This window comes from Lygodium microphyllum, chromosome 14 (genome assembly GCF_053477565.2).
Source record: "Lygodium microphyllum isolate KBCC chromosome 14, Lygodium_microphyllum_v1.1.10, whole genome shotgun sequence".
NCBI classification, from domain to species: domain Eukaryota; kingdom Viridiplantae; phylum Streptophyta; class Polypodiopsida; order Schizaeales; family Lygodiaceae; genus Lygodium; species Lygodium microphyllum.
This window is the reverse complement of record NC_141148.1, coordinates 20,645,580-20,896,441: the sequence shown is the minus strand read 5'-3', so window position 1 is coordinate 20,896,441 and position 250,862 is coordinate 20,645,580. Positions and strand designations below refer to the sequence as shown.

The following is a 250,862-nucleotide window of genomic DNA, read 5'->3' as shown; positions in this document are numbered from 1 at the left end:
CAAACTCAAGTACCTCTACTTGAAACCCTCACTTGCACTCACTGATAAGGGGAGTGCAATTTTTATTGTGCATGGAATATATTTTGTTGGATTGGGAAATGGATCTAACACTAAGTAAGTAGAAAAAGTCCCTAGGTACATTCCACCCTTAAGGACCCCATCCATGTATTGATTGTAGTGGAACTAATATACAAGTGAAGGTGCTTACATAGACTAATACATGCATAGAAGATAGTTTCTCTTGTTACTTCTTGACAAATGTTATCTTTGTGGCAACGATAATCTCCATGGTCAGGGGATAGGAAACTTGTTCATTAAAAAAAGGAAATTGTAAAAAAGGTTGTGAGGAGATAGAATCTTGGAAAGGTGAATATGTGACTTCAATCCAAGCGGTATCGGAGTGAAATTCTCCATTATAACACAACCACTAGCTAAGATAGCAATTGTTATGTGAGGAAACTTCTCATTGTGAAGTGCATTCTCCACCTTGATATTTGCAAGTTCGTTCCTTGGCACTCAGGTGGATGGATGGAGGCGTAAGAAAAGAAGGGTGCAAAGTGACTGAAGGAGTCAACTATAACACTAGGCAAGTATGAGCTTCCTAAGCACATTCTACCCTTGATGTGCATCAACTACATGTTGATAATGGAAGGGCAAGAAGCAAGTTTTTTCAGACAGTTTTTTTTTGCAACCCCTCTATTTTTATTCCACACAGTTCACTTATTCCAGCCTTAGATGTACCCATCTTCGCTTCCACTACCACCACCACCACTGCTACCATTGTGCCACCACCATTGCTAGCTCTACCACTGATGTTGCCATCATTACCTTCACTCACTCTCACTCACACACTCTCTCTCTACATGTAAGTAGCTCGTCCTCTTTCTCTCTCTCTCTCTCCTCTCACACCACACATTCTCTCTCTCTCTCTCTGTAGCTTTAAAAAATTCTAGCAACTTTCTCCTGTAATACCACAATACTACCTTTGGACTTCTCCTATATTAATTGCTTTGGACCTTTATCACCACATACACACACACACACCACTGTGTGTGTGTGTGTGTGTGTGTGTGTGTGTGGCTTTAATAATTCTTTCAAATTTCTCATACAATACTATATTTGGGCCTTTCCTACACATTGATAGCTTTGGATCTTCATCAACACACATACATATGCACACACACACTCTCACTCTCACACACACACACACACACACACACACACTCTCTCTCTCTCTCTCTCTCTCTCTCTCTCTCTCTCTCTCTCTCTCTCTCTCTCTCTCTCTCTCTCTCTCTCTAGCTTAGATCAACTTCCTCTATTTAAAAGTTTTTGGTCTAAGTACAATTAGATGAAAAAGTCACGTTTTGATTATAATTTCAATAGTATAAAAAAATTAAATCTTTGATAAGGTCTTTATTTTTCCAAATACACAATGCAAAAGACAATAGCCATTATATGTTATGTTAATTATTAGTTTTCTATGTTAGGATTAAAAAGTCTCCCAAAAGAGAGGACTGTTTTTTATTCATAAGATTCAAACATTTCAATATAGTTCATTCAAAAAGTCTCAGTCTACTATGTCTCATATTAAAACATATCATAAATATACATATATAATTTGATCTTCCTAGCTAGTAATTATTTTTTATCTCTTCTCTCTCATCAAACATTATTTTAAAGCTTCTCTCTCCTCTTCTCTCTCATCAAAAAATTATACATACATACATTTATTTTATTATTTCTTTATTGACTCTATTGAGTCCTAATGACTCTAAAGAGAGAGACAAAGAGACAAAGAGACAGAGTTGCAAGAGATACATAGTGAGAAATGAAGATAAGGGCCATGCACAAACACATACACATACACACACATAAACATAAAGAGAGAGGCACATACACACATGCAATACTTAATTTATTACTTAGTTAATAACTTAATTATTAAAAAAATTTAGTTAGTTACTAAATAGAAATATAAAAAGAGGGGGGAGAGAGAGATAGAGACGAATAAGAAAAGAAGAAAGCGAGAGAAACAAGAGAGAGAGAGAGAGAGAGAGAGAGAGAGAGAGAGAGAGAGATTATGTGACTTACTTTGATTCTTTTTTAAATCGAGAAGAGGGTTGTTAGCAACTCATCGAGAAGAAGATTGCTTGCAACCCCTTCACGAGATGAAATTTTTTTTCACAAGTCTCCTCCATCATTTCTTCAAGGGACATGTGAAAAAAAATTTCACCGAATTATAAAATACATGTAAAGAAGGGAGAGAGGGAAGATATGAATGTATATGTAGTGTGATATCTCATATATATTCATAATTGAACCATTAACATTGTGATAATATTATCAAAGATAAGTACATCAACTTAATCTAGTGATGTAAATAAGTTAAGGAGAGAGAACTACTAATGCATTGTAAGAGAGAGAGAGAGAGAGAGAGAGAGAGAGAGCGAGGAGAGAGAGATATGATAAATGACGGAGTTGGGGGTGATAAAGATAGAGAGAGAGAGGAGAGAGAGATTATAAATGACAAAGTTGGGGGTGAAAAAGAGAGAGAAAGAGGGGATTGTTATTCAGAAGGAGGAGAGGGAGATGCATATCGTGGATCCCCAACATATGAGAGAGAGAGAGAGAGAGAGAGAGAGAGAGAGAGAGAGAGGAAAGTGTTTTACTCATGTGTGCACAATTGAAGTACTAATTCATCACAATGTAATTATAGCATGTATGCAAATAATTGAGAGAGGGGGGATGTGAATGTATATGGAGCGTGATATCGCTTGTGTATGTGTAATTCGACCACTAACATTGTGATAATATTATAAAAAATAATCACATAAGCTTAATGTAGTGATGTAAAAAATTTAAGGAGAGAGAACTACTAGTGTTGAGAGAGAGAGTTGGGGATAAAAAAGAGAAAGAGAGAGATATATAGAGAGAGAGGGTGTTATTAAGGGGGAGGAGGAGAGGGAGATGCATGTTGTGGGTGTCCAAGAAACGAGAGAGAGAGAGAGAGAGAGAGAGAGAGAGAGAGAGAGAGAGGAGAATCGGTTGTGGTTCTGATGGGGAGGAGGAGAGTAAGATGTGGTGGTGTAGTGGTAGTGGTAGTGCTATTGGTGGTAATGATATTGAGGGGAGTTGAGATGTCAGCGGCGGTTGGTCCCCAACATACAAAGAGAGAGAGAGAGGAGAATGGGTTGTGGTTCTAATGAGGAGAGGGAGAGTAAGATGTAGTGGTGGTGGTGGTGGTGGCGGTGCTAGTGGTGGTGGTGGTGGTGGTGGTGGTGGTGGTGGTGGTGGTGGTGGTGGTGGTGGCAATGGAGGAGGAGCATTGGTGCTTGAATACGCCCAAAAGAAAAAGAGGACCAAGTGGACTATGCAGAATAAAACTCGAGGCTGCCAAAAAAAGTGTGCTCAAAAGCTCACTCCAAAAGCTCCCTTCTCGCATACACTCATGAGCTAGGGGCTTAGAGATCAAGCTAGTTAATTAAGGCCATTGGGCATTTTTTACTTGATAAACCATATGCATAGTGTAGTGAATGTGAATACATATTTCTTCCTCTATTCTTCTCTCATTTGAAGCTCATGAGTGCTTATGAGAGTCCACGTGGCAATAATTTAGAAAGGGAAGCTCGATGATACCATTGTGACTAAAGAAGAATGAAGCTCCCTAAGGGCGTTGTTGGTTAAAATATTTAAGCAAATAGAAGAATAAGTGTGACTCTTTTTAAGATTGCCAAGATACTCTTTGCTTGAAGATCTTGTTGGATTGGATTTAGTTGAAGGTTCTTGATTCATTGAATAGCATGAATGATTATGAGATACCTTGGTGATTAGACTTGCACTCTCTCAATTATGAACATAGATTGAAGCAATCGAGATGTTTTCAAGATTTGTCTCTTGTAAACATGTCACTTATTTTAGTCATTTGCAATCACTACATCAAATTGTAAGCATAGCATGCAACTACAAATCAAAAGTTGATAAGTCTAAATATCATTTAGCTTCTCCTCTCGTATATAGATTTTGCATATACCCCTAATTCCAATTGTCTAAATATGAAATACATTATGTAAGCCACAATACGGACTATAGGGTTGTTGAGGTCTAGGCAACTAGCAATATGCATTCCCTCTTCTATGATAAACTTGTCTACAAGAGGATGATGGATCAATCATTTGTTTAGGGAAAATTTCCAAACTATTGCAATCATTATTAAAGATGTGGGTGCTACATATGGGGGGTTAGGTTTAATTGTTTCTATGGCTCTTCATTGCTTAGCATTGACCATAAATCAACTTTCTATGCATTCAAGAATGGATGTATCTTACATTAATGGGGCCTCAATGGGGCATCATATTTAGCTTTTGTTTCTAATTTTTGAATCTCCTCATTGTTGGCCCTAAGTGTGATAATTTGGTAGGAGGTAACAAAATGCATGTCTCTAGCTATAGGTTTGGCAAGAGTCTTTGTGAATTCCTCAGCTATGTCTATCAAAGATGTATTCTTGATCTCCCATGAGACACGCATTACTTTTATTACATCTACCATAGATCCATTAGTTTCTACCAACTTTATAAGCTCTTTGCCATGTGCAACTAGATTCATCCACAATATCAATCTGTTAAAAGCACTTATATGTAGGAATTCTTGACCTTTGAGCTATATATTGAGTAGATTATCACAAAAAATGTGTAATTTGACCTAACTCCTATAAGAGATTCGAGCTCATTTGATTTACCTATGTATTGTTGAACCTCAAAGACTTGCTAATTGAAGGTTCGTATATCTTGGTATCCTTGGCTTTAGTTTTCAATGCAACGCTAGTAGTAGTCGAGGGCTACTATTGTTTTAGATCCATACGAGTTTTATATCCTTCTTCTTTTCAAGCAATGGGCTAATAGCTATTCGGGGATATTGTTCTCATGGATCCTTAGTTGGCAAGCTCTTTGGCTTGTACATGACAGCCCGATTTTTTAGTCCTTGGCTTCATGAGTGTGTTCGTCTATTTCTTGATTGGGGTTGCCTTTGTTTGTTTTGCTTTAGATAGAGGGGTTGATATGGGTTTAATATCCTTGGACATTTATGTTGAAGAACCTACCAAAGCTTGCTCTGGTTTTGGCTTGGCTAGCTAAAGTGTGCACTTGCTAGGGTGTACCCTTGCATGCAAAGTAAATCCTTTGCCATCCAGCTTGGTGTGGTACTCCACCTCATGTAGGTCTCACCTCTTCTAGATGTTTGTCATGTGATCTTGTCTCTTCAAGGAAGGTCATTGATTTTGTTGTCCTAGTTTCCATTCTAACTCTACTTTTCTTTTCCCCCTCCTTAGCAAGGGATGTGACTTGGCTTATTGGTTTTGGATCCCTCTATTGCACTTCTTATAACTTTGCCATTAGCTATCGTAGGCCCTTGCTAAATAGTACCTTGGGTTGTTAATTGATCTTTCTTCTTTGGGGCTCATCCTCAGGGTTAATGTTTGTTATCTGGGCTACTTGTACGTTAGTTTTTTATGTTATATTTAGCATTATCAATGATATTTTCTTGATTTTGCATTGTAAAATTTTGACTTGAGAGATGTTGCGTATGCTATGGAACTTTTAGTACTCAACTTAACATCTCTCAAGTTCTTCCTTTAGAGAGATGTTGCGTATGCTATGATATGTGGCTCATATAAGACCAAGGTACATCTAGTAATGTTCTTCCTTTAGAAGGGGATTACCTTGGTCTTATATGAGCCACATATCATGTATCCATTGTATTTTGAGCAATAGTTCACAATCCATTGTGTTCTATCACCATGAAGGTAGCCAAGAATTGTATCCCTACAATCTAGCTCTTGAGAGCTTCTATGGGTTTAACTTTTGATCCACTTGCTAGAGTTACCATACTCCTATGTCTATTATTCCCATTCTAGTAATATCTCCTAAGGCCAACATAGATATAGTGTGCCTTTCAGCTCCTTCCTAGAAAGTGGTTACTCCTAGAGCTCTAAAGGTTTGCCTATGTGGTAGATTAAGCATGGGTATGCTAAGTTGATCATCTTACCAATGGATTTATAATGCTTTATTTCCTTGGAGTAACACTCCTAAAGGAACTAGTGCATTTGTGAAGGCAAGTTCATTATTGTTCCTAAATCTCTATCCTCAAACTTATTACAACTTTCTATAATGGTTTTTTTTCTTTGAGCACCACTAATAAAGGCAATGGTACATTTGTGAAGGCCAGTGTCATTATCATTCCCGAATTTGAGTTGACATGTTTTTGTCTTATGAATAAATTTACAAGCTACAAGTCTCGCAAGTAATCATAACTAAGTTATGTGTATATGTTTATACATTTCACACAAGCAATAAAATCTCATATGAGCAATTAAATATCTTGTCAACCAAGCATACAAAGTTTTACCTTTTGAATCACCGATACTTAAACCTTTTGGATGATTATGACAAAGTGAAGAATGTTTGCTTTTATACATTGTTGCAATATAACAATAAACTAGTTGAAAGGGTTCTCAAACCTTACATGACACTAGATACATATTTTGTATTTTTTATAAAAATGATAATAACAAAATATTTGGACTATGATGCCCTAGTAGAATCAAACAGAAAAATAATGTTGTCAAACCATTTCATGTAATGTGCCACTCCTAAAGCCTATACACCTTTGATTTTGAAAAAGGCAATGCCTTTTGCAAGAAGGCTTAATATAGTTGAAGTGTTTCCTTGAAAAGGCCACTTCATTCCCTCAAGCACCAAGTAAACCAAAGATCCTAAGTCTTCATCAAATGAGACATGAGGAGAATGCCTTCAATCTAGATATTAAATTCTCAAGTAACTCAACCTCTATCTAAGAGGTTCTTTTCGATCAAGTCCGTGAATGCAAGAAAGTAAAGGAAGATTCAAGAATATGTGTAGAAGGCTAATTGTATTACTATTTTTAGAAATTTCTACTTTTAACCAATATGAAATTAGTTAACATTTTGCCCACCTTCCTAGATGAGTGGAAATCCCTTGGCACTCACTATCAAAGGTAACGTACTACAACTTTAACTATAAATGTGGAATGATAGGACTTGGAGGGTGTAATTTGATGGAGGAGCAATGGTCCTTTTTGTTCTTGATAGTCATGTAGCTCATATTGTAGAAGGCGAGGAATGCAATTGGCCTTTCTTGCCACATGAAAGTCCAAGCAATGGTGGATGCCAAAGTTTTGTTGAAGATTTTATCATTGTTGATGCTGGACTTATCTCATCCCTCTCCATGCCATCATTGAAGTCTACCATAGCTTCTTTTGGGATCACTTTTTGTTCTGCTCCTTCAAGAACAGCTTTTGACATGGTCCCTGCATCCTATCCATTTTCACTAGGTTTGTGAGAACCTTGACTTGTACTTTCATTGTTAGGGCTCGTCAACTCCACCCTTGCTCCTCCTTTGCGTTCTTTTGTACCCTTAGTTTCCATCGCTTCTCTCATCATCCATGATCCATTTGTTGGGACATTTTCTTTCAAAGAGAAACAAGGTTGATTAGTGAGTCTTTCTATTATAATCAGGACTTGAAGTGTTGGGAAGAGAAAATTCCTAGTGCAAAGTTATTGGTTTTGGAATAGAGATGAAGATTTGGGTTCTCCACAAGCTTGAGTACCTCTAATTGAAACCCTCATATGCACTCATCTCATAAGAGAAGTGCTAGTCTTCTAATTCCTAGTGCAAAGTTATTGGTTTTTGGAATAGAGATGAAGATTTGGGTTCTCCACAAGCTTGAGTACCTCTAATTGAAACCCTCATATGCACTCATCTCATAAGAGAAGTGCTAGTCTTCTTGTGCATGCATATGTCATTGCATTGGGAGATGGGTCTTACATTAGGTAAGTGATAAGCCTTCTTGTGCATGCATGTGTTATTGGGTTGGGAGATGGGTCTAACACTAGGTAACTAATAAGTCCCTAGGTATGTCCCACTCTTGACAATTCAATCCATGTATAAATTGTAGTGGAAGTAGTACACAAGTGTAGGTACTTACATAGGCTAATACATACATACAATATAATTTCTCCTATTACTTCTTGTCAAAGGTTATCTTTGTTGCATGGGTAATCTTCATGGTTGAAGGATAGGAAATTTCTCAATTCTAAGAAAAAGGAAATCATAAAGAAGATTGTGAGGAGGCAAAAGGTTGGAGAGGTGAAGATGTGACTTCAATCCAAGTGGTGTTGAAGTGAAAGTCTCCATTGTGGCACAGTTGCCACTAAGATAGAAATGGCACATGAGGAATCTTCTCATATTACAAAGTGCCTTCTCCACCTTGCTATTTGCAAGCTCATTCCTTGGCACTCGGGTGGGTGGATGGAATTGTAAGAAAAGAAGGGTAGAAACTGACTTAAGGAGTTAGCCCTAACACTAGGCAAGCAAGAGCTTCCTAAGCATGCTCCACCCTTGATGTGCCTCAACTACAAATGGGGTTGAAACTTAGAGGTGAAGCTAGTCAATTAAGGCCATTGGGCATATCTAACTTGGGCATGATACAGTGAGCATGCCTACATATTTCTTCTTTTTATTTTTTCCTCTTTTCTCTTTCTTATTTTGAAAGAGTCACACAACATCATTGCACCTAGTGTTTGGACTTGCACCCTTCTAGTTGTAAAAACAAATTACAGAAATCGAGATGTTTTCAAGCATTGTCTCTTGTAAATTTGTCACCCATTTTAGTCATAGCATGCAACTATGCACACTATAAGGCACTTGGACAATAGCATAGAGACGCTTTTTGCATCCCAAGTATACAAGAATAGTATAGATGGAGCAATGCAAGTGTGACCAAGTTGTCAAGTACATAATACATTGATTGTTATATTGTAATATATATATATATATATATATATATATATATATATATATATATATATATATAATATTTTTATGTTTTTGGGATTTTCATAACATTGAAGTGTCACATATTGCCATTTGAAAACACAAAGCCAAAGCATCGTGGAATAACAGATGGTCAATGTTGCAAAAACTAGGAATGGATTACAATAGTATACATGTCTATGTCAATCATTGTGTGCTCTTTCAAGAAGAATATGAGTCCATGGCTATATGTTCAAAGTGCAATATAGATGGGTATCTACAAGACCTACAATGTTGAATAGTCTCTTAGTAGGTTCTCAAACACTTTCCACTCACATCACGTGTTTGCCGCACCATCACTTGTTTTGGACATCAAACATGGGAAGCTTGACAACATGAGATACACAGAATAGATTCATGGATAGTATCTAGCATATACCAATAGACTCGTAAGCATGGCGTCAAATCAATTCAACAAGCTTTGCAAGAGAGACAATGAGTCTTTAGTTTTGTCTTATTATGGATGGTATGAATCCATTTAGATTATGCTCGACCTCTTACAATGTATGGCCATTTAGATTCCATAATGGCTTTCTACCAAGAAAGGACACATGATACTTAGCTTACTCGTGTTTGAACACTATAAACTCAAGAATCATAATGTCAACCTCTATCCATTGCTCGATAAGCTCAAGATATTGTGGAAGGGAATTACAGTAGAAAACACCACAAAGTATTATGGGAGGCGATTTGCTAATACAAGGACCATTCTTATGTGGACTATACATGACTTTTTGGTTTAGAAAAGTGCTCATGTAAATGAGTCTCCATTGTTGCGCTACTTTCTCTAATATGTGCCTTTATGATCATGTTGATTATATACAATGTTGTTGCAAGGCTAGTTACATTAGGTGACCATGCATATTGCTTTCTCTAATATATGCTTTTATGATCATTTTGGTTATATATTGTGGTTGTTGCAAGGGTAGTCACTTTAGGTTACCAGGCATGTCCCACGTGTTGGATTCTTGAAGGTCTCTAGCAATGAAGAAGATAGTTTATCAAGGACATGTGATGTTCTTGTTAGAGGGCCGTGATCTAAAATAAGGATTCCTTGGGTGATCTCTTTCAAGTATGAATGCACTAAATTGGTATGAGTAGAAGATGGTCCATGAAGAGTCACTTCTATGTTTGTTCTAGGACCATATCATCACAAGAAAGAGAGACAGTCTGGCACCAAGGATGAACTTGAAAGAGGTAAGTAAATGGAAGCATATTGGCTACAAATAGGCTCAAATTGTCGTACATGACTATCTCATGCTCCTTGGGTCCTCTCCATCAAATAGAAGTTCATGAAGAAGCAAATTGGTGAGTCCTATAGATACCTTTTAATGATGATTGGTTCTTGACTATCATTCGATACAAGTGATCTTCTACCCTAACCCATAACAAGCTCATTGGTTTTATGTTGTCCTTATAACACCTCAAATGACTTGAGTGTATGATGAAAGCAATGTTCCTAGCATGGAAGAGAAGAGCATACAAGTAAGGGAGGAAGACTTATAGGAAGTGGAGGATGAGGAGGCCTTGTAGTAGGTGGAGGAGACAAGCTTAGGAAATCCACCACAACCAATGGAGAAGACATGTGTACAAGAATCCTTTAAGAGTGAACACGACTCTTTTTTTTTGTGGAGAACTTTGCATAGACCTTCCGATCATTGTAAATTTATTGATATAGTATGGTAGAACTTTGGTCCAATATGATGGCTTGTTGTTCAAAACCCTTAATCTAATTGGTCTATTTTGGTTATCTATTGTTCAAACATGACTACTCTGTTATTCAAATAACCCTTCTATGGAAACTTTAACCTCATGATCACCATGTTATTTTGGCATGATACAATGACTTTAATAGAAAGCAAGAGTTTTAGTACATTATGACAACTTTAATGATAGTGTTGGTTCACTTTTATTTGTATTTATGGCAATAATGACATGGAGAGTTCTTTTTAGAAGAATGTCAATATTGGTGTGTTGTTTTACTTATAAGATACCTATTTTTCTATATAAAGAAGATGCTTAATGGATCAACATTTTTTATTTTATGTATATTTGTTTGATATTAAAATGCGATAATGAGAAAATTTTACCTTGGTGAAAAAGGAGGCAAGTAACAAATATAATTTAGAGGGAATGTCAATACAGTTCTCTATAATGGGGGATATTGAACTCGCTATAAGGCACATAGTGTGAGCATTAGGCTTGTGCGACAAATAGATTTTTGTGTTTTGGAAAGATGGCTATCAACAGAGAAGAGGATAGGATCCTTCTTGCTAAGCCCTTCTTACAAGATGAGGTAGAATATGCCCTAAAGCTAATGGAAGATGGGAAGTCACTGTTTCTAGATGGCATGCCAACCAAAATTTACAAGGCCCTTTGGGGCACATGTGGTAAAGACTTTGTAGCCTTTTTTATTGCATTAGGGATGGTAATACCCAGGTCAAGGTAAGTGCTGGGCTAATCTAACTGATTCCCAAGTTAGCAAATCACCTAAAGTTGAATTAGTGGAGACCAATTACTTTGCTCAATGTGGCATACAAGTTGATGGCCAAGATAATAACAATTAGGATCAAACACATTATGTCAAGGATTATTCATTTGAGGCACCATGGCTTCATCTATTTGAGGAAGATCCAAGACACCATCCTAATTTTAGAAGCCTTAATGGATTGGTTTGGGCATCAATGCATTGTCATGGTCAAGAACTTATTCTCTAATGTAGCTACCTAGGTATGCATCAATGGCTTGCTCACATAAGGCTTCTTGATGTTGCAGAGATCAATAAGGCAAGGGTGCTCCCTAGCCCCACTCCTCTCTTCCATAGCAACTAATGCACTGGTACACTGCATTGAATGGCTAAGCTAGAGAGGTAGACTCATGCCCCTTAAGTTAATCTAAGGGTGAGTTTTTTTGGATGACAATTCCAATATGCTAGAGGTTGGGAAGGAACAAGTGGATGAATTGTTTGGTGCCTATCAACTCTTTTTAGTGGTATGAAGGTCCATAGTGAGCATGTACAAACCAAAGATACTTTATTTAGGGCTAGATGATGCTCCAAATTGGCTAATTGGCTACAATTTCAAGATAATCAGGAAGGGAGAGGTTTTTAAGTATCTCGAATGCCCATCAAGGCATTGGGGCCTTACTAAGCACCAAAGATTCAACTAGTTCTCATGCATGGCTAAGTCCAAAGTACACACTTGGGTAGAGGAAAAGGCAATGCTAGAGGGAGACTAGTGATACTAAACTCGATGCTAGTGGTACTAATAGATTTTATAGTAGCAACCTCTAATTTTAGTGGGAGGTGCTAGAACAATCTAAAGAAGACATTTAGGAATTTCTTGTGGACCTATGGGAAAGATGTCAAGAATCACGTGGTGGGGGGACTTGCTTGAGCTGTTGCACCAAACACACAATGTATACACAAGAGGAAGCTCACTCAAGAACACAAGAAGAGAGATGGAGTCCAAAATGTTTTCTTGCTGATTTCTTTTTCTTCTTCCATACACTATACAATGTACACAAAGTATAGATAAGATACAACATAAAGGAAAGTGGCCTACTTAATCAAACAATGCATTACAAACTATACTAATTGACTGGAGCTATATCTTTGCCAGTTGTAGGTAGGTGTAACAAACTAAACATAATAAGTGATAAGTCAATGGCCATGTGAGTATCATAATGACCACCAACGTGTTAAGTGTAGACGTGCGGATCCATCTAGCCAAGCGGTCCATCATCAATGTCCGCATGTGTTGGGCTTGCCATCTCAACAGAAGCACATCACTAGCACTCGATCCATGGGAGCTAGTCATTGTAGAGAAGCACAAAGAGGGCTGGGAATAGAATCCCTTAAAGATTAGTCACAAAGAATGCTCTTAGTAGGAACACTGGCAGCCAAACCATCCATTGCCAATCATAGTGAGGGAATGGCTAAGACTTTGGTCCTTGGTGGCAAGTGGAACAATCTCAAATGGCAAGATGTACTCTTTTTCCAAGGCCTTATAGTTAGGTTTTAGGATCAGAGATGATACACAATCTAGTGAAGGGACATAAGAAGGTGATAGATGTAGTAGATTGGGTAGGGAGTAAGGAAGAGAGGGGTGACCCTAGCCTATTAAGGATCATAATGTTGTTGTTAAAAGCCTTTGAGAATGAGTATTCTCCAGTGAAGGACCACCCCTAATTGGCATGTTGAATACTCAACAAATGCCTCAAGTCTTAAGTGAACATATGGAACCTATGCTCATTGGATAAGCGCATAAGGAAGGAGGCGTACATGCAATATAGGTTGAAAGAAGGAGAGTTTGTGGCTTTTTGGGCATTTCAAAACTCTTAAAGCTATGGTTGAAAAAGAAACATGCCTGCAAATAAAATGCCTAAGGTCAGATGGAGGGGGAGAGTACCTCTCAAATGAGTTTGCAAGGTTCCTACAGGAGCATGGCATAAAGTAACAATATTCATGCAGTCATACCCCTAAACAAAATGGAATTGCAGAAAGGAAAAACAGGCATATTGGAGAGGTATCTCGTGCCATGCTCAATGAAAAAGACTTGCATAAAGCAGCAATATTCATGCAGTCATACCCCACAACAAAATGGAATTGCAGAAAAGAAAAGCAGGCATATTGGAGAGGTATCTCGTGCCATGCTCAATGAAAAAGACTTGCTAGATTTTTACAGGCATATTGGAGAGGTATCTCCTCTGGAGTCTACATAATGAACATGACTCCCACTGCAGCAATACATGGGATGACTCCAGAGGAGAGGTATACTGGTAGGAAACCATATATTTCTCATTTGAAGATTTTTGGTTGCATTGCCTATGTTCATATGCCAGATGAGTTGAGATCCAAAAACTGAGAAGTGCATCTTTATTGGTTACTCTCTGCAGCAAAAAGGGTATAGATGCTATAACCCTTCTACTCGTAAGTTTACAGTGAGCAGAGATGTTGTTTTTGATGAGATGAGTAGCTGGTATAAACCATAAATGTGATTGATAATGTAGATGCACAAAATGGTAATGCTGCACAGAATTCACAGCAGCAGTCATAAGATATTAGTGGACCTGGAGCGTCCTCTAGCAGTGGTTCACATTCTTTGCCATGGACATGCAGATTGAGATCATGAGAATCTTCTCAAAGCAATGCAGATAGTGGTATGCAGGTATCACGAAAAGGAAAAGAGAAGGTAGATCAGCCCATGTTTGATTTGAATGCAGGTCACTTTTATGTGGATGGTGAATCCAGTGGCTCAGAACAGAGCATTGATGATGAGTTGGGTATTCCTTCTATTGTTACACATGGAGTAAGGAAGACCAGGGATGTTTTGAGAGCACCTGGGAGTGAACCTACTTTGCGCAAGTCTACCAGAGCTAGATATCATGTGGATAGGCTGAAATATGATGGATTTACAACCATTCAGTATGCCTATATGGTCAAAGTGATACAGGAACCAGAACCGACTTCTTTTGAGCAAGCCATGGGAAAAGAAAAATGGGAGAAAGCCATGGATGAAGAAATGGATGCCTTGGAAGCAAATGCTACATGGGAATTGGTACATTTGCCTAAAGATAATAATGCAATTGGTTGTAAGTGGGTTTATAAGGTGAAGCACAATGCAGATGGTTCTGTGAACAGATACAAGGCAAGATTAGTAGTCAAGGGGTATGCACAAACATATGGCATTGATTATGAAGAAACGTTTAGTCCGGTTGCAAGGATGGCAACCGTAAAAGCAGTCATTGCTATGGCTGCATCAAAGGGATGGTCTTTACATCAAATGGATGTAAAGAATGCCTTCTTGCATGGTGATTTGCAAGAAGAGGTCTCTATGGAACAGCCACTAGGTTATGTGCATGCTGTTCATCCTGAGTTTGTTTGCAGGTTGAAGAAATCCTTGTATGGCTTGAAGCAAGCACCTAGAGCATGGTCTGACAAGATAGGATAGTATCTTGTCACTATTGGCTTTCATATTTCCAAGGCAGATTTCTCACTTTATGTGAGAAAAACAGAGAAAGGTATTATGTTGCTTGTCATTTATGTTGATGATTTGATTATCACAGGTGATAGTGATGAAGATATCCTTCATGTGAAAATGCTATCGAAGCAGAAGTTTGAGATGAAGGATTTGGGAGAGTTGTGTTATTTCTTGGGCATTGAGGTGATTAGATCACCAAGTGGGATATGGCTATTGCAGAGGTAGTATGGATTGGACATGCTGTCCAAATATGGGATGACAGGCTGTAAGCCTATTTCAGTTCCTTTGGAGCAGAATGTGAAGCTGAGCGCAGATACAGGTGAGCTTCTGGAAGACCCTACTATGTACAGATGCATAGTAGGAAGTTTGATTTATATGACTATTATCAGGCCAGATTTGAGCTATGGTGTTGGATTGGTAAGTCAGTGTATGCAGGCTCCAAGGAAACCGCATTTGGATGCGGCTAGACGCATACTTAGGTATGTGTAGTCCACATTGCAGTATGGACTATTTTATGAGATTGGGATTCAGATACAGTTGCATGGATACACTGATGCTGATTGGGCTGGTAGTATTTCTGATAGACGATCTACCAGTGGATATGTGTTCTCTTTTGGGAGTGCTGTAGTCACTTGGAGCAGCAAGAAACAACCTACAGTTGCCTTGTCGAGCACAGAGGCTGAGTACAAGGGCGCAGCAATGGCTGCATGTGAGGTAGCTTGGTTGCATAAGCTACTTTATGATATGCATCAGCCTACAGATGGGCCAGTTGTCATTTATTGTGACAACATGAGTAGTATACGCTTGGCAAATAACCCAGTCTATCATGCTAGAACAAAGCACATTGAGGTGCATTATCACTATGTGCAGGAGAGGGTTTTACTAGGTCTTATTGATCTAGTTTATGTCAGCATAGAGGATCAGGTAGCTAACATATTTACGAAGGCATTGGGTGTAGAGAAGCTGCGCAAGTTCAGAGACCTGCTTGGTGTGCAGGAATTGGGGGTGAGCTCGAGGGGGAGTGTTGAGATATCGAGCTCCACTCGTGATATGCCAGCGTGACCGTTATGCATTTATATCACCGACTTGTTAGTTGCAGATGCAGTTGGTACACCGCCCATGAATAATAGCTAGATGACAGCTATCCTTATCTACTCTAGTTCGTGGCTCAGTTAGTATGCCACCTTGGTTAGTTGAGTTTGGTTTGAGATCCATATATAGGGTTTTTCTATTTCTTTGTATGAGAGTTCTTTTGGCTTACACAACTAAGAAGAGGAAAACTGTTTTCAGCCTCCACCTTTGTGTGTATTCCCCCATTGTGCAAGCAAGAAAGCTACAAGTGAGACTCCTTCCTTCTCTCCCACAATCTTGACAGATATCTCTTTAAATATTATTCTTAAAAGCGAGGTCCCCTTTTTCCTATATTAAGTTATTAAGTTTCCCACGAAGATATCCACATCTCTTTTCCTATTTGAACACAAGTCGCACCCAAAAAGAGATCCATACCTCTTAACTAAAAAAGTGGGGCACTCAACTTAAGAGAAAGAATCACTTAATTGGACTAAACTATGGGTAATTTTTTGGAGCCAAGCACCACCTTGCCACCATGCCATTCTATAAGCATATGCCCTAAAGGGCAATGCTAACAAATTCTTAGAATCTTGGCTCTTCAAGGTGTTTGGAAAGCTACGATGAAACTTTTTTTTGAAGAGATAAGTACTAGAGGGAAAAGGAAGGTGGTAGTATACAAAGCTAGATGGTACTCTAGTATACCGTGTATGCTAGGAAAGTTGGATAAAAAGGATTTAATTAGAATTGAAGAATCACTAGCTTCTAATATATTATTAAAATATTTTTGAGTCTTTAAAAAAGTTGGTGTTTTCCAATATAGCAGTAAAATTCTTTGTGTGTTAGCAGGTAACATGATTAAAGTAGAAGAATGATCTCAATGAAAGCAATGTCAAATTTTTGTTGTGATAGTAAAGCTATTTACTTGTCAACAATCAATGTAATCAAAGAAGAAGGAAAATCCTAGTTTCAAGGAATAAGCTCATGATGAAAGTAAAGTTGAAACATAAGAACATTTTGCATCATTGCCCTCTTGGTAGGAGAAGGGAGGAGGATGTTGTATTTGCCTTAAAGTGGTCTCTTTGGATCTTAGGAACATACTAAATAAAGCAGGAGATATTGAGCATAAGGGATGTTGTGGTTTTTGGAAGGTGCATGAATAGAGGGCGGTTACACACTACCCCATATGGCCAGGGCAATGTGTAAATTGTTTGCACAAACACTTAAACACCAAGCATGCCCTAGATTACCATGAAAAAGAGCTTTGCCTAGTGGTATTGAAAGCTCCCCCTCCATGCTATCAATGGGGGCTCAAAACATGGTCAATTGTCACACAAACACTATTTTGTAATGAAGGTGTTGTTTGTAGTGGGTTGGTTGTGGACAAATTCTAGGTAGGGGAGATACTGCGCCCAAAAGAGTCTGTCACCCGTTGAAAGCAAATTGAATGAAATCGTAACACGCCACTCGATGGACACCTCCTTTTTTGCAAAAATTGTCCATCTAGCACGGTGTGTAACTAAGCAGATTTGGTGTCTTGATGACAATGAAAAGTGTGTTTTAGAAACCACATTAGTGAAAGACCTCAAGGGTTGTACATATAGATTGGTTGCTAAGTGGCTGAAGAAAGTTTTGTGATTATGTAATGATGCCAGATCCCCCTATGAACTTTCCGCTAATCGTGTGCAATATGTTAGATGTAATTACTTTGTCCATATATATATTTAAAAAATAATGCACATTTGTATAAGGAATAAGAATATTTACATCATGCCTAGGTCAAACTTAGAACATGGAAGAAGGGTGAGGAGGGTCTAGAGGTGGATGTGCTCTTTGGAGGAAGTTGAAAGCTTGGGTGGGTAGGGCGAGCTTTCCATGGGGTTTTCTCTCCTCGTAGTCGTGTAGTCGGCATCCGATCCATCTCGAAGTTTAGGAATAGGAGAGTTTTTGGGGGGACTTGGGAAAAAGAATAGGATGTTCAAAGCCTTTTTCAAGGCTATGAAGGCTAATAGCTAGGCTCTGTAGATATAATTAAAGAAATGGTTTTTCATCAAATATTATTTAATACAATTATCTTTGCGCATCTTTAAAAAATAGTTGGTTTTTGGTTATTACAGCGAAATTCCTGAAATTCCTCTACGTATCAGCGATTTGCGACTCGCCAGATCAAAAGCAAAAGGACGATCTCCAGGAGGACATTCTGTGCAGGCGGGCTGGGGCCATGGATCCGGAACTGTTGCAGCTCCAGAAGTTGTTCCACGCAGCTCAGGAGGCCAAGGCGAGCGTGCGCCTCTCCGAACGCAATGTTGTGGAGCTCGTCTCCAAGCTGCAGGAGTTGCGCCTACTTGATCATGACCTCCTTCACACCGTTTCCGGCAGAGAATACCTGAAGCAGGTACGGTGATCCCTCTGTATTTCTGGTATTCTAATTCTGCGATTGTTGCATGTGAATTTCGGGTATCGACCTTGTCCTCTTCATTTACCACCTTGTGCACGAACGGTCGAAAACCAATGTGCACCTATGGATGGTTAGGAATCACGCCAGGATTCTGTATAAGAACGCAATCGATCCATCTCACTCGCACAAAAGGATGCTGCATACGAATGCAGTTGATCCATCTCACTTACACAAGAATGTGCTCACGAAAAACCAAGGTTCAATATAAGATGAATTGTGAAAATCTCAAAAAAATCTTCAAATGTAAAGAAGAAGGTTTAAAACCTTTAGCTTAACATAAATACTGACTATATAAATGGCGAATATATGGCAGTAGATATAAACATCGTGAAGTTTGGCAGGCAACTTCCTTATCAAGTTGCATACATCCAAGTAAGGTAAAGAAAGTGCATTAAGATTAAAACTTTCACGAAGCTCATTAAACAGTCCCAAAGCTCAAAGGCACAAGACCGTTTCAAGTGTCCTTGAAGCAAGCCTGTAAACTTTGGTTGGCTCCATATCTATAAATAGAGGGTGTGCTAAGCCACTTGCATCCCACTCTAGTGAGTCTTTAGTCGCTGTGATTCTCCATCATCATCTCCTTCAGCCGCCTCGATTGCTTCAACACCTGCCCATCACTCTCTAGCTGCGGCCATTATCATTCATGACCGGTTGACTGTTATGTTTGCTGTCCAAGCCAACCAACCTGCTGTTGCCCAACTCCTAGAGGGGTGTGTTTCATCATCCTAGTGCCGCCCTGCCTGCCAGTCATTCGTGCTGCTTGTCACCATTATCATAGCAAGCTATGTTTACTTTTTCCAGACCCTCCTCATGGTTGCCTTGCTGTTGGACTGCTTCCGAAGGTTGCAAATCAAGCTATCCTAACTGTCATGTCATGATCCATACAGTTAGCTCTGCTGCGTTTTGAGTTTTCTACATCTTCCTTCATTAGCCTCTGCTCTGATTGGTGGTTTTTGACCTTGGCATCGTTCTCTGGTGGATGATACTCTCCAACGCACTCCCTCGGCCAGCTCCTAGGGGAGTCATTAGCTGTTGGATTGCTTTGCCTTTGAGCAGTGTACATTTACCCTCAATGAAGAGGACAATGCATCCTCCCCTTCATCACTAGATTTTGAGTGGATATTAGACATGGAGTTCACAAAATACTTGCATAGAAGATGGCTTGATTGAATATTAGATGTAGAGTTCACAAAGTACTTGCATAGAAGATGGCTTGACTACACTCTTTCTTCACTCTACACTCCATTAGGAGCTGCACATGAGTCAAAGTTAGTTGGTGGAGTTGGCGACCTCTCCACTTAGGGAGGACATACCACATTTGGGATGATTAGCGAACCCTTGTTTTCATCACAGCCATGCCTAGTGTTAGGTTTGTATAATCCTTTTGATTCGTATGAATTGAAATCCTTCTTTATTACTCTTGCTTGTGCAGAATTTGATTGTAAGTTACCATGGTGGCCTTGATCGATATCAGCATGTGAATGTCCATAGAGGAGGCTATAGAGACAAATGCATGTCTTCAGGTATAGCTATTACACTATATTGTGTTCCATTTGAGCATGTTGCTGCTATTAATTGATTGCAAATTTTTCCCATCCCTCCCTCTTTACAACCAATATTATTTTCATTTTTAGTTCCACATCCTAGGTATCCATAGGTGTATGCCACTTTGCACATTGGTACTCCATAGATGGCATTGCCACCCATACACATTGTATGTCCCATTTACCGGCAACAAGTGAGCATGCTGTGAAGAAGAGCGTTGAGGCACTGCTAGGGTTTGCATCAAGGAAACACAAAGTGTATGACCACGACAGAAGCACAACAAGACAAACACAGATATAGAAAGCAAAACTCAAACCCTAAATGCAAAACTCAAACCCTAAACGCAAAACTCAATACCCTAAAGCAAAACTCAAACCCTAAGTGCAAAACGTAAAACTCAAATACGAACAGAAGAAGGGATAGAAAGAATACAACTTTGAAGTGAATGAATGCTATAAATGAATGTAAGAGTATACAGTGTACCCAAGGGGAGAGTAGCGTGTTGGAGAGTGATGTCCACCCGAGACGGATCTCAAGTATTGTGACTACCAGTCGGAGTGATAGAGTGAGAGAAACACCAAACACTGATCATTAGAGTGTGAGGAGATTGAGATGACTGCAAAGGATGATACTTGATGCTGTGGATGAAGCAACAAAATGTAGCAATAGAATGCCACAGTAGAACGCCGTAGTAAAACGTGGCATTAAAACACAATAGTAGAACACCGCAATAAAATGCTACAATAGAATGAGGTGATGGTAGTAATTGTAAAGGCTGGGACCGCCACATGGTGGGAGACTAATGGTTGAGATCTGCACACAAGGGTGAGAAACCTGCACGAAAGAGAGAGAACTGAATGGGGGAGCTTGTCTATTTATAGATGAGGATAGACCCTCCCAAATTAGGATTTCACTGAACTCTTTTGAACAGCTCCCCGTTTTAGGGCTTTCATTAAATTAAGCTTGTTTTGGGACTGTTTAAGTGGCTAATCATCATGGAATGCATTTCTTAGCTCAACACATGTATCTATCCTAGGATGGTGTGTTAAGTATCCCTCTCATGTCCCCTGGATGTCCACCCATGGCCATTCAGATGCAAGGATATCCATTCTTTGCTCATGATGCCATTTCACTCATCTCATGGGCTAGTTAACAATAGGGATATCTATTCTCTACTTGTGGTGTGTCTATTGACCATCCTTGCACTACTCATTAGATCACCATGCATCGGCCTTGCTAGTCCAGACGCATGGATCCACTTTGCACACATCTCCGATTCATAGTGGGAATGTTGGGGTAAAATCCCAAGTGTATCCCAATTCCCCACCCTACTCGCTCTACTTACTATGCAACACTTCCACTTTAGTTGTGCTATTGCTAAGAATGCTTTTAGTGATAAGGACCATTTTAATAGGTCAAAATTTACGACTGGGATGAATGAAACCAGCATTCCTTTTTGTCAAGGGTGATAATAACTTGATTATCCACTAATTACAAAAATTCAAATAAATTGAAATGCAAATGTTAGTACTTAATCTTGGACAAAACAAGACTAATAGCCGAAGTGTGAGGTTTACAAGACAGTGTATCAACCGCTACATTATTTTTTTGTTTATGTGCAGAATCTGAAAGTGAAATATAGAAGGGAAACTTGCCCAACCATGAGGTGTCGGGTAGGTTAGGTAAGATGGATGTGGGGGATAAGATGGTGGGGGGTAAGATGGCGGAGGTGGATTTGTCTGATAGGTAAAAGGAGGGGGTAGAGGTGGGTAGGCAGAAGTAGGCTGTGAGTGTCCAATGAGTGCCGATTGAGGCGGAGGCATTGGAACATGAATGTTTTCATAAGGTGCCGGTGAAGGTGGAGACACTAGGACATGGAAGCCCTATCCAAAGTGAAGCTGGGGCACAATAGTATGATTAGAAGGTCCACTAGGTAAACCCATGGAGGCAAACTGTGGAGTCAATTGATCCACACTCGGGAGAGATTGGGGGGATACCCAGGCTACAATGATTCCGAAAATGTGTGTGAAGTTGGTGGAATACCACTCGGCTGAGGGAAGGATGAGGTTCTAAAGGATGTGCCTATTTTTCCATATCCCCTCGGTGTGATGTGCGGTATGACATAAGGTGTTTGAAATGGAAATGTAAATGGTGTGAATGGAAGTGGAGAAGCAGCGGAAGAATGTGGTGCGATGGGTGGGTTTTGAAAATGTGGTGTGTGAGCGCAGATACATTTTGTTCATTTTTATCATTTAATGATTGGAAATGAAAATGCGAAGATGATGATGTACCATTCAATGAAGAAAAAGGAACACTAAATTCATTATGATTTTGTGAAGTGGACAAAAAAGAAGGAAGGTTAGAACAAGAGATACTTGGCTTTTTCTTATAATCCCCACGACATGCGTTTACATACAAGAATTGGTCCTCAAGAGGACCTTTTCCGTAGTCAATAGGCTGGACTCTTTCTTCCACATGATCTCTACTAGAATTTTACAAAGTAGAAGAGGTAAAAGAAGAAGAAACAAAGGATGAATCTAAAGTACCCTGCATCGGAGTGGACGGAAGAGGATGAAAGAAAGGAACATACTCCGGGTCTTGTTTTCCAAGAGGGGGGCCCATCCTTGATGGAGGTCTCGACAACCTTGCAACATCATTAGATTTACGCGCAACATCTGAAGAGAGAAATTCATACATATTTTCATTTAGAAGCTTTTCTTGAAGGGCAATCCTTCGATCGAGCTCCTCAATCTTCTTTCGTCTATAAGCTATGATCAGTTTGTATTCTTCAGAGGTCAGCTCGCCTAGCTTTTCTTCCATGTAATCAGAAGTGTCTTCCATGACTTTGTGGAGTAAGTTGATCGGCCCACTCTCACTCAGTTCGCAGCATACTTGATTTTGGAGACTGAATCGGTGTTGTTGTGTTCAAAGTCATTTGAACCTATTATTGTTCTTGCTTCTTGTGTAGAGCTTTTAGATCAAAGGCCTAGGTTTCTCAGAGAGTACCAGGCTCTGATACCATGTAAAGAAATACCCTAACACAAAAACATAAATAGAAACCGTACGACAAAGCACAGGCTGATAAAAGAACACAGTTAGGGTTAGGGTAACTCAGAGACAATGAAAACAGTGAATGAATGAAGTGATATGACTACTGAATATACGATGCTCATGCAGCAAACACACTAAGTAGTGAATGAATACTGTATCTCGAACTCATGTATCTCAAGGATCAAGGCAAGGGTAATGAGTTGGAGAGAGTGTCATGCGCTAAACGATCCTGAATCGCAGCAAGGCAGCCTCCTGATGTCGAACACCAGTAAACGCAGCAGTGAAGTTGGACCTGATGTAGACAACAGTGAGGAGAGAGAGAGAGACTAAAAACGCAGGCAGAACAACTTGTAGGAGAGAGAAAGAATAAAAACGCAAGTAGGACAGCCTACAGGAGAGAGAGTATAAACGCAGGCAAGACAACTTGCAGGAGAGAGAAAGACTAAAAACGCAGGCAGGACAGCACGGAGGAGAGAAAACTGCCAAACACAGGGTGGATAGCCTGACGACAGCTTGCAGAAGCTGGGCGACAGGTGGAGGAGAGAGAAAACTGCCAAACATAGGTTGCAGATGATGTGGCAGGTAGTACGACAGCAGGTCTGTGCAGCAACAGCAATTGCTTGGTTGGGATCAGCTCCAAACTACGTGAAGAGGGCTGGAAATCAGGCACCAACTAATGGAGATAGCAATGGACAGCTTCAGTTAGATGTCCTCTGCGAACAGGGTGTGGGCAGCAAGTTGAAACACCTAAATTTTGTAAAAACGAGATTATGGGCTGAATAGAGGGCAGCATACGTATTTATAGAAAGTTTGGGCCTTCGTAGTGGGTTTGTGCTTATGGGACACAGAAACTCTCTAGGATCGTGTTTCTTTTAAATAAACAAGGTTTCTTCCTTAATTAAGCATGTTTTGGGGCTGTTTAAGTAAAGCTAATGCATTTTTACCTTAACAACAGCCCCTCCTGTGGTCAATTCCAGCTTGCGTTTTGGTGTCGTTGCATCTTCTTCTAGCTAGGCGATTGCATTATCAGGCGGTTTTTGCTGTTTCAAGCAGTTTTTGGCTGTTTTCTCGACTTTTCACAGCAGATTTCTTCTTGTTTTGGTCTGGTGAATACTGTATGTGAACTCTCATTTTTTGTAGTTTGTGCTTGTGGTTTGGTTGTGTTCCCTCTCCAAATATATTCTTTTCTCTATGTCTCTTCTAAATCCTCTATATATGGCTCCTTTGTGCACATCCACCTAATGATAAGTTCTATGGAGATTCTAGTGAGGCTCTTGTAGCTTCAGAGAGGGGTTCGAAGAGGAAGAAGTCCAAGACCCAGTGTTACCACTGTGGGAAGAAAGGTCATTGATGGAAGGACTGCAAAGCGTTAGCAGCTTCCAGGAAGAAGAAGGAGAAGAAGACAAAGTCAGTTGTCGACTTCTCTGACGAGTCATTATCTGCCTCAGACTCTGACTCTAATCCTCTGACCAAGGAGAAGTCTAAGGCATGGAAAGGATCAGCTTCTTCGGATTGTGAGAAGGGATTGATGGCCTCTTTCTCTGCTGCTTTCTAGTGGTGGTGATGACGACATTCCTTAGGACCCTCCAGTGCCAGAGAGAGAGTGTGAGAGGGTGGTGAGATGGGGCAACCGCGCCTCATCTATACATCTATATAGATGCACAGGATCCAGAGAGGGACTTCCTTGATGTATTGATTGAAGTATAGCAGGTTCAAATCCTAGAGCTAGGATTGACATTCAGGTTCATGATGGGCCGTTTATTAGATAGTGAAACCGGTCTATGACTCACATAAAGCGGTAGTTCCTTCAATTAATACCTGGTCTTTTTTCACACACACAAACAGAGACCTCACTCCCTTGCTCAACACCAGATTGGCCCGGAAGACCGGTACCCCTCTCGGTGTTTCTTTATTAATTAAAAGATGGAAAGTTACAAAAATGAAATGTTCCAAAATACATAAGCTGTGAACAGTTGGTTTTCATTTTTTTCTGAGTAAATCCCAGCTGCATAAGGACAGTTCAGCACGACCAGATCAACATTCCTTTTAGAAAAGCATTTTCTGTAACCATAACTCAATGATTTGTTTGTAGAATTGCAGTCTGCAGAACTCTGAATTCACTGTTCTTACTGTCCAGCATGTCCAGAACAACATCCCTTTTAGGAAAGCATTTCATGTGACCAAAACTCAGTGATTTGCGTGCAGAATTCTTACTGTCCAGCATGTCCAGAACAACATCCCCTTTAGGAAAGCATTTTTTGTGACCAAAACTCAATGATTCGTGTGCAGAATTGTAGTCTGCAGATCTCTGAATTCACTGTTCTTACTGTCTAGCATGTGCAAAACAACATCCCTTTTAGGAAAGCAGCATCCCAACATTAAAACAGTTCCACAAATAGCACTAAATCAGAGCTGAAAAAAACCCTCGATGGAATCAGTCCATCATGCAGAGCATTTTCTTTGAGAATAGAGAGAGAGTTGATCAGAGGAAGCAAGCCCTACCTCCGTACATGAGTTAGAGACGAAGAAGTAATCTCCATAGCTGATGAAACTGCAGTAATCTACACTTAGCTCCTCAAAACTTCATTCTTAGATCTGCACCTTATACCTATTACGTTTTTTAAAAAAATGCTCTCTCTCTCTCTCTCTCTCTCTCTCTCTTTTGGGAATTCGTGCCACATGGCATACATGTAACAATTTTCCCGTTTAAACCTTCCCGTCTAAAATTCTCCATGATCGGTGTAAAATTTGACCTCAGCACAGACTAGAGAATTAATCCTCCTGCAAAAACAAAGATAATGACGCAAACCGATTCTGGGATTCAAAAATAGAAAATCCCTAAATTTTAGGGATGGTGACCCTTGCATTCCTCAAGTTGTTCTAAGCAATTTTTATCATTGCAACCACATTAAAAAGTGTAATGTGGCTCAGTTACGTTGACTTTTATTCTGTGAACATTCTTACATGTGCATCTTCTGTCTTGGCCGGGCTCATTGTCCTACACCATCTCCAGTGGCTAAGCACACAGTCCCAAACCACTGGCATTCTATTCTTCAGCGCCCATTCAATATGGAACTGGTTCTTAGGCTTAGACAAACCATTAGTCCAATTTGTCTCGATGGCTGTCTCTTTTGGCCATATAAAGATCCCAGCTTATTTCAAGAGAACTCTAGGGGTAAAAAGCAACAACAACTAAAGAAATGAAAAATAAAATATTTATGTAAGTAAATAAGGAAAGCAACTGCAAAAAGTATCACCACCTAGTGACAGATAGGGAGTGGGATTGGTTCCTAGTCATGAGCTCACACGAGGGGAAACTTTGGCAGTTTGGCCAAAGGCGGGGAATCCATGGTGACATTTGTACCAAAGGGATTTTTGATAGGATGGTCATGTATGCTACTGAGAGACATTGGGACCAACACAGAGATATGCTATAATCTTCTATGTTTTCCGGCATTGGTACGATCGATCTTGACATCAGGTTCTCTCCGAGGCACCGTGGTGGTGGCTTGATCACCCGTTGGTTAGGTATCGATGGTTCTACTTGGTGGTTCTATGTTGTATGGTTTATGATTCATTCTCATTGTACCATTGTATTGCATCATATTACCCATAATTTGAGAGAGGGTGTTAGCAGAAATATCAGCTCATGTGTGAGTTTGTGCATGCAGAGACTGGGCACATTATTTAGGATATTTTAGGCATTTTTTGTGGTCTTCATTTTGGTTATATTTAGCATTTATTGTTAGCTGACCTGATCATATTGGGGACATATTTTTGTCTTATATATTGAGGCTCCTCCTCCTCACTAGTCTCTCATCTACCATCACATGTGTGGAGAATCCATGAAGAGAGGGGCTAGTGCTGGTGTCCACGCAGCCAGTGACTCACTATTATATGCGATTGTGTCGTGTGGGATATGTGGATTCTATTTCCCAAGCATACATCTAAGTTCTCATCTGTATTGTGTTCTTCAGTGTTCTTTCTTTCCCTTTTTCTTTTGTCTTGTGTTTTAGCAGTTAATTACAACATATATTTACGCTTCCATTGCTGCTCTAGTTTTGACAAGTTCTTGTTGCTGGTTTTTCTACTAATTATAGTTCTTTCTTCCATTTGCTGATCGGGTGACTGGTTGCTGCTCATTTTCAGCTAGTGAAAGGTCAATTGTTGCCTGCGTTTTCAGTCTAGTACCTTGTGTTTTCAGCCTGTGATAATGTTTCAGCCTGTAATCAACAATTTGTTGCTCGGCAAACATGGAGAAGAGAAGAGAAGAGAGAAGAAACTCTGATGAATGGAACGATGAAGTTCTGAATTATGAAGTGAATGTGATACAAGGGAAAGCCGTAGCACAAGGAAGATGATGAAGATAGCCACGAACCACGAACCGCAATGTTCTCCTGAAGGGGTGCGAGGGTAGTGGAGAGGCTGGAGAGAAGAGGTGACGGAGTGAATGAATCAGTCGTAAGGAATGAATGAGAGTGGCCTATAAATAGACACAGCTAGTCTAGGATAGCCCCCTTTTTGGGGCTGCAAGCCCTAAACGCAAACCCTAAATGCAAAATGCAGAAACGCAAAAAACGCAAACTGCGGGTGAAGGGTTTCTCAACATCCCCTCTCAGGCCCAAAAAGGGGAACAAGAGGAGTGAGGTGGAGATGCAATGCTATATGCTAAAGAATGCTCATGCAGCACGTGCCACTTGGACAGTGTCCCTCGTGGGGAAATTGTTCACTTGCCCAAGCGCCCTAGTACAAAGATGATGAAAACATGCAATGCATAGGAGGAATGTCGGATATTGTGTGTGCCGAGAACCATAAGGATATGCCCATACTTGATCTTGGGAGGTGGCTTCATGCTGACCAAGTGACCAAGGCAACAAGAGAAGAGGAGGAAGAAGATGTAGAGGATTCCTAAGATCTAAGATTTCCAGCGAAAAGAAAACCTGTAGTAAAGAACAGTAGACAAACTTAACCTCAAGAGAGAAGCCACTAGCTCTGTGCATCCATGCTGGAAGGAATACGAAGGCCTCGTCACCAAGTCGCGGCTGAACCTCCGAGGTCCTAATCTAGGTGGCACCTGAAGATCTTGGGTATCAGTAGAAGAGATGACTGGTTGAAGACAGCCACCCCAAGACAGTAGAGGATGGGTGAAGAACTTCATGTGGAGTAGGTTCCCCTATTTGAGGTGGGAGGTGGAGGGGCCCCCATTGAAGTTGAAGAAGAAGTAGATGACCCCTTTGAGGGCAAAGAAATAACATCTCCCTCTGAACCCCCCTCTGAAGTAGAGGAGGAATCCAAAAACTCATGGATCACGGACTCCAAAATGTCTGATGACAAAGGAAGTGTCCCGCTGATCGTGGCGAAGAAGATATCTGGGGTGCCGAAGAGCTCCCAGAGGTAGCCTCTCGAACCTGAGTATTTGAGGGTGGGGACGGGTGGGGCTCAGAATGAGCAAGAGGTGGACAACAATTGCTGTGTCTTAGTGGAGTGGACTGGGTAGCCGAAGAAGAGGAAGGAGTTGAGCAGCCACTGTCTCTCGAAGGAGCGGATTGACGAGGAGACAGTATCAAACAATCGCTGTCTCTTGATGGAGCAGATTGCAGATCCGTAGGTCATGGAAGCCAGTGTACCTGAAAATAAGTGGGAGAAGACTGCCGCTGGCATTGTGACGATCTCCAGGAGGTCTAGAGCCAATTAATCCTCCATGTGCTCGAAAGGACTTAGTGCGCATCGGATGTGTCTCATTGCCTTGAGCATAGTACTCTGATAGCCGATGTAGAACGATCTCTGTGGCCCAGAAAGGAGAGGTGGCACAAGGAGTGCCTGGTGGAAGATGCATGTACTCTGGAGGGGTGGGGAGCAAAGGTCGAAATCGGCAAGCAACGGTGGTGTGTCTGGTGATGCCATAGTAGGAGCACCCAGTAGTTTGGTCATTTGTTGGTAAAGAAGCCATGGATACTAGCGTGTCTTATTGAAGAAGGAAGAGGTTAGCCACCATGAACCACGAATCGCAATGTCCGCCTCAAGGGATGTGAGGGTAGTGTGAAGCACGAACTGCAATGTCTGTCTCAAGGGGTGGGAGGGTAGTGGAAGGGCTGGAAGTGAGCTGCCAGTGGGAGGAGGATGTGACCAGCAGTAAGAGACTGCAATCAATAGAAAAACGCAGGTGAGGAGACAGAAAGACTAAAAATGCAGGCAGGATAGCTTGCAGGAGAGAAAGATTGAAAACGCAGGTAGGACAGCTTGTAGGAGAGTGAAAAACTAAAAACGTAGGCTGCAGGAGAGAGAAAGACTAAAAACGTAGGCAGGACAGCCTGCAGGAGAGAGAAAAACTAAAAACGCAGGTTGTAGGAGAGAGAAAGACTAAAAACATAGGTAGGACAGCCTGCAAGAGAGAAAAACTAAAAACGCAGGAATCAGCTCCGAACAATGTGTGATAGGCTAGAAACAGGTGCCAGACTGTTGTAGACAGCAATGGCCAACTTGGACCGCGATGTTCTTTGTGTTCGGGGTGTGTGCAACAAGCTGAAATACCTGAAATCTGAAAAAACGAGATTGTTTTCTGAATGGAGAGTGATCAACAACAGTTGCTCTGCTGTAAACAGTTGCAAACTGCGGATGGAAGGCTGGAAATAGGCGCCAAACTGTAGATGACAGCAAGGGACAGCTGAGATTGCGATGTTCTCCGCAAAAGGGGTGTGGGGAGCAAGCTGACAACACCTAAAACCTGCAAAAACGAGATATTGATGTAGTAGAAGAAGAAGAGAAGTGAATGCCGAATCTGCCACCGGTCTTTGCCTTCACTGGAGTGGAGGATCTTTGCCACTGTTTGAGCAGATCCAGCTCTAATACCATGTCAAAAGATGACGTACCAGCGAGACAGTAGGGCTTGTGGGGAGGAACACGGAGTGAACTCGGCAAACATGGAGAAGAGAAGAGAAGAGAGAAGAAACTGTGATGAATGGAATGATGAAGTTCTGAATCATGGAGTGAATGTGATACAAGGGAACAAGGTTGCCGTAGCACAAGGAAGATGATGAAGATAGCCACGAACCACCAACCGCAATGTCCGCCTGAAGGGGTGTGAGGGTAGTGGAGATGTTGGAGAGAAGAGGTGACGGATTGTATGAATCAACCGTAAGGAATGAATGAGAGAGTGGCCTATAAATAGGCACAATCAGTCTAGGATGGCGCCCCTTTTTGGGGCTGTGAACCTTAAACGCAAAACACAGAAACGCAAAAACGCAAACTGCGGGTGAAGGGTTCTCAACATGATCTACATGGGTGACCTTCTCTATGAAGGCATGGATGCTCATGATAATAGCATGAAAGAGCAGTTGGTATTTCTTACCCAGAATCTATCCCCTTCTTTTGTAAACAGAAGATGCAAGCTGAAAACAGAGATTTCAATGATAGCGCGGGCGAAATTATTTAAACAATAGAACAAACCTCTCAAAGAGGTCCGTCATCAGCAAAAGCTGATCTCATTACAACCAAAGTTTCCTAGTGACATATGCAAACATGCCTTAAAGTTCTATAGAGACTTTGGGTGTGGGAAATGTAATTGTTCTCCTTGTGATTCCTCCAAATCTAAATGGTGGACAAAATCTAGATCTCACTCCACTAGGTAGCCATAGATATTATGATCATTCTTCTCACAAGAGGCGTAACAACATACACTCCTATAAAAGGTATAATAACTTTTCCAATTCGAGATCAAACAAAAAGTTTTTAAAAAAGCAAAAATCAAAGGATGTGAAGTATTATATTGGTGGCTGGACAAGTGCTCGCAAAAAGGCAAAGAACAATCCAAGGCTGGTGGAAATAGAAGGTGAATATGTATCAAACAAGAGGAACCACCGAAGAAGCCTTTTGTTACCGATTTCTATGGGTGCTTTTTTAGTAAGATATCCACACACATACTATAGGTTCGTGCATGCAATGAATGTCACAAATTTCACAAAAATCTGAAAAGCTTTGATTGCCTTGATTATTTCTAATATTTCCCTTTGATAGGACGGGCAATTCTTTTGTGTTGCGGAGAATATGCCTGAAGCATATCGTTATATTTGTAGTTGCTTTTGCACATTTATTGTTGGTATTTCTTCACAGAGAACATCGCCCTGACCAATAACTGATGCATCTATGTAGATGACTGTGTAGATGATTAAAGGATGACCAATGACTGATGCATTTGTCGTTGGTATTTCTTCACAGAGAACATTTGATGCATCTATGTAGACGATTGTGTAGATGATTAAAGGATGACCTGTTGGAAGATGTAAAGGGGTAGTTGTTCCATCAAGGACTTTATTTGGTAAAGGGTAGCCGAATGAAGAGGCTTCCATGCAAATTGATCTTTTCTTAGTAGAGGATAAAGATCTCTAGTGTACAAGGCTATGTTGGAGTAGAGGAATTGATCCAATTTTGGCATCCTAAGAGTTGCTTAAGTATTTTTACATTTGGTAGGGCGTTAGAAAATTCTAAAATCTTTTTAAGAACATCATCCTAGAGTTCTATTATATCGTGATGGATTTGCAAACCTAAAACTCAATTTTGAGCACGCATCTTGAGGCGGTTGTCAAACCCTAATTTTTGCTGTAAATGAGGGTTTATAGTAGAGATTGATTGAAATCTTTTTCTTTCATGGCTCAAATTGTTGGAAAATGTTGAGATAACCTGAGAAATAACTAGGGGATGAGAGAGAATGTTGTAGAGAGAAATTTCAGAGTTTCATTGCGAAAAATGCTGAAAAAGTGTTGTTGTCTTGCTCAAACCGCCATGGAAGCTGTCACCTATAGCTTAGGACCATGAGAAAGATTGCTACCCTCTCCTATATGCTGTCACTTGTATCAGAAGGACCTTGGGTTGTTGTTACTTGCTCCTAGAGAGCTCCAAATTGCTATCACCTAATGTAGGAATGGTCCTTGGTGGTTGCAAGTCACATCAAGAGTATCTCCTTGCTCTCTAGCAGTAGACTCCTCTTTCACAATGGTTGGAATAGGCTTCCACCAACTCCTAAAAACATTTTTTCCTTTGGCATGGGCAAGTTTTGCAAGTGATAGCAATCTAATCACATTTTTAAGCATTATCTAGCTTATTAAATGAATTTTTAGGATTACTATTTGAAAATTAATTTAATAATTGGGTTTTCTCATAATATAAGGCATCTCACACTTCTTGTTGAGCTGAAGTGGTTGTGTTTAATACTTCCAACCGGTATATGCCATTGGAGTTCCCAAAACCTCTTCAAACTTAATAATTTGAGTACTTTCATATCTTCCAACCAAGCACAATTGTATTCCAAATCTTTGGAAAGGAAATTTAGCATGTAATTGATTGAAAGTCTATCAATTAGAATTCTACTGGCTAGGGAATCGCAAATTATGTATATAGCTATTATTTGTGTAGGTTGTAAACATCTCAGACAATTAGATTATGCATTTTGTTGTTTAGTGAGTTTTCATCCAATTGGAAGCACTCCAATCAAACATCTCCTTAGGAATAGCCTTCTTTCTAGAGACAATTTGTAATCCATTTTTTTCTACGATTTGTTTTCCTTCGTTTTAATGGCTTATACATGTTCAAAACAGCATTGGTATGCTGATCCACCTGTGGACGTGAAATATGATTTGCGCACGCGCGCACACACACACGCTCATTTGTGTACATGTGCACATGGATGCGCGTGCACACACACTTGCAAACATACATACAAACACTCGTTTTGTGTTTGGGGTAAAGAGATTACAAAGCCTACCATGAAGTCAACATGCGTGCTGCACATGAAAACACACTTGTTTTTTGTTTGCGGTAAAGAGATTACAAAACCTACCATGAAGTATACTAGTAAAAAGTTGAAAACCTTGGTTACTTAAGATACCAACAATACCAAACTTCAAAGATGTCATTAATTGGGATGACTGAGCCATCATTAGAAACAGTGCAGAATCATTATCTTGTCTAGGATGCACACATGCAATGTTTGCAATACTTAGGGTTTTGAAGGCTTAAAAGGCTTCCCACAATAGTAACAATGAAATTGGGTTACCATGCAAAAATTTAGGGTGCCATAAAGGTAGCCCTTCACTAATGCTATAAATTGCAACTGAAAATCTTGTGTCTTGTTGAGCCAGGCATGTTTTGGTTCTAAAGTCTTAACAAATATGTACATACAAGGTCCACTGATCTAGAAATAAATGATCAGGCTGATTGATAGGAAAAGTTTGTCGTTAAACCTCAGCTTATAGTGCTATTATGTGCTTCTCCTCCGCACTTAGACATTGATGTTTGATTTTATACGTGAACGATTGGTTGGAACCAGCTGAGAATTGTCAATTGGGACAATTTTTGAAAAGCTTGCATTGGAGTATGCTTCCTTAAATAAAACACCCCAACAACTATCTTCGCTCGTTAGCATTAAAGAAAGTCAATATTTAAAGAGAATAGAAAAAATACTGATCCTCATGAGGGCAGCATGTGAATTTCTGCTTTGTCATGGTTAGTTTTCCTGTTTGCAGAGAAGGTTGTGATAGAGTATAAGTTTGGTGTCGCATGGTAAATAGGAAGGATCTAGTCTGATGCTACTGGTTAATCATGTCTCGCTGTCGGAATTGAGGGAAAGTGTTCAAGTGGAGGACATGCCTGAATTAATATATCAAGTGCTTTGCCACATCATTGTATCTTTCCATCATGGGCAGCTGAGCTTCATAGAAGACTAGCCTATCAGCTTTATGAAAGAGTGAAGTCTGGTGTCACGTTTAAAATAGGAAAGAACCATGTTTGATGCTGCTGCTAATAAGGTCTATCCATGGGGACCAAATATAAAGTGTTTAAATTGAGGATATATCTGAATTTATACCGGCTGCTTTGCTGCATTGAAGCGTCCTACCATCTTGGGCTGCATATAAGACCAGGCTATCAGCAATCTGTCCCAAAGTCCTAACCTCATCTGGCATGTACTTGTTTTGAGTTTAAATAGTGCCAAGGAAGTACATTTTCAGTTTTTACACTTTATTGACTCTTTATTACTCTCAGTTTACTTCAAAGTTCATTCTATTTGAACGATTGCTGCAGCCACTTCTATTATGTTGTGAGATGCTTTCAAGAATATGCATATGTCTTTTTACTGTTTATGTCAAGTATTTGCCAATTCATGGTGATTGTTTGCAAGAGTTTCTCCATTGAATTTTGGAATTTATTTTGCTCAGGATCACTTAAGGGCTGAAATGGAATTAGAAATTGCAAGGCTTCATCGGGTATCTTTAATTGAGCTGGCTACGACGATTGGTGTGGACCTTTATTATTGTGAGAGGCAGGCTGACGGAATTGTGGCAGCATCTTCTGATCTCATGATGGTTCAAGGAGAGATTCTATCAAAGAGTTATTGGGATGGAGTGGCTGAGGAGATTAATGAAAGTCTTCAAGAATCAAACCAAGTTTCACTGGCTGAAGTTGCTGCTCGATTAAATGTTGGAGTTGATATACTTAAAGGGATGTTGGAACCACGGTTGGGGAAAATAGTAAGTCAACTTACTGCAAAAATTTACATTGTTTCTTGTGAGATTACCTAGTACATGACAAGGATCGGTTTTGAAAGAAAAAGGGATTCTACTTTTACCAAATAGTTTTGTGCCGTAAAATTCAGTTGTTCTGCCATGAACTTCACACAAATTTTTAGAGCCAGTATGTGTTAGATTTTATAAGAGGAGTCAGAGAGAGCAAGAGAGTGTTAGATTTTATAAGAGGAGTCACCCCTTATATCTATGTCAGAGAGAGAGCGAGAGAGCATATCATCTCTTGATTAGAGATTGTCATTTGTTGGTGACCAAGGTCAATGCTGTCTGGGGACTCTATGAAAGTAGGGCCTAGTGGAAATTGATTGTTATAGAAGGGTGGATCAATAAGATTCCATTCAAATATAGTCTTTCTTTGGAGAATGCTGATTGGTGCTTTGCCCCTCGCCTCGGCCCTTTCCAGGTGCCATATTTGTAGTAATGGTGTGGAATCTTCCTGCCACATATTTATTTCATGCCTATGCAAGGAAGACCTGGTCTCTCCTATCTAATATTTGGAGAGCTGTGGTGGGACCTTTGCTCCCTCTTATTGGGTCTTTGGCAAGCATTTTCAATGGTTACATGGGACAAATGCTTGACAGGTTTTGCTTGACTTTCTGTGTGTGGGCAGTGCCTCCTTTGAATAGTTGATTCGAAATGTGTAGAGAGTTGCAAGGCAATATGGGATTCACTATGCTTCACTTTGGAGGTAGCATATGCATGTTGTAGAGGAATTGTTGGCTTTGGTTTGTTTCTTGTTTCTTGAGTCTGTGGATGATGCTTTCCTGACTCCATTGTGTGTATGCTGGTTGATCTTGTTAAGCACTTTCAGTTGCGCTCTTATCTGCAAGCCAACTTGAAAACCTTGACAAAGGGCCTGCAATATAACTTCTACCAGTGTTACAAATTCTTTTATGGTTTGCATGCATCCTTTGCTCAATGGAACATGGTGAAATTGCAAAATGTTGATGGTTTGATGATTACAGACCTTGGGTCCATTGTTCATATGTGTAAACAATATTTTTTGGATCTTCTTGGTTTGAGGGAGGTACCATTTGATCAGATTATCCAAGCTTGTTCTGTATCTTATGCTTTGATTTGGGATCAGGTTTTTCTTGACATTCATGTTATTTTGGTGGCTGATATTCAGGAGGATGAGGTTATGGATGCCTTATTGCACTTACACAGGGATAAAAGCCCTAGTTGGGATGGTCTCATGAATGAATTTTTTGAGACTTATGCTACTCGGTTGGTGAAGCCTTTTATAGACATGTGATAGGAGGTTTGGACTACTGAAATTATACTTGCATCCTAGAAAGAAGGGATTATCAAGTTGATCCCCAAAGTCCCTTCCTCTTTGATGGTCAAATAGTGGCAAGCGATTTCCTTGATGGGTACTATGTACAAGGTATCCACGAAGGTTGGCTAATTGCTTTCTTAAGCATCTCCCTACCATTGTGCATCCCTGTTAGCACGGGTTCATCAAGGGAAAAAATATTTTACATAATATTTTAAATGTATAGATGGGCGTAGATTATGTGCGGCACTTCAACCAAGCAGTTGTTCTTGTTCAGTTGGATTCAAAGAAGGCCTTTGACTATTTGGAATGGTCCTTTCTTGCGGAGCTTATGTGGACCATGGGCTTTGGGCCATGCATGTCTCAGTTGATATACATTGTTAGTAGTGATGCTTCTTCATGTGTTGTGCTGAATGGTGGTGTTATTGAACCCTTTACCCTTGCAAGGTCGGTGAGACAAGGTTGCCCTTTGAGTCCCTTGTTTTTTGCTCTTGCCACCCATCTGGTTCTCACCATGTTGTCACATCTAGTTAAGATTGGGCAGCTGGCTAGTTTATTCCTTCCATTAATCCACATTTTGTTGGCCAGGCATTAACTAATGATACTTCAATGATATTGAAAGCTGATTAGGATAACCTCCGTATGGCATTAGATGATTGGGACTTGTTTGGTCGAGTTTCAGGCCTCCACATTAATGCTACAAAATCTTCTCTCATGAATTGCACTAGATCAGATTTATAGGTTCTGCAGTGGTAGTGTGAAGTGGTTATGTGGGGCAATATTACGTGAATGGTTTACCCTTTAGTGTTGATGTTCACCCTAAAAGATTGCTACAATGGATTTTTCAGATGCTGGAAGCTAAGTTTCTTTATCGGAAATCTTAGGCGTGGCTCTTCTATGTGCGCCTCAAAGTGGCATAGACTGTTATGTTGCCTGTGCTCACTTCTTGTTTGCCTCTTTTGCCTTGGGCCAAGAGTAGTTTGAGCTGTATTACTTGGCATCTCTGTTTCATGTTATCAAAAAATGATTCTATGCATGCTAGTATTTCTTGGATTTCATGGAGCCATGTCTATACTCCAAAAAGCATGGGGGATGGGGCTGTTTTGGACATCTTGACTCACATGGTTGCTCTTGGTTGGTCATTATTTCAAGCCATTTGTGTTGTCCATCAGTCTTGGGTCTCTATTGTTCGTTTCTTCCTTGAAGACCAAGGAGGTGTGCATAGGAATAATAAAATTCAGGGTTCATGGTGGCACGTACTCAACATTGACTCTATCACGAGGATGTGAAATTTTGATGCTTTGCTTAGCATTTGTTTAAGTGTTAATCAGATGTGCAAATGTGAGATGCACATGTGATGTGTAAGTTAGTTATTTCACGATGCCCCTGAGATATCCGTTGTTTGGTGCCAAAGGCAAAAGTTGTAATAAGTGGTACCTAGTATCAGTTTGGACCTAGGACAATTATTTTACCAGTAAGTGTTAGTTGTGATGTCAAGAAAAGTGACAATATGGTATGCACTGATACCATATCAGAGAGACAATAGGGTTTGTGGGGAGAAACATAGTGTGTACGGCAACCATTGAGAGAAGAAAACTCACAAGAAGAGTGGAGAATGATGAACATTGAATCATGCTAAATAAATGATGCAATGGAGCAAAAGCTCAAAGATGACTGCACTGTCGTGGCTGATCGGGCGGCAGTATCTGAAGGGAATCAACACAGTGAAGGGAGCGAAATGCAACCCTCTGGGCAGTAGGGTATTGAAGGTAAATGGTGAATGATGAGGGACAGCTGTAGAGGGAGTGAAACATAGTCCTTAGGTGCCGTCAGAGTGAAGAAGATGATGACCAGCAATGCAAATGAGGACTGAATGATTGCCAGACAGCAGGGCGGTCTGCTGGGATGCAAAGTGCTAATGTAACTGATGAGGAGGACTTGCTGGCAGCAAAAACACAAATGCTGATGATGAAAACGGCAGCTCCAGAAGCAGGGTGGCCATTCAAGACAGCAAACACAAATGTAGACTGCAGCAGAAAGTGTAAACAAAGATGCTGATGACATAGACACAGGTGGGCAGCAGTCCCAGACAGCGTGGTAGGTTGGGCGACAACCAGATGATGATGGTGACAGCTTCAGATGCAGTGGGTGGAAGCCAGACAGCTCAAAACAATAGCACTCAAACTACTTCTGTGAGTAGCACCCACCAAGCATAGGACACATGGAGCAGGAAGAGTTGATCTGATGGAGAGGAAAATACTGAATGTGGGTGAATGTGTTGAATGAAGGGAGTCTATGCCTATTGATAGGTAGAGATTGTCTCGAGTGGTGTCCCAGAATGTAGGTGCCTAGCCCTTCTTGGGGCTGGAAGAGTGAGACCTGAATGAATTAATGAAAAGAAATGCAGTTAATGAATGGGTTTCTCAACACATGACACTAGTAGCTAGGCATTATTTAATAAATTAATGCCCGAGTTCAAGGGTCAAAAACTGCACAAGAGCACTTGGGGGTCAAAATGGCCCAACCAATTTAATTGTGGATAGGCACATTCAAAATTTTGGGCATGGAGATAGGGTTGAATTACTTTTCAGAATTAAGTAATTCTAAAAATTAATGAAATGGGTGAAACTTGTTGAAAATGGATTAGGAAGGTTGCCATTTGGCAAAACTTTCCCATGCAAGTGGCAAAAAGGCTGTTTGAGGTTGGAGAGAGATGATTTCAGCCATCACAACTTGTTGGAGGATGTGAGAGAGAGAGAGAGAGAGAGAGAGAGAGAGAGAGAGAGAGAATAGGCTCTTCACAGCAGTTGGGAAGCCATCTTAATAATAGTTTGGTAATTTGAGTTTTGGGGCTGTAATTTAAGAGCTAATTAAGTTTAGAATGTATTTTTAGCTCAACATGCCCTGTTAAGCCAAAATTGGATTTAGGAAGGGATAATCAAGATAGCTCAAGCCCAATTAAAAGGTGTCTAACCCCAAAGTAGCTAGGGCATTGGGCAAAGGGTGCTTGTCGGTTGCCTAGTGACCTACCAAGACTACTAAGGTGACGGTAGTCTTACCAAGGGAGCTCAAGTGATCACCCTAGAGAAGCTAAGGTATTGGACAAAGGGTGCTTGTCAGTTGCCAAATGGCCTACCAGGACCTGCAAAGGTGGATGGAACCACATTGAACTTTTTTTTGGGGGGAGCATTTTGAATGATAAATTTCGTCCTATTGAGTAATCTATGCATTGAGGAGAGAATAAAAGAAATAGTTAGCCCCAATACATCACAAAACGGACAAGCTATCTTGACCACCCTTGGATGTCGATGAAGAAGAAAACTATGAAGGGTAACTAGTAAGAAAAAGAAGGGAGGTTGCCCTAGGAGACTGCCATGCAGGTTGCTATGAATGTGGTGGATCAAGAGCCGACTGCTTTTTGATTGAAAAGGGATAAATGTGCACAAATGCATGTTTACAAGAACAAAAATGCCAACATGGAGTATGAAAAACGTCATGCTCATGCAAATGCTGTGTAACAGTGCCACTTAGACAGGGTCCTCACAGGTGAATTATTCACTTGTCCAAGTGCCCTTTTATACTCATGGTCATCCTGATGACATGGATAATGATATAAAGTAGAAAAATAACGTCTCTAAAGTAATCAAAATCCTATAGACTCCAAGAGTAGAAGAACGTCCCCTCTCACCAACGGATGGTGGAAGGAGAAGTAAGCACCCCCCTTCTCCCCAAGATGTCCAAGGAAGAAAAAGTCTAGCTAAAAACCTATGAAATGAATGGCATCTAAGGGCACCTCAAGGAAGGCAAAAAACTCGCCCTCCGGAGAAAAGGACTCCTTGTTGGTCCAAAGTGTGAAGCCCCATCAAGGAAGGGAAACCAAGAAGTATTGAATGATCCAGGTCTTCGCTTTGAGCAAGCAGTAGGTCTTGTAAGGGTTAGTGCCAACCTGCAAAAGGCAAGTTAGGAGAAAAAATGCCACCTGAAACCATAGAACACGTATACCTCAACTTCAATGAATAGTGCTTGTGAATGCAATGATTTGGGTTTGGAGAGGATCCCGCTACCAAAAGGTAGATATGCTAAGGATGTAGAAAGTAAGAGGAGAAATGTGCAGTAGAAGAGAGAAGCTAGGCTAGAGCATGCCTTGTAAGAATCAATAGATATGGGGGTGGGAGGTGTGATAGGTCTACTGTCAGTGTCAGTGACCTCTGAATTCGAAAGAAGGCTTCATGATCCATGGGTGGGCTCAGGTGGATTTGGCTATGCACTTGATGTAGAAGGCAACTTAGACATAGATGGTGGCTCATCAAGTCTATCCTTAAGGAAGACAAGGAGTGCCTGAGGACCAAAGTCCATAGTAGTGGCATGGGCGGACTGATCAGATAACCCTTCTGGTAAAGTGGGGATAGATGGTCTAACCATGACTAGCGGGTCTACCATGTTGGGGTGGAGAATGACCCATACAAGTAACGACAAACATGCAAAAGCCTTGGAATATTACTTCCAAGCATAGAAATGAAATCAATTTTGCTAGTTCTTTCATTTTGCTGTCATATTGAGTTTTATTTTGCTTTGGAGCATCTCACTATTAACCTTTGTTTTGCATATTTTGATATCTCTTGCAGGGTTTTGCATTTCAGTGTGGGGCTAACATGTAGGTTTGCACTGGTCCTTCTTGGGTAGGTGGCATTGGATGTGCAACGTTCCTTTCAAGGTTTCTTCTTCCTGGGAGATTTGCTCTTTTACTTGTATGGAGGCTTCTCCTCCCACTACGGCTTATGCAACCTCTCTCTTGATGCTATAATGGTGGTGAATTTTACCTCGCTTTTCCAGTTGGGGTCATTTATCCTCATCTTTATCTATCTTCATGGTTCTTGGCACCACAAGAAGACTGACATGAGGGTCCTCTTTCTCCTTTGGCCTTGACATCTAGGGTTGAGAGGGGGTTTCTACCCTTTCATGATATTCTACATGTTTTGGCACTTGTCTTTGATATCGGCCTTCCCCCTGTTGTGTCTTCTTCTTTGCATTGTATGATTTCATTGTCTTTGTCAAGGGTGCTTGGGCAAGCGAACAATTTTCCCACGAGGGATATTGTCCAAGTGGCACCTGTTGCATGCGCATTCTTATCATCTAGCATACTCCTTTGCATCTCATTGTGCAGAGCACCTCTAAGTGGATCCTGAGTTGTTTACAGTGGTGGTTCTTTACCACCTTACCACCACCTTACCATACTTCATCACCCTTTTCCTTGTCATTGACATCCTCGAGTGGTTGGATTAGCTTGTCAGTTTTGTGATGTGTTGGATCTAACCATCCCTTTTTCATTCTCCCCTTGGGGCATAGTTGCTTAAAAAGCCGCAAACCATCTCTCTTCTTCACCCCCCCAAAAAGAAAAGAGTTTAATGTGGTTCCATTTGCCATTGCAAGTCCTAGTGGGCCACTAGGTAGTTGACGAGCACCCTTTGTTCAATGCCTCGACCTTTGTGGGATGATCACTTGGGCTCCCTTGGTAAGATAACCATCACCTTTGAAGTCTTGGTAGATCATTGGGCCACCGGCGTGTATCCTTTGTCTGATGCCCTGGTTGCTTTGGGGTGGGATGGCTTGGGGTCCAAATGGGCTTGATCTTTTCTTCCTGTTCCTTTTTGGTTTTAGTTTTGGGCCTAAGATGAGGTGTTGAGCTAAAAATTCATTACATAATGATTAGCTATTCAAAACAGCCCCAAAACGTGTAAATTACTGAAAATGCCATTAAATAGAGAGTGGTTCTACAGAGTTTCTGCGTCCCACATGCAAAACCCTGATTTGGGAGGATCCTCTTGCATCTATAAAAAGACAGGTGGCATTCTGTACACTGTTACTTTCATTTACAACGTTCATTCACTTCAGAGTTCTCTTTTCTCCCTCCCTCTCTCTGTTTATGTTTGTTTCTGTGTTTGAGCATTGAGATTTGCATGTAGGGTTCGAATTTTGCACCTCACTACTTGAGTCTTTGTGGTTTAGTTGTGGTCCTACTTTCTGTGTTTGCTTGATGCAAATCCTAGCATATCTTAATACCAAGTAGTGCTTGCCCTCTCGTTGCTACGTGGCCTACTGTCAAGATGAGTGCATACTACATTGAGCTCCCTACTCAATAAACATGGGACCACCAATTGCTCCAATCGATCCAACCTTCAACCTATGGATCGATCCATGTTAGGAGCCTCTCCTCAAAGCTGAGAGATCATCAAATGGGAGGAATTCAATCGCCCTGAAATTTGAAAAAGAGTAAACTCCTACTAAAGTGAAACTTCAAAAAGCTCACCTCTACCACTGCACATGTTACTTCCAATTGCATCATGAGCTCTTCATATAAAAGCTTCATGGTAGTAGACCCCTTGTATCACCATTGAAGAAAAAATTGAAACTTTTGGAATGCTTCAACTTCAATTAGTGGTTGCCCAATCGTTAAGATTTGCCTGTGCTAGCAGCCAACCCAAAAGGTGGAAGAGATTCTCAAATCTCATATTTACAACAATTACATATGCAATATACAAGGCATAGGCTTTGGCAACTCAAGCCATGCACTAATAATCCCACACTCTTATGTCCCTAGAGCACATTCCCACTTGATGAATGGGGGTAGGGCATGAGTGGGGGATTGTTTCTTTTGTGCCTATCCCTAGCAAATAGTTGACCTATTCAACGAGGCTGTGAATCTCTCTTAGCGAGAAGAAACATTGAAAACCAGCCTTCCTTCTGGGATAGGGTTGTAAATAACTTAATTAAGTACTAATTGCAGCAAGCATACAATTCACATAAACTAAAAATACAAATGTTATCATTTAATATCTTGAATTGTAGTCTAAATGGAATACGATGAGATTCCTTAAATATCCTTTGCTCTATAGTTGCCTCTTGCTATCATAAATGACTAGCAAGCCTTCAAACCAATTTGCCCCTTGGTTTCCTCGGGGTCTGGCTTTCAATTGTGCTCCTTGGGTGACAAAGTCAACCTCAAATGTTTGCTATCTGAATGGCCTCAAATGTTTGCTATCTGAATGGCCACTTTACTCTCTTGAAATTGCCCCAATTTTAGTGTCTGAAATTCAAGTCTCCAAGCCTTCAATTTTTGAGCACACTTCCCGAGGTCTCTATCAAACCCAAAATTTTGCTATAAATTCGGTTTTATAGCCGCGAGTAGTCAAAATCTCAACCTCCAATGCTGATTTTGCTGAAAATTGCCGAGAAAGGATGAAAATTGGTTGGAGAATGAGAGAGAATGCCAAGTAGAGAGAAAATTCAAACTTTCATCCTCACGAGAAAATCTAAGAAATCAATTGCTTCCTTGTCTAAACAGCCATGTTAGGGTCCTAGTCCCATGTTGTAAAATATTTAACTTGCACCTCACATGTGCAAGTCACATTTGTACATTTGATTAAGTTTTAATCAAATGCTAAGCTAAGCATCAAAATTTCATATCCCTGTGACAAACACTTTCAAATGTGATGTGGGACGAGAAGTTGTTTGTAGTTAATTGAACAAGTTGACTATTTTGAGGCTTATGGTTGTTTCCAAGTTTATGGAAAACTTGCATACACCTATTTTTCCTGATGTGGAGTCATGGCCAGCCCCAAGGAATTTGGACGTTGTGCCTCCACATCAGCAGAAATAGATATATGCAAGTCATCCACAAACTTGGAACACTGTGTGATGATATGCTAGGGTTTGCACTAAGACAACATAGAATGTAGGAACACAACTAAAACATAATAACTCGGACCATGATATGCTAGGGTTGCACTGTGTGATGATATGCTAGGGTTTGCACTGAGACAACATTAAATGTAGGAACACAACTAAAACATAATAACTCAGACCATAACGCAATAAAGGCTAACCCTAAACGAAAATGCAAATTTAAAACTCAAAACTTGAAAAACACAAACGCAAATAGAGAAGAAATAAAGTTTGGAAGTGAATGAGTCAATGCTTTAAATGAATGAGAGAATGTATAGATTGCTCTAGGGTAGAGCTGTCCCAGAGTTGATGGCTCTTGTGGGAGTGGGATGAGGGAGGTGTTGATGTGTGTTGTCCACCTGAGACAAATGCGGAGTGTAGTACTCACCAATTGGAGTAGAAGCTGATGAAGAAAAGTGCTAAAAGCACAAAAACGACCTGTTGAAGATGATGATAGTTGATCACTAGCAACAATGAGGGATGCTAGGTGATAGCATAGACCACGTAGCAGGAGTCATGGGGGGTTGGATAGCTAGTGAAAGAGGATTGATGGTCAAAACTTGCATTAGCTTAACATTGATTCTAATCGAGAGTGGAATTGAGAAAGCAATTCTTGCATTAGCTCAACATTTGCTGTGCTATTGTGAGCTCTCCATTTATTGGGTTTGACTCATCCTGCAGTAAGACATTGGGGCACTTTTTGCTCTCCCTACAAGAGGTTTTTTCTCCTAGTTACTTTATTTTCTATTTTATGTGTTTATGTTACACAGTTCGGTCACTTACCATGTTTTACACCTTTCGGGTGTGAACGCACATTAACAACCCTAAGGTCTAAGCGTTGTACTGTCTACTTTCATCACACACTATAGCGTTGGGAATTGTGCAATGTCTTCACTTTCACTCTCTCTACTGTCTATTGTGTGCTTCGAGTGGAGAGCTGCCATATCCCATCTCACATTTGGTATCAGAGCATAGGCTTGGTATGGTCTAGCTCTCCAGGCTCATCAACCTCAGGACTCAGCTTGTCAACTGCATGCAGCTCTTGATCCATCTTCAGCCTGCCACCAGCTGATGCCATTAGCCCCAGCTCCATGCCTGGTTTGGTCGCAACGCCCCCAACTCCACCTGGGCCACCGCAGACCTGCAGCGCCTCCTGTCCTACACCCAGTGCTGCTTGATCCAGCCCCTGCAGTTTGTAGGTTCCCTGCCAGCTGTTCCCAGCGCCGTCACCACCTACATTCTATGGTACCGTCTGCAATGCCCCCGCCACCTGGGCCACCGCAGACCTGCAGTGCCGCCTGTCCTGCACCCAGTGTGGCCTAGTCCAGCCCCTGTAGTCTACAGCTCCCCCGTCACCTGTCTGCAGTGCCGTGCAGCGCCCCCGCCACCTGGTCCAGGCTCCAGCCCCTGTAGTCTGCAGCGCCCCTGCCACCTGGGCCACTGCAGACCTGCATCACCTTCTATCCTGCACCTAGTGCTGCCTGGTCTAGCCCCCATAGTCTGTAGCTCCTCTGCCACCTGTCTCTAGTGCCGTGCAGCTCCCCCACCACCTGTCCCTGGCACCGTCGACACATATTTGCTAATTACAGCTTGGTGCATGCTGTAATTTTTGGAAATTTGCAGATTTCCAGGTTGTTTCAGCTTGGGTTCTTGCTTTTGTGTTCTTTGAAATAGTGTCATTTACCATGGCCAATCAAGGAAAGAATGATGTATTCACATATGTATCCAAAGAGGATAGAGTTTGGGGCTTTTACATTGGTTGTGTTGCTGAGCGCTGTTTGTGTACTGGACAATGTGTACATTGGCCAGTTGTGATCAAGTGTGACACAGATTTGCTAATTATAGCTTGGTGCATGCTGTAATTTCTGGAAATTTGCAGATTTGCAGGTTGTTTTAGCTTTGGTTCTTGCTTTTGTGATCTTTGTAACATCGACATTTACCATGGCCAATTAAGGATAGAATGATGTATTCACATATGTATCCAAAGAAGATAGATTGGATGGCAATAACTATTCTCTATGGTCATTCATGATAAAGAATGTGCTGATTGCAAAAAATCTTTGGGATTATGTCAGTGGTGAAGAAGTCTTGGAATTGTGGCTCCTTCAACACCTTTCCGAGGAGGAGGGTCAAAGGCCCGCTCTAGCTCAGCCACTTTCCTAAAGATCAATAGCACAAAAGGCTTGGGACACATGGGATGCTTGAGCATTGTTATTGATTATATTGGCAATTCTGTCATCCATAATCCCACATATAAGGTTTGTTGCTTCTTCATGAGAAGCATGACTCACACTTGAGCAGATGTTTGCTGGAAAAAATGAGACATGCATCTCTTTCTTGAAAAAGGAGCTTGAGAATGTGAAGGCGATGCCATGCAAGATCATCTTAACAAAAATTAGGACTTGTGTGAGTAGTTAATGAGTGTAGATGAGTATTATTCTGATACACAGATGATCTCTACTACTATGAATTCCTTGCCGCCCTCTTATCTGGCCTTTCACACGGCCTTAAATCTCATCATGAGAATTTCTTCACAGCCACTTACCTTTCTTCAGTTGGTTAGTTTGCTCCTAGAAGAAAAGCAAACAAGAAAGGATAGTTGGGTGGATGTTGTAGCCTGTGAACAAGCTTTTATGGTGAGGCAGAAGAGCAAGGGCAGCTAGTCTAGAAATGCTCCGTAGAGTTCTGGAAACTCAGGTATTTCATAGAGTAACAAGAAATAGGGGGGCACGCAAGCCAAGAAGGGCAAGGACCATTATTGTAAGAAGCCAAGTCACTACATTATAGAATGAAGAAGTGCATTGCCTAGTGTTGGGTATTTTACTCACGCCTCACTTACGCCTATGCTCACATAGGAGTGTCGGTGATCAGTAGGACATTGGGGAACGTTTTACTCTTGGTAGGAGAGATTTTTTCCCCCAGACTTATGGTATTATTTCGTATGTGCTTATGACACAGTTACGTGCACTTACCATGTTCGGGTGTGAACACCCTCTACAACCCTAAGGTTTAAGGGTTGTATCTTGTACTTTCAGCTATTGAATTGGGTGTAGTGCTTCACTCTCAGACTGTCTACTCGTGCTTCACTCTCAGACTGTCTACTGTTTTCTGTGGTGAGTTTCGATCCTGCTGTCCTTCCTCACATTTGGTATTAGAGCAACATTGACTCTGTTCAGCTGAGGTTCCATTTAGCTCAGCTATGCTCAACTTGTGGGAGCTTCCAACTCAGTCTAGTTTTGCCCCATCAACTGCCTCACCAACAACGCCTCAGTAGAAGACCACAAGAGCTCTCTACAGCCGCTCGACTTGATCCTTGGAGCGGTCTAGCCAGACGCCTATTGCCCTGCCAGTCCAGACTCCACATGCTTTGCCCATCAGCAGTTACCTCACCTGGACTAGCGCCCTTGTGTTGTGCTTGCTTGGACAAGCGCCTATCCGCTTGGACTCTGCCACCTGCCGCCTGGACCTCAGGAGCTTTCCTCTTTTTGCCTGCCTGACACCTCTTGTTTGCCTGTCGTCTGTGCCCCTACCCTCGGCCATTTTGACCCTGCTTGTCCGCTTGCCCAACGTTCGCCACTGCGCCAACTCCGCCTGTTTGAAACGCTGCCTGTACCCGCCTCACACTTGCTTGCTGACGAAGCTGCACTAGTCAACACATAATTTCTGTGGTAAAAGTTTTTTTTAAAATTTTTAATTCCAGCACAAATTTTTGGAAGCAGGGGTTTCTACGCAACAAGCATAGTATTCGGAAACATGTCTGGGACACATTGGATGCAATTTTTTTGGCAAATTCACCAAAATTTTTGGGGCTTTTATGTTTTTTGAGAACATTGGTATACACACTGCAGTTATAGTCACAGAAAAATTGTTTTGAACAAATTTGAGGCAAGAAATTTTGGGGATTTTGCTGGTACAGTGTTGCTGAACATTGATTGCATGTTGGAATGCATGCATTATAGACAGTTTTGATAGAGTGCACCTCTGTACGCTAATTGCAAAAAGTTTTTTGTTGCAATTTCTAGAAATTTTCAGATTTCCAGTGTGGTCCTGCTTCGACATTGCTCTTTTGCTTTTTTTTTAATTAGCAATTGATAATCATGGAAAATAAGGGAGGAGATGTCTTTACCTATGTATCCAAGGAGGACAGGTTGGATGAAAATAACTATTCACTTTGGTCCATGATGAAGAATGTACTTGTGGCAAAAAATCTTTGGGATTATGTCAGTGGAGAAGAAGCTCGACTTGGAGTTGTGGCTCTAGCTACTCCTCCTCCAAGAGGATGTGCACACCGGGCACCTCAACCTGCTCCACTTCAGCCACTTCCACAAAGATCAGCAGCTCAAAAAGCATGGGATATACGGGATGCACAGGCTTTGTCGCTGATTGCATTGGCAGTTCAACGATTAATCATCCCCCACATTCGTTCAACAGCTTCTTCACGAGAAGCTTGGCTAACTTTGAAGCAAATGTTTGCAAGCAAGAATGAGACTCGCATCTCTTTCCTAAAGAAAGATCTTGAGACATTGAAAATGGATGAAGGTGATTCTATTCAGGATCACTTGAACAAAATTCAGGACTTGCGAGAGCAACTTCTGAATGTTGATGAGTACTATTTGGATGCATAGATGATATCTACCACTTTGAACTCTTTTTGCTTCTAGAGGAGGAGCAAACACGGAGGAATAGTGGTGTGGATGCTATAGCCTCTGAGCAAGCTTTTATGGCTAGACTGAAGGGCAAAGGTAGCCAAGTGAAGAATGCTCCACAGAGTTTTGGGACTTCTGGCACATCAGAGGTAAACAAAAAACAAGGGGGCACACAAGCCAAAAAGGAAAAATACCATTGTTGTAAGAAGCCAGGCCACTACATCACTGAGTGCAGACAGTGCATTGCCAAAGAGAACAAAAAGGAGTCAGGAATGTCTGTTTCTGATGCTCCTTCCACTGCTACTGAGTCCGCGTCCTTTGTTGCAGACAGGGACTATTGTTTTTACACATGCAGTTATGACACCTCTTGGGCAGATCGAGCATTCAGCTCAACTGAGGATGCAGGCACTTGGTTTTTTGATAGTAGTGCTTCTAGGCATATTACATCTCGTAGAGATTTATTTGCATTTGTTCATGCAGCTCCAGTTGGCAAGTCTGTACAGTGTGCCAACAATGCATCATACCCTGTTAGAGGTATTGGGGAGATTGCGCTCACAGCCATTGATGGCTCTATTCTCCCCCTACACGATGCTTTATTTGTGCCAGGCACAAAGAAGAATTTGCTCTCTATCTCTTCCTTGCCACGTTGTGGATTGCAGGTCACATTTGATGATGACCGATGCATGGTGAGAGACAAAGAACACATGACTTTGGTCTTGATAGGCACTTTATGTCATGCGTTATACGAGTTGGATGCTCTTTCAGTTGATCAGTCAGTGTATTTGACATCCACTCTTACTCCTGCTATGATACAGGCAGAGTTATGGCATGCTAGGATGGGGCATGTGAACTTTAGCAACTTGATGCTCTTATAGCGTACACAGATACTAGATGGATTACCTCTACTAGAGAGACCTCTTGAGCACTTGTGCGAAGGATGCATTTTGGGAAAAATGCATCGTTTTTCGTTTCCCCGTGATGTTGCTTTTCAAGCAACAACCAGGTTGCAGTTAGTGCATTCAGATGTATGTGGGCCTATGCAGACAAAGTCATTAGAAGGATGTTACTATTTTGTGACTTTTATTGATGACTTTACTCGATTTTGTTGGGTCTACTCTTTGGTCAAAAAGTTAGAAGTGTATGATGCATTCTTGGCTTTTATTGCACTTGTTGAAAACCAGTGTGGTTGTAAAATTAAGACTCTCCGTTCGGACCGAGGGGGGGAATACATGTCCTCTATGCTGAATTCTTGTTTGAAACAGAAGGGCATTGTCCATCAGTACACTACTGTTTATACTCCACAGCAGAATGGGGTTGCAGAGAAGAAGAATCGGTCACTTATGGAGATGGCTAGATGTATGCTGAAGGCAAAGAGCTTGCCTCACAGTTTTTGGACGCAAGCGGTCATGTGTGCTTGCCATGTTTTGAATAGATGCTCCACCAAAGCTTTGAAGAAAATTACACCTTTTGAGGCTTGAAAGAGCCGGAAAGCTTTTGTTGGACACTTTCGTACCTTTGGGTCCCTTGTATATGCACACATTCCAAAGGTACTCAGAAAATAGTTGGATAACAAGGCTATTAAATGCATTTTTGTGGGATATAGCAGTGAGAGCAAAGGCTACAGACTCTATGATCCTGTTTCTAAAAAGGTGTTTGTCAGTAGGGATGTACTATTTGATGAAAAATCAGAATTGTCCTTCGCTGGTTTAGACACATATCAGTCTGCTGCTCGTGATTTATTTGAAGGGCTGCTGCCCATTACATTCGGTGATTCAGGTGGAGTTTCAGCAAGCGAACTCAATGTTGAGCCAGCTACTCCTTTGGAAAATGCAGAAAATCAGCCATTGGCTGATCTGAATACTCAGCAAAGTGCTGAAACTGAAATTCAGCAAAGAGTTTATGCATAGTCAGGAGGCAATACAAATGCCTAGGTGGTATTTACAGACTATGAAAGATAGTCATCTAGATGCACCCATGGCTGGTCATACTAGAAGGCAAGCTGGTATGTATGATACTGCACATACCATGGAGTTTGTTATGGCAGCAAGCACCCTTGATGGAGAAGAGCCTGAATGTTTTGAGGATGCACAATAGAGTGTGCATTGGATGGCGGCAATGAAAGCTGAATTGGATTCTATCACTAAGAATCAAACATGGGATTTGGTGTCTTTGCCATTTGGGAAGAAAGGCATTGGAACAAAATGGGTCTACAAGCTGAAACGGAATGCAGATAGATCCATTGACAAATACAAGGCAAGGCTTGTAGCTAAAGGCTATGCACAGAAAAAAGGCATTGACTATGAGGAGACATTCGCTTCTACTTTCCGCATGACGACCATCAAGTCTATGGTTGCTTTGGCTGCTCATTATGGATGGACTGTGCATCAGTTGGATATTAATACTACATTTTTACATGGGGAACTTCATGAGGAAGTATATGTACAACAGCCCATTGGTTTTGCAGTTGAGGGCTTGGAACACTTGGTTTGCAAGCTGAAAAAAGCTTTATATAGCTTGAAACAAGCTCCTAGAGCTTGGTATGCAAAGATAGATGCTTTTTTGCTTAGCCAAGGGTTGATAAACAACTCATCTGAGTCTACCCTTCACGTATGTAAAGAGGGGGGATCCATGCTGATCATTTGTCTTTATGTTGATGATCTATTGTTTACAGGGACACATGCTGATTAGATTTCAACATTGAAACAAAATTTGCAGCAAACTTTTGATATGTTAGACTTGGGGTCTTTGCATTATTACTTGGGCATTCAATTCATACATGATTCTAGAGGGATAGGGCTATCACAATTAAGATACATTGGTAAACTTCTTGAGAAGTTTGGCTTACAGGATTTCAAGCCAGTCTGTACACCAATGGAATGTGGACTTAAGCTGTCATTACATGATGAGAGTTATTTGTTTGATATACATACATATGCTCCAACAGTTGGATGTTTTATTTACTCATGCAACACTAGGCCGGACATACAGTTTGCAGTTTCAGCCCTGAGCAGATATATGCATCAGCCACGCATGTCACATTGGCAAGCTGTTAAGCGTGTCTTCCGTTACTTGTAGGGTACTAGATCTCTTGAATCGCTTTATGCCAAGGGGGGACCACTGCAGTTACATGCTTACAGTGATTCTGATTGGGTTGGTGATTATGGTTGACGTCACTCCACTAGTGGCAATTGTTTCTTTCTTGGCTCGTCTTGCATATCTTGGCTTAGGAAGAAACAGTCCACTGTTGCCACATCGTCATGGGAAGTTGAATATAAGGCAGCTTTCACTACCACACTTGAATGCATATGGATTAGATAGTTGCTAGCTGATCTGGATGTATCTGTTACGGAGCCTACTCCTTTGTTCACTAATAGTCGGAGTGCCATTGCAGTGGCAGGGAACCCAGTGTTTCATGCACGCACGAAACACATTGATATACATTATCACTTTTTAGAGAGAGGCTACATGTAGGTGATATCAGCCTTGTTCTACCACTAGTAATGTGGCAAACATCTTCACCAAAGCCGTTCCTCGAGAGAAATTTGAAGCATTTCGCAATGCTGTAAATGTGATCTCCTTTGGTGGCGGATGATCCTTGTCCTCTTGATCACTCTTCACTCCAGGGGGGTTTGTTGGGTATTTTACTTACGCCTCACTTACGCGTATGCGCACATAGCAGTATCGATGATCAGTAGGACATTGGAAAACTTTTTACACTCGGTAGGAGAGGTTTTTTTCCCTAGACTTATGGCATTATTTCGTATGTGCTTATGACACATACTTACGGGCACTTACCGTGTTCGGGTGTGAACACCCCCTACAACCCTAAGGTTTAAGGGTTGTACCTTGTACTTTCAGCCTACACTCTTTGAGCTATTGAATTGGGTGTCGTGCTTTAATGTTAGATTGTCTACTATTTTTTGTGCTGAGCTTCAATCTTGCCACCCTCCCTTACACCACTGCAGTTACATGCTTACAGTGATTCTGATTGGGTTGGTGATTATGGTTGACGTCACTCCACTAGTGGCAATTGTTTCTTTCTTGGCTCGTCTTGCATATCTTGGCTTAGGAAGAAACAGTCCACTGTTGCCACATCGTCATGGGAAGTTGAATATAAGGCAGCTTTCACTACCACACTTGAATGCATATGGATTAGATAGTTGCTAGCTGATCTGGATGTATCTGTTACGGAGCCTACTCCTTTGTTCACTAATAGTCGGAGTGCCATTGCAGTGGCAGGGAACCCAGTGTTTCATGCACGCACGAAACACATTGATATACATTATCACTTTTTAGAGAGAGGCTACATGTAGGTGATATCAGCCTTGTTCTACCACTAGTAATGTGGCAAACATCTTCACCAAAGCCGTTCCTCGAGAGAAATTTGAAGCATTTCGCAATGCTGTAAATGTGATCTCCTTTGGTGGCGGATGATCCTTGTCCTCTTGATCACTCTTCACTCCAGGGGGGTTTGTTGGGTATTTTACTTACGCCTCACTTACGCGTATGCGCACATAGCAGTATCGATGATCAGTAGGACATTGGAAAACTTTTTACACTCGGTAGGAGAGGTTTTTTTCCCTAGACTTATGGCATTATTTCGTATGTGCTTATGACACATACTTACGGGCACTTACCGTGTTCGGGTGTGAACACCCCCTACAACCCTAAGGTTTAAGGGTTGTACCTTGTACTTTCAGCCTACACTCTTTGAGCTATTGAATTGGGTGTCGTGCTTTAATGTTAGATTGTCTACTATTTTTTGTGCTGAGCTTCAATCTTGCCACCCTCCCTTACACCAAGGAGAGGAAAAATGAGTCAGGGTTGTTTGTTTTTGATACACCTTCTACTTCTACAGAGTCCGCTCTTTTGTTGTGGACCGTGACTATTATTTTTACACTTGGAGTTATGATTCTTCTTGCATTGATAGAGCATTTAGCTCTACTGAGGATGCTAGCAGTTGGTTCTTTGACAATGGTGCTTTTAAGCACATTACATCTTGAAGGGATTTGTTTTTATCTGTGATTGTAGCTTTGGCAAATTTGTGCAATGTTCCAATAATGCATCTTACCCTGTTAGAGATGCTGGGGAGATTGTTTTGAGAGCCATTGATGGCTCTACTCTTTGTTCATAGGATGCATTATATGTGCCAGGGATAATGAAGAATTTGTTGTCCATTTCTTCTTTAGCAAAGTGTGGTATGCAAGTCATATTTGATGATGATAAATGCATGGTTAAGGGTAAAGAATTCTTGACTTTGGTATTGAATGGCACATTATGTCATGGACTTTATGAGTTAGATGTTTATTCGATTGATTAGTCATTCTAGTTAGCATCTACTCTTACTCCTGCTATGTTACATGTAGAGTTATGGCATGCTCGCATGGGGCATATTAACTATGGTAGTTTGATTCTTATGCAATGTACTTAGATGCTAGATGGTTTACCTCTCTTGGAGAGCCCTCTTGAGCATATTTGTGAGGGATGCATGTTGGGAAAAATGTATCAATTCTCTTTTCCTTGTGATGTTGCTTTTAAGGCAACAACCAAATTGTAGATTGTGCATTTGGATGTATGTGGACCTATACAAACAAAGTCATTGCGTGGATATTATTATTTCATCACCTTCATTGACGACTTTACTTGTTTTTGTTGGGTCTACTCATTGGTGAAAAGGTCAAGGTGTATGATGCATTTTTTGGCTTTTGTTGCACTTGCTGAAAATCAATTTGGCTACAGGATTAAGACTCACCATTTGGATCGAGGGGGGGAATAGATGTTTTCTTTGCTGAATAATTATTTGAAGTAGAAAGGCATTGCCCATTAGTATGCAGCTATATATACTCCATAACAGAATGGAGTTGTAGAAAGAAAGAATCGTTCACTCATGGAGATTGCCAGATGTATGTTGAAAGCCAAGAATTTGCCAAATGGCTTTTGGATGGAAGCAGTTATGTGTACTTGTTATGTTTTGAATAGGTGCCCTACCAAGGCATTGAAAAATGTCATACCTTTTGAGGCTTGGAACAACTAGAAACCTTAAATTAGTCGCTTTCTACTTTTGGATGTCTTGCATATGCTCATATTCCCAAACTACTAAGAAGGAAGTTGGACAACAAGGCTGTCAAATGCATTTTTGTAGTGTACAACAGAGATAGCAAAGGATATAGACTGTATGACCCTGTTTCCAAGAAATTATTTGTTAGTAGAGATCTGATTTTTGATGAAAAATCAGAATTATCCCTTGCTGGTTTTGATACATATCAGGCTGCAAATGATGTGTTTGAAGGGCTGTTGCCCATTTCTTTTGGTGATATGGCTAGAGCTTCAATAAATGAACAAAATGTTCAGCTAGCTACTCCATTAAGCAATGCAGAAATTCAGCCTATGGCTGATCTGAATATTCAGCAAGATGTTGAATTTGAGGTTCATCAAGAGTATACACATAATCAGGAAGCTAGGCAAATGCTTAGATGGTACTTGCAGACTATGGAAGATAGTCATTTGGATGCTCTTATTGCTGGTCTTACTAGAAGACAAGCACGTCTGCATGATCATGCTAACAAAATGGAGTTTGCTATGGCAGCACACACAGTTGATGATTGTTTTGAGAATGGACAACAGAGTGTGTATTGGATGGCAGCAATGCAAGTTGAATTTGATTCTATCATAAAGAATCAAACTTGGGATTTAGTGACATTGCCCATTGGAAAGAAAGCCATTGGCACAAAATGGGTCTATAAGCTGAAAAGAAAAGCGAATGGATTCATTGATAAGTATAAAGCCAGGCTTGTGGCAAAAGGCTACATGCAAAAGAAGGGCATTAATTATGAGGAGACATTTGCTCCTATATCCTATATGACCTGATAAGTATAAAGCTAGGCTTGTGGCAAAAGGCTATGTGCAAAATAAGGGCATTAATTATGAGGAGACATTTGCTCTACATCCCGTATGACCACCATTTGGTGGATGGTTGCTTTGGCTTCCCATTATGATTGGATTGTGCACCGGCTTGATATTAAAACTACATTTTTACATGGGAAACTTCAAGGAGAAGTGTATGTACAGCAGCACATTGGTTTTGCAGTTGGGGTCCGAATGCTTGGTATGCAAGCTGAAAAAGGCTCTGTATGGTTTAAAGCAAGCTCCACGAGCTTGGTATACAAAAATTAATTCCTTTTTACTCAGCCAAGAGTGCATTAACAGCCCATTAGAGTCTACCCTTAATGTATGTAAAGAGGGGGGATCCTTCTTGGTCATTTGTCTTTATGTATATGATTTACTCACAGGGACACATGTTGATTAGATTTTAACATTCAAGAAAAATTTGTAGCAAACTTTTGAAACGTCAGATTTGGGGCCTTTGCATTACTATTTGGTCATTTAATTTATTCATGATGCTAGAGGTATTGGATTGTCACAGTCCGGATATATTGGTAAACTCCTTGAGAGATTTTACTTTCAAGATTGCAAACCAATTAACATACCAATGGAGATTGGACTCAGGTTGTCTTTGCATGATGACAATGATCTGTTTGACATTCATACATATGCTCTAGCAATTGGATGTCTCATTTATTTATGCAACACACGATAGATATTTAGTTTGCAGTTTCAGCCCTGAGTAGATATATGCATAGTCCACGCATGTCACATTGGCAAGCTGTGAAGCACGTCTTTCGCTACTTGCAGGTTACTAGGACTCTTGGATTGCTTTATGCCATGGGGGGACCACTGCAATTACATGCTTGTAGTGATTTAGATTGGGTTGGTGATTCGTATGCTCAAGTAGTTGGATGTTTCATTTACTCATGCAACACAAGGCCAGACATTCAGTTTGCAATTTTAGCCTTAAGCAGATATATGCACCGGCCACACATGTCACATTGGCAAGTTGTCAAGCGTGTTTTTTTTCACTTGCAAGGTACTAGGACTTGGCTTGCTTTACGCCAAGGGGGGACCATTGCACCTATATGCTTACAGTGATTTTGATTGGGCTGGTGATTTTGATTCTCGTCACTCCACTAGTGGTAACTATTTCTTTCTTGGCTCATCTTGTATCTCTTGGCCTAGCAAGAAACAATCCATTGTTGCCACATCGTCATGTGAAGCTGAATACAAGGCAGCTTTCACTACTATAATTGAATGTGTATGGCTTAGACGCATGTTGGCTGATTTGGATGTATCTTTCACAGAGCCTACTCCTTTGTTTACTAACAGTCAGAGTGCCATTGCAGTGGCATGAAACCCAATGTTTTATGCACACACGAAACACATCAAGATCCACTATCACTTTGTCAGAGGCTACATGCAGGTGATATTAGCCTTGTCTATTGTCCTACCACCAATAATGTGGCAAACATCTTTACCAAAGCTCTTCCTCGTGACAAATTTGAAGCATTCTGCAGTGCTTTAATTTGATCTCCTTTGGTGAATGACTCTTGTATATTGATCAGTCTTCACTCTAGGGGGATTTGTTAGGTTTGACTCACACCTACGCTCACAGAGGAGTGTTAGTGATCCTCAGTAGGACACTGGGCACTTTTTACTCTCCTTACGAGAGGTTTTTTTCCCTAGATTTATTTCCTTTTATTTTATGTACCTACGTCACATAGTTTGGGCATTTATTGTGTTTTACACCTTTCGAGTGTGAATGCACTCTAGTAACCCTAAGGTTTAAGGGTTGTACTTTGCACTTGCATTACGCACTCTTTAAATTATTGCATTGGATGTTGTGCTATCACACTTACACACTCTCTTCACTGTCAACTATACTCTTAGCTAAGCTTCAATCTGTTCTCCTCACATCTACCTCTCAAAGGTTGTAGCCAACTGTATGGCTAGTCCCAAGGAACCTAGATAATGTACCTCCACATCAACAATAATAGATGTATGCAAGTTGTCTACAAACTTGGAAACAACCTCATCATTAGAGCGAAACAAAGGATGCATGAGTAGGAATCTAAGGGATATGCAGTGTCCATATCCTACTGTTGCTTCTACCTAAAAGATTTCCACTTCTTTCGTTGCTGCAATTTGTAGTCTATCAAAGTCAAATGTTGAAGAATAGCTGAGTGCATTGGAGCAAGCACTCATTATATGGGTCTTGAGGTACAACTACCACCAAAAAGTCACTCCATCCATAAGACCCTTCTATACATGAAGAGTGTGCATCCTTCTAATTTCCACATGCAAGCAAGGCACAAACTATAGACAAGCTTTCTTCCTACTTGCCATTGAACTTTGGAATGGTCAATTTGTTCAATGGCTTCCCATCCCGCTTGACGGAAAATGGCTTACTATCCTGCTTGAACAGTGTTCCAAGTTTGTGGAAAACTTGTATACATCTATCTCTATTGATATGGAGGCACAGTGCCCAAATTCTTTGGAGCTATCCGTGCCTCCACATAAGTAGAGATAGATGTAAGCAACTTGTCCACAAACTTGAAAACAACCATAAACCTTGAAATGGTCAATCTATTCAATTTGAACTTCAGATACCCAAGCTCATTGGCAAATGGTTTCTCGCTTGACAACAAATTGCTTATTGTCCCACTTGAACAATGTGTTGAGCTTAAAATTCATTTGATATTAATTAGCTCTTTAAAACGGCCCCAAAACATGTAAATTACCAAAAGTTTCATTATATGGGGAACGGTTCTAGAGAGTTTCTATGTCTCCCTAATTTGGGAGGATCCTTGTGCATCTATTAATAGACAAGCTGCCCACCATTAAGCCTATACTTGTCGTGTAAATTTCCACCATCAGCCCTCTTCCACTAGCTATCTAGCCCCCCAAGGACTAATGCTAATTGGTGTATGCTATTGGCTAGCCTCCCACTATTGTAAGTGATCAACTACCATCATCTTCAGAAAATCGTTTTTGTGTTTTCTGCACTTTTCTTCATCAACTTCTACTCCAATTGGTGGTTACTACACTTGAGATCCATCCCAATGGACGGCACACATCAGCACCTCCCTCAGCCCACTCCCACGAGAGCCATTGACTGTTGGACAGCTCTGCCCTTTAGTATTCTATACTTTCTCTCATCCATTTACAACATCGATTTATTCACTTCAGAGTTCTCTTTCTTCTATGTTTGTGTTTGTTTTTTGCGTTTTGAGTTTTGAGTTTAGGATTTATGCCTATTGTGTTATTATCTGAGTTATTGTGTTTTAGTTGTATTCGTACATTTTCAGGAGGAGGAAAAGGACGGAGAGGTCGAGGAAGAGCTCCACAGACGATGTACCATAACCGCTTCTGCACAAACCAAGCTTTCATGACAGCACTCTATGTGAGATAATCAGGTCCATGTAACTTATCATCAGTGGAAGTGCATGGAGGAGCCATAAGGAGAGGATAAGAAGAGAAGTAGAGAAGAGATGGAATTTGGAGAGGGAACATAGCCAAAACACGAGCACAGACTGTAGAAAATGAGAGTTCACATGCAATAGAACCCAAAATCGGATCAATAGAAGACAAAATCTGCTGTAGAAAGTCAAAAAATCAGTCAAAAACGGTCAAAAACAGCAAAAACGGCCTGAAGTAACAGTCACCCAGCCACGAGAGATGCTGAATCAGCAAAACGCAGGCTGTAAACTGCCGAAAAATAGGTAGGAAACTGTCGCCTGCAGCTGCTGATGAAAAACGCAGGCAGTAGAGGGTGCGTAGGTAGCAGGCAATGACAAAGCTGCAAAAAACGCAGGTCAAACAGGGCGCCTGTATGGAGCAGCAGCCGCCTGATCAGAAAAGGGGAAAACAGTCTTGAAATCAGCAATAAAACACAGAGGGAGCATAGGTCCTGAAATCTGATACCATGTCAGAAGTGGAGCAGCGGTGGAAGCATAAACATGTGCTGAAATAAACTGCTGAAACACAAGACAAAAAGAGAAAAGAAAAGAACACAATACAGATGCACGGGAAATGGAATCCATATATTTGAACACGAGACAGTCGCATACAACAGTGAGTCACTGGCTGCATGGGCACTGGCACTGGCTCCTCTCTCCACAGAGTCTGCAGATGGTGAAGATGATGATAACTGAGGAGGAGCCACTGAGTATAAATAGGCCAAAAAGTGGGGAGCAATAAATGCTGGTCGGACAGCATTAATGCTAGCCGACTGGTGCATAAAATGCTCCATTGGCATAAAATGCCACACTAGAAAAAATACCTAAAATACCTAATAAAAATGCCCAGCCCAGATCAAGCTCAGACTCACACATGAGCTGACAAATACTCTGCTAACAATCTTCACATGGTATTGTAGATGCTTGGTTTTGTGCGTGACACACAAACAACACATAACCATTTCACAATGTCTTAGACTCCTCCTCCTTGGGATCCTACTATGTCTTATCAAGCTTCATCACTAGAGGCCTTGATAAGGCATTATAGACTTAATGAGGAAGACGATAGCTTCACCTTCAACTTCACATTCTTCTCCTTTTCTTGACGTCATGATAGATGAGGAGTTTGAAGAATTCATGCATAACAAGTATGTTCCCACTTATCTCCCTTCTACCAACTTTTCCACTACATGCAGACCTGTTGGTGAGGCTGGCTACCTCTCTCATCAAGGAGGACATACAACATGTGGGATGACTGGCAAACTATCTTATTCATCTTAGACAGGCCCATTGTCAGGTTCATATAATCCTTTTGAGTCTTATGGATCAAAACCCTCTTCTATTTCTCCTTTTGATATGCAAGATTTGAATAATTTTCAGTACGCCAATTTTAACCGAGGGCTTCAAACATAGACATACATCTATAAGTATACCTAAAACTATATCTTCTATGCCTTTTGAGCATGAAGTTAACACTTTTCTATTACACTTATCTCTCGTCCACCCACATCTCTCGAATCTCTTTCTTTTGTATTCAGTAATCTAGGATTGCACTTCACTTCTACGTTCAACACACTGGGAGGTGGGCCTTCTATCTATGTTTCTACTTCCTTATTTTTCTCTACATCCCATGTCACCCATCCTTGGGTGAATGCCACTTTGCACCCTCATACATCATTAGGGGGAATGCCGCTCTTTAATATTGTCTCATTCACACATGCAAGTGAGCACTTCTGTTTATCCTAGGACGGCAGTGATGGGTATCCCCCTCACTTTCCCCGCACACTCACCTCCTCATCTCTCGGCCTCTTTGATGCGGGGATTTCCATCCTCTGCTTACGGTGCATTGTCACACACACCATGGATCACTCCCAAGCAGGGATTTCCATCCTTTGCTCCATGTGTCTCTATCCCTCCTCCATGGGCTACTCATGTAGTCACCATACCCATGCCTAGTCAATTCATGGCCACTTTTGGATCCACTGTGCACAGTTCACGCATCATGGTAGGCACTCTAGGATTAATTCTCGAGTGTACTCCACTCCCCTACTCCACCCACCTTTCCCATCCTACAACACTACCACTCTTGTTGCTATGCCCAAGAATGCCTCCACAGATAAGACTCGTTTTAACAAGTCAAATTTCACCACTTGATCAAACTTCATGCAACACGTGCTTGAATCGCAAGGTCTTTGGGACCTAGTCGTAAGTCTACAACCTATGTCAGACCCTCAATTGGCTCACCTTGATCACATTCGTCAAGGGTATGAGATGGGATATGATAGCTCTCAACTAGAAGCACATAGTAGATAGTAGAGTGAGTGAGAGTGAAGACACAACATGATTTCCAATGCTATTTCCAAGTGTGTGATGAAAGTATAAAGTAGAACCCTTAGACCTTAGAGTTGTTAATGTGCATTTACACGTGAAAGATGTAAAACACGGTAAGTGACCGAACTATGTAACCTAAACACATAAAATAGAAAATAATGTAACTTGAGGAAAAAACCTATTGTAAGGAGAGAAAAGTGCCCCAATGTTCTACTACAGATCACAAGTATCTCGGCTTCTTGCAATAATGACACTTGTCCTTCTTGGCTTGCATGCCCCCCTATTTCTTGTTGCCTCGCGAAGAACCTGAAGTCCTAGAGCTTTGCGGAGTATTTTTCGCTTGGCTACCTTTGCCCTTCTGCCTTGCTATAAAAGCTTGCTTCGAGGCTATAACTTCCACTCTACTGTTTTTTCTTGTTTGCTCTTCCTCTAAGAGCAAATTGACCAACTGAAGGAAAGTAAGTGGCTGTGGGGAAATCCTCATTGTGAGGTTCAAGGCTGTTTGAAAGGCCAAATATGAGGGTGGGAATGAATTTAAGGTAGTAGATATCAACTACGCATTTAAGTAATAATCATCTACATTCATAAGTTGCCCACATAAGTCCTGGATTTTTTTAAGATGATCTTGCATAGAATCACCCTCATCCATCTTCACAGTCTCAAGCTCTTTCTGCAAGAAAGAAATGCATGTCTCATTGTTTCTAGAAATATCTGCTCTAAGGTCAGCTATGCTTCTTGTGAAGAAGCTGTAAACCAAATGTTAGGGATGATCGGCCGCTAAACTGCCAATGCAATCAGCGACAAAGCTTGTACATCTTGTGTGTCCCATGTCTTTTGTGCTGTTGATCTCTGGGGAAGGGGCTGAGCTGAAGCAGGCTGAATAGGTTGAGCAGGCTGAGTTTCTTGTTGTCCACATCCTCTTGGGGGAGGTGTAGCGGGAGCCACAACTCCATGCCTAACTTCTTCACCGTTGACATAATCCCAAAGATTCTTTGCAATTAGCACATTCTTAACCATAAAAGACCGTAGAGAATAGTTGTTGCCATCCAACCTATCATCCTTGGAAATATATGTAAATACATCACCTCCCTGATTTGCCATAGTAAATGTCATTGATCAAGGAGCAAAAGAGCAATACTTCAAGCTGGACCAACCTGGAAATTTCAGAATTTCCAGAAATTACAGCAAACACTTTGCTGTAATTAGCAAATTTAATCAGATTTTATCAAAAACAGTTTGAAATACACGCTGTCCAAGGTGTAAACAGTGCTCAGCAGCACTAAAAATGCAAAAGCCCCAAAATTTCTTGTCCCAAAATGCACGAAACCAGTCTATTTCAGACTGTCACTAATGTGTGCCAATCTTTGAGTTGACAACAAAAGCTCCGAAAATCTGACCCGAAATTTCACAAAATATCTGCGAGAAATTTGTCCCAGACGCTTGCAAGATCAGAGAGATGCTGCCTGGGCACAAGCCCGTTCCAGGAGATGAAATCTGAATTAAAAAACTTGAAAAATTGATTGATTTTTCCTGTTTACCTTTGATAATGCAGAGCTGATAGATCTAGTGGTCTTGGCGAACTTGGCTAAGGTGGCGGGCGCTGGTGGAGGTCGGCTGGCTGCGCACAGGTTTGGCGCAGATAGACAGGTCAGTGGCCAGGCAGGTGGTGCAGCTAGAGGTGCTGCACAGGGAGCTGCAGGGTCTGATGGGGAGCGCAGGAAGGTCGGGTGCCTGTGGTGGCTGTGCGGAGAGCGGGTGGTGCTGGTCGTGCAGAGGGCAGTGCAGACAAGTCTGGTGCAGTTGGACGTGGGCGAGAGGCCGGGCAGCGTTGGCGTTGCTGGCGGTGTTGGCCAGCAAGGCAGGGGAGACTGGCGGGCGAGTTGGTGGCGCTTGGAGCTGAATGCCGAGAAGCTGGAGTTGTGAGCTGATTTATAGTTGAGGTCGTGGCTCAACTAGCGGTGGCCAGGAGCTGAGCTAAGCAAAGAGCTACTTTGATACCAAATGTGAGAAGAAGGATAGATCAAAGCTCAGCTGGGTGTACAGTTGACAGTGAAGAGAGTGGTGACACCCAATGCAATAATTTGAAGAGTGTATAATGCAAGTACAAAGTAGAACCCTTAAACCTTAGGGTTGCTAGAGTGTGTTCACACCCGAAAGGTGTAAAACACGATAAGTGCCCAAACTGTGTGACATATGCACATAAAGTAAAAGGAAATAAATCTGGGGGAAAAAGCCTCTCGTAAGGAGAGTATAAAGTGCCCCAATGTCCTACTGGGGATCACCGGCACTTCTTTGTGAGCGTAGGCGTGAGTCAAACCCAATAGTAGAGAGGTGTAGGAAGGCTTGGCAGCCTAATGAGTCTATTATTGCTAAAGCCAAAGCAAAGGGCAAGTCTAAGTGTAGTGAAGGAGACTTTTCCATGGATACAATTGCTCGTGATGCAACTTGGTGGTTGTTGGAGGAGAAGAGGCGATTCGAGTGCAAGGGATTGGGTCATATATGTCACGAGTGTCCTCAATAGAGGCGATTGGACATGAGCTTGATGGATAGGTTAGTCCATGGAATTGCTAGTGACTTGGTGTCATTAGATTGTGTTTTTCGAAGTTCAGAGTTCATGCAATTGGCTCCTAGCTCTTTGGCAGGCAAGATGTGGCATGAGTTCTGCAAGACATTTGGCAGGTCGATTATTGGCAAGGGTTCAATAATTGAGGTCCACACAATGAATTAATTAATTTGCAGGTGCAAAGTGCACTTTTAAATAATTGGGGCTTTTTGAGCCTTAGCTTGGAACTTTGGGTTTAATCAGTAAGTTTGGGCAGGAGGTGAAAGTTTACGCTAGCACACCCATTGAATAATTCAAAGTCTAATGTATGCTTTTTGTGCAACAAAAACATGCAAAAAGCTGGAAACATTTAGTGATTGATAGACATAAAGTGTTTTTAGTTTGATGGGAACTTGAAGCTTCTTCACAGTCTGGTTTTGCACAAATTGATTCATATAAGAGACATATTGAAGGCTTGAGACTTTGCTTTAAGAAATTTCACCAGTGCATAGAATGCATTTACAATTAGCGTGATTCACTTTTGAACCACCATTGACTTTTCTGCATAACAGATATGGATCCATTCTAACAAATTTCAGTTCTTGACATTGTGTCTCTTGGAGATAACCCTTGGTGTTGCTTGCCTTATCAACAAGCTTTGGTGATGTGTGAAGGATTTGACACAGAAAGAAAGCATCTGCTTCATCTTCTAAATAGTGAGATGACCCAACCTGCCAAGGAGTGTTTGAGATTGCAGTCAACATAGAGGAGGGAGATCTAATGGCTCTGCAAGCAGTAGTGCTCATCCCCCTTCCTTTCCCCATCAGAGTAGCCTAGGAGCACCTGTTTTCTCTTTGGTACCTTTGTACATGTCATTTTAGTCCATTTAGCACTCAAACAATTAAGGTTTTGGGCCTTTAATTAATTTGGGGTCTTTCTTTGGAGAAATAAGTGCCTTGCCACTTCAAAACTATGAGTTTCCCATTCTTTAATTCTAAATTTCCAGTTCACTTGTCTGTTGTCAGTCTGAATCTGTGCAAGTCATTGGGTTGGCCCTGTTTGTCCTTTAAATACTGATAGTATTTCTTTTGTCATTATAGCCCTTTGGGCTTTAAGTAATACAGTCTTTCTTTTGTCTTCCTTAGGAAAAGTAAATGCTGGAAGCTCTTTCACCTCAAAGCATTGATTTTCTTTGTTTTTTCCATTCTCTAATTTTAGTTATAGTTGTCTATTATCACTTCACCTTAAAGCACCAAGTTTCTTGCTTCTGTTGTTCTATCATTCTAATTCGGTTGTCTTTTGCCACTTCAAGTTTTCTCAGATCAATGTGTCACCCTGTTTAAAGGAATGCTCTGTTTTATTTTGCTGGGTTAGCTTGTTTATAATTCTTCTCTCTCCTTTTTTGGTTTTGTATGTATATGCATGCACACTTGCACAAAGTGAGCCATGTATGCATACATCAAGGGGGGAGCCTTCATAGTTGTTGCAATGTGTGTTCAGGAGCACTTTCAATTTCTGGCTCCTCTAGCTATGTGATTTAAGGCTTCCATGTCTGCAGATACATGGCAAACTTGAAGGAGGGCAGCTTTATACCCAGGCTCATGTTACAAGAATACAGGCTATGATTCGTGGGGCCATTCGGGCTATCATGGTTCCTACAAACCTCTCCACAGTTTGGTCTTCAGTGCAACAGCAGTTGCTTGATATGGATGGAAGTGGTGGAGTAACAGGTGAAGGAACTCTATTCCAAAGTTTGTTTATCGGGTTACTGAAGGAAGGTGCCTTTTCTGGTAGTCTTCACAGCGGTGGCTCAGTTTGGACTCCTGCTGTAAGTTGTTCTGAGGCAATTTGAGGTCAGCTACGGTTGTAAGAGTTAACCAAATGCACAGCTTTATCTTACTGACAGACTTATAACAGAGACTTTTCTTTTACATCCTGAATTTGATGCCCTTACACTTTTTCCAATAACTAGTTTGATCTGTTCTACTATGTAAGATGCTAAGGCAAAATTCAAATCACCAAACTATGCATAATTGAGCAGGTTATCCAAAACAAAGCAATTTCGGACTTCTGCTTCTGGAAGGAACTTGCAGTATGAAATAGGCAATACATGATCTCTCAGCAAGGAGTAGGAGGGAAAAGTTGTACTGCCAAGTTTGAAGATTTGTAGCACTGAGGAAAAAAGTCTTCATACAAGCTAGGATAAAAAGATATTCGTGCTGGTATTTTTTGGACAGTCACAGATGAAAGGTCAAATAGAGACATAGAGAAGACCGTCCCATTCTTTGATGATAACATGTTTTGATGTTAACTTTGTAGATTGATCCACGAGCTGTGAGAAATGTTTAGTGAGATAGCATAGGTGGACTGATCGTAAGCTCTATTCTCTGTACAGATAGGCCTCCCCTTCTAGTTACTATTTCTAGTGTTACTTAGCATTCAGTGTCCAGGCAAAGCAAACCATTGAGTAGAACTGTAAGCTCTATTTCTGTACAGATTGGCCTCCCCTTCTAGTTACTATTTCTAGTGTTACTTAGCATTCAGTGTTCAGGCAAAGCAAACCATTGAGTAGAACTGTATGATAGCATATCATTGGTCATCTAGCAAGAAATTGGAAGCATAGCTTTAAGGCAAGAGTTTATGCATTCCCAGATGAGCATCCTTTCAGTGAAGCTAGAATGTTAGTTCTGTGGTTGAGTCTGTTACATCTCATTGCCCTCATTTTGTTGTGGCCCAGTGATGTTATTTGGTGAAGATGATCTCTCTCTCTCTCTCTCTCTCTTTTTCGTAAAAGGTAATTGTATTAATTACGAAAAAAATACAAGATTACTTGATTACAAGATACATGACGACAATCCAAGCCATCATGTGAAGAGGATCTAAATACTACAAGTTACAATATCATGGCAAGGATGCGGAGGAAATTGCCATATGCCAGGGACGGAAGTCCTCCGTAGAAAGCAAATCAGAACGATGGAGAAGAGCTAACTGCCAATACAACAGGCCCTTAAGCCTCACAATATGCCGCTGAACATTATAGGCGGAGTCAAACAGAAAAGCATTCCGAATGGTCCAGTTATGCCAACAGCCCCAGTATCGAAGAAAGTGATACATGAGCTTCATATGTGGCTGTGCGGGAGTAGAGTATTTGGGCTGCCCAAAAACCCAATCAAAGGGGCGCAGGGTGATACCAACCACCCCTCGCCAAACAGCCGACAAAAATAACCAGATTTTCTTAGCGACGGGGCAATAAATAAATCGGTGGCGGGTGGATTCCATAGTAGTGGTGCAAAAGAAACAGGTGCCATTGGAGATTCGTCGCTTGGAAAGAGCCGAAGCAAGCGGAAGACCCCCAATCATCACTCTCCAAAGAAAGACTTTATATTTAAGGGGTGTCTTGTTCAACCAGCCCTCCATCACAGTTGCCCTCCACCATGACCGGGATTTACGCAGTCCCCATAAAGCATTCGCTTTAGGAAGTAGCCATTGATGATCTTTAATCAGAAGATGATACACTTGGTTAGCAGAAGCTTTGCTCAAATTCAGCCGGCCTTGTAGGTCCCAATCCTGCCAGGGATGATCCGAAGCAAGAGCAAGAAAGGGTTGTCTGCTCTGGAGCACCGTCAAAAGCTGTTCCCATAAAGGCCTATATCCACGAGGGATCCTGAAAAGCCTCCTAGCTGTACGAAACGATATAAGCACATTGCGACTGGCAAGGGTGGCATCCGCAACCGACGACAAGCCCAAACGTGCCATCCGGTTGAATTGTGGTCTAAGCTCATGTTTACCTTCCCACGAAAGTAAACGCGAGACTGCCAATAATTCCAATTAAAAAGAGTTAGTAGCCACGCGATCCTCCGTTGGATGCCATTGAGCCTTTTGAAGGACGTGTTTCCAGGAACATACCAAATGAGTAAGCAGCGATGAAGAAGAACTGGAGAATCGCGAATCAGCGTTAAGAACATTCCACTAAGAACTCTGGATTTGGGTATTGCCATGCAGAAGCCCATGGCCCTCAAGGAAATAACGGGCTATAGAGACCCATGGATGATGATCCGAGCACATGGCGCGGAAAAGAGACCAACGAAGTGCCTGCATGTGAGTTTGGGTATCTAAAATAGCTCCGCCACCCATGCGTTTGGGGGTGCACACATGCGACCACGAGATCCAGGAAATACTTGCATGCAATGAGTCCTTCCTCCATAGCATGAAGCGAATAGACTGAGTAAGAGCATTCAGAGTCGTAGTAGTCCAAGGCAACAATGGCAAGAAATATGTGAGCATGGGCAACATAATTATCTGGGCTACTTTGAGGCGAACATGGAAGGGCCAGGCCTGAGACTTCCAATACATAAACTTAGCCACCATTTTCTGAGAAATCCACTGCAGAAGCTGTTTTGGGGGAACATCAACACCCAAAGGATATCCAAGATGCCGGACAATGGAGCCACGAGGAACGACCAGACCCTGCCAGTCCAAGGACTGCAAATCCGACTCCGTGCAGCTTAGAATGGCTGATTTGAGTACATTGATACGAAGGCTTGACGCCTGACCAAAGAGACCCCAAACATCCAATGCTTTTCGAAGGTTATCCTTTTCCGCACGCAAAATCATAAAGGTATCATCTGCCAGGGATTGGCTAATGAAGTGCTGTCCTGTGGGAAGCGACAGTCTAGCCAACTGAGAAGAGGCGGCCATATGTGATAACATGGAAATAACTGGATGTGTCGCAAGGGCAAAGAATAAAGGGCTCAAAGGGCACCCCTGTCTGACAGAACGGGCAAGGATAAAGGGCTCAGTAACACCTCCGTTCAGCATGACTCGCGACTACGCCTCAGCACTAATGGTGTAGATTAGGCGAGACATCCGAGCACCAAAGCCCATAGCAGACATAAGTTCAGCAACGAAAGATCAGTCCAGATAGTCAAAAGCCTTTTCCAGGTCCAGTTGAATCGGTACTACCTCCTGATTAGAATGCCTGGCATAATCAATGGCCAATTGGGCATTCAAAACATTGTGTAGAATATTTCGGCCCTTAATGAAACCATACTGGAGAGGGTGCACAAGGGCCGGGAGATGCTTATGGAGCCGATTCGCCGTTACTTTGGAAAAGATTTTGTACATTGAACCCATCAAAGAAATTGGGCGCCACTGCGTCAACTTAGATGGCAAAGGAACTTTGGGAAGCAGTTTAATAAGTCCTTGTTTCCATGAGGGAGGCATGATTCCCGTTTCCCACACCTGCTGAAACAACGCCTGCAATGGTTTCGCCAGTTGGGTAGTGAAAGCTTCAAAGAACTCATTGGTGAGACCATCCCAACCCGGACTTTTATCTTTGGGCAAGTGTAACAAGACGTCCATAACCTCTGCCTCACCAATATGTGACTCCAGAGTAGCTTGCATGTCCTGCGGAAGCTGATTGTGGACCAGGTTATAAAAAACCGAACGGGCCTGAGTAGTTTGGGCTGAAGGTGGAGAAGTAGAACCGAGAAGGTCACGGAAATAATTCCTGCACATATGCACAATAGTCTGTGGATCCAGGATAAGGTGGCATTCTGCATCCTCGAGTCTTGTCATATTCTCTCGAGCAGGAGAGGCATGGAGAGCCCGAAAGAACTTATGGGTCTGACAGGCACTATCTTGCAAAGTCTCTGTCAGATGTTGCAATTTGGCCTGTTGATACGATTTTAACTGGAATTCTTTAATAAGATCGGCCACCCGCATTGCCAGTGCAAGCAGAAATGCATCATCCGGAGTGTCCACCAGCAGGGAGCGAACCAAAACCAGTAGGTCCTCCGCTGCCTGTCGACGGCGCTGACAAAGAGAGACATGATAGATCCCATACTGCCGAGCAACCCGCTGCACATTAGAGAGCAATCTTTCAAATGACGCAGTGCCCTGAGAGGAACAGTCCAAGAAGAATCTGTCAAGCAATTGCTGCATATAGCCCTGAAAAATTGCATGCTTCAAGTAGGACGAGTTGAAACGCAAAGGGAGTCTCTCCAGAAATTGCTTGAAAGGTGCAATGGGTTGTGCAAGCAACTCGAACTGCAGAGGGAAATGGTCCGACAAGACATATTGCTGCAACACTTTTATTTCGAGCATCTCACGTAGAAAATCATCATTCTGCATGATATATATACGGTCCAACCGCGACCATGTTGTTGCATACTGGGCCGAATGGAAAGTAAACCCGGGAGAAGACGGGTGTAGCCAGGACCAGAGATCTTGCTTAAGAACAGCAAGAGCCAACTCATGCTACATACGACTTTTTGGCGTATCCATTACCGAGTGCTCCGATGTGGACTGGGAGGAATCAACACACATATTGAAATCCCCCATGAAGAAGCCCCGTCTGCCAAGTGACAAGGAGGTCTGCAAAGTCTGCCAAAGCTCCCGGCGAGATAACGAATCATTCGGAGCATAGAGGCCAAGTAACCATAAGATTTCCCCTTCGAATAAAATTTCAATCACCAAAAAGCGGCCATGAACATCATTTTTAATGAGAACAGGCTGATATTTGGCATGTACAATCATGAGCACACCCGAATAATGCATGGCTTGTGTTCCTGCATAGAACAAACGAAAGCCATGGCAATCCACAACTTTTCCGGCTTCCCCGTGACTCTTGTGCTCAACAGCGCAGAGGACATCCCACTGATTCTCATACAATGCAGTCCACATGGCATGTTGTTTGTGTCGAGAACAAATTCCTCGCACATTCCACGTGGCTATTTTCATGTGTATGCAAAACACAATTAGGTACGAGGCACAGCTTGCCTCGATTTGACTTTGTCGGCGAGAATGTCTAGGACTCCCTCATCCAAGAAATCTGCCAACACTGCAAAAGAGTTCTGAGGGCCAGATTTGGAAGTAGACGGCATATCTGCTTGCTTGGGGTTGGAGCGTGGATAACGACGGTCCCACGGGGTAATGACGTTGCCTCTGGTATCAAAAGCCAGCTTTGCAGGCGGACCCTTTAGACGATCCGAATACATTTTCCTGGCGGGCTGAGGACGGGGTGCTGAGGAAACCATAGCAGGAGCAGAGCACTCGGAAGACAACATTTCCTTCCGGCGCATATATGTACGCATGGAATCTTGTGAGGTAGCAGGCACAGTACTGTCCATGCCAGCAACAATCCTGTTGCCTTTTTTTGCACGTACTTCAACCCAATCAGTGGCACGGGAATCCGGACCCGAAACCTGTTGTTTACCTTTGGCCAAAACTTGGGGCGGGTGGATAGTATCCAGCGACGGAGCATCACACACCATATCTTCCATGGGCGGAGCAACATGGCCCGCATCTGAAATGTGTTGCTGCTCTGGGCATTCGGCCATGAAGTGCCCCAACTCTCCACAGGAAAAGCAATGGCCTGCAAAATTGCCCCATTTCAAACGAAAGTGTAACGGATGCATGCCAGAGCAATTGAGGCGTAACCAAGCAGGCCGTTTCCATGCAGTATCCCATAACATGCACAAGCGGTTGCGATTCACAGCTCTGAGACTGGGAGGGACCAGAACCGTGCCCACAGCGGCCATAGCATCCTTCAATAGCGGCCAATAAACAGCTGGACAATTTTCCACTTCTACCCACACAGGGCATTCACGTTGCAGGAGGCGCTGAAAATCTGCCATCGGACGCCATGGAACCACATGAACCAACCGACGATCAAAAAACAAAGGCAGTTTAGATAGGAGAGCAGCACGGTGCATCTCAATTTTCAAGAGGACCTCAAAAAAACCTCGGGACCCAACAAAAATCTCTTCAACACATTCTCCTTGTAGCAGACTCTGCAGCCATTGGCGAATACGGGAAAGCAGCGGGATTCGACCAGTGAAGAAGAGTATCACCGCGCGATCATAGAACACCGAAAAGGAGCGTAGGACAGTTTTTGGGTCGACGGTAGCTTCCAGAACATCGTCAGGTGCGGAGTCAGAAAAGGCTTCCTGATTGTGTTGAACATATTCGCCAAGCAGAGTGTTGGCAAATTCCAGCAGATGCTCCCAGTCCATCTCCTGAGAGTCCACAGAATCCGAAGCAACCTGCGCATAGGAATGATCCTGAATAACACCTATTTCTTTCGAGGTATGCTTGGTACGTTTACCCGCAGGCTGGAGGTCAGGACCCGGGGGGATCTCTTCAGTGCACGGAACCATATCCTCCGGTTCCTCAGCATCAGAATCCGGGCCAAGTGCTGCCACCGTTTGGTCTATGAAATCCAGATCCAAACCAGCCATCTTGTATGACGAGCTGATCGCGAGGGAGGACTGACGCACAGGGCAGATGACTGTCGGCTGAGTTAGAAAGCGGCACCCCGGTAAGCCTGTTTCGCACACGGCGGAGGACGACCCTCAGGACGTCACACGACCAGGTTGCAGGCGTTAAAAGTCGGGGGCGACCACCACGGTGGCTGACTGGCGAGGGCAGCGTCCGACAGGCGAGGGGGGCGACTGACAGGCGAGGGCGGACAGCAGGCGTGGGCAGAAGCCCTGACGCACAAGGCGAACGGGCGTGAATCAGGCGCAGAGCCCACAGTGCACGCGGGCGACAGCAGGGCTCTCTCTCTCTCTCTCTCTCTCTCTCTCTCTGTACAGATCAGTGGGCACTCTGGCCCAGATGCTGCCTCTCTGCCAATTATCGGGCTTAGGGTTTACAGCAGCTGGGCGCCTCGGCAGAAAAGGACAAGCACAGACAGGCAGAGCCGCGAACAGCAGCACAGTCGAAGGAAATGGGGCGACTGCAGACATTGCAGCACGATTGGGCAGAAGACAGGACGGGACAGAAGGCGGGACCGAAGGCGAGACAGCAGGCGGGGCGAAGCAGGGAGGCGCTCAGGAACAGGACCAGGACGAAACGAGGGCCCACGGGACTGAAAGGCGACGGCAGGGACCCCTGCCCCCAGAAGAGACGACGGGCAAGCAGCACTGACGCCGTCTGCACGCCTGCTGATGCTCGGAAGGAACTCTGTCTCTCTCTCTCTCTCTCTCTCTCTCTCTCGCTCGCTCTCTGTGTCTGAAAATTCTTGCATTATGACATTTGATGCTCCTCTCCTTGGAAATTGTGGCATTGGGGGTGTCAGGATCAGCAGAAAAAAGGGGGGCTGGGGGATAGGGACAAACGCAAGTGTTCTGTTGACTGTCAATGGTGAAGGTATTCATCTTTTCAGTCTGTAGGTCGAAGTAGATTGCTAGGTTCTTTTCCTCAGAGCATCTGATCTAACTGGGTGTCTTTAATTGGGGTCATGAATTAGCCATTAGAACATGCCCGGCTTTGCTCCTGGCTGATGCAGATTTAGGACAAATATTTTCATTCTCTCTGGTTTCTATAATCAGTTGTGTTATGTAAGGGCTACCAAGAAACACTTCCTTTGCAGGTGTTTGAAAAGGCACAACATGAAGGGGTTGAGACCTTTTTTTCTCAGGTAATTGACAGTGAGTGTCGAAAATGATGCTTTTAGTAAAATTCATCCCCTGACATGAAGATGTGGACTTGCAGAATTCATATATTAGCTATGATATGGTTAGACGATTTGCAATTTCACAACCCAAGCAATTCCTGCAGGTAAGCAGTGGATACTTTTATGATCATCCAGTAAGTTAATTTACATGTTTTAAGCTTAGTTTATGAATGGACAGGCCAAGTATCCTGATGGTGTTGCTCTGGATACTGGGTTTATTCATTCTTCTTTCATTGAAATGGTAGATGCAGCTGCAGAGGAGGCAGTGGATAGTGGACACTGGTAAATGCTACTGCCTTATTACCTGTCGTGATCAAAGTGTTGTGACAATGGTTCCTTAAAATCTTCTTTGTTTCTGTATTTTGACAGGTTTGATTGTGCCTCAATGGCTCCTTTAGGGTTCACATCAGCTGATATGGCTCGAGTAGTTTCTCTCTGCCCCTCTGTTCAAAGAGCTGAGAAAGTAAGCACTACACAAAGTTCATTGTATTGCTTTCATGAGCAATACGAATTAGCTAGATCGACTTTCTTTCCATGCTGATATCCCCTTTGATTGCCCAGGAATCTAAGGCAAAGGTTTTGGCAGAGACTTGTATTGTGAGCCTCAGTTTTCTCAAGGTAAGAAATGGTGTTGGTTTTACAAGCTGTCCTGTAATACTGGCTTTCTGTATATTTTTGTGGCATGCACGTAAGTTTAAGTTTTTGCTTACGAAGGGAAGATCTAACTTCAGAACAGACTCACTTGAAATCCTCTGTCTTGTAATACTGTATATGACTTGAGAGTCTCTGCAGTAATGTCTTCTAAGAGGAACTGGCTAGGTTACCTCCGTCAGGAAATTTGACCATGAAATTAAGCTACCCTGTACATGGACAAACAGGTTTTAGAGTAATGTTTGTCCCAGAAGCATTGTCACTCAAGAAGCAGCCCACTTTGATCATGGACCAAGAGACTACAGTACTTCTGATGAATGTTTCATATTGGATAGCATCAGTCCTTTAGAAAAAAAAACAGAAAGCTGAGGGGAGGTGACTTTATGCTATCTTGTGGTTGATCTGGTGCTTTTCCTGGAATATCTCCTATGTATTTGTTCGTTTTCTTAGCCCAGAAAGCCAGTGGTGATGTGATTTGCTCACACACTAGACGTCAATGGACCAAACACCCCCCTCAAATTTCAAGACTCTCTGTAAACACTTGAGGTCTAATATTTTATCGATCTCGGGGTTTAGACACCTACTTTGGAAGGTCAACAGATACAAATTTCCCTACCTCTGTGTGTCATTGGATAGAACTACAGCATACCTTATTGCGTAGCAGTATTTGTGCTATACGACCATGTCATAGCAAGGGAGCCATCGTGAGTCTTTATAAGTTCATGAAGAGCCTTCAATGAGCTATTACATTGTGCACAACTATTAGCTCTAACAAGCATTCCTTTGATGGTAAAGCAGAGTTTTGGATGATGGTTCAGTAGGTCACAAGTTGAGCATGTTTATCACTAATTTCATGGCTGAACCACAGCAATTATACATTTTAATATCCACAAAAATTCATCCATATAATAAAACTCAACTGATACAGAGACAAAGTGGCTTAGCAAGCCGTATGACCATGTCATAGTAAGGGAACCATCATGAGTCTTTATAAGTTCATGAAGAGGCTTCAATGAGCTATTACATTGTGCACAACTATTAGCTCTGACAAGCATTCATTTGATGGTGAAGCAGAGTTTTGGATGATGGTTCAGTATGTCACAAGTTGAGCATGTTTATCACTAATTTCATGGCTGAACTACAGCAATTATACATTTTTAAACAATGTATGACTCCCTTGTGGGTTAATTGATCAAACTAAGATCAAAGGAGCAAACAAGCTCCAAGCATGGCATACTCCAATCCATTGGCAACAGCTTGTCCTCTTGGATAAGGCAAATATGTGAAGCAAGCAAGACAAGCAAAGCAAGCAAGCAAGCTAAGGAAAAACTGCCTTGGAGACTACCATGGGTAGTGCCACGAATATGGTGGATCCAGAGTCGACCACTCCAAAAGACCGAAAAGGGATAAATGTGCATAGATGCATGTTTACCTGAATAGAATGCCAATGCATGGGGTAATGCAAAGGGCGATGCAAGATGTCATGCTTACGTAAGATGCAATGCAATGGTGCTACTTGGACAGTGCCCTCGCAGGGGATTTATTCACTTGCCCAAGCACCCTTTTACAATCAGATCATCTTGACAGTGCGGATGAAGTTACAAATGTCCATAATACAATAAATGAATGAATGCCTAAAAACTGTAAGCATCATCACTGTCACTATCAAGAGTAGAAGCCGCCCCCTCTCAAATTGGAAGGAAAAGCAAGAGGGAAGCGCCCTCTCCTCGTCAAGTTGAAGAAGTAGGGGAGGGCATACCCAAACCGATCCTGGGTAACAAGTACTGAAGAACTGATTGGTTGACTGCTTTGGTCAAAATATTTGCAAAGTTGTCGGACGTAGGTACAAACTCTAGGTGGATAGTGCCTAGCTCAACGTGCTCTTTGGAAAAGTGGAAGTGGATTCCTGCATGCCGTCTCCGTGGTGTAATGATCGGATTGCCTGCAAGGACAATGACACTCTGGTTGTCACAGTAGACAACGGTAGGAGAGTCACATGGAAAATGAAGTGTCGCCAATAAACTTTTCAGGTAGATGGTGTCGGTGGTGCCATCGAAGGGAGCCCGGTACTCAGCCTCGGCCGTGGAAGCTACCACCGTTTCCCACTTACGGTTGGACCAAGAAATGGGAGCCGTGCTCAAGGTAAAGAGGTAGCCACCATGAGAAGGTCGGGTGTCGGGATCTCCTGCCCAATCAGAATTAGTGTACCCCTGCAAACATAAACCAAAACCATATGTTAGGCCGAATAAGTACACCGTAAATAACGCAACACACGAAGATATGCAATCCAATGTGACATCTTAGGTGTTGTGAAATAGTGACGGAGTATGCTAACTGAGTAAAGCTTGATCTGGCCTAGTGTGAATTAACCAAATAAGTTTTCCTACAACAAAGCGATAGGTATGTGTATGGAAGGGCTGTCCTAGGATATCCTTCGACAAGTGGACTGTAGGATCAAGAGGCATTTGATCCGAAGTGTGTTGTTTCACTAGCTAAAGTGCGTACTTTTGCTGTGACACAAAAATGCATCCCCTAGAACGAACTACCTCCATCCCCAAAAAATAAGACAACAAACCAAGGTCTGTAATCTCAAATGTAGCTTTAAGCTTCGCCTTGATTTCCGCTATGGCAGCAGAATCTGAGCCTGTGATGAGTAAGTTATCAATGTATAGCAGGATATAGCTAACCCCCTCTGCAATAGATCGAACATATAAGTTCGGGTCATAAGGGGTAGAATGGTATCCGTGAGTCTGCAAGAACTCATCCATCCTATGTAACCAAGGCCGTGGCGCTCGCTTCAACCCATAAATTTTGCAAGCGGAATATCTTATCCCTTGGGTTCCCTGAAGGAAAGCCCGGTGGTTGCTCCACATAGACTTCCTCCTCCAAATAACCGTTCAGGAAGGCACTCTTGACATCCATCTGATATCATCGGCCAACCGTGGTGAGCGGCTAGCATGAGAAGCAATTGGAAAGATGTCAACCGCGCAGTAGGAGCAAAGGTCTCTTCATAATCAATATGTCGAAACCCTTGCACAACAAGGCGAGCCTTGTACTTATCTAAAATCCCATCAGCTTTTAGCTTGGTCTTGAAAATCCACTTTGTCCTGATGACTTTCTTGTGATTGGGACGATCCCCACTAATGTCGAAGTCTCATTTCAGTCAATACTCTCCAGCTCCTTTTTCATGGCCTCTCGACATTGAGGGTGCTGAAGAGCCTCCTGCCATGTATCCGGCTTAGAATGCGCTATGTAATTGATTGTAAACAACGATGCAAATAAAGCCTGAGGAGCAAATCGGGCAAGCATAGAAACAGGGAACGGCCGTTCCGGCCTATAGGAACGGCCGTTCCGGCCTATAGGAACGGCCGTTCCGGCCTATAGGAACGGCTTAACGCGTTCCAAACCCTCCAAGGAGGTGAAACGGCCAGGGAACGTTCCTTGCCGTTCCCCCTGCCGTTCCCTGCCGTTCCCTGTTTGGAACGGCCGTTCCAGGCTTGTTGACTGAAAATTGACGTTTTTTCCCTGTTTGGAACGGTCGTTCAAGGCCGTTCAGTCAACAGGCCGTTCCAGGTCTGTTGACTGAAAATTGACGTTTTTTTCCGTTTTTTTTTTTCGCTTGGGTCATAGTTCTTCTACCACATATTCACCCATCTCCATTGCCTAATGTGCACACACTAATCTCTCTCTCTCTCTCTCTCTCTCTCTCTCGGGTTGAAGATTTAAAGTGTCAAGACAACCCACAAGCTAATTAGGAGTCCATGCAAAGTTCAAATTTGATGCATTATGAACTCTTGCAAATTAGAATCAAATTTCAGCTGATCCTCAATTCCAAGGTATTTATCCATTTATATTGTCTAATTTCAAGGGAAATTGGGATAATTGGGGCAATTCAAGGCAATTTGGAGCTATGGGGTAAATCGAGTCAATTTTGGGACATTTGGGTCAATTTCATGCATTGACGGATATTGGCGCAATTAGAGGGACATTCGTTGGGGCAATTTGGGTCATGCAGGGCATATTTGGGGCACTTAAGACATGTGCCGTTCCCCCCATTCCCGTTCCCCGACCTTGGACGTTCCCCTCGTTCCAGGGGGTCCCGTTTTCGTTCCCGTTCCCCGTTCCAGGTAACTATGCGGGCAGGTCTTCTAGGTCCCTCCGGAGTGGAATTTGGTGTTAGGATCCCCGAATCCCACATGGTCTGTTGGTACTAGCGAGGTAATGGATCTCATGGAGGGGGCTTGGGAGATGAAGAATCTCTAGTAATGTCAGGAGTGGGAAGTAGAGTAGGCTTAGTAGGCACGTTTCCGATGATGTGGAAGGAGGAATAGGAGCAAAATCCTGTGTAGAGGATTGCACGATATGCCTCTTGTAAAAAATGACGTCACTCCTGACGATCACCTTTTTTGTTAGAGGATCAAACAAACGATAGTAGGCTTTCACTTTAGAGAAATATCCGACAAAAATAAGAAGATCAGCTCGAGGAGTGAGCTTTCCTATCTTAACATCAGGCATGTGTGTGTAGGCACGACACCTGAAGACTTTGAAGTGGGAAATGATAGGCTGAGAGTAAAAAAATGCCTCATACGGGTCTTCTTAGGAAGAGCCATAGTGGGACAATGGTTGAGGATGTACATCTAAGTGTTAATAGCCTCGACCCAAAGGCGCTCAGGAAGCTTTGCTGTGAATAGCATAGAGCGTGCCATTTTCATGACTGTTCGGTTCCTACGCTCTATGATTCCATTTTGAGAGAGGGAGTTAGTAGAGGTGAGCTGGCAACATAGCAGCTAGGAAACGTGTTTCTTTGAGTTTGAAACTTACGAAACGTTTCTTAAAGTACGAAACGTTGCTGAAAGTAAAAAACACGGGTGTTTTTATGTATTTTTATTTTTTTGGTGAGTTGGAACTCAAAACATGGTTTTTTTGACAGAAACTATTGGGCAATGTTAAACATGATGATGATGATGCATAATGACTCGTGAGGGCTCAAAATTTTTGATGAGAGATTGATTTTTTTGTGATTTTGCTTAGTTATTGGACTTTGTCAATCTAGTATCTATTCTTGTCTTGAGATTTGAATATTATACGACTTTAGTCTCATTTATGAGTTATTTCTGATATATTACGATTCATTCTCGATTTTGACATTTTGTCAGTTTGTTTTGAAATGAGAATCATGATGTTGCAACTTGACTCAATCCATATTATAGATAGGCTATTTACATGTTAATTTCAATTTTATTTGTATGATATGCATGAATCATAATGTTTGAGTTCTAAACCATAGCTTGTCTAAAGACTAACTTCGACATAAGTGACAAGTCAATAATGGATCACGGATATCATATATGTAACATATAATGTATTATTCTCAATTGACTCTATTATCACTCAAGCTCAATTAGCCATTCTTTGTTTAAGAGAGAGTTCCATAGAGGTTTAGAACCTCTTTTACTAGTCAGAACTATTAAAAATCCCTATATGAAAAAACACGTGTTTCTTGTTTTACCCCCTCTTTAAAGAAACTTACGAAACATGTTTCTGACGTTTTGTTCTAAAGGTTTCTAACGTTTCTGGCTGCTATGACTGGGGAGAGATGCCATGCTTTGGTAGAAACTCCGAAAACTCGTGGAAGATAAACTCACCACCACTATCACTCCTAATGTAACCAACACAACGTCTAGTTTGGTTATGAACCAATAGCACCCAAGCAAAAAAATATGTGAAAGCATCTGACTTATGCTTGAGGAAGTACACCCACATGTATCTAGAATGATCATCCACTATTAAAAAAAAGTATAGTGCGCCATTTAAGGCGGCAATGTTGGGTATTTCACTCATGCCTCACTTACGTCTACACTCACATAGGAGTGTCGGTGATCAGTAGGACACTGGGGCACTTTTTACTCTCGGTAGGAGAGGTTTTTTTCCATAGACTTATGGTATTATTTCGTATGTGCTTATGAAAGTTATGACACACACCGGCACTTACCGTGTTCGGGTGTGAACGCCCCCTTACAACCCTAAGGTTTAAGGGTTGTACCTTGTACTTCCAGCTTTACACTCTTTCAATCAATTGTATTGGGTGTTGTGCTTCACTCTCTACTGTCTACCGGTTTTTTGTGTTGAGCTTTGATCCTTTCCTTCCTCACATTTGGTATCAGAGCATTGGTTTTGTTCAGCTCAGGTTCTGCCTAGCTCCGCTCAGTCTCCGGGAGCATCTTGCTCAGTCCAACCAGCTCCTCGCCTTGACAGTGCCCCGCCACTAGTCCTATTGTGACCAGCACCTTGTCCTTCAACATTTCATTCAATAAGTCCACCAGTGCTAACTCCACCTGCAACGAACTAGCCCAGGTTGCGCAACCCCTGTCTGGCGCCCTTTCACTTGGGCTCTGCCATCCTGTCTGTCCCCTATGCTGCTCCCGCCAGGTCGCTCTAAAGCCCCAGCCCTTCAGCGCAGCCCTTGTCTGCGCTCTCCTGCGTGCGCTTGAGAAAGGTCGCTCGTCAGACTGTAGCGATCAACTTGGGAACGTCTCGCACGTCAGTCATAGTCAAGCGCTAGCCCGCCAGTTTTCAATAGTCGCCCGCTCCTGAAGCGCCCGACTGAAACGCCGCCAGTCAAATCGAAACATGTAATTTTTTTGTTTTTTTTTTTAAATTTTTAAATTTCTTGCAATTCCTGGAAGCATGGGTTCCCACGCCACAGACACGAAGTCAGCAAACGTGTTTGGGACACATTCATAAATTTTTTTTGGGGCTTTTATGTTTTCTGGGAACATTGGCATACGCACTGCAGTTACAGTCAGTGACAGACTTTTTTGACAAACATGAGGTAAGAATTTTTGGGGATTTTGCTGGGACAGTGTTGCTGAACACTGATTGCACGTTGGACTGCGTGCATAACAGAAAGTTTTGGCAGAGTGCACCTCTATACACTAATTGCAGAAAGTTATTTCCTGCCATTTCTAGAAATTTTAAGATTTCCAGTTTAGTCTTGCTTCGACATTACTCTTTTGCATTTTTTTGGTAATTGAAAATCATGGCAAATCAGGGAGGAGATGTTTTCACCTATGTATCCAAGGAGGACACATTGGATGGAAATAACTATTCACTTTGGTCCTTCATGATGAAGAATGTACTTGTGGCGAAACATCTTTGGGATTATGTCAGTGGAGAAGAAGTTCCACTTGGAGTTGTGGCTCTAGCTACTCCTACTCGAGAAGGACGTGCACCACAGGCACCTCAGCCTATTCCACTTGAGCCACTTTCCCAAAGAAGAACAACTCAAAAAGCATGGGATACATGGGATGCATAGGCTTTGTCGCTGATTGCATTGGCAGCGATTAATCATCCCCCACATTCGTTCAATAGATTCTTCACGAGAAGCTTGGCTAACTTTGGAGCAAATGTTTGTAGACAAGAATGAGACTTGCATCTCTTTCTTAAAGAAAGAGCTCGAGACATTGAAAATGGATGAAGGTGATTCTATTCAGGATTACTTGAACAAAATTCAAGACTTGTGAGAGCAACTCCTAAATGTTGATGAGTACTATTTGGATGCACGGATGATATCTACCACTTTGAACTCATTGCCTCCTTCGTACTTGGCTTCTCATATGGCCTTAAACCTCACCATGAGGATTGCTGCGTAGCCAATTACTTTTCTTTAGTTAGCTAGTTTGCTTCTAGAGGAGGAGCAAACACGGAGGAATAGTGGTGTGGATGCTATAGTCTCTGAGCAAGCTTTTATGGCTAGACAGAAGGGCAAAGGCAGCCAAGTGAAGAATCCTCCGTTGAGTTCTCGGACTTTTCGCACATAACAGATAAACAAAAAACAGGGGGTATGCAAGCCGAAAAGGAAAAAAAATACAATTATTGTAAGAAGCCAAGTCACTACATCATTGAGTGCAGACAGCGCATTGCCAAAGAGAACAAAAAGGAGTCAGGAATGTCTGTTTCTGATGCTCCTTCCACTGCTACTGAGTCTGCGTCCTTTGTTGCAGACAAGGACTATTGTTTTTACACATGCAGTTATGACACCTCTTGGGCAGATCGAGCATTTAGCTCGACTGAGGATACAGTCACTTGGTTTTTTGATAGTGGTGCTTGTAGGCATATTACATCTTGCAGAGATTTATATGGATTTGTTCATGCAGCTCTAGTTGGCAAGTCTGTACAGTGTGCCAACAATGCATCATACCCTGTTAGAGGTGTTGGGGAGATTGTGCTCACAGCCATTGATGGCTCTATTCTCCCGCTACAGGATGTTTTATTTATGCCAGGCATAAAGAAGAATTTGCTCTCTATCTCTTCCTTGGCAGGTTGTGGATTGCAGGTCACATTTGATGATGATCGATGCATGGTGAGAGACAAAGAACACATGACTTTGGTCTTGATAGGCACTTTATGTCATGCGTTATATGAGTTGGATGCTCTTTCAGTTGATCAGTCAGCGTATTTGACATCCACTCTTACTCCTGCTATGATACAAGCAGAGTTATGGCATGCTAGGATGGGGCATGTGAACTTTGGCAGCTTGATGCTCTTATAAAGTACGCAAATGCTAGATGGATTACCTCTACTGGAGAGACCTCCTAAGCACTTGTGCGAAGGATGTATTTTGGGGAAAATGCATCGTTTTTCGTTTCCCCGTGATGTTGCTTTTCAGGCAACAGCCAGGTTGCAGTTAGTGCATTCAGATGTATGTGGGTCTATGCATACAAAGTCATTGGGAGGATGTTACTATTTTGTGACTTTTATTGATGACTTTACTCGATTTTGTTGGGTCTACTCTTTGGTCAAAAAGTCAGAAGTGTATGATGCATTCTTGGCTTTTATTGCACTTGTTGAAAACCAGTGTGGTTGTAAAATTAAGACTCTCCGTTCGGACCGAGGGGGGGAATACATGTCCTCTATGCTGAATTCTTGTTTGAAACAGAAGGGCATTGTCCATCAGTACACTACTGTTTATACTCGACAGCAGAATGGGGTTGCAGAGAAGAAGAATCGGTCACTTATGGAGACGGCTAGATGTATGCTGAAGGCAAAGAGCTTGCCTCACAGTTTTTGGACGCAAGCGGTCATGTGTGCTTGCCATGTTTTGAACAGTTGCCCCACCAAAGCTTTGAAGAAAATTACACCTTTTGAGGCTTGAAAGAGCCGGAAAGCTTTTGTTGGACACTTTTCTACCTTTGGGTCCCTTGTATATGCACATATTCCAAAGGTACTCAGAAAAAAGTTGGATAACAAGGCTATTAAATGCATTTTTGTGGGATATAGCAGTGAGAGCAAAGGCTATAGAATCTATGATCCTGTTTCTAAAAAGGTATTTGTCAGTAGGGATGTACTATTTGATGAAAAATCAGAATTGTCCTTCGCTGGTTTAGAGACATATCAGTTTGCTGCCCGTGATTTATTTGAAGGGCTGCTGCCCATTACATTCGGTGATTCAGGTGGAGTTTCAGCAAGTGAACTCAATGTTGAGCCAGCTACTCCTTTGGAAAATGCAGAAAATCAGCCATTGGCTGATCTGAATACTCAGCAAAGTGATGAAACTGAAATTCAGCAAGAGCTTATGCATAGTCAGGAGGCAATACAAATGCCTAGGTGGTATTTACAGACTATGAAAGATAGTCATCTAGATGCACCCATGGCTGGTCGTACTAGAAGGCAAGCTGGTATGTATGATACTGCACATACCATGGAGTTTGTTATGGCAGCAAGCACCCTTGATGGAGAAGAGCCTGAATGTTTTGAGGATGCACAACAGAGTGTGCATTGGATGGCAGCAATGAAAGCTGAATTGGATTCTATCACTAAGAATCAAACATGGGATTTGGTGTCTTTGCCATTTGGGAAGAAAGGCATTGGAACAAAATGGGTCTACAAGCTGAAACAGAATGCAGATAGATCCATTGACAAATACAAGGCAAGGCTTGTAGCTAAAGGCTATGCACAGAAAAAAGGCATTGACTATGAGGGAGACATTCGCTTCTACTTTCCGCATGACGACCATCAGGTCTATGGTTGCTTTGGTTGCTCATTATGGATGGACTGTGCATCAGTTGGATATTAATACTACTTTTTTACATGGGGAACTTCATGAGGAAGGATATGTACAACAGCTCATTGGTTTTGCAGTTGAGGGCTCGGAACACTTGGTTTGCAAGCTGAAAAAAGCTTTATATGGCTTGAAACAAGCTTCTCGAGCTTGGTATGCAAAGATAGATGCTTTTTTGCTTGTCCAAGGGTTTATAAACAACTCATTTAAGTCTACCGTTTACGTATGTAAAGAGGGGGGATCCATGCTGATCATTTTTCTTTATGTTGATGATCTATTGTTTACAGGGACACATGCTGATTAGATTTGAGCATTTAAACAAAATTTGCAGCAAACTGTTGACATGTTAGACTTGGGGTCTTTGCATTATTACTTGGGCATTCAATTCATACATGATTCTAGAGGGATAGGGCTATCACAGTTAAGATACATTGGTAAACTTCTTGAGAAGTTTGGCTTACAGGATTGCAAGCCAGTCTGTACACCAATGGAACGTGGACTTAAGCTGTCATTACATGATGAGAGTGATTTGTTTGATATACACACATATGCTCCAACAGTTGGATGTCTTATTTACTTATGCAACACTAGGCTGGATATATAGTTTGCAGATTCAGCCCTGAGCAGATATATGCATCAGCCACGCATGTCACATTGGCAAGCTGTTAAGTGTGTCTTCCGTTACTTGCAGGGTACTAGATCTCTTGAATCGCTTTATGCCAAGGGGGGACGACTGCAGTTACATGCTTACAGTGATTCTGATTGGGTTGGTGATTATGATTGACGTCACTCCACTAGTGGCAATTGTTTCTTTCTTGGCTCGTCTTGCATATCTTGGCTTAGCAAGAAACAGTCCATTACATCGTCATGTGAAGTTGAATACAAGGCAGCTTTCACTACCACACCTAATTGCATATGGATTAGATGGTTGCTAGCTGATCTGGATGTATCTGTTACGGAGCCTATTCGTTTGTTCACTGACATTTGGAGTGCCATTGTAGTGGCACGGAACCCAGTGTTTCATGCACGCACGAAACACATTGAGATACATTATCACTTTGTTAGAGAGAGGCTACATGCAGGTGATATCAATGTTGTCTATTGTCCTACCACTAGTAATGTGACAGACATCTTAACCAATGCTCTTCCTCCTGAGAAATTTGAAGCATTTCACCATGCTTTAAATTTGATCTTCTTTGGTGGTGGATGATCCTTGTACTCTTGATCACTCTTCACTCCAGGGGGGTTTGTTGGGTATTTCACTCACGCCCGCTTACGGCTACGTTCACATAGGAGTGTCGGTGATTAGTATGATAGTGGGGCAGTTGTTACTCTCGGTAGGAGAGGTTTTTTCCCCCAGACTTATGGTTTATTTCGTATGTGCTTATGACACAGACTTACGGGCAGTTACCTTGTTCGGGTGTGAATACCTCCCTACAATCCTAAGGTTTAAGGGTTGTACCTTGTACTTTCAGTTTGACACTCTTTCAGTCAATTGTATTGGGCAAGGTTGTCAGGTACGAAAGGTTCGATACAGTACGGTACAATAAAATATGGTACTAATTGGTACCTTATGATTTTATAAGGTATGATGCGATATTAATACGAAAAAAAAAACAAAAACTTGGTCATTTTAGGTTATAGATAATAGAACACGTGTCAGAGTGCAGCGGTGCGGAAGCGTAGGACTGAGAGAGAGAGAACGCAGAGAGAGAAGGGAGAGAAAGAGACAGTGGACGATGAAGATCTGCTGTATATAGAATGCTGAATACAAAGATATGCAGATATATACACGGGCGCAGTGCGCTGGACTGCGTGTCTCCACCTCGACGATGCAACCTGCTGTTCACCTCGAAGTCTGCTGCAGTCTGCACTGTCTGCTGTCTGAAATCTGTGAACAGAGACAGAATCTGCGCGTCACTGGTCTGTAATCTGTGTCAGAGAAGTGTGTAAGACTGCTGGGAATGTCGGGTATAAATAGCCGAGATCTGCCAGGAAATAGGGCGCCAGAAATAGGGCGCAACCAGAACAGGTCTGCTGCATTAAATGCAGCCGACTGGGCTGCAGGCAGTCGGACTGCCACGTGGTAGTCCGACTGCACAGTCCGACTGTGCAGACTGCCACCAAACCTGCCCTGCTGCTGCCAAACAGGCTATGATCTCTAACAACATGTTTAGAGCTAAAATAGTAATATCACTTAAGTTAATAGGATGAATACATGAGGATAACAAGGAAAAACCTCACGCACAACATGCGCAATGTGCTACTAGAAGACAGATGGGAGTGTATATGTAATACATCAAAGAACAAAGCAAAGTTTAGGGTGGATGGACAAACATGCTCTTTATTATTTTGTGTGTGTGTGGGGGGACGAGAGAGAGAGGCTTGGCTGTCGGTATGGGGAGAGAGAGAGAGAGAGAGGGGGGGGAGGGGGGAGGCGATGCTCTTGGAATTGGATACTCATCTTGGAAGTTCGGAGAGAGAGAGAGAGAGAGAGAGAGAGAGAGAGAGAGATTGAATGAGGAGGCGATGAGCAGCGATGGCGGGCCTTCAACCCCCGTGACCTAGCGACCAGATCGTGGTCTCTGCGCAGCCGCTGAACCTGTCCGTGCCTGTCATTGCTGCGCCCGTCGGTACCTGCCGCTGCTGCGCCCACCTGTTCCTGCCGTTGCTACGCCTGTCGCAGGTACGCCCACCCGTCGGTACCTGCGCCTGTCAGTCTCTGCCCGTCGTCTGGACCTGCGCCCGCCTTCATCCACGCCTCACGACTGCTTGCCGGACGTCTGCTGCGCCTTTGTGTGCCCGCCTTCGTCGACGTCTGACGTCTGCCCTGCTGGTTAAATGCTGCCCGTCGCCTGTACCTGCAGTGCCCTTCAACTCTGCACCATCGACGCCTGCCCTGTGCCTGACCCCTTGGCGCCTGCCCCGTCGACGTCTGACCTGTGCAGAGTGCGCCGCCTGTGGTTGACTGCTCTGCGATAGCGTGCAGGGCTGACGCAGCCCCGTTTAAGCCTCCTGTGTTTGACCCATTACACGGCGCCCCGGTTCATCTGCGCGTGTCTGTCCTGTTCTTCGTTGCAGTCCTGTTGCTGCAGTCGGGTGGTGCACTGATTTTGCAGGTCTGCGGGACCTGCACAGCGAGTGAGAGAGAGAGAGACAACGAGAGAGAGGGAGAGAGAGAGAGAGCTCGTCCTCTGTGTGAAGACAGCAGTATGGCTGGCCTGGATTTGGATTTTCTTGACCGGACGATGGCAGCCCTTGGCCCTGATTCCGATGCAGAGGAGCTGGAAGATATGGTGCCATGCACGGAGGAGTTGCCGCCGAGTTCTGAACAGCCGCCTGCCGGCAAACGCTCCAAGCCTACGCCTGATGAGCCAATGAGTCCTCTGGAACGCTCCTATGCGCAAGTGGCCTCTGATCCGGTGGATTCGCAGGAAATCGACTGGGAGCATTTGCTGGACTTCGCCAATACTCTGCTTGGCGATTATGTCCAGCATAATACCGAATCTTTTTCTGTTGCGGGAACGGATGATGTGCTGGAAGCCACGGTGGACCCCAAATCAGTCTTGCGATCCTTCTCGGTGTTCTATGACCGTGCAGTTATACTTTTCTTCACTGGCAGGATCCCAGTGCTTTCGCATATTCGCCAGTGGCTGCACCATCTATTGCAAGGGGAGTCTGTTGAGGAGATCTTCCTTGGACCTCGCGGGTTTTATGAGGTCCTGCTGAAATCGGAAACGCATCGCGCTGAGCTCCTGTCCAAGTTGCCGCTATTCTTTGATCGCCGCTTGGTTCATGTTGTGCCATGGCGCCCCATGGCTGACTTCCAGCGTCTGCTTCAACGCGAATGCCCGGTGTGGGTAGAGGTGGAAAACTGTCCGGCGGTCTATTGGCCCATGTTGAAGGATGCGATGGCAGTTGTGGGAACAGTGCTGGTTCCCCCAAGCCTCAGGGCGATGAACCGCAACCATTTATGCATGCTATGGGACACGGCTAGGAAAAGGCCCGCGTGGCTTCGCCTCAATTGTTCGGGCATGCATCCTTTGTATTTTCGCTTAAAATGGGGCAACTTTGCGGGCCACTGCTTTTCATGTGGTAAATTGGGGCATTTCATGGCCGAATGCCCTGAAAAGCAATCGTCTTCGGATGATGCGCAGGTTGTGCTGCCCCAGGACGACATGGTGCTTGATGCCACGCCCCAGGAAGCCCTTCAGTCTCCTCATGTCATGGATAAAGGCAAACAACAGGTCCTAAGTGCGGATTCCCGTCGCACTGACTGGATTGAGGCACGTCCTCAAAAAGGTAAAAAGTTGGATGCAGGCCTGGCGGATCCTGGGCCTCCCGCTTCCCAGGATTCCGTGCGCACGTATACGCGCCGGAAAGAAATGGCCACTTCACAGCAGGCTGCGAGTCCTAGGGCCCCGTCGGGCCCCCGCAATCAGTCTCCAAGGAGAGCCTATACCGACGGCCCAGAGGCCCACCTGCCAAGCTGGCGTTTGATGCCAAAGGAAATGTTATTACACCCTGGGATCGGCGTTATCCCCGCCCCTCTCCCAAGGCAGTGGATTGCCCTTCTACCTCCAAAGCAAGTCGCCAGAATTCTTTTGCAGTATTGGCTGATTTTCTGGATGAGGGTGTCCTGGATGCTCTCGCGGAAAAGGTGAAATCGAGGCAGCAGGTGCCTCGTTCCTGACTTCCTTCTTTGAGGATACATGAAGATAGCCACGTGGAATGTGTGAGGCATTTGCTCTCGCCATAAGCAACATGCCATGTGGACCGTCTTGCACGAGAACCAGTGGGATGTATTGTGTGCAGTTGAGCACAAAAGTCACAGTGAAGCAGGAAAAGTGATGGATTGTCATGGATTCCGCCTGTTTTATGCAGGGACCCATGCTACACACTATTCGGGCGTGCTGATGATTGTCCATGAGAAATATCAGCCTGTCCTTGTTAAAAATGATGTGCAGGGCCGCTTTCTGGTGATCGAAGTCTTATTTGAAGGAGAGATTTTATGGCTGTTGGGCCTCTATGCTCCGAATGATCCCGCATCCCGACGGGATCTTTGGTCCACTTTGCAGGGCTCCATGTCACTCGGCCGAAGGGGATTCTTGATGGGAGATTTCAATATGTGTGTTGACTCTTCTCAGTCCACTTCAGGGCATTCGGTAATGGATACGCCGGAAAGCCGGGTGTGGAGTTCTTTTGCTTTGCACGTGCTCAAGCAAGATCTTTGGTCGTGGCTTCACCCTTCTTTTTCAGGGTTTACTTTTCATTCCGCACAATATGCAACTACCTGGTCGTGGCTGGACAGAATGTATATCATGCAGGGCGATGACTTTCTTCCCGACATGCTGGAAATGAAGGTCTTGTGGCCATATGCGTTGTCGGACCATTTCCCCCTCCAGCTTGAGATGCGGGCACACTCTATTGCACCTTTTGTGCAATTCCTGGATAGGCTCCCTTTACGTTTCAACTCCTCTTATTTGAAGCATTCAATTTTCCAGGGCTATATGCAGCAGCTGATTGAGCGGTTCTTATTGGACTTCGCCTCTGAGGGCTGGCCTTCATTTGCACGGCTGCTCTCTAATGTGCAGCGGGTTGCTCGCCAGTATGGGATCCAGCATGCCTCGCTTTGCCGCCGACGTCGACATGCAGCAGAAGACTTACTGGCTTTGGTCCGTTCCTTGCTCCTGGATTCCCCTGATGATGATTTTCTGCTGTCTCTGGAGAGGCGGTTGGCCCATCTTATTCAAGTGTTTCAGTTGAAATCTTATCAACAGGCCAAGCTGCACAACTTGATGGACACAATGCAAGATAGCGCCTGCCAGTCTCATAAGTTCTTTCGCGCCTTGCATGCGTCTCCGGCCCGCGAAAATATGACCAGACTCCAGGATTCGGAAGGTCGCATGGTCACGGATCCGCAAACCATTGTCACTATGTGCAGAAACTATTTTATGGAACTTCTTGGTTCCTCTTCCTCGCCTTCTAGCCAGGTTACGCATGCCCGTGCGGTCTTCTATCATCTGGTCCGCCAGCAGGTTCCAGTTGATATGCAAGCCGCTTTGGAGACGGATATTTGCGAGGAAGAGGTTATGGACGTTTTGTTGCACCTGCCGAATGATAAAAGCCCTGGCTGGGATGGTCTCACTAATGAATTCTTTCAGATGTCCTCCTCATGGAAAGAAGGCCTTATCAAACTAATTCCAAAGGTCCCTTCGCCGTCAAAGTTGCAACACTGGCGACCAATCTCTTTGATGGGCTCCATGTATAAAATCTACTCCAAAGTGCTGGCGAATCGGCTCCACAAGCACCTTCCAGCTATTGTGCATCCTCTCCAATATGGTTTCATTAAGGGCCGCAACATTCTGCATAATATCTTAAATGTGGAAATGGCTATTGACTATGCGTGGCACTCCGGTCAGGAAGTGGTATTGATCCAATTGGACTTGGAAAAGGCGTTTGATTATGTGGACTGGTCTTTCATTGCAGACCTCATGTCAGCTATGGGCTTTGGTACCCGAATGTCCCGATTGATCTACACCATTAGTGCTGAGGCTTCCTCCAGAGTTATGCTTAATGGTGGAGTTACAGAGCCATTTGTCCTTGCACGCTCGGTCAGACAGGGTTGTCCTTTGAGCCCTCTCTTCTTTGCCCTGGCGACTCACCCGGTCCTTTCAATGTTATCCTCCATGGCAGCCTCTGCCCAGCTGGCCGGGCTGTCTCTTCCGTTGGGTCAGCACTTCATTAGCCAATCTTTGGCTGATGACACCTTTATGATTTTGCAGGCGGACAGGGACAACATTCGAAGGGGATTAGATGTTTGGACACTCTTTGGTCAGGCCTCTGGGCTTCGCATCAATGCCCTTAAGTCAGCCATTCTCAGTTGTACGGAGCCTGATTTGCAGTCCTTAGGCTGGCAAGGCCAGGTGGTTTCCCGTGGCTCCATTGTCAGGCATCTTGGATACCCATTGGGGGTGGATGTACGGCCAAAAGCCCTGCTGGAGTGGATTTCACAAAAATTGGCGGCGAAGTTTATGTATTGGAAGTCGCAAGTGTGGCCATTCCATGTCCGCCTCAAAGTGGCCCAGACAATCATGCTTCCAATGCTAACGTATTTCCTGCCTTTGTTGCCATGGACTCCTACTACTTTGAAGGCCCTCACTCATCCCATCCGTTTCATGCTATGGAAGAAGGATTGACTGCAGGCCGGCATTTCCTGGATTTCATGGTCACACGCATGTACCCCTAAGCGCATGGGTGGCGGAGCGATTTTGGATGCACACACTCATATGTTAGCTCTCCATTGGTTCCTTTTTCGTGCCATGTGTGTGGATCATCACCCTTGGACCATCATAGCCCGTTATTTTCTTGAGGACAGCGGGCTCCGCCATGGCAACACACGGCTTCGGGCCTCCTGGTGGCATGTCCTTAATGCTGACTCTCGTGTTTCCAGTCCCTCTTTCTCTTTGTTACTGCACTTGCTCGGCTCTTGGAAAGTGGTGCTCCAAAAGGCCCGTTGGCACCCAGTTGGGGACCGCTTGCAGACTAACTCCTTTCAGCTGGAATTGTTGGCAGTATCGAGACTCCTTTCATGGGAAGATAAACATCAACTCAGACCAAGATTTAATCGCATGGCCCGTTTAGGTGTGACGTCGGTTGCGGATGCTACCCTTGCCACTCGCAATGTCCTCGTATCATTTCGGACTGCTCGGCGACTCTTTAAGATCCCGCGTGGATACCGTGATTTGTGGGAGCAGCTTTCGTCGAAGCTTCAGGGTCGGCAACCCTTTCCTGCCTTGACTGTGGATCGCCCTTGGCAGGACTGGGACCTTGCAGGTCGCCTGAGTCTGGAAAAGGCCTCTACTAATCAGGTGTATCATCTTCTTGTTCAAGATCACCAATGGCTGGGAGAGAAAGCTAACACTGTTTGGGGACTGCGGAAATCGCTGTCATGGTGGCACAAAACGCTGATGGAGGGCTGGCTAAATAAGACACCTTTCAAATGCAAGGTTTTTCTTTGGCGGGTAATGATTGGTGGTCTTCCTCTGGCCTCGGCCCTTGCCAAGCGTCGCATCTCGAATGGCAATTGTTTCTTCTGTACCACACCGGCGGAATCGGCCCGACATCGTTTTCTCTCTTGCCCGCTCGCCAAGAATATCTGGTCACTCTTGTCGCACATTTGGCGCGCAGTGGTGGGATCCTCGCTAACTCCTTTCGACTGGGTTTTTGTGCGCCCGAAGTATTCCGCACCGCCACAGTTGCATGAGAAGATCTTATTTCACTTTTTCAGATATTGGGGATGCTGGCACATTTGGACCACGCGCAATGCTTTTCTCTTTGATTCGGCCTCTAATGTACCCCGACATATTGCCAGGCTTAAAGGGCTCTTGCATTGGCAGCTAGATATCATCCGACACTCCGACTTGCTCCCTCGAGAGGATTTGCATCCGTGGCATATGGCAATTGCCTCTGGGTCGTTGCCATGATTGGTGTAACTTTTTCAGTGCATTACTGCGGGGCTTCCCCACACGTTGGCCTAGGGCCCTCGTGTATTTTGTAATCAGAAAAAAGAGAGAGAGAGAGAGAAAGAGAAAACCTCTTCACATGATGGCTTTGTGTCATCATGTATCTTGTAATCCAGTAATCTTGTATTTTTTTCGTAATTAATACAATTACCTTTTACGAAAAAAAGGAGAGAGAGAGAGAGAGAGAGAGAGAGAGAGAGAGAGAGAGAGAGAGAGAGAGAGAGAGAGAGAGAGAGAGAGAGAGAGAGAGAGAGAGAGAGAGAGAGAAAACCTCTTCACATGATGGCTTTGTGTCATCATGTATCTTGTAATCAAGTAATCTTGTATTTTTTTCGTAATTAATACAATTACCTTTTACGAAAAAAAAAGAGAGAGAGAGAGAGTTACTGAGTGTGTGTTTGTGTGAGAGAGAGAGACTTGGAATTATGATAATAAACATAAGGCTTAGGAGTTGGAAGATATTGTATGGTCTAGTCTTCAAAGGCAAAAAATAGCATGTTTTTTGGTACGAAATGGTACGGATACGTACCGTACAGTATGGTACAAACCGTACAGAACGAACTAGTACGTACGTAGTACAAATGCAACTATGGTATTGGGAGTTGTGCTTCACTCTTTACTGTCTACTGGTTTTTTGTGTGGAGCTTCGATCCTGTCGTCCCTCACAGGCAGTGGATGTCGGCCTGCAAAGATCAATATGAATCAATCTAAGAGGCTCCTCAGCACAATGTGTGAACTGCTGAGGGAATGGGGTACAGTGCTGCTTTTTGAGTTGACAAGCTTTACAGACATCGCGAGCTAGTTTTAGACAAGGAAGGTCCTCAACCAGTTGATCGGGGGGTAATTGATAAAGAGAATCATAACCAATATGCTCAAAGCGAAAGTGCCAAAGACGCTCATTGTTCGTAGGCTCTGAGATGTGGCTAATGCCTGAAAGCTATGGAACACGGAGCTCTTAGTTATCGGCTCGGTCAGAAAGTGTGTTATGTGGTAAAGGCCATTAGGCTGTGCCTGGCTGTGCCTCACTTCGAGCAATCACTAAACTAGTTTGAGAGTCAAGGATCTCGACTGTGATTGCTGTAAAGAAAATTGCTCTTCCTAATTGCCAAAGCTACTGAACAGATAACAAGTTCACCCCAAGCTAGGGGACATGGTATACATTGTCTAGCGAAGCTAGATTCGGACCCTTGTTACTAGCAAAATTGATGCTACCTTGAGCCTGAATCTTGACCGAGGAGTTGTTTCCTACGCGAACCTGCCCGGCTGCAAGGTCTCGGGAATGGAAAATGTTCGCTATAGGAGTCATATGATGTGTAGCTCCACTGTCTACAATCCAAACAAGAGCTGAAGTGCTCGGTTGTGACGAGTGGGCCTGTGTGGTAACCTCATTGAGAGGCAACTCACAGATGTGGATGAGACTCGCATTTGATGTCTCTATGGAGACGATGTAGGCCTCTGCAGACCAGTTAGACAAGCCCTTTGGAGTTGAGAACGTTGTGGATGACTGAGATGGCTGAGCGGTGGCAGTATGAGTGTGACCTTTAAACTGCCCCTTGCCATCACCCTGTTTCCTCTCCTAGAGGTTGCTCGACTGAGGGGCTTCTCGCCTTTGATCGACACTCGTTGTCAAAATGACCAATCTTTTGACAAAGTTGACAATACCTCTTCTTTTTAGGTACATTCTGCCGCCCTTATTTGAGTTGTGACAGGGAGTTTCCTTGTGATTCTCCGGATCGATTTTGTTTTTGATTTTGAGTGGAGGTTTGATTTTGTTTGCCCTTCCCTTGTTGCCCCTTTTGAGAATGAGCAACAAGAGGCCCCTTTGGGGAAGAGTTCATATGAAATTGATCGAACAACTGTGCGTAATGCAACAATTGACACTCAAATTCATAGAAAGTAGGCATGGTAGGCTTTGAAACTATACCTTCCACAAAATTGAAATATTTCTTGGGGAGTTTGTTAAAAAACAATGTGACTCAATCGTCAGAGGACTTGGGAGTCCCCGTAGTGGAGAATTTGGCAAGAAGTTGCCGATACTTGGCCAACTTGATTTTCAAGTCATCTCGGTCAGTGATTTTTAAGAGTTGGAGTTCATGTTCAAGATTTATACAACGGGTCCTATCCCAAGCCACATAGGGTTCAGTCAAGTGTGCCCCTTGTTTTGACACTAAGTCAAAATGCTAAAGTTGAGAATGAAACTTAAGCAATAAGCCTTGCATTGGCTCGACAATAGCAGAGGCATTGGCCTTCCATGAGCGGACAACCTCGTATGGAATAAGTGTGGGATCAGGTTGGGGTTCCAACCCCTGCACAAGATCCCATAGGTTCTTGGAGTCAAGGACATGTCTCATCAAGTTTGACCAAGTTGATAAAGTTTGACCTGTTAAAACGAGTCTTATCATTGAAAGCATGCTTGGCAGAAGATGAGACGGAACCATGATGTGTTGGGAAAGTGGGATAAGATGGAGGTGGAGGGTAAGATGGTGGTGGTGGTGGATGTGTCTGATAGGAAGAATGAGGGGGAAAATGTGGGTAGGCAGAAATAGGCAGGGAGTGTCCAATGAGTACCGATTGATTCGGGGGCACTGGAACATGAATGTTTCCATAAGGTAGCGATGGAGGTGGAGGCATTGGGGCATGAAAGCCCTTTCCCAAGCTTGGTTGGGGCACAACAGAATGACTAGGAGGTCCACGAGGTAATGCTATGGAGGCAAGCTGTGGTATCAACTGATCCACACTCGGTAGAGATTGGGGGGGATACCCAGGCTGCAATGATCCCGAAAGTGTGTGAGAAGTAGGTGGAACACCACTTGATGGAGGAAACGATGAGGTCCTAAAGGCGGTGTCTATGTTTCCATAACCCCTCGGTGCGGTGTGATGTGCAACATGAGGTGTTTGATAGGGGAATGTAAATGGTGTGAAGGGAAGTGGAGAAGCAGTGGAAGAATGTGGTGGAATGGGTGGGTTTTGAATTTGTGGTGTGAAAGATGCAGATGCATTTTGTTCATTTTTACCATTTAATGATTGAAAATGAAATGATGATGATGATGGTACACCATGCAATGTAGAAATAGGAACACAAAATTCATCCTGATTTTGAGAAGTAAACTGAAAAGAAGGAAGGGTAGAAGAAGAGGTACCTAGCTTTTTCTTATAATCCCCATGACGTGTGTTAACATACAAGAATTGGTCGTCAAGAGAACCTTTTCCGTAGTCAACTGATTGTACTCTATTTTCCTCATGATTTCTACCAGTATATTGCAAAGCAGAAGAAGTAAAAGACGAAGGAATAAAAGATGAATCTAAAGTACCTTGCACTGGAGTGGACGGAAGAGGATGAAAGAATGGAACATACTCCGGATCTCTTTCTCCAACAGGGGGGCCCATCCCTGAGGGAGGTCTCAATGGTCCTGCAATATCATCAGATTTGTATGTAACATCTAAAGAGAGAAATTCATGCATACCTTCATTGAGTAGCTTCTCTTGAAGGTCAATCCCTTGATCGAGCTCCTCAATCTTCTTTCGTCTAAAGTCCATGATCACATGATATTCTTCAGTGGAAAGCTTGCATAGCCTTTCTTTCGTGTTGTCAGAAGTGACTTCCACCATGTCGGAACTTTGTAGAGCAAGCTTTTCTGTCCACTCTTGCTCGGTTCTCGGCATAGGTTGTTCTGGAGACTGAATTGGTATTGATGTGTTCGAAGTCATTTAAATCTAATGTTGTTCTAGCTTCTTGTAGAGAGCTTTCAGATCAAAGGCATAGGTTTCTTAGAGAGTACTAGGCTCTGATACCATGTAAAGAAATACTTTGACACAGAAACACAAATAACAATTGTATGACATAGCACAGATTGTTAAAAGAACTCAGTTAGGTTTAGGGTAACTCAGAGACAATTAACATAGAAAATAACGGAAGTGATATAATTGCTGAATATACAATGCTCATGTAGCAAACACACTATGCAGTGAATGAATACTGAATCTCGAACTCCTGTATCTCAAGAATCAGGGCAGGGGTAATGAGCTGGAGAGTGTGTCGTACTTTGAATGGATCCCGAATCACAGCAAGGTAGCGTCCAGATGTTGAACACTTGCAAATGCAGCAGTGAGAAGTTGGATCTGATGCAGATGGCAGTGAGGAGAGAGAGAGAGACTAAAAACATAGGCTGCAGGAGAGAGAGAGACTAAAAACGCAAGCAGGACAGCCTACACGAAAGAGAAAGTTGCCAAACGCAGGCTGGACAGCCTGGTGACAACACAGCTGGAGGAGAGAGAAAACAACCAAACGTAGGCTGCAGATGACGTGGCAAGCAGTACGGCAGCAGGTCTGTGCAGAAACAACAGTCGCTTGGCTGAGATCAGCTCCAAACTGCGAGAAGAGGGCTGGAAATCAGGTGCCAACTGATGCAGACAGCAATGGACAGCTTTGGCTGAGATGTCCTTTGGGGATGGGATGTGGGCAGCAAGCTGAAACACCTGAAATCTGCAAAAACGAGATTAAGGGCTGAATGGAGAGCAACATACGTATTTATAGAAAGGTTGGCCCTCCCAAGTGGGTTTGTGCTTATGGGACATAAAAACTCTCTAGGATTGCATTTCTTTTAAATAAATAAGGTTTCTTCATTAATTAAGTAAGTTTTGGGGATGTTTAAGTAAAGCTAATGCATTTTTAGCTCAACAATTGCCAACACTTGTCGTGCCACCTACACCTCCCCGCCACTGTTCTGTTTGCCTTAGCCACACATCGCCATCTCCCTCCGCTACTTGTATCCATCCACGACACGTATCTCCACTCCTGCACGTCCATTGCGCCACCCTCGGTCTGCTGTCCTCACATCAATACTCTGCCTAGAGCTCTGCCCTTAAGCGATGCAAAGGCTGACCACCCATCGACCTTGCCCACTCCCTAACCCTTGCTGCCGCCACCTAGTTGTCTATCCCACCACACCGTGCAATCACTCCCCCCTTGCACCCACCCACCAATCCCCCCTGTCTTCTCCTTTGGTGTAAATAGGTTTTAACTTTTTATCCATTAGTTGCTTCCTCCCTTTGTAGCAGCTTTCCCTTGGCCTAACAATAGTAAGCTCTGTATTTCATTAGTGACAACCTGCGATGGAAACCTCTTATCAGACTTTGAAGCAGTATTCGAGTGCTCCCCCAATCAAAGATCTTGTGCATCACCCTCACTGAGAAATAGCTCCAGTCTGTTTGTATCATAGAAAAAGAACTAGAGGAGACTGCAATCTTTGGATAGGTTGCAGGTCACTCTCCCTCTAGGGGTTAACTTTGAGATTGGCTTAACTCTACCTTGCACATTGGCACTGGGTAGATTGTAGTGGCGGTACTGATGGGCCAAGGTATCTTTATGGTACGACTTACCTCCGTGGATGCGGCACAGGAGCTTATTGATAGCTCCCCCTAGCCTCCACGAAGGCCATCATTTAGTTGGTCCCTTGGTACAACAACTTCACAATTAAGAGCCTCTCCCTCTGTAACAAACATGTGTTATTGCCACCCAATAACCTGTCTCCTATCACCACCCATGCATCTGCCACCAATCTTTGTAGAGCAGATATGTGGAGCTGCCCACCTACATCAGCCCTCCATGGTGACCCTTTCCAATCGCCTATATGGAGTCACTTCTCAATCATGTGCCTGTCGCCTCCAATCCGTTGACCAACTACATCATTATTATGTAGTTGGATTTTTTTCTCCTCAACCTTTAATCGTAAAGGTTTAATTATTTTTTTGAAAGGGGGCAGTTCACACGCAAATTGGGACATTTCAGCTTCTATTGAAATTTCTCAAAAATTTTCACCAAAATATGGGGATTTTCAGCTGTGATTAAACAAGTCTTCAAATTTCATGAACAAAATTTGGGTCTTTTTCAATCTAAGCTGAAATTCTCAAAATTTGTTCTCCAAACTAAGGGGAAATTCACATGAAATCTGGAATTTTTGATTTTTATAAAAAATTCTCGTCATATACCCAATAAAAATTGGAGTTTTTCAAATCTGACCCTGTTTTCTTTAAATTTATTCATTAGAATTTCGTCATTTTTCAATTTGAGCTCTCTCCATGGCATCTACCATTAGGATGTTGAGCTATGGCATCACAATTGAAAGGTTCTCAAGTGTTAGGTTCTCCATTTGGAAGACAAAGATCTAGCTCATACTCATGTGAGAAGGTGCATGGAGAATCGTCTCCACTAAAGAGCCAGAGCATGTTTTGAGCAATGCAGAACTTCATCAATAATGGCTCAAGAAGAACGAAAGCACACTTGCCATCATTGGGCTTGGCCTCTCTGACAACTTTCTTCATTACCTCAATCTTACAAAAACGGCAAGCGGTATGGGATGGCCTTCAAACCACATTTGGAGGAGATATTAATAATTCCAAATTATTTGTGAAGATGCAATTGTTTAGTATCTCCTACAATCCTTTGGAGACTCTTAGGGAACACCTTGATCATTTAAGTCTTTTTTACCAACAATTGATCATACTCAATAGCTCTGTGGATGATGATGAAAAAAAGGATATACTTCTTAATAGTTTGATGAAAGAAACATAATTCCATGAAATCGTGACAACTCTCAAGGTGGCTCGAGAGATGAAATATGAAGAAATGGTCGCTATCCTTTTGGATGGCGAAAGGTGCAACAGAGATGTTGACATAGCATGAGTGGCCTTCTACACCAAGAAGCAACCGTCCAAGTGTCGATAATGCAAGTGTATTGGCCACACTATTGACCAATGTTACAAGAAGAAAGACAAGCAACAAGATAAGCAACATGCCCAATATGCCGCTGCTAATCAGATAGTGCTGCTAATATCTTATCAGATAGTGATCCTAATGAGCGACCTACTAGTTCTGACAAGGCCCTTAATGTATGTGTTCAATCATTGCCTCTTGGCAATGCTGAACCCTATGAGTATGCTTTTTGAATCAAATCTAAAATAAATAAATAATGTATTTTCGAATTAGACACTAACCATGCCAATGCATGTATTCATTAAGACCTTTCAAAACGCTTACTATGTGGGATACTTTGCCTAGATGTTTAGCAAAAAAACAAGTTGTACTTTTCTTTTATGATTCTATTAGGAGCTATATTTTAGGGGGGATTATAACCACTTACTATATGACCTTTGAGTTGATCCCGAAAGGTATACACATGTATTTGGCCTCTAGTCATGTGCCTAGTGTCTCTGAGCTATACTGGCTTTTGATTACCCTTTGTGCCATGCACATGCACCTTTGAACCATGCCTTACTTCGGCTCATTGAGCTTCTCTGAACCATGTCTTATTTTGGGTCCTTGAGCTTTTTGGTAGACCATGTCGTGATCTTTGTCATTGTGTATCTTTCTCACTTATGTATTTTCTTTTCAGAATCATTATATGGGATTGGACACTGCCTCTTAGAGGTAAGACCTTTCCTTTTTCTTTTTCCATATGTTTCTTGTTACAAATTGAACCACCCATGTCTTGAAGGGGGAATTCATTAGATTTATGTATCCTCATGTGTGAACACACATTATCGTGTGTAAATTGCATGTTTAGGTGTGAACACCTTTTACACCACTTAGCATTTAATAAGGGTCAAAGGTGTAGGTGGATACCTTAGCCTATATATTTAGGCGCTATCACTTGTACTTTCATCACAAACTATCACATCAATCTATTCAGCTTATGTACTTGCAAGAGCTCTCTATCTGTCTATCTCTTTGTCTCTCACCTCCATGGAGTTGATACCGCCATAGCTTGCAGGTCACACACATGAGCCCCATAGCCAACATCTACCTCCTCTTGGCATAATCTTTGGATCTGCTCAACTCTAGGGATGTGGGCTACTTTCTCGGTCTTGATCTCGAGCTGGTGAGAGGATACTCTAAGCTGGCCAATGGCTACCGAACTTTCATGCGGCATGTATACAACTAGGTATCAAGGTCTCTCAATGAAGCCATGCATGGTAATATTTATGAAGTGGTCTCTATGGTAAGACATATTTAGGGGGAGGGTTTGCTTGGGTGATAGTCATGTATGCTATATGTATAATTGGTAGAGATGCTGTCACATGACCAAGCTTCTTTCTATGTGGGAGAGGTGTATGAAGGGGAAGTTTGGATCATACTGAAAAGGGGAGATGGTCCATGTGGATCCTAATGTGGATGTGTAAGGATCGAGAAAGAGTGCAGGACAGATTGAGTGCAGAGTTCAGAGTAGGGAGAGTGAGCAGAAAAGAGTGAGAGCATGACACTCAAAAGTGTTTTTGGTACAATGACAAGATGTACCACGTTAGGTTTTAATAATATCAGAGTTCAAAGTAGGGAGAGTGAGCAGAAAAGAGTGAGAGCATGACACTCAAAGTGTTTTTGGTACAATGACAAGATGTACCACGTTAGGTTTTGATAATATATATAAAGTAGTGTAAGGGTGCGTGGACACCTGAACACTGTAAAAGTCATGGTGAGCCTTTATTCCCAACAACGTTGTTTTGCAGGTTCAGCATGCTGTACAATTGGTTCTGGTTGTTCCAAAGGCATCTATTCTTGTTGAATTTGTGGGTAATATCTTGCTGATCATTTTCAGCATTATTCCTTGCATTTCAAGGACATTTACAGTAGGTATTTGCTGCTATCTAGTGGGCATTTGTTGTCGTCCAATTGGTACATTCTCTTGGAATACAACCCTTTTTGACCTCCTCTATCTTTTTGGGCTGTTTGTGCATGTGATCTTCTCGGAAGATAACATCATTGTTACATACTACTTTTCTTTTCTCGGGATTCCATAATGGATACCTCATTTCACCTTCATCACCATATCGTAGGAAAATACATTTACAGGACTTTTTAGTTTGCTGCATTCTTCCTTGCAAATGTGCACAAATGTCTCATAGCCAAACAATCTCAAGTGAGCATACGAAGTTGGCTTGCCCGACTACACTTCTTGAGGGACTCCACATCCATTATTCCCCTCCAAAAAAAAAAAAAAAGACATGTTAAGTAAACGATTAATCAAGTGTATGGTTGTCATAACAACCTCTTTTCAAAATCCATGAGGTAAAGCAGCATGTGACAGCATTGTATGGAACTTTTCTTGAGTGGTCTTGTTCACACACTATGCAACACCATTTTGTGGTGGATTGTGAGGAGCAGTGAGCTTCCTTTTAATCCCTTTGTTGTCACAAAAGTCTTGAAAGGCTTTGGACACATATTCCCCACCATTGTTAGAGAGAAGATACTTTAATGTCTTACTTCTTGATTTTCAACAAGTGCTAGTAATTTTTTAAATTTATCCAAGGCCTCGTCTTTACGATGGAGTGGATAAACCCATACTTTGCATGTAGCATCATCAACAAAGGTAATGAAATACTTCCTGTCATGAGGATATGCATTTTTGAAACTTCACTTAATATGTAGATTAATTTTTAATCACATGATTAAGTAAATGTTCCACATGTGAGGTGAAACTGGGGTTAAAGTAAATTTACGAGTTCGAGACCTGAAAAAATCACGAGATGTTAAAGGAAAAAGTTGCTATAAGTTATGCCGCATAGGTACTTGGTGGTATTTGGTGCGAGTTGTTGGCCTAGGTCATCCATTTGGCCATAAGTGTTAGTTGGTGACACCAGAGAAGTGGTGTTTAATGGTACCTAATACCAATCTGATGTTCAAAGATGGCGCAGAGACACTCGGGAATGGAAGTTGCCTAGCCAATTTAATTATTGGCCAGTTAGATTATTTTTCAGGGCACCGAAATAATTATTGGATTAATTTTCAGTATTTAAAGACTAACAATTAATATTTAATTATGAAAAATGTCGAAAAAACCATTTGGGAAGACTGTCACTTGTCAAAAATGACCATGCAAGACTGAAAAACGTCTTTAGAGGCTAGAGAGAGGCATTTTTATAAAGTCAGCTTGCAAGAGAGAGGGAGGGGAGTTTGCTGGTCCGATTTGCAGCCATCGGAGGACCTTCTAAAGGTTGACAAGGCAGGAGAAGACCAATCAATAGCAAGAGATAGGATCTACAGACTGTTGAGATAGGGCAGCAGCAGTAAATGATTGATTTTCTTTAGTTCTTTGCATCTACAAGCTATTGTGGCAGGGCATCGATTGTATTTGACTAATTTTCAGTCATTCTTCGCGACAAAACTTTGAATTTTCTCTCTACAGCTTTCCCTCTCATCTCCCAATCATTTCATAGCTTTGCTCTGAAGATCTTAGCATTTGGACCCTTGGAGGTTGAGAAATTTCAGATTTCTATACTGTAAACCCTAATCTATAACAGAAATTAGAGTTTAGCTACAGCCTCGGGAAGCGTGCTAAAAATTGGAAGCTCCAAGACTTGGATTCAATAGGGTTGAAGCTGTTTTTAGCCTATTCAAGTGGAGGGACTAGCAAATAATTGAATTTGGGGCATTTTCCATCTCCATCAAAGCAGGTGAAGGCCAATTGATTGTCCGAATCAAGGGGCAAATCAGATTAAAGACTTATTGGTGATTCATCATAGCAAGGGAAGTTGAAATACCGAAAGGGATTGGGAGAATCCCATTGTAAATCAACTTCTTCTTCAATAAAGCTAAGGAAATACCGAAAGGTGCGCCAATTTTGGGGTCAATCGGGTATGCATTGTCCAAGATCAGTAGGTAAATTTGTATTTTCAGATTTGCACTAATTGTTTGCTGCTGTAATTAAGTTGTAATCAAGGATTTACCACCCATCTACGGAAGGAAGACTGGTTACACTTCCCCCTAGAGATAACCTTGGCATTTGACATACATTTGAATGTACTAACTCTAAGGGTGAAGAATTTAGAGAGAGATTTTTTATGTGATGTTTGAGTATGCTTACCATAAATGCAATGATCACAGTGTTCAAAATCAGCATACTTCAAAGACAAGAAATAACCCAAGCGAGAAAGCATTTTCATTGTAGTTTGACTCATCTGCCCCAACCGGCTATGCTACAAAGAAACGCTTGGTTGCTCGATTATGGCAACTACATGGTTACACACGCTAGATACATGCAAAGGATGCAAAGTATCACTTTTGGAGCCCTTGGCAACAATGCAAGAGCCCTTACAAATTTTTCATTTTCTATCTCTAAAGGTGGTGTGGTAGCCTTAATCATCTAGCTGCCTTGTGCTTATCAAGCTCTTCTTGAGCTGAGATACATGCCTCACATTATGCAAAACAAACACGGAGCCGTGCTGAAATTTCAATTTCACACTGCGAATGCCTACAAGTTTACATGCATAGTTGTTCTCCAAGTGGAGAACACCACATGCACCATCATTATAGTCAGAAAATCACTCGTGATGTGGTGTAAGATGAAAGGATGCAACTGAATCAAGTATCTAAGTGTGCATGTCATCCTTAGCATCTACAATCAATGCATGTGCACTCAAAGAAGCAAGAAGTACATTACTGTCACTATCATTCTCATGAGTGACTACATTTACCTCTTCTAACTTGACACTGCTCCTCTTTGCAGGTTGGCTGTGCTTTCTCTCAGCCTTGTCTTCAGTGTTTTTGTTTTTTCCTCTCTTTCTTCAATTGAAAACAATCCTATTTGTAGTGCCCTTTCTTGCCACAATGATGACAGTCCATATTTTTACCAGGAGACTTGTTGTGCTCTCTATTTTCAGAATTGCCCTTTTGCTGAAATTTGCCACTAGTATGCAATGCATTAGAAGACTTGTTTGCTGAATTATTTTGCATGTTGAGTTCTTTCATTAGCAAAGAACTCTCCACATCAGAATATAATAGCTGAGCATTTGAGCTACTCAAGGCTGTCCTAAAAGTATCCTAGCTTTTGGGTAAAGTGCATAGGAAGAAACTAGGTTTAAACTCATAATCAATATCATAGCAGCTAAGAAACACGTTTCTTTGAATTTGAAACGTACAAAACGTTTCTTAAAGTATGAAACGTTTCTGAGAGTAAAAAACGTAGGAATTTTATTTTTTAATATTTTTTTGGTGAGTTGGGATCCAAAATATGGTTTTTTTGACAAAAACTATTGGGCAATGTTAAATATGATGATGATGATGTGAAATGACTCGTGGGGGCTCAAGATTTTGGATGAGAGATTGATTTTTTTGTGATTTTGTTTATTTATTGAACTTTGTCAATCTAGTATCTATTCTTGTATTGAGATTTGAATATTATACCATCTTATTCTCATTTATAAGTTATTTATGATATTTTACGATTCATTCTCGATTTTGATATTTGGTCAGTTTGTTTTGAAATGAAAATCGTGATGTTGCAACTTGACTCAATCCATATTATAGATAGGCTATTTACATGTTAATTTCACTTTTTTTTGTATGATATGTATGAATCATAATGTTTGAGTTCTAAACCATAGTATAGCTTGTCCAAAGACTAACTTTGACATAAGTGACAAGTCAATAATGGATCATGGATATCATATATGTAACGTATAATGTATTATTCTCAATTGAGTCTATTATCACTCAAGCTCAATTAGCCATTCTTTGTTTAAGAGAGAGTTCCATAGAGGTTTAGAACCTCTTTTCCCAATCAAAACTATTAAAAATCCCTATGTAAAAAAACCTGCGTTTCTTATTTTACCCCCTCTTGAAAGAAACTTAGGAAACACGTTTTTGACGTTTTGTTTCTAAACGTTTCTAACGTTTTTGGCTGCTATGATCAATATGGAAATCCAAAGCAATCAGCTGATTGAAAATGAAATTGAACTCGTTCAAATGTACAGACATGGCTGTACCTTCCTTCATGCGAAAGTCCATTAAATTTTTCAGCCAATAAACCTTGTTGATTGCACTTTTCTAAGCATACAATTCTTCAAGTCTTTGCTACATTGCATATACCGGATTGAGCTTCTCAAAGTTAAAGACCAAGTTGTTTGACATTGAGAGCTCAATGGTAGAGCGTGCAAGCTCATCCAAATCATCCCACTCATCTTGTTCCATACTTGCTGGTTTTCTTCCCTTCGCTTTGATGGGATTTACCTATTTCTTTTGCACCAGGACATTGTAGGACTATTTTTGTCATATTGCAAAATTATGTGCACCCTTGATGTGCAAAAGATTGCTGCTGTCACTGTTTCGAGCCATAATTTGCAGCACTAAATTGACTCGAAAGTCACCAAATGCTGCTGAAATGTCACACAAGTGATCACGGTACACTACAAGTACCAACCAATAGTGAAAATAAAAAAATTGTAGAAATTTCAGATCTGCAATTAGATTTTCAGAATTAGAGAGTGTCTGTTACTGCACTCCACAAGCAATTACAGCCACATTCAAAGACCAAGGCACCAATTACATGTGAAATCCCCAAAAGTTGACTGCAAATTCTGCTCGAAAAGCATTCACGGGCACAAATTTGACAATTTTGGTCAAAAGCCCTAAATTTTCAAAAGGAAATCCGTCCAGATTGCATCAATACATGTACCGAAGTGTATATACCAGGCGATTGTTGCACAAATTGAAGAAATTTTGCAAAAGCCCCAATTTTCTTGGGTGCGGTGTGCATAAATTTAAGTGACTTTAAAGAAATTTCACTTAAATGTGAAAAGCTCCAAAATGTCTCAAGCAAATGTGCATTGATTTTGCAATTTTTGGGTTAGATTGTCGTGTTTTGCATCACGGTTTCCAAATCCGGGAAAAGCCCCAAATTTTTTGACCTAGATGTCACATTGTGCTTATGCACGTGAACAATTGGTAAGGAAAGGATAAGAAAAATTGCAGAATATAAAAAAATAGAGGAAAATCGGGCTTGCTAGTGATGTTGACTAGGCCCCATCCACTGGACATGTGCCGGTTGCCAGCTTGACTTGTGTGCTTATCGCCTGCTAGACATGCACAAGTGGCGACTTGTACGCCTGTCGCCCGTGCCACATCTAGTCGCTTGTGCCACATCTAGTTGCCCGTTAGGCTTGCACGTCACGTGCTGTGACTGCTCGTTGCACCTGTTCGTTGTCACCTGCCCTATGAGCGTTGCCTGTAGAAAACGTGCCCCCCTGGTCTGACTGCCTCTGTCAAGCAGTCAACCATTGACTTTGACTTGTCCCTGTTGAGTATATGCATGCTTGTTCAGTGTCTTGAGACGCTTGCACACCTGAGCTGTCTCTTGCTCGCTTTGATGCAAGTTCGATGTCGATGTGCATGGATTTAGACAGAGCGCAAGTCAAATTGAGTGCAAAGTTCAGAGTAGGGAGAGTGAGCAGAAAAGAGTGAGAGCATGACATTCTAAGTGTTTTTGGTACAATGACAAGATGTACCACTTTAGGTTTTGATAATATATATAAAGTACAAGTGTAAGGGTTCATGCACACCCGAACACCGTAAAAGGCATGGTGAGCCTTTATTCCCAACAGATCCCATGTCCTTTAAGCCAGTTCTGACCTATGTATACCATGAAGTCTCCTGTCCTGCCTAAGCTAGCTACCTAGAGCCCGGATTGGATCAAAGGGCATCAATGTGTAGCCCATGAGATGGCCCAAAGTGACCAACTATTGGTGAAGAATGTATCCCTTCCATGATCTTTTGCCCAAAGTAAGAAGTGTTAGGGATGATAATCTTGCCATGAGATCATATGAGCCCATTCTTGAGCTAAAATTGGGAGTTTCTCCTCTATTAATCCTCACAGTAATTTTTGGAATAAATGGCTGAATTCTTGATCCAATAGGTCGGCCTCTTGAAGCTCCTCAATCCAATCACTATGAAAGCTCAGTTATGGAAGATACCTTGTGTGCCCATATGCTTGATAGACAATCAGCCACCACATTGTCCTAGCCCCTAATATGAGTGATGGCAAACTCATAATTTTGTAATGTAGCCACCCACCTCCATTGCTTAGGAGTCAAATTGGATGGTGAAAGGAAAAGCTTGAGGACATTTACTTTTATGGTTGAGGAGGCGATACAAAGACTTGAGCCATTTATGACTTGAAGGCATCCCATCCATTTATCGGCTGATTTCTCTTTTAATATACCTCCATCAAGTGTGGGCAAATCGTTTGCTGAAGAACTTGTCTCACTTCAGTAGTAGCTCGTGACTTTTCTCTACTTTCCCTATCTGCCATTTTTGGAGAGCTACTAGTTCAGAGATTTGGAATGTACTATACTCTCCTTGTTGTTGGGCCTCTTCTTGATGCTCCTCACGAGTGCTTTCAACCATTGAGTCTCTTATTTGCTGTTGTAGATTCTCTTGGGCCTTACTTTTTCCTTTGTTACCTGCCATTTCAGGGTGCTGTCTACAGGACCTACACTCACTAAGATGTCCAAACACAGTGCTTTTTGATGCAAACCAAACAATGCAAACCCTCTTTGAAATGACTACTCACACTTTCTGTTAGAATGAGTCCAGTAAATTCTGGAGTAACAACTCTGTGATTGTCCAGAACTGGCCTGCACCTTGTGGGAACCCTGTTTGGTCTAAAAATGCATTGTGTGACCCTTTAAGACCTATAAACCCTGTGAGAATCCCTATACAACCTGCAAGAACCTATGAATGCCCTGTAGTACCCTGCTTATAGCTGTAGCAACCTGCAATGCCCTTTTTATACCTGTAGTAACCTGTAAATCCTCTATATGTATTTGTGAGTGCCTCGTTTCTTCAAAAATACCTTCAACTTGCCTTCAACTTCAATCCTCCACACGCATATACTTGTGTGAGGGATAAGATGACATATATGGCTCTCTATATGGGCTCTCAACCACCGGGAGTATGTAGAGTTCCTCCCCAAGTCAGGTTTTGCACCCCCTTCAAGATCTTCAGTAATGAGGGAGGGTCACCTCTCTTTTGTCTCGTTACCTTCCTTTGCATCTGTCTTTTTCTTGGATGGGAATAGTAACATGGCAATTCAATGTTACTCTAAGGCTGCCCAATTCTACTAGATCATAGTCATGTCTCTTAGCTTCGCTTTTAGCGGGCCTTGTAATGGAGCCGAGAACAACCATCGCCTCCCTTGTTTGTCCTAGGTTCACCATAGGGGAATGGAGTTTGCCCTCTAGACTTGCTGCAAAGCATATGTGCATGCCCCATAGTTCTTTATCTTTATTAGCTTCTTCTATGCTGAAGATGTGTTTGTTTGCACACACTAGTCTTACCCATAAGCGTGCACTTCAGTATTTTGGAATGTGAAAAAACTCCACTATAGTGGGGCATATGGTCCTAAGAAGCTGATAGTTAGGCAAGAGTTGTAGCAAAACCTTGTTGGATGGATTGACATATTACTACTTCAAGGGCATAAGCTCACCCCCTCCTAGGCCAATAGTGTGGGGAAGATACTTCTAGGAAAATCACACACTTACGGGAGTATTCTATTGGTACCTAGAGCAAGAGTGAAGTATGTACTTCTATTTGCCGGAGTTTGACAGCTTGTGTGCAAGACCATGGGACAATTACGGCAGGGAGGGTCCTGTGGGTCAAATTGACTTGGGGGACTCATGTCTTGGGAACCTCAATGTCTATGCTTCTATAGAGGTCTGCACATGCTTTTGGATGGGACTTTATAGCATGTCTTCCCAAGGTGAACTTTTGGATTGTTGGAGCAGACTTCAATAGTTTGGAGATCCTAGAGGATCAGCAGAGCTGTGGTAGGGACTTCCAGGACATGGTGGAGGAGCAGTAGGAGGCAATGGGAAGTCTTTCTTCTAGTAGGAGCATGAGATGCTTGAAGGGACCTTGCCTTCGCAAGCAAGATTGCTCTTTGGATTGTTCTTGGGGATATAAGCGGATGGGTGTTGCCCTCCTAGAGCGGCTGGAAATGTTCTATGTTGGGGTGTGGGGTGGCTCTAGAGGAGGGTAGGTAGGACAGCTGGTTGGGACCACTATCTTTGATCATAGCTCAGTGCTCCTCACACTCGATGCTCCTACTTCAACCTTGGACGATTGCTCTCGCCGTATACGTGATTTGACCTATGGCGGGCAGGATGTGAGGAAGCAGATTGACCAGCTTTGGACTACGGAGTGGGAGTGGGCAAGGGATGGCCGGATTGCAGAGGAGGTTTTAGAGAACTTCATCAAGATCTAGTAGCCATTCAAAGATTTCTCCAAGAGGCACTTGGGGATCCCACTCTTTACACATGAGTTGCATGTGTGGGCGGCTCTTGCAGGTCTAGAGGACAAGTGATTGAAGTTCTCCTTCTGCACCTCAGTAGCTTTTTGGGTGTGGAAAGGGGATATGATGTGCAGAGAATTCTTCCAAGCACAATAGCCTTGCACCTTTGGAGATTAGATGTGCAGCCTTTGACAACCATATGGGAGGGTTTACTCTAGCTTGGAGGAGGTGATGGGGCTTACTACTGACTTCTATAGGTAGCTTTTTTAGTAGGAGGCAGTCTCAGGTAGGGTATGGTGATGTAGATAGTAGGTTTGGAATTGTATCCCGTCCCTTGTTATTGGGAAGATGGGATGGTCTCTCTTGACCCCTTCATGGAGAAGGAATTGGCCGAGTCATTTCACACACAGGATGTGCAGAAATGCCTTAGAGAGGATGGTGTTAGCAGTCTTGATTGTCATGCACTGTCATCTCCTCCTTGTGAGCTTCCGTCAGAGTCAGATAGGGACATGAGGAGCTTTGACATGTCTATCATGTGTTTTGATTGAGGAGGTAGCTCATTCTACAGCATGCATTTCTTCTTCAAGTTGGTTTAGGTGTGTTCACATTGTGCATCAGCTCCAGTCTGCTCTAGATGACTGTGATTTGCCACAGCAGCTACCACATCAGCATTTTTGTCCCGTGTGGGCTGCTCGGCCAGTTTTGACCAGGGTGACTGCGTTATTTTACTATGCGGCAGCTGGTCAGCCAGTTTCAGCCACTTTTGGCTATTTATATCAGTGGCCAGTGGGGTAGATTCATTCGTCTTTTGGGAGGTGCGCACACATTCAGATTGCTGCGTTCTTTTCCATCTCCGGTGAGGACCGCTGGCTGCACTCTTTGTCTCCGTCTCTATCTCTGTTACCATCACCGACACAGATGATGTCATCATCATTCAGCTTGATCCAGTGCTGTCACTGATACCTTGGGCTGCGTGCAGGGACTGACCAGTCCATGTTGTATTAAGCTTTCCTTCATTATTCGGTGCAGAGTTTTTTTTCTCTTCATGCTGTCTCTTCTCCTCTCCGTTTCTCTCCATGTTCGTGATTCTCTTCCATTTGGCACTCTCACATGTTTATCATTGCCTACGTGAGGACATGGAGTTTCCAGCCAAAGAGAAGCCTACACTGCTGCTGAAAACTCAAATTTCAGTCTATTGTTCTTTGCTGTGAATGCAATTGTTTTGCATTTTATAGGTAACATTCAACAAAGGTGGGATGTTTACAACTCTTCTTGTGCATATGTTGCTGATGTTCCCTCTGTTTGGGCTCTCCTATAGCAAAATGCGGCAGCTTTTGTGTGTTTATAGGTTGTAGGAAGATGTCTTATCACCGATTCCAAGGCTCTGATGACTCAGATGAGGAGTCTATTACATAGATCGGAGCAGCCATCTCCTCCCCCCTTTCTTCATGTCTCCCATAAGGTTCCTCTTTCTAGCCCTAGGATGCCTAAGATGGCATCATCAGTGTAGGTGCTTGTTTTTCCTTCTCTCCCGAAAGAAGACCGGTTGGATGGATCAAATTCTTCACTTTGTTCATGTAAGGTGGAATGTATTCTTGACACCTTCAATCTTTGGAAGTTTGTTACCTACCCTATTCCTCGTCTCGCAGAGGATCCCAAAGTGGGATGGCTATGCTCCAGATGGGTTGTCTAGGGCCTTCTTTACTACATACTAGGAGGTGGTGAATGGCCCCATGCTGGAGGCATTTCAGGAGATCTTCAGTTCAAGTTGTATATGCCAGGAAACTTGTCAACAGGTCTAGTTAGTCTCCTCCCCAATGGGGGAGATGGCTTGTAGTTGTCCCAATGGAGACCAATCACCTTGTTGTTGGTGGCCCACAAGGCACTGGCCAAGATGATTGGTAGCAGGCTTCGCCCCATCCTACCAAACATCATCCATGACACATAGACATGCGTTGTCTAGGATAGGAGTACCTTGTATAATGTTTTCACCTTCTTCGAGGATATTGAGTGGGCTAAGCATAGCGGCTAGAGGATGGCAATGCTTCTGACTTTGAGAAGGTTTGTGATAGGGTAGATTGGGACTTCATGGAGGGCACTATGGCACGGCTTGGGTTTTCCAAAGAGTGGATTAGTGGCATTTTTGGATTGTACATGTTAGCCACCACCAAAGTACTCATTGGAGTAGGAGGGGGGAGTGAGTTTAGGTTGGAGAGGTCGGTCCATCAGGGTTGCCCTCTAGCCCCACATCTAGTCCCACTCTGTGGAGGTAATGTCCTATTTCCTTCGCTCGAGAGTGAGCAATCTATGAGGCCTTAGACTCCTAGTGAGAGAGGAGATATAGCTGGTGGACTTGGACGATGCTGATGACACAACCCTCTATGTAGAGGATGATGAGGTGATTCGGAGAGGGTGAGACCAGCTTTGGAGGTGTTCTACATTGTTGCAAGTGTGAAAATCAACTGGTGAGAGTTAGTCGGTTTTCTCATGGATCTAGAATCTAGCATTGAGTGGGGTATCCACTTGGCTTTTAAATGGGTCAGCCGATCATCCAAGATCTTGGTTTCCAAGTGGGACTTGACATTACTCCAACTTAGTTGTTTCTCCTAGTACTTGACACCATTAGGAGAGGAAGTTGACCTACTAGAGCACGGTCAGCCTGTCCTTGATGGGCAAGGTCCTAGTGTTCAACTAGGTCCTCCTAGTGATAGCATGGTACATTGCTTCCTGATGGTGTTTCTCCTCATCATGTGTGGTACAACTACAATGCCTTGTGCATAATTTTCTCAAGGCCGGTTCAAACAAGTCTAGGGACCCTTGTGCCAAGGTGGGATGGGAGGCTATCATCTGACATCCCTTTTTTGGGGGGGGGGGGTGTGTGTGTGCTAGGGATCATCGACCTAGAGTATCAAAGTTTGGCCCTTCTATGCAAGCTAATGGTTCGTGGCCTTACACCAGGTGGTCAGATGTTGAAAGTCCTAGAGGAAGGCTTTCAGGAGTGCACGCTATGGCTCAGTGCAGGGGGTGGAGAGCATCCTTGAGGTGGATCTTCATGACAGCTCACATTATGCCACCTAGTTCTTCCTTCCTTTGCAACTTGCTCCGAGTGTGATAGGGCGTGCACAAGGCCCTCCTTTAGTGCTGCGCCCCCGCCGCGGCTCCCACCCACCCCCCTCCCCTCCACATGTCAAAGGAGATAGACTGCTAGCCAGTGGTCTAGAATCTCCAGTTTCGAGATTGAGGTCCATGACAGGATCCAAAATTGTGAGCACCCTCACAATGAGTGGGTTGACTAGGAGGCTGGCCCTGCTTGAATTGTTAGGGTATGGCAAGAGGCATATAGGCTAGCGGATTAAGGGATTTCACAGCAAGCATGTAGCTGTTAGCATGAAACTGAGGCCACGAGGAGGGTAATTGATGCAATGATCCCAAAGGAGTGGTTGGATCCTCCCATTGGAGAGCGAGTGCAGGCTGAAGAGGTGTGGGCAGCTAGGTTCTCACTGATGGGGATCTCCTTGTAGATGGTAGGCAGAGTGGGTGTTAACCCTCATGATGTTTTCTTCACAGTGGAGGTTGGTGGAGGCTAGCCCTTGATAGAGGTTAGTAGGTTGAGGAGCTACTAGCTATCTCACGAAGGAGGATTCGAGTTATCGGACTCCAAGGGAAGATTTGGAGGTTGGACCCCTACTATGTACCTTGGGGGGATTTCTGGGAGAAGCACCTATGGATATGGGAGAGCTAGCCTTTAGATGAGTTGATGGGACCATGGAGAAATTGCTTTGGCTGGCTACGGTAGTTGCTAAGAAGTCGCATTGTTGCTTGGCCTACATAGCTAGGGTTAGTAGATATGTATTGATGTAGGAGGTCATGGATTGGGCACCCTTGGGTAGTGATAGGCATTGGACGGAACACAACATCATGGTTGCCTTCCGATAGACTTTCTGGCATCGGCTATGGGATAGCTAGTGGCCTTGAAGGGTGTCATATTTTTTGTGGCTCCTAGCACACAAAGGTTTAGCTATTGGGAGTTGTTTGGCCCAGATGCAGCAGAATGGAGCTTGCAAGCCCTATCCAATATAGCCCTTGGAAACTCCAAACACTCTCTTTGGTCTTGTGAGGCAGTGCAATTGGTGTTTAGAGGAGCTTGCTGTATTCCTCACTGCGTGTGCCTACCTTGAGGTGCATATCTTGGGGGTCTTTTGCTTTGGCAGGTAGTTAGCCACGGTTGTCACCATTGTATGAGGGCCGAGGCTGAGATGCATCACACAGTCTTCTTCATTGAGGCATCTTCTTGTGTTGTGGTTGTTGTCCGAGTACTAAAACCCACAGCAAAGCGCTCAGAGGTGTGGGAGATTATTGGGAGCCTCATAGCGTGGTACATTTGGAAGGCACACTGTTAGATGACTTTTGGCGGCAAGTACCTTTCCATATATGCAACTTTGGCAAAGTTCTTTATGCACTTCCTTCGTGGCCAATGGGATCAGGTGCAAGGCGATTCTTGAGCTCATTAGGAGCTCCAACATCATTTTTCACGATGTAGGCTAGCAACCCCTAGTGGCAGTGTACTCCTCCTTAGTGGCTTCTCTCCCCCATACCACCCAGACTGCCTTGAAACGCTCGTATATATGATTATTTTGTGACTTTGTCACTGCTCCAGCCAGACTGTTGAGCACATGTACTTTGTTGTAAAAGCTTCTGAGTAATATAATGAGCCACATTTTTTCTGTAGAAAAAAGAAAGTAACCTATTAGTTGGAGTTTCCCCCCTAATTGGAAGATATATCCTGTGTTTTGAACTTTTAGGCCACTAATCTTGCCAAATACGATCATTGGTGGTTCTATTCCTACTGCTATCCTGGATCAAAATGCTTAGCCTTTAGTTACCACCATTGAACCTCTTCCAGTTATTGTTAGTCTGTTTTCCTCTGATTTTACAGCTTAGTCAAAAGAAGTGTGCATGTATGACTTCCACAACATCAGTAGAGACATGAATGAATATAGAGGCAAGTGGCCTAGAAGGCTTATATAAACACCAGACTAGTCGCAACCAACCCTTGCCGAACTTATATAAGATTACAACAGCGAACAAGCTCTAGGCATGTCATTAAGCAATCCTACTGATAACTGTACATCTTCTTTTCTTCAATCCTCAGCCCTCAATCAACATGAATATGGAGATAGAATGGCCTGAAGGCTTGCATGAACACTAGACTAGTTGCAACCCTTGCAGGACATAACATTACAACAGCAAATAAGCTGCAAGCATGGCCTTAAGCAAACTTGTTGGCAACTCTACATACTCTACTCTTCAATTGCCCTAAATCAAAATAAAGAAATGATTTAGTCTGCAAACAGTCGGATTCCTTAATAAACAGCTGTCTTTGATGAAGGTGAACCAAAAGGCAGCAACAACACAATGTTCAAAAATAACTGCACACAACTCAGACAAACACCTTTAGAATGAAATTCATCAAATTGTTCATCAACCATACAACTGTTTGAAAACCTTTAAAATGAAATTCACATTCCCATAGACAAGGTCCTAGCAGTAAACCTAAGTGTTGTACAAGCTTCCCCACGCAATCACGAGGGTAAAATCGGGTCAATTTAGTAGTAGGAGTGGAACAGGGTGTCACATGCACATGCAGGTGTTGTTGATGTGAAGGACTGCTAGGGGAGTCCCAATGGATGCTTGTGACTTATAAAATGCTAAAAAGCAGGGCATCCTGGGGCAGAATGTGTGCTGAATGACCTCGGACAGCTGGGCAGCACTTTGGTTGTGAAAACACAGCTGTAGGATGCACAGGAACAAGTTGCCATAATGCAGCAAGGTGTTGCCAGTTGAGAGAAATACCATTTAATAGGTGTTGCCAGTTGAGAGAAATACCATAATGCAGCGTTTGTCCTACCATTTATAATAGGTGCCAATAAATACAAATAAAGCATTGTTGGGGCTGTGAATTGAGACCAAAATTAGGAACTAATGCAATAATATAATTACATGTTAATGCATGTGATGACTTTGGATGCTCAATCTCTCAAAGGCCCAAAAATGTGGCCTAAGAGAGGAGATATAGAGCCAGGCTTCTCCCACATGTGGCTTTTTAATGTATTGCAAATATAAATGTAGTGGGATCCCCACATAGGGATACTTATGTGGCGAGGCAGTTGATGATGCCCTCATTGGAGTTTGGTGTCCATGGAGTCATTTGACGGAGTGGGAATATGTGTAGCTCTTGTAGAGCCATGGGTGAGCAACAACCTCTCTCTCTCTCTCTCTCTCTCTCTCTCTCGAACTTAATTGAATTAAGTAGCAATATTTACATTAGACCATCAGGTCAGCTAAGAAAAAAGAGCAGACACAAATCACCAAGACTCTAACACACAAATATCACACAGAAAGGACAGGTGGTGTGGAGCGATCAATATCGAGTGAGGGATCTGCAATGTGTGGAAGAACCAGATCGGCTGAAACCATAGAGGAGATATGCCATAACACTAAACCACAAACACTCACATGACCATGGATGCCCGATGCAGGATAAAAAATAAAGGCATTATGAGTACGCCAAATATGCCACATAGTTGTTCATCTAAGGAAATGGAAGAGGCAGGAATAATCTGATTGCAAAGCAGATATAGAAGTCATCCTTCCCATAATCCACGAATGGGCTGAAATCCGCTGCTGAGTCGCTGAGAACCGCACATGGTAAACAAAACTCCAATTGGAATCTATCGAGCAACAGGGCAAGAGACAAAGAGATGAAGCAATGTCTCATCACATATGGTGAAAAATATATAGCGACCATGGGAGATCTTGCAAGCATACAATACATCCCAAGTGTGAAGACCCCTAATAAGCAACCTCCACCGGAACACTTTACCTTGATAAGGAACCTTGGACTTCTAGAGTTGGAGAAATCTTTCTTGCTAGTTCTTCTTGCTGTCCCGAATATGCCATAATCTATTAGCCTTTCCAATGATCCATCTCTTGACCTCAACCATCTGATGATAGATTTGATTAGCTTACCTTTTGTCAAAATTATCAAGAAGCACAAACATCCAATCTCGCCAGGGAGACGATGTTTGTAAAGTAGGCAAAGGAGAGAACCTCTGAAGCTTGTCCTATATGGACGACCAAATGTCATGATAGCCACAAGGCACTCAAAAATGCTGATGAATATGCCGGATAGGATAAGGACAAGGCTACCCAGGATTAACACCATCATGGACTGTCTGCAACCCCAAATGAGCCTTGCGATTAAACTTATCTTGCTCCAAATCTTTATTAGGCCAATCCAACAACCTAGAGATAGCCAGCACTTCTCCTTGCAGCAAATTCTCCTTCTTACAAAGATCAGGAGGGTGCTAAACTGCAAAAAGTAACATCTCCTGCTAGGATGCAATCAAATGAGAAAGGAGAAAGGACTGGGAGACCTTAATAGGTCTTGTAGAGTTAAGCACATGCCACTAAGAAACTTGAATAACTGTGCTACCATGAGAGATGCCAGTCTTTTCTATAAAAAATTTTGCAATATCTGACCAGGGATGACTCTGTACACACAATGGCTGCAAAAGTGTGAGTCTCAAAGCAACCATATGCAAATTAACATCCAATAAAGCTGCTCCCCCTATCATTTTAGGAGTAGTCACATGCTACCACGAAATCCACACTTGGCCCAAACGATTCTCTTTCTTTTTCCACAATATAAAGCGAATAGGCTGAACCAATTCCAAAAGGGACTTCTTAGACCAAGGAAATAGTGGCGGGAAAAATGAGACCTTATTGATCATGATGCATTGAGCAACTTTAAGTCTCACGTGAAGAGTCCAGCCTTAAGATTTCCTGTACATGAACCGATCATGTATACGTGATGATATCCAATCAAGCAAGGCATTGGGGGGTACATCCACACCAATAGGATAACTCAAGTGTTGGGTAATATCTCCTTTAGAAATCACCACTCCTTGCCAACACAAAATTTGCAAATCACTCTATGTACAAGAAAGCAGTGTAGACTTTTGAGTATTAATATGAAGTCCCAACGCTAAAGCAAAGAGATTTCATGTAGCCATTGCTTGATTAACATTAGTACGATTAGCCTTTAGCAACATAAAGAAATCATCTTTTGAAGATTGACCCAAGATTTGGACATCAATGGGAAGAGACAAACCAACAATCTCGCCTTGATCAACCAACTTATCCAACAATGAGAGCATGGGGTGAGTGACCAAAGCAAATAGCAAAGGATTGAGAGGAAAGCCTTGCCGAAGGGACCGAGACAAGGCAATTTCATCTGTGATCCCTACATTATGTGCAATACAAGCCACAACACCGTGACTAATGGTATCAAGAAGAGAAGTCATGCAAGGACCAAATCCCATAGTGGACATCAACTGCCGCAAGAAGGACCAGTTGACATGATCAAATGCCTTTTCAAGATCAAGCTAAAGCATAGCAACCTGTTGGCCTGAGGCTTTGGCATAATCAATCCCTAGTTGAACATTCAAAATGTTATGCACTATATTCTGTCCCTTAATCAAACCATGTTGTCGTGGATGAACTAAGTGCCGGAATACTTTTTGCAATCTATTGGCAATAATTTTAGAGAAGATTTTATACAAGGAACCCATAACAGAAATTGGTCTCCATTGTTTCAAAGAGGTTAGAGAAGGAACCTTAGGCACGAACATAATCACATCAATCTTTCACTTTGAAGGTATCCTACCTGAAGTCCAGATTTGCTGACATAAGCGAGTTAATGGATCCTTAAGCTGGTCAACATGGGCCGAAAAAAGCTCAATAGGAAGCCCATCCTAGTCGGGGCTTTTCCTTCGTGGTAAATTGGACAGCACATCCTCCACTTCAACCTCTGTGATATCAGCTTCCATCAAATCAACCGATTCAGGCTTAACGTGCTTGCTAACCAAATTGCAAATGTATCAAGAAGTAGAGTGAACAACATTTGAAAGAATCTCTTGTGGTCCCAATAGAGATTTATAATAATCAACACACATTTGGATGATGGAAGCAAGATCAATCACCATAACACCTTGCTCATCCAACAAACGCACAATATTTTTCGGAGCATATTTTTGGCGTAAATGAGCAAAAAATTGATGAGATTGACAGTTATTATCATGCAAGGCTTCTGCTCTAGCCAGCAATTTGTATTTAGCATATTCCTCCTCTTGAAGAGATTGAACTCTACATTTCAACCATTCAATGCATGTAAGCAAGTCATCAGTGGTATCCCTTGACTGACACAGAGACAATGAGTGAGCCAACAAAGTTTGCAAATGCTGCAATTCAGCTCAAAAAGAAGAAGCATGCTGAATACCATACCGACGGCACAACTCTCATGTATTGTCCCTAAAAACAGCCCATGCTTCCATCCCTCCAGATAGGACTCTCAAGCTAAAATAAGCAATCAATTGTTGGATACATTCCAAAAACTGATTTTGCAACAGAAAAGTTGGTTGAAACGTAGAGGCAAACGAGCAAGCAGAGCCTTAAAGGCATGAACAGGCATGTGGGTGAAATCCAACACCAAAGGATAGTGATCTGACAAGACATGTTGTTGCTTCACCAAAATATCAATGACTGCTGGAAGAAAAGAATCATTTTGACAAATGTAGATCCTATCAAGTCTAGGGTAGGCATTTGGATGTTGAAGAGAATGATAAGTATATCTAGATTGTGAAGGATGCATCCAGGACCACATGTTGTGTTTCAAAGACACAACTGCTAGTGCATCCCAAGCTTGCCGCTGAGGACCATCCATGACGGAATGCAGTGAAGTTGCCTGATCTGTAGATACACATGCATTAAAGTCACCCATAACAAAACCTTGATGAGCTATGGAAAGGCAGTGCAAGTCATCGCAAAGCTGATGACGTTTTTGAGCAGTAGAAGGAGCATACACACCCACCAGCCATAAAACCTCACCCTCGTATATGATTCCCAGCATCATAAATTTGCTGCAAGAGTCTTGAGAAACCAAGGAAGGTTGTAGGGAAGATCTAACGGCCAACATAACTCCATATTTTTGCGGAGCCGCTCGACCACTAAAAAACATTGTATAATCCTTGTATACATAAGAAGATCCTGCCAAAGCATGCTGTTTGTACTCTACAGCACAAAAAACATCCCAATTACCAGCTAACAGAATTTTCCACAACTGATACTGCTTATTTCACGAAGAAATGCCTTTTAACATTCCATAAAGCAAGTCACATGGTAAACGATAGAAGAGAAAACTACAAAGTCACCACTTTCCCTTTCCCTTTAACATTTGTAGCTTTCACAGCCTGAAATCTCTCCATCTCACTACGGGTCACTTCTACAAGATCCACCCTCTGCAAATTCACAATCAAAGCACGAGAAGAAGATTGTTGTTGTTGAGAACGGAAAACATCCCGATGAGGCAGAAGCCTCCCATGCGCGTCAAAACACAAAGCAGAATCAGAAGCCCTTTTATCATTCACACAATTGCAGGTATTCGCGAAGATTGAGGTTTCATATAAAACCCCCTACCTCTGCGTTGAAAAGTTTGAGTAGTTGGTTGAGGAGATGGGTAAGTAGGAGTCGAATGAGATTCTTGTCTAGCATTACGTCTAACCACAATGACCCAAGAATCTTCCTGAGGAGGCCAATTCCAACCACCCGAGTGCGATGCATGCTCAATACCAACTTGGGAGACATCCTTTACCATTATCATGTCTAGGCAGGGCAAGAGGCATAGGAACAACCTTTTGCTGCTGAGCCACTTGCTGGGGAGCATGCTTTTGCATATCCATATCAGGATCCAAAGAACGGCCTAGATGCCAGAAAGGCTTTGTGTGCCTGAAGAACAATCTTTGAAGATAAGCTTCATGATAAAAGTGCATGCAACCAGTGTTTGGCTTAGCAACAATACATAATTCTGAGACAAGAAGGAAGCAAGCTACTTTTTGCACATTGTCCAAAAGTCATACACATACCATGAAGACATATGTGCATCCAAAATATCAGAAAAGATAAGTCTTAGTATCTGAGTGGGGTTTTATGCGAGGAACATTTGATGAAGGCATACATGGGCAGCAAGAGAGGTAAGTTTAGATGGTTGAGACACATGTCGAGCATAATCATCTTGCTGCCCTGCAATTCTAAACCTGTTGTGTGCTTTTAGCAAGGCAGCGAAGAATGAGCATTGCAGTCATCACCAATGAGGTATCTGTTTTGAAATGATTTGTGTTGTGAAGGAATGCTAGATCATATCATAGGCACTGGGATGGTCGTTTTTGAACTTGTGAATGGTAGCTTCCTTCTGTCCCAGTTTGCATTCCATACGACTATAGTCACTAGAAGTAGTTTTGTTTTGCTGCCATTGTTGTCCCTGTTTTCTGTCCTATGTAACTATGGATCACAGGATTTGTCTAAAAAAAAAATCTACCTTGGTTAGGCAACTCACCCACTTCCATCCCTTGCGGCATATCACAAGGAGAAGGGCCTCCAGAAGAATCAGCAAACAAGGTGTATGTTTAGTTTAAGGCCTTCAATATGTGCACCTAAGTAGCCTGTCCAAAGAGTGTTTAGAAGCCACTGAATGCATATGGTGCCACATATGCTATACAATGCCTTAAAGTTGTGTAAGGAACTGTGGTGTCTGACTGCTGAAAGTCCTTTGGCATGTATTTTACTGTTATCTGATGAGTAATTCTATCTGCCAAGCCTGGCGTTACATAAGGTTATACTGTATAATGACGAGCCTCTTGGCAATGGGATAAAACAAGTCTTGGAGTAATTTTGTATTCATCTCTTCAGTCATCACTTTGCATCTATACTCATATCCTCTTTCCGGGAAGTGTTACTCCTCAACCCATCATACAAGTTCTTAGCCTTTCATGTCATTTTCGTTCCTGTAGTTTGGCTTATTCCTTTACTAGCCTCCCATATTACCTTATCTTTTGTTATTTCAAATAAGGTTTTAATTAATATTGGGTTCCAATTTTGAATCTTGGAGACTTACAGTGCATACTTTGGGCATTCACAATTCTGAGTGTTACACTTCTGTCATAAATAATTGATATCGGAGGTCAATTTGCTGTAGTAAGAAAAGTGTGGTAATTTGTTTTTTCAGCGTCCAAACTTGAAGCAGTTTGTTTCTCCTTGATATAATCTTTCAGGGCTTATCAGAGATCTTGGAAGGTGAAGTCAAAGAGCTAGCTAGAACAAGGTTGCTTGAAGATCAAAAAAAGGGTTCAGGAAGGCTTCCACAAAGATTAGGGGAATCTGAGATTGATTTGGACATGGCAAACTCTAGTTCCTCAAATGGCCCAGAAAGCAAAGTTGGCAGAAGGAAAAATGCAAAGTTGACATCTTTTGAAGGTTTAGGGCAAGATATGCCAAGTGGAAAGGGAACAAAAGGGAAGAAGAAGGGCGGGAAAGTAAGAGGTGGCTCTACTGTAGGAGGTGCAGCTTCCTTAAAAGGAGGGAAAGAGAAATCATCTTTCAATCAAGATGCCATTTTATCTGAAGAGCATATGGCAGCCAGAGTTATTGAGCTTTTTCCAGAAATGGAAGGTGCTGGTACAGGTCTGTGTTCTCTTCTTTTTTTGAGTCCTTTCTTTGTGGCATTTTGGGGGTCTTTGCAGTATGTCACCTTTTATTCTTGTCCTATTGAACTAACATTTGGAAAGTTCACTCTTCTTGAATGACTCTGGGACCTTGTGTGTGTTCCATGAAATGTGAAATTTTTTTACGATTACCACTGTTTTTATCATGGATATAGTTGGTTTATACCAAACCATATCAAGGGTCTACCAAACATATTTGCAAAGAAATCAGTGGCCCATGATATTGCCTATAAAGCTGAGATACAGCTAGCCTGTTAATCAAGGTCGTTTGCTATGAGAGGATGTAGAGCCCTAGACTTTTTAAGTGCTTTGAGAATTGTGTGCTAAAAAGTTGCCCAAGAAAACACCCTTGCAGCACCGCCTAGTGCTTAGGTGCTACGAGACAATGAAGCCACATGATGATTGCTAGACCCAATACGACTAGGAAAGGAAGGAAGACTATTGTCATATAACCGTGTAACAACAGTAGACCATTGGTGCTGCAGTCATAAGTCTGTAGGTGCTGCAATTGCAAGTCTGTACATTACCCACATAGTGTAGCGTAAAACAGATCAATACTATTGCCTTTTAACCTTGACACGGTCTGTAAAATGGCAGACCTGATAACCTGTATGTCACGTCCTGACAATATACAGAATTCAAAGAATGAAGAGACTCAGATGTTGTAACTTAAGCTTTCTTTCCTTCCTTGGAAAGGGTTAAGTTGCTTGCAATACATGCAGAAGCACTATACACAGAAAGCTAAGGGCTATGATGCACATTTCTGAGACTGCCCCCTAAAGAGGCTAGCCAATGTGACTGTTTATGGAGAACTATTGGCTTGCTTTGGCATGCTGCATATGTTCCATGCGGATGGCCATCTTGCATGAGACCGGGAGGCTTTGGTTCACAACTCTCAGCATGCTTTCTATTCTAGGATTCCACATGAAACTTGCCTAAACATCTGATCTATAGGGCAGTGAACGTAAACTTACAGTACACACACTATTCAAGTCAGCAAAAAATAATGACAAAAGAACCTAAGAGCTATAGCCTATAGCGCTCTTGCATAGTACATGACACCAGATTGACCCTCAAAGTGAGCACCCCTTACAATACTTCTTTAATGTTGAAGATAAGCCTCTACATGAACCGCTTGTGGCTCACCTATGTGATCAAAATGGCTGTCATAGACTAGCACTCTCTTTGCTGATGATTCCACGTGTGCTTGGCTCTTCCATGGACGAGATTTGCTCCAATTGCTATGCCCTTAGTTACTTTTACCAACCTTGACCAATGAGCTTTGAATGTGTCTGAATTACACAGCCAAACCAATGTGTCTTCAAGCATAGAGAGTTGCAATCATCCAATGTTGACCAATATGTCATTGAAAAATGCATCCGTGTACTTGCATGGGCAACTTTTGCTGAGTGACAACCTGCCAAAACAATTTCCAGCATTATCCAGTTTCATTAAATTGATTTTCAGAATATTTATTTTCAATATTCTGAAAATTAATTTAATAATTATCTATATCTTAGAAAAATAATATGACCGGCCAACAATTAAATTGACCAGGCCAATTTATCACCCAAGTAATCTTGAGCAGTTATCAGCTTGGAACCGGCATTAATTTATTAATTAATACCAATTCCCTAGTGTCACTACTAATACTAATGGCTAATTAAATGTTACAAGTGTCACCAAATTTAATCTAATGCTAACGAAATCATTTAAATTTCACGTCCTTATGACAGACCACCCCCTTGAAATTCTTGCATCGTCCTCAATGGCATTGCAATGTCTACCAAAGCAAAGGATGCTACTCTGGAATTTCCCAAAAGGCATCATAGTCAATTCAACATTGGCCACTATTGTTTGACCATGCTAAAGCCAAGCACTTGTTGAACATTTCTAATATAGCCATAGGGGATGTAGGGGACGTGGGCCCCCGACTTGGAATGCGGGACTCAACCTGAACATGCTTCAAAACGTGGGCGTTTCCACACGTTTTTGGGTTACAATAGGATGTGTCTGGGGATGGGTAGGGACGTTGTATTGGTTGTGGGACGTGCCTAGGACACCATGTGGTAGGGGTGTGCTCATCACTGTCAGCGTTTATGGTGCGTACTGTTTGCTCGTACCTATCACCTGCGAACTGACACTCGGCTTCTGTCCTCGTGTGTCGTTGCCCTCGTCATCCTTGCTACAATCCACCTATGCCAGCTCATGTCCCCACGCTCCCTGCAATGACCAGTCAACTATCGACTATGACTTGTCAGTTGCAATGACCAGTCACATTGTGTGAGTCGTGACATAGTCACACAGGCCAGGGTGCACAACTCTAGTCTCTAGTCCCTAGACGTTATAATGAACTCTGTAGACATCATAAGTTATAGGATACAAGTGCTCAGTAATCAATAGAAACTTGACAATGAGACACTGCAATGACCAGCAACTTGCAAGCCATGACATCATCTTTCCGGGTCCCCCTAGCAACATCTTCTCAACCTCTTGCACCTCGTATTGGTTGTAGGGGTAGGAGATCCAATGATTGGTCATGGAGGTGTGAGGTTGAGGCCGAAAGGCCAATATTGGGGGGTGGCTCACGACTTTGGAAATGCCCTTTTTGTGGCTATGAAAGAACAAGTGGGGCAAACAAAGTGAGGGCTCATTTTTTGAGAGAGTCAGGCCATTAGGTGCACTTTTGTGAGAATGTCAATCAAGAGAAGAAGCAGTTTCTTCAGCAAAAGGTTGCTGAGCAAGATGCCATTTCAACACACTATGTTTCACAAGAGATCCAAAAAGGTTCTCTTGAAGTACTCGGAAACACGGTTTGCTTATGATTTTTTAATGCTTGGTTGCTTAAGCACGTGCAGTGCTACTTTGAGACTTCATTAGTGACGAGTGTCATGCAAATGCATTGTCCTCCACTGTTGCAAGAATAAAATGTGTTGAATGTGCAAAAGATGCCTCATTTTGGGATTATGTATGTTGCATTGATGCCATGGTGTAGTCAATGATGCATTTGCTGAGACTTATGGATAGTATGCAACCATGTATTGGGAAAGTCTACGAGGCTATGGACAAAATGATTGAGAAGCTACGTACTTTCTTTCCTTTTGATAATGATGATGAGGATTGTGAGATGGCACAGAGGTATGAGGAGTTACGCACATTATGTGTCACACAGTGGAACACTTATTATTCTCCTCTACATGCAGTTGCATTTGTGTTGGATCTTGAGTTTTAGGAGAGTTGTCAAAATAGGAATTAATGAGATTGTAGTTGGTTGGATGGCAGTCTTAAGCAAGATGGTTCCTGACTCTGACAACAGACAAAAAATCAGAGACAGTCTTGTAAGGTATAGATCTCTTCGTGGCATATACGGTAGTGAGGATGCACAGGATGACAGGCATGGAGTTGGGGCTATCTTATGGTGGGGGGAATGTGGAACTGAGGGGCTTGAGTTGCAGGCATTGGCTATCTGTATTTTGAGTTGTGCTGTGAGCTTCTCTTGTTTGAGGCAGCTATGGAGCTCATATTCACATATTGCTTCAAAAAAGCAGAATACCTGATGGCCCGACTCTCTCAAAAAATGAGCCCTCACTTTGTTGCCCCACTTGTTTTTTCATAGCCACAAAAAGGACATTTCCAATGTCATGAGCCGCTCCCTGATATTGGCCTTTCGGCCTCAACCTCACACCACCATGACCAGTCATCGGATCTCCTACCCTTGCAACTGGTACGAGGTGCAAGAGGTTGAAAAGATGTTGCCAAGGGGACCCGGGAAGATGATGCCATGGCTTGCAAGTTGCTGGTCACTGTAGTGTCTCACTGTCAAGTTTCTATTGATTACTGAGCACTTGTGTCCCGCTGCAACACACTGTATACTCTCTACTACACACTATACTAGAGTCTGCACTGAAGTGTGAGTACACACGCTTAGCTCTGTCACTGTTCTCTGGTCACTGAGCACACTGCCACACTACAGGCAACAGTCTGGACTGAAGTCTGAAGATTGATTCCAGAGGGACTCAGAAGTTAGAACTCTGCACAATTCAAAGTTCAAACGACAGAGATTAGAGTTATAACTTCTAGTGTCATCATTTTAAAATTAAAGTTTATAACTATGATGTCTACAGAGTTCATTATAGTGTCCAGAGACTAGAGTCCAGACTGCACTGTCTAAACACTAGACAGGTCTAAGTTCACGACCAGTGCAACTTAACAGTTCTCAGTTTTAACTTTATTATTTATTGTTTAAAATTAACAGTCCTAACTTCTGAAGACTGGACAGGTTACCTGGGTCCTAGAGGCTAGGCCGCTAGACTCTGGACTCACGGACAAGAGGATTATGCAATGTGCGTCCTGGCCCCTGTGTCGCAACTCACACATGTGATTGGTTACTGCAACTGAGAGGTCATAGTCGACAATCGATTGGTCACTACAGCAACAGCGAATGTGGGGACGTAAGCTAGCGCAGGTGGACCATAGCAAAGATGACAAAGGCAATGGCACATGAGGATGGTAGTCAAGCATTGATTCATAGGTGATAGGTATGGGCGAACAGTACGTGCCATAAATGTTGAAAGTGACGCGCACACCCTTGCCATGTGGCACCCCAAGCACGTCCTACAACCAGTACGGCATCCTTGCCTGAGCATCCCATTGTGACCCAAAGAATCTTGGGAACGCCCACGCTTCACAGCATGTTCGGGTTCCGCATTCCAAGTCGAGTGCCCTACGTTCCGGACCCACGTCCTTTGCATCCCCTCTGGCTATGCTTGCGAGTCCTTGGAATTTAATCTTTAGTCTTTTGTGTGACCTTTATGACTTTAGGAAGGTTTTAGTTCGTATTTGTTTAGTTTTATTATAATGTGCCTCAATTATAGCTAGAAAATATATAATTGTTAGGTTTCCTCCCTGGTCCCCTGTCCTTTGTGAATCCAAAACCTTTGCCGAAAATCTATAGAATGTATCTCTCAACTAGTATATTGCAATTATTTTGGCCAAACAACCATAGCAAAGCATAAATTGAGCATAAACTATGGTTGAACCACTAGTGGCATTCATAAAACACGTTGTTGCCACTGAAAACTGATAATCATCCACCACTGAAAGTCAGCAACTAATAATCAATCTATGAAGATCATTCACTAATGCAAACTGATGCAAATGTATAGTTTTAGAGCTACAATGAAAACCATACCAATTTGTATACCAAACTTTTTTTTTTTGCAAGTAAAATGTGGCTGATTATATTACTCAAAAAAACTGATTACAACGGAGTGCTCATGCTCAACAGACTGGCTGGAGCTGATGCAAAGTCACAAATACATCATGTATACAAGCCTCTCAAGGCGGTTTGGGGGGGGGATGGGGGCAAGAAGCCATTGGGGGGGGGGGGGGGGTATATTGCCAAATGGGGCTGCCTGCCTGCATCACGAAAAACAGGTCCTGGCCGCCCCAAGTGCGCATGAAATGACAATGGAGCTCCTAACGAGCCCTCGACTCGCCTTGCACTTGATTTCATTGGCTATGGAGGGAGTGGATGATGGAGGTCCAGAGCTTTGCTAAGGTTGCCTGTGCTGAAAGTCTCTCTTCGCTAAAAGCCTCCAGACACCACGCCTTCCAGATATGCCATCCAGTAAGACTCCCTATGATCTCCCATACCTCTGAGCGTTCTGCTGTGGACTCCAGTACCTTGCGGATGGTTAGAGCCTTAAAACCAACCAGTGCGCATGACCCTGCCTTAATAATGAATATCATGTCCTGCATCCCGGCCTCATATAGAAGGTGACGGCCCTGGCTGACTGCCTGCCAACAGAAAGCTTCCCATGAGATACATCCAAGGTTGGGTGCTATACGGCAAAGGATGCGGCATGCTCCTCTCCACACGACCTGCGCCTCCTCACATGACCAAAGGCAGTGCTTTGGGGTTTCCAGAGGCTGCTGTGTGCAGCGCTTATAATCTCCCTCCTGCATCTGGGCAAGCCAACTTCACACCGCCAAGCCTCCATGTGCCACCAACCATAAGAAATACGACACCCTTCTCGGCTTCCAGCTATCCCGTAGGGGGCGCCAGAAGGTCCGTTGGAAATGCTTCGTGATGCTGTGCTCCGCCCACTACCTGCTACATGACAGCACCCAATCCATATCCTCCTGCATCAGTACGTGTTTGGCAATCCTGGCAGTGTACTCTAGGAACCTGGGTGGCTTCTTGGGGACCGCAGTGGCCGACCATAGCCACTCTCTTGGATCACACTCCAGCTCATCAAGTGGTCTGCCCTCCGAGATCCAAAGGCGCCACTCCTTGAGCTCCTTCCAGAAAGCATAGGGGTCCAGTCGCCATGTCTTCCCCTGAAGGCCCATCACCTGAATCCTCCTCCACGAAAGGGCGGCTATCCCCTCATCCTGTTGCCCTCTGTCAAGGGCCAAACGCCCCCCCTCTTGAATGGCAAAGAAAGTCCCCTACGGGGCGCCGCCCACTCTACCTGCCACCTGTAGGGGGATGCCTGTTGGTGAAAACCTAGCCGGCCATACCTCCCCGGGCTCTATCGGCTCTCGTATCGGGGGAGCAAGCCACTCTAGAGGTATTATTGCGTCTATCTCCCTTCTCCTCAACTCCACTCCTCTCTCTGGCAGCTTGAAACTTGCTACAACACCTCCTCGTCCGCCATCCTCTGTACCCCTTGCCATGTCTCTTGATGGTACGAGCCAGGCCAGCCTCCCAACCAGCCTAGTGGCTGTGGGGGCGCTCGCTGACCTGTGCTCCTTCCCGATCTTTGACCTGGGGGTTCCAGATCACCGGCTGTCGGTCTATCTCCTCCTGGCAGCCTGGGGGGCTCTAGATGAGGGCCTTATGGAGGCCCTGCCACATGTGGAGTAAGCTGTGTAGGAAAGGTGATCTGGGCTGACGTGAAGATCCATCTCAGGGACGGCCTCCACTCACCATAGTCTTGAAGGCCCTCCTGCAATAAGACCTTCCAAGTCTGCCCGATTGGTGTGAGGCCGCGGACAACTAGCTTGCCCAAGAGGGCCATACTCTGATACTCTGGGTCTATGATCCCAAGCCCTCCCTTTGATCAATGCCGTATGATGGTCGCCCACGTCTCCTTGGCTCTGGAATCCTTGGACCCATTTAACCCTGACCAAAGGAAGTTCCGGACTAGGCGGCAAAGCTGCACTACGCGCAATGAGGAGAAGCATCAACACGAGGCGATGTACCACGCCGTCGCTAGGAGGACCTGGTCAACCACTAGGGCTCGGTCGGCTAGTGAGAGGTGAGCCATGCTCGAGTAGGTGAGTTTCCTCCAAATAGAATCAAGGACAGGAAGAAACTGCTGGGCAAGAGTGATGTCGAGTCCCACGTGGAACCCTAGGTACCGGACGGTTTGCACTCTGCTCACCTATCTAAATCCCAGGTGGACCCCCCACTCTGTGCTAGAGTCCAGGTCAGTGAGAAAACTAACTGACTTTCGCCAGTTGATTTTCGCTCCCGCTGTAGAATAGAACACATCAAGAACCAGCCTCACTCTCTCCAACATCAACTCATCGTCCTCTATGTAGAGTGTTGTGTCATTTGCATACTTTAAGTCTAACAACTCAGTCTCCTCTCTCACCGGAAGTCGGAGGCCACGTAATCCGCTCGCACGTGACCTGAAGAAGTGAGACATTACCTCTGCAAAGAGTAGAAACAAGTAAGGGGCCAGGGGGTAGCCCTGTCGAACCGATCTCTCCAGCCGAAACTCCTCCCCTCGCCTTCCGCCTAGGAGAACCCTGTTGGTGGCCAATTTGTAAAGGGCGGAGACCCCGCGAATCCAAACCTTGGGGAATCCCAACCTCATCATGGTGACCTCTAGAAAATCCTAGTCCACCTTGTCATAAGCTTTCTTGAAATCCAAGATTAGTACGGCCAATCTTTGCCCACTGTGTTGAGCCCACTCTGTCGCCTCAAAGAAGGCAAATACATTGTCCAGGATGCTCCTATCCTAGACAAAGCTTGTCTTTGTGTCATGGATGATGTCTAGAAGCACCGAGCATAATCGCCTATCAATCATCTTTGCCAATGCCTTATAGGCCAGTGACAATAAGATGATCCATCTCTACTGGGAAAACTCCAACCGGTCTCCCCCTTTGGGGAGAAGATTGATAAGGCGTGCCGAAAGACTCCCTGGCATCTTTCTTGAAGTGAAAATCTCTTGGAAGGCCATCAATAGGGGATCCTTCACCAACTCCTAGTAGGTAGTGAAGAAGGTCTTAGAGAGGCCATACTCTCCCGGGCATTTCTGCCCATTCTGTGTACGGAAAGCCTCCTCTAGTTCCTTCTCTGTGAAGGGGGCTAGGAGAGAGCGTCCCATCTCCTCTGTGACAAGGTACGAGATGTGATCCCAGACCTACTATCTACATCTTTGTTCTCTAGCTGAAGCTGTCTCCTACTGGAAAAGGCGCGTGTAATAGTCGGTAGCAATCTCCATCACCTCGTCTGGGCTAGAACGATTCCTCCCATACTGATCCTGAAGGCTGCATATCTGCTCTCCTACGGTGCGAGGCTGGTGTACTTGGAAGAACTCACTGCACATCGTGTCCCCCCGGGTCTCTCCAGGCATTGCGTGCTCCTACTGCCAAAAGAAAGACTTCCCATGCCTCTTGCTCCTCTTGAGCCATGCCCTGGTAGTTACTGCCTCTGCCCTGCTAATCCTCCAAAGTCTCCAGGTTATTGAAGTCTCCTTCAACAATCCAGGAGTCCACCTCTGGGAGTCCATCGGCGATCTCCACCCAGAACCTGTTGCGTGCCCTAACCTCCGTAGGGGCATAGACATTGAGGACTCCAATTCACGAGTCCTCAATATCCAATCTGATCCATAGAACCCTCCTTGCCATTATCGTCCCGTGGTCTCGTACACATGCGGTGAGACTCGGGCTAATAGAGGTGCGTACGCCTCCACTCTTGCCATGGGCACCTATGGCGTACTCCCAGTAAGTGTGTGAGCTGCTTGCAAGTACCTTCCCTACCCGTTGGGCTTGGGTGGGGGTGAGTTTGTGCTCCTGAAGAAGTAAGATGTCAATCCGTCCGGCAAGGGTAGGCTCTAGTTCCTGCCAAACAATTAACTTCTTAGAACCACGTGCCCCACTGTAGTTGAGACTATTCACATTCCAGGATGCAAGGTGTAAGCTCATTGGGAAACCTGTGACTCACCGAACATGCATTTGTTCGGTGTGGAGACTGCTGAAGAGGAGAAGCTATGAGGCATGCAAGTACGCTTTACTGCCGGTCTGGACGGCGAACTTCAGTTTCCTATGGTGGCCCTCGGCTAGACCATAGGGTTGATAGATGCTCAAGGTGGTACTATCAATGCATCTATCAGCCATGCTGAGAGTTGTGACTCTGTACATTGGTAGAAACGGGCCGTCTGTGCCAAGGGCCACTCGATCACATCCCTCGGAGCTCTCCACTGTGGGGGGGACTCGAAAGATGATACTCAAGTGTGGGACCTCGGCACTGGCCCACCAATTAATGTCCATCATGCAACCAGGCCACTGCTGTGCAAACAGTGCTAGTCCTTCTTCTCCCATCCATTGGGAGATGTGGTCTGCTTCTTGACTCTTCAACTCCTCCTCTATCTATGTAGTCGTCCACTCCCCTGAGTGAGAGGATTGAAGAAAAAAGGCGTAGTTTGGTCCATCCAGTGGTGCTAGTAGATGGACCTTGCCCCTCGACTTACGAACCACGAAGATCCCCATCTCAAGAGGTAGTGGGAACTCTCCGCGCTCCGCAACTCTTAGGTAGGACTAGGAGTCACTGCGGATTGAGAGAACTACCAATCACGTTGCGGTACTACCTGCGGGGGGGAAGTTGGTGCAAATAAAGGGAGCAACTGGAGGGTGGGGGAAACAACGGCAGGGGGGGTGGAGAGAACTCCGTTGGAGCGGGGGACAGGGTAAAATGTCGGGGCGGGGGTGAAAAACGGCCGATGGGACACAAGCGCAAGCCGTCGGGGTAGGGGACTCAACGTGGGGGGGGGGGGGAAGTTGTCAGGCTAGGGGTTGGTGACGATGCGGTCAAGCTGTGGCGGGTGCAATCAGACAGAGCGGGGGGTAGCTTGCAACATAACGGGTTGAGCCTCAAGGCTTCTTTCGGTATAGCAAACTATAGTGGCTAGTAAAGTGAATAGTGATCTCATGGCAGACATACTGTCAGCACAGTAAATCCACTATACACAAGAGTTGTCTATCACTAGAGGAGTGGAAGTGCTACCTTCCCCTTGAGCATCAAATAATACTCTAGATCTTCACTCTGTCGCATTTGACTAAGCGTGATCTAAAGTCAACTCTTATTGAAAAGCCCTGGGGTAAAGCTACAACAATTGAAAGTGGTCTGCGAAGTCAGCTCTTCCATCCACTTAGCATCCATCAATAGGTGAAACAATAACAAAACTTCACCAAGAAGCACACGAATACTTTACCTCTAATTCTTGATGCCTCAAAGCCAGCACCAGGTTCTAGGCCTTTTTCCCTCTTTAGCATTGCAAATTGCTGCAATTCTAACTTAACTAATATGCAGCATTGCATCTAGTGGACTAGCCCCTCATGTGTACCTGACATGCTAGGAGCACTAGATGCATTAGCTGCAAGGTGATTGTACATGAGAATTTGCATACTAGTAGCCATACCAAGATACATTTTCCCATACATTGCATGCATTACTAGCTGTATTTTTCCTCATGCAAGTGTTACTAGTTGCATTTTTCCTCATGACCAGCACAATATGGAGCATTTGCATGACCAGCATTAATACCATGAGTTCCAAACACAATGTGCTACATATATGCATTGCCAAACTTGCTACTTTGTGTCCCAACATCATACCAATGTTGCCATATATAGGGTTATGCATATTACCAGCTATATCCAGATACATTGGGCCTTGCACAACATGCATTGGTTGTTCATACCATAAGGAGTTGTCCCATACATTCGCATATGTGGTCCTTGACCCACCATACAATCCTAGCTGCCCCATACTTGCATGCATACTCGACAAAACTCATTGGATTGGCACTACTAAGATGGCCTTGCATTTGCATACCTAATCCCACTGGTACCAGTTGCTTTTGCTCATCATCAATCTTTGGTGCATTTTCAGGTTGTGGTATTTGTCTTTTAGAAGCTTCTTGTTGCCCAAATGCCTTTGAAGATGGCATCTTCTTCATGCCCTTGCTATCCTTTTTGAAAGAATTCAAAAATTTCTGGACTTGTGGATCTTTGGAAAATTCAACAAATGGTGGCACGTGGTTAATGTTGAACAACCTCTTCATCTTAAGGCTTTCGTGCTTTTGAATCATTCCATTGACTCCTAGAAATTGGTCCTTGCTAAATCTTCTTGGCACCCACCTTCAAATTGCAAGACAACAAACTCCTTGAGAGCTGCAGTGACTGTTTTGAAAATTCTCACCTGGCAAGGCAAAACAAAGGCTCATGTTGATTTGCTTATGCTCTTTTGCTTGCAAGTGGGTCTGTCATGTCTTTCAGATTTGTTTAACGCTGCTTTCGTGTTCCTAGAGAATATTTTCATTTGTAGGACTCTTAACTCCACCTCTTTATGGGCCATGCAACCTCTCCCCCCTTTGGACCAAGAGGGCCCTTGGTAGGATTGGATGATTAATGGTTGTCTACATTTGGGCCATGCTTCAATCAAACGGATATACCACTTGCTGATATGCGATAAGGGTTGGCTTGCTCAAAAGAGCAACACCACTTGGGGTCTCAAGAAAGGTCAAGCATGGTGGAAAACTATGGTGATGACAGGTTGGCTTAACAAAACACCTTTTAGATACAAGGTCTTTGTTTGGTGAATATTGATTAGTGCTTTCCTCTTGCCTTTGCACTCTCCAAGCAATAGATTTCCAATGTTTGCTAGTTTTTTTGTTAGATATCTGTAGAGACCCCCTGCCATCGGTTTCTTTATTACCTAGTGGTGTGGAAGGTCTGATCATTACTATTGGCCATTTGGTCCTTAGTGGTTGGGGTATTGATGCTTCCAAAAGATTGGGTCTTTGGACATCCCAAGTTCATGGATCCTATGTAGGCCGATATGAAAGTGCTCTCATGCTTTTGGGGTTGTTGGCATATATGGGCTATGAGGAATGCATTCATCTTTGGTTCTTTATCAGGAGTGCAAAGTCATATAGTCCACTTAAAAGGACTTTTTCATTGGCAGCTTGACATGATTGAGTTAGTAGCAACCATTGTTACCAAGGAAAAACAAAAACGGCTCTCCTGTTCGTCACCTGTGCCCAGTCTGACTTGCGCCCGTCATGTCGCCCCGTTTGACCTGCGTCCCATTCCTCTCACCTTCGCCAAGGCCCCCATCGCCAGCTCCATGTGCGCCGCCTGCGTTCGCCCTGCCCCCTCCGCCTGCGGCCACCTGCTGCCCCCCCCCCCCCCCCCCAACCACACGAGACCCGCCCCCTGCATACTGTCTTGCCGGGAGGCTTGGCCCTTTGTCAGGCTGCCACACCACCGCCATCGAAAACAGAAATCTTCCCCTTCTCCATCGACACCCCCCTTCCCCCCTCCAGTTGCTCCCTCCCCCTGTAGCAACTCCCCATCCAGTAGCACAGCAGCATGATAGGTAGGTTCTCCCAGAAGGGACGTGCAATGGAAACCTATGGTCAGACGTTGGCGCACTCAGCGAGTGCCCCCCAGTCAAACACCTTGCGCGTAGTCCTCTCTGAGGAGCAGCTCTTAGCATTCGAGCTAAAGAGCTGGAGCTAATGGAAACAACGATTTATGGTCAGGTAGTAGGACATTCCCCAACCAGGGCCCAACTTCGAGACTGGCTTCACTCCATGTTGCGCATCGGCACTGCGCAGATCATGGAGGCGGTCCTATTGGACCAAGGGATCTTCATGGTCCGCCTCAGTTCAGCAGACGCAGCTCGCGAGCTACTCGCCAGTTCACCATATGCGTCTACGAAGGGGGTCATATACATGGTCCCTTCGTACAGTGGCTTTACTGTGGAGGCATTTGCACTCTATAACAGGTTTCTTCGGCACCCGGTCACCCTTCTTTTCCCCAGCCTGGCGATTGAGTATTGCCAATTGGTGGAAGACTTTGGACGGCTCTTTGGCACTGTCCTTCCCGTGTCCTTCGCGGATGCAGTGATAGCAGCAGGAGTCCCAAAGGTACGGGTGGCAGTGAAAGAGGTCAAGAATATCCCACAGTTCCTAGAGATTGAGGCAAGCGGGCACTCCTTTAGGCAACAGGTCATTGCAACCAGGGCAGTGCTTGCGCTGCCACGACTTTGGGCATCAGGCGGCAGTTTGTATGCATTTCGGAGCCAAGGCGGCTTTGCCCACAGGTCCGCTAGTGGACGCTGACGGTTTTACACGGGTCCAGAGATGACAGAGAGGGAGACAGCAAGGGGAGGCGCAGCCAGCTCCTCAGACCCAATCTCGTCTCAGTAGGGTGTTGGTGGGCAAGCGATCCCCTCTCGGCAGAGCACTCCATAGCTCCCCTTGTCTGCCCCACCTAACAGGACCACAGCCCCCCACATTCTCCACCTGCGCCACAAACTGCCTTGCCTGAGTTCCCACAAGCCCCTCACCCACCCCCCCTCACATCTCATGCCCCCCCTCCCCCTATTGACCTTGGCCCACAGCCCCCCCTTGCTAGGGCCACCCCCCCACATCCGCCATGTATCTCCAGCCATCCCACCATCTCTCGATTCTCTTCCCCCCCATCACCCCCTCTACCGAGCACCCCCCCTGATCCACACCCAGGTCAAGTGAGCCCCCCTAGACCCACCCCCCCTCCTCCCATAGGAGGTGATGAGCCACACACACCTACCTCCTCTGCACACTAGCAGTCTTCCCCCTCCCACACAGCCACTAGCTCATCCGCCCCTGCCACCCACCACACTTTCCAGAGACAGGCACAGTTGTTGCCACAAGAGTTTTTCCACAATAGCCTATGGTCCTACCTGCGAGTTGCGGAGTGCGGAGAGTTCCCGCTACCTCTAGAGGTTGGGATCTTCGTGGTTAGTAAGTCAAGGAGGGGCAAGGTCCACCTACTAGCACCACCGGATCGACCAAACTACACCTTTTTTCTTTAGTCATCTTACTCAGAGGAGTGGACGACTACACAGATTGAGGAGGAGTTGAAGAGTCAGGTGGCGGATCACATCTCCCAGTGGATGGGAGATGAAGGATTAGCACTGTTTGCACAACAGTGGCGAGGTTGCATGATGGACATTAATTGGTGGGCTGGCGCCGACGTCCCACACTTGAGCATTATCTTTCGAGCCCCCCCACAGTGGAGAGCTCCGAGGGACGTGATCGAGTGGCCCCCGGCACAGGCGGCCCGCTTCTACCAGTGTACAGAGTTGCAATTTTCAGCATGGCTGATAGATGCATTAAAAGTACCACCTGCAGCATCTATCACCCCTATTTTCCGACCGAGGGCCACCATGGGGAATTGGAGTTCACCATCCAGACTAGCTGCAAAGCGCACTTGCATGCCTCACAGTCTTTCCTCCTCATATGTAACATCCACACCGAACAAATGCCTGTTCAGTCAGTCGTAGGTATCCCCATGAGCTGATTGTTCGGCAGGAGCTGCAGCATGCCCTCGTCGGACGGATCGACATCTTGCTTCTGCAGGAGCACAAGCTCACCAGAGGGTTGGGAAGGTACTTCCGGGCAGCTCGCACACTTATTGGGAGCACGCCATAGGTGCCCACTGCAGGAGTGGAGGCGTATGCACCTCTATTGGCCCGAGTCTCACCACTTGTGTATGAGACCACGAGACGATAGTGGTAGGAAGGGTTGTATGGATCAGATTGGATATTAGGGACTTGTGTATTGGAGTCCTCAATGTCTATGCCCCTACGGAGGTTAGGGCACGCAACAAGTTCTGGGTGGAGATTGCAGCTGGACTCCTAGAGGTGGACTCCTGGATTGTTGGAGGAGACTTCAACAACCTGGAGGCTTTGGAGGACCAGCAGGGCAGAGGAAGAAACTATCAGGGCATGGTTGGGGAGCAGCAGGAGACATGGGAGGTCTTTTTGCTTGCAGTCGGAGCACATGATGCGTGGAAAGACCCCGCCTTCCACAGGAGGGAGAGGTCGTTGGACTTCTCCTAGGGATACAGGCGGCTAGGTGCAGCCCTGCTGGAGCGGTTGGACAGGTTTTATGTGGGAGAGTGTGGACGCTCTCGTGGAGGCCAGATTGAGCAGTTGGCAGGCAGCACGTTATGCGATCACTGCCCGGTTCTCCTGACACTTGACCCCCAGCATCTGCCCTAGATACACGATCCTGTCAGATCCCTGACTCGATCTATAGGAGGGAGGAGGTGTCGAGACAGATAGAGCAGATTTGGATCAGAGAGTGGGACAGGAGGGACCGGATAGCAAAGGAGGTTGCAGAGGTCCTAGCCGAGTCAAGCACAATCTACCAAGAGGCAACCATACAGGCTAGGCAGCAGTGCTGGGAGGAGGAGAGAGCAATCTGGCGGGACCTTGCAGCCACGCAGAGATTATTGCAGGAGGCACCTGTGGACCCTACCCTCCACACACAGCAGGTGGGCGCACGTGCATCCATTGTTGGCCTAGAGGATAGGCGCTCGGAGTTCTCTTTCCGCACCTCAGCAGCCTTTTGGGCGCGGAAGAAGGACACGATGTGCAAGGAGTTCTTCCAGGTGCACCAGCCCCGCACCGCGGGAGAGCAGATACGCAGCCTTCGGGATTAGTATGGGAGGAATCGTTCTAGCCCAGACGAGGTGATGGAGATTGCTACCGACTATTACACGCGTCTTTTCCAGTAGGAGATAGCTTCAGCTAGAGGACTAAAAGGTAGACAGCAGGTCTGGGATCACATCCCGTATCTTGTCACAGAGGAGATGGGACGCTCTCTCCTATCCCCCTTCACAGAGAAGGAACTAGAGGAGGCTTTCCATACACAGAATGGGCAGAAATGCCTGGGAGAGTATGGCCTCTCTAAGACCTTCTTCACTACCTACTGGGAGTTGGTGAAGGATCCCCTACTGATGGCCTTCCAGGAGATTTTCACTTCAGGAAAGATACCAGGGAGTCTTTCGGCACGCCTTATCAGTCTTCTCCCCAAAGGGGGAGACTGGTTGGAGTTTTCCCAGTAGAGATGGATCACCTTATTGTCACTGGCCTATAAGGCACTGGCAAAGATGATTGATAGGCGATTACGCTCAGTGCTTCCGGACATCATCCATGACACACACACATGCTTTGTCCAGGATAGGAGCATCCTGGACAATGTATTTGCCTTCTTTAAGGCGACAGAGTGGGCTCAGCACAGTGGGCAGAGATTGGCCGTACTACTCTTGGATTTCGAGAAAGCTTATGATAGGGTGGACTAGGATTTTCTAGAGGTCACTATGATGAGGTTGGGATTTCGGCAGGTTTGGATTCGTGGGGTCTCCGCCCCTTACAGATCGGCCACCAGCAGGGTTCTCCTAGGCGGAAGGCTAGGGGAGGAGTTTTGGCTGGAGAGATTGGTTCGACAGGGCTGCCCCCTAGCCCCTTACCTATTTCTACTCTTTGCAGAGGTTATGTCTCACTTCCTTAAGTCACGTGTGAGCGGATTACGCAGCCTTCGACTTTCAATGAGAGAGGAGACTGAGTTGTTAGACTCAGAGTACGCAGATAACACAGGCCTCTACATAGAGGACGATGAGGTGACGTTGGAGAGAATGAGACTGGCTCTTGACGTGTTTTGCGTTGCAGCGGGAGCGAAAATCAACTAGCGAAAGTCGATTGGTTTCCTCACGGACCCGGACTCTAGCACGGAGTGGAGTGTCCACCTGGGATTTAGATGGGTGAGCAGAGGGCAGACCGTCTGATACCTAGGGTTCCAGGTGGGACTCAACATCACTCTTGCCCAGCAGGTTCTTCCTGTCCTTGATTCTATTCGGAGAAAACTGACCTACTGAAGCACGGTTCGCCTCTCACTAGCTGGTTAAGCCTTGGTGGTTAACCACGTCCTCCTAGCAACGGCCTGGTACATTGCCTCGTGTTGGTGCTTCTCCTCATCGTGCGTAGGGCAGCTTCGCCGCCTAGTGTGGATTTTCCTTTGGTCTGGGTCTGATGGCTCCAGGGACTCCAGGGCCAAGGTGGCGTGGGCGACCATCATACGACATCGATCAAAGGGAGGGCTTGGGATCATAGACCCAGAGTATCAGAGTATGGCCCTCTTGGACAAGCTAGTTGTCCGCGGACTCACACCAGGCGGGCAGACCTGGAAGAACTCCGCGTGTGGCAAGGCACGTGTAAGGCCCTAATCCAGAGCCCCCCAGGTTGCCAGGAGAAAATAGACCGTCAGCTGGTGATCTTGAACCTCCAGGTCAAAGATGGGGAAGGGGCACAGATAGGTGAGTGCCCCCACATCCAGTGGGCTGGGTGGGAGGCCGGCCTGGCTCATTCCATCAGGACATGGCGAGAGGTGTAGAGGATGGCGGACGAGGAGGTGCTGCAGTGAGTATCAGGTTGCACGAGAGGAGTGGAGTTGAGGAAAAGAGAGATAGACGCAACAATACCTTCGGAGTGGCTTGCCCCCCCGATATGAGAGCCGATAGAGCCCGGGGAGGTATGGGCAGCTAGGTTCTCTCCAGCAGGCATCCCCCTTCAAGTGGTAGGCAGAGTGGGTGGTGCCCCTAGGGGACCTTCTTCACCATTTAGGAGGGGGGACGTCTGGTCCTTGACAGAGGGCATCAGGATGAGGGGATTGCCACCCTTTTGTGGAGGAGGATTCGGGTGGTGGGTCTCCAGGGGAAAGACTTGGCGACTGGACCCCTATGTTTTCTGGAAGGAGCTCAAGGAGTGGCGCCTTTGGATCTGGGAGGGCAGACCACTTGATGAGCTGGAGTGGGATCCAGGAGAGTGGCTATGGCCGGCCTCTGTGGTCACCAAAAAGCCACCCAGGTTCCTAGAGTATACTGCCAGGATTGGCAGACATGCACTGATGCAGGAGGATATGGACTGGGCGCTGTCATGCAGCAGGCACTGGGCGGAGCACAGCATCACGGAGCCCTTCCGACGGACCTTCTTGCGCCGCCTATGGGATAGCTGGAGGCCGAGGAGGGTGTTGTATTTTTTATGGCTGGTGGCACATGGAGACTTGGCGGTGGGAAGCCGGCTTGCCCAATGCAGGAGGGAGGTTGTAAGCGCTGCACACAGCAACCCCTAGAAACCCCAAAGCACTACCTTTGGTCTTGTGAGGAGGCGCAGCTCGTGTGGAGAGGAGCGTGCCGTATCCTTCGACGTATAGCGCCCAGCCTTGGGTGTATCTCATGGGGAGCTTTCTGTTGGCAGGTAGTCAGCCAGGGCCGTCACCTTTTATATGAGGCCGGGATGTAGGACACGATATTCATGATCAAGGCAGGGTCATGCGCAGTGGTCGGTCTGGAGGCTCTACCCATCTGCCAGGTACTAGAGCCCACAGCAGACCGCTCGGACGTATGGGAGATCATAGGGAGTCTTATTGGATGGCATATTTGGAAGGCACGATGCTAGGTGGCTTTCGGTGGAGAGAGACTTTCAGCACTTGCGACCTTAGCAGAGCTATGGACCTCCATCATCCATTCCCTCTGCGGCCGTTGGGATCAGGTGCAGGGCGAGTCCAGGGCTTGTTAGGAGCTCCGTGGTCACTTCGTGCGTACTTGGGGCGGCCAGGGTCTGTTCTTTGTGATTCAGGCAGCAGCCCCATTTGGCGATATACCCCCCTCCCCATGGCTTCTTGCCCCCATCCCCCCTAGACCGCCTTGAGAGGCTTGTATACATGATGTATTGGTGACTCTGCTTCAGCTCCAGCTAGTCTGTTGAGCAGGAGCACTCTATTGTAATCAGTTTTTTTTGTAATATAATCAGCCACATTTTACTTGCAAAAAAAAAAAAAGATTGAGTTAGTAGATATTCTCCCTACACAGGATTTGCTTTCTTGGCACGTTGCACCTTCCTTAGTCCCCGTCTAGTCCATCTATGTCCCTTGTACTTTTTGATCATGATGTCTTAGAGAGTATTTGTTGAGCTTGTTGTATTTGAACCATCTTGCATCTTGTAATCTTGTAATCTTGTACTTTGTTTGTAATTAATACAACCATCTACTACAGAAAAAAAGAGAGGGAGAATTAAGGGAGAGAGAGAAATAGGGAGTGATAGAGAGATAGAGGACCTAAGAGAAAAGGGACAAAGGGTATAGGGAGAAGTGAGGAGAATAAAGGAAAGGGAGAGAAAGAGAGGCTAATGAAAGTTAGAAACACTTTCAAGTTCAAAGGGCTTAGAACGTCAAATGTGGATGGGTAGTGACCAATTCATGGGTAGGGACAAGATGATTGTTAGTTTCCACAATTATTGGAAGGTATGCCACTTGTTAGGAAGAGAGAGAACCTACCATGCAAGCCTGTTTGGGACTGATTGGGGCTCGCTGAGGCTGAGGAGGATCCATATTGGAGCTGGCTACTGCTGCATAGGCTGTTTCCAGCCAGGAAGAAGCTGCTAAGATGAGGCACTAGCCATTGTGGGACCTCCAGACTGCAGGTGACAGCATCTTGCAGCTGTTGAGGTATAGGCAACTGCATTTCCAGCCGTTGAAGCAACATGCGACAGCATTTACTGCTGTCCAAAATCAGGTGACAGCAGATTTGGGGCAACTCTAGTGACAAACTGTTGATCATTCTCTCTCTACAGCATATCTTTGTTGGACCAAGAGGGGCACAGCTGAGAGAGATGGAGGTCAAGCTTGAGTGAGCGTGAGAGTGTGATGGCTGGAGAGAGTGTAAGCAGAGTCAAAGGTACGAGTCGATTCGAGTGTACCAACAATGTGTCGGTACACAAAGAATAAAATGTATTTATACTTAGGGCACGTAAAGGGTGCGCTCACATGTACAATGTGCATGTACTATACACGGAGTTTACGGGGCCTTTATATTCTAACAACCTCCCACTTAAAGGTCCAATATGAACCTCTAGCTAACCAACTCCCACTAGTCGAATGCAATGTTCATGCTGAGCTTTGCTTAGACTTATAGTGAGAACATCTACAAGGTTATCTTGTGTTTTAATCTTGGCCAATGTGATTTGACCATCTTCCAGAATCTGTCTGATGAAGTGATATCGCACATCTATATGCTTTGTGCGTGAATGATACATGGCATTCTTAGCCAGATACACAGCACTGCCTATCACATCCCAAACTGCAGTACTCATAGACATGCCAAGATCATCTGCAAGTCTACTCAACCATATAGCTTCCTTAGAAGCTTCAGTAGCTGATATGCATTCAGCTTCAGTGGTACTCAATGCAACAATGTTCTGCAACCTGGAACACCAAGAAACAGCCCCGCCAGCAACTGTAAAGACATACCTGCTGCTGAACCTATGAGTGTCCAAGTTAGCTGCCATGTCTACATCACAATAACCCCGCAAACTAAGTGCACCCTACCCATAGCAAATACTTTTTCTTTGTGTACCCTTAAGGTACCAAAGAATACACTTGACAGCCTCCCAATGTCCTTTGCCAAGATTTGACATAAACCTACTAACAACTCCCACTGTATGAGCAATGTCTGGACGAGTAGCAACCATAGCATACATAAGTGAGCCACAAGTTGATGCATAAGGAACTCCCTTCATAGCATTTGCTTTCACGTCATCTTTCGGGCTGCTGGCTTTGCTAAGCTTGAGATAAGGAGGTAAGGGTACCCCAAAAGGCTTAGCTTCAGCCATGTTAAGTCTGTCCGGTACCTTTCCAATGTACTTTTCTTGAGATAAAAATAGCAATTTCTGCATTCTATCTCTATGAATCCTCATGCCCAAAATATGCTCTGCATTTCCCAAATCTTTCATGGAGAAAGCTAATTTGAGTTGATTTTTGAGAGCATCCAAGCTAGTCTTTCTTTTCCCAGCTAGTAATATATCATCCACATACAAAACAAGTATGATGGGGTCATAGTTACTTGGAGTTTCGGAAACGGCGAAACAGAAACGGTGGGGAAACGGTAGAAATGGAGTTTCGTATCTAGGAAGAAACAGGGATACAACGAAATATGTAACCCCGATTTAATATATAATATAGATAATAGATGACAATAAGCCACACTTGTCACTTGATTGAGAAATACTTGACATACATGATTAACATACAATTGATTATTGACATTGAAATGTGATACTATCATACTAGGTCGGAGGTCCTAAATCCTAACTTCTATAACCTGTTACCTATAGCCTGCACTAATTTCCAAAATCGAAAGATACATCAGGATTCATACAGTATACTTAAACTTTGAATTGGCAAGTGCCAAGCACACTCTAAAGATATTCATAGATCACACTTTAAAGATTAGATCATTACAATTTACATGTAACATGATAATAGATATACATGAATCACAAAAACATTTGGAGGCTGGATCATATTCATGAATCATGAAAAAAAGATACAAAAGCATAAAAGATAAGTTGATAACTAATGATCCATAAAACACCACGGTCCACTAAGTCCTCAGTCAATGACCATAAACATAAACGATAAGACACAGCAACATAAGAGAGCATCTGTCTAAACTCTGAAGAGTCAAGACTCAAGTCTCATCAGTGATCACCCTCCTCGGCATCTGCATCACTACCACTAGCACTGCCAAATGCACTGACAGAAACAATATCTGACTCAAAGTGGTCATCGGCACTACTAAATGAGGGCGAGGGTACATTTGCTGAAGTGCTGGCACCCCTGCTTGTCGACCTTGACCTTTGTGATGAAGCTCGTGTGTGGTGCGCTGGAGTTGACATCTCCTCATATAGCATGGTATAAATGTCTAGCTCCTCTCTGGGAATGTCTGGAATGTCCTCCATTTTCTCAATGTCAATCTTGTCAACATTCACCTGGCAAGGCTCAGGAGATGAAGATGTGTGCTCGAGGAGGTGAAGATTACAATGACAGTACACAAGTCTCTCAAGCTCTGCTGTAGTCAAACGGTTCCTCTTCTTTGTGTGGAAGAGGGCCCAAGTGCTCCAATTTATTTCACAAGGACCTAAGCTGCAGTCTTGTGAAAGAACTCGAATGGCAATAAGTCCTGTTATATCTTTCACCCACCCCATTTGAAGAAGGGATGTAAGGGGTTGTAATACCATGCAAGTCACAAAAAGACCTAATTCAACCGATGTGAACTCACCCCCATTATTAGTTCTCAAGCATTTCAACTTTCTACCTGTCTGAGTGGTCACAAATACATGAAAAGTTTTAAAAACAGCAAACACTTCACTTTGCTTTTTCAGCAAATACAGCCAAATCTTCTTGGAATAGTTATCAACAAAGGAGACCAAATATGCAGCACCACCCAACGATTTTACGGGCATACTATATACATCAGAATGCACTAAGTCCAAGACATTGGACTTACATGAGACACCAGAGTAAAAGGAATTTTTCTCTCTCTTGTTCCTTCTTGTAATACCTGCAATCATGTTTCTTGTGGCCCTTCCGACCACAGTGATAGCAAGTAATGTCACTCTTTTCCTTCCCTTTGCTCTTGCTCTTGTTTCTCTGCCCTGCATTTGCATTTTTCTTTTCAGCCCTGCCTCTTCCATTATAAGCTAAGTTGCTGCCTTCTCCACTAGACATATGTCTAATTTCTTCATTCAAGATAGAACCCCTCACCCCATCATATGAGAGATTGGGGTTATTGCTAAGTGAAACCACCAAGGTTTCCCACGAGTCCAGCAGTGTCATGATAAAAAAGATCGCCCTTAACTTATCATCAAAGTCCAAATTTGAATCATTGAGCTGATTTAGATTAACAGGTATGGTGATCTCATAAGTAGTTTTCAGCTTTTCCCATATTGCATAACCTGTATCTAAACCCTTAATGTCTATTAGAATGTCATTAGTGACACCCATCTTTATGTAAGTCATAGCCTTTTTATTCACTCTCGCCCAATCTGCATGAGACATTAGTGCGGGTTTATCTTCTTGCAAGGCATCCTCACAATCCTTCAGGAACAAAATGCCCTGCATACAGTCTTTCCAAAGAACAAAACCATGACCATCAAACCGTTTGATCTCCATCAAACTCTTGATGTCTGAACTGGAAGAAGTTGCAGCCATTTTATCGGAAACACAAGAGTAAATGCACTAATCTACAAAAGCACAAGTTGTACCAACAAAATGCACTCCTGTTTTTTCTCAACCAGAATAAATTTCTACTGTTTGTACATGAACCAGTCAAAGAACGGGCAAAAGATGCAGAAATTTACCAAATTCTGCGTAAATCCCCAAAATTTCAAGGCCAAAATCGCATTAATGTCAATCAATTTGACCCAGTTGAGTAAAGCTTGCCAATACATGAAAAGCCCCAAATGTCTGGGATCTAATGCCAGGAAATTTTACTCCAAAAGGCAAAATTTCGACAAAATTGAAAAAATCCACAATGTCTGCAATTTCTGACTCAGAATTTATTGTCAGGCCTAGATGAGATCAAATCTGGGAAAAGCCTCAAATTCTCTAGCCAAATTTGCACAGATTTTGAAATTGTGCTTCCATGCGTGAACTCTGTCAAGGAAGAGGATAAAGGGATTCAAGGAAAACCGAATTTCTGGTTTTAAAAAAACGGCAAAAAGGGGTCTGTTGACTTGTCAAGCGGGTCGCGTGGCACTACCCGCCTATTGCATGACGTTCGGCTGCAGGCGCGCTGACCTGTTGTGTGGTGCCCCAACTTGACACTGCCTGCTTGCTGTCGCCCAGTCGCCCTGTCGCTGGTCGTCACCCAACACGCTTCAGCCCGCGCTGTCCCTGCTGTCATGCCCAACACACTGCAGTCTACGCCTAACTGCCTTGTCGCCTGTCACACGACCACTATGCCTGGACCTGTTGCATCAGCTGCCCGACACACTGGTTGCCAAGAGCTCGAACTGTCTGAAGGTCGTGTTCGCCCTTTGCTCTGATACCAGTTGTTGGACCAAGAGGGGCACAGATTAGAGAGATGGAGGTGGAGCTTGAGTGAGCGTGAGAGTGTGACGGCTGGAGATAGTGTAAGCAGAGTGAAAGGTACGAGTCGATTCGAGTGTACCAACAATGTGTTGGTACACAATGTTGGTACACAAAGAATAAAATGTATTTATATTTAGGGCACGTTAAGGGTGCGTTCACATGTACAATGTGGGTGTACTATACACGAAGGTTACCAGGCCTTTATATCCCAACAATCTTCTCTCTCCTTGGATAAATTCTGAGCCATTATTAGCAGATCTGAAGTGGACAGCAATACATTTTCTGTCAAAAGCTCTAATTTTTACTGGATTTAGGGTTTCTTGGCCATCTTGGGAAGCGTGCCTGTAAAGTGAAGCCTGTTCATTGGAAGGAGCTGCTGGAATTCAAGGAATTACAACATCTGGAGGGAATTGTTCATCCATAGTTCTATTGGTCCATAGTTAGATTGCTCATCCATAGTTAGATTACAACAGATCTGAAGGGAATCGCTAATCCATCTTTAGATTGGCACATGCAAGTATTCTTGGCTCAATTTTTGCCCAAATTGCACCAAAATCAAGGGGCAAATTGAATCTTGATGCTGTTGGTTGTTTGTGACAGCCGGAAGTAATCAAATTTGTAGAGAGATCAGCTCGTGTCTCTGTGTACTACAAGTTTGAAGAAATACAAGCTAAATAAACACCACAAGGGGTGCTAGTTTTAGGGCCAATTGGGTGTGGATTATCTCTAATCTAATTGGTAAAGTCTTCATTTCAGATTTGTGAATGTATTCTTGCTGTAATTGCTGTTAATTGCCCTAGGGAGCTAGAGGAGACAGCTTCAAATGTGAGATGCATATGCAATGTGCAAGTTAGTGATTTCACAATGACAGGCCAATGACCCTACGATGTCAGTGGTGGCAATCAAAGACGAGTTGTAATAAGTTATATTAGTTAGGTACTAGGTGGTGCTTGGCGATAGATTTTGGCCTAGAATATTTTATTAGCTAGTAATTTTAGTTTTGACATTAGGAACTAGGCATTAATTAATTAATTAATGTTAGTTCAATGGCTAATAAATGGTCGAGTTTGCTTATTTTGGCAATGAAACTTTGAAATTTCTCTCTCCAACTTCCTCTCTATTCTCAACCAATCCTCAACTTTCCTCAAGAGATATCAGCCAAATTCAGTCCTACGAGAGCCCAATTGAGGAATTTTTACTACTAAATCTTAATTTACAATAGAAATTAGGATTTAATCACCACCTTGGAAAGAGTGCTTGAAAATTGGAGCCTAGTACTTGAAATTCAGCTGTTGAAATTTGGGGATTTCAGAGAATTTCAAGAGCCCTGTTAGGAACATTAAGTTTGGGGTAGAATTTGTCTTCCAAGGAGCAAATTGAAGGCCAATCCCCAAGCAAACCAAGGGGCCAATTGGTTTGAAGTTTGTTGTTTGCTATGGACAACAAGATGCATTGAAGATTGAAGGAGATCAGGTTGGATCTCAATGTACTTCAAGCTTTACCAATACAAGTTTAAAAATACCGCAAAGGGGCACTAGGTTTTTTAGGACCAACAAGGTGTCCATTGTCCAAGATTTAAGTGATAAATATGTATTTTTTGACTTGTGTATTTAACACTTGCTGTAATTAGTGCTTAATCGAATTATTTACCACTCTATCTAAGAAGGAAGGTTGGTTTCACATATTCATATGAGCAAGAGAAATGTGTTTTGAGGGAGATCTCTATCAAAGCCAAGGTAATGTTATAACATCTTCAACCCATAGTTGAGGGAAACATTGGAACAGTAACAAAAACGGGAACAAGGATGGAAACATGAACATGAATTTTCAAAGGGGGTTAAATGGGAATGAGAGCACCACATCATCAAGTGAAGGTGAGTGTCAAATGATATCCTAGATAATAAGGTTTAAAGACTTGTACTTTAAAAACTTAAAATTATCAATATGTTAAGAACTTACAGTTCTAAGTTGAAAGATGTTAATGAAGCTATAAGATGGTAGAAGTTAGAAGTTAGCGAGAGAGAGAGAGAGAGAGAGAGAGAGAGAGAGAGAGAGAGATTTGATTCTTTGTTGGTCATTATTGATGTTCATAAGTATTGGTCTTGATTGATAGACTATAGTTGGAACCAAATCGTGGTCATGATCCTTACTTTAGTTTGATGGTCGTAAGTATTGGTCTTGATTAGAATTTGATGGTCGTAAGTGTTGGTCTTGATTGATTGACTATAGTTGGAACCAAATCGTGGCCATGATCCTTATTTTAGTTGTTCACTTTAATGTACACACGTGGAACAATCACAATGTTTCTTTTATAAAAGGACATGATTGAAAGGGTGTATGCCTTTTTGCTTGTAAAGGTTGTGATTGATATGGCTCATCTAATATCACTTGATCAACACTCAAAATAGCACATTTGTGTCCTAAAAAAGAATATATTTTCTTAAAACCGCACAAACTGAAACCGGTCTATGACTCACATAAAGCGGTAGTTCCTTCAATTAACACCTGGTCTTTTCACACAAATAAAGACCTCACTCCCTCGCTCAACACCAGATTGGCCCCGAAGACCAGCGCCCCTCTCGGTATTTCTTTATCAATTAAAAGATGGAAAGTTACAAAAAATGAAATGTTCCAAAATACATAACCTGTAAACAGTTGGTTTTCACCTTTTCTGAGGAAATCCCAGCTGCATAAGGACAGTAGAGCATGACCAGAACAATATCCCTTTTAGGAAAACATTTTCTATGACCATAGCTCAATGATTCATGTGCAGAATTGCAGTCTGTAGAACTCTGTATTTACTGTTTTACTGTTCAGCATATCCAGAACAACCTCTCTTTTATGAAAGCATTTTCTGTGACCATAACTCAATGATTTATGTGCATAATTGCAGTTTGCAGAACTCTATATTTACTGTTCTTACTGTCTAGCATATCCAAAACAACATCCCTTTTAGAAAAACATTTTCTGTGACCATAACTCAATGATTCATATGCAGAATTGCAGTCTGTAGAACTTTGTGTTTACTGTTTTTACTATCCAAAATATCCAGAACAACATCCTTTCTACCCTAGCACCATTCCAGCAGTAAAACAATCCCACAAATAGCACTAAATCAGAGCTGAAAAACCTTGTTCCTGTGTTGCATGGTCATCACTTTTTTTAGTTCCTGCATTGGAGAAGCCAACAGCTACTCCTGAAATCTGGACAGTGAGGCTCTTGCCTCAACAGAAGTGCAAAGAAAACACATAACTGTACCTTCGAATCAGCCCATCATGCAGAGCATTTCCTCTGAGAATAGAGAGAGAGTTGAGCAAAGGGAGTAAGTTCTACCTCCGTACATAAGTTAGAGACAAAGAAGTACTCTCCATAGTTGATGTACTTGCAGCAATCTGCCCTCAGCTCCTCAAAACTTCACTCTCAGATCTGCCCCTCATGCCTATTACGTTTCTTTTAAAATGCTCTATCTCTCTCTCTTTTGGGAATTTGTGCCACATTACATACATTTAATAATTTTCTCGTTTAAACTTCCGGTCTAAAATTCTCCATGATTGGTGCAAATTTTGACGTCGGCACAGACCAGAGAATTAATCCTCATGCAAAAGCGAAGATAATGACGTGAACATATTCTGGGGTCCAAAAATAGTAACTCCCTAAATTTTAGGGATGGTGACCTTGCATTCCTCAAGTTGTTCCGAGCAACGTTTATCATTGCAACCACATCAAAAAGTGTAATGTGGCTCAATTACAGTGACTTTTATTCCGTGAGCATTCTCACATGTGCATCTTCTGTCTTGGCCAGGCTCATTGTCTTACACTATCTCCAATGGCCAAGCACACAATCCCAAACCACTGGCATTCTATTCTTCGATGCCCATTCAATATGGAACTAGTCCTAAGGCTCAGACAAACCATTAGTCCAATTTGTTCCAATGGCTGTCTCTTCTGGCCATGCAAAGATCCCGGCTTAATCCAAGAGAACTGTGGGGGTGAAAAGCAACAGCAACTAAAGAAAAGAAAAATAAAATATTTATATAGGTAAATAAGGAAAGCAATTGCAAAAAGTATCACCACCTAGGGACATACCCCTCCCTCTTGAAAGAAGCAAGCGACCTCAATTGTATGCCACACATGTTAACAGATGACACGGCGATGACAAGATTCTCCGTGTTATTAGTGCCATCTCATGTGCCACTTGCTAACAAATGACACGGGGCGATGGTAGGAGTTTCCCCACTGCCATTTGTGCCATTGCAAGTTCAAGTCTCACATAGGTGGAGGATCACATCCTGTATCCAAGTATGGTTACTAGGAGTCTTTCTAATATACATGTTTCTGGATGCAACACAGGGCGATAGCACGCATCCTCGAACTATTAGTGCCAGAACATGTATAATCATTCAACTGAAGTGTAACAAATACAACTTCAAAGCATTGAGATTTCATTCAATAATACACATGTTAATGCTAAGTGTAAACTATACATTGTGCATTATTCAATGAGATGCAGTATTGAACTGTACAATAGAGAATGCACATTGCTTCAAAAAGCATTCTAAGTCACTGTAGATTCTAGTAAGAAAGCTTCTCGGTAAAGTTGCAATAACTGAGGCAAATCTATCAATTCAGCCTCTTCCATCCATTTGGCATCCATTGGTGAATAGTTCTTGAACTTCACCAAAAATCTTCTTATAACTCTACCTTTTACTTTCCTATCCTTATGTGCCCGGATCTGCTCAGGAACTAGAATCTCATCTAATTCCTCTACTTCAGGCTGTTCCTCTTGAACCATATCTTCTGGCACTTCACCAATAAAAGACCTCAATAGGCTCACATGGAATGCATTATGAATTTTCCAATTCTTTGACAATTTCAGCATATATGCTACGTCATTGATCTTCTCTGAGACTTGAAAAGGGCCATAGTAACGCACACTCAGCTTTGAAAACAAACATTCCTTACCCTTCTGTTCTCTCAAATGTGCCTTTTCAAAACGCAATAAGACCCGATCATCCTTTTTGAACAAGAGTTCCCGACGATGACTATTACCAACTCTTTTTATTTAGCTTGTGACTTTTCTAAGGCATACTTGACCTTTTTATATGCTTCTTCCCAATCTTTTACATAACAATCTACTTCAAAAATGTTATCTTTTGTCTGCAAAATGGGAGGCAGTTTCTTTCCACCTTCCACAATCTCAAAAGGTGCTTTGCCAGTAGATGAGTGCACTGTATTATTGTATGCATACTCAACCAATGGCAAGTAGTGTTCCCAATAAGTCTTATGACCTAAAACATAAACACTTCAGTAGATCTAAAACAATCGAATTTACTTCTTTAGACAGTCCATCAATTTGTGAATGGAAAGAAGATGAAAATTTCAACGTAATGCCCATGTTTTCAAACAATACTTTCCAAAACAAGCTTGTCATTCTTAGATCCCTATCACTAACAATTGACCATGGCATTACATGGTACTTCAAGATATTATGCATAAATATATTTACCATGTGTTCTAACTTAACCTTTTTCCTTACAGGAATAAAATGTGCCTGTTTGTTGAATATGCAAATGATAGTCTAGATTCCATCATTCCCTAAAGAAGTTTTTGGAAGATAAAAAATGAAATCTGTAGCAATAATTTCCCATGGCCTTTCTGGAATGGACAGTGGTTGCAATAACCTTGGTGCCTTCTGTCTATCAAAATTGACCTTTTGGCATGCAAGGCAAGATTTGACATATGCATCAACATTAGATCTCAAGGCTGGCCAATAGAAGAAAGTCTCTACCGCTTTGATTGTAGCATCAATACCATGATGTCTTACATACGGTGAAGCATGACTTTCTAATAAAACTTTTGGCCTTAGTTGTTTTGTACACGTAGTCTTCCATGCATCATGATAAAGCCTTCTTTGAACACACAATGATCATGATGTTGACCATTGATAAACTCTGCATAGATTTCAGAGAAATCTTTGTCATCAGCATACTGCTCTTTCATATCATCCAATTCATGGTGATAAGAAATTGAAATAGTTGACACCTGTGGTTTGCGAGATAAAGCATCTGCAACTACATTCTTCTTGCCTTCCATATGCACTATCTGAAAATGAAACATAGATAGGAAATTTGCCCAATGCATGTGTTTCTCTGACAATTTAGCCTGTGTGAGAAAGCATCTAAGTGTTTGATGATCCGTTTGCACTACAAAATCAGCACCAAGAAAATAGTGCTTCCAACTAGAAAGTGCATGGATCACAGCCAATAACTCTTTCTCATAAATTTGATAAGTCCTTTCAACGACAGAAAGTACTCTACTCTCGTATGCTACTATTTCCACATGTATCAGACTACATTACGAATGGCTTAGACAGATCTGGCAAAATAAGCACTGGATCTGTAGTCATTTTTCCCTTCAAACATCTAAATGCTGATTTCTCTTTGTCAGTCCAATGCCATTTGACATCCTTCTTTTCAAGTGCATGTAAAGGAGAAGCAATCTCTGCAAAGTGTCTTACAAATCTTCTATAGTAAGAGCATAGGCTAAGGAAACTGGGGACATCATGAACGGTTTTGAAGTTTGGCCAAGAGACAAATGCTTCTATCTTTGCAGGATCCATCTTCACACCATCTTTAGAAATTATGTACCCAAGGAAGTGAATCTCTTTCAAAAAGAATTTACTCTTCTTGCCATTAATAAACAATCTGTTATGCTTGAGCTCATTAAAGATTGTAACTAAGTGTTTTCAATGCTCCTCTTCATTCTTTGAAAATATAATCATATCATCAAAGAATGTCCCAATGAAACTTCGATAAGGGCGGAAAATTCTATCCATCATCCTATTAAACGTAGCAGGAGCATTGGTCAATCCAAACGGCATGACCAAAAATTCATAGAGACCAAATGTCGTTCTAAAAGTAGTCTTATGGATATCCTTTGGTCCGATTTTGATCTGATGATACCCACTTTTCAAATCTATCCTGCTAAACATTCTTGCTCCCTGTAATCGATCAAGAATGTCATCTATCCTCGAAAATCGAAAACCTATTCTCGATCGTGTTAAACAATGCGGATCTAGAGCATGACACAAGCTATGGTGGATGAAAGATGGAGACCAAACTCATAATGACATGGACGAATAGAGACAAACCGTTACATAAGTGAATTAGGTTCCAAGATGGAAGCTTGGACTCATAAACACAATCTTGTGTAAGATCGACAATGACAAGACACTTAACTGAAAGTACAAAGCATCATGACATTGTATTCATTCCATATGAAAGTGATAGTCAAGTACAATGCTTTATAGAATTTGGGTTGTTCCACTCTCCTCACTGTGCATATGGGATTCAGGACGGCTCTTCCTAGAGCATACATCATTTGTATATTTTTCAATACCCCCCCTCAAATGATAAGTCTCTACACTTGCTGGCTTTTACCCCCCCCTAAAGATAACAGGGCCTGAGAGACTAGCTCTTAGGCAGCCTACTCAAGTTAAAGCTTGAGACTTTACATCTTTGGCAAGGGTTTTTACAAAGCAAATCCACTATGAGAATACATTCCTTAAAACAATCTATCAGAGAAGTTGATGATAGCGGAAGTATCTTCTTCTTCATTCATGAATTAACCTTGGTGGTGGTCATTCTTCATGCTGTGCTCTTTTCTTGTGAAAACATTCACTGGCAATATGGCCAATCTTGCCACAATAATGATATTGCATCCAACTTCTGTTGCTAGTATGGAATCCACGACCTCTTCCTTTGGGTCCAGTAGCTCCTTTGGTGTATATGAGATTTTTCCTTGAGCTATTCTCTTTTTCATCTTTGCTTTTAAATTTGCTTTCTCCATCAAGCAGTGAGTGCTCAATATCCTTGAGTGAGAGATTGGAAACATTACTTAGAGTGGACACAAGGTTCTCATATGGATCCTTGTTTACACTTGCAAGCAGTACGGCTATTGCTTCATCTTTATCAATATTCTTCTTAAGAGTTGCAAGCTGGGTTTTTAGACTCTTGAACTTGTTAATGTGTGTGGTCATAGAAACATTGTCTTTGATATCTAGTTTATAAAACTATATGAGTAATTTTACCTTTGAGTTCTTTGCTTGAGTACCAAACATTCTATCAAGTTCCTCCCAAGCGGTTCTAGCATTTCTAATACCAGAGATATGATGTAGCACATCATCACTTATTCCCCAGGCAATGATGCATAATGCCTTGTTATTTATCTTCTTCCATTCTTTGGTTTTGAGCTGGTCTTCTTCAATGAACCCGTCTTCATCATCTTCCTTCTTGCTATTTGCAACATCTTCAAACAGGTCCCACAAGTCCTTTCGCATCAGGTGATACATGGTCTTCTCCTTCCAAGCATGAAATCCTTCACCATTGAATTTAGCTATTTGCTCAAGCTCTGCCATGTTACTAAACTTCAATTAACCAGCAAAAGATTGTATTTTAATGTGTCAAGAGACACAAGAGAATCAGTGTCAAATTGACACTAGTTGAGTATTAATGGGTACTAGTCGGTACTTGATCTGCCTTTCTCTCACGAACTTCGTGGATGACTTCTAAGCTTTCTCGGGCACTTCCAGAACTGTAATGAACTTCACAGAGTATTGATTAGTGATTAAAATCATTGTTGATGACTTCAGTGAGAAGAAACTGTGAAAAATATCAAATTTTGAAGCTTCGGCTATGGCTTTCTGTGCCTTCAGTCAAGGAACAACTCTCTAGAAGAGAGCAAGTGAAGTTATGCTCTATAGATGGAGATCAAGAAGCTCAATGAGAGGTAGGTATAGACATAGTTGTCAGGTACGAGTAAGATATTAGTACGAAAAAAAAATTTAACTTCATCATTTTGAACTATAGATGATATAACAGATATTAAGAGTCTAAATAGCAATGCTATTGGAGTATATAAGATGAATACTTGAGGGTAACACGCTAAAACTTGTATTGCATATGCCGCGTGCGCAACATGCGCTACAACTTACAAGTACATACATAGGAGTGGATACATCATACATGAATGATCATACAAATAAGAGGCATGTATGCTTGAGAGAGAGAGAGAGAGATGAAATGGCATGAGATGCTTTATTAACGTCTACAAAAGGCCAAAATGACATGTGAGACCAACAATTACCAAACAAACCATCAAAGATTTTGGTAAAAGATTTATGAATTTTGTTATGGTTTTGTTTGGCATTGCTAAGGCTAAAGCAGCTACCGATGGTACATTCACTAATTCGAGTACTCTCAGAAGGTACATTAGGCCAAGCTATCCTCTGGCCTAGTTTTATTAGCAATGTGTACTAATGCTTTGGGTTGGGTGGTGCAAAATGAGCTGTGAACAAAGGTAAAATCAATAGGATTAAGCTACTTGATGATTCTCAAATGGTGCTGAATTTATTTATTGATGACACTAACATATTGTGAAAAATGATGGGACATCAATTAGAAACGTTTGGAACTGCTTGAATACCTTATGTATGGCCTTTGGCTCTAGGATAAATCATAACAAAACATGTATAAGGAGTCTAATCAAGCTTCCACCCCCTTTCTTGGTTGATCGATCAAGGCTACAAAATCACCACCACCACCACAACAACAACATCAACAACCCAAACGACCACCAATAACCCGAACAACCACCAACAACCACTATCCCAAAAAAAAAAAAAGTACTTGTTTTTTGTACGATTTCATACGAATTCGTACGGTGCGGTACGGTACGGTACGAACCAGTTCGTACTACGTACGAGTGTAACTATGGGTATAGATCTGGCTATGGCAGACATAGAATAGAGCGTGAGAAAATTGATAATGCGGAGCTTGTTCAAGAATAATCGTTCTATTGTAAGTATCCAAGATAGCAGCTTCCTGTGGCACCATGGAATACCCAACAGAACATCACAGCCCTCTAAAGGCATAATATGGAACTCCTTTGTGTCCACATAGCTCTGAATGTGCATATGGAGTTTGCCAAGAATGGGGGTGACAAGTTCTGGGCATAGCAAATCAGCCTATCCAACTAGTCCCATTTCCTCAGGACGTATACTCAGCTTAGTTGCCAATGCTGGTGAGATAAAGTTTGCACAAGCTCCAAGATCAAAGAAAATAAGCATTGTGGAATCTCTAATCTTTCCCCAAGCTCTACACAATTCTATAACATTATCAGTTGATTGATCTCCCACCATATCAGGCACTAAGCCAATGCTGGGCTTCTTTTAACTTGGCGCATCTTTATCCTTCGCATCTTTAGAAGATTGCTGTGGGCACTTAGAAGCAATATGCCTTTTTGTTCACATATAAAGCATTTCTTAGCCATCATTAAAGCCTTTCTTTCTTCAAATGATTTGCCAAAAAGCGGCCGCTTCTGTCCTTTGCCCTGTTTAAAAGAAGTTTGAGGTTGCTGCTGAAAACTTTTCTTCCAAAAAGACTTATTTGTAAAGCTAGTCTTTTTTGGAAATTACTTCTTCTTCTTGCCAAGATCCCGCTTAAACTAAGAATCCTTCTTTTTAGTGCCTTTACGCTGTGAGCTTTTCCTTCAAACAATGCATTTGCCACACTAGCATTTTCAATTAACTGTACCATATTTGTAACCCTAGTCTTAGTACAATAATCCCTGATGGCTTCGGGCAAACCGCAACAGTACTTTTCAATTTGTTCTGACAGGGGCACTATCTTGTAAGAACTTACGGGCAAAAGTGCTTCCCAAAATTTCTTATTGTACTCTTCTAAATCTGTACAATTTGTCGTGTCCAATTTATGCCATGCTGTCATGACATCTACTTCAAACATGTTAGTTAACCATGAGGCTGCAAACAACTGTTTGAAATGGACCCAAGTGGCAGGTGCATATCCTTGCATTAACAATATGTTCCACCATTGCAAAGCATTACCTTTCAAAAAAGTTGCAGCCTTCCGCACCTTAGAAGTCTCAGTAAAATTCCCTTCAATGTAAGCTGCATCAAACTGCTGTATAAATGTCAAAGCTTTTAGCTTATCTTGCATACCACTGAAGGTTTCAAACTTTAATGCCTGACCACCCTCTTTATAGTCTTTAGGCTTTGCACTTTTTGGTGTCAGGTTGTCATAGATAGGTGGCTGTAAAAAGGGGAGTCTCTTTGGCGCATTATCAATATTCATTTCACTTGTCTTAGCTGCCATATGCCCACTAGGCTGAAAAAAAACAGCCGCTGCATTTTGTACTCCAGGCACCAAATAAGGACTCTGCGAAGTTTGATAACCGGGCTGTAGACCAATATTAGCATAAAGTAGGTTCATTGCCTCAATAGGCATCATTCTTGGTGGCCCTCCAGGCAAGTATCCCTGATAACCTGTGGGTAATCCAGCCATTGCTTGAAAAACTGACCCACCACCAAAGTAACCAGGATAAGTAACAAATAGAGGAGGAATAGTCTGTTGTGCCACTTGTGCATAGCTGCCTTGACCATTCACTCCCTGATCTTGTGCTTGTGCTTCTTGTTGCACTAGACCTGTCCCCATGTTTGGTGTCTTTTCCACATGCTCACGCACATTAGAGGTTTGCCTTTTTGAGCGCTCCATGGTATGATATGATGACTCAACTTGAGAATCCTCATTATGTGACTTCAAAAAATTTTGCATCCAAGGATTCTTTACAAGTTGTTGGAAAGAGCCAACCATATTGAGGAGTTGTGCCATAAACAAGTCCTCTGTTCTTGCTCCTCATCCTATGGTTCAATGTCAGTTCTAGAAGGTGCTAACACTTGTGCACCAATACTCTCTCTTCGGTGTCTATGAGCAAAAGAATAACTCTCTTCTTCATGAGGAAGTTTTCCTTTGCAAAGCGGTAGTTCCTTCAATTAACACCTGGTCTTTTCACACACACACACACAAACAAAGACCTCACTCCCTCACTCAACACCAGATTTTGGCCCCGAAGACCAGTGCCCCTCTCGGTATTTCTTTATTAATTAAAAGATGGAAAGTTACAAAAAACGAAATATTCCAAAATACATAACGTGTGAATAGTTGGTTTTTATATTTTCTGAGTAAATCCCAGTTGCATGAGGACAATATAGCATGACCAAAACAACATCCCTTTTAGGAACGTATTTTCTGTGACCATAACTCAATGATTCATGTGCAGAATTGTAGTCTGCAGAACTTTGTATTTAGTGTTTTTACTATCCAACATATCCAGAACAACATCCCTTTTACCAAAGCATTTCTGTGATCATAACTCAATGATTCATGTGCAGAATTACGTTCTGCAAAACTGTGTATTTACTGTTCTTACTGTCTAGCATATCCAAAACAACATCCCTTTTAGGAAAACATTTTTTGTGACCATAACTCAATGATTAATGTGCAGAATTGCAGTTTGCAAAACTCTGTATTTACTGTTTTTACTGTCTAGCATATCCAGAACAACATCCCTTCTACTGTACTAACAAGGGGTCAAATGTGTCTTTCATTACTTGAAAGGCACTCAAACATTGGGCTATTTTATCCACATGACTCATCTACTAGCTTGCATGCATTACTAATGGTGATTAGGCACGATTTTTGGACGCACGAGTATCCACTAGTGGCAATTATTTCTTACTTGATGATGCATGTGTATCATGACACATCTAGGAACAACAATAGTGGCCACCTCAAGAATGAGAAAGGGTGGGGGGGCGGGGGGCATACTAGGAGAGAGTGTGAAGAGAGGGTTGAGAAAAGAGAAAGCAAGACAAGGTGTGGGTGAAAATAGGAGAGGGAGTCTTAAAAGGGGTTTAGGGAGGAAGAGGAAGAAGAGAGAAGAAGGGGGAGGAGAAGAGTTAATAAGGAGGAAGAAACTTGGTGAAGGAGGCAGTCATCTTGGTTCATTTTATTCAGGTGGATAATGATTTATTTAATCTTCTATAACAAAATTCTGTTGCAAGTTCCACAGTTTTTCAAATGGGCTTGGAATCATTTTCAAGTTTGTCAACAGTTAATGAGGGGGAAGATTGAAATTTTGACAGATGAAGAGGGTGTGGATTCCCTATCTAAAGCTATTGCTGCCTACTTGAAGCCTATGGTTGTCTCAGCATGGGAAGAAGTTAGACAAGCATCCTTTACAAAAGCAGCAGAAGAGAGACGACTTCGTGCTGAAAAGATCCAGAGTAAAGTTAATGAGGTGTGGTTCCGGGATTCACTGTTTTGTCATTCTTGTGCATGTCAAATTAAGTGGAGTCCTTTTTTATGATGGAAACTTACCCAGCTAACTCTGGACAGTTATATGCAAACTTACAACTGTTTACAAAGGCTCTTGATATTTTCGAAGATGATCAAACAACCTTGGTAATACTGGTTCAAAACTTGGATGAATATTTGTGTTTAATTTCTCCAATCACAAATTGACTTCAGTTACTTGAAAATTTTTCAGGTTTCACTTCACAGGCATCTGTTACGAACAACAGCAGCAGAGCTTGCTGATCTGGTCCTGCAAACGCAAGTATGGAATATGTCGAAGTCCAAGTTGTAATTTTTTGTTTGATTGGTTTGAATAGGTACATGAGCCCTTTGCCTGCTTTATTTTCAGTTTGTAACAAGCAGTGTTAGGTGTAAGTTGTGTGTTGGTTGCAAGTTCTTGTCCCAACATGCCAGCAGGTTTAGTTTATTCCTCAAGTGCTGAGAGTGTTTGTGTGCTTGCAATCTTTGAGATGACTTTCTGACATTTCTCTGAACAGCTAATCGTCTCTGAACCAAAATTCTGTCCATTCAAGCAGCAAAAATTAGTGTTTCCCCTCCTAATTGATGGGATCTAATGTCTCAAATCTTAAACATATACCTTTCAAATTGTCCCAATAGGCTCAAAAAGTGTGTTATAATGGTGCATGTAGCCATATTTGTAACTGTTTATCCTTGCCGGTGCATAGACATGTTGCATGCATAGATACATTCAAACTTACAAGGCATGAGTCAAACATGTGCATGTTTTCATGTCTGCATATGCATGCCTGGACATGGCACATGATTCTACATTCTCTGATGAACACGCCTGTATTCTTTCTCTGCTTATAAGTTATGTGGGTTTTTATATATTTGAGGTTTCCCATCATTGATACGAAGTATTAACAAAAACATGAATTTTATGAGGGGGTGTGTTTAAATATTGCATATTAGGAGGGCATATTGTGAATCTTGTGTCAAGGTAGGCATCCTTGGAAAATGAATGTTTGATAATCCAAAGTGAACTTTTACATCAATGATTTTTACTCTGGGAATTTGAGCTGCATTGTAAAATGGCGGTTGTTAATTTGCTAATCTGCAATGGTGTGGCAGGATCTTGAACAAAGGTCAGATAATGGAGAATTTTGTAGTGGATCAGAGTGTAATACAATGGCATTGAATAACTCCCAGAGACTTTCTTTGGTACTTATTGATTGAACTCCCAATCTTTTGACTGTACATGTGTGACTTCATTCTGAATGGATTCCTAAACATGTACAGGCTAAGGGACTAAACGGTTCTCTACCAAGAACAGCTTTAAAAATGGTGGAAGCGCTTGATGGCAAGGTAAGATTTCCGACTTAGTGAACTGCTGGGCATTCTGCAGAGTGATAATTGGCATAATTAGGCTTCTATTGTCTAGTCTATCTTCATGGTAACCTTTATATCCTGATTGAGGTCCCTTGTGTTATTTTCTTCTTTGCCCTTTTTTTGGTTCCTTTGGGGGAATGCTGGTAATAGATTATCAATGCATTCACTACGGCCTTTCAGGAGTTTACTGATGAGTGGTAAGAGTTTTCTGCATCTTTAGAAGCATGGAGATTGTCTTTTTTACCTGCTCTAATATTATGTTATTGCCTTCAGTGGTTTGCGAGTGAAGCAGCTGGACAAGAAGACAGAGAGGGCTCTCTTACTCTCTTATCGGAAGGTAAAACATGACTTTATCAGCCTCCTGCATAAATGTTTGCCCTTAGTGGAAGACTGAACTTTTATTTGGGTGACAAGCATAACCACTTGTCCTTATTTCTTGGGTGACAAGCATAACCATTAGTCCTCATTTCTTGGTTGGTGTGTGGTAATTTAATGCAATTCGACAAGCAGATGCAACATATGCCCTTCCTTTCTGCATGGAACACACTTCCACAAGTTTTGGCCCATTTTTCATCTACCCTTTGCACTTCTATATCTTTTTTTATGGATGGAGGGAAGGAGGGGGGGAATGGGTGGGAAGGTGGGCCCAGACAAGGCGGCCAGGGGATGCACACAGAGAATGACACGTGCTGGATTTGCTTTACTCTATCCTGTCTTAGACATTTACCTCTGATCTGTTGGGTGGACGAGGATCCTGGTTCCCAAGCTGGTCGTCATGAACTAGGCTGCTTAATGGGTCATGAGGATACAATGTTCTAACAGCTGATGCTGTTTGCTATGCTTGCTCTATGTTGTCTTTCATCTAGGCTAGGCATCTCTAATCTGGATAATTGTATGAACCTCTAATCTTGTCATGAACTGGATACTTGCTGTTGTATCTCTCCTGCACTGTATAATTTGCATTTGCGCTTCCCATGCAAGAGATTCTCCTTCCTCGTCCTCTCTGTCTGGGGTATATGTAATGGGGCTCAACTTTCCTAATGCCAATCCTCAATGCACGTAACATGTTTCTGCACATAGCTGGTCATCACATGAACTAGGCTGCTGAAGAAAATGAGTCATGAGGAGATAGTCTTTCATCAGATTTTTGTGTGCTGTGCTTTCTATGTCATTGTCTTTCAACTAGGCTAAACTTCTCTAATCTGGGTACTGGCCATTCAAATGATGGTGTGAACATCCTCATCCTCTATATGACTATGATTGTAAAAGGGTGCTTGGGCAAGTGAACAATTCTGCCACAAGGGCATTGTCCAAGTAGCACCATTGCATAGCATTTTGCATAAGCATGATGATTTGCATTGCCTCTGGCATAACCCCATGCATTATCATTCTGTTCTTGTAAACAGACATCTATGTGCATTTATTTCATAAGCTGGATACCTGCTTTTGTATCTCTGTTGCATTACATAATCTGCAGTTGTACTTACTGTGAGGGAGATTCTCCTCTTGCTCTGAGGTCTGCATAATGAGGTCTCAATTGCCCAGTGCCAATCCTCAATGCATGTGACATGCTTCAGCACATAAGGGGTCTCTTAATGAACTGTCCTGTGTAACTTGAAGGAGATGATTCCAGTCAGCTCTCTGGTTTGATGCTAAGTGTTAGAGGATCGAAATAATCTGTCTGACGTTCCAGCTGGGTTCTCTGTTTTAGTGCTGATTGTCAGAGGCTCAATCCAATTATATCTCATGTTGTGTTGTGAGATTCAATCTCAACAGACAGTTGACCTCGTCTTCTCAGGCAAGGTCCGGTGTGTATAGATCAGGGGGCAGAGCTCACCCTCTAAGCTAGCCACCACTCAATTCTCTATCATTCTTGACTTCAACCATGCTAAGCAAGAGTCTCCTCATGAGCATCACACCTTGCATCCTAAAATGTGAACAACCTCTACTTCAATGGGGCACAAGGTTCGAGGAAGCTGATTGTTCGAGAAGAGTTACAGCCTGCCCTTGTTGGATGTATCAACATTCTTCTTCCACAAGAGCAGAAGCTCTCCACCTCCTAGTCCAATATGGTTGGTAAGTAGATTTTGGGAGGTTCTCACACCTACTGGGAGTACTCTATCAACACCCATGGCAAGATTGGAGGAGCATGTACTCCATTAGCTTGAGCCCACTATCCTACGTGTGAGATCATCAGACAATTGTTATAGATAGAGCCTTATGGTTTAGGCTAAGCGTCAGGGGCTCATGCATTGAGATTCTCAATGTTCATGCACTCATGGAGGTTTGTGGACGCATTAGCTTCCTGCTAGAGATTATGGTTGGATTGCTAGAGGTGGGCTTTTGGTTGTTGTAGGTGACTTTTACAACGTGGAGATCCTAGAGGATTAGTAGGTTATAGAGGCATGGACTTCAAGGGCATAGCAAATAAAGGGAGCAAGAGGCTTGGGAGGCCTTCATCTTTGCATTAGAAGCTCGTACTGCTTGGACAGACCAGCCTTCTGCAGGCAAGATAGCTCTCTGGATTTCTCTTGGGGATACATACAACTAAATGGCATCCTCCTAGAGCAATCGGCAAGTTCTACATGGGCCCATGGGGGAGTGGAACTCCATACAAGGAGGGCAAGTGGGACAGCTGGCAAGGACCATCTTATTAGATCTTGCTAAAGTTCCTCTCTCCCTTGATGCTTTTGCTGGAGTCCTTGATCCTCGCTCTGTTAGATCCCATATTCAACCTACAAGCGTGAGGAGGTAAGGAGACAGTTTAGACCACTCGAGACTTGGGAGTAGGCATAAGATGGAGAGATTATAGAGGAATTAGCAGGGGCCTTGGGAGAGTCGAGCAGGATTTTTCAGGAGACAGCTCTCTAAGTTTGACAGCAATGCTGGGAGGAGGAGAGGGTCGTATGGGGGGGGATTTGGCAGCCATACATATATTGCTGCAGGAATCACCCAATGACCTTACCCTCTACACTTAGGAGTTGCAAGACACAAATGGCTCTTGGGAGCCTAGAGAACAAGAAGACAAAATTCTCTTTCTGCATCTCAGTTGCTTTCTAGGTGTGAAAAGGGGACACCATATGTACAGAGTTCTTCTTGATGCACCAGCCTAGCAACTTTGGGGATGAGATCGGCAGCTTATGTGATCAATATGGAAGGGTTTGATCATGTCCAGAGAAGGTAATGGGACTCGCCCATTGACTTCTATAGATAGCTTTTGTGGTTGGAGAAGGTCTGAGCTTGGATAAACCAATGAAGAAAACAGGTGTGGGATTGAAATCCATCCGAAGTGATAGATGAGATGGGACAGTCATTCCTTATCCCTTTCGCTGAGATGAGCTTTTTCACACTGTCCAGTCCCACAAGACAGGCAGAAATGCTTAGGAGAGGATGATATATCTAGGGATTTCTTCTTCGCATACTAAGAAGAGGTGAAGGACCTCTTGCCTAGCAGTCTATTAGCAAGCCTAGTCAATCTCCTTTCCAAAAGGGGGGACCGCCTATGATTGACCTAGTGGTGGCCAATCACCTTGGCAAAGATGATTGGCAGCTGACTCTACCCCATTCTCCCAAACATCATTCGTGATACACATACATGCTTCGTTTAGGATAGGAGCATTCTCAAAAACGTCTTCATCTTTTTTTAGGCTACAAAATGGGCCCAACATAATGGCTAGCAAGTGATAATGCTCCTCTTGAATTTCAAGAAGGCCTATATCAAGATTCATTGAAACTTCTTGGAGGGCACCATGTCATGGCTAGACTCCCCTCAACAACAAATCAATGGTATCTCTACTATCACAGGGACGTGAAATTTTGAGATGCTTTAATCTTGCTAGTAACATTTGATTAAGTTATTAATCAAATATGCAAGGTTGTTTAGCACATGTAATGCACATGGCAGTTATTTCATGGGAACGGGCCAAGGACCCCGAGGATGCAGTAGGTGTCAGAGGCAAAAGTTGTGTTAAGTTATGCCAACTGGGTTTTTGTGGTCAGTTGGTGCCAGGTTGGACCCTAGGACAATGGTTTGGCCATTAAGTGTCAGTGGTGACACTAGGGACTAGTCTAAGGGTCAACAAAGGTTGGGAACCACTCCAAGTTGCAAATGGCCTAGCCAATTTCATTACAAATGGGCATGTTTAATTTTGGGCAGGGTCAAAAGGGCTGAAATTAATTTTCAGAATTAATTAATTCTAAAAAATAATTTAATGGCTGAAAATGCATTAGAAAGGCTGCCACTTGGCAAAATTTTCCCATGCAACTAGGGAGAAGACTGTTGGAGGGTGGTGGAAGCTGAATTGCAGCCATTCTGAGCTTGGTGGAGGGAGAGGAGGTGATCAGATTTGGCTCTGAGAGGCGATGACGAGTGATCATACGCCGCAACTGGATAGGGGACAGCAGGTTTTCTCTTCCGTCTCAAGAGAGACAGCGGTAAAAGAGGAGGGCTCGCCAGCTGAGCCATTGTTTTACCCCTCTTTTAAAGCTGTTGGTGCCATTAGATTTGTCATCAGAGCTACGAATCAAAAGATACATTTCAGCTGATTTTCTCTCTCTCTACAACATTCTCTCATCTCCTCCAGTCTATGCTCAAGCATTCTCAGTCATTGGTAGGACAGTACAGCCAAATTTGGTGGACAACAGAGAGTTTACTGCTGTAAACCCTAAATTACAGCAGTAATTAGGGTTTAGCAACCACCTTGGGACCCGTGCCATCAATCAAAGGCATTGTACACTGAAATCAGCACCGGAAATTCGTGGAATTGTGAGGATTTCAGATGCTAGCCCATCTATTGTGAATTTGGGGTAGCATTTGACTAGTTGGGGTTCCATTAGAGCAAGTCTTGGGTGAAAATCAAGGGGCAATTTGCTTGAATGCTTTTTTGATTATTAGAACAGCAAGGGGCTTTTGAATCAGCCAAGGAGATCGTGAAATCTCAGCTTGTAATTTATCCATTAGCAATTGAAATTAAAGAAATACCGAAAGGGGCGCCAGTTTTGGGGCCAACAGGGTGTCCACTATCCAAGTTTATGAAGGTAAAGTGAGCATTTCAGTTTATGTTCATTTGTTGATTGTTGTAATTAAGCACTTAATCAGGTTAAACCACCCTATCTGAGAAGGAAGATTGGTTTCATCTACCATAGTCACAAGTGACACAAAATGTGACAGTGACAAGGAACAAGAGGAATTGTTGTCACTTGTGACTATATATCACATGGATTTGGAATCCACAGACTCTACATCAAGATAGGATGCAGCTAGGGGAGTGATGCCGCATCTAGTGGGCTGATTGGAAGGTAGGCCTTGCGTGATCTATCAGGGCTTGAAGAGACATCTATAGGATCATGGACTTGGAAGTTTTATAGTAAGAAGCAAGATACTAGAGAGGAGTAGAGGCCAAGAGAAGGAAGATTGATGCAGCAATCCCCTAGGATTGCTTAGTCCCCCCCTTTTCAAAAGAGAGAGAGAGAACGCCCGACACAACAAAGAAAAAGCAAAGGAGACTTCTATGTCGACAACACCCACTTGATCATTCTTTGCTTTCACCAGACGCTCTCCATACTTATTCGCATCGTCGGGATAAATACTCCGATGCGTATACTACTCTAGTTTCCACTCCTACTAAGGATTCATTGCTCCCCAAATAGCAGCTACAACATTAGCCATCGAACCAGTCATCGTTGCACCCTCCTAGCTCTCTAACTTAGTTGGCCTTTGATACTACTGGTAGAGTCATCACTCCATAGGATCGCAATTCCCACCCTATAAACATGCCTTCTTCCTCACAAGTCAAACATCGATGCGTCCCAATCCCTTTGCGGTACTAGGAGATTTCTTCGAAGATAGTGTACTAGAGACATTAGCAACAAAGGCCCAAGCCCATACAACAAAATCTCATCAAAACTCTTAATCCTTTGTGAAACAGATCGTTTAACTCCACCATGCCTCTTGCACTCTTGTGCATATTGAATCTATTGTAGTTGTCATGAGGACATAAAACTGTATTGCTTTGCTTAGCATTTGATTAAAAGTTAATCCGATGTGCTAATATGGCTTACACATGTGAGATGCAAGTTAATTATTTCACTGTGTGGAACCTAGAACCCCAAAATATTGGTTGTTGCCATTCGCAAAAGTTGTACTAGGTGGTATCCGGTATCAGATCTTGGCCTAGACTAATTTGTTGGCCACTAATGTTAGTAGTAACATTAGAGATTAGGCATTAAGTAATGAATTAATGCTGCGGTGTAAGAGCTAATAAGTACTTAGAGATACTTGGAAGACAAATTGGCCTAGCCAATTTAATTATTGGTTGGTGGAATGAATTTTCTAAATACTAGAATCAATATTTTGAAAATTAATTAAATAAGCTAGATAATGTTGAAAAATGGAATTAGAAGATTGCCACTTAGTAAAACTTGCCCATGCAAGTGGGAAAAACGTTTTTGGGGACTGGTGGATCTCTCTCTAGCCATTATGAGAGAGGACACTACTAGAGAGCAAGGAGATGCTATTGACGTGATTTGTAACCACTAGGGACTAATCCTACAATAGGTATAGCTATTTGGAGCCCTCCAGGTGCAGTTGACAGTAGCCCAAGGCCCTTCTGGTACAAGTGACAACTTCCGTGGTGGTTTGAGAAGGCTAGTAGTAGTTTTTAGCCTTTTTCACAGTGAAACCCTAAATTTCTCTCTCTACAACATTCTCTCTCGTCCTTCAACCATCTCTCAAGTTATCTTTGCAAAATCCAACCATTTAATTCCCTAGATGTGGAGATTCTATTATAAACCCTAATTTATAGCAAAAATTAGGATTTGACAACCACTGTGGGATATGTGCTTAGAATTAAGGACCTAGAACTTGAATTCAAGCAGCTGAATTTGAGTAATTTCAAGGAGATTCAAGAGGCCAGCTAAACAATATCAAAGTTGGGGCGAAATATGTCTTTCAAGGAGCAAAGTGAAGGCCAATCTCCAAGCAATCCCCAAGCAAATGAAGGGCCAAGTTGGTTTGGAGGCTTGTTGGTCAATTTTGATAGCAAGACGCATTTGGATTAGTAATAGAGATCAAAGGATCTCAATTGTACTCCATCCATTTGCAATAAAAGTTAAAGAAATACGACAAGGGACACTAGTTTGGGGCCAACAGATTGTCTATTGTCCAAGATGAAGTGGTAATGTGTGTATTTGAATCTATGTAATTTGTTTACTTGCTATAATTAGTGCTTAATCATGTTATTTACCACCCTATCCGAGAAGGAAGGCTGGTTTCAGTAATTGGTTTATGCATGATGGCCTAGAGCCACCTTGCATCTTGTAATCATGTAATCTTGAGAGAGAGAGAGTACTATTGCAGCTGGGAGAGGTGTTGGTAGTGCATTTTTCACTAGTGGGATTCCTTTGCAAGTGGCTTGCAAACTCCGTGGTGCCTCCCCCAAGCACCCTCTCAATATAAGGGATGGCGAGTTAGCCTTCGTCAGAGGACAATAGGGTATGGCCTTCCTTGACATGCCTTGGGGGAGGATCTATGACATCAGCCTCCAAGGAAAGTCATGTTAATTGGGTATTGAGCTAAAGATGCATTACATGCTGATCAGTCACTTAAAACGGCCCCAAAACAAGCTTTATCAATCAAATTACCAAAACTTTCATTAAAAGAAACGCAAAGTCTAGAGAGTGTCTGTGTCCCATAAGCCAAACCCTAATTTGGGGGGACCCAACCATCTAGTAATAGACAAGCTGCCCACCACTCAGCCTAAATCTCATTTTTGCAGCTTGCAAGTGCCTTCTTTCTACTGTCCACACCTGGTTTACAAAGGATATCTCAATTAACTACTTCCCATCATGAGGCACCTACTATCCAGCCTTCTATTGCTGTTCATGACTGTTTTTCAGCCTTTCAACTTGTTGTCCAACCAACCAACTGCAGACTGCACCTTGTCTAGGTTGCTGCCTGCTGCTATGTGGCCTGATTTCCTGCATTTTGCAGCCTGTACGAGCGGCCTTCTTTGCGTTTTGCAGTTCGTGGAGCCATTAGACCTACCATGCCATCATACACATCTGCATTTGCTTTCCTTGGAGCCGCTTGATTTGCCACATCATTAGTTTTTGTTGTATTTGCTGTCCATCTGCCCCAATCTGCTGTCTATCACTAATCTAGCCATCACAGAGTTGCATGTGCTGCTGCTGAACATATTTGAAGGCTGCTTGTTGCATTTCAGGATCCATCAAAGTATAACACACCCTCATCTCATACTTTGCCGTGGTCCTTGAGACACGGGAGTTTGAGAGTTGGTTTTTACCTTGCATGGTGTGTTTACTGCATTGAGCATTGCGTTTATTCATAATTCAAATTTCATTCATCATCTGTGGGCATTCTCTATGTGTTCACCATTACCCTAAGTGTGTTTCTTTATCAGTCTGTGCATTTGTCGCATGATTGTGTTTGTATTCTATAGATGAGCATTTCTTTACATTGGGTTTATACAACATCTAGGAGTGGTGTCTTTGAATATGGGAGAGTCTCTACCTCTAGTTGAGTTGGAGTGGATCTAGGAGAGTGGCTTTGGCTGGCCATAGTGGTATCCTGGGCCTTTGTGTTTCTTGGCTTATAGATCTTGGATTGTGAACATGTGTTGATGCAAGCTAACATGGATGGGACACCTTCACATAGCAAACACTAGGCAAAGTAGAGCATTGCACATGCTTTCCACGTAGCCTTTTGGTGACACCTTTGGAAAAGCTAGTGGTCGAGGAGAGTGTCCTACTTAATTTGGCTTCTAGCACATGGGAGCCTAGTAGTTGAGAGTCGATTGGCCCAGATGCAACAAGGTGGAGTCTTTAAGCATTGCCCACGGGCTAATAGCACCATTTAGAGACTCCAAGTTTGTCTTTGGTCATACAAGGCAAGCGAGCTTGAGTGGAGAGGTGTCTGCCGACTACTTTGTGGAGTCCACCTAGCTTGGGGTGCATCTCTTGGGGACCTTCTATTGGTAGTCAGTCAACTAGAGCCATGATCTTTTGTATGAGGCAGAGATGCATGATATCTTCTTCATCATCAAGGTAGATTCTTGTGCTATGGTTGGCTTGGAGGCCTTGCCCCACCACTCAAAAAAAAAAACTAAAAAACTTTTAAAAAACTAAAAACTAAAAACTTTTCCATGCCCAAAAGAAAAGCTTCTATCCGCCGTCCCCCATAGACCGCCCTGAGAGTCTTGTATGTATGATTGTGCTATGGTTGGCTTGGAGGCCTTGCCCCACCACCCAAAAAAAAACTGAAAAACTAAAAAAAAACTAAACTTTTCCATGCCCCAAAGAAAAATAGAAAAGAAAAGCTTCTATCCGCCGTCCCCCATAGACGGACTTGAGAGTCTTGTATGTATGATTGTTTTCTAATTTTCGAACAATGCCAACTAGTCTATTTAGTCCACGTACTTCTTTGTAAAATTCTTTCAAGAAATTTAATTAGCCACACCTTTTGTTTTGTTTTTTAAACATCCTAAACATTGTTCACCCTTTGGGTGGGATACCAAAATAAATAATTTCCAAGTAATATGATTATTAGTCAAATGGTCTTGACAACTACAATATATCACCATAGTAAATTATCCAAAATAATCATGACTAATTGTCATTGATAAAGAAAACATGCAATTGTAAAATCTTTAAGGATTCTGAGTTCATTTTTGATATCATTAGCAAAGTTCCTCTTGTTATGAATTTCTGGATACAAATTAGTTCCAAGATTAGCCAGAAATTATATCCATTGCTTCAATACAACAGGCTTCATGGCCTAAAATAGCAGCCATTATCTGCAAGAAAAAGGATGAATGGGAAGTGGATATTGGACATTTTCATTCTGTAGGGCTCACCCTTAAGCATTCAGAATTTCTCGCATGCCAATGGCCATGTTAGGGTCCACAGCGTCCAACCTTGTCTGCCATATAGGGCATTCGAGAAAAGTTGGGTGGGGATGAGGGAACATAAGTATCTCCAATTATCAACAAGTGGGTCTCCAAGTAAAAAGCATCACTAAAAGTATGAATCTGGTTTTTCTGGGAGGAATGCCAAAACCTTTTCCAAAAGCTTCTCTGAATATAGAGTATATTAGCTTTGAGTTTTGTAGGGTGTGACAGTGCGTGTTGTTCTCTGGTTGTGGGTGTTGTTCTACAGTGCATAATCTGGCCTCTATACTTGGATGAAGTATCCAAAGCACTCGTCTGTTTACATCTGGATTCTGGACAAGAGGCGGAGATGATCAGATTCCACTTGTAACTAACTGTGAGATAGAGAGAAAGAGTTCCCAGCAAACAACTAGGCCAACAGTGAAGCCTGCAAACATTTAAGAGGCATATAAGGAAAGGGTGAGCTTTAAGGGAGGCATTCGCATATGCCTCCCTCCAATGATGGTCTGGATCCGCCATCATTAGACAGGTGGAAAGGTGAAACAAAATTGCACTGTAAGGGAATGCAATTACCAGGTAGGAAGAGCACCATCAGTGCTTGCTTATTTTTTTAGTATTCTAGTCTCATCTATTTCAGCTGTTGGGTATCACATATGGACACATTTCTACTATTATCAATCATAACTCATGGTTTTCATCAATCGGTTTTCTTCTGATACTTGAAACAGTACTTTCTTGCAAAATGCTTTTGCCATTTTATTAGTTTGCTGTTTTATTCTTGCTTCCTGTTTGGTGTTGGTTTGATTTGTAGCACTTATTTGAAGTTTTATGCATCGAATTTGACCGTTCTTGTTAGCTGTTGTTTTAACTCATATCGTGCTCTGCTGGCAGGAAGTGCTTTCTTCCTAGAATCATGCATTCATTTTTGAAATATATTTGTTGTCTTATCAGTCAGTTAGAACAAGTTAGAAGACCTACATTGAAATGTCTGGTTAGGTATCTCTGAGTGTTTGTTTGTCAATTGTCTTTATAGGGACTTGCTTCAGAAATAGAGGAGGAGGACAATCCAGTATCACTTTTGCCCAAAGTTGTTGCTCTCCTGTTTGCACAGGTATACTCTTTGTATGAATTTATCCTGTTTTTTGTTGCACTGTATAAGGAGAGTGAGGATTTCCCTTTTTGTATGGAAGGAGCAGGTTTACAGCAAGGCATTGCAAGCACCTGGAAGAGCTATCTCAGCAGCAATTAGTCATTTGAAGGTTTCCATAAATCTTCAAAGTTCATTCACATGATACTTGCTTCAGCGTACAAAGAATTTGTCTGATAATTCTTTCTTAATGCGTAGAATGGGGTTTCGGATGTTGATTATATAACTCTTGTGGAGTACCAAGCTGCAACTGTTGCACTGCTATCTATGCTCTCAACTTCAACCCCTGGGGTTTGTATCTTGTGATTTTATTTCCTCTATGTTACCATCTTCACTTGAGAGACATCCAGCTAGCCCATTTTTTGTTCATGTCTTGAACTCTTAGTATGTGTAACAGTAAAGGATTAGTTTAATAATGTGAGGCACTAGTTAAGAATTTCAAGGCTCCTAATAAATCTATGCAGTCAGACAGAGTTATACGATTTCTTCATCTACATTCTCTTTAAAATGGGCCAAGGACCAATGAGCCCTTATATTTTGGAGTCTTTTTCCTGGTCCAACCTCTTATAATGCACTGCGCATCTTTAGACAACATGCTCCTGATTCTACTTTTTTGGGTGGGCCTAGAATCATGCAATGCTTTTGCTTTAGGATTCTCAGCCAGCCAAAATCAATCCACAATTTCACTGGTGCCATACATTTGACTTTGATGTTTTCAACACAATCTCATCATATGGTAACAGCTGTTCCAGTGATTGCTGAGAAAATGTGTTAATTATGTGGCTGGTAGCTCCTGTTGTGACTAGGTTGACTCACTGTGCTTGTACACCCTGCATATTCTTCACCGGGTGTTTCTGCTGGATATTTTCTTACCAACCCTGCTTTGAATTCATATGTTAGCTTGTTACAGAGTCTCTGATCAACCCACTGCTATACCACACTACCGTGAACTTCCCAATAACCTTCATTTTTCAGACATCTTCAATTTGCTGCATCTTACTCTCAGTGTGATGGGTTTCTATTCCCTGGCAACCAAAATAAGAATGTGAGTTCTCAAGCACGATTCATCAATTGAGAAAGGAGCAGCTCAGTTTTTCTTAAAGGCAATGTGGAAGCATTCCATTCCACTTTAACTGTGTAGTGTGTCTAAAGATAATGCAGCAGACCAGCACAGAGTGTCCTTGAGCGCGGGCTGCAGGGTGGAAAGGCAGCCTGCAGGCCACTCCTTGGGTAGACAAAACTGGGTGAGACAGACCAAAGGAGGCAGCAAAGTTTTCACAATTAGATAGTCCTCTTCTTGTTAGTCCAGTCTCTCATTTGCTGCTCACTTTCATGCCAACTGCTGGTAGGCGGCAAGATGGGTAAGAGAGGGACATAGAAACAGTTGGCAGAAAAGGCAGCAGCAATATACAGTCTACACTTGATGAAAACCATTTGAATCTCTCTCATAAACTATGAGCTGCAAAGATGTCAACTGTGACCATATTAAAGCAGCCATCTAGGCTTTAATAAGCATTGCATTAATGAACAAAGCACTACAATTTGCAGGGGTCTCTGAGATAGCTTTCAATGTGCAATCGTGAAACAAATTCTGGTGGATAGGTGCAGCACAGTTGCCCAATGAGAGCCATGAAACTTTCAAATAGATTTTTTCACATACTGATACTGCAAGCATTATCAATCCACAGGATAGGCCTTTGGTCCTTTTCTGTGGAATGGCACCTGAGTGCTGACCAAAAGGCCCCGAAATGCATAGTTGGGATTTCAGGAAGTGCAACAACTGCAAATCCATGCTTCTATTGCATGGATGTAACATCATTCATAGGCTGATCTGACACCAAATGTAAACAAGGCTCCATCTAGCTACAAAGTAGGAGTGACAAAATACAGAATTGCTAGAAGGAGGAAGAGGAAGAAGCAAGCAGATGATTTGCTAAGGGCTGGAGGCAAGCATAGATCTGAATTACTGGTGTCATCTTTAGTTTTTCCAAGTTGACCTGAAATTCAGAAATTTAAATAGAACCTATATTATTAGACTCATTTCTTAGCACCTTCTTGAGGAGATGAAGTATGTTGGAGACTGAAAGTGACGCTTGCAGCATGCTATGAAGCCTCAACCCTCAGCTGGTATGCATATAGTTACTCAAGTCAGGTTTTTAAATGTTCAAGTAGGCATGTTTACGAAGATGGTCCAAGGACAAAAGACCATTAAAGCTCCAATGGGTGAACTTTGTATGGCAATGATCTTCAAGCTATGGACTACCAAAGTCCATGGTTTAAGATAGAGATCATACTAAAGGAAGATCAGGGTAGTCAAGTACAATCCATCCAATCCGTCTAGTCCGTGGACTAGTATGGTACCAAACATACGCAAAAAAATATTGGACAAAATCCAATGTTTCATACAGTCATTAAAAGATATATAGAAAATTAAGGGTTAGGCTAGTAACTATTACTTGTTTTAACATGAGAGTGGTTACCCATGAGATAAGAGTGTCACAAGGCATTATCCATCCAATACTGATACAATTTACAAACCATAAATGTATTTATTTCAATTTTCAACAATGAAGCATGAACATGATAAGACATTGAGATAAAATGTAAATCCAAGACTCTAGTCACAAGTAATTTTCAAGATCCAATTTCATTCATAAGGCTGAAAACATGTACAATGGATCAAAAAAAGAAGCTAGCTGCAATGATGGATCATGGTATGGCAAGTCAAAAGTGCTAAGTGGCAAGTGCAAAAAGTAGTAGATACAAAAAAAAACTAAAGGCTAAGACCCAAAGGGAGTTGTGTATAATGCAAAGAGGAGATAAAGGAAGAGGAGATAGAAATAGAGCTACACATAGGGGATGAGACAAAAGATGAAGAGGAGGATGTAGAGGAAGAGAGAAGTGGATGGAGGAGATCCAAGAGATGAGAGTAGAGGAGCCTGCAAGAGAAAGGTAGAAGAAAAGGAGGTGGTAAATGAGGTACAAGTAGAGGTCCGTGAGGATAAAGAGGAAAAGGTTAAAGTAAAAGACAACTCTTCTTTTAACCCCAACTAAAAAAAAATAAGGACAGATCGTACATGTCTAACAAGACCAGACAGATCGTACTATATGGAACTGTTTGCAGATGGAATGCAACCATGAGGAAGATTAATTGGAATCTCACTTGATGTGACAAAACAATGGTCGAGTTTGAGTATTAGGCAAAAAGTTGGAACTTGGATTTGATCACTTGAGAGTATTGGTTAGAGGTCCTTATTTGCTTGATTTGTTGGAATGTGATTTAAGAGCATCAACTATACCCACACAACTCTTGCCAGTCGCATTGGTTTCGAAGCTTGGATTTTTCTTTTTCTGAAAGAAAACACTTTAGGGGATATCGATTTTGTTCAAGATCTACGATGGAATGCTAGACCATATTTGTTAACTCTATGAACATCCAAGGATCTAAAGATTATTAAAAACAAGTACCTTGTGATTTAAGGCCTTAACCATTTGACTTTTCCATCTGAACTTTGCTGGATTGCACAGTCCTATTTGCTTGATTTTTTTGGATTGCGATTTAAGAGTATCAACTATACCCACACAACCCTTGACAATTGCATTGGTTTCAAAGCTTAAGACTTTTATTTTTCTAAACGAAAGCTGATCAGGGGATATCATTGCTGCTTTTGTTTGGGATCTGAGATTGAATATTAGACCATATTTGTTACCTCTATGAAGATCCAGAGATCTAAAGGTTATTGCAAACAAGTACTTTGTGATTTATGGCCTCCATCTGAACTTTGATTTACATTTGCTAGATCACACAATGAAGCTGCAGTGTGACCAACTTTCCCTAAATACTTGCTGCATTAGAAGCATAATTCCAAGAATCTCCATGCTTTATAAACAAGGTTGAATCTGGTCATTTCACATTAGGCAATGATGGATCCATAGTTTTTTCCACACATTTCCATATGGCAAACACAAATGGGTACAGAAGTATGGTGTAGTACGACATGACCCTAATCTTATTTTTAAAAACAGAGAATAAATATCGTACATATTTCATATTAAAGAGTTGCAAAACTTGAAACTAGTATTAACTTGGATTCATAGAAGAGAACTTAAGTTTGAAGACTGAGGACTCTGATACATCAAAGCAACACATAGAGACATGAAACATCAAGCTTCAACATGGGAGAAGCCTTAGTATGGAGAGGCAGATGCATAAATGCATGGAGTAATTCATATTCTAGATAAGAAGACGGGATCCTTGGTTTACATCAGATTTTGGCAAATCTACAAGCTCACTTCGGCTCTCTATGGGAGAGAGGGTAGCAAGAGCTAGGGTCGTTTCCAAGATTGACATATTTTATATGGATGACTAGGCTTGTGATAGAGGAGGCCTAGCTAGTATCATTCCTAGCACTAGTCTCTTGGACCATTTACTGGTTCAGCTAGTTCTTTTTTAGAGAGTCATGAACCCCAATCTAGTGCCAAGATTCCAGACCATCTGTAGCATGATGAGTATCTGGGAGAGTCAATTGCACAAATTTTGCAGTCTAGACCTTTCTCAGTCGGACAAGCAGACTTGGTTGAGCACCATCAAGATATCAACATTGTCTTCAAAGAGGAGGACTGCTCGAGCATCATCGACTGCACTCAGGAGGGAAGAGGAGAGACATCTAGGTTGTGGATCAATGTTGAGAGAGGATGCATGTTCCTAGAGTAGAGATTGATTCTATGAAGAAAGCTAGATCAGAGTACAGATTTCACACAATATCTTTTTCATGGACAGAGCTAATAGAGACTTCTTCCGTATTACAAGACCTAGACACTCTAGAGGAGGAGTACAGAAAACTAGGAGAGAGAATGAATCCATAGCATAGATCCACTGGAGGTGGGGCAAGTGGCTATAGAGGACTACATATTCTTGTTGGGATCCACAACTAGACTTTCGGTTATGAGAGGGTGCACACAAGTAAGCATTAAAAGTTTAAGATACATTAAAGTTTTAATATTAATATTAATGGTGTTGAGAAAGTTCAGTGTTAATATAAGTATGTTGAGGTGAGAGACACCAAGGTGTGAGAAATGGTTGTATTTTGGGACAGAAGAAAGATGATGTGGTCAAAGAGAGAAAACATATTGAACTAAGAGAAGACATGGAGAGAGGAGACAGCACCGATGGTGATGGTGCTAAGGACCATTGTAGTGATGGCAAGTTGGTTGTAGGGTGGGCAACTAGATTGGGCTATCAACAATAAGGTGCTTGTGGTGGCGAGGACTGACCGTGAGGTGGCTATGTGGCAATGGACGTGAGATGACAATTTAGTATGCACAAGGCATTCTATAGAGGCTGGCCGACGTGAAGGAGATGTGTTGGATGAATCCAAGCCCACATCGTGGATTGTGTGACAACCATATTCTTATTGGCATGCTACCCACGAATTTGCTCATGTGAACAATCTTCCAATTTGTGGCTAACCAAGGCACCAAGGTTTACAATATTTAGGTATTAGGATGTATCAATTCAAATAGCAATATTCTTTTTTTCATAATGGGTTGTTTATATCAATTACGAAAGCAAGATAACAAGATTAGAAAGTTCAAGGTCGCTCTAGGCCATCATATATAAACCAGTTACAATGGATTCAACAAACACAAAAGGACGAGTGTGCAAGAGACACCCGAGGACTCAATGACACATAAGATCAAGAGTGTTGATGAGATTTTGCCGCATGGGTGTGGGCCTTTGCTACCATTGTCTCCAATACACCATCTTCAAAGAAGTCTCCTAGCACTGCAAAAGGATTGGGCCATTGAGGATCAACCCATGAAGAGGAAGGTCCATTTGCAAGGTGGGAGGTAGAACCTAGATACTTGTGATCCTACGGAGTAATCACTCGACCATCAACATCAGAGGCCAACAAGGCTGGTAGATCACGTGCAAGTTGTTGTCGTTGTAGCTGTTTGGGAGGTTGCGGATCTTTGGGAATAGTAGAAACTGAAGCAGTTTGCACATCTTGACGACGTGAATGAGTGCGGAGAGGGTCCAGTGATGAAGAAGGGCCAGCAGGTACTACAGGCACAAAAGTCTCCTTGGCTTTTTCTTTTGTGCAGTAGGCTTCCATCCATCCTTGCGTCCCCAAATCTAAGGGAGGACAAGGCTCAATAATCTATTGCTCAGCAGGATGAGGGAGGCACATTTTGCTCTTTATCCATAGGCTGGTCCACCAAGGTAGTCTTTTGATCTGGATACTTTGCAAAGAAGTGGCCCAACGGACCTTTTGCATAAGACCAAGGTCTTTGATGACCCACAAGCACTCCTCTAAATGTATTACCTTTTTGGATTGCCGCTTGAGTACTAGAACAAGGAAGGGTGTTTAGTTGAGGGCTGGTTCCCATCGAGCCACCTCGAGCTCAAAGTTGAAGAAAGTCCTCACGATAGCATTTGCACGTTAGTTAACTTTTGACTCAAGGAAGAAGAAGGAAGGCAAAGGCAGGCTGACTGGTCACAAGGATCATCTTAAGAGTCTTCATTTTGCTTGCATTAGACCAGCCAATCCCGAGGAGATAAGGAGAGTTCACAAAATAAAAATGCAAAGAAGAGCTTCAAAGCTTTAATAAATACCATGGAGGCTCTTTGGATGCTTTTGGAATTCTTAGTAAAGGGCTTTTTTGTCAATGCAAATAGTTGCTCCAGTTATCTTGTAAGCAAACTTGTGCTTGGCTTGCTTGACCTCATAAAGGTCACTGGTTTAATTGATGGCCAACTTGTTATAGTGTTGTTCAATGACAACTCCAATCATAATTTTCTTTATTCTCAATTGGCACAGAAACTTCAACTATATATGACACCCACCCACTATGTATATTGTGTCTATTATGCATAGGGCTTGAATGTGGGATCGTTGGGGTTGTTTGTGCCATGGGTGGATCTTTTGATTCAGCTATACCATGAGGCATTGGACTTCCAAATTATGAGCATTGACCACGTGCATATCCTTCTCGGCATGCCATCATTCTTTGATAGATCATCCTCACTTTCTGTAGGCTATTAATCTCATGTGGTCTCTTTCCAATTGGATGGGTTGTTCCTTAATGATTGAGGCCATCAACCCTTTGAGATCACTAAATCTAGTGCACATATGATATCCAATGGAGGATAGATTACATACTAATTCTTTGTGGATTGAGGTGTAGGCTATGTTTCGGCTACTCTCTTGGGAAGGAAAACAAGTTGATCGCTCCAAGTTCACTCGGATGGCACGTCTGGGCTTGGTTTCTATTGCATATGTGAGTATGTCAGCTCATAGTATGTTGATATCTTTTCGCACAAGCAAATGGGTTTTCCGGATCCCTACAGGTACTGTGATTTGTGGACATGATCTCAATGCATTTCTAGGATTGACAGCCCTTCCCCACCTTTGATTCAGATCATCCTTGGTATGATTGGAGACTTGCAGGTTGGTTGTCTAGAGGGTGCTTTGATTAACTAGATTTATCATCTCTTGATTAAAGACTGTCATTGGTTGATGCCCAATGCCAATGCTTTCTAGGGACTCCATAAAAGCAAGGCTTGGTGGAAATTGACTATTATAGAAGGGTGGATCAGTAAGTCTCCATTCAAATGCAAAGTCTTTCTTTGGAGAATGTTGATCGATGGTCTGCCCCTCACCTCAGACCTATCTAGGCACCATATTTCTAGTAGCAATTGTTTATTTTGTACTACCAGTGTGGAATCCTCATGCCACAGATTTATTTTATGCCCATTAGCCAAGAGGATTTGGTCCCTCCTATCTGACATTTGGAGAGGTGTGCTGTGATATTTGCTGTGTTCCTCTAAGTGGGTCTTTGGCAAGGTAAAATATTCCACTCCTGCACAGACACACATGAAGATATTGTTAGATTTTTTAGATTTTGGGGCTGCTGACACAAGTGGGTCACCTGAAATGTCTTCATCTTGGATTCAAAGTCATGCCACTAGGCTAGAGGGTCTTCTCCATTGGCAGTTGCATCTTGTTAGCATGCCGGCCTTGTCCCTTGGGAGGATTTAGTTTCTTGTGGGTGTGCAACCTTGGCTTTGGCTTGCTCGCCTCTTCTCCTCCACAGCAGCTGAGGCATCCTGCTTACCTTCAAAAATCACACTACCTGACTTCTTCAAGAGCATACGCACGCAAAGGTCCAAGCTTTTACAGAAAAGGTTGCTAATGAAGTCGAGTAATTGGATGAGCTCATCCTAATTAGAAGAATGAGACTTAAGAAAATCGGGGTTCCCCATAAACAAGGTGGTGCAAACAAAAGATTCTCTTTATTGACTCTTATGTAGTGAGGAGTGGAATGCATGGAGTGGACGTCTTAACAATCGAAGCCTGATATACATATTTATTTATTTATTTATATAAGAATCAAATTTCATGGTCATAGTCGCTTAGGAGTGGACTCAAATCACTTAAAGATTTTTGTATTGGGTTGAAAATGAGGCAGATTCAAGTGTTTTTTTGTCATTTTAATTGATGACTTGGCTTGCCGATTGCATTGAATGCAAATTGAAAAACAAAATAGAAGCTGCATAATTAAGTGAAAGCATATTATAATGTTCCATACATGTGAGTCAGTAGTTCCTGCCTGGAAAAAATTAATAAAATAGCTCATTGCTTATTGCAATACTATCTTTTGCTTTATTATATGCAATGGACTTTCAAGGGGTTCAACAAGTTCTCTCTTTCTTAGTTTCACACTAGTAACTTGTTTGTGTTTTGTTTTTGTAGTGGTGAACATGGCTTTCACATGTCTTTCAGGGTACAGATTGCACCTGTGATAGGATAGAAGACAAGCAAGAACTTTTGAAGACGTTAATGCCCAAGCTAAAGGAAATAGCCCTCTCGACACGAGTTGTACCATAATACTCTTGTAACTCATCTTCAATATATGAGCTGAAACCTGAAAGTTCAATCTACTTGCGGTCTGTTTTATAGCCTTGTCATCTTTTCAACACATCTAAAGAATGCTTGAAACTAATTTCTTTTGTTTGTTCTGTGCTTATCTGCATGAAGGTGGGTTTGTACATTATTCAAGGAGGATGGTGGTTACAATGGACATCTATTGCATGCAACTGAAGTCAAGCTGCTGACACAACTGTATGTTTAGATACCATATCCACCGATCTGAAGATAGCCAATATTGCTTGGCTTATGAGCAGCAAGGATTGGAAGAAAGGAAATGGGAGCCAAAAGTTTCCCTAGGAAGCTGGTTCTAGTTATAGTTGTTTCAGTCACCATGCCTGGACACCATTTACCTTGACAGGGCGAATCTTTATAGTTTGGAGATGAATTTATATTGAAAGTTTGCATGAATGAGCGAGCCTTATAGTAATACTGCCAGATATGAGACTGGGAACATCGTAAACTAGCAATGTTAATTCGATCATTTTGGCTTTGCTTCGACCATAAAAAGGGTGATCGGTGAAATTGTTACACCTCTGTATGGCCATTCTCTCTTTCACATACACCCTGCAGAGGAGCAGCCAGGGTGTAGTAGTTGCTTCACACTCTACTTGGAAATTGTGCAATGTCCTGTAATGCAAGGAAGGTCTTTAAGCAGTTGGTATTGTGAGGGCAAGTCATGAAAGGGTGATCAGTAGACTCGTGTAACTGGTTGGACTGTTATACATCATTCTTCGTTAATTAAGACTTCCTCTTAATCAAAATTGTCTTGTGAAGAATAAGGTGAAAGACCGAGACCTGGGCTGTAAATGACTAGCCTACATATTGATGGGTCGGACCATCCATTTTCACTCCTGCATGTAGATGTGTCAGGTATATTGGGGATAGTCCCAATGATTATTCAAAAACTTTGCCAAAAACAGTGGTAAAGCAAATTATGTAGAAACATATGCATATCACTAACACGGCAGTATGGGATTAATGAATAAAGCCAATTTGCATGCCAGAACATCGTTTTTAAAAATCCCATACTTCATTGACACGGTGTTAGAAGTTCATGAGCTTTATGCTCTACTTATTAGAACTTGCAAGAATTCAAAAATGTAAGTGCTTTGATTCTAGAATAACCTACTTTTGGGGGAACCAAAAGGGCATGTTGCTAATATTATGTGTAGCAACAATTAGTACACTATAAGTATAATTAATTCATACAATTGTGCATCTAAATTTATATTGTTGATTAGGTTTGTACTCATCTTAGGTCCAAATCGCCCCCACTTGAGCAATGTTGCTACACACACTATTAGCAACATGTCCCAAGGACGTGGTATGAAGTAGGTATATCTAAGCGCAATAGTATGGTATTGCTAGCAACCACATGTAAAAGTATGTATTTATTAACTTAGGTTACTTTCCTAACATAAGAGTCTGTGGTGCCACATAATATCAACTAGCATCTAATTAGCATGAATGTTTTGATCAATATATAAATAAAGGTCAAATTTGCTAAGTTAGTCATTGAAAGATTTCAATTAGTTAAGACAAGCTTATGTATGGCATGCTCAGCTTACAACCAACACAAGTTGACGAAATAGAAGTTGTATTAAGGTTGCTAAAGTAACAAAAACAAGTAATCGGATGGTAAGTAATTGATCATACATAGGTTTGGCTACGTATAAGAATTACCATCACTCATTTAGTGTTAATAACATGGATACAAAAAGGTAAGGGGTCATGTAGTATTTTTGTATTCTTTTTTTTTTCGTAAAAGGTAATTATATTAATTATGAAAAAAATACAAGATTACTTGATTACAAGATACATGACGACAATCTAAGCTATCATGAGAAGAGGTTCTAAGTACTACAAGTTACAAGGTCAAGGCAAAGGCGTGGAGGAAATTGCTATATGCCAGGGACGTAAGTCCTCCCTAGAGAGCAAATCAGAATGCTGGAGAAGATCTAGCTGCCAATACAAGAGGCTCTTAAGTCTCGCAATATGTCGCTGAACATTATAGGCGGAGTCAAAAAGAAAAGCATTCTGAATGGTCTAGTTATGCCAACAGCCCAAATATCGAAGAAAGTGATACATGAGCTTCATATGGGGCTGTGCCGGAGTGGGGTATTTGGGCTGTCCAAAAACCCAATCAAAGAGATGCAGGGTGAAACCAACCACTCCTTGCCAAACAGCCGATAAAAATAACCAGAGTTTCTTAGCGATGGAGCAAGAAATAAATCGGTGGCGGGCGGATTTCACAGTTGTGGTGCAAAAGAAACAGTTGCCATTGGAGATTCGTCGCTTGAAAAGAGTTGAAGCAAGCGGAAGACCACCAATCATCACTCTCCATAGAAAGACTATATTTGAAGGGTGTCTTGTTCAACCAGCCCTCCATCACAGTTGCCCTCCACCATAACCGGGATTTACGCAATCCCCATAAAGCATTCGCTTTAGTAACTAGCCATTGATGATCTTTAATCAGAAGATGGTACACTTGGTTAGCAGAAGCTTTGCTTAAATGGAGCCGGCCTTATAGGTCCCAATCCTGCCAGCGAACCAAGGGCAGGAAAGGGTTGTTTGCACTAGAGCTCCCTCAAAAGCTGTTCCCATAAAGGCCTATATCCACGAGGGATCCTGAAAAGCCTCCTAGCTGTACGAAATGATATAAGCACATTGCGACTGGCAAGGGTGGCATCCACAACTGAAGACAAGCCCAAACGTGCTATCCGGTTGAATTGTGGTCTAAGCTCATGTTTACCTTCCCATGAAAGTAAACGCGAGACTGCCAGCAATTCCAATTGAAAAGAGTTAGTAGCCAAGCGATCCTCCGCTGGATGCCACTGAGCCTTCTGGAGGACCACTTTTCAGGAACATACCAAATGAGTAAGCAGCGATGAAGACGAACTGGAGAACCGCGAATCAGCATTAAGAACATGCCACCAAGAACTCCGGATTTGGGTATTACCATGCAAAAGCCCATGGGCCTCAAGGAAATAACGGGCTATATCTACCCATGGATGATGATCCAAGCACATGGCGCAGAAAAGAGACCAACGGAGTGCCTGCATGTGAGTTTGGGCATCTAAAAGAGCTCCGCCACCCATGCGTTTAGGGGTGCACGCATGCAACCAAGATCTCCAGGAAATACATGTGTGCAATGAATCCTTCTTCTAAAGCATGAAACGAATAGACTGAGTAAGAGCATTCAGAGTCGTAGTAGTCCAAGGCAACAATGGCAAGAAATATGTGAGCATTGGCAACATAATTGTTTGGGCTACTTTGAGGCGAACATGGAAGGGCCAGGCCTGAGACTTCCAATACATAAACTTAGCCACCATTTTCTGAGAAATCCACTGCAGAAGCTGCTTTGGGGGAACCTCAACACCCAAAGGGTACCCAAGATGCCTGACAATGGAGCCACGAGGAACAACCAGACCTTGCCAGTCCAAGGACTGCAAATCCAACTCCGTGCAGCTGAGAATGGCTGATTTGAGCGCATTGATACGAAGGCCGGACGCCTGACCAAAGAGACCCCAAACATCCAATGCTTTTTGAAGGTTATCCTTGTCCGCACGCAAAATCATAAAGCTATCATCCGCCAGGGATTGGCTAATGAAGTGCTGTCCTGTAGAAAGTGACAGTCTGGCCAACTGAGAAGAGGCTGCCATATGAGATAACATGGAAAGAACTGGATGTGTCGCAAGGGCAAAGAATAGAGGACTCAAAGGGCACCCCTATCTGACAGAGCGGGCAAGGACAAATGGCTCAGTAACACCTCCGTTCAGCATGACTCGCGAAGACGCCGCAGTGCTAATGGTGTAGATTAGACGAGACATCCGAGCACCAAAGCCCATAGCAGACATAAGTTCAGCAACGAAAGACCTGTCCAGATAGTCAAAAGCCTTTTCCAGGTCCAGTTGAATCAGTACTACCTCCTGATGAGAATGCCTTGCATAATCAATTGCCAGTTGAGCATTCAATACATTGTGCAGAATATTGAGGCCCTTAATGAAACCATACTGGAGAGGGTGCACAATGGCAGGGAGATGCTTATGGAGCCGATTCGCCATTACTTTGGAAAAGATTTTGTACATTGAACCCATCAAAGAAATTGGGCGCCACTGTGACAACTTAGATGGCGAAGGAACTTTTGAAAGCAGCTTAATAAGTCCCCCTTTCCATGAGGAAGGCATGATCCCCGTTTCCCACACCTGCTGAAACAAAGCATGCAATGGTTTCGCCAGTTGGGTAGCAAAAGCCTCAAAGAACTCATTAGTGAGACCATCCCAACCCAGACTTTTATCCTTGGGCAAGTGTAACAAGACATCCATAACCTCTGCCTCACAAATATTTGACTCCATAGTAGCTTGCATGTCCTGCGGAAGCTGATTGCAGACCAGGCCATAAAAAACCGAACGGGCCTGAGTAATTTGGGCTGAAGGTGGAGAAGTAGAACCGAGGTCGCGGAAATAATTCCTGTACATATGCACAATAGTCTGCGGATCCAGGATAAGGTGACCTGCATCCTCGAGTCTGGTCATATTCTCGCGAGCAGGAGAGGCGTGGAGAGCTCGAAAGAACTTATGGGTCTGACACGCACTATCTTGCAAAGTCTCCGTCAGATGTTGCAGTTTGGCCTGCTGATATGATCTCAACTGGAACTCTTTAATAAGATCAGCCACCCGCATGGCCAGTGCAAGCAGAAATGCATCATCCGGAGTGTCTACCAGCAGCGAACGGACCAAAACCAGCAGGTTCTCCGCGGCCTATCGACGCCGCCGACAAAGAGATGCATGATAGATCCCATACTGCCGAGCAACCCGCTGCACATTAGAGAGCAATCGTTCAAATGACGCAGTGCCCTGAGAGGAGAAGTCCAAGAGGAATCTGTCAATCAATTGCTGCATATAGCCCTAAAAGATGGCATGCTTCAAGTAAGACAAGTTGAAACGCAAAGGGAGTCTCCAGAAATTGCTTGAAAGGTGCAATGGGTTGGGCAAGCAACTCAAGCTGCAGAGGGAAATGGTCCGACAAGGCATATTGCTGCAACACTTTTATTTCGAGCATCTCGGGAAGAAAATCATCGTTCTGCATGATATATATACGGTCCAACCGCGACCAAGTTGTTGCATACTGGGCAGAATGGAAAGTAAACCCTGTAGAATACGGATGTAGCCAGGACCAGAGATCTTGCTTAAGAACAGCAAGAGCCAACTCATGCCACATACGACTTTCCGGCGCATCCATTACCGAATGCTCCGATGTGGACTGGGAAGAATCAACACACATATTGAAATCCCCCATGAAGAAGCCCCGTCTGCCAAGTGACAAGGAGGTCTGCAAAGTCTGCCAAAGCTCTCGACGAGATGACGAATCATTCGGAGCATAGAGGCCAAGTAACCATAAGATTTCCCCTTCGAATAAAATTTCTATCACCAAAAAGCGGCCATGAATATCATTTTTAACAAGAACAGACTGATATTTGTCATGTACAATCATGAGCACACCCGAATAATGCATGGCCTGTGTCCCTGCATAGAACAAACGAAAGCCATGGCAATCCACAACTTTTTCGGCTTCACCGTGACTCTTGTGCTCAACAGCGCACAAGACATCCCACTGATTCTCATACAATACAGTCCACATGGTATGTTGCTTGTGTCGAGAACAAATGCCTCGCACATTCCAGGTGGCTATTTTCATGTGTATTCAAAACAAAATCAGGTACGAGGCACAGCTTGCCGCGATTTGACTTTGTCGGCGAGAATATCCAGGACTCCCTCGTCCAAGAAATCTGCCAACACCGCAAAAGAGTTCTGAGGACCAGATTTGGAAGTAGATGGCATATCTGCTGGCTTGGGGTTGGAACGAGGATAACGACGATACCAGGGGGTAATGACGTTGCCTCTGGTATCAAAAGCCAGCTTAGCAGGTGGACCCTTTGGACGATCCGAATACATTTTCTTGGCGGGCTGAGGACGGGGGGCAGAGGCAGCCATAGCAGGAGTAGAGCGCTCGGAAGACAACATTTCCTTCATGCGCATATATGTACGCATGGAATCTTGTGAAGTAGTAGGCACAGTATTCTCCATGCCCGCAACAACCCTGTTGCCTTTTTTTGCACGTACTTCAACCCAATCAGTGACACGGGAATCCTGATCCGAAACCTGTTGTTTACCTTTGGCCAGAACTTGAGGCAGATGGAGAGTATCCAGCAACGGAGCATCACACACCATATCTTCCATGGGCGGTGCAACATGGCCAACATCTGAAGTGTGTTGCTACTCCGGGCATTCGGCCATAAAATGCCCCAACTGTCCACAGGAAAAGCAATGTCCCGCAAAATTGCCCCATTTCAAACGAAAGTGTAACGGATGCATGCCAGAGCAATTGAGGCGTAACCAGGCAGGCCTTTTCCTTGCAGTATCCCATAACATACACAATCGGTTGCGATTCACAGCCCTGAGACTGGGAGGGACCAGAACAATTCCTACAGCGGCCATAGCATCCTTCAATAGTGGCCAATAAACAGTCTGACAATTTTCCACTTCTACTCACACAGGGCATTCACGTTGCAGCAGGCGCTGAAAATCTGCCATTGGGCGCCAGGAAACCACATGAACCAACCGGCGATCAAAAAACAAAGGCAGTTTAGACAGGAGAGCAGCACGGTGCGTCTCAGATTTCAACAGGACCTCAAAAAAACCTCGAGGCCCAACAAAAATCTCTTCAACACATTCCCCTTGTAGCAGACTGTGCAACCACTGGCGAATACGGGAAAGCAACGGGATTCGGCCAGTGAAGAAGAGTATCACAGCGCGATCATAAAACACCGAAAAGGAGCGTAGGACAGTTTTTGGGTCGACGGTGGCTTCCAGAACATCGTCAGGTGCAGAGTCAGAAAAGACTTCCTGATTATGTTGAACATAATCGCCAAGCAGAGTGTTGGCAAATTCCAACAAATGCTCCTAGTCAACATCTTGAGAGTCCACAGAATCTGAAGCAACCTGAGCATAGGAACGATCCTGATGAACACCTATCTCTTCCGAAGTATGCTTGGTACGTTTACCCGCAGGCTGGATGTCAGGACCAGGGGGCATCTCTTCGGTGCACGAAACCATATCCTCAGGTTCCTCAGCATCAGAATCCGGGCCAAGTGCTGCCACCGTTTGGTCTATGAAATCTAGATCCAAACCAGCCATCGTGGATCACGATCTGATGACGACGGAGGACTGACGCACAGTGGATAGCGGGAACCTCAACCTTATCTTCCGCAGTCGTGACCTGGCCCAAAAGGGCGCGCGGCAGGGCACAACCCTAACAGTGCAGGGGCAGGAGGGTGGAACGCAGGGCGGGTAGGCGATGACAGAGGGGGACAGTCGAAGTCACAGAGCAGGGGCCAGGCGGCAGCCGAAACCCTAACGCGCAGGGCGAAAGGACGAAGTGTAGGCAAAACGCAGGTGCAGAGCTTCAGAGACCGGCGACAGTGCAGGCGGCGGGGCAGGCGCTGGGGCAAGCAAGGTCCACAGGGTCCAAGTCCAACGGCGACGACAGGAGCCCTGACACACAGAGCGGACGGGCGACGAGCAAGAGCGGAGCCCGCAGATCTGACGGGCGACAGCAGGGCAAAGCACGCAGTCGACGGGCCTGCAGGAGAAGGCGACGGGGCTGCAGATGACAGCGATAGGTGCAGGCAATGGGGCGGCAGGCAATGGCTCCAGGGCGCAGGCGATGCCTCTCTGTCTCGCTCTCTCTCTCTCTCACGGGCACGCGCAGATGCAGACAGGCGAGGACGAGCACCTGCGGTCGCAGACGAGCAGAGGCGACGGTGACTGACGCGGCGCAGACAGACGACGAGGGCGACCAGTACGGGCGTGTCAGGTGACGGGGGAGACTGTTACGTGCGTGTCAGACAACGGTGGCGACGGACCAGACAGGCGCTGAGAGGACAGGCCGACAGCAGGGTTTCCATCCCGCTCCCACCATCGCTTTCTCTCTCTCTCTCTCTCCCTCTCTCTCTCTCTCTCTGTATTTTTGTGTTTCTCTCTCTGTATTTTTGTGTTCTCTCTCTCTCTCTCTCTCTCTCTCTCTCTCTCTCTCTCTCTCTCTCTCTCTCTCTCTCTCTCTCTCTCTCTCTCTCTCAACATAACTCAAACATACAAATAGATTGGAGTTTGTGGTACCACATAATAGTAGTTAGCATCTTGCTAGTATGAATGTTTTGATAAGTAAATAAAAATTGTTGAATATACTATGTCAAGCATTGAAAGATTTCAATAAGTCTAGACAAGCTTGTATATGGCATGCTCAACTCACAATTAACATAAGTTGTTGAACTAGATCTATCAAAGCTACCATAGCAACAAAAAAAGGTAATTAGATGCTAATTGATTGATCATGCTTAGGTCCAACCATGTGCGTGAACTACCATGTCACTTTTTGGGCTTTGATAACATGCATACAAGAAGATAGGTGGTCACTTAGAATTATTATACTCTCTCTCTCTCTCTCTCTCCACACACATTCATGTAGAGAAGAACGTGGATGGTCTATCTTTGGCTTGACCAATTATTTGATTGTATCCTCCTATACACATGCAAGCTAAGGCTTTATGGGTGATTCCTCTATATTCCCTTTTGGTATAGATTGAGTCTAGTCTAAGGCTATTTGAGTGTTCCTCATGAAGAAATTTGTGAGCTATTTCTATTTAGGCCCTTGGCATACTGGTCCTTTGCCTCTAAGGATAGTCTCTCTCAATCCTTGTATCTTCATGAGAAAAAGACTAAGGTGTCTCTAGTCAATGTAGTCCATGATTCTCAATAGTAGCCCAAATGTATCCCTAAACAAACAATGAAAGTGACTATGGATCTCATAGTGCATTGGACATTGGCAAATGTGATACTCCTCTGTCTTTAGCTCTCAATAGCAAGCCTAACATATACAGACCTCTAAAGGTGTAGATGTATATCTTCCATATTCAAACTCCAGCTAGTGTGAGGAGGTGCATATTTGATTGATAACATGCCTACTCCCATGTGATAGGTAAATATCGATATATCTCAAGTGTATAATAAAGCCATTGTTGGTGTGGAGAAAATGGTCCCACCAGAAAGCCGTCTTCATCCCCATCTCATGTACTATGTCAGTCATGTCTTCCTGGTCTCTAGTTGAATAAGGTCCTATTTGATGACACTACTAATCTCTAAATAACTTAAAGTGAGAGATGATGCATCAAGGAAATATCGAAAGAGTAAGCCAATCCATGTTGATACCATGTAACTCAAACCACAATGTCATCAGGCATACCAACATGATATATCACCCTCTATAGCAAGTTGTCATGAGAACTCAAGGGCTAATCATGCATATTTGTGTTTAGATTGGTTCCATAAGCTATGTATGTATCTTAGCTTAGCTCTAACAATCTCATGTGGCATTGATGTCTCACATCTGATCATCTTAGAAATCATGGATACTAGTGGCCTCTCCATCAACCTCCATCCATTATATGTAGGGCCTAATCAACTTTAGTGGTCAAGGATGACCCCCATATACGTTTTCCATATAATAGTCTGGATATAACCACAAGCTCTCCTACAGCTCCACAATCCAAGGTGTGAGCTCAAGTAAGCTCGATCCTCAAGCACCAAGCTCCATTGCTATGCGTGAGACAAGAGAAGAGAAGAAGAAGAGAGGAGAAAATGGAAAGCTTGTCTACCACTATCCATCATCCTCACATACACTCTCACACTCCCTCTCTCAAGCACAAGCACAAGTAAGAACAAGAAAAAGAGAGCTAGGTTTGTCCATACACAAGAATGAGCTTCTTCATTCACTTTTTGCCTTTTATGCATGCCCTACCTCCTCCTTGGGCACCCATCCCTTTTTGACATGACTAACCATTTTAGCCTAGATCATATTTTCCTATTCCCTTCCTATTTACATCGTTCCTTCACCCATATCCATCTACATTTAAAATTGCACAAGAGGGAGCATGGTGCTCTTTTACAAGGATTTAGGGTGCACTTTTATATTTAAGATGCACCTTTTTCCTTGTGCACTCACCTTGGACTTTTAAATTTACTCTATAGCATGCTTGCTTATCGATTGTCCAGGCACGTTTTTAGCGGTCCATCAAGAGACGAATCTAAGTGACACTGCTGCCCGACACTCCCATGGAATGTTACGGGGTTTGTCGCCTAGGATCTCTCAAGTCTTTCTCATGACGGAACTTTCACGATCGAACCCACTGGGATCGACCTGAAATTTGGGTTCCTAGTGGTCAAGGTCTCCTGATAGCATTATATCATCGGGTCTTGGATATCCTACTTTGCGCAGAGATACCCAAGCCAAAGCAGATCCATGCCACACTTGGTTCAAAGAGAATGGGAAATGAGAGGGATGCGTCGCTCAACCTCTTTATCCGTAGGGCACAGTCCCATTGCGGTCCCCTAAAATGACATGAATCGGGTTTCTAACCTAAGAATTTCTAAGGGTCGGACGTCGATAAAACCTTGTGAGAAGCCTTCTAGTTCTCTGGGACCGCCTTGCTCTAAAGTGGACCCGTCGAGAGTTCTGCCCACCCACTTCCCTCAATAGGCGTTCTTTAGTTATTTAATTAGGTCTTACCACATTTATGTATGACATTTAAAATCAACTTCCTTGATTAAGCCTTTTAGGGAACATGGTTCGTTCACGTAATTTATAGCATAGACACGAATACAGAGCAAATAGTCCTTTTAAAAAACAAGTTTTGACCCTTACACTTTTGACCCTTTTTCTCATGTTTTTTTGTTGGGTCGCCTTTTTTCTCTTTGTCCTATGTCTCTTTTATTTTCTTTCGCTTTCTTTGCACCGGAGTTAACATTACCCCCTTCCTAGCTAAGTACCAGTCCCGTGGCACTTGTTAGTGAGAGGGCTCGGGTGGTTGAAGTTTTGTCATGTAGGTCGATGATGGGGCTTTGGGTAGATTGGCCATGGAGAAGAAGCATAATAAAATGGATGAGATCTTGCGGAGGTGGAGGATAGATTGAGTGGGTGATGAGGGCCTCCAAGATCAGTTAATCGCAGATTGTCAAATGTACGCGAAAAATAAAAGGAAGTGTACTACCTAGGGGTGTGTCTATCTCACCGTGCAGTGAATGGTGTCCTTGCCCGTGGTGTTGTCCCACACTTGAGGACCCAATTCATATACAATGGGAGATGTTGTGGGCATGACTTAGGGAGAGGTCTAACTATAGGCACAGTGCAAACTCTCTAGGTGTGTCTTGCCCTTAATGTGCCTTGACTATGAAGTGGGGGAAGGGTCTAGGGATATAATTGTCCCTAGACATAGTACAGTGTCTATGACACTCTGATGGTATATGAGAATTCCATTTGTTTCTTTTCTTTCGCTTTATCTTTGTCATTTCTTTGCCTTTTTTCTTTCTTTTTTTACTTCTCTTTTTTTATTTTTTTTAATATTTAATACATTAGGAGGGAGCACGCTAGACGTCATTCCGATGTCCTTCAAGACCTACATTGCGAGGGGACCTAAGACACTTGGTAAGAAAGAGTCTACTTTGCAAGTAGCCTTTTATGTTAATACATACATTTAGGGATGTCATTGATAGGAGGGATGATTGCATTTGGTGAAGTGGACGTCATTCATATCTTCAAGGACCACCATACAAAAGAAGGTAGGAGCATGGCCCTCATCATGGCCTTCCTCTCTTCTTTCGCCTTTTCCAATTGGCCTAGTAGCTCTTGGACGTATCCATCATACTTTGCCAGCCCTAGCATAGTCGAGGGTATGGACATAGTTGAAGCTTCTACTATGGCCTTCTTCGAGTCTTTTATTGACTCAGCATCTACAGTAGCAGGCCTCTTCATCCTTGGCACTAGGGCTCCTCCACTTGTTCGGTGTTGGGCTAAACTGTTGCACCAAGCTTAGCATGTGTACTACACCCATGCCACCACATTGCTTTGGTTCAATGTTGTGTATGTGGTTTCATGTGTGGTGGTAGTGGTGGCAACCATGACAGGCGATGGTGGGTCTAATGGAGCCTTCCCTTTGCCTACCACTACAGGTCCTTGAGCTACTTCAGTTGTTGTGACAATGGTTCTTGGTGCATCTTCGAGGCTCATCCTTTTCGATTCTTCTAATCAAGAGGTTTGCTCCATTGATCATTTGAGGGCAAGAGCCATCTGCTCATCATCTCCTCTTTAGTCTTTCCTCCTCCTCTCGTTGCTTATTCCTTTGTTCTTCTTCCGACCTTCTAGACTCTTCTTCTGCCTTTCGCAGGCATTACTCCTCTTTTTCCTGCTTCTTCTTCCATTTCTCCTCTAGCTTTCTTGATTTTTTTTGCATGGCTTCTAAGGCTTTGTCCTCCTCTATTGTAGTTTCCTTCTTCTTGTCTGAGATTTTCAACATGATTTTCTCTTTTCTCCCTAGCTCGATGGGACAGAACCCTCCTCACCTTGCTCACTAATGATCCTTTCGCTTGAATCCTTTTGTTGCCATTATGCTTGGAGTTGAGCTTCTTTTTTCCTTGCAGCTCACTCTACTTCTTCGTCTCCCACATTTCCCATTTTTGGAGAGATTGATGGGCTTTTTGTGACCAAGGAGTGGTGTTGCTCTTGAATAGGAGATCTCTCTAGTGTCTCTCCTACTTCTTCCCTTTCCATCTCTCCCATGGCTTCTTGGATGATGGCCATTAGCACCCCTCCAAACCCTCTCATGGATGCTTTCAATGCATGCATTTTTCTATCCAATTCAATTATGGTGACTGGTGACTCACCTTTTGCAAGTCTTTGGCTTAACAATGCCTTGGCTAACAATTCAATCATTTTACGAACATAGGCATTCAACTTTACTTCATCTTAGGCCCTTGCTACAATGTGCATTGTATCGATGACTAGAGAAAAGGGCATGCACTGTCTTTGCCTGTAACTGACGATGCGGTCAGGGATTTCTACTAAACTAATCCCATCATTGGTGTGCACCTTTGTCTTCGATATCTTCAACATGCCATAAACATCCCTCTTCAGTCTCTTTCCCTATGTGTTTGCCAAACCTAATGCCTTCTCCACTATTTTAGGGCTAAGTGCAACTTCTATCCTTTTGGGTGAGCCTCCTTACTGCCTGATGGTTGTTGTACCATTGTTCTTTCTTGCATTGAAAGATCTAAGGAACTCGATGCATTTGCCATGGTAAATTTTTTGGCTAACCTTCTCTACATATTTGTGGAGATTTCATTGATCAACTATTTGCTTCACCACGTCTTCCTTGGTCACCATCTCTTCCAAATTGCTGACATTGTGGTATTTTAGTTGGTTGTGGACTTGTGTCTCAGTGGCCAATCGGTACCTATTGTGCTCTTCCTCCAAGAACGAAAGTTTTCATGTCCATCTCAAGTTCCTATTATGGCACAACAGCTTACAATTAGCTCATTTGAGAGTACCTTTTGAATAAAGAGAAAAAGATTATGAACAAACACTATGGAGTGATGCAATGTTTCAATATGGAATGGAAAATTTTTTACTTCAAGCAATCCACATATTCCGAGCACAATTCCATAAAATAATTTCCTCAAGTACAAGTTCACTTTATCCATCCTTTTTTGCTTTTGAAGTTCTAAAGTTCAAGTCATGTTTTCTTTTCCACCTTACCCCCTCCCCTTGCGAATGATGAAGATCCTTCTTAGGATTGGAGGATGAAGGGTTAAGGGCGTTAAGCACTTGCTTGTTGTTCTTTATTTCTTCATGAGCCAAGCATAGAATTGTGGGTTGTACTCTAAGTGGACGTGACGGTCCATGTTTTGAGGCTTAATGCCTACATGTGTAATGTAGGTCAGGACATCGGTTACAAAGCCACCATGAGTGATGTGCAGCTCTTTATCAATCAAGAATCAATCCAAATAGGGATGGACTATAACATGCTCTTCTAAATGTCGATTGCACGTAATTGCCAATACTCTGAATGAGGTAGAAGCCACATAGGTTGAATATACTCAAAGGAATTGATTGTACATCTTTGCTCGGCATTGGTCATAATTTGGCAACCCTCTTGTTCCCATTGGAGATGGAGAGCATATCATTTTCACAAAAAAGAAGAGTCAGAGTTGGCTAACGGTTTCAACTCCTCTAATTCATGGGTTGTTATTGCAGAGACTTTGCTCTTGCTATAGGAGGTGAGCAACCGCTATTTGAGAGCTTGCTCTCGAGAAATCTTGTTGGCAATCAAGTTCTCGATCACCTCGAGAATCTTGACGAACATGAATTCATATTTCTCTTGAGTGCATGGCAAGAAGGAGCATACGTCCATTGCTAATGGCTTGTCGAGGAGGCCTAAATTCAACCATTTGTAGCTTTTAGCAAACATGGTGAAGGTGGCGTCCAAGCATCTGATGCAAGTGACCAAATCGTCCCCCGTTATTTTCTGCTAGCTTTGAGGCCAAAGTTAGGATAGATCTCTACTCATATAGGAGGGTCTAAGGCCTATGGAAGGTTGGGGTTTAGTTGGGTTTAGTTGGGTTTAGTTGGATTGGATAACTTAGCTACTAATGCCTGCTTCATGGGCTCGTCAATGGGGTATCTATCGGCCACTTATGCGATGGGTTGGTCTTGCGGCTCAATTGATGTGATGCTTTCTATTTGTGGAGCAGTTGGAATAATAGAATTGTCAAGTTGAGTCGGTTCAGATGTAGCGGGCTGCAGTTTTGGTCGATAAACTTATTGAGGCTCAATGGGTTTGGTTCCTTTTGGGTTAGTTCGTTTCTCATACCTAGCTGGCTTACAGTCTCATGGAGATAGGCTAGAAGGCAATGGCTAAGGGACATGCGTGCCACTCATAGACTTGAGCAACCAAATCCAATTGGTACCTTTGTAGTAGCCTTGAACACGCAATAGGGCTTTGAACACCCATCGTGGCTTGATCATTTGTTGGCTTCTATAGCACCAGCTTTGTCTCCTAGGCCTAGGGCGTGAAGTTCTAGGATTATAAGTTTGTGTGGGTTGGCTTCTAAGCGACTACGATTGTTGTTTGGGTACCCATTTGGGCTACTACTTAGTGGCTTTGGATGTGTTTGATGAGGGTTGCGGCCGATTTGTTGTGGTGGATTGGGATAAGTCACGACCCTCCTCCTTAGGCTTGGCACTAAATTGCTCTACTGGTGGTGATGTGGCCTTAGATGTGGCCTTAGATGGAGCCACGCTGCCCTTGTTGAAAACCGTCACTATCCAAACATTGCCAATGGTAAGGTGAATACATTGTGAGTCATAGTCGACATTGTAGTGTGCTTGTTTCTTGAATGCACATCCTAGCAGTAATTTCTTACCAATGGCCTTGGTATTAGGCAACATGTAGAAGGTCATTGGTAGGCTTTAAGTCTCAATAAAGACCACTACCTTGCACTTTTCCAATAGTGAATAAGATTACCCCAAACAAGCCGAGTTTAGCATTAGTAGATTGCAATTGGGGGGCTGACCAATGAGGGTCCAATGATCATATGTAAGGATATTAAAGTTAGCTCCTCGTCAATGAGCTCATCAAAGGCATGTGTCTTGTGGGCAGAGACTGATATGCATAAGTAGGCATGTGCTACTGCTTCCCCATCCTCATCCTCTATTTCAATGATAGTGTGGCAACTCTCACATCCATGGGTGGTTCCAGCATGGGAGGCTCTTACAACAAGCAGATGTACTGGAGGGTAGTACTTCTTGAGGCAACTACCATTAAAGAACCCTATGCCCTCTCCCTCGAGAATCTCGAGTTCTACATTGCCAGTTCGACCAATGTTGCAGACCTTGCAAGGTCCCAATCCTCTGAACTTCATCTTCCGCTTATGGCCCTTCACAGAGTACAGTAGCACTAGGTCACCCTGCTCAAAGTCGTATTCTTTGACATGTTTGTCAAACCAACTTTTGCGTCTTGCCTTCTCACAAATTAGTGCATGGATCACTAAGAGTCAACCAGGCATTCTAACTCTACCTGGCATTCCGTCCATGCTTCCTTTCCATCCCATCTCTCTTGTGCTATTGCTACCTCTCAAGTTTGGAACGAAAAACTCCACTAGCAGGATTGCTTTGTTCCATAGGTTAGCTTGAATGGTGTTTGCCCTACGGTTGTCTCATAAGCTATCCTATAGGCCCATAGCATTGTCATGAGCTTATTGTCCCACTCAGTGCGCATGAGGTGGAGACTACCTTAGTCATGACATTTACTAGGATCTTATTCATAGATTCTGCCTGACTGTTAGCAAGAGGGTAATATGGTAAGGATTTCCTATGGATGACCAAGAAGGTGGATATTAAATGGACAATCACTTCATTAATGAAGTGTGTGCCTTGATCACTAACTAGTTTGATGGGGCAGCCAAACCATGAGATCACTTGCTTCCAAAGGAACTCAGTCGTGGTCCTCGCGTCATTCTTCCTGGTGGCCCAAGCTTTAGCCCATTTCATGAGATAATCCATCTCGCTACAATTATGTACCTCGCCTATGAGTACTACACGCTGCAAGATTGATCAGCCCAATGAAGTCAATTCCCCACCTTTCAAAGGGTTGTCATGCTATTACCGAGGTCAACTCCGTTTGTCCTTACTAATGGGGACTTTGGTTCTCTAGCACTCGTCACAATGCTTCACAAACTTAGTTGCATTGCAGAATAGGATGGGCCACCATAGTTGAGATTGTAGCACTTGCATATTGTAGTGTCACCGCTAAAGTGTCCTCCAGCAATTCCACCATGTGCTTCAGTAAGTACATCATGTACCTCGTGCTCACACATGTATCTTTGTAATAACCATCCTATCCTAGTCTATAGAGCTGTCCAGCTATTAAACTGATAGGGCTTAACCTTAAGGATAAGGCACTTTAGGCCTAGCCTTCTCTATAGGTCTCTCAGGCAATCCATGCTCTAGGATTTGAACTATGTCATCTACCCAATACGGTGTTAGATCGGCCCTGAACAAGTCTCTCTCACTGGACATTCTAAAAAGATGTGCATCTGGTAAGTCGCCTACGATGCCCTGGTCAGCAACTTCTCCTGTGGTATACAGGACACATGGTTTGTCATGTAGTGCTACTTACCCTTGCATACAACCACAAAGAAGTCAAACTTTGGAAGCAGAAGTAGCCATCTAGCTATGTGTCATGTATTGCAAGGTTTGATATCTTATGTCTGTCGTTAGGGTGTACCTACACCTACTTGTAGTCGAAGAAGCCATCTAGGAAATTATAGGCTTTCTTCTTCGCTACTCTTTCGAGCATGTGCTCCATGTAGGGTAGTGGATAGTTGTCCCTCTTAGTCACAGCATTAACCTTTTTATAATTCACACACACTTAAATCTTCATGTTCTTCTTTGGGACAATCACTATAGGTGACACCCAGTCTGTGTGCTCAAATGAATCCGACCTTCAATAGCTTATTTAACTCCTCCTTAACAATGTGTCCATGCTTCGGATTCATCGGGTATGGTCTCGCTACTTAACTAGCATTGCATAAGGAGTCATAGAGATGTTATGAGTCACAGCCCTCGAATCTACTCATTTTAGTCAAACACATCTATATACTCTCACATGAGAGCAACCAGATCAACCTCCTCTTGTTCGGTCAGGTCCTCGACTATGAATACGGGTCGAGGCTTTTCACTTCCCCTACTAAGTTGACTTCCTTGACCTTAGCGAGCCCTTCTATCGGTTCACTTGCTTGTTCTTGCCTCTTAGCTCCCAGCAAGATCACTACTCTGTCACCCTTTTTGAACTTTGTGAAATGCTTTGGTAGATCTTGGGGCTTCCTTTGCTCTTCAGCTTCTAACCCCTTTGATTGCATCCTCTTTTCCTCCTTTAACCACCTGTGCCTTAGGTGAACTGGTAGGTCCCCTTTGGTGCATTTGGTCTTAGGTGGTCAGAGTATCTCTAGATCACTCTCGGAGCTCACTTTTGATTTTGAGTTAAACTCACAACCCTCACTAGAAGAAGGAATTTCCCCTGATGGTCGTAGTTTTGAGGCTAATTCAATTGTACAAGAGTGGCACGGTACTTGGTTGAAACCAATTCAGCTTGCTCACGGTCTATTACACCTAGGTATTCCAACCAAGTATGGTCGTATTCCATCCTAACGACTCCTCTTTCAATCCTAAAGACGTTTGCTTTCCATGGCTTGGAGTCTACTTGTATCTATTAGATCACTTGGCCGTCCGTATCATACTCTATTGTATCGACCTCTTTCTCACTTTCCTCGTTCGTAGAGTAGTAGTCTTCATACTCATCATCTGAATCATCATATTCTGACTACTCATCATCTCCCGAGATTTTGCTCTCAGCCTTCTTTTTGTCCATGATTAGTGCCCAATTGTACAACATATTCAAGTCATGCACTTTGGTCCATTTCCACTTTGATTCTCGTCCATGAGGTCCTTGAGAGGTTTGAGATTGGCAGCTGGGTTACCAGCTAGCTCTCTCGTCAAGTATTCAAGAATCCCCTAGAATTCGAATCCGTTAGATGGGACGTGGAAGGGGATAGGTGTTGATCCACTGCTAGAGCTCTTGGCCATCATGCAGAGTGATACTGATGGTGGAATCCTACTCTTCAACAGCAGCTAAGATGGTGTAACTTTATGGGACTCACCAACTACCCTAGTAGTAGCCGGCAGATTGATGGCAGCTAGCACATGCATCTAATCCCGCTCATTCTTGGGGCAAGGGATGTACTTTGTTAGTGGCCTGTAGGAATTGTTGACTTGTGAGTCTCCTTTTAAGATAGCAGAGATGACATCTAGGTCAACCAACATGGTCTTCTAGGTGTCCATCTCGACTCTTACAGCTTTTGATCTATTGCCTAAGAATATTAGACCATTGCCCCAGTCTTCTATCACTTGTGCGTTTCACATCTACGGTCGGCCTAGTAGGATGTCATAGTCCACTCCCTTCATGACTATGAAATTTGCTGAGAACTGGACTTCAGCTATCTTCAAGGGCGTCTTTTAGTACTCCAAATGGCCTAACCTTCATTTGGTTAGCCAACATGACATTAAACCTATAGTGGTCTCCATAGATGGGTTACCCCAAGCCTGTAGGATTGTATGGCTGAGCACACTAACTCTCACTCCTGTATCTACAATTCCTTTCCTTGTAGCATCTCCTAATGCATTGATAGGTAAGACTGTGTGCATCTCTGTGCCTTCCCAAAATGCATTTATGTACAAAGATTTAGGCCTTGAGTTGAGGGTCAAGCTGGGTATGTGCATTGCTGCATCATGGTCAGGCAAGTCGATCGGTCCAAGCTCATCAAGTCTTTCTATCCACCACTTCAACACTTGCCATAGTGTTGGGTTTTACCTAAGCAACTCTCCTAGAGGTAGAGTCATAGGGGCTAATATCAATATCATGAGTAGATTGCCAACCGCTTGCTTTTTGTTAGGCTCTACACTCTTTTGCCAGTGATCTCAACCGGTCTACCTGCCTATGGCATCTAGGCTTTGTTTGTGCGGTGCTACATGGGGTGCAAATACGTATCTCGATCTTAAATGCATAGGGGAGACCGGTGTGTTCACGCTAGAGAGCTCATGGATCTCGTCTTCTATGATAGGTTCCACATCTTTTTGGTGTTCTTGGGCTTCTCTCACCCACTCCTTGACCTTATCCGCTACATCCAATTGGTACATCGAGTCAATATACTCCCCAATCTTGGCACTCCCCTTTCCCATTGTCTTAGGAGCAAATGTTTCCGCTTTTGCATCCGTGACTTGCTTCCCCTTGGGTAATGTGGTGGCACTATCTATCTTAAGCATAACCTTCATCTCATACCTCTTTCTCCTTCTCCATATGGCTCTTGTTCCCTATTGAAGTTGCGTTAAGGCTGCTAGGTCCAGGTAATGAGATACCGGCCTGCTTCATTTATGCTCAGGTCATGACATTCAACGGAATTGGGGTGGCCTCACCATCAAGTGTCTTGACTCCGAACACCCCCAAGGGTATGGATGGCATGATTGGTGGGCTAGTGGAAGGTTTTTGCCTAGGGCATTCGGCATAGAAGTATGTGATCCCGTACTCTGGACATCTCAAGTTATCTTTGTCTCAATTGGCTCGTTCCCCTTTGGGGTAGCGAGATCAGATATGTCCTAGGTGACCACAAGTCCAGTGCGCAATGGTTCTTGGTTCTGTACTCCTAGACCTCTACCTCTTCCCATGCCATCACTAGCACTGGTATGAAATCCATCAAGATGGGGTTACCCTCTTCGTCGTACAAGATGTTCACATATGTTTTGTCCTTATTCGGCTCCTCTATATAATGTATCAGAGTGTCGCTCGATGAATGGGTCACAATGGGTCTAGGTGGTCTAGATATCCTTGTAGGGTTGATGTCCATCCTAGGGATGACTGGCTTTGAGTCGTTGGGTGCTGGGAGAGCTAATGGAGCTCCCCTTCCAAAGTGTGGTGGTCTATTCCCTAAGTAATAAGTCTGATTGTACTGTTACGGGGTGTATGGACATTGTCTTGGCAATCTGCAATGCATCATGTCATGGCCAAACCTACTGCAATTAGCACATGGTCTTGACCTAGGATCCAAGCACTCAGCTAGGAGGTGATTTTCTCCATAATGCATGCATTGCATGTGAGGTCATGTGGGCCTTCTCGCTTCATGTCCGTCAACTCCTAGCTCTGGTCGACACCCTTTCCCTTCTCTTGTATGCTCTGAGTAGGTCTCTTGCTAATGGCCATAGCTCTCTTTGAGGATCTAGAGAAATGCCATCTTAGGTCATGGTTATGGAGCTTCTCTCCTTGAGTAAGTCATCCACACATATGGCTTCTTCAAAGACCCTAACTAGCACATCCCTTTACAGGTTTGAGTTGCTCTCCAAGGCCTTGTAGAGCTCTTTGCTTCAAATTAGGTTTATAAATATAGTGGAGACTGCTCATTCGTTAGGTCATTCTGCCCTGCTAGGATTCTCTTAAAGAGACTCCGCACATGGGTGGCATAGTCTCTGATATCCTCCTTATCCTTTTGGATGGCATTCATCAATATGACGATGAGGTTATCGAAGTATCCGGCTTTAATATCTTGATGAAGATACTCTTGAGGTTATTAAAATTATTACGTTTGGCATTGTCTAGGCTAGTAAACCACATATATCCTTTGTTTCCTAGGCTAAGTCTGAAAGCTTGTGCTCATTGAGCAAGGTTTGTGAGGCCGTTCATCTCACATACTTGCTTGAATTTCTCCACGAAGCTATACAGGTAATTCGCAGGCTGATACTTCTCAAGTTGCTTAGCAATTGTAGGTATTTTGGTCTGGCTCTTAGAGTTTGGCATGATTTCTAGTACTACTAGCAATTTAGTCACTAGGGCTACTCTGCAACTATATTATCTAAGAGTCACTTTGTGAGAAGCTCACTCAGCGTGAGATCAACCTCTAGCACTCTCTCCCTCATAGCATTTGGTCCTGCCTTAGTTCTATTGGCAAGAGCTAAGATGCTCTGGACCTTGCACATTTCTATAACTTGTCTCAATTTCTGAGCTTGCTGCTCTTGGTTATAAGCAGCTATGTTTTGTAGCATTTTCCTTGGCAACTTTCTCTTCCTCAAGATCGGCTATGATGTCCGATGTCCTTAGCTAGTCTACCATGATGCACCATTTTGGTTTGCAGGTCATACCAGTTTACCATTTGCTAAATATTAACTAGGAATACATAGCTCGTCATCTATAGGGTTGATACTAGCTCTCGGCATGTCAAGGTTTCCTGAGCAACTAGGATATCGATCAGATTGATCAAATTGGGTAAAGCTACGTTCCTAATCGTATTAGTTCTCTTTCCCTTCTTCTTCACTTGACAATTTGTAGTTATTCATTTCAAGTTCTCGTCCTCAAGTTGTATCTAACTTCTCAGGGTTTGCTCCTATTAGTGGATTCCTTCCTTACTTAGATGTTGTTAGTGTGTTCCTTGTTATACAAATCAATTTGCAATGTTACACGAACTAGACACACAAGTGGTGGAGTGGACTTTTGCCAAGGACTTTTGCCAAATCAGGCTTTCTATCTTTCCTTGTGTACTTCAAGTGTTTATGTAATGAAGTGTGTGAGTTCAATCATAATCAACACAGATTACACTCCCTTCAATCAATTTTGGCTAGTTGCAGCTCTCTTGTACAAGTGACAACCACTCATAGTGGTCCACTCTAGGTCACTACTACATGTTTGATGTGTGATCTAAAGGGGATAGCAGATTTTGGTTGTCAACTCGGACCTCTATTGGGGTATGGTCAGTGACCATAGTTGCTCTTGGATTGTTAGGTCTCAACCCTCAAGTCAATTAGCTCTATTGCCCTATCTACTCACTTGGGGATCTATTGGGATGTCCTACAGCTAGGGTATGGTCCCTACAAGGTCTAGGAAGGTCCAAAACTACCAAAAACTGATGCTTTGTTCTCTTGTTTGATTTACAGGTTTCACTCTAATTTTTAGAATTGGACATCCAATACTAGCCTATCTAAATTCTAGACCATCTGAATTTGATTTCAGTCCGAATGTGCTGTCCAAGTCCATTTTGTCCAAATCAGATAGTCAGAGTTGTTTGGTTTTGACATGCCAAGTATTGTCCGATTGGATGATCTAATTATGATGTGTCCAAATATGAAAATCGGACAACTTTTGATAGTCGAGAATCAAACAGCCTAACTACATTGGCAAAAATGTGCGTATCACACTCGATGATTCCTCTTAGTCTCTGGCAAGCTCCAAAATCAAACAATAAGAGGTCAGCAGTCAAAACAACCCACTTGTAGCCTCCAAATGTGCCTAGTCACACAAATCAAAGCTCTCCTTGCCTCCCTACTGCCCTGTAACAAACCTATCCATCTCTCTCTCTCTCTCTCTCTCTCTCTCTCTCTCTCTCTCTCTCTCTCTCTCTCTCTCTCTCTCTCTCTCTCTCTCTCTCTCTCTCTCTCTCTCTCTCTCTCTCTCTCTCTCTCTCTCTCTCTCTCTCTCTCTCTCTCTCTCTCTCTCTCTCTCTCAAAAAACCTGAGTGGAGAAATGAGCTCCCCCTTGCTCTCTCTGCCTTTTAAGCCCCTTCTATTTTAGTCTTCCACTCCCCCTCTCTCTCCTTCCCTCTCTCTCAATGCATTGAAGCCCCTTTTTCTCCCTGTTTTATAGCAATAACCCTACTGTTTGTTTCCCTTCTTTTCCTTAGTTTCCCCTACCTAAATGCATCAAAATCACAAGCAAACGCTTATGCTAATCCAGCCTACTCTAAACCTTAAAAACCAAAAAACTTACTTGTAAATAAGATCGAATTCCCTCCGACTCCCTCGCTTCCTACCTATCTCAAGCACCGATTTGGGGCAAACCTTACTTGAATGCTCAATTCAGAACATGCAAGTACTCAAAGCTTGAATCTGTTGGTCCCAATAATGGAACCAAAATGTGGAGCTTATGCTCAACCACCAAGTCCCATGGACCGCTTATTGTTTCAAGTGTTTCAAGCCAAGTGCAATGGCTACCTCTCACATAGTTGTGTGCACTCTCACACCTATGAGTGTAGTGAGCTTATCTTCATGCCCGATCAAGTTGCCTCCTCCCATGGGCTCTCCTGTATCTCCATAATCCAAGATGTGAGCTCAAGCAAGCTCAATCCTAAAGCTCCAAGCTCCAAGCTCCAACGAGATAGGAGAAGAGAAGAGAAGAGAAGAGAAGAGAAGAGAAGAAGAAGAAGAAGAAGAGAGGAGAAGATGGAGAGCTTCTCCACCACATCCCCTCACTCTTACACACTCACTCCCTTTCACTCCCTCTCTCAAGCACAAGCACAAGCAAGGAGGAGGAGGAGAAGAAGAAGAAGAAGAAGAAGAAGAAGAGAGGAGAAGATGGAGAGCTTCTCCACCACAACCCCTCACTCTCACACACTCACTCCCTTACACTCCCTCTCTCAAGCACAAGCACAAGCTAGTTTTGGCCACATACAAGAATGAGCTTCTTCATTCTCTTTTTTCCTTTTAATGCATGCCCTACCTCCTCCTTGGGTGCCTATCTCTTTGTTACATGACCAATCATTTTAGCTTAGGTCCTCTTTCCCTATTCCCTTCCTATTTACACTATTCCTTCATCTATGCCCGTCTACATTCACAAATTATACACGAGGGACACACAAGCATGACCTTCTTTATTCACTTTTTCCCTTTTATACATGCCCTACCTCCTCCTTGGGCGCCCATATCTTTTTTACATAACCGGTCATTTTAGCCTCGGTCCTCTTTCCCTATTCACCCATGCCCATCTACATTTACAATTTGCACAAGGGGGAGCTTGGCGCTCTTTTGTAAGGATTTAGGGTGCGCTTTTATATTTAAGATGTGCCTTTCCCCTTTTGCAATCGCCTTGGAATTTTAAATTTGCTCCTTGCGCTTTTAGCCCTTTTCCTCCTAATTTTTCATTGGGCCGCCTTTTCCCGCTTTGTCCTGCATCTTTTTTATTTTCTTTTGCTTTCTTTGCATCAAGGTTAGCAACCTTGTGTGGGCCTAGTTTCTATTTTCACTCTCGTAGAGAAAATGGGCCATGTGAATAAGACCCACTATATTGTGGTAATCAACACCATAACCTTAGCCTTACCAAGGCTAACTAAGAATCCATTATCATGTGCATAGAAGTATAGCACATCCAAATGTCTTTGTAGCCCCTATGGGAAATCAGCTTATCAACATGATATCATCTGCATACAAAAAGAATGGTATCCACGTATTGACCAATGGAGCTTCTCTATCCCCTCATTTGAAAGTGTAATCAAATACCTCATCAATGTATAGCCTAGAAAGTGTTGATGAGAGAGGGCATCCTTGCTATAGTCCAATGGTGGAATGTACACGATCTAAGAACCCCTCAAGTGTCTAGACTCTGCCAACCACCTACTCATATAATGCTCAAATACTCTAAGTGAGCTCTCTATGTACAATGAGGCTCATGAGCTCTACCCTCCTCAATAATGACTCCTTATGTGAAACATATGATCCAACATCAAAAAATCTCTCCCAAATCTAGTTTGCCCCTGTGTTCTAAGGCTTGCTCTCTCTCTCTCTATTAACTCAATTCTTACTCGAGTATGAAGGCATATAGTTTTGCATATGTGTGACCATCAACCATGACCATATAGTAGTTACTGGGTAAGGTAGGATCCCTTGACTTAAGAATGGATAGAACGGTATTAGTGCTCCAGCACTCAAGGAAGCATTCTCACATGGCTCTATTAAACATGCATACCAAGATTTTTGCCACATTATCTCGAATATCTATCAAGTGCTCAACTACTAATCTATCAAACATGTATACAAAGATTTTTGCCACATTATCTCTAATATCTATGAAGTGCTCAACTACTAATCTATCAAACATGTATACCAAGATTTTATCTACATTATTTCTAATATCTATCTAGTGCTCAACTACTAATCTATCATGATCATGTGCCTTACTAGTGCATAGCCTATTAATGGCTTTTTGCACCATGCCCTCCATGAAGAAGTTAGCTAACTATGGGTTGTTAATGGATGCAAGGGAAGGGGCTATCATTAGCCTGCTTGCATATTGCCTCCATATGTCAAATTTGATAAGCATGGCAAGGCAATGCTTTCTAAAAAGTCTTCATGCCTCGTTGAAATCTTGTCTCAAAAATAGCTAATAAACATATCTCTCTAGCTAGGTGAGGTAGGCTCTCTTCTTCCATCCTATGAGGCATCTAAAGAGTACCTTTACTTATTTGAGGGTAGTAGATCCCACTGCTACATCCTTCTCTAAATAAGCTCTTGTCTCCCAAAACTCATCGTCATTCTAATTGTTCTAGGGCATCAACCTAGAAGGAGGTTGCTATGTAGGTCGTGAGTGGGGGGAAAGTTGTCCTTGATGTTCCATGTAACCCTCACTAAAATGTTGAGTGCGTCAAGATAGTGGAGTGTGGGGTCAATCTCATATACTAGTCTGAAGGTCTCTCTTGAGTAGATGCACATTGCCTTCCTAGAAAATTAGTATCTCGAGTGTATGGGAACTACATGGGGGGGGTTGTTATCCTATGTGTACAAAAGATCCACTATGGATGAGAGGTAGTCATGAATGAGCTACAACTCTGAGAGGGTGTTGGGACAATGTGAGAGTGTAGATATTAGGGATGAGCATGGGGGGAGCTCATACATAGTCCACCATGCTACTACCATGTTGATAGGGGTAACATGTGTTATGTCATTATCGCCAAATGAGGGGAATCTAGTTATGTCATTATCGCCAAACCATGTGTTGTACCCATCCCAATGAGGTAGTGTCGTACTTCATGTCCTGTGAGGTATGCTCCATCCCCAAATCTCATAAATCCAACTCTTGTAACATCTCCTCTAACATGTCAAAAAAGCATGCTAGTGGCAAGATGTTCGAGCATTAAAGTCCCCCAATAGGATGATATCAACCTCTCTAGAGAACTCCTAGATGTCGTCCAAAATTGTATATGATGATTGCCCCTTAAGGAGGCATATCTAGATGTCCTAGGAGGAAAGTAGCATATGGCAATGTAGAAGGAGTGTTCCTCCCCACGTACTCTCACCCACATATATTTGGATTTCTCATCTCGACAAACTACCTAGATTTGTGGTTAGAGTTCCTCCTTGGATAGCACCACCACCCCTCCTAAACCTTAGTACCATGCATGCTACATATCTACATCTTGTATGTTGATTCCCACCTATCTCCAATTATGGGTGGTAAGTGCTATGGGTCCCTAGTGTGTCTCTAAATAGAAAATGATCCCCAATATCAAAAAGTCTCCTTGAATGCACCTACGTCCAACCATAATGGTCCATTATAGTTCCACATTGCTAACTTTAGGCTAGTTCCATAGGTTTTGCACCATCATTTGGTGTGTTTCTATAGGATCACTACTATTTCTTCCTTGTAGCAAGCCATGTTACCTTCCTCCCGAGGTGTCTAAATTTGGGGCAAAACTTTCATGTGAGCTAGTTGAGTGGGGATGAGGTCATCTCCCAAGAATACACATATTCCCTTTAGTGTCTTGCCCTTTGCTAGAAAATCCTTCCTATCCTCTAATGTGAGTGTAATATTCCCGCTCGAAATATTACCAAACTTGACTCCCCGCATGCCGCGTAAACCCTGTGCAAGGTTATCTTCTGCATTGTAGTTGCCGGTAGTTTAATCTGTAACCTGCACGCGTGAAAACGGGACCTCCGCATTGGCAAATCAAGCCTGGGGGTTCAAATCCGCATAACCGCGGGGAAACACCCTCTTGGGAGGGGCAAAATGAATAATATTAATGCAACTTTTTTTATGTTTATCCCTTTCCCCCAGCCGATGCATGGCTAGAGGAGAGGGAGTGTGGAGAGGGATGGGCTAGGTGGAGTTGTGGTCTGCATGAGGAGGGGGGAAACCATGCAGAGGCCACGTGGGGAGCTTCTCTCCCCACCCCCTTAAGGCCTATATAAACCCTCCTTAGTGGGCAGGAGGGAAGGACGGAGAGGATGATGCCATGCTGCAGTTCGAGGGGAGAGGAATCGCTACCACCGCTTGCTGTAGCTGCTACCGTGTCGTGGAAGGCCGCCGTCTGTCGTGGAGGGTGCCAAGATCGCCACCAGCTCTGCCGATGCAGCACGCTGCCGCCATCACGATCAGTAATCGCCCTATCGTCATATTCTTTCCCCCCTCAATCATTTTGACCCACGTGCTTCCTAGGGAAGCAGAAGCTTCCCAGAGCTTTGGAAGCTTCTAAAAAAAACAAGGCTTAAGGCCTTGTGCACACGGGTTCCAACCCGGGTGTTAAAAGCCTTCCCTTAAAGCCCATTTCCCATTAGCTTATTTCCCGCAGCTCCATTCGTAGGAGCCCCTTTCCACAAACAAGCTTCAAATCCCACAAGTCTGCTCGTGAAAACCCCAATTCCTACAAGCCCTCATAAAGCTCTATTTTCTCAAGTTCTCATCCGAAGTTCGATGAGGGTATCTCCTACGTACGAGGGAGAAGGGTAAGATTTGGAGGCTGCTTACGAAGGCTGAGGAGTTTCACCAATTGCGTAAGGGTAAAGGCAAACCGGAAGTCTGTAATTACGGCCACGATGGCCCCCAAGAAGTCGCAAGTCACGCTTGTGGGAGGATCTTCTCCTAACATTCACATGGGCATTTCCACGAGCCCACAAGCCCAGGTTTTTTTTTTCGATTTTGATTTCACGCAAAAGTATTGCATCAATCACGATAACTTCATGGACTAGGAAGCACCTATGCATGTCAAATTCACCTAGCCTAGTTAAATGCAATTGGAAATAAATTGACTATTTGAACAATTACTAGAATTAGTTCATGACATGAAATTGGGTCATTGGTATTTTCAATATAAAGAAATGGTCTATCCATCTAACGTCCTTACTAGTATGTTGCCCTGTCATGCGTTCTAAAGTGATGAGCCTAGAACACCTATTGCCTATCATTATAAGGTTGAAATTATTAAGTGCACCTTTGACTAGACATGGAAAGATTAAGCGTATGTCGCATTTTTAAGCAATATCTTCATTGTAATGATTCATTAAGGAAAGTCGTTAACACCCATAGGAAATAGCAGAGCATGGAAAATGATTCTATGAGCTTGCATGGAATACGTTAGCTCTAGCTTTAATTGGCATGAATTTCATTTAGCTACGTTGTAGTTAGGAAAGGATTGCATGTTGCACATTCATCGTACGCAAAATTTCATTTCATCGAGTTGTATTTAGGGAAAGGCTGCATGGTTTATTAAAGCATGAAATTTTAAAAGCTTAGAAAAAGAATTGTGGGCATGATTCTTGAATGTAAGTCCTAGTAGGTTCAATGGAAGTTATTCTGCAATTTATCATGCGTAGTTAGGGTTATTGCGAATTTAGTGGTACGAAGAAGCAATGAATCACGTGTTTACGTGTATTGTGATATGTTGCATCTAGTTTCTCCTTTAGATTAGGTTAACATCTCTAGGAATGGTTCGTCCTTGTCGCAAATCAAGTAGATCGAATTATCTAAATCACCTAACCCACAAGGGATTCGTATAGGCATGGTTCAATCGATACGATAAATACCCCAAGTGCTAACTAGGGTTTAGCACGTTAAGGACTCGTTCTAGTTTCACACTTGTTGCCAAGTTGAAACCCTTGAACCGAAGGTCCTATCCACATTCGCGGAATGTTGGGTCAATTGGACGCTCATGCAAATAATGATCTAGGGTTTCTACCCTAAGGATCATTCGTTCAAAAGTTAAAACTCGGTTTGAGTTTGGAATCCCTAGGACCCCGATCGTTGTCGGCCTAGTGCAATTAGGATGGATTGGGTAAGAAGACAATCTAAACCCTACTTCTTGTCAAATCATAATTCCTTGACCAGAAAACACCGTTCAATGGGTGAAATGATCCCTTGAAATAGATGCGACACTTGTGCAACAAATTGCAACATCGCATGGTCTTGTGGTTTGATCACAAGAGAGTTTTGCCATTCCTTGGAACGAGGTTGGCAGGTTCTTGCGCTAGTTTAATGTGCAAGAGGATGAGTAGTCATCCTGTTATATCACCTTTCTTGGGAAAAATTGCCAAGTTAAGGGAAGTTAGGTATTTGCTTGGAAGCAAAGGATCAATCAATTTAAAGCGACATGGTCGCCAGGATTTATTGTTAATAAAACATAAGGTATTTGTTTAAGTTGGGTTAACATGGTATGGCCCTAACCCAAGGACAAAAGGGTTAACAAACAAACCCTTGGGGATCTTGCCAAGTTGCAATTGATCCCGGATCGAATGTTGGATGCATTCGAAGAGAAGGATTCACTCCTTAGCAGCTGGCCAAATAAACAACCTCTAGAAATGATTGTGCTTGTAACAGTTTAGGAGCACTGTTTGCATTGTTTGCTCAAGGAACTAAAGGATGGAAATATATTTAATGCTTCAGGTTGAAGTCCTGAAGGGATAGGCAGCTTCAGTTACCCCCGACTGTCTACCTGACCCTAACCAAGGGGGTTGTTAGCCGCGCCGGGAACGTGGACTGAACCCCTACGTGAGGTCTCTCCGTTGAGTGCTACTTGGAGCAGGAGGATGCTTGGGTGCCAGGGGGCTCTGGTCGTAAATCCCTTGCCTTTTAGGCCCTGCACAAAAGGCCAATGTGACTCGAGATTGGATCTCGAGGCCTGCATACTAGTCTACGGGTAGAATCTTGGATTAGTAATCCCTGTGGATTGCTGGATAGCCTTCGGGTGGATTATGGATTAGCTTGTGGGCTCGATTTTATAGATGTACTCCAAAGATAAATAAGATAACCTGTTGAAAAGGAACTTGTTTGAGACTATTTTTCTATGTCAAGTGCTAAGATTACGTGAAGGAACCAGTGCTTAACTGGCTAATTAAGGAAGTTGTTTTATGTGTGTCTAAACTAAATGTGGTAGGTAATTAGACAACTAAAGCAACCCTGAGGAAAGTGCGATGGATGTGGCCATAGGTCCATCCTACGGATGGGTGGTCCCGGTTGGCCGAGAACTTTTCTCAATCGAAGTGGACAGCAAGGAGCTCTTCTCAAAGGAAATGAACAGCAAGGGCGTTGACCTAAAGTTTAGGTTACTAGAATCCCGATTTATGTTGTTTTAGGGGAACGGAATGGGACTATGCCTTATGGGCAGAGAGGTCAAGCCTTGCATCCCTCTCATTTCCCATTCTCCTTGAACCAAGTGCAACATGATTCCGCTTCGTCCCTGGCAGTTTCTGCGTAAAGTAGTTCGCTTGGGGTTCGACGCTAACTGCTGTTTAGGAAAGTGACTGTTAGGGGAAACCCTGATTCAAGTCGGTCCTAAGTGGGAATGGCCGGAATACTTCCGCTACGTGGCAGATGCGGGAAGTCCTAGATCGCAAACCCCATAACATTCCATGGGAGTGCCGGGCGGAGCATTCTAGACTTTCTTTCCGATGGACTGCTAAGATGTGTCCTGAAAGGGAACAGGTGGACACGTTACAATGAGCAAGCACATGATGAGAGTTGGCTCTTTCAAGCTTTCCCCAATTCCATTTTGTTCATCTAGCTTCTTGCCTAGCCTTCTAGTTTATGTGTGCATTCTTTCTGTGATACTATCCTTCCATACAACTCCTTAGTGTCTTTTCACCATGCTACTAGCTAGTTTTTTCTTTTCTTTCATTATCAATATTTAAATACAAATATCTTTCTCTTGTTGTAATATTTATCTACAAACACTTGTATCATTTTACAAACAATTGTAACTTATGGTCTCATAAGTCATTATGGCCCATTGTAGACATTAATACATCATGTCATCTATATATCTATGTGTGTGTGTGTGTGTGTGTGTGTGTGTGTGTGTGTGTGTGTGTGTGTGTGTGTGTGTGTGTGTGTGTGTGTGTGTGTGTGTGTGTGTGTGTGTGTGTGTGTGTGGCACAATGAGAGAGAGAGAGAGAGAGAGAGAGAGAGAGAGAGAGAGAGAGAAAGAATGTGTTTGTATGTACACATGAGTTGAAGAAAAATGGTTCTCTCTATATATATTTGTGTGTGTGTGCACGTGTGCATGTGCACATAGAACCACATGTAAAGGTGGTAGACATTTCAACTCGTGGTCATCAATAAAATAGAATCAACATTTGGCAACATAAAATTACATTTGAACTCGTTGGTACATCATAAATTTATCTATACATGTATGCCCCACTAAATAAGGCGTGGCTAAAAGGAATACCCAATTGTTGCTTCCAAGGTAGTTGAATTGGCCTAAAATCAACTCCTCTCCATCGCATGAATGGTATATCACAAAGTTGATATCCATGGATGTAAGGTACCTACCCTTAGCCAAGCAATAGGATGCAACCTTTAGTAGTGGCTTAGACACCTCTCCACGAGAAAGACTGCTCAAGCCCCATAACAAGCATAAACCTAACTAATCAAGTGGTGTCTAAATCTATCTCACAATAAGCCATCAAGTCTCAACCCAAAAATATCAAATCTAAGGGTCCCTAAACTTTTAATGTAACTCTTAGAATAATAGTCTAATAGCCCTCCTAAAGAGAGCACTTAGCAATCTCTCAAGGAAGAGGGCAACCAACACCACACTTGTTCAATAGAGTATGAAACAAGGGGAGTGATGGATCAACCCCTCTGTTGTGGCATAGTCAACACTCAATTCCATTAAACTAATGTTAGTATGTTTAGGGATCATACATCTCACCATAGGTAGGTAGTAAGGCATCAAAGTGATCGATTGCCCTCTTTGGACCCAACACTCGACCCTTCCACTCCTTTGAAGAATGTTGCACATTAGATTGAGATCCAATCGCCACCTAGCTGGTAAGTAGCTTTATTCTCAAGAACTACCCAACAAATAGCTCAGTCCAATCTACCTGCAATTGCTTCTCGTTTCTACAACCCAATTGGTAGCTCTATTTAACCCATTGGTGACCATGGTCTAACCATCGGTGATTCTTATCCTCCAAGGTTTGAGTGTACCTTGGATACCCCCAACCTTACTAGCAGCTCTCCTTGGCTCCACCAATGTAGGGGAGAAAGTCAATAAATAAGAGAATATTCTCAAATACACTTCTAAGCATGATGCCATACTTTTCTTGCTTTTCCCAAATCATCATTTTCTCTAACAATAATCAATCTAGCTTTAATTCCAATATTACCACACAATAACCATTCCTAAACCAATTGTTGATAGTTTGATTATTTTGCATGTTGATCGTGATGTGCACAAGGATGGCATTAGCAGCTTTCGTGTTGGTGTTTGCCACATGTAGCCTCCTTGGTGAGAGAGAGAGAGAGAGAGAGAGAGAGAGAGAGAGAGAGAGAGAGAGAGAGAGAGAGAGAGAGAGAGAGAGAGAGAGAGAGAGAGAGAGAGAGAGAGAGAGAGAGAGAGAGAGAGAGAGAGGAATATGAATGTTCATGTATATGATATCACTTGTGTGTGTGCAACTGAATCACTAACAACATGATAATATTATAAAATATGAGCACATAAGGTCCATTTTAGTGAGATAAAGAAGTTAAAGAAAGTACCACCAATGTGTTATTGGGGGGAGAGAAAGAGAGAGAGGAGAAATTATAAATGAGAGAGTTGAAGGAGAAAAATAGCCATACACACATGCATACGTACATGTGTGTGTGTGTGTGTGTGTGTGTGTGTGTGTGTGTGTGTGTGTGTGTGTGTGTGTGTGTGTGTGTGTGTGTGTGTGTGTGTGTGTGTGTGTGTGTGTGTGTGTGTGTGTGTGTGTGTGTGTGTGTGTGTGTGTGTGTGTGTGTGTGTGTGTGTGTGTGTGTGTGTGTGTGTGTGTGTGTGTGTGTGTGTGTGTGTGTGTGTGTGTGTGTGTGTGTGTGTGTGTGTGTGTGTGTGTGCACGCGCGCGTGCGTGCATGCATGCATGCGCACGTGCACGCATACATGTGTTACAAAGAAGCATTAACATGAAGATGTTTACCATAAATTTAGAAACAAGCAATTGTAAAAAACAATTAGCTGCTTCCAAGGTGCATGAGGGAAGACTCTTATTAAGATATTTCAACCTTCCAACTATACAAATGCAACTTTTGCAAAAGAAGAGAATCCTTTTATTTATATAAAGAGATTACAACTGTTTACCGGATATGTATCACCAACAAAGTATGCCACAATATGAGTTACTAGGGGTAAAACATGGTACTTGCATCCATGCAGACAAAGCGAGTAAGAACTAGAACTTCAAATGCATATTAAAGGTGTCACAATGACCTTACCTAGCTATCATCCTTGTCAACTCTTACAATTGTTTACCTAATTGGTGTCCATGGTGCATAAACTGTGTTGTTCAAGTTGCTAGATTCTTGCAAATTTAAAGCAAATAGAAAGTGGCGAATGTATGCTTTAGAGCATAGGGTGTCTTACAAGGTTTTTATAGTGGAGGTTTGCTCCACTTCGTAAGCTGATGAAGGGGATGGGATGTTTAAGATATTGTAAAAGAAGGGTAGGGTATGTAGCTAGGGGGAGATATCTAGTGTGGGGAACCAAGGCATAAGGGATAGGGAAGATGGGATAATGAGAGGTGCGGGTGAATGTGGAATTAGGATAACTAATAGAGACATACTATAGAAGTTATCCACCTTTTTTTATAAGTATATAAAAGAGAAGGAATTGTTAGTGTGAATCATTAGAATAAATATTTTTAGTTTATTTTTAAAAAAATTATCTAACAAGCTACACCACCATATATACGTGTATTGGAAGAAAGAGAAAGAGAGGGCAAGAAAGATAGTGTGTGAGTGAGTAAGATACTAGTGAGAAAGAAAGAGAGAGAGATACACCTTATACCAATTAAGAAAGAGAGAGAGATACACCTTATACTAATTAAGTAAGAATGTGTGTGCCCAAGTGTATCTTCTTTTTATGCCAAATAGTTCTTCCATGACAACTTTTCTTTTTGTAATCTAGACTCATATTAAAGAGATGTGTATTTACTAATATGATAAAAAATCTATTGCATATTCCATTTTAGTTTTGCAATAGTAATTATCCTAAGGTGTAATATTCCATAACCAATGACTACTTTTAGCATGAAAGCCTAACCGAAAGGTTTCATTTGATTTTTAGAGATTCATAAAGAGGGAGAAACTATATGAGACTTATTGGCACTCAAAAGTCGATTTAGGATGATGTAATAAGAATCAATTGAATATACAATAAAATCCTACAAATTTAGATCAAATCCCCAAAAAACACAATATTAGAGAATTTGGGAATTTCCCAAGTCCCAATTTCAAATAAGTGATAAACATTTAACCACGTGGCTAAATCTTAATTCATATTTGAAATCGGGATTTGGGAAGATAACTTATATTAGGGTAGACTCTACCTTTAAGTAAGACAATAAGATTTGACCCATGTGTTCAAATAATAAAGGTATTGGGGCTTCCCAAAGTGCATGGAAATTTCCAAATTCCCTAGTATAGTGTGAAAATGTGATAGTGTTTAATAGTAGTTATAAAGCTTTGAAAGATCTACAATTTTACTTTATCAATCTTGTACAACTTTTTTATTTGATTAGATTATGTAAGGATAGTTCTAGCATCCTTTCTTCTCTCCATGTAACCAAAGGATACCTTCTTTCCAAGCCACTTCACAACTTGACTCTCCAAAAGCATGATCGCATCATAAGAGTTATCTTCTATAACAACTTTTGGTAGATAGTATTGATTGGATATATTTCATAGATTATTATAGTTAGAAATGGTTTGAAAGTTCAAGATTCCCATGCTTTGGCCGATGAGATTTTCTCACATTATTGTAGTATGATTGCTAAAGATGGCATGGGAATGAAGGTAGGTGAGAGTGTAGAAAAAACAAAAGGTTTTGGCTAGATGAGGTGGGTTATTGGTGAACCTTTGTCAAAGTCTATTCTTTTTATGGTTGCTTTGCTTTTAGGTATAGTGACCTTCCAAAACCTATAATATTTAAAACAAAAGGCAAGCTTCTTAAAGCTCAATAAATAGTCTTGTCATAATTATATCTAAGTTTGAATATCTAATGTTTGATAACTTTCTTGTAGAAAGAATCATGTTTCATGTGGAAATCAAAAGAGGCTAGTGGTATCGACACAAGTTTGAAGGGATAGATATACTATGGATGAACCTAAAGCTAATAGGAAGTTCAAAAGTTTTCCTTGATTGATATAAAATGGAAAGCTTTTACACTTTGTGTTGTGTCTATTAAGATCATTCTCATACCTAAACTAATTTATTAATAGGTATTGGAAGGCTTGTCTACCTTGCTTTGTATCTTTTGAGATCATAGTTATACCCAATAGTTATGATATTTTCCCTTTAGTTCTTTATCACACGAGAAAAATAAATCTTGATGAAATTGAAAAAAAAATTATAACTTAGATATGCTTAGATCTTCAAAGAAGGAAACTCTTTGTGATACTTGAAATAGAGGCATCATCTCATTCTTGTTACTTAGATTGGAAATAAAATAGACCAGTAAAAGGTATCTTATTGGCAAAGGCTAAGACCCAATATTAAAATCATGACTCAAATTAAGTGAAACTTATGATTATGGTTTGGAATAATACTTGTGCACAAGTCTACTGTCATATTGCTTGTCGCATTGAAAGGAATGCTTGGACTAATTGTGGATTCTAAGAAATTATTCATCCAACATAGGTTAACTCTTGGATTATGCACACATAAGATCTCCCCTAAGGTTAATTATGCTAGCTCTTCACCAAGGAGTTGGATTACCACTTTGGAAACTAGAACTAAGGAGGTACTGCAAGGAGCCATGGGTGCTCTGCTATAATTCCTTGGATGTTTTATGACTAGCTCACCACATACAAGCTTGGGTGGATCTCTTGGAAAGCCTCGATGCTAGTAGATGAGGGCAAACTTGGTGGTTTTTATGGGGTTTGGGTAGTCTTAATATAGACTAAAACAATTATTACAATCAATATTAAGTATAATAATTTTGAATAAATAGGTTATTTTCTAAAAGAACTACTTTTCCTTGTACTTGTGTTTGTGCTTAACTTATGTGAAGGAACACTATTTATTGGGCTGATTAAAGAAGTTTTTTTTATATGTCAAATTAAAATGTGTTAGGGTAATTAGAAAACTAAAACTACTCCTTAAGGGAAGCTAGTGATTAGATTCTCGACGAATCTTCCCTATGATAGGGTCATCTCAATTAGCTAAGAGGCTTCCATGGAAAATTTAAAAAGTTAGATTAGGATAGGTTAAGAAGGGCCAAATGCTAATTGTCCTAGTGTGTTGTCTAGATCCCAATCAATGCTATTTTAAGGGGTTGAAGTCGAGACTATGCCTTATAGGTGGAGGGGTTAATGCATACCACTCCTTTTCATTTCTCACTCTTTGAATGAAGTACGGAAATGGTTTGCTTCTATTTGAGGAATGATAGCAAATCAACCACGTCAAAACTAACACTAGATAATGTTGATAAGAGACCTTAATATTAATTTAAGTATTATTTTATGTCGATCGTTATGGGTTTGAAGTGGAGCTTCCCCTATGAGGTAGACTCAAGCAATTCGAGGGTACAAATGTTTGATTATTCCAAGGGAGTTTCCAACAAAAGTTAGCTTGGTTACCTCTTCATACACTACCAAAAATTGATACCATCATGATTTTAGATAGGCAATCAGAGTGAAGGAGAAATTTGTTATGATTCAATTTTCCATTAATGCTTAATGAATTTGTATTAGAATGATGAAGCTTAGGAGTCTTTTCTTGTATTCTAAGCTATGTTTACTTTGGCCATGCACTCTCCAGATTTTGAATGGAGGGATAGGTTTATGCACACCTTAGATCATATTTATGATTCGTCCCCATTATATAATGAAAGGTGTTGGATATGAAATGGCATGTATTACTCCATCAATGCCAATCGTTTTCCCTATATTTGAGCCATACTCCTTAAGTGAATAAGTGGATGGAAAACATAAAATTTGTTAAAACTTTTCTTTTTAAAAAATCTAGTGTTGACCATATTACTTTAATAGAAAGAGAGCACAATCATCTAAATTGTTATATTTATGACAAAGTAACTAAAGTGATTCCTACTGATAAAGTTGCTATTCTAGGTCGTTCTTACTATCAAAATTATTGTAAAGAAAGTTATCCAAACCTTCCTTCCAAACATAGACTCCCAAAATGTTTTGTCAAATCTCCATTCTACCATACTTTTGATGTATTAGATTTCTACAAGTAGATCCTTATTATAAGATGATACATAAAAGACTCAAATGGATCTTTATTTAACCAAATCTAAACATGATACAATGAAAGTGGATTAAAGTCTTACAAGAGTATAATTTTGAGATTAAAAACATGCTAGGCGAGGAGAATGTAGTATCAAATACTTTGAGCTATAAGGCATTCCTCAATGCTCTCACTGTGAAACAACTCGAGGGTAGAATCACCAACCGCCATGGTATCAATACTAAGTAACCCCATCATCCAAATGAAAAAAGAAGAAGCTACAAAGAACCCTATATATTAGTAATTAATATGAATGTTTAACTCAAGGATCAATATCCTAAGTTGCATCTTAAGTATCGAGACTTCTCTATTGAGGAAGATCTTGTGTATTTTAAGAATAGACTATGCATTCCTTCGAGTCATGAATTGAGGAAGAAGATAACCTAGGAAATGCATGATTCTCTATTCTTAGGTTAGCCTAGCTATGCCAAGACACTTAATATAGTTAGAAAATTCTATAATTGGGAAAAGCCTAGAGGTAATGTACTTAAGTGTGTCACTGAATACTTAAGCTGCCAAATGGTGAAAGCAAAGTGCACTAAAATACGAGGCAAACTTCATCCCCTTAACATTCCTCAAATTAAGTGGGAGTTCATTAGTATGGATTTTTTGGTAGGGTTGCCTTCAATCTAGGGAGGATATAACTCTATCATGGTGATTGTGGATATGCTAATAGAGATTGCTCATCTCATTCCCATTGAGACAAACTTCAAGGCTTTAGATATTGCATGGTTGTTTGTCAAGGAAATCTTTAAGCTTCATGGGTTGCCAAAAAGGAATTGTCATTGAGATCAAGATTCCCTCTTTACTTCTTGATCCTTTAAGAGCCTATTTGAAGATATTGGTACACAACTATGCTTTAGTATAGCATATCACCCTCACACCGATGGCTAAATAGAGGAAGTCAATCAAGTCATAGAAAGGGCATATAATTGCAAAGAACCTAAGCAGTGGATGTAATATCTACACTAAGTGAAATTTGCTTACAATACCTCTTACCACCAAAGCATTAAGATGACTCCATTCTAGGCTTTGTATGGGCAAGACTATCCCACCCCACTCAACTTTTTCAATCTAATAATAAAGATAGAAACCTTCAAGAAGATGCCAGAGGAGATGGATGAACAAGTTAAGGCCATAAGATAGGATATTCAAGCAACTAAGGATCATTGAAAAGCCTATATCAAAGCAAGAAGAGAGGAGTGGATCTTCAAAGAATGAGACATGGTATTTTTCTATGTCCTTCCAAAGAAGAGCTCTTTCATATTTTGGCCATAACTTTTGTATATGATATCAAATTCTTGTGTTCTATAGCTAGAAATAAATAGCACGACATGAACTACAAAGTTAACCACTTATAGATTGATTTTGTGTAATTTTTAGTTCTCTATTTTATACAAAACGAAAGGTTTTGGTTTGGATAGTAAATAGTGAATTCCATAATGCATGTTTCATGCTTCAAGGATGCTATTTAGTGCCCATATGACATGGTTATGCTTTGGGATACTACTTGGATTATTTAGAGCTTAATTAGCTTAGTTTTGTAGAGGTTTAGTGTTGTCATAATAGTTTGGATAGCAAGCATACAATAGTGAGCTTCATGCTTTGAATGTATATTCTGTCTAGATGATATTTCACATATGTTATATGTCTATAGTTTATGATATGCTTTAGCACTTGGATTTGAGCTATATTTGATGTATTTGGGCTTTGGTCAGTTGCTTTGAGCTTCTATGCTTACTCACTTAAACGAGTATTGAAGCTTCATTAAACACTTATGCTCTCGGATGTATTTGTGATGCGCTTGAGCTTCCCATATGCTTTGATGTATAAGTCTTGAGCTTTTCTTTCTCACTTTGCACTTTGATTTCACTTCCAATGGGAGATGCTTGTATATACTTGGCAGAGCTTGATTCTTTGAGACAGCGAGACGCTTGGTTCATGTATATGCTCTCTTGTATGCTATTGATGCAATTATCTTCACTTGTGGGCCAATTTGATTCCATATGCTTTGGACACTGGCACACTTACCTTTGTCAATAGTTTGTTAGTAATGTATATGCTTATGGGATGTATGGTTATTGACTCCCTTGAGTTTATGATAGCTTAGGATCGGTAGTATGCCTAGTCACTATCTAGTTGCTTTTACATATTCAAGTAATTACCCAAATATTCTTGGCAGTGGGAGCTTGGTGTTTCTTATTTATTTTCCCATAGTAGTCTTGGTTATACTACTGTATTTATTATAGTAGTGCTATAATCATAGTTTTCAGCATTAGCTTGGAGAGTAGACATGTACTTTGGTAGTTTATTTCTTGCAGCCTAGTAGACAACTCTCTATACTTTGGTATTCTCTCATGTTTTATCCTTGTTTTGGTTGAGTTTTGGGGGCTAATTTACACTCATTTATAGCAATCCATTCTCTTGCATTTTGCATTGACATATTGACATTATAGCTGGTTCTTTGAATAATAGTGTTATTTTCAAGATTCAAAAGATTAATGGTATAAATTTTACCTATTGAACCATAGCATTTTTGGGTTGAGGCAATTACTACTACTATACACTTGATAAATAGATCCTCATACACTGCTAGTGGTTGTCAGGTTGCAGATCACATAAAGTGGTCTGGAAAACCTCTATCATATGCTCATTTGTGTGTATTTGAATGTGAGGCTTTTTGCCATGTTCAAAAGGATCAATGTAATAAGTTGGATCCTAAATCAATGAGATGCATCTTTCTTGGTCATGGGGATGCACATGAAATAGGCTATTGCCTATGGGATCCATAGGCTAGGAATATCATCCATAGCCATGATATTGTTTTCCACGAGGAGAACATGCATAAGTAGCCTAAGCTGGTAGATGGTGATGTTTTAGGAGGAGCTTCCTATTACCATACAACTAGCTAGACATCTTATAGCTAATATTTCGGTGATCCATGACCATGATGTTGGACAAGATATACATGCCTCATGGTGTGCTTTGAGATAGTCTACTAGAAATAAACGTTAACTTGATCGGTTTAAGCCCTCCGTGAAATATGTTATGTTGACAAATTTTGGTAAGCATGTTACTTATGAGGAGGCCATACGTAGAGGTGATAGTCGCTCTTAGGAGAGAGCCATGCATTCAGAGTATGACTCATTGTGCAGAGAAACCATATATGGGATTTGATTCCTTTGCCCAATAAAAAGCATGCATTGCTGTGCAAGTGGGTGTACAAGTTGAAGAGTACCCCTAAACACCCCAAGCCAGCATACAAGGCTGATTGGTTGCTAAGGGTTTTAAGCAAGAGCATAATATCGACCTTGATAAGGTCTTTTCTCCTGTAGTCAAGATGACTACCTTATGCTTGGTATTTGTGTTGATTGCTCAGTTAGATTAGGATCTCTATCAAATGGATGTTAAGATAGTGTTCTTATGTGGGGACATGCATGATGAGATTTATATGCAATAGCCTATGGGCTTTCAGAGAAAGGGCAAGGAGCACCTAGTGTGCAAGTTGAGAAAGAGCCTTTACGGTCTCAAGCAAGCACCTAAGAAATGGTATCATTAAGTTTGATGTGTTTATGCAGTCATAGTCTTACTCCTGCAATGATATGGATCTGTGTCTCTACACAAAGAAGGCTCATGATGATAGCAACCTCATTATCTTGGTACTTTATCTAGATGATATGTGGATTGCTAGGAGAGCTAGTGATGAGCTAGATGCTTTGCAAAATCAACTCAAGAAGAGCTTTGAGACAAAGGACATGGAGCGAGCCTCATATACTCTTGGGCCATGCATCGCACGATCACTCTTAGAGGCTCCTTTACTTGTCACGAAGGATTACATATAGAAGATCCTTGAGCACTTCCATATGGAATATGTTAAGCATATTGCCTATCCTTTACCTTTCCATGTGAAGGTCGATTAGGCACAGTGGCAATCATATGAGCAAAAGGCTGAGATGGCCAAGATCCCTTATGCATCCATAGTGGGCCATTTGATGTATGCCATAATAGCCACTCGCCTTGACATAGCATTTGCACTAGAAGTTGTGGCACACTATATGGCTACACCTGGCTGTGACATTAGGATGTTGTGAAGGGCATCTTGAGGTACCTAAAAGGCACTGTAGATATAAGCATTTGCTATGGTGGTTAGGATACTACAATTATGGGTTACACTAACTTTGACTATGTATGACATGCAAATAATAGAAAGTCTAACTTTGGGTATGTCTTTACTTTTACAAGAGGTGCTATTTCTTGGATATTCATGGTGCAAAAATACACAACTTTATCTACTACAAAGGCAGAGTATGTTGCAACCACCACTTAGGCTTGCAAGGAGGCCCTGTTGTTAGGTCGTCTAGTGGCAGACCTTAGCACTCGTATATTGCATTCGAATTTTATGAGTGCTATTCAGTTGGCCAAGAACCTCAGTCTTCTATATGTGAAAACAAAGCACATTGAGATGTGCTATTACTTCATTAGGGAGGCAGTAGAGGACAAGTCTGTTGAGCTTATTAAGATCTCAACTAATGAGAATCTTGCATATCTGCTCACTAAAAGTCTCTAAACTCAACGTTTTGCCTTCCTTAGAAAGATGATGGGCGTATGATAAGATGATATATATTCCTCATCCTATTGTACTTTATGTACATTTGTACTTTGCCACATTTTGTTGCTCTCTCCTCACAAGAGGCACATTCGCCTTTAAGTGTGGGAGGTCATTGCGGGTAAAAGCACCTACGCCTCTACTGCCCTATATTTACTTCATACACTGTGATCGCACACCTGTATACTACAGGTGGCAAGCACCCATCCCTATCACTTTATTCTTCATTATTTCAATGACTATTGAATAATGGAAGGCCGGTCACACATTGTGACTATTGGAGTTCACACACACACACACACACACACACACTCTCTCTCTCTCTCTCTCTCTCTCTCTCTCTCTCTCTCTCTCTCTCTCTCTCTCTCTCTCTCTCTCTCTCTCTCTCTCTCTCTCTCTCTCTCTCTCTCTCTCTCTCTCTCTCTCTCTCTCTCTCTCTCTCTCTCTCTCTCTCTCTCTCTCCATTCGCCATAGCTCTTACTTTTCTCTTGCTTCTACTTTGCTTCCACTTGGGCTCTACCTTTCAAAGTGCATTGGATGAAAAGTAAAGGGAGAGAGAGAGAGAGAGAGAGAGAGAGAGAGAGAGAGAGAGAGAGATTGAAGGAGAAGAGATCTATGTCCAACCTTGGAGGATCCAGCCATTCGCAAATTTCCTTGCCCTTTACAAAAATACATTAAAAGACTCTAAATCCATCATATCTCCTCCTAATTCACTATGAAAGCTTACTCCTCATAGGTGGAGACGTTCTTCTCGCTTGATCAAACTCTATACTTCTTTTAAGCTTATCCTTCTACCTCGACAAGCTTTAACTCAAGGACACGTAAGCCTTAAAAGACTAACAAAGGCCAAAGGAGAAGCGAGACTAAGAATGTGTTAGGAAAATGGATGTGCACAAAATGGCCCCAAAATGAAGGACAAGAAGTAGCATGTACAAGTGATATTCCTATCACATCAACTCAAGTCCAGGTATTCCCCTTATATTTTGACAGAGTATTTTGTGATGTAACAATAATAGAAATATTGGTTAGAAGATGATAAATGAATTAGGAGGCAACTATTTGAGTCCCATGATCCTTGTGGATACCCTAAGGGTCAAGTAGATGGATGAAAAACATGAGTGCTTAGGAGCAAATTCCAATATGAATAACCTCTCTAATGATGGCATCTAATCCATCAAAATGAAAATTTTATGCGATAAAAACTCATGAAACTTAAGATAACTAGGGATACCAATTTGGTACTATTCATGGTTATCTCATAAAAAGGAACTAATAAAGAGAGATTGATCTCTCAAGCTAGCAAAATGGTTAGAAAAATATCAACCCTTTTGTTAGAAAAATGTCTAGCAAAGTATCTTGATGAGAATCTTATTCTAGAATAGAGAAAACAATCTCAATGAAATTGAAAACAAAAGGATAACTTAGATATACTTAGATCTTCAAAGAAGGAAGCCCTTCAATGCTTAAAATAGAAGCATCATCTCATTCTTGTTACTTAATTGGAAGTAAAATAGACCAGCGAAAGGTATCCACTTGACAAAGCCTAGAACCCAATATTAAAACCGTGACTTAAACCAACACAGGTTAACACTTGGATGGTGTGTACTAGATCTGCCCTAAGGTTAATTGCACCAACTTTTCACCAAGGAGCTAGATTACCACTCTGGATGTTAGGACCAACAGCTACATGAGAGGTCTCTCCATAGGGACTTTTCATTTAGCTAGGAGGCACCAAGTAACCAAGGGAGCTTTGGTTGTATTCCTTTGGTGTTCTAGGACTAGATTACCCTCTACGAGCCCATGTAGATCTCTTGAAAGACCCTAATGCTAGAGCTAAGGGTAGACTTGGTGCTTTATATGACCTTCAAGCAAAGCCCCGATATGGGTTGGAAAAATTATTGTAATTATGAATAAATATAATGAATTTGAATAAATATTTTATTTCTCAATATGACCATTTTTCATTATATTTATGTTCGAGCTTAACTTATGTGAAGGAACATTGTTTAATGGACTAACTAATGAAGCTATTTTTATGTATCAAACTAAAATGTGTTGTGTTGTGATAACCAAAAACCTAAAACTAGTCCTAGGGGGAAGCTATGACTGGTTAGATCCTTGATGGATCTTTCCTACTACATGGTGGTCTCAATTGGTCGATAGGCTTCCATGCAATGAAATGCTAGATTAGGACAAGTTGGGAAGGGCTAAACGTTGACTACTCTACTGTGTCATCTAAATCTCGATTAAATCCATTTTATGGGGTTGGAGTTGAGACAATACCTTATGGATAGAGGGGTTAATGCAAATCTCTCCCCCTTATTTCTCACTCTTTTAAACCAAGTGAGGCAATGGTTTGCTTCAGTTTGAGGGATCATAACAAAGCAATCACCTCAAAGCTGACACTAGATAATGCTAATAAGAGATCAGAGTATTAATTTAGGTCATGTTTTAGGTCGATCCTTATGGGGTTGAGATAGAGCTTCCCTTGCAAGGTAGGGTTAAGTAGTTTGAGGCTACGAATATTTGTTTATTCCAAGGGAGTTTTGAATGGAAGTCGCCTTGATTGCCGATTGATGAACTGCCAAAGATTTGTGCTAGAGAGATTTGTTAGATAAGCACATTACATAAAAGGCCAAGAGGGCACCCCTTGTACAAGTACACACTATGTAGTCATATATAAGTAAGGATAATGTAGAGTAAGGGTATCTTAGTACCCGCAAAAATTTCTTACATACTTACTCTAACACACACACACACACACACACACTCTCTCTCTCTCTCTCTCTCTCTCTCTCTCTCTCTCTCTCTCTCTCTCTCTCTCTCTCTCTCTCTCTCTCTCTCTCTCTCTCTCTCTCTCTCTCTCTCTCTCTCTCTCTCTCTCTCTCTCTCTCTCTCTCTCTCTCTCTCTCTCTCTCTCTCTCTCTCTCTCTCTCTCAAAATCCATTGACTCTACATCCCATCATCACTTTTTCTCAAGTAGGTCTCCAAACAAAGAGATTGTGCTTTGCAAAAGAGGTCACTTTCCACGTCTCCAATACTAGACTACTAACTTTCCTTCAAAGCTAGTACTTTGGTCTAAGGTCAATATAAATGCAAAAGCTTTTAGTACCCTATCCATCATTCCCTTAAAGGGATGCTCCTTAATGAAGCCATATGTAAACCTTTAAATGCCCAAACTTTGTAGAGAGAATTCTACCTTGCATCAAGGGGATGATAGTTAACTATTAGATAGTAACTAGTCTATCTTTGTCTTAGTGCAAATTTGTCCACATTTTATGGAATTTATGCTAGCAAAGACTACTATGCTCCTACAAGTCTTCCCATTTTTCCTCAAACTTGCACCATAAAGTCTAAAAATCAATATCAGTCTAGAGCAAAAAAGAGGTTCATTATTAGTAGTTGTAGAGGGGCATAACCAAATGGATAGCTTCAAAGAGGAATCCTGTTTATCAATAGGATGCCATTTAGCAATGTTGATAATTAAGTTAGATAATTTCAAAGCAAGTTATCTTGAATACACTTGTAGTAAACCAAAGTCTATCATAGTTGAGTAGTTTCAACTAGAATTGGTTCTTCATAGGAGCAAAAGAGATCAAAAGGCTAGCAAACAATAACCTATGGCTACTTTTCTTTTGAAGCCATTTAAGATCAAGCTCAGTAGCTCTCTCAAATTACCTTTTTAATCCTATGGCACCTTGAATTCTTCCAATAGTAAACAAGAAGCCTTACTAAAATGAATACATTAGCATGATCAATTGACTATAGCATTTATTTCAAGTTAACCATTTTTCTAGAAAATAATAAAGTAAACACATTATCTATGATTCCTTAGAAAAGCCACTCAAGCCATTACATAATCATAGCATTAGCATCCATAAGGAACACTATATGTCTTATGATCTTCCCATATCCAATATCTCTCAATTTATAAGAGCTAAACACCCATTGTTCTCATTAATATAAAGGAAAAAGTGAAGCTCGTATTCTTTTCAAATGTTAAACCATGTGTGTTGGACTTGTTCTCACTCACTTCCTTCCTTAAAACTATTGAACTCTCTCTCACCATTCAAGCAAAATCAAACCATTGAATCTTACCATTTGTAGGAAAATGCACCCTCATTAAATAAAGATCTCCAACACTTACATGCAAATTTTACTTTGACTGGCCATTCATACTTTGCCATTGTGCCCTTCATATTTTGTCATTAACATTTGCTCCCTCCTAGGTGAGTGCTAGTCCCATGGTACTCATTATTGTTAGTGCAAGTTGTAGCTTGCTCCAAGGATGCAAAATGTTGGGATGATTGAGGATGAAGTGGTCCTTTGTAAAGTGGCAATTGTTGTTGATGCTAGAGGGAGATGATATGGTGAAGTTGGGCTTGTTGATGTTGCTAATAGGTTAAGATTGATGTGTAGAATTTTTGAAAGAGTAGGATCACAAGATGGAATGAGTGTGGGACACTAGTATCAATGGTTCTTCATGGAGAGATTGCTAATGGTTCTGCAATTTATTGTGCTCTTCCTAAGGGGTTTTCTTTGCATGTGTGAGTATAACTAGGAGGTAGGTTGAGCTCCATGGAGCATGGAGTCTTGTCCCGCACTTAAGGGTCTAGTTGGTGTGAAGTTAAGGTGTACGATGTGATGCTCAGGATGACAATTTTTCCGAGTATTCTCGAGAGGTCCAACCCTTGAGACCATTAGGTGGCTAAATGGGCTATGGGTTGAAGAGCACTAGGTATAGTGAAGGTGGATGCTTACCTCCCCTTTCCCCCTTTTTCCTTTTAATGCCTTAGGGAGATGTCATAGTGTCCTTTGCAAACATCCATTGCTTAGCAAAAGTACTTCTTCATTAACTCCCACAATTTGATGGAAGAATCCAAGGTGAATGGATGTATATACATGGCAAATCTAACTGTCAACCGTATCTTTCAAGATGGATGTGTGGTATCTTCGTAGAGCATGATTACCTCTACTATAGTAGTTTCACCAACAACTACAAGTAATTGCATGTGGTGATGAATGTTAGATCCAAACAATTGTCAAATTACCTTATAAAGCTATTGAATAAGAATATTAGATCTCTATTACTTGGTCTATACCCCTTGTTTTTAGCTTGATTTGGCAATGGTTTTAGGGCTATTTGCAATAATTATAGTAGTCTGTTTTGACAATTTGAGCACTTGTTTGCCTTCATTATGGTTGATGGCTCGAATGATAGTGCTATATTTAATATCGATAAGTTGGATGGCACCTACTATAGGTACTGAAAGGCCCAAATCTGGCAAGTTTTAGTGAAGAAAATGCAAGTTAGGTCTTTGAAACATAAGGGTGTCAAGCCCGAACTTATTGATGCAAAGGATTGGGCTGAATTAGATGATGAGATATGTATGTCCACCGTCATATTATCCCTCTATAAGTAGGTGTTCTATAATGTTGTCTTTGATGGGCAGTCCGCATGGGAATTATGTGAAAAGATTTGCAATGCCCTTCTGAGATGTATTGGCTAAAGAAACTCATGGGCCTTCGCATGAAGGAGGGCACTTCTATGTCAGCTCACTTAAATGAGGTTCATTCCATTATTAGTCATTTGTCTTCGCAGGGGATTAAATTCAAGGGCACTCTTCTTCCTTTATTCCTCTTAGTTACACTGTTTGAATTATGGAATATCTTTTATATTGCTATGTGTGCCAACATACCTACTAATGGGTTACAATTGCAGGATGTAGAGGGTGCACTCTTGACTAAAGAGGTTAACAAAAAGAATGTTGATGCTTCTTGCATCTCTCATGCTTTGATAGTTAGAGGCAATAATGGTAGGAGCAGTAATGACCGCCATGGTGGGAGAGACTCTCAATAGTCTCACTCTCAATCACATGGACAATCTCATAGTAAGTCCAGTGGCCGTAAATCCTCATTGACTTATCATTACTATGGGAAAGTAGGGCATATTTGGCCGCAATGCCATAAGATATATAAAGACGAGCACAAAGAAAAGGGCAAGGGTAAGTACATGACAAAAATGATGATTGCATTATTGTCCCTAGCAAGTCCAATGTTAAGATTGAAGAGATTAATGTTGTGTAGATTGATTCCGATGATGATTTTATACTTGCAGCTTCTTCTCTTGATACTTCATAGCAGCTAGACTAATGCTTTGTCAGAGTATACTCATTGTTGGCTAATAGATTCAGGGGATTCCTTTCCTTTGACCCCTCATAGAGAGTGGTTTCACTCCTATCATAGTATGACTAGATCTGTCCATGATGTCCAGCTATAGTTTGATTCAATTTGCATGTTTACTCTTCATGATGTATGCCATGTACTGGCTCTCATGAAGAGCCTTATCTCTACTAGCACTTTGGATGATGCAAGTTATGTAGTTTCTTTTAGTGATTTCTCATGAAAGATTACTCGTGGGAATCTTGTCATTGCATGTGGTGCTAAGTCCAATACTCTCTACCCCTTGCTTGTATATGGGTATGTTGACCATGTTTTGGTAGTAAATGCACTTCCACACATATCTCTGTTGGCAGGCACACCCATAATACCCATAAAAAGTCAAGTATGAGATGCATGGGTGAGTCGTTGTGGCTTTTATTCATTCAGATGTATGTGGTCCCATGCCCTGCAAGTCGTTAGGTGGTGCAAAGTATTTCGTTACTTTCATTGATGACTATACACATAAGGTCTAGGAATTTTCTATAAAGTAAAGATTGAATGTATTGGCTATATTTCTGCATTGGCTTGCTTTGGTTGAGAACCAGTCTGGGTATAGGCTGAAATGCCCAAGGTTAGATAATGGAGCTGAGTATGTCTCTAAAGCCTTTGAGTAGTTTTGTGACGAGAGGGATGTTAAGTGTCAGTTAACTACCCCAACCCAGAATGGTATGGCAGCTGAGCTCATGAATATAACAATTCAAGAGCAAGTTCATAATATGCTTAGCTAGACAAACTTACCACAATATTTTTGGGCTAAGGTAGTTACTATTCCCCATATACTACTCTTGACTATAAGGTTGCAAAGGAGTTATGGTCGAGAAAACCTCTCTCAGATGTTCATTTACGTGTCTTTGGTTGCGAGACTTTCTGCCATATACCCAAGGACAAGCGCAATAAGCTAGATCCTAAGTCTAAGAAATGCATCTTTCTTGGTTATGGGGATGCAAGTGAGACACAAGCTCGAAAGCTTATCTGCAGCCATGATGTTGTTTTCCATGAGGAGAAAATGCATAAGTAGCCTAAGCATGTCATTGAGACATGCAGGGCGATATTTTAGGAGGAGCCTCTTACTATTGTATAGCTAGTTAGATAGCTTGTAGCCACAACTAATGCCCCCATGGCCCAAGTCCCTAATGCTCCATAAGATATACAAGCTCCACAGCCATTGATGTACTAGAGATAGACAATAACCTGCATAGTTTGAGCCCTCTATGGATTATGTTATGGTGACGGATGGTGAGTCTCTTACTTATGATGAGGCCATGCCCAGAGGTGATAGCCACTCTTGGGAGAGGGCCATGCAATTAGAGTAAGACTCACTATAGAAAAATCATACGTGAAATTTGGTTCCTTTGCTTAATGGCAAGCATGCTTTGCCATGCAAGTGGGTATACAAGTTGAAAAGTAACCCGAGATGCCCCAAATCGAGATACAAGGCCAGATTGGTTGCTAAGGGCTTCAAACAAGAACATGGAGTGGACTTTGATGAAATCTTTTCTCCTATTGTGAAAATGACTATCCTACGCTTAGTCTTGGCTTTCGTTGCTCAGCTTGACTTGGATCTTTATCAGATGGATGTCAAGATGGCTTTTCTTCATGGGGACTTGCATGATGAAATTTACATGGAGCAGCCTAAGGGCTTTGCATAATTTGGTAGGGACCACCTAGTTGCAATTTGAGGAAGAGCCTTTATACCCTTAAGTAGGCACCTAGAGAATGGTATCACAAGTTTGATGCCTTTATACATTCATAGGGATATTCTTGTAGTGATATGGATCAATGTTTATACACAACGAAGGCTCATGATGGCAACCCTATGATTTTGATCCTCTATGTGAATGAGGCGTTGATTGATGGGAGTGCTCTTGATGAGTTGGATGCCTTGAAACGTAAGCTCAAGAAGAGCTTTGAGAGACAAAGGATATGGAGCAGGCCTCACATATTCTTGGCATGCGCATTATGCGCGATCGCTCTAAGGGGCTCCTCTACTTGTCACACAAAAGGAGTACATCTAGAAGGTCCTTCAGCGGTTTGATTTGTAGGATGTTAAGCATATTGGTTGTCCTTTACTTGTCATGTGAAGGTTAGTCAGGTTGATTGTCTACAATCTGATGAGCAAAAGGTTGAGATGGCCAAGATCCCTTATGCATCTCCAGTGGGCAATTTGATGTATGCCATGATAGCCATTCGTCCTGACATAGCATTTGTAATGGAAGTTGTGGCACACTATATGATGCCAAGAGGCATATTCCACGGTGGATTCTGTGCCACAGTGGATTCCGTGAGGTTTTACGGTGGATTCCGTAAACTTAGATGAACGGGGCTCATACACAAAGTGGATTCTTTGTGCGAGAAGTTGATGGGGGCGCCTGTCCTTTTCGGGCGTTTCATTAATTTAGTGTGTACATGGGTGATTCCATAGCGGGTAATTCCGCAAAATGCATATTAAATTAATAAACGTTTATGAGTTTAGAGTGTGCACTCGTAATAAATTAAGGTTAGGATTTATTTCTAACCAGTTGATTTATTTATGTAGCTGAAGACTGCTAGGTATTCACTTTTGTCGGTTTAATTGTATTATTTTACTAACGATTGTGAATGCTTCAGTTGATGTGTAGAGATAGCAGCAGTGGCGGAGGAAAGCATTGGAGTCTAGCGAGTATTCGACCTTTGGATTATATTTTGATAGGCGCCACGCCTATATTTTGTTATGTCTATCGAGACATTAATTATTGATTATTATTTTGTATGCGCCTATGCGCACGAATATGTTATTTCTATTTGGACATTGAGATTGGGCGTGCCAGACTCCATGGGCACCGTCCATTAGCTTTATTTCCTATTTTTGTAGAAAGCAAACTCAAAAGCTAAAAGCTTGTCATATTTATTGTAAATTGGGCTATTATTGAGCATGAAGATGAAAATATACATAAAATACATGCTTTGTGAAGCGCTCACACAAGGCATGGGGGGAGATTGAACCCAATTGGTCTCTTGCTTCTTGTCATTCATGCTTTTACATTGTTTTTTGTGCAAAAAGGTAGAGTTCATTGTTCTTGGGGACCTTTCGGGATTCACTACGTAAGCATACTGTGACCGATCTGCACCAGTGGTATCAGAGCAGAGCTGAGATCAAGAGCTTCCAATCGCTACCCATCTCGAGCGAAGGCAGAGCTCCAGGAACGATCGGGCTCTACGGTCAATCTCGTCGCGAATCGTCGATACAGGCAGACTTCTGGCGATCAAGAACCCCTGTTTCTACTCTCAGATCGCGAAGGACCAGGCTGTACAGGCAGAGGACCACGCATTCATCTCCTTCATCAAGTCGTCAAAAAACCAGAGATAAGCTTATATCTTTCATAGCTAAATAAGCTTTACCTTTAAAACTTCAAAAGCTTTAGCTCATTGACTAAAAGCTTCATCAAAAAACGAATTAATCGTTGAGGATGGCGGGCTGTATTGAAGGCCGCGAATTCCGCTGTGGACATACTCTTGTCCTAAAAATCCACGACGGATTAAGAAGCTTAAAGCTTCTTAATCCATTAAGTCAATCAAAGCTTCTAAGCTTCTGCAAGTCACACAAGGCAAGCAAGTCAATAAACTTCAGGTCCTGCACCTCCGAAGTCAAGTTCTGCAAGTCGAGTGGAATCAAGTCCTACAAGTTCATCAAGTCGGACTAAGTTCTGCAAGTCTGCAACTCTGCAAGTCGGCTAAGTCTGCAACTCTGCAAGTCAGACTAGTCAACTGGAGTCAGAACTGTGACTAGTGCTCAAAACTCCTAGAAGGGTTGTTCCTGCACAGAAACTCTAAACTGCAAAGTTGTTCGTGGCAAGGTATTCTACCCATCCACAGGTCCGCTGAAGTATTTTCAGCAAACGAAGAAGGAAATATTGCAGATTTTCTGAAAATTGAGAAGGAAATACCCAAAAATACATAGCCTTGTAACCCCAAATTTGAGCTACGCTCATCCCGCTAACCTGATTTTGAGTGAGAAAGGTCTTTTGAGTTTTATAGGATGACGACCCCACATATGGATGATCCTATGGCTGAAGATGACCTACCTGAGCCTACCATGGAACAAAAGCTGGATGTAATCATGCTGCAATTGGAAGAGGAACAAAGGGCTAGGCAAGCATTGCAAGCGCAATTGACAAAATTACAAAGAGCGTCTACCGACAAAGAAGAACCTCAAGCTGAAGATTTGATTCGACGTACCATCGACGCCACTCTTGAAGCACAAACCATTCGCAAGGAATCAAAGATAAGTAAACGAAGTTTCAAATTTCGCACTTTCAATGGCATATGAGAAGGAAAGACTGTTTTATCATTCATTAGCCAGTTTGATGACTATTTCCATGAGGAAACTTATCCAAAAAAAGACAAAATCAAGTGTGTTACTAATCATTTGGTAGAGAGAGCATCACTTTGGTGGACTGTAGTACGCAAGAGCATAGAATGTCCTGCTACTTGGGAAGATTTCAAGAAGAAGTTCACGCAGAATTTCCTTCCACTGCAATTTCATGAGAAGGCTATCAAGCAATGGGATTTACTTCAACAACGAGATCGTGAGCCTATTCCACAGTATACAGAGTGTTTTTGGAATGCACTCCTACAGCTACGCATGCTTGAAGATGTACCAGAGACGACACATAAGCGGAAGTATATGTCTGGACTTCTTAGACATTACTACGCTGAAGTGAACATGTTCAAGCCTGCTACCCTTGAAGACGCCATCTCACTAGCTCACGACACTGAAGATAAGTTACGCGGTAGAGACAGACGACCACAGCAATTCCAAGCCAATGGTAATTATGGATCTAAACAATTCAATTCCAATTTTAGAAGGTTTAATCCAGGTCGTTTCTCATCACCATCTTTTCGCAAGAATTGGGCTAAACCACCTGCATTACCATCCAATGTCAATCCAAATCCTAAGCCTATTCCACAAGCAAATCCAAATGTACCCAGACTTCCAGCCATTGCAAATAATGTAACCAAAGCCAAGCCAATAGTATGCTATAAATGTCACCAGCCTGGACATCTCGTAGCAAATTGTCATTCAAAGAAGCCACCAGCTCATATCAACTATCTTGGAGCCATGGACGAAGACGAGCATGAGGATATGCCTGATTTCACTGAGGATGAGGATGACGCTACTACTACTTCCGACACTTTACCAGGTATGCCTACTCCACATTCATTATTGACTATGAAATGTTTGGTGCACGGAAAGGAAAAGACTATCTTGCATGATGACGGTAGTACTCATGACTTTATTTCAGCAAAATTGGTAAAGGAATTGAAATTACAGACTGTACCTACGCATTATCGCATAAAAGCTGCATTCTTAGGCACTAGGTATAATGGTACACAAGAAGTACAAGATTTAGAGATTCAAATTGGTTCATACATTGAAAGGAGAAATTTCTTAGTTGTTCCATTACAGTCGAGTGACATTATTCTAGGAATGCCTTGGCGACACCAGCATAACCCAAATATAGATTATTCCACACACACAATGAATATTAATTTTCAAGGAAAATCTATTACATTATATGGTATGCATGCATCTACTATTTTTCCACTGCTTTCGCATACTCAAGCAAAACGTGCATTACGCAAGAGTACTAAATCATATCTCATTTGGGTGAATGAATTGCAAGCAAAAGAAAATCATATGCACCCTAGGCATAAGGAATTTCTTGCATATTTTAAGGACTGTTTTGCAGAAGACCTACCACCAGGTTTACCTCCTTCACGTCCAGAAGACCATAAGATTGATTTAATCCCTGGCACACAACCACCTTGCAAAGCACCATATAGGTATAATCAAATAGAGCAAAAAGAAATCCAGAGTCAAGTTGAAGAATTACTAAATAGAGGTTTAATTCGACCTAGCAGTTCTCCATTCGGTGCACTTGTACTCTTAGTTAAGAAAAAGAATAATACCTATCGTATGTGTATTGACTACCGAGCCTTAAATAAGATCACTGTAAAGAATAGGTATCATATACCTAGAGTTGATGACCTTATGGACAAACTGCAAGGATATTCTATATTTAGTAAAATTGACCTTAAGTCTGGATATCATCAGGTGAGGCTAGATAGATCTGACATATTTAAGACTGCATTTAGAACACAATTTGGCCATTACGAATTCTTAGTCATGCCATTCGGATTGACTAATGCACCTGCCACCTTCAGTAGAATGATGAACCGTATCTTTTTGAAATATCAGTACTGTGTGATTGTTTTCTTTGATGATATTTTGGTGTTTAGTCAAAGTGAAAAAGAGCATTATGAGCATTTATCATTAGTTTTTCAATTACTGAAAGAAAATCAATTGTTTGCAAATCCTGAAAAGAGTGAATTCTTTAAGACAGAAATTGAGTATTTAGGTCATATTGTATCATCTGAAGGAATTAAAGTTGATCCTAAGAAAATTGATGCAATATTGCATTGGCCTGTTCCTAAAAACGTGCATGAGTTACGCTCATTCCTTGGTCTTGCTAGTTTCTATAGGAAGTTTGTACGCAATTTTTCATTAATTGCTTTACCATTAACCAAACTTCTCAAGAAAGGAATTGTTTATCAATGGACCGAAAATCAACAGAAATCCTTTGACTTACTGAAACGTGCATTAACCAATGCCCCTGTTTTACAATTGCCTGACTTTAATAGACCATTCTTTCTAGTTGTGACTGATGTTAGCGGATCAGGAATAGGAGCTGTACTAATGCAAGACAATCATCCAATAGCATATTCTAGTTCTAAGCTGAAACCCTCTGAGCTGAAATATTCCACTTATGACAAAGAACTATTAGCAGTTGTACAAGCATTAAGACAGTGGAAACACTACTTAATGGGTTCAGAATTCATGATAAAGACCGACCAGCAAAGCATTAGACATTTACTTAGTCAACCTCAAATCTCTGATCATCATATCAAATGGGCTTCCTTTATTCAAAGTTTTCATCCTATCATTCAATACCAACCTGGAAAAGAAAATGTAGTTGCTGATGCATTGAGTAGAAGACCTGCAATTCATAATATTTCTATCATATATTTTGATTCTTTGATTGCTATGAAAGATACATATCACCAGGATATTACTCTTCATTCTAATTGGCAAAAATTAGTTCAAAATAATTTCATTCCTATTGATTCATTGTCATATAATGATGGATTTATGTTTTATGAAAAGAGACTGTGTGTTACTATTCCATTCCGATCTTTTGTTTTGAATGAAATTCATTGTCCCCCATACCAAGGTCATAGAGGTATTATATCTACATTACGTATGTTAACTGAAGATTTTTATTGGCCGCATATGGATGCAGATGTATCTAATTTCGTTTCTGAATGTTTGATTTGTCAAAGAGTAAAAAGACATCATGGTAAACAGTATGGATTACTAATGCCTTTGTCTATTCCATCTAAACCTTGGGAACATATTTCTATGGATTTCATTACTGGTTTACCAAATACTAAATCTAACCATGACATGATTTGGACAGTTATAGATAGATTTAGTAAGCAAGCATATTTCATTCCATGTAAGAAAACTTTAACAGCATCAGGTTATTTTTGAAAACTGTTTTTACTAACCATGGATTGCCAAAAGTTATCATTTCAGATCGTGATTCTAGATTTTGTAACAATTTTTGGATTACACTATTTGCTAATCTAGGCACAAAGATTGATTTCTCATCTGCATTTCATCTAGAAACAAATGGACAAACAGAAGCCACAAACAGCACCATTCTAGATCTTTTACGTGCATATACTATCTCTAAACCTCAGACATGGGACACTCATTTGCATTTATTACAGTTTGCATATAACAATACACCGCACACGTCTACAAAGTAAGCACCTTTTGAAGTCATTTATGGATATAGATTATCTACACCTGTTGCATCTTTGTCTAATAAAATTCAGAGTGCTGATGATATTGCTAATATGCATAACAGTATTTTTGACGAGGTTAAGGATATGATTGCTAAAGCCCAACAATCATATACCAAACAAGCCAACAAGAAAAGACAAGCCATGAATTTCAAAGTTGATGATTATGTTTGGCTGAGAATAGAAAAACGTAGACTGCAAAGTGTAGATAGACATCCAGTTGTCAAATTAGCTCCTAGATTCTATGGACCATTTAGAATCATTCATAAGATTAATGATAATGCATTCAAATTAGAATTACCATCTCATTGGAAAATTCACAATACATTTCACATTAGTTTATTGAGACCATTTAGAGGCCAATTACCTATCCACCCTGTTTATGAAAACCCACATTTATTAGAAGAAGAGACTGAAATACTTGAACCAGAAGCTATCATAGACACTGACTACATGACCACTAGAACTGGCCGAAGGTATTCTAGATATTTAGTAAAATTTAAGAACCATCCTGTAGAGGAAGCACAATGGATGCACGCTAGAGACTTAAATGCTTTCCCCACTCTGTTAGCTCCACATTGAGCTAATAGCAATTGAGGTCAATTGCTATCCCACCCCGGGGGTATGATGCAAGGAGGCATATTCCACGGTGGATTCCGTGAGGTTTTACGGTGGATTCCGTAAGCTTAGATGAACGGGGCTCATACACAAAGTGGATTCTTTGTGCAAGAAGTTGATGGGGACGCTTGTCCTTTTCAGGCGTTTCATTAATTTAGTGTGTACATGGGTGATTCCATAGCGGGTGATTCCGCAAAATGCATATTAAATTAATAAACGTTTATGAGTTTAGAGTGCGCACTCGTAATAAATTAAGGTTAGGATTTATTTCTAACCAGTTGATTTATTTATGTAGCTGAAGACTGCTAGGTATTCACTTTTGTCGGTTTAATTGTATTATTTTACTAACGATTGTGAATGCTTCAGTTGATGTGTAGAGATAGCAGCATTGGCGGAGGAAAGCATTGGAGTCTAGCGAGTATTCGACCTTTGGATTATATTTTGATAGGCGCCACGCCTATATTTTGTTATGTCTATCGAGACATTGATTATTGATTATTATTTTGTATGCGCCTATGCACACGAATATGTTATTTCTATTTGGACATTGAGATTGGGCGTGCCAGACTCCATGGGCACCGTCCATTAGCTTTATTTCCTATTTTTGTAGAAAGCAAACTCAAAAGCTAAAAGCTTGTCATATTTATTGTAAATTGGGCTATTATTGAGCATGAAGATGGAAATATACATAAAATACATGCTTTGTGAAGCGCTCACACAAGGCATGGGGGGAGATTGAACCCAATTGGTCTCTTGCTTCTTGTCGTTCATGCTTTTACATTGTTTTTTATGCAAAAAGGTAGAGTTCATTGTTCTTGGGGACCTTCCGGGATTCACTACGTGAGCATACTGCGACCGATCTGCGCACCACTATATGGCTACACTTGGTAAACAACATTGGGATGTTGTCAAGGGTATCATGAGGTACATGAAGGGCACAACAACTATGTGCAAATGTTATGGTGGCCAGGATACAGAAATCATGGAATACACTAACTCTAATTATGTAGGACATACAAATAATAGGAAGTCCCTGACTCTGGTTATGTCTTCACCGTTGTTGGAGGTGCTGTTTCTTGGATGCACAAATGCACGGCCCTATCTACTACAGAGGCAAAGTATATTGTAACAACTAAGGATTACAAGGAGGCTCTCTGGTTAGGCCATTTGGTGGCAAACGTGTACATAAGTTTGGGGCTTTCCCCCTCCTTATAGCAAGGTTTATCTCCCTTGATCTTTGTAAGTCCTTTGATCAATTTATAAGACTTTTATTCTCTCTTTGCACCGAGTATCACAATAACACTATCTCCCTTCTTGAATTGCATGAACTATTTGGGATGATCTTGCTGTTTCTTTTGATTGTTTTGGTCAACGCCTTTATTCTTCTACTCATCCCTCGATCCTCGTCTCCTTTAGTATATGAGGAGTTTTTATTTGTTCTTTAATTTCTACTAGGCTAAGGGATCTTAAAGTCTTTGTCAAATTTCACAGCTCCTTTTGCCACACAGACTTCGTAAAAGTAAAGAAGAGGTATATGGGCTTGAACCCTAATCATGCTTGATCTAAGGCCCCCAGAACTTCTAGCCATTCTAATTTTGACTTTAGTTTGATCACGCTCACATCTACTAATAGTCCTTCAACTTTTCAAGACTTGGCATTTGCTCAAGGATCTATTTTATTGTCCTTCCACCTGAATCATAATCTCTAGACTCATCGTTCATGTCATTTGCACTCTCAAGTTTAGATGAGTCCTCCTCAACATTGTTACATTCATTGTTCTTTGAATCTTCTACTCCCATTAAGGATAACATTAGGCCACTGCAATAATTAAACAATATTTGGTGCCGCTCAATCCATTTCCATTAATGTTGTTGAAGCAACTCCTCAAAGATGAGCAAATTTGTCCTTGATACACAATCATCATTAAGTACGTATTCTCCTAAGTTCAAGGTGATCTATGGGAACATTGAATCCCTTAGCTCTAGGTCGATGTGGTCTAGGTTCATCAAAAGTTTGAGTAGTGAGTGAAAGGGAGTGACAGATCGAAGGTTGGACTCGAGAGCTATGGCGGGAGAGCAAGAGCAATAAAGGGAGAGACTAGAAATGGGAACTCCAACAGTCACAATGTATGACCGGGCCTTCCTTTATTCAAACTATCACTAAAAGAATAAAGAATAAAGTAACGGTGACGGGCGCCCGCCACCTGCAGTGTGCAGTGGCGATGACTGTCAGTGTAGTAATACACGGGCGGCTAGGCAGAGGCACCTTTGCCCCCAACAACCTCCCACTTAAAGGCAAATCTGCCCCAGTGAGGAGTGATAAGAAAAAGAAAAAAAAGACAGTACAACATGTACACATGTACAACAGGATGAGGAAAGACGTCATCTCATCCCACACCCATCAACCTCCTGAGGAAGGCAAAGCGCTCTGTAAAGAGGCTTTTCATGAGCAGATCTGCAGGATTCTGGTCAAGATCTTGACAAGATCAACAGACTTGTCCTCAACGACCCCACGTATGAAGTGATACCTCACCTCAATGTGTTTCGTCTTCGCATGGAAGACCGGATTCTTGGCTAACTGAATAGCACTCATAGAATTCGAATGCAGTGTAGGGATAGCATCAATACCAAGGTCAGCAACTAAATGACCCAACCAAATGGCCTCCTTGCAAGCCTCAGTGGTTGCAACATACTCGGCCTCTGTAGTAGAAAGGGTCATGCATTTCTGCACCCTGGACATCCAAGAAACAGCACCTCCTCCAACATAGGTGAATACATAGTCGAAAGTGGACTTTCTACTATCTGCATGTCCTGCATAATCAGAGTCAGTGTATCCCACGACTCCTGTATCCTGGCTGCCATAGCATATGCATATATCTGCAGTGCCCTCTAGGTACCTCATGATACCCTTCACGGCATCCCAATGCTTCTTGCCAGGTGTAGCCATATAGCATGCCACAACACCAACTACAAAGGCAATATCTAGACGAGTGGCTATCATGGCATACATAAGACTGCCCACTGCGGATGCATAGGGAATCTTGGCCATCTCGGCCCTCTACTCATCTGTCTACGGATAATCAGCATGTGATACCTTCACATAAGAAGGCAATGGACAGCCAATAGGCTTTACGTCCTTTATGCGAAAGCGCTCAAGGACTTTATGAATGTACTCCCTCTGTGACAAGTAGAGGAGTCCCTGATGCCTATCGCGTCTAATGCTCATACCAAGTATATGAGCGGCATGTCCCAGATTTTTCATCTCAAAGCTCTTCTTGAGCTAAGCCTTAAGAACATCTAGCTCATCATGAGCTTTCCCTGCTATCAGCATATCATCCACATAGAGTACCAAAATCAATAAAGAACCATCACAAGCTTTCTTCGTGTAAAGACACGGATCCATAGCACTTCGGCTGTAGCCCTGCGACTGCATAAAGGCATCAAACTTTTGATACCACTCCCTAGGTGCTTGTTTCAAGCCATAAAGACTTTTCTTCAATTTGCAAACTAGGTGGTGCCTACCAGGTTTTGCAAAGCCCTTAGGCTGCTCCATATAAATTTCACCATGCAAGTCTCCATGTAAGAAAGCCGTCTTGACATCCATCTGGTATAAATCCAAGTCAAGCTGAGCAGCCAAAGCCAAGACTAAGCGCAGGGTGGTCATCTTAACCACAGGAGAAAAGACCTTGTCAAAGTCCACACCATGCTCCTGCTTAAAACCCTTTGCTACCAATCTAGCCTTGTATGCCGGCTTGGGGTGTCCAGGGGCACTTTTTAGCTTGTACACCCACTTGCATGGCAAAGCCTTCTTGCCCGTAGGCAAGGAAACCAAATCCCAAGTGTCATTCTTATGCAGGGAGTCTATCTCAGACTGCATAGCCCTCTCCCAGGAGTGACTGTCACCCCTGCGCATAGCCTCATCATAGGTGAAAGGCTCTCCTACATCTGTAACCAAGACATAATGCATCGAGGGCTGAAATCAATTAGGTGGACGTCTGTCTCTAGTAGATCGTCTCACGATAGAGGCTCTGCTGCCTGCCCAGCTGCCTGTCCAACACCCTAACCATGAGCATCTGCTGCAGCTATAGGCTGTCCAACTAGCTGTGCGGGAGCTCTCGGCTCCTCCTGAAATATGACCCTGCGGATCTCAACAACTCTCTCAGGTTGCCTATGCATTTTGTCTTCATGGAAGACTACATCATGGCTGCGGATGACTTTTCGTGCCTGCGGATCCCAGAGACGGTAACCCATCTTGCCTGCATCCCCATAACCAAGGAAAATGCATTTGACACTCTTGGGATCCAGCTTGCTTCTCTTGTCCCTGGGCACATGGCAAAATGCCTCACATCCAAAGACATGGAGATGCACATAAGAGGGAGGTTTTTCAGTCCATACCTCCTCTGCAACCTGGAAATCCAAACCACTAGAGGGTGATCTGTTTATGACATGCACAGCGTAGGGTTTTCCCCGAATCGATGCTTGAGATAGATAGATAGGAAGAAAGGGTGTTTGATCTTCATTGTTGCAAGTAAGTGTTTTGGATTCTTGAAGTTTAGAAATGTTGGTTTGATTAGCACCAATATTTGCTTGTGATTTGTAAGTATTTGTAGGCATTTAGGCAAGAGAAATAAGGGAAGAAAAAAGAAAAACACAATAGGGTTTCGTTGTAAGAGTAGGCCTAAATCAGGGTGCAAAAGAGGAAAACAGGGTTGGAATCTGGGAAGAAAGAGAAAGGGGCATCAAAGGACTGTTGGAAAGGGGGTTTAAGACTCTGAGGAAGGGAGAGAGACCTCATTTTCACTTGCAAGTTTTGAGAGAGAGAGAGAGAGAGAGAGAGTGAGTGAGAGCTGCCAGGTTGCTATAGGAGACCATGGGAGTGGAGATCACATCGATTCACACAATTCTAGTGTGCATATGACACCTATAGGTGAGCTACCTCAGTTGTTTATATGACATAGATCGTGTTTGGAGTTTGCAGGAGCATGGGATTGAGAATTGAAGACAAACACATCGATTTAATGCCGTGATGTGTGTTTGCACAAATGGGATTGGATGGTCCAATTCCTAGAATCAAATGGTTCACTCAAGTCAGGAACATTCGATTTTCAAAATCGTAAACAGACTAGGCCATCTGTCCGATCACACATCCACACCAAAATTGGATCAGATGCTCCAAAATCGAAAATCAGAATCTAAGTCAAAAATCAAAAATTGAAAATTAGACGCATGATTCTAGGAATTGAACAAAAACTATCATAATCTAACTGATGAACATAACATAAATTTTGACATGCTCTGACCTAACTAAACTGTCAGTGTAACACTGTCATCAACTACCTGTGGATTGTTATGGCAGTCCCAAAGCAGTGTTAAATCAGTCCAAATGCTATGCCAACACATCAACCATCAAAACCAAGCATCAAAGCATGTTCATATGCCCGAAATGGAGCCTTTCCAAGTGCCAATGGAGGGGGAGAGATGCTATTGTGACTGTTAATGCTGAAGACACATATGGGAGGGTTGCGTGATTCCGCCAACTATAAATGCTGGTCCTGGGGCTGCAAAAAATGGTAGCCAAGCTTCAGAGGGGTCCGGTTAAAGCCAAGGAAGGCCTCAAACAAGCTCTAGCAAGTCTCGTTCAAAGGCAAGTGAGATATGAAGCAAGGGAGCTTCAATGGTGACTGCCCCAATCTTGTTTACAGCCTGTGAGACCTGAGAACTGAAGTAAACTCTGAAGAAAATGATCAAATACCTCTGATGTAATGCCCTGAAGGTGCCCAACAATGCCAGGAAGGTGCTCGAGAAGCTGGGGAGTGATGGGAGCTTGAAGGAATTGGATATGGCTGCCGGGAAGGAGACCCAATGCAAGTAGGGAGTCGATGGGATGCTGAGAATGCCATGAACCAAGCTCAAGAGTCGAAAAGCAAAGCTCTGATACCAGTTGAAAGGGAGCGATGGATCGAAGGTTGGACTCGAGAGCTATGGCGAGAGAGCAAGAGTAAGAAAGGGAGAGACTAGAAATGGGAACTCCAACAATCACAATGTGTGACCGGGCCTTCCTTTATTCAAACTGTCACTAAAAGAATAAAGAATAAAGTGATGGTGACAGGCGTCCGCCACCTGCAGTGTGCAATGGCGATGACTATCAATGTAGTAATACACGGGCGACTAGGCAGATGTGCCTTTACCCCCAACAATGAGAACTCGTTAATGCTAACATAGCATGTGTGCAATGAGCTCTTCTCCACTCAATTGGCACATTCCACATTTAGGAATAGTTGAGTAGTAGACCATAATCCACCCTTTTCATGACCACAAAACTCACTAAGAAATGAATCCCAAACATTTTAATGGGCTAGTCCTTTAATACACCCAGTGGTCTGAGGCTAGATCCTAGCTTTGGTATCAATGTTGTCCCTTTGCAACAAGGAGTCTCCTAGATCCTCCACTAGGAGGATGGCATGCTGCTCACCTCCTTCCCAAAACATGTTAACATCGAGCGCTCTTGCAGACATGATTGGTGCTTTAACGATGGCGGTGTTCTTTTGTAGGGTACAAAGTGATTGTTTGGAGGGGTTCTATCCTTTCCTATATCCAAAGCTTGAAAGTCTTCCAGAGGTTAGGACTACTCTTTAGCAGCATTCTTAGTGGTATAGCCACACTAGTTGAGGCTAATGTGGCGACGAGACCGGAATCCACTTTATTGTACTAGAAATAGTCACTTCCTCCATTGTGACTTCATTTTAGCCTGATCTTGGCTCCCTCCTTGTTTGGTTGTTTCAATCAAATGTTGGCTCCCCCCTTGCTTCGTTGGTTTTGAAGTTGTCTCTCGAGGGTGTGCTTGTGTATGAGATTTGATAACAGTGTTGTGTTGGATAACCCTACTGCACTCATATTATATGTGGCTTCTTGATCTCGTTATTCCACTCGAGCCTTTTGTATCCATTTCTTGACCTTACTCAAGTTGGTGTTCTACATTTGGTACCTCCAAATTATAGTGGTAGCCTTCTCTATGTGAGGGGCCTTCCACTTTTTGCACTTGATTCAATGTTTTTGGTTAGTAGTGTGATGAGCTACTCACTCCTCAATGTCACATGCTCCATCTTACTTTTTCCTCTTCTTTGAATCTTTCTCCTTATGATGGAGCCCTTTGTCATGGATGGTTTGATTATATTGATTTCAGTCTTCTTGCTCTAAGCCCATGTGATAGCATTCACGAGGATGGGTATGGTGTCCTCAGATGATTGTAATTTCTACACCAAAAAGACTTAAGGGGTATTAACGGGACAATAGCCTTGAATTGTATATATGAGAATAGTTTATGTCGACCTCAAAACCAAATATGAATTTTGAGATCATTTTTTGGGTATTGAAAACCAAAACCTGGTCAGATCAATAGGTCTTAAAAACCATATTTTTGAAATAGTAATATATTCGTCTCTTAATATGGCATTTGGTCGATGAGAAAATATATTTATCTCCTTGCCTCTATCGAATCCAAAATGAGTTTGACATAAATTAGTGCGGTTTTCAATTGAAACACCACTCAACCCATGCTCAAAAGTGAAAATTCTTTCCAAATGAAAACCAAAAATTGCTTCATGTGACATGGAGCGGTTCTCGATTTTCAACGCCTGAAAGTGGAAACCGGAAACCCCTAATGCATGGACCATGCTTGTCCAAACTCGGCACCAGCCGTCCTCGCCAAAGGTAGGGTATTGTCTTGTTAGCGATTTAGGATATCCGCTACTGCAACGAGAATAATAAAAATGGGTAGTTTATTTTTGGCGGATAAAATGTAAACGAAGAGACTGATTGCTATCGATCGATTGTGAACGTATTTGCTTTCTTAAAACCAAGCGTTTAATCGATTAATTTGTCCTCGACAGTGGATATCCGTGTCCCTTCCACGTCTCTTTCTCTCTCTCTCTGCGTTTCCTTCTCGCTCGCGCACGCTCTCGCCCTCGCCCTCACGCGCACACGCCAGCACTCCCTCGCCATAGCCTCGACCTCCCATATTCTACTGACATACACGCAGATAAACAAGATTCATTCGCACAGAAGCGGCACCTCGTCCTTTCCCTCAAATTTTCAGAGCTCGAGAGCTTCGCCTTGCTGCCTTCAGGTTTGGAAACAATTCTTGTTCTTTGTAATATTCAGAGATTGCGAGGACTCAGAACACGCCACCTAAGACATCGTTCTCTAATCCTTCCCTCTACCTGACAGCGGCTGTTCAAGCTATCCAAACGACACCGTTGCTTTGTTCTTTAGCGGATTCCGTGTCTGACGGTAAGTATCCTGATAGAATCTCTGCTTGTCAAGTTTACGCCCCCCTTTCTGTCTGCTTAAAATCTTGTCGTTTTCAATCTACATTCAGCAGTTTCACATTCACACAATGGATCTCTTGTCCGATCGCAAACGGAGGATTATACATGGACCTTGTGTGTCCTAAGCACATACGTGCAGGTTTTGCCAGTATCGAAGCTTCCTTTGCTGAAGAATGAAAGCATCTGTAGCGTGAATTCCTCTCTGCCTTAATCGAACTTGATTGGCGGATCTGATTGCCTCTGCAGTGTTGCGAGGTATGGAACGCATCAATTTGACAAAATTACAGGTATTTTTGACTTTGGAGACATTTTGTTGGTTTACAAATGTTACTGGTTTCTTATGTAGGTCTCTTTGAGCTTCAGCCTCGGTAAAGATGTCACTTTGCAACGAAACAGTGGAGGCTGAATCTCCTCCTGGCTTGGCTTTCCAGGCCGGTGTGGCTGCACTGTCATTTCACAGAAGGCCAGAATTAGCTTGGACTTGTGGATAGCCTAGGAGTCGGTGGTTTTTCAGGCTACTGATGATGACGATTTCCACCTTTGAGGCTGATGACTACCATCGTCCAGTTCTTCAAGCTTTGGTTGCTGCTTTCTTTACTAGGAGACGTTATAGTAGACTTGTTCGAATGTCAGGAGCCATTCAAGAGAAAATATACAACCGACATACCAACTTGACCATAGCAGATCTTCATTGCCTTGTTAATATGATTTTTGAATATATTTGACTAGGGTTCTTGCGATACTATACTTGACAAAATGCAGTGGTATGAGTAATTGTGCCCAGCTTTTAATTTAATATATTGGTGTCAATATGTATGGTTTTTCATCATTGGTGTTTTCTATGACAGCTATCAAGTTATTAAGCAGCTTGGGGATGGGACCTATGGGAATGTTTGGAAAGCATTAAACATTCAGACAAATGAGATTGTAAGTGACTGCTGTTATGTTATATGATGCTAATTATCCACATGCCCCTAGAGTCTGGGTTGTCTGGCATTCCACTCCAGTTGACTTAGCCTTTGTAGAGGTACCTGAAGGCCTCAATCAAATTAACAATCTGACTTGCCAGGTTGCTATCAAAAAAATGAAGAGGAAGTACTATTCATGGGAGGAATGCATGAATTTGAGAGAAGTAAAGGTACATGCAACTTTGTCTTTTTAAGCCCAGAAGATGATTGAAGACACTACTAGCTTAGAGTTTATGCCACTTTTGGCTGCTGGCCGAGTCTTTTCTTTTTTGGAGCCTCAGTTGATTCAATGCCTGTATCTGCGCAGTCCTTGCAGAAGCTGAATCATCCCCATATCATCAAACTCAAGGAAGTTGTGCGGGAGAAAAATGAGCTTTTTTTTGTGTTTGAATATATGGTATGGTTACAGTGGTGTTTATCCGACTTTATTTCAGGAGTCAAGTAATTTTACATTATACTGTTTTCCTTGACCAGTGGATGGTAATGGGTGGCTGTAGGAGTTCAACTTGTACCAGGTAATGAAGGACAGTGAGAAACCTTTATCTGAGGCGAAGATAAGGAATTGGTGCCTTCAAATTTTCCAGGCATTAGATTATATGCATTGCAATGGTTATTTCCATCGAGATTTGAAGCCAGGTATAAACTTTACACTCGGACCATTTTTATTTTGTTGGCCCTTCCATTTAGTGGCTGTACTGCAACGGCAGAGGATTGCTAATGTCAACAAGGCAGCTCTTATACTTATGGTTGGGTGCTTCTTTTGCTCATCTTTGTGCTGCAGAAAATTTACTAGTCACAGGGGACATTATTAAAGTAGCAGACTTTGGTTTGGCACGTGAGGTCCACTCAAAGCCACCATATACTGACTATGTTTCCACTCGATGGTATCATTTTTGGGTTCATTCATTTTAAAACATTTATGTTCAAGTTTTAGCATTACCAATGGCATGGCAATGTGGATATGTGACTACTTTTGCCAAGGTATCGAGCACCTGAAGTCTTGCTGCAAGCACGATCTTATGGTTCTGCCATTGGTATGTTTATGTTTATGTCTCAATTTATCAGTTGCACCTTCCCTGTTTTCTTTAGAATTGATAGAGAGTTTGGCAAGGCTTATCTTATCTAAGTACACATTGTACTTTTCTTTTGCACTCTTGTAGACATGTGGGCAATGGGGGCAATAATGGCTGAGCTTTTCAATCTTCAGCCTCTTTTCCCTGGCGAAAGGTAGGAGTATGGATCACTATGCAAGTGAATTGGGTTTCTAGACTTTGTTGCAGGTTGATTATGGAGCAAAGCCTAGATATTTTTTAGTTTGAATGATTTGTCTTTGGTTTTTCAGTGAATTGGATGAAGTATACAAGATATGCAGCATTATAGGTACGCCGAATCATCAAACATGGCCTCAAGGCATGGATCTTGCAGGTTCAATGAATTTCCGCTTTCCCCAGGTACGGTTTTTTCTTTTTCTCAGCTGACTCATTTTAGTCTTGCTGTGTTGTGAACTGACAATTTCAAAACTTTGTTATGTGATCTTCAGTTTCCAGCATCGCCTCTGTCTACGTTGATTCCAACTGCAAGTTCAGACGCAGTTGATCTTATAAGGGTACAGTGCATGCTGAATGCATGGCTAGTTTCAGCTTGTTACACGTTGTTGTCAATCTGCTCTATTATTTATATTCTGATTTTCTTCACAGCAAGGACTGACATGCATCTAAATGGGGTTTTCAGGCTTTGTGTACGTGGGATCCAGAGAAAAGGCCCACAGCAGCAGAGGCACTTCAGCATCCATTCTTCAAGGTGCTACCTTGTTCACTAATTCTAATATAGCATATGCTAGAAAATTACTTGTCAACTCTCTTATCACTTTACTGTGGCTTGCTTACGATTTTCAATAGCTTTGAGGGCTCAGTTGAAGCAGCAGTTGGATGCTTCAAAGTACTGGCTTACCAACTCTTTGTGAAGTATTGGACTTGCGTAATCATAGGTTATCAGACGAGCTAATTTAACTTTATTTAAGTGTCCTTGACTGGATTTTGTGGATTCAGTTACCACCTTAGACACAGGTCCAAACTCAAGTGTAATTGATCTAGAGATGGAACTGCAACTGAGGCTTAATTTTGAGTGAGGCACATGCATGAATGAGCTAGAATAGTGCTCAATCTCTCACATGAATTGAGCGAGATTCAACTGGCTTTAGTTCAATTGAAGATAGAAATTAGAATTGAATGAGAATCAGGACTCGTCTGAAACGCTGTGGTGAAGTGGATAGGAGCTCTGGTTCACTGAACCATTGGAATAATGCCCTGGTGTGTTTGGTGCACAGATTTTGGATTTTAAAACACAATGGATGGATCTGTGGTCCCTCATCTCCTTGAGCTTTATTGTATTCCATACCTCGCATTCTAAGTTTGTTCTTTGAGTGCATCCATTCATTTCATTTCATCTTTGAGCTCATTTGGTTTATTGTGTGTTGTTCATACACTGCATATTCTCTGCAAACTCTGTTGTATTCTCAAGGAATATGCATGATCAAACATGAAACCGGTCTTCCTCTTTATAGAAAGGGTAGTGGAGCCTTGTTGAACATTGGGTTACCACAATTTACAGCAAGCAATAAATGCATCAAATAAATCCTAACTTAAAAATTCAACACTTTTACTAGTTTTCTATATTGCCTCAAAGAAATTGAGATGAGTTGACACATTCGATTGGCCCCATAAACATTGGCGCCCCTTGTAGTATGCCTTTTCACTTAAATTCCAAAATCTTGTTGTGCAACCAAGAGAGGATTGGATCCCGAGGAAGGGAAGTCCTTGCCACAAACTCAATAGATACGTCCTCGAGTTTTTACTTCCTCTATTGAGACCGATCTAATTCTCTTATAACATTTGGAATATCTTTGCTGTTCTACGTAACCAACAACTATAAAATCCAATTGCTCCTTGATTTCACAATTAGGGAGGCTCAAATTGAATCCTTTTCAATTGCATGCAAATCAGCCCTCTGCCTTATAGTAGACCTTTGAAAACCCATTGAATTTGCTGTTCAATTGATAAAATTTGTATCCAGAAGCTTCCCAAAATATGGAGATATGCATGCACACATCCCAATGCAACCATTCAAACCCTAATCCTTACTGGTTTTCGACTTGAGTTCAATAATTCTCAATCAGCAACACATTGGATTTTATTTCCAAGCTTTAAATATTCCATGTCCACAATGAGGTTGCACATGCATATTTATTGAAACCAGTCTTCTTCCTCAAAGAGGGTAATTATAACTTGAGTTGACAATAATTACAGCAAGTAAATACATGTTATTGTCCATAGCAACCAACAAGCTTTCAAACCAATTTGCCCCTTGGTTTGCTTGGGGATTGGCCTTTAGTCTAATGCTTGGATGACAAATTTTGTCCCAAACTTAATGTTGGCTGGCTGGCCTCTTGAAATTCTCTAAAATTCTTGTATTTCAGCTGTTTTGTTGAATTTCAAAACTAGGGCTCCATTTCTTACCATTCTTCCCAGGATGGCTGGTAAATCCCAATTTTTGCTCTTAATTAGGTTTTAACAGCACAAATTCTTCAATTGCACCCTCTGGAGACTTAATTTGGTTCTCTTTTGAGAGAAGCTATGAATTGATTGAGAGAATTGAGAGGAAGCTAGAGAGAGAAATATTAGAGTCTCATTGCCAAAATTGGCTAAAATTAAATGTTGCCTTGCTATGAATAACTAATTGATTGCAGCCCACCATTAATAGGAGCCCTACATGCAGTCACTTATCCTTATGGGCCCCAAACTTCTTGTCACTTGGCTGTAGACAGCTTATAGAGGTTGTCACTTACCTTCAATGGCCTCCCGGCCAGCTGGGGGCAGCTCTTTGACACCCTCCAATGGTTGGGCTGATCACCAATGGCTGGAAAATTGCGGCAACAACTCTCTCTTCCTTTGCCAATCTCCACCATACTAGAATGAGGCTGCAATAGTCCCTATAGCCTTTCCCTCACTTGCATGGGAAGGTTTTGACAAGTGGCATCCTTTGAATAGCATTTTTCGGCAATTTCAGCTCAATTAAACTAATTTTCAGAAATTTCATCTCAATTAAA

The 250,862-nt window shown here is 42.5% G+C and overlaps 2 protein-coding genes across 13 annotated transcripts in view; both read left to right on the top strand.

Moving 5' to 3' along the window:
• The first annotated feature begins 18,085 nt into the window (after nt 1-18,085).
• Nucleotides 18,086-181,443, top strand: LOC148025401 (E3 UFM1-protein ligase-like protein). Of its 9 annotated transcripts, none has more exons than XR_015693083.1 (21): nt 18,086-18,347; nt 34,214-34,525; nt 65,004-65,273; nt 72,822-72,869; nt 72,944-73,009; nt 73,084-73,187; nt 73,275-73,368; nt 73,467-73,523; nt 121,366-121,774; nt 158,815-158,969; nt 159,068-159,133; nt 159,219-159,287; nt 160,118-160,207; nt 160,286-160,351; nt 160,526-160,572; nt 160,649-160,712; nt 171,314-171,391; nt 171,471-171,539; nt 171,626-171,718; nt 180,214-180,377; nt 180,563-181,442. XR_015693083.1 is itself a non-coding variant. In XM_087692512.1 (21 exons), exons 1-20 carry the CDS (start codon nt 18,174-18,176, stop codon nt 180,316-180,318), a joined length of 2,436 nt encoding a protein of 811 aa, XP_087548638.1. In that variant the 5' UTR covers nt 18,086-18,173; the 3' UTR covers nt 180,319-180,325; nt 180,563-181,442. The 9 variants fall into 9 exon arrangements, 4 of the variants coding, with proteins under 4 accessions (XP_087548638.1, XP_087548637.1, XP_087548639.1 ...); XR_015693082.1 differs by having other exon boundaries at nt 180,469-181,440; XR_015693084.1 differs by having other exon boundaries at nt 171,477-171,539; nt 180,469-181,436.
• A 63,852-nt stretch (nt 181,444-245,295) lies between these two features.
• Nucleotides 245,296-250,862, top strand: part of LOC148025400 (cyclin-dependent kinase F-4-like) — a 13,866-nt gene continuing 8,299 nt past the window's right edge. Inside the window, exons 1-14 of one of the 4 annotated variants that reach the window (XM_087692510.1) lie at nt 245,296-245,587; nt 245,689-245,751; nt 245,840-246,044; nt 246,136-246,553; nt 246,638-246,716; nt 246,859-246,927; nt 247,065-247,154; nt 247,255-247,393; nt 247,539-247,641; nt 247,739-247,791; nt 247,918-247,984; nt 248,100-248,208; nt 248,298-248,363; nt 248,489-248,557. In XM_087692510.1, the coding sequence (XP_087548636.1) occupies nt 246,546-246,553; nt 246,638-246,716; nt 246,859-246,927; nt 247,065-247,154; nt 247,255-247,393; nt 247,539-247,641; nt 247,739-247,791; nt 247,918-247,984; nt 248,100-248,208; nt 248,298-248,363; nt 248,489-248,557 (852 nt within the window). In that variant the 5' untranslated portion in view covers nt 245,296-245,587; nt 245,689-245,751; nt 245,840-246,044; nt 246,136-246,545. The remainder of the gene's footprint in view (nt 245,588-245,688; nt 245,752-245,839; nt 246,045-246,135; nt 246,554-246,637; nt 246,717-246,858; nt 246,928-247,064; nt 247,155-247,254; nt 247,394-247,538; nt 247,642-247,738; nt 247,792-247,917; nt 247,985-248,099; nt 248,209-248,297; nt 248,364-248,488; nt 248,558-250,862) is intronic. The other 3 variants (XM_087692507.1, XM_087692506.1, XM_087692508.1) reach the window with 3 other exon arrangements.

Excerpts from the sequence above, each read along its gene's own strand:
- LOC148025401 (XM_087692512.1), top strand. The coding sequence starts at position 18,174 with ATGGATCCGGAACTGTTGCAGCTCCAGAAGTTGTTCCACGCAGCTCAG. Across the intron at positions 160,573-160,648 it reads CAGGAGTTTACTGATGAGTG|TGGTTTGCGAGTGAAGCAGC; the intron begins GTAAGAGTTTTC and ends TATTGCCTTCAG. Across the intron at positions 171,540-171,625 it reads CAGCAATTAGTCATTTGAAG|AATGGGGTTTCGGATGTTGA; the intron begins GTTTCCATAAAT and ends CTTAATGCGTAG.